The sequence below is a fragment of the Helicoverpa armigera genome, chromosome 4 (assembly GCF_030705265.1).
Source record: "Helicoverpa armigera isolate CAAS_96S chromosome 4, ASM3070526v1, whole genome shotgun sequence".
NCBI classification, from domain to species: domain Eukaryota; kingdom Metazoa; phylum Arthropoda; class Insecta; order Lepidoptera; family Noctuidae; genus Helicoverpa; species Helicoverpa armigera.
The window spans coordinates 2,360,630-2,602,406 of record NC_087123.1 but is presented as its reverse complement, the minus strand read 5'-3'; the positions used below and the strand labels follow the sequence as shown (position 1 = coordinate 2,602,406).

Sequence of the window (241,777 nt, the reverse complement as noted above, 5' to 3'; positions counted from 1 at the left end):
AATTTTTTCAGTAGGTATAGATTCCAAAACATTTTTGATCATAGGATTGTCTCTTTAATTTAGACATGACAAGACAAGAAAGGGTGTTACTATATTTTCTAAAATCCACGAAGGTTTGTATACAGAACCAATACAGTATTATTTTTGGCATTACCCTTTAAGTAATCGCAAGTAAAACGTGTTAAATACACTTAAAACGGCAAGGAAGCTACAAGAACATTAACAGTAAGAGCTGAAGATTCTACGATGTGTATTATAGGTAATTGTATTAGCAATTAACCAGAGATTAGCTAATAGTCCATTACGTTGTTATTGCCGCTGAAATCATAACAAGCCTGCTTAGCCTTGCTTTCGAGAGCTTCTAATATTATGTGCGGAGCTTAGGCGGAGTACCTAGTATTATACTCAATTTGAGTACGCACTTAAGTGGAGGTAAACAATCTTGATAAGACTTTTTATACAAATAAATATAAAAAAATATACTGCTGCTTAAAGAAAACATTAAGTAATTGTTAAGTTGTAAATTGTGATTTATATTGATTTTTAGTCCCATTTTATTTTTCAGCGGAGTTGTAAATACAACAAAAACAAGTTAAGATTGTTTATCTTTAGTTTAGTGCTTAGTTAACTTTTAGTTTAGTACTCGAATGGAGTATCTAATAACAGTAGTAGTATCTAGTAACAGTGGCTGATTAATGGCTTGCATTTCTCAAGTTCTGCGAACAAAGATGAAGATGAAACAAGAAATTAATAGGTTTTGAAATAGATGAAACCAGAACCCAATTGCCAGAATTTATAGATTAACAGAGATTAACCTACAAGTACAGAGCAGCTATTTCCGAAGACCTGAAATGGTGTTCAAGAAGTTCCAAAGACATTATTTATTATTATTTATTTATTATTCCAAAGACATACTAGGTATTTGGTATATCTATTGGATGGTGTTGCCCAAGTTTAATATTTCAGGTGAAATGTCTTTGGAACTTCTTGAACACCATTTCAGGTCTTCGGAAATAGCTGCTCTGTACTTGTAGGTTAATCTCTGTTAATCTATAAATTCTGGCAATTGGGTTCTGGTTTCATCTATTTCAAAACCTATTAATTTCTTGTTTCGTCTTCATCTTTGTTCGCAGAACTTGAGAAATGCAAGCCATTAATCAGCCACTGTCAAATTTTTAATTTCCAATTTTATCCCAGAGATTTTGAATTCAACAGGAAAGTAGATGAAATTAATCAGCCCACCAACCATCACAGGAAAACATTTAAGAGAATCCTGCGGTATTTAACCACGAAAAGGAAAGTGATTTTTGCGCGCACTGAAGTCTTTTAAGATCTTCTGTCATATAGTAGCAGGTAGACGGATGATGTCGACTTAGTCTTTTTATTTTGGCAAAATTCAAACTTAAATGTATATTGAGCATACATATTTACACACGTGTACACCCCAAGTGAATTTAAATACTTGAGACGCCTTCAAAAAACTGCGAACAAACTTGGTTCGTCTCCGCTAACGAGGCGTCGCGCGTCGCTCACGACTATTAAGCGAGTATCAGACTGACTTGCCTGTTATTCTCTACAATATTAATTTCGCGAAGCCGCCACCACCCCCTTTTAATTACATTTAATGAATAAGCGAAAATTACCTTTTGTATTATTCCAAAACCCTTTATGTGGAAGCTTGCCTATCTTAATGAGGTTTTCGAATTTTAAATACTCTGGTTTGGAAATTAACGATCCGGCTTGAATGATCTGAGGTTGAAATGATTTATTTTCGGTTATTGTGCTGTGCTGGTTATTGGTTTAAGGTGAGTCGTCTTTCTTTATTAGCAGTCTTTTGTAAGATCAGCATCTGTTTACTGAAGAATTGCAAGTTTTAGGTTTATTTTAAACGTAGGCCTACATTTGTGTTTCTTACGAAGTTGTTCTGTTAGGTGATCATAAAGCTAAGGACGTATTTTTCTCGTACTTAAAGGGGTTATGATAATGTGTTAAGTAGAACAGCCCTTCAAAACAGACTAGGCTTACAATCATAACATGAAGATTTATTCCGAGACAACTCAGTTCCTAACGGGTAATATTATGAGTAACGATGATAAAATGCTAATCTAGTACAGCGTCGCCAATTTCTAGTAGTTTCGCAAAAGCTTTTAGTTCATAATTTGCCTAGCCTTTTCCCAACTAGACTGAAGCCATATTCTAGCTACTTGAAACAACGACTGCCAAAGTTGTTCGATGACAGCTTTCATGATCCTTCACAATACAACAAAAAGCTTCGACATAAATTATGTTAAAGAATAACTAAAGGCACTACTTATGCACATCTTTATTCTTATCACAAAAATGTACTACTCACTAAAATATCACGCCCTCAGAATAAGTCCCACCTACAAGTATGTATCGCAACCGCAGCCGAAGTTATCTGTATAATTCGCACAGCAAAACCCGGAATATATAATTGTACGTAGTTAGGTACAGCCATTATTTAGATTTAGGCAAATCAGACCGCACAAAACATTGCTTTTCACTTACACTCGTGTCGTTTGTCACGAGTTTTTGGTGTCTTACGAAGTTAGGAATAGATTGGGTATGTGTTTTAGTGGCAGATTTGCGATGTATAGATATAAGAAGCGATGTAAAGATTTTTTTTCTGGGGTTGGAACATTTTGGAGATGAATATTGATGTTGAGTATTTCTTAATACAGCAGAATGTGACAAAAGTGTACTTGGTTGGAGTATTGACCAAGTATATATTCTTCTCACGAGTGCTGATTTAAAGTCTGTTGTGAAAACGAAATAAAATATCTGGTTCATGCTCTGAAGTAAACACTTGACAAATTAAGGCCATTTCTGCAAAACCACAACAACATACAGTAATTAAAAACTGGATTTAATTTTTACACGAATATTGGCGAGCTAATTAACAGCAAATGAGGTGGGTATTTATTTCGAAAATCTGTTCAAAATTCATCGCACATTATATTGAATTTTAACTTTGGTACAGGTGAAATATATTCGAGCTTTAATTACTGCTCTTGTCATTTCAATTGACAATGTTTTGATGACCCGTCTGGTGCAGTGGATGATATACTTTTAATGCAATTAAGTTTATTGATTTATTTGATAGAGTAGTGGCAAAAAATAAATATGCGTAGATATCAATAAGCTAGCTATTCAATGTATTTGTCAGCAATGTTGCAAACACGAGCTTAAGACCACAAAACTGCAGTTTCAGGATCTGATTTCAAATAAAAATCTCACTCGTAGCATCATCCTAAGACGACGTTGCTTAAGTTCTTAATGTTTTACCAGTGGTGATAGAAAGAGTATTGAGAGACATTTATAGATATTCCTTAAATGCTAGATTAACGTGATGTGGACTTAATAAAAATATTGTTTTTTTTTTCACCTTACTTCTTCTACAACTAAAACAACCTTTTAACCAAGCTAAACATTATACATATTTATCGCTTCGCTTACACAACACCGCCTGCCTTATTCCACCGAGCAATTATTTCCATACCGAGTGTGAGACTTAATTAACTCGAATACCATATCTTTACTGATTAACTTCGTCTTTAAACTCGGTTTATATTACGAATAAATTACAAGTTTACTCAATTATTCTGATTAGGGGTAACGCGTCAAGTTTGAGGAGTTGAGGTCAATTTCGAAGGCGTTTGACGTGTGAGGTCTGAAAATAGGTAGCTGGGTAGGAGTAATTTTGTTTGTGTACCTATTGATTATGAGTTCTGAATGGTTTGTTTCGTCGTAAGTTGGAATAGACTTTGTGTTTCAGATGTAACACTGCTTTTACACATGCGGATTTTCCAATAGGACCGTAGATACGAGACAGTTTCAAAATGTGTCGTATGTAAAAAATGAGCAAAAATTCCGATGGTGTGTTGGAAGTTAAAAACATAAAACTTGTGTCGATAGCTAAATCTATTTATCCTTTTTTTCAATAAAAGTCATTTTCACGCTGTCAAAATACGATCAAATCTATAAAATCACTTTACCAAAAACTGGTGCCAATAAACCCTCTAATCTTAACAAACAAAACCACCGTTTTGAATAAATCACAGCTGTTAAAACTAATCTATTGATTTTATTCAAAAAGTTTTATGATATCACAGGGAACACAAACAACGCAGCTAACTGACCGTATCAATACTGTAAAACAATTTCAAAACGCCTACGTATCCATTAAAATTCTATCGATGGACGTAGAAATCACATTCGTATATCGGCCACTATGTGCTCACAAATAACGAAAAAGCGATAACAAAAAAATACAAAAAATAACAGAGTATCACGAAAAAATTGTTCTCTTTTGAATATATATTTGATTTAGAGAGCGCACACTGCAAATTTTTAGTCGGCCGATAGTTTGTTTCGGCGCATAAATCAGTATGAAGATGAATGGTAGTTTACCACATTACAAAGATCTGGTATTAAGCCGGTATCAGACCGACTGACAACTATGATTCTAATCAAGACTGTCTTTAAAAAGAAATTGCCTGCCATCGTGTCAACTGTCGGCCAACTATTTAGTCTGAAGTATGCTCTTACTCTTACTGTATGAAAAAAAATACTAACTAGGTTTGTGTGACAGTCAAAAGGCCAATTACTGCGAATATAGAATTCGTAATGCTTAAGGTTCTATTCAAATATTTGGACAGTGCCGTAAAGTGCTTTTGACTAATAATAATACTAGTGTTGTACTTCGGTTTAGTTTGGAACTCTTGCTATTTCAGTCGGCTCTCGAAGGTAGATGCTAGTTTTTAATGAATTAATCTAGTTTGGTATTGAGTTTGTTTAATTTGTTGATATGTTTTGGTAGTGTATTAGGTTCGTGAAAATATAGGCAATTGTAGGTGGACAAATTGATGTTAGTTAATTACAAGCTCGCAATATAAAGAAATCATTTGCATATAAAATTGATCTACATCTGTATTTTCAAGAAGTATTGCACTCGTATTTCACCATGTGTTTTCGGCAATTGTTGCTACAGAGATAAGATTTGAACTGAAAAAAGAATCTGCATGAAAAAGCAACGAGGTATTTGCAGTTTATGTAGGTACCATATCAGGACAGCCTAAGCTCATCAACTCCTTGAAAAAGACCTCGCCCAAGCTTGGATTTGCCTATACTCACCACGCTGTATACTTTTCCAACTATCTTAGGATAAGCTTCCAGTCAAATCGAATGTAGCTGAGTACCACTGTTATTGACCTAAATACCTTACTTGTATGTTTTAAATCGTATCAGCATTTGTTACATCTAAACCAGATCCATTATCCTTCATTAAAACAATCGCATAAACCGTTTACAAGGCAATGAATCCCATAGCTTGTTGAGACCTCTAATTTACGGTGACATGGCCACAGGTACATGCGAGTACACCGTAAATATCACTTTAGTGGAACACCGCGTCATGCACTGTTGGTCTCGTATATCCGAATTACATCATTTACGTTTTGCGTACTTTGGTACAGTTGCGTGCTAACGTGTTTCAATCATATTTTGGGTGAGGTCGGTAATGCAGAATTTGGTCTGATGTCTAGTTATGAGCATTTCAATGGTACTTAAAATACTATCTTGATAAGTGTAAGAGTACTCGCATACTGCAAACTTTTAGTCGGTTTTTTGATCCCAAAAATCAGTACGACATTACGTCACGCAGTAGTACGCACATTACAAAGATCCGGTATTTAGCTGGTATCAGACCGAATACAAACTTTGGAATAAAGAGTTCCTTAAAAAAATAAAGACAACCATCGGATCAACTATCGGCCGACTGATTAATCTGCAGTATACCTACCTCTCTTAATGAACATTTTAAAGGAAACTATCTTGGCAATTTAAGGAGGAATATCGGAAGAAAAATAAAAAGTATTTACTTATTAACGCATATAATAAAATCAATACAAGTATTTATAACAAAACAATGCGAAATAATAAATTATTTTAAATATGATAATACTTCATACAAAAATAATAGTTTTTAAAGTTCTAGAACGAAGGCTTAACATATAGGTGCAGCTGCCTATATGCTCCAATTATTCACTTAAAATTTAAATAGTTTACAATGTTTCTTCGCGAAAAAGGATAAATATGACGTATTAGCAAATGGCAGGTGATTTCATTAATTTAAATTATTTTTTTTTAGAAATGACCTTGAGAAGCCCCATAAAAAACACATCTTATTAACACCTTATGCTTTGACATACGTGGAGTATCACAAAGGAAACTATTGTTTACTGAGAGAAATCGTGTAACTTAGATTTGAATAGGAACCTAACATAAACTAAATCTTAACCTTAGGTAATTCAATTTTAAACATACCTTAGGATCACATGGAAACCTTGAAGTGTCAAACTATTTTGTACGCAGAAAGTTACCAAAGATCGTTCTGTACCATACTTCAAGGTCAAGGGCAAAATATCCTTCAGAATCAAGAGTTAACTATTAGTGAGACACGTGAGAAGACTTTACTAAATTAACTGATATGTAATCGTATTGTCTTTGAATAAAGTTCCAAGGTCAAGGTCAAATGGGGATTACATTTATTTTCGAGGAGAATTTTCTTCTTTACAATGTGATGTAGGTAATATTTTTTAGTAAGTTGTCTAAGCAGGAGCTACTGGGACATCTCCAGGCAGCGGCGGAGTATTGGGTATGTTAACATTCAGTCTTTTCTCTTTCTCGTCTTGTTTGTGCTGGTAGTAGAACCATCTGAAAATTAAGAAACATATATTAAATCATACATACATATATTGTGGTGTCGAGTTATTCTTAGTCCATATAGTTTTTTATTTTTCACGAATAGGTACAAAATTTTAAGCTTAAGAAGATCTAAACCGCAATAGTGGGTTAAGTTTCTAGGATAAACTTTCATGTTGCATCACAATCCTGTCATGAGAAGCCAACGTAGGTACGTACCAATTATGAAAACAACGAGTATTGCATTAGCATTTTGAAAACATTTGAAGTTTACAAATACTGCTGAAGACATACCACAACATGACATACTTCGCTTTATTATTGTTTTACTGTTATTATTATGTAGTGTGTGAAATATGATCAGTTCCGCCATACATTAGAGATACAATTGTATTTATAATTTTCACATAACTTTAAAGTTATGTCTACTTATCACTGTACTTCTACGATGTTTGCAACCTGCGTCATTTATCCACAATTTTACTCGTGATTTCATTTGACCTTGACCTTGAAACTCAGAAGAGCTTTTAATATATTTTTTCTCTGATAAATAAATGTAAAAATATACCGCAGATGTTAGCTCAATACTTAAGCTCTGAGAAAACAGGTCCTTTCGACATCTGGCGCCGAATAACGCATTATCAATTGTCGCCGAATAAATAAATGGATAAAAGTTCTAGAGATTTCTGTTTGCCGTGTGTTAAGCAACATTTTAAGGCTTTTTGATTGTTAACCTACATTTACTCATAAAAAAACAAGTATCAATGTGGCTATGCCAGTGAGAGTCATATGTATAAACTTCTTTTGAAAATATTTGTCAGAAATCATCATTTCTCTCATTGCCAAATATTTAATAAACTTTTCTTTTAATATAGTAACTTTTACTAATCAATTTGCTATGAGATATCTGCCTAGTAGTAATATAACCAGTACGCCAATACAGCCTAAAATAGAGTTAGTAGAAGCCACAGACCAAAACCGAAAGGTCTATAGAATACTAAAATCAAAAGGATCCATTTCAGCTTCTAGGAAATAGGGATTATTTCCAACTAATCGGGTTATTTGGTCTAAAACGTATACAAACAATGATTCAGTACTGAATCTGTCAAAGGGTACAACATTGCTGTTATGTAGCCTCACAGAATCAATTATGTAGTTAGGTTTAGTTATACATGATCAACTATGTGTTAGGTTTGTATTGTTTTGGGGTACTCTGTTCAATATATATTATGTATATTGTTTGAGTGTAGGTAAGTACAATAGGAGGAAAATTCATCCCAGTCAGTCACTATGTGATTTGCAATATTAAGGTATTATTTTTAGGATGGGTCCATTTATATTTCTAAGCAAATATCAATTGTGTAGCATAAAAAAGGTAGGCAAAAAGACCAGTTTCTGGTAAGGTTTAGTTTTTAGTCGCTCGCCAAAACTACTCTATGACTTCCGTATGATCTTACGTTACTTCTGATGAAATAACCACGAAGTAAATAAATGAATGCTAGCTATATCGCTTCCATCAGAAACAATGGTAAATAAATAACAAAGTATAATATATTTTAGGAGTTTCATCATTACTTTGGCATGCGACAGTCCAACTTGTTTACTGTTAAGTTCTACGTTTTATATACTAGCTTACAACCGTGGTTTCCGAGGGAACTACTTCCCGCATTCAGAAAAAAAAGTAGCCTATATTGTAATTCTGATATAAGAGCTATATCACTGACAAGTTCCCTTCAACTTCATTGGGTGGTTTTTGAGTGAAATTTTAACAAACAAATATCCATCTATAGACATACAAACTTTAGCGTTTATAGTAAGATTATTTATGCCATATGAGTGTACCTCGAGTTTAATGACATTAGTAGGATTATTTTAGTCATATGCGCGGACTTTTGCTCTGATATCAGTAGCAAGCCGCCATAAAGATTGCTGTTAACTAAACAAAGGTAAAAGAAAAGTTCCTCACCCAAATATGCCAAGAGCAGGTATAGTAGCCGTCACACTGACGAGGAACACCGTTCCTGGCAGCACATTCAGGGTGGCTATGTAGACCCTGGAGTACAGTGGAGCGAATATTATGGGCATCATGGTTTCAGCCACGCCGAACAGCGAGTACACTTTACCTGGAAGAAGAGATAAATATTTTGTGTTAAAAGATAAATTTAGGAATTTTGGCGAGTTTGACTGTTATAAGCGTCAGGAGAATAAAACCCAAAAAGTGATTTCTGCACGACCCGAAATTTGAGCTTGAGAAACCGTGCCCCGTGCACAGAAGTCATTCTTTGTGAGTTGTGACCAGACCAATGGAGCACAATTGGCTAAAATAAATTTTAATAATAGCATACCTATAAGTATCGGAAATTCCAGGTAGGTCTGTAGGTATTTGCATGCATATGCATTTAGCATTTTTTAAAGTATTATTTAATTGAACCAGTTTTTGTGGAACTTACCTAATTCTTGAGAGGAGACTAGTTTGGATGCGATCGACCGAAGCGCGATCGTTGTGGTGCCGTTTAAGATTTCTAAGAGTGGCGCTGAAAAACAGAAATAAACCGTCAAAAACAGAAAAATGCCAATTTAATGCAAAGTCGTTTTCCTTAAAAAAATAACGAATTTGAATAAAATTGTATGTTATTGCCATTTACTTTATGTATGACACACTTTGCAACTACACAATCTTTCTCATTAACACGATTATTAGCTGTCCCTCAAGATTTCATCAGGGTTCCGATGGATCTGCTTCCCGCACTTGGATAAAAAGTAGCCTGTGGTACAGGCTCTAGCTAGGAAAACAGATATTCTAGAGCCTGAGAAAGAACGCAGGTTGCTCTTTGCTCTAACCAAAGTTTTGGCGAAAAACACGGACAGATATAAAGAGTTACTTTCACATTTATAATAGTGATATTAGTAAGTATAAACCAATAAACTTACATAAGTACGCTTCAACATCAGTCCTAGCGAAGGCCAACATCAGGGCGCCACAGATCTTACTGCTGGTGGAGATCATGCCCAGCACCGCGTCATCTGCCTTCAGCTTCCTACTGAACACGCTGATTGAGAACAGGGTGCCTGAAAGTTGAATTATTTCACTTTAAATAGAACAATACTTGAGTAGTCTTTATATGTGTTAATCTGTGTGCTAGCCAACTTGTGTTAAGTTTGTTTGTTTTATGTAATACTTATCATGTGTTATAATGATATTTTTATTTGACTCGTTCTGTATGAATTCTGGTTCTTCCAACCTAATAGACAGACATGTGTTGCTGGGGAGTTTGTTGCGCCACTTCTTCTTCCCAGCAAAACACATAGGTGGAGGGTGTGCGTTGTGGGGTGTTTTGTTTTCTGACATTCAAAAGTGCTGTTTTGCAGACGAGTTTGAATAAACGATTTTTGATTTTATGGTAAAGAAGGTTTATCTGTCTGTAACTGCACTCATCAAAAATGTTATCTGCTTATTCAAATCGCCGTTTAACTTGGTTCTAACTACAAAATATCTTCTTACGATAAATATTTATTTGGTACACTTGTACTAAACTGTGATATAATGTCGTTATTAGTGTCGAGAGAGTAATTTGTTTCAACTCGACCTTTCGGGGTGAAACTCCACATTATTCAGAATTAAGCGATGTGACAACTACTAGAGGCAACAGATGTTGCGAAAATCATACTACATAGATATTATTTATTCATATTTTGCAACAGTACTTATAGTAGAAACTATTTATTCCGTTTTTAATTCTTGTCAACTAATCATTCTAAAAGGTGGAAAAAAATCAAAAGCAGTTTAGTGTGAAGTGGAACTATCTCGAGAAGAAAGAGAAAGAGTTCTGCCTGTATGGTAGCGTAACGATTCTACAAATAGAAATACCTACATAAAGCATACATTATATTTTAAACATATTGGCTCGAACTATTAAAATCAGTCTTCGAACATACGTACGATACATACATAGGTTCAGCTCAGCCAAGATTTCAATAACCTGTACGAATAACAACAAGCCGGTCGGTCATCGAACCTCACTCGTACTTACCAACAGAATGCGTGATGAGACTGTACGTCGAATAGATGCTGTACTTCACTTCATCCCAATTGAACCGGTACCGCGCGAATATGTACATCACACTTAGTTCACCTGTAAAAACATCTATTGTTAATATACATAATAGGGTAGGTAGTTTCAGGTATGGTTGTCGCAAAACTCAGTGGGGTTCCGCAACTAAATTCAGAGTGTGCATAAGCCTTCTGCACCTTTGCCACTCGTTGATATCCAAAAATGTAGAACCACTTTCATATAAATATCAAACGACTGCCTAAGTATCTGATCTCTTCAAACCAACTGCCTGAGTAAATCTGTACTTCTACCAAAAATCATCATCATCATCATCTCAGCCCTAGGACATCTATTGAATCTGATGAACATACCTAGGTACTGGTTGGAAGCAACCAAAAATGTAATGAAAATATTCCTCAGTTAGAATCCTGCACACTGCAACCTTTTAGTAGGCCGATGTTTCATCGGGCTTATAAATCAGTATGGAGATGAATGATAGTGCGCATATTTCCATGATGATGTATCCGACTTGAAAGTTGGATTAGATTCACGATAACCTTCGACCAACCACCGGGCCAACTACAGGCCGACAGTTTAGTCTCCAGTGTGTGGTCTTACTCTTATTATGAAAATACAATATTAAAGAGTGCCTACAGTCTGTTATTATCTTTCTACAAAGTGATAACTGCATATAACAATAATATAGGACCTAGTTGTCACACGTGCATGTGCAATAAAGACATTATTTAATAGAAGATAAATCTATACAAATATGAAGATGAATAGATAACATTAAAGGGTTTGTGTGTTATCTAATCTATTTGTTTCTTGCGCTTTTCTTAGAAACCTTAGGTTCTATTGGAAAGATAGATTTCACGACTCTATATACACATACACTATTCGTACGAATGCTATAAAAATGTAATTTTGGATGTGTTGATACTTCTTTACGGGATACTCTTTTACGTAAAAACTGCAAAACCCATTTAAATAAAATTTGGCAGTTGTATAGCTTATACATAACAATAACACATGGTAACGTTTTAAACTAATAACCCCGGAGTTTCAGCGAAACTGAAAAAAAAATCTGAAATTGTACGCACAATGTGTGTCTACAGTCACTTACATAGACACTTGCACGACCTAACCTTTAAAAGAGGTACTTACACTAAATTAACAAAACATTAAATTCCCAAACCAATTTACATCTTTCACATCACATAACCCAACTACAAAGAAGTTATGAAAATGTAAATAATAACTAGTACTACCGTATGATGTAAATTCTGAAGTTTAGTAAAGCAATCACTGCCTAGGTCGGCTCGCTAGTAATTTCCCATGAGGTCCTACAAACTAACTCCACTATGAATGACGACTTACTACTTTAAAGATTTTGATATATTTTCTTCGCTTCATATTTGACTTATCCCTTGGTAGGGGAACGGATTAAAAGTTGCTCAATTTTGTATATTTCCTTTTTCTACTGAGATTGGGGAATTTTATAATGTTTCAATTGGAACAATTTTAACAATCATTTGTCTCTTCCTAATTTTGTAGAGAGTTTATGCTCTTAAAATAGCACTTTGAAAGATCAGTCATTTAAAGAAAACTACTGACCGTTCCTAACATTCTCATATCTATCTGTTGATTTGCATACCAGAGGTTGGATTTGACATTAAAGCTGCATAGAGGTAACGTCAAATTCCTAGCTCTAGTATGTAAAACAAAAGATAGGTAGAATATTGGGATGGCCGCTTATTATTCCTGCCTTACAGTGTTTTTACACTACACGGATTATAATGTTTACAACAATACATTCATAATTGTTATCTAACGAGCATAAACACTGCATTTTGTTTACTTTTACAATATTGTTGAAGATACTGTTTGCAAATAAACTAATTCTAATACTCCTATATTATAATAATTTATTGTCTTATTCAGAAACACTGATTAGATTAGACTGGAAGAAGACTCAAATATAGTTGGGAAAAGGCTAGCCAGATGATGATGAATTATCATTATTTCGATAACTTATGAAATGAAGTCATCGGAAATTGTCACTACATAAGTAGATTGTATAGAAAACGGAAAAACACTTATAAATTGACTAGTTTTTGCAAAACTTATATTTATTCATTTTATTTTTAATAGGTATTTTGTGGTTAAACAGTGATAGGTAGCGAGTTATTTTCTGTATTATGACACGAAACGATTTATTATTCTTTTATGAAGGTAAAAAGTATTATAGGTTTTGTTGTTATTATTAAGCTTTGTATATAGCCTAAATACTGACCACAAATAATAATCAAACACTGGAAAAAAGGTGCAAGCCACGGACTAGTATAGAAGTAGGTGCAAGCATTACATTGTCCCTATAACTTCTGAAAGAATTATTATTTTATTCTTTATTATCGCGAGTTCAATACTTCGAGAATAAAATATAGGACATATGACAAAAAAAATTAAGAATCTTGTAACATACTATAAAGTAAAATTAAATTAAAATGCCTATTGAAAAATGCTGTAGAACCATATCATTTTTGTTTGCATACTTCATATTGGTTTATTATATTTCGCTGACCATTTGTACAAATTCTGAATACCTTAAATGGAATGGAAACATTTAATTTTGGTTTCAAATAGCGGCAGTATTTTATAACCCTATTCGTAATTAAATCGGGAAAATGTTGTCATTAATAAAATTTAATTTTAATATAGCTTGAAAATACCGATGGAAAGATATACATATTGTCATCTACACTAATATTATAAAGTTAGTATCTCTGGATACACTGAAATGAATTAAAAAATCTTCTACCGATAGAAAGCTATTTTATTTGGGAGTGTTATAGGCTTTCCGGGCGTGGAAGAAAGTTTTATCAGGATGTGGGTAAATCCGCGAGATATATCTAGTTGCACACAAACGTGAAACGTGTTGCAGACATTAAAATCTAGTTTTGAGGATTATTTTTTTTTTATAATAACCTGTGATAATATTGTGAAATACTAAACTTCAAGGTTTCTAAAATAACGTGGAAGTCCAGAATATTCTAAGAAAAACAAAACAATAACATACAGTTAAATATGTAAATTCTTTCGTCCTAGTTGGAACCGGCCAGACAGCCAATTGGAACGTCAACTGTCAGTATTCATTCATCAAAATTCAAATGGCTTATAGCCAATTATTTAATTTAAATATATGAATGATGGGTCTTTATACATATACAACATAATATGTATCTAAGATTTATCTGGGAAGTTGGAACATACGCTCACGAAACGTTTGATATACGGGTAAGTTCATATCTGACGGAAAATGCGTTGAGTGTATCATAAATGTATGATCGACGCACTAACTCATCATCGGTTAGGTGTGAATGATCGATTATTTAAACGTATATTGGGGTTACGCGTCCGACAATACGCGACTCATGTTCCGTCAGATGTGAACCAGCCCTTAATGAAAGGTAAGATTTGTCAAGTCAAGCCGAAGATCTTATAGTGGCGACTTGGTTGAAATTGTTCGCGGATATTTGTACGCAAATTGAAAACTGGTTATTCCAGTAATATTTATAGAAAATCCATACTGTGAAGTATTGTTGTTATCTGACATAATGATGATAATTAAACCGAATACGTCTATAATGTCTTGTTATATGTACGTAGACTAGAATATATCTTATTATCAATCTTGTAATACGCCATACACACTGACTGTCTGTAGAACGTAGTAGACAGAAAAGTATATTGTGATCACGATATATTCTATTTATTTATTGAGGTAGTAGGTAGAAGTTAGTAGGAAAATATCCCAAATACTGGAATGTCAAGTTTGCGTAACATGTTTGTTTCATTAATTCGGTTTAACGAGAAAATATGATTTCACAGTAGGTAGTAATTTTATCCTTTTATTAATAACCATTCGTATGTTTTACATTGTATGTTTCTATTCACTTTTATAGGTATTTTTTTTGTTTCTACGAATGAAAAATAATATAACTTGAACAAGGAAACAAAAGCAAAAAAAAAACGCGTTCAAATTGATGTATTACATAAAGTTAACTGGCTTCCGCCAGTGGTTTTACCCACGTCCCTTATGCTATCATCCGAATATACTCCGAGCATCAGAATAAAAAGTGGTCCTATTTGATAAATTGGAAAAATAACACCAAAAAAATATTTAAAATCAATCTTTAACTAAATTAGCCATTTTAGATAAGAATAAGAATAAGAAATTTATTTCCAAAAAAGGTACATTTCTGTTATCATTAGCCCCAAACTAGGCTACTGCTAGATCATAACAGATTCAATATTTTTATTCTAAAACTAAAGACAATAGCGTATCATAAGGCACAATATGTCTAATTAACTTGAATGAATTGAAAATTCTTATCTGCCGTGTTATTCTCAATAAACTAATAAACTTATATTTGCTTGACAATCATAGTAAATATTACACAACGACAGACAAACATACGAGTACTTCTTGCAATGAGAATTTATCGTATGTCGATGATATTACGTTTTATTTAATATTAGTATTAGTTTTAGATAGAATACAGCTGTGGAAAGTTTTTTCGATATATTGGGCAACAATTTTTAATTTTCAATGATAGATGATAGGTACAGACAAAATACTAAAGAAAGTTAGGTCTAGTAACAGGTAGGTTAATTTACACTTTTTTATGGGAAACCATCAAATGACCCCTCCCGCTGTGGGTGCAGCATGTGGAAGTGTCAGACTCTTACTGACTAAAACCCACCATGTTCCCTCTTAAGCTAACTACGCGGTAACTCTTTCCAACGATCTTGGAACTCTTGTGGGATCTACTAGAGAGGTTGATATTGACTTGTAGACACAACTTTACGTCAGACAGAAAGACAGAAGGATAGAAAAGTCTTAGTAACAGGGTCCCGTTTCATAGTTTTATGGAAATCTCGATAATACGGAAGCCGACCCCAACATAGTTTGGAAAAACGATCAGAGGATGATGACGATGAAAATCTTGATAATAACAACTAGGTATTTTGGTATTTTATCTGGGGAAGCCCACCTAAGCTAATAGTGACATAGCGTCTAAGCGCTAATTGGACAGATGTATGCCATCATATTTTGAACAAATATTATTAGTAGGTTTCCACAGTTAAAGGTCAAAATAACGTATTCTATGAAGTCGTCAAATTAAGGCTGTTTAGCGATGTTTGAATTAAATTATAAGGTATCTATTGGTCAAATGGAAATAAAATATAAGTTATTCTCTTTAACACTACAGAGATTATTAAAATTATTTCTAGGTAATTGTAATTTTTGTTCTTAGTTTTCTTAATACACTCTTTTGCAAAAAAAGCGGGCACCTATGCGAAATCTTAGTTTTAAGGACTTTACGTGTATTTTAAAGGGTTTTAATGATTGTAGTATGTTTCTAGCATCAAAAGGGTTAGCCAAGCATGCGTGAGAGTGTATTCTAAATTTGAATTTTGTATAATTGCTAAGAAATTGGTTTAACCTTGTTTTGGACTAACTGCTGGCAGAAAGTTCGTCGGTGTTTTGAAAAGTTTTTGAAGTGATTTTCAGAAAAAATATAATGTAGTTTTAATTAATGATTAATGTACCTTTTTATTAGATCAAAACATTTAAGAAAAACTATGCGTATTTGATAAAACTGTCAATTGCTCTAAATGGGTTATACTGATGATTGATGGCAATGTTAAGAGTTTCGGTATTTTAGTGTAAAGCGTTCTATTGTTTAGATATTGTATCCACGTGTTTTAAAATATCGCTTTTTCATAAATAAACACTATTTAGAGGAGTATCAGTACTTTAGGCTGCAACAAAACCAATTTAAAGTAAGCAGTGCCGATCACAACTCGTCTCCTTTCGGATTTTGACATTAAAAAAATAACAAATTTTGTGATAAATGTTAAAATTAACCACACGAAAAATGATGAGGAGGGTTAAAGCTATCTAAAAAATCAAATTATTGCCGAGTTGAAGCTCTCGATAACTCCATAGGTGTCGGGTTACTATACGATGATTTAGCTGCAAGGGAGTCAAGAATTCAAAATTATTGGCCAAACGTATGTTTCTTAAGAAATGAGCAGATAGCCAATTATTGTTATGATTTAAGTAGGAAAGTACTGTAGATGCCAGAAAATCTCGGTGCAGGCAAGTTTATTTAATAAAATGTCCGTGGGATGAAAACACTCTATTTGAACGCCCAGACTCATAGATCTTCAGAGGTCTACGGAGTTTTCCAAGAGACGAGGTTCTTTAAAAATCAGTGATTACGAGACCTTAAGACCTCGTGCTCACAGTCTATGCGCTATTTTCTGTATTTTGTAGAATTTCAAAACTTTTAAAAATGTCAAAGTCTGATAGGAGACGAGTTGTGATCGGCACTGCTTACTTTAAATTGGTTTTGTCGCAGCCTAAAGTACTGATACTCCTCTAAATAGTGTTTAATTATGAAAAATCGATATTTTAAAACACGTGGGTACAATATCTAAACAATAGAAATCTTTACGCTAAAATACCGAAACTCTTAACATTGCCATCAATCATCAGTATAGCCCATTTAGAGCAGGTGACAGTTTTATCAAATACGCATAGTTTTTCTACAATATTTTGATATAACAAAAAGGCACAATAATCATTAATTAAAACTGCATTATCATTTTTCAGAAAATCACTTCAAAAACTTTTCAAAACACCGACGAACTTTCTGCCAGCAATTAGTCCAATACAAGGTTAAACCAATTTCTTAGCAATTGTACAAAATTCAAATTTAGAATACACTCTCACGCATGCTTGGTTAACCCTTTTGATGCTAGAAATATACTACAATCATTAAAACCCTTTGAAATACACGTAAAGTCCTTAAAACTAAGATTTCGCATAGGTGCCCGTTTTTTTTGCAAAAGAGTTTATATACAAAGAATCTTTAAGCAATTTAATAAAAGTGTTATTTTTTGGCCGGTATTTTTATACTTACTGTATAAATATTCTTGCACACTATTGTACAAACCACTATACCTAAAGATTCTGTAGTGACTTTACAAGTTTTGAAGAAAGAGCATTGATATCAAATAATAATAATTAGGAACAGACTTTATTATTGTCATTTCTAGAACTGCTCATTTTGATGATAATAATGTTAGTTGGTCAGGTATAATATACCGTATAATATATCATACATTATACATAGTTAGATATTGTATGTCTAAGGTATCTACAGGTACCTAAGCCCGTACACAATTACATTTGCCTTTCATAACATTGGTTATAGACAAAATATTGTAGAATATCACTGTACCTACTTTCTAGGTGCTTCATAATATTTTCAAAAATCTACGTCTGTTCTACGCATACTGTCATCAAGTAGGTAAATAACTTGCGAGCACTTGCATACTGCTAACGTTTAGTCGGCCGATAGTTTGATCGGGTTTATTAATCGGTATCGAGATGAATGAACATATATTACAAAGATCAGGTATCTGGCCGGTATCAGGCCAGCTGATTCACGATTACCTTAAAAAATGCTTCGAAATACACATCGAGTCAACTATAAGCCGACAATTTAGTTTACGATAAGTTTAGGCAATGTGTTGGAACTCTAATTAATCATCAATATGCATACATTGATACGTTCATATTTACAATAGTATCTACGTATAAACAATGCATAGTTTACATACCCCACATCGGTCCAAACACCAAACAGACCACAGTCAAAACGAGACATATACGCAGTCTTCTGTTATTCGGGCCTTTCTTGAAAGCTATCTCAACAGTCTCCTTTAGACTGTGGAAGTCGAAAAACTCCAGAAGGAAACCAGTGCAACCGGTTCGTTTGACCTAAAAATAGTACGAAATTATAAGTAATTTTGTCTGGCAAAATGCACTTCAAAGATTCATCAAGAAATCATAACTACAATAATAGTCTAGCTTCGTATATAAGAACCGTTATCTTTTGTCATAACACAATAATAATAGAACTGATTGATAGCAAACTATCTGAAGATTAAGTAACCAAACAAATAGATACAAACCTTGTCTTTGTTCTCGAGCCAAGTGTGATCGTCAATAAAGAACAACACATAACAGAAATTGATAAACTGCAATAGAGCAGATATAGAGAACACTCCATAGTATCCTAGATACCGTAATAGGATGCCACTCAAGCCCATTCCTATGGGAAATCCTACTGTCATACATAAGTTCAGCAGCCCCATTCGGAATGTCCTTGTATCCTTAGAAGTGATATCTCCTAAATAACTAAAAGTACCGAGGAACATCGTGTACCATCCGCCAGTGAGAGATGGGAATATGACCTCCATAAACACCGTCCATTCCACTGGGACTTCATAGAAGAAGTACGTGTTTATCATGTTTAATACACACGTCATGAACTCCCCAAAGATTGGCATCAGCATGCATATCTTGCGCTTCCCTGTTTTGTCGCTCCATGCTCCTATGAAGAGCATCAACAGTGTTGGCACTGCTGTGTGCACCACACTTTTCCATGCTTGCACTGATGCTATCAGTTTCTGTACTTCTTCTTCTTCAAATGTGTAATTCGCGCGCTTTCTTAGCCTCAAAGCAGTGCACGCTCCATCGCCAAATCCCAAATTAACCATACATGCTTTCTCTAAATTCAAATTCTGCGTCGCTAACATTGCCAGCACACTCGGCATCACAAATAGAGCTAAAACCGGTTCTACCGTTATATTCGATTTAATGAATTTCATCTTCTCAAAAAAGGTCATATTTTGCGTGTCATTCTTAGCTTCTGTTTTAAGAGGCAGCTCCTCGGTCGTCTCTTCGCGAGACATTTTCTCGTCAGTCTTTTCTGTTTTATCCATTTTCGTAGTTTTCTATCGACGTGCTTTATAAAATTTCAAATATAAAATCAATACTCACTGGAGATTGAAATACGGAACAAGGAATGTATACCTCGCCTGAGATCCGAGTAAATCTTCAAAGTTGGGTCACATTGTTGTTATATTGGAGAGCACATCCTCACAGCACCAAGATAAATACAGTATAATATTGAATTACTGGTAAGCCGGCGGCGCTGGGTCGTCGCTAGCGTCCTATTGTTCGTCTGTATGTAAGCAAACACTCTTATGTTGCCATATCAGTCTTTAATGCGTCCACAAACACACTCGGAGAAATCGAAAATAAACTTAACACGTTACTGAAGTCAAACAGTGGGCGATCCGTCGCGTACTGTCACTATGTTAATGTAAACATCCGATTGTTTTCGCGTTAAAAATTCGAATAAAAGCCAAGTTGAAACTCGACAGGTTTTTATTAAACATTCACACTTTATTCAAAACACTGTATAATGTCCAATAACACTTTCACTAATAATAAATGCTTTGAGTTGGATGTCTGGCGCTATACGTCTTTATTGACGTTCTCCATCTCGGCGACTTGTTTGGTGTCCTCCCTTTGTTCGAAATACATCCATCTGAAACGAATGAATGGACTATTATCGTTTCGAGAGGAAAATGTCAATAGTACACTTGTGACGAGTGTAAGGATCGATTGTTAAATGCTCTGATGGACAATTTCGAACGCGTAATATAAAATGTGATATCGTGTACAGTCGCGGAGAGAAGTTTTTGTACTGAAACCTGTTTGCGTTTAGTTATTATTTTTTACTTCCTCGTCGCGTCTTTAGCATTGTAATAAAAAAGCTATTCAGTGGTCATCACTAGATGTTTCCTATTTAATATTGAATGTCGATTGGTTGTGGATTGTAGCTATTTATGTAACGATGCAATTTGGAGGTTTTAAAACTAAATGGATTTGAATGTTTTCCGAGTACCAATCATGTTTTTTAGTTTTGTTTTTAATTCAGTAAAATAATGCAGTCTCCGATTAAAATTAGCGAGACCTGTTTGTGCCTAAACCGCAAATAGTTTTAGTATATCGTTTAATTCTGCCAGACGATGTTTCTAATAATATTTTGAACAGATTGTAAACATTTTGAACTAAGTTTAAGCAGCCAGATGTGGCCTTTAAGTTTCTTGTTATATCACTTAAATCGATATTGACAAGTACAGGGTTATACTCTTACTACGTAGATAGTAGTTTTGGCAAACTTTAGTACTAAGTTTGTTGTTATTGGGCCTGCATTGACCACAAATGCCTATAAATAGCGAAAGGGTATAGTTTACGCCGATTTTAGAAGCTAACTTTATGGAGGTATTGTTATGTTTTCACATAAAATTGGTGTGATAAATAAAATAATAATCTTAAGGTTCTGTAGTGCTGGAAAGGGTTATTTAGTTAATTATTTATTTTGACTGAGTCTCTCAAACTGAGTTTTAGGGTGGTAAGGAGAGCTGAACTTTCGATTTAAAAATTATAAAATACATTACAAAATTTATATTATAGTGCTCTATACGTTATTATACTATTCATCTTGATTATGATGGCACATATAATTATTTCTGACAAGCGCGTAACCGTGAAGGTTACTGAGCAAAAACTATACCTAGGTATTGCAGATTTTATTTCATGTATTCAAATAAAATCTGCAATTTTGTTTATAAAAAAGCACCATAATTTTATAAAATTCTAGAAATATGAAATTAAATAAAGTGGTGTATGAATTCTCTTCATAACTGTACCTTTCTACAAGTAATGTACGGTATTACCCACTTAAAGTAATCTTTTAAGGGAAATGACGAAATAAAACAATTGACCGTTTATGTCTCATAACATTGGCATGTTATACCGATGGCTCCAAACGTTGGCTCCAACATTATTTGTCCAACAGGCATGTGTAGGTATCTATTATTGAACCTATCACGAACCGACGAATGTCAAGGACCAAGAATATGATACATAGGTCTCAATAAGTCAAAAATCTAAACATCCCAATTATATAGTGTATCTAAGGTTTATTCAAAATTTACATTAGACACGATATTTCGATAGTTGTTCCTGCTAAGCTACTTCTTACATCTCTATGGTGGTAGCCTAAGCGTCTTTGAACACAACTCTCTCACCAACATTGGTAGTTGGCATTCGTTACCAATAATCACTCTCGTTCCACTGCCTTGGTACAAATGTTGGTGCCAACATTAGAAGTGGTTTAGCCATTGTCTATTACTGATCTATGTGGCTATCAGAGTAACACTTGAGTGGACACAAGGCTGGTATCGGATACCGTGACGATAGAGTGACGATACGGTGCCAGTACTTAGTACATTTGTGATCACGTCTGAATCTAACCAAAAAATTTTTAAACGTTCATAATTTTTTCGGTAGGTCCAGTGCTCCAAGCAACTAAACAACAAAAGATAAGAAGATTTTTTTCGTATTTTTTTCAGGTGGAGGACCATTGAAATACTGAGAAACAGAAACTGAGAACCTTCGTTTTTGAAGTCGGTTAAATACATTTTAATTACCTTTTTTTAGCAATCGAACCTCACTACCTATAACTAGAATTTTTTTGTATCCAGTCATAACATAATTCCATATAGACTACACGTCTAGTTTGTACCTATATTATTAAATTGTTCACATAATACATAGTAAGTACATGGTTTTGTTTGTGCACATACATGACTACATAACTATGTACTGACAATCAAATATCATCAGTACACATCAATATCATGTGCGAAGGTCAAAAGCGAAAACGTGCAAAAACACAGAACGTCTTTATTGTATGGGAATTTTAAAATATAGAATTTTTAGGTAAGTACATATCCACCTAGTTAACTTAAGATATGATTTTTATTATGTTTTTGTGGTACTTTTAGCTCAGATAGAAGCTATTTTTTTTTCAAAAAGGAGGGAGTGCTAAATTCATCGTTTTTTTTTCATTTTGGTATCACATAAAAAATCATAAACAAATGTTTTAAAACGTGTTAGACATCGCTGCAAGGGAATTGCAAAACTTTTCTAATCTGTTTTTCGATGAGGAAATAATAACACCAACATGCTAATTCTGTTAATAGGCTAGTTTCCTAAAAAATAATAATTAGTCCGTCTTGTAGATTGTCCAAAATTAAGCGATACGTATTTTTTCTTTTTTAAATTGGATCAGAACTTGTTAAGATATAGCGTGATAAAGTTGAGTGTGACGTCACAAGTTGCTACAATTTTCAGGACACTGTGACGTAAAAGGCCCCCACTCCTAATTTTTGAAGCGTATTATCTTTGTCATTTTATGTTTAATTAAAAAAAGAAAAAATACGTATCCAATATTTTTTGATTATCTAAAAAGCGGACTAAATATTATTTCATTATTTCGACCCTGGACACTATCCTATTCCTAGTAAATTGAAGTTATAAAAACCGGATCTAAGTTTTTTCTTAGAATTCCCACCATCGCAAGTTTTTAAAGTGTATAGGATGTTGTCAATCTAAGGCTTGCAGTTATATTTTGGTCCGGACAGTAAACGGAAATAAAATTAAGAATAAGTCAAAATGTACTATCAGACTAATAATACATTATTTGACTTCTTAATTTAATTTACCGACAGCTGTAACACTTTATTATTTCAACGTATTTTTGTAAATCAATTAAGTTGTTCGAAGTAGAAGTCTTCGTTGAAAATACACAGTCGAGTTCTCTTGATCACGTTTTGATGAACGATTCACAGAATTCTAGGGATCGAGTAAGATATTGCGAACGATTCCGATTTATCTGTTGATCTTTGTTGTTTATACTGACGCTGTATTAGAAAAATAAAAGAATACAATATAGAGGAATAAATAACAGAACCAATAAAATGCGTTTTAGTCAACGCACATAATTTGTTTTAGTAATAATTCAGTTCTTTTTCGAGTTGTTTATATTCTGATTCCATTCAATTGATAGAAACAGTATATAATTTGATTGTCTAGATCAAACATCCTGTATATGATATTGTTGTATGTGGACTGATCAAAGTACGTAATAAACCACAGAATGAGTAAAGAATGATGAAGCATTTTTGGTGATAATTTCGTATACATGAATTAATTAATTATAACAAACTATGGAACTTTTACAACTTTATAAAATGATAGTTTGTTCAGACGATTTTTTTTTGTTTTTTTCCTAAAGTGTCTGAAACCGTTTTGAAAAACTCTTTCAATATTGGAAAGCTATACAACCCCCGAGTAACATAGGCTATACCTAAATATATTTGACGGGTTCGGGCAGAAGTTCCTCGGAATGCGAGTGAAACAACTAGTATCAATAATCCAATAAAATAAATATTGATGCGGAGGAATACTTCGACGCCTACTTGTTGTTCTTTAATATACGACTTTTTTGTTTTAGTATATAGTATTTTAGTTTGAATATGTTTGTGTATATAAAATAAATAATATTTACCCAAATATAGCCACAGCAGGTACAGTCATGGCCGCTCCCAGCAGGAACACAGCGCCCGGGAGAACAGTCAGCGTCGCCATGTAGACTCGGGAGTATAGTGGACCGTAGACTAGGGGCATCATGGCCTCTGCTAGACCGAAGAGTGAGTTCACTTTACCTGTGGAGGGAAGTTGGGTTTAGAATGTGAATTACGATTAGGTACGTGAATAAATTGTGCACGCATTATAGTGTCAAGCAATATGAAACTTGAAAATGCTTGACACCTTGCTGACCCCAATTTAAAGATAGTCTTGCTCTATGAACGGTGCCAAAATAATCATAACCCAATGTTTGGTAGTGCACAGTAAGATAAACTGCATGTTATACGCTTAATTGTTTCAAAAACTACTTACGCATTAGTAAGACTTATAGACAAATTCCTCATCATAAAACCCATTTCTACCAACAGCAAAGACGACCAAAATCCCCGTGAAATTCCCATATTTTTTTTTAAAGAAACCCTGTTAACCGCGTCTCTTAAACCCCTGGAGCACTGACCCTATAACAATATGTTGACCTCACTCCTAAAGTCCTGCCTACCCAATTACTCGCTATACTGAGTTCCGCACATGGATAACAAAATCACTAGCGGAGGTGCCATAATGGAAAGTCTCCTAAAAAAGTAGCGCGCTAAAATGCGGGTGAGCGGGGGACGCGGAACGATACTGTCTTCGCCCTTCTTTGGGCCCGATCATTTTTCGTAATACCAGAAATCATTGACAGATATCTCAAAGAACCCGAACGCCTTATTAGCACACTCTGCACTGGTTTTGGTCATGCGCACAGCACGTACTTGATTTACAAGAAGGCGCCTGACCTACCTGCATTATAGCATCTCCGCTTTTTTACTAACTCCGTGGTTTCTCATATCCCCGGAATCTGTCGCGAAATGATTCCGCTTAACTTGAGGTTAGCTTAAGGTCAAGAGGGACCATGTTTAATGACGCGCTTTGGACCTCTCCCAGGGCTCTAATACGTTCAATGTTAAGTTCCATTAAGTTAAGTTTAATTAGGTAAAGTTTACATTTTGTTTTGGTGGGTTTGAAGGTGGAAGTGGTGGGGGACGCGAGTATTTAGAGATGTCGTCTTGATGACCTTGGGTATGTATGAAACTATTTACTGAGGTGTTGGAAGAAAAAAGTAGTTACCTACTTCCCTTTATCTATCGCAAGAAATAGCAAAGTTCTGCATTTGGACACAGTGATCAATAAATATAAGTAACCACGTTTTTACTTAAAAACTTACATGAATTCAATTCAGAGGACAAACATTTCACTACTAAAATATTGGCATCTTTACTTTTCCTTATAAATAAAATTGGTATTATACTGCTACATATTTTATGAATACCTCTACCTACACTCACACAAACATTTTACTATTAAAATGAAGCCATCTTTACTTTTCCTTATAAGCAAAATGTGCATAAAAATACCATACATTTTATAAATTCGCGTCATCAGGAATTTATTCATAGTTTTACTAATATCCATGATAGTCTTTAAATAGGTTATTGGTAAGACCCATGACATATGGATCTCCTGTTTACGCAATAAAAAGATTAAAATAACCACAATAATCCCACTACTTTTCCTTAACCTTTCAGTATTTCCAAATTTAGATCCGCTCTAAATAATAATTCATGAGGATTGACACGTATTCTACTAATGTTTCCTATCTATGAAAAATAGTAATAACGTATAAGTTCGTCATAGTAGTATTTTGTTTTATAATAGGTATGCTTATGCGGAAAGTTTAAGCTAAGCAATTTAGGGCATTTTCGGCAATATAAAGGCCGTATTTGCCCTTCGTTTTAGATTAAACTAGGAGCCTGATCTTTTTTTGAGACACTAGTTAAGCATTGTCAAACATTGCCTGTTTGATTTGGAACTTAAAGTATTTATAAGCGAAGGTTTAATACTGTACCTATATTTCAAAATTAATAACTATTTTTAGGCATTCACTTAAAGGAAAAAAATATAACTATGTAAAGTATGTATGTAAAGAACATACTTAACTCTACATATAATAATACAATATTAAAAGGTTTTCTTAAAGGAAAAATAACATAAAATATGAAACTTACCCAACTCCTCACTGTTGACAAGTTTCGATGCAATGGAACGCATCGCGATGAATGATGTCCCGTTGAAGATTTCTACCAAAGGCGCTGCGACAAACAAAACTAAGTTCAACTTTCTCATTACTAAGGATTAATTAGAGATTCTTAAAACAAAATATTCTGTATTTAATCAAACAAGTATTGAAATTTTTCAATTTTCAGTTTCAGCAAGAACTTTTTTTCATTCTATGTTGTTGACGGCATATAAATGCAAAATGGTAAGTATGCCTCTGATTGTTAATCACAATAGTTACGAGTGGGAGGATGGCGTTTATAAAGTCACTATTATTAATCAACTAGTTCATTACTTAAAGTTTTCTTCTATAATTTATAACCAACATACGAACTTACCAATATAAATCTCAGTGGTGGTAGTAGCAAACGCGAAGATGAAAGACGCGAGGATCTTACTGGTGCATGAGATTATCCCCACCACAGTGTCATCCAGCTTCATGAAGTCGCTGAAGATGCTGATGGAGAATAGTGTACCTTGGAGAAGAATAGCACAGTTTTAGTGAAGAAGTTCTTCAAATAGGACAATGGCTTAAGCCAACACTGAGTCAAGCTCGCTGTTGTAGATAAACTCTCTGTTTTCTGTGTGTCAAAAATGTATTTGCAATAAAGAATAATAATGACGAATAAGAATACTATAGGGCAGTCAGTCTTTTTCGGTACGCGTACATTGAAGTATTGACGTTAACTCACTCTGACAATGGAGAGAATAAGATAATTAGGTGTAGAGTTTAACAATTTTATTGTAGTGAAGACATATGAACTTCAGCATTATTATAGTTGACTATTTATGTCATCATCATCATCAGCCTATCGCAGTCCACTGCTGGACATAGGCCTCTCCAAGTGCACGCCACTGAGATCGATTTTCGGCTCCGCGACTATTTATGTATAACTTTTATTTATTTAATACACTATGGAAGACTTACACCTATGTAAAAAGTAACCAAAGAAATAATTTATAGATACATAATTGAATTCATAAATACATAATTGAATATTTCATACCAATATTTAATGGAACCATTTTGTGTAGAGATTTAATTACGCATGTAAATTAAAACTTGCAAAAATATTCAGTATCTTGTTTAAAATATGTTTATGAAATAAAATGAGCAAAAACAATTTAATTATCAATCGGTGAAAAATAAGTAAACGCCACAAAATACCGAAATGCAAACAAAACGATTTTAATTGCACCTCTCATATCATCAATTTTAATTGCAATACAAAATACTTGTATCCAGGATTTCATTCGAATAAATAGTAATAATAAAGAGAGATAATTTCGATATTTCATACTACAGAATTGTAAATCAAATTAGTACAGACACGACAAGTTATCATTGTCAAATTGATATTCTTGATGTGAAAAATGTGAAACAAGTTTTGAAAATTATACTAAACTAATAGAACTACTATAGTTTAAAAAACGTGGTGTGCATAGGCTCTAAAAGTAAGACTAATTTTATAGTTTAAAGATTTCAACCAAATATACTTATAGGTATTAGATAAATCTGTGTTTTATGCTTGATATGTTAAAGAACTAAGTACGTAACAGGAACGGGAATTATTACTGAAGTAAATTAATGAGTACAAACAGCAGCTAGACAAGCTATTCGCAACACATTGATCAAGTCCTGAAATAAATCTATTAACGGTGTAATTAAATTTTCTGTTTTCAGAAGTACACGATCAGTAAGTAATTTATCGGTATTTTGGGTCTCTTTTAGACAGAATATTCAACGGAGCATAGTTAATTAATGTAGAGGAAAATAATCATAGTATTTAAATTAATACAAATAAACGTTTGTATGTACAACATTTGACGGAATCTATACTAACATTATAAAGTGGAAACAATTTTTTTTGTTTTTTGGTATCCTATAAGGCTCCGAAACTACTGAAGCGATTTAAAAATCATATCTATGTTGGAAAGCAACACTCTTCCCGAGTAATATAAGCTATATTTTATCCCGGTCCAAGTAGTAGTTCCGACAGGACGCGAGTGAAATCGCGGGGAAACGGCTTGTTTATCGTAAAATTCAATGCAATATTGTCAATTATGCCAAATCAGAATGAAGTCATTATTATCAGCACTATTTATTTAATTGATCAATTAGTGGCTTCTAGTCAATGGAGCGTTGATTTCCAAACTAGCCAAACAAAATGTTTGCGTGCCGATAATTTTTGAGCTAATTACAAATTTAAACTAGACCACAAAACGTGGGATAATTTATTTATGGCTTTGTTTACAGATTTGGTATGTAAATGTTTTGAGTTAATTACAAACAAAGTCATCTGCTTAAAGTTATTTTATGCGCTACGAAATAGTAACTTTATCACTTAGTGATCATTTTGTTCCCTGTTTTTTTTTTCATTATTATGTTTTTCTAGTTAGTCTAGCAATAGGGTTTAGAATACGACTTACGACATAGGACTATATAGTTTAGCCTTGAATAAGATCACTGAAAGGAATAAATATTAAGGAATAAATGAATGTGATTTTTTTTAACACGCCTTTATTAGCTTCATTTGTAACTAACTACATATTTATGTAAGAAAATCTTGCATTATTAATTTGACCCACTTCCATAAAGAGGTACTTACCAACTAAATTGGTGATGATGCTGTAAGTACAGAACATACTGAACTGCACCTCGTCCCAGTTGAACCTGTACCTCATGAACAGGTACAGCACGTTCATTTCACCTGCAAGACATACAATATGTTAGAAAACCTATCATCGATTTACGGTGAATTTCTGTAACTTAGCTATCCGTTGATTACTGATTGAATTTTGACGTTAGCTCCATAAAATTATGTGACAATCTCTAATCGCAAGTGAATAGAGATGGGTTACAGAAATCCGGAAATAATCGGCTGAAATAAAGACATGCATTCTTTTTCTGAGAGACTGATTAATTTAGGCTGAAGAGGGAGTCATATGCAAGTGGTGTTGAGTCATAAGACTTAGTAAGATGTGTTAAACAGCTTCCTTGATTACACAACGCTCCTTCTAAGTGCAATCGGTTAAAAAGTTGCTATGTTTAACAATCTTCCAAAATTAATTAGTATCATATAGTACCTATAATTTTTTTTAACTTATAGGTTAGGTATCTTTTACAAACCTCAGTTATAGATACCATTAATAGTACCTACTTTCAATATTTCCCCAGAACAGTCTTTCAGAATATTCTATTTGCACTCGTATTTAGTTATTTAAATATCGGTAGCTATTCCTCTGGTATAATTACTTCCACTGAAGTGAAGCATCAAAGAACCTTATTTCAAAGAAACAAAATAAATTTGATTATTTGCACACTCCTAATTTAGAACGTAAAGCATTCCTTTCATATCCTTTTACGTTTTCATCGGTCAATAGAAAGTATTTTGTCTTTATTATGTACAAAAGAAATTACTTATCACACAAAACTTGTTACAGGATTTGGAATTCCTTAAAAGAAAGAGTAGTATTTCGTCAATATTATATATTTTTTAAATTTACTGTATATTATCTTCAAATTGTGATCTTAGAGTACTCGCACAGTGCTTGTTCTATCAAGAAAATCTTGATTGCAATCAAAGTTTTCAGTCATTCTGATACCGGCTAAGTGCCTGATTTTTGTAATGTGCATACGACCATTCATCTTCATCCTGATTTATGAGCCCAAAAAACTATCGGCTGACTAAAAGTTTGCAGTGCGCACTTTTAAACTGTTTCTTTCACACTATGTATATAAAATTCTATATTTAATACTTACTTATGTAAAAATTATGTCTGTTCGAACATAGATAGGAATATTGCCTAAAGCCTGACCTGCCAAAGCTGTTCTACTGAGTCTGTACTTGGTTTGTTTCTATAAATAATTCAGTATAAGTCGGTAGCTACAAGGAACAGGGATTGGCTCGTATGGTAAATAAACCGCTTTCAATGTTACAACTTTCCTCATATTAGCTACACGAGGCAAGGATTTGCAGGATTGACATAACTGTTGTAACACGTGTACTGTATAATACTTAGTCATAAAAGAATAATAAAATTATGTACAGTCAGCGCCAAAAGTCGATGAACAGAATCAACATGACAAAACACCTGTTCACAATAAAATGCCGTAAGTTATAGTCGCAACTAGGAAACAAAATGGACTGTACACCAGAAACTTACAAAAGTCGTTAAACACGAATATTTCAAAAGTATCTATGCACTAGTATTCCTAAAGTCGCTGTACACCATCAATCCAAATGTCGCTGAACATCATTGTATCAAAAGTCACTAAACAGCAGTAAATACAAAATTAGGTTAACAAAGTGTATTTTTAATGTTGCCGTGTGTTAATCTACTTTTGACGCTTATGTTGTTCAGCTACTTTTGAGACAGTACTTGCTTGACCTTACTAATGTATGGTAACTCGTTAGCATCTATTTCAATAATTTTAATAATTATTTTGGAAATACACTCTTTTGCAAAAAAAGCGGGCACTTATGCGAAATCTTAGTTTTAAGGACTTTACGTGTATTTCAAAGGGTTTTAATGATTGTAGTATGTTTCTAGCATCAAAAGGGTTAGCCAAGCATGCGTGAGAGTGTATTCTAAATTTTAATTTTGTACAATTGCTAAGAAATTGGTTAAACCTTGTTTTGGACTAATTGCTGGCAGAAAGTTCGTCGGTGTTTTGAAAAGTTTTTGAAGTGATTTTCAGAAAATTAATAATGCAGTTTTAATTAATGATTAATGTACCTTTTTGTTAGATAAAACATTTTTGAAAAACTATGCGTATTTGATAAAATTTTCACCTGCTCTAAATGGGCTATACTGATGATTGATGGCAATGTTAAGAGTTTCGGTATTTTAGTGTAAAGCGTTCTTCTGTTTAGATATTACACCTACGTGTTTTAAAATATCGCTTTTTCATAATTAAACACTATTTAGAGGAGTATCAGTACATTGGGCTGCGACAAAACCAATTTAAAGTAAGCAGTGCCGATCACAACTCGTCTCCTTTCAGACTTTAACATTTTTAAAAATCTTGAAACGATCAAATTGGTTTGCCATCAATCATCAGTATAGCCCATTTAGAGCAGGTGAAAATTTTATCAAATACGCATAGTTTTTCAAAAATGTTTTATCTAACAAAAAGGTACATTAATCATTAATTAAAACTGCATTATCAGTTTTCTGAAAATCACTTCAAAAACTTTTCAAAACACCGACGAACTTTCTGCCAGCAATTAGTCCAAAACAAGGTTTAACCAATTTCTTAGCAATTGTACAAAATTAAAATTTAGAATACACTCTCACGCATGCTTGGCTAACCCTTTTGATGCTAGAAACATACTACAATCATTAAAACCCTTTGAAATACACGTAAAGTCCTTAAAACTAAGATTTCGCATAAGTGCCCGCTTTTTGCAAAGAGTATTTCCAAAATAATTATTAAAATTATTGAAATAGATGCTAACGAGTTACCATACATTAGTAAGGTCAAGTAGTCTGTCTGAACAACTGCGTCAAAAGTAGATTAACACACGGCAACATTAAAAATACACTTTGTTAACCTAATTTTGTATTTACTGCTGTTTAGTGACTTTTGATACAATGATGTTCAGCGACATTTGGATTGATGGTGTACAGCGACTTTAGGAATACTAGTGCATAGATACTTTTGAAATATTCGTGTTTAACGACTTTTGTAAGTTTCTGGTGTACAGTCCATTTTGTTTCCTAGTTGCGACTATAACTTACGGCATTTTATTGTGAACAGGTGTTTTGTCATGTTAATTCTGTTCATCGACTTTTGGCGCTGACTGTACGTAGTTAGCTATAGAATTAATTTGGATGTTGAGACACGATGATTAAATCTTTTCGTATCTTTTTGGCTAAAAACTCCTGCAATTTGAAGGTCATCAAGTTTGATAGGCTGACTAGTTAGTCTGTGTATACTTCATTGTTATTATCTATGCACTGCCATACACTTTCATACTGATGTATGGCTTATTTCAATAATGTATCTCTATCTTTTCATTTGCGATATATACCTAATAGGTTAAATTTTGAGATAGGCACCGTATACCTATGTCAAACAATATCTTGCACATTCATCAAAAGTTTTACAACCAATAATTTAAAAACTACACGTAAAAGAACTCCAATAATACCAACTAACCATGTAAAGGTCCAAATATAACACACACGACGACAATCAGCAACGAGACCCTGAGCCTCCTTCTCCTCGGGCCAGTCCTGAAGGCGACCGTCAGCGTCTCCCGCACGTGGCGAGCGTCGAAGAACGAGCACACCCAACCTCGGCAGCCCACGGGTTGTTCCTGGAATTACACGTAATGAGAATAATGGCGTACAAGGCCGATTTCGGCAACGGCGGCTGTTCGCATATAAGATGATCAGCCAGCTGCGCAGGACATATTATAGTGCACAAGCATTCGCGCAGACACAAGTGCACTCACCTAGTTCCTTTACTCTCATAGTCCGACACGACCGGAAAAAGATCGAAATTTACGTTCTTTGCGATGCACGGGTGAATCAATCACCAACTTCCAGACTGCTTTGTGAAAGTTTCGAACCCAAGACCTCGTGCACAGCAGTCGCGCTTTCGTCCACTAGACCAGCGAGGCAGTCAATTAGAAGTAATGAGTGTTTGGTATGAAACCCACGTGGGTTTGTATACAAGGGGATATGTGGGCATGTCAATGTCATTGTGTCATTTAACATCCTTTTGCTAGAAGCCAGTAAGTCTGATACCAGTCTTACCGGGTTGCCCAAGTAACTAGGTTGAGAAGGTCAGATAGGCAGTCTCTCCTTGTAAAACACTGGTACTCAGCTGCATACGGTAAGACTGGAAGCCGACCAAAACATAGTTGGTAAACGACTCGGATGATAATGCGGGTGAGTGTCGTTGGAATAGTTTTAGTTGTATCTTTTTGGTATAGTTCTGATTGTTGATAGGCAATTGAAATTTGAATCGAAAATTAAATGAAATGAATCCTTATTAAAATGCAGACTTAACCTCGGCAGCCCACGCGCTGTTCCTGGAATTAGAAGTAATGAGTGTCTGGTACCCACGTGTGTTTGTATACAAGGGGATTATGTGGCCGAATGTCGTTGGTAGGAGAGAAGATAGTATGGATATTTTTACAGTTCTGAATATCAGTACAGTACGATATGACTGTCAGTTAGTCTGGTGAAGAGTTGTAATTTTGGAAATTAATACTATACAAGTTACAGTGGAACAATTATTTCATAAAAAAATATTTGGGCAAAAAGAAATATTGTTTAGTGGTAAATTCGTTTGAGTATCGAGGAGGTCCGAATTTGATCGAGGTTTACAGGATGGGTGTAATAACATAAGTTGACGAAAGACTTGCTGAATAGAACTAGGTTTACAATGGTGTTGTTATAATTCAGATAAATTTCTTAGGCTAAATTAAAGTTGAGATTAAGATCTCAACTTTCTCAGAAAATCTTCTGTAATAAACTGAATAAATATAGGTTTATGTAATCAGCGAAGATTATAGTAGTTCACACTCACAAACAATAATTGTGCACGTAGGAAGATAATCAGTTGACGACTGGTTTATTACTTCCTGAATAGAAGTCAATGATTTTGTTTCTCTTAGAATATCATAAAATAAAAAAGTTTCAAATTATTGATTCGGAATTTGAACGAAAAGTCAGTGAAAGCCTATTGTAGGGAGAAATCTTTATCCTCTGAACAAACCTAAACTTTAGAACTTAATAAATGAGTTATATTAAACAAAAATATCAACACCCAATTCATTTTAGATAAACTCTAAACAAAGAGACAACGCAGTCACTAGACATCCCCCGACGTTCATAATACAAAGATAAAATTTAATTTCACATAAATTCATTATAAAGCGTAGTGAATTTAATTTACCCCCGGCCGGGACGAACGACTGAATAAGTGCAATTTCAGGTTTCAAACAAAATCCCGCAATAATCCCCACTTTATTTTCGTGTAGCCTTTAGCATACAAAATGCAAACAGATTGTGTTTACAACGCTTTTGATGAGCAACTGCCAGGGGAGAGATTCGCAAAAAGATAATTTTCAACAAAAAAGATACAATCAAAACTTTGCCGGATGAAAAGAACAAAAAGACACATTTGGCAAAGTCTACCAAAATTTTTCATACGTAACATTTTTACGGCGAAAATCGTAAAATATTACGAACGTACAAAAAACAGAAAAAAATATATCTCATAGAGTTCGATTCGACGCAACTGCTATCATCAATCACTGTAGAAAAACTATTAAAAATGTGCTGGAAAACGTAACAATGTATCACATGGTGGGTCGAGCAGTATTAGTGACAATGTCAAAGGATCGAAGGGATATAAATCCAAGTCGACACCTATGCGAGCCTCGCGTAAAATCGCTGATTGCGTTACGATGTCCCCCTTCGTTCGAATTTGCGTAGTGGGCGCGCGGCAATTTATCACTTAGACATAGGACTAACCGGGCTGTCGTGCTACTCTGCAAATGATGTATGGCCTCAACGCGCCTTATCGGGACACATTCCAATACTCCATTAACCCTAGACTTTGATCTAAAATCTGTCAGCAGTAATAAGGACCCCCATTAATTATTCCCGCCAAAATTAACGAAGATACAGTACCATTTTCAATAAATGAACTACTTACTCTTTGTCTGTCTGAAGATATGACTGGATCCTTCAATCGTATGTATCCATATATCAAACTCGTCAGATACAGACAGTTCGATATTAAAAATATGCCGTAGTAACCGATTTGTTGCAGCAGTATACCACTGAGGGACATGCCGATAGGTATTCCGAGGGACATACACAAATTGGCCACTCCTACTCTAAATGTCCTCATTTCTTTTGTCGTTACATCACCAATGTAGCTGAATACACCGACGCACACTGTTATCCATCCTCCGGTTAGTGACGGAAACAGATCTGAGAGGGCCGTTATCTCCAAAGGTAGTTCGTAGAAGAAATATGTGTTTAGGATGAAACTCGTGCAGCACAACACTTCCCCTACTATGGGCAACAGTATGCACGCCTTCCTTTTCCCCGTTTTATCGCTCCACGAACCTACAAACAATACTAAAATACACGGAAATGCGGTTTGGACGATATTTTTCCACGCCTGGACTGACGCGGTCAACTTCTGGACTTCTGACTCTTGTAACGTATAGTTCTCTGTTTGCCGCCTATTTAACGCGGAACACACTTCATCATCATACCCTAAGTTAACTCTACATGCTTTTTCCAAATTTAAATTCTGCACTGCAAGTCCTGAGAACACGTTGGACATTATATAACAAGCTATGATGGGCTCCACGGTTATATTCGACCGGATCTGCATTAGCTTCTCCTTAACCCCTGTTCTTTTGGCTTTGGGTTCATCCTTCAAGGGTGTTTCAACTCCGGTCGCCGGCTTCTCAGCCGTCGCGCTTATCCCATTCATGATGTCCAATTTGATCCTTCACTTTAAAGTTCAATCAATCATCGTTAGTGATATTCTTTAACTTGGGTTATGGAGGTTCCCACGAGGTGAGATATCAGCGCGCACATATAGCACTGCGTTCATTGTTCACATATTAGAATCACTCGCTAACAATCACTGGGTATCACTGGTTCTGGTCCACAGCAATCCACTAACGGTGCGATAGTGTCGGCCCGCCGAGCAGACTGAAGGATCCTCTTGTCTTAAGAGTTGATTGGACGGATACGCGTTCGAGTGGTGTCATTAGAGGCAATTGGCCGGGCGTAGTGTCGGCTCACGGCGGCGGACTGGCCCGCAGCCCGCAATACTGCCTGGATCGTCGTCACAACCTTGCAATAAGTAGGCGTTTATCCCATTGGAGCGATCACTGTCATTATATGAAACAGTGGGTACGCGCGCGGCCCTATTAGTGCACGGTCAAGGTACGCTCTATGCGAGGGCGACGATTTTCATTTCGTTTTCATTGTACTGTAGGTTTTTTTTTTTCCGAGTGCAGTATGCGGCAGTACAAAGGAAATCGAGGAATTTCATTTTGAAGGTTTTGTATTTTGCTGTGTCACAGTTACTTTTTAAAAACATTGTCGAAGTTAATTAGTTATTTAGGTACAAAGTCACCAATAAAATTAAACATTCCATACTTTTACACTACAATAGCCTTGTTTTTTTCAGGGACATCAGAATTTTCCTCAAAAAATAAACCCTTACTCTCTTTATTTACCAACACAAAAGTCCCACAAAAGGCGTTCGAAGATAATTTTTACCGTTCCGTCGATCCGAAGCTACTTTAGTTACAAATATCTTCCAGGAGGATAGTAGTCCGTAATAAAGGGGCTACGAGGAAACATTAGTCAATATGAATGGTTTCCCCTGCAGGCCCTTGCCAAAACTATTGGCTAACTACTTCTGCTTCGTCGGCTAGTGAGCTCAAATTAAAAAGGAATATGCTAGTGGGTCGATCTTTTTGGGTTGTTTGTTGCGGGGTTTAAGACATAGTGTGTGAAAAATGGGACGGTAGTTATATTTCTTGTTCATGTCTTCCTCGTTTCGTACGATATGAATTACATTTACGCTTGTGCAGTAAACAACTAAGTACATCTTGTTAGTTTAGCATTGGCCAATAAAAACTGCAATAAAAATTGCTAAGTCGTATTATATAATTGAAGATGCATTACTCTGATTTTGTTTTTTTTTTGTTCCCGAAAACCTTTGAAACTACAGAACCGATTTGGCAATTCTTTCACTGTTTGGAATCTACACTATCCCCGGGTGACATTAAATTATATTTTCTTGTTTGCAATAAAAATATAACTGTTATTGAACATTAGAGATTATGTGGGCCGGGTCAGCTTAGTTCCTCTTGCACATCACCCACGATTTGTTTACGTAAGGTTACTGCATCACCCACTAACAATTTACTGTATTCCTTGAATGGATAATATAAACATTATTTATCGGTGTTTATTTTTAACCCTGATTTTTTAAATAATATGTACCTATCTCCAGTAAGAACTTGCGCAAAATATAACGATACTATTAAATATGTAGTTTTAAAAACTAAAAAAAAAACACTCTATTTACGTATAGTCATCAGATCTCAGAGCGTGCAAAATTTCGTCGTAATCGAAGACCGGGAAGTGGGTCAAATTAATATGCCAAGACTTCCTTACATGCATAGTAACAACTGAAGCTAATATAAGCGTGTTAAAAATGTAATATTTACTCTGTTTTAAAGGTTTGAAAGACTGTATGAGTCACGGAGTCTTTCAAACCCATTGAAAAGTGTGTCCTAGACCTAGACTATGTATAACACACCCATTTTTCAGTCACAAGTGACCTAGACCTTTTTCTATAACCAATCTATGACCTTGCTTCAAAGGTAAACACAGGATCACAACAAGAAAGGGCTTCAATCAAAGCGCCATTTATCAAGGACAGGAGATAAAATCTTTTATCACAACTGATTTATTCAGCCATTTAGCTTCGAGTAAATCATAGCAGGCCACCTTTGTTTTTATTAAAATCAAACCTTTTTTGTAATCATTGTTCGAACGTCACGCGTTATATTTCGAAACGTTTATGGTAGATTAGGACTGTGTTCGTTTTTTAAATGTGTTTTCAACGCTTTTTTGTTTTTTGATTTTCAGCTGTCTTTTGTTTTGTAATATTTTGTTTTTTACGACGGATTATGCTGACGTTAATGTTTTGTGATGGTTCATTTTACATGGTGCTGAAACCTATAAAGCGTTCGATATTAAATACACAAGGGGTTTTATTTGATTCCTGTATTATATTGTTATAACTTACAAATATAAAACTTATTTCATTATATGAAGTACAAAGTTCGGAAAATTACTAGTAGGTACATATCCTACTAATATTATAAAAGCGAGAGTTTGTATGTATGGATGTATGGATGTATGGATGTTTGTTACTCTTTCACGCAAAAACTAGTGAATGGATTTTAATGAAACTTTACAATAATATAGCTTATACATCAGAATAACACATAGGCTACAATTTGTAAACATATTGTTCGAAATACTAAACCTGCGCAGACGAAGTCGCGGGCACCAGCTAGTACTTTTAATAGATTAAAGATTCTCTTAGAAAGAGGAAGTGCTGAGTAAACACTGGAACTAAGTATTAAATTGACCTAAATTACATAATGGGAGGTCCCTAGTTCGTGTCTAGCAAACACCATAATGACTTACTACCCCTAGTTAGCATTTACGAGTCTAAGAAAACAAGTAAATTCATTTAATTTAAATTGTTTGTTTCCTTGCTAGAAGTGTGCTACTTTGTTATTCTACAATCTACAGTGTTGGTTTTAATTCAATTTGCTTGTTTTTTTTCTTTTCTGTAAAAGCTTTATTAATTTGGTTTACTATTGCAGCTAATTAAGAATGCAGTGCCAGGGTTAAACTTATTAAAACACTAGCTTACTACCCGGCTTATATGTATGTATGTAAGTAGTTTGCATTTTAAAGCGCATTCCGAGGAAACTACATTCAAAAATTGACGATTAAAAGAAGCCTGTCTTTTCTCAGTCTCTAGACTATCTGTGTACCGAATCCCATTTAAAGTGGCTCAGTAGTTTGGCATGAAAGTGCGATGAATATATTATAGGCAGAGTTACTTTCCCATTCATAATTTAATTACTTAAGGATATGTAAATCTAAAATCTATTCAGGACGCGTCCTGCATGCGCGAATGAATCAATGGAAAAAACCACGTGTATTTTTATTTGATTTGATTTTTACACCAAATCTACCTACATCAAAATTCATAAGAATGCTAACATAATATTGTCTAACCGTAATGTACGTACATAAGTACAATCGCGAAACCTAAAGTAATCCTCAGTGGGTCGTAAAAATTTAACACAACGGCACTCCAGGGCGTAATTATACAAGTGATAAAATTTCAACAGATTCCTCTACATGTGTTGACGTTGTTTTGGTTGGTTCCAAATAATATGAGGTTATTCCCTTTTTCTGATGGGATTTGATAGAATGAGTATTATCTAGAAATACCTAGCACCTACAATTCTACACCTTTGTCATCACCTGCCTAGCTTTTTGCATGCTATGTTGGGAGCTACTTTTAGTCTATCTGGATGCAGCTGGGTATTGCCAGTGTTTTACATAGAGTTGCTGCCAATCTCGTGGTCAACAAGACATATTAGTGGTTGGGCTTTCTGGGTTCTGCATTTTGTGGGTGCAAAAAAAAAACTGGTTATATGGGGAGGCTCATGGATACAACCGCTTGATTAGCAGAATGAAACAGTGTGGTAATGAAGCCAGCATCATTTATTGAAACTGGCTGAATCTAATCCAAGGCTACATCGTCAGGTCACCTTATTTATAGCACCTTTCACCTGAAACACTATTTCATTAAATTAATGGCTAACAAAAAACTATTTGGGCGTCGCACAAGAAACACGTAGGAACGTTTAAACGCCAGCAATTTTATTGGGACCGGTTCGTTACAGAGCAACTTTTGTGAGACTCCCTACCTCCGCAAATTGCCTCGACGTGAGCTCACTGGCTTATTAACCTAGCACATATATTGGATGTATCGACTGTAAGTCAGCAGAATCGACTGTTGAAACTATTTTTGGGATTTTTCTATTGATGCCATGATAGGATCGTTTTTGGTTTCACGGTGTGATGTTCGTAGATTCTAGGAAGAAATGTAGTTAGTATTTCATCATTGGGGTCTGAATTTTGCTAGTCTGCTATGTAACTCAACGTGCTTCTTTCACATTATTTGGTGTCTGGATCGAAAGCGACATCCTTTTAAGTTTAAGTATTTCTTTTAAAGACCTGTGTTTCGAGGCCTACATTTTAGGCAACAATCTATAAAGTAAAATCTTTTGAGTTAATCCTTTCTAAAAATCATCCACGAATTAAGACAACTAGCAAAATTACCAAAAATATATTCCCCTAACATAACTGCCCCAACCCGCCCTATATATCTTCTAAACGGTACATAAACACATAACAGCCTTAACCATATTGTACCGAACACTGAACACATATCAGGATTACAAAGGATTTCACCACAAATGAATCGTTTACCTATTCCCTCGCATGGTAATCCTCGATGGATGCTTCGAGCAATTTGGCAGTTCCAAGATTGGGTTCCTTTTGGATAGGATTATGGAATACATTCTTGTGTCTGTGGGTGTCAATCAGGTGGGAAGATGTTCAGAAATATTTTGATAAGTTGTAAAACTGATTTTGGCAAAAACATGTGTGAAGTGGCTGTGATGCTGTTGAAAAATAATGTAACTTTTCATTGATTTTATTTAGGATCTCCAACAATATTTTGCAAATGCTCTCGTTATTAGATATATAGTTTAGAGTATCCGCATACTGCAGACTAAACATTCGGCCAACAGTGATTTTTTTTTACAAATATATCGAATTCAATCAAAGTTTTTAGTCGGTCTGTAGGCTGGCAAACTGTAGGCCGGCCAAAAGTTTGCAGTGTGCACAAAAAACAAAATTCTTAATCAACAACCAGACAAAAATCGCAGAAAAATATAAGGTATTTTTAACCATAGGTTGAAAACAGCAGCCTTCTCATAAGAAACCATTGGTCCCTTAGACCCAAACATACAAACCGTAATATACCATAGGGATCTACGTTTAATCGCTATATCGAAGACTTAAGCACCCAATCAAGGGCTCCGGGCCGAAGGGACGATATGATTATCGACCACCCCGTCAAACCTTAAGCTGGGTACTCACTTAGCAGTGTAGCACGTAACGTATCAGATACGGTATCAAGTGAGTACGTAGGCACGAGCCCCCTGCGAGCCGCTCGCGCGTGGAGCGCTGTAAGCTCGCAGTGACCCGCTGAGTGGCGGTTTCAATGCGAACACAAAGGCGGCTCGCAGTGTGCTCGTGAGGACCGTGGACGAGCCGTACCCACTTGCAGGTTGATACCGTATCTGATACGTTACGTGCTACACTGCTAAGTGAGTACCCAGCTTTATGTACCTTAGTACAGTGTGCTGCATAAAATATGGGCACAGGAGTTTTAATGGTGTTAAAAAAGGGTCCTAATTTAGTTACGTCTTTTTTATTTCCGCAATTTTTTATTGAATTATAATGAATTGATGGTTTATGGGAGTTGGTTTTTTGTGTAATGATTAACATTATTATCCTGCGTTATATGTTTCTAGTTTGATATAGGTATTGAGAAGTCTTCAGCTTGCGAATATGAATTTACCTGCAACTTTTATGTCACTACATTTTTTTTGCTGGAGACGCAGATTTTTCTTTAATTCATAAATGAATTGAAATGGAAGGTCTGCATCATAACCATTACCATAATAGTTTCAATAAATAAATAGTGATGCTCTCAAAAGAATGGTCAATATTGATTTTTTGGATAACGATGTGTAAAATCATCATCAGCCTTTTTATTGTTCCACTGCTGAGCACAAGCCTCCGGTCACACACAGAAGGACTGAGCCTTAATCACCACGTGTGCTCGGTGCGGATTGGTGACGTGAAATGACAGCTACATATTATAAACTATCTGAGTACACATTCCACATGAAACAGAGTGTAGGTATATGATGTTTTATTCGAAGGATAGAAGACCACTGTCGTTAATCCTACTAAACAGAGGTTTACTGTGTGTCTGTGTGCGTATGTAATAATTTGTTCATGTGTGAGTGTATAAATGAGTGAGTGTGAGTAGTTACTTCGTAATTAATTTGAAGGATTGGCAAATATCTGATGAGACTTTTGGCAGAAAATCCCTTCTTTGGGAGGATTAGTTTTGGATACAAAGAGATGCCTTAGTTTATTTAAGATTGTTTAATGGAACCCAATTCTTATTTTTTATGGACACGAAATCTTGATATTTGACATTTTCAGCGTAGACATTTTAATAAACAATATGCCTGGAAGACCGCTGGGTGCACACCAAGATAGGCACATACCTATAGATGGCTAAGAGATTTAAGCAGCAGTGAATTCGTTCTCTTTGCATAAATCAATGCAAAAAGTATATTACTAAAAATCCCCACACAAAAATGAACCGTAGTTTTCCCACCAGCAACCATCAACAGTAAAATAAAACGCGTCCAAAAATGAATTTGCCTTCACATAAACGCGGAACGGAAACAATTAGAGACATACAGACTACAAGCATATATTATAGGGTGCCATGTTCGCACAAATAATGTTCTTATGTCCGTCATGGTTCATCGTAAACCGTGTTTATGGTCTCGCAAATTGTAGGGGCTTCCTCGTTCCTTCCTAGTGACCCTAGGTCGGGTTGCCAGTGTCGTTAAATTAAGTGCCAGTTAGGAGTATTTTAATTTTGTGATTCGTTATGTTTATTTTATTGTGTGTAATTTTTATAGCAATAATGAAATGTTGATGAAGTGGTCTGGGTGGATTTTTTATAAAATTCTCATGACAAAGTCGTTAATATAGCTAACAATCTGACTAACTTTATTGAGGTTTAATCGATATCCCTGCTTGAGTATGCTGCAACCTACGGCTGCTACCCTATAAACTAAATTCCCCATACTACTTCATATGTGTAATGTATGTATTTAAGGAAGATACATTGAAAAAGACACCGATGACATTTTCCACATGCATGATGGCCGTGAAAAATAAAGTTGTATCACTCCACTCCTCAAAGACCAACATGCAAATTCTTCCCAAAAATCAGGGAACCGCCACTGGCAACCCAGCACCTACCTCATATTGGACTATGAACGAAGGTTGTAACAATTGCGTAGTGATGGCCACGAGACCTGTCGAGAGGGGAAACTCGGCTGCGTATTATATAATTTAGCCACACACTAGGAAATTGACTCCGTCGGCTGCTGAATTTGATGCGGGCACTTGTTGACCTATATCATGCGTACTTTGATTTACGTGGGAACTTTTTGGAGCTGGTCAAACTGAATGTTGTATGCAAAATGTTGTACCGTTGAAGGGGGTTAAGTCGCAAACATAATCTACAGGTAAATACTTAGAAAATATTTTTGATTAACTGTGGCTTATAAAGGTACATCGAGTCTTTCAGGAGGGTTTATAGATCGCAGTGAAGTCCAGATATTGATGCAGAAACTACTAATCTGCTAAGATTTTTACTAGAGTGGTAACACCGCTTTCAGACTATCGGGATTTTCGTAAGCGGTCGTAGTGCGACAATAAACAATTGACAACTACCGCCACCGGTTAAATCTGGTTTTTCACTTGTGCCTTGCGTAAAAAACCTGAGCGTGTAGATTGACAAAATATACTTGTGTGAAAGCACTGAATACCTTCCTACTAATATCTACGTATATGTACCAACCAAACAGCATAAACTATTTCAATCAACATTAAAGTACTGCAGAACCACGTTATACGGTACCGTTCCGTTCAGTAATATTTCTAAACCAAATTGAAAGTAAAAAGTCACGCATGGACTATTACCTCGATATTCGCGGGAAAAGGGAAAACTTTAACTTCAAAGAACTGGGTTTACTTAAGAATATTGCAATATTTAGATACGATGGTTTTGTAATATCGATATTGGAGATTATTTTTGTAGTTGGTTTGAACGCATTCTGATTATTTGTTGGAAATACCCTATTTTTATTTTAAATTTAATAAGTACTGTACAGTTTTCCGAGGGAATTTTTCCTAAAGTTAAATCTAGTCTAATCGAGTCTATGATAATCACAGATAATTTAGCTTTCAATTTAAAAAAATAAATAAAATGATTTCTGAGGACCCTAAGTTTATTCTCTACAATCTGTCACATACTTTCCCTTCATAATTATGGATAACAATAGTAGAAATATATAGTACCTCAATTAATGACACACATAACTCTAAAAATATACATTTCCAAATAAAACTAATCAGTTAGCCAATATCGCCCAAAAACCTACAAAACCAACTCGACTAACAATCTGAGCTCGTTGGTCCAGACAAGTTTGCAATATCTAAATGGAAAGAGCGGTCTGCATAAAACACTTACCTAAATGCTTTACAGGTTACCGACATGTTTATTGGGAATACAAACATAGGCTAGGGGTGCTACTGACACACCTGGGTAAGGGATAAAACACCCTATTTTTTATTATCGGCTTGCAACAATCGCGTTTGGGGTGTCCCTCCCTCAAATCTCTCGCAAGAATCAGTCAAATAGAATGAAAATCTGTTTAGTTTTTAGGTTTATATGGAGCGAACTGTGATAAAATTTGTCAGTAACATAGTTTATGTATCAGATTAATATACAGGCTACTTTTATGCATATTATGCTAGAATTAGTTGCCTTGGGACGTGTTGGAAAGGTGGCGAAAGAAGTGCGTACTTATAAGTGTGATTCATAATTAAATTAGTATAAAAATATTTCACATATCATTTTACTCTCCTACAAACAATGTTACCTATTTATATCTCCAAACAGACGAAATAATTTCAAGGCATTTTTACTGGTAGCAACCCTAAATCTATACCGCCAATGTGCATCGAAACGAAATAAATAAAGCGGACGGCCATAGTTCGGAATTTGCAGGCGAACTCGTATTTACATCATCGGAACATTCTGGAATTTGGGAGAACTTTACCGAACTAAGAACTCGGCTGGCTTACTGTTTTGTGGATTAATTTTGTACTCATACACGGAGAGGTTTGATTGCATTACTAGTACTTACCTGCCTGACCTATTAAACTGAATTGGCTAAATGAGTTTTCAGTTGATTTTAAAAAGAAAACATTACCGAGTGAGTGTAAAAACAAAAAAGTGACTGTAATATTTTTCTTAACCTGTATTATCCCACTCCTGGGCAAAGGCCTCTCCACTTTGTCTCCACACCTCTCGATCTTCTGAGTGTTCCCACCAATCAGGGTTATAGGCGTCCAGGTCGCCAATTGAAATATTTTATTTTCATTCGATGTAAATATTAATACGGACAAAATAAATCATCCATCACCATAAAATTAGCACTCCTTCTAATAGGCCCCAATAAAACCTAAGTACTATACCGGGTGATGAAAATTTTGCAAAAAAGCGTAAACAAAGCCATAATTCTTTTCCCTCAGATTTTACGAGCATTCCGGAAGACAGGCAAATGAAACATTTTTATTTTTTTTCTTTTGCCCCCGAACTAACAAACTGTGGGAACGAGTAATGAATTGTGGCGGGAACCCCTTTTATTCTTCTCTGTTTTCGGAGAAGTGATGAGTCGAAGTGATGGCGTAAAAGGAATTTTTGGTGAAGGGTAGCATGTCGATCAGTGGATCTTTTAAAAAAGGAGATGCCTCAGTTTCCGCCATCCGTTTTTTAGGAAAGGTGGAATAAAGCATGAACTTATTAAGTCAATCAAACTACGTTGCAAGTTTTACTTATCTTAGTTACTCATCATCATCATCATCCTCCGAGCCTTTTACCCAACTATGTTGGGGTCGGCTTCCAGTCTAACCGGATTCAGTCTAGTAATACCAGTGCTTTACAAGAAGCGGCTGCCTATCTGACCTCCTCAACCCAGTTACCCGGGCAACCCAGTAAGTCTGACACCAGTCTAACCACCCCTTGGTTAGACTGGTGTCAGACTTACTGGCTTCTGACTACCCGTGACGACTGCCAAGGGCGTTCAATGACAGCCGGGACCCTACAGTTTAACGTGAATAATTAAGTATTTTAAGTGGGTATGACGTATGTTATGTAACGTCTTAACACAGCTTCTACACATAACTTTCAGTCATACAATTTTTTTTATAGCCATTTTGTTCTATCCGTAAAGAATTACCTTCACATAAGGCTAGCCAAATAATTACAGTAAGCGCTATTCCTCAAACCTTGCGGCAACTTTAAATAGAATATACGGCTAAACTGTAACTCTTGGATCGCACAGTTTAGTGGCACCGAGATAATCTGTACCATCTTGCTTGTAAAGAGGCTAAGACCAGACGGACTTACCTTTAATACAATGTTTGGTATTTACGTTTGTAGATAGGTATATACTTCTGTTCATTGGTAAAGTTTTATTTTGGTTAAACTCGTGTTCAAGGACGTACCCAGGGGGGGGGGGTCCAAGGGGTCCGGACCCCTCCCGAAAATAGATGCAACCCATAAAATAAATCCCTCAGTAGTAAGTACAGTGCCAAATATGACTCTCAGTTTTGATCTGCGGGGCGGGCGGGTGGTGGCGGGGCACCTCCGTTATATACTGAAAAGACCTGGACCCCCCCCCCGACAAAAAATTCTGGGTACGTGCTTGCTCGTGTTTACTTCACGTTATATGGGTTAAGGTCATTCGACAAGACATGCACAATGCACACTGTTGCGCTATGTATGGCTTTCCATCTAGCCATCAGCTAGTAGGTACTGTTGATTCACACAGTGCGATATAAACTGCCTATCTGACGTCCTCAACCCGGTTACCCAGACAACCCGATACCCCTTGGTAGAGACACAAAATTTTACACTAACAACTAGCTTATACAATAGAACAATATAGAGATTTTATCCAAGTGCAGGAAGTAGTTTCCTCTGACACGGAATCAAGACTAAGTTAAGCTAAGCTTCACCAAGTAAAGAATAAAACTCTATAAAAAATACCGCCACAAAAATCAATTAAAGGCCATGCTCACAACAAAAGCGTCTATCATCCTTACCAGACTTGTTGCTTCAGGTCCACCCTTGGGACTAGCTGTGTGGATCTTCTAACATCCAAGACTTTGTTTCCACATTCACTATAACTCGGTTATTTTATTCGATTCTCTCGATGTTTTGTCCATTGAGTTTGCTGTTAGACATTTTGATTCGATTTTAGAAGTGTTGGTAGGGCTGTGCTTTTTGTAAAAGAAGTTTTATATTACATTGTTGTTCTCACAAACATATTATTTTTACTAAACATACTTCTGGTCTTACGTCTTACTACAAAATATTTAGTGAGACATACGCTAGTCACGTGTTAAACGAAAATTATCTTAATAAAAATCTTAAACACGTGTCAAACGTCTGTTTACCTTTTTTCTAGTAAAACCAATATCCATCTCCGAAAAGTACTAGGCGTGATGTTTTGAAGTACCTACATCAATCAATGTAGTGTAAAAAATCCTATTAATAAACTAAAAAAACCTAAAGAGATGCAACATGATAACAATACACAACTGTTACCAGTTAAAGACATCATAGTCTTTAACATTGATTTGCGTTTGCATTGATTCGAAGTTATGCAAACGATGAAGTCAGAAAAAGTGAAATGAAAGCTTCAGTATTTGTAGAAAACAAAAAACAAAAGCAACACAAAAAGCCATCGATTTCACTGAAAAATACAAATTCTTAAAACCATAAAGTACTGAGAAAAAGGAAAATAAGTTAAAAAATACATCTCTACGAACTAAACCATCTGAGTCAAATCAAATTTTCCAATTCCAAAAGTGTATTCGGGAACTATATTGGATTAAAAGCGGGTGGCCTAAAAAAAAAATCCGGTAGCAACAAAACCTATCGGGATCCGGCCGGTCCGATAGAAATCAGTCACTCTTGAACCCCTCAGGGCAACATAACCTGCTTACTCTGAACCCTGAGGGTCCACTGCCGAATTATTAACGAATAATCACTGAAACAAAACAGTGTAACTTCAACCTTATGTCATGTGGTTAAGGTTTATTTTACAGCTGATTTAATAAGTAGTTTAAGCAAGTTTGTTCTATAGTGACACTTGGATACAATGTAATCCGAAGATGTGACGATATTACAAATCAATCCGCTTGAAATAGTTTATGTTTTGAGATAATCCTTATTTTATGTTATTTTTCTTTCGCTTATATTTTTATATATTGTGACCTGTAATAGAATATCTTATAATTATAATTATATTTCTCGCACCCCAATGACCAACTTCCCCTACCTGGAGAAAATATAGCCTGTGGCAGTCACTGAAGTACAATGCAGTAACGTGCAATACCTTAGTTATAGATGCGTAGTGAGTTTATCCTTATAAAGATAAACTAAGGTGAAAAGACATAAAATAGTACAGGGCTGAAAGCATAGAAAACTATAATTTTCACCGATAAACGAGCGAAAACGCAAGAAACAGTTTAGAAATAAACTACTCTAAGTAACACGTTATTTCAGCCCGAGATAACATCAATACGTTATTTGATTTTGTAAGTATAACAAGTTTACAGCAGCCGTCTATTAAGTAAAGCGTTTCCGCCATTTAGGAGTACCCTGCACACGGCAAACTTTTAGTGGATAAAACAATGTTCAGGTATTTAGGCGGTATTAGACCAACTGAATTGTTTGTGTGTCCGGGCTGTCATTTAAAATCCTTGGAAGTCACTAAGGGTAGTCAGAATCCAGTAAGTCTAACACCGGTCTAACCAAGACGTATTGCTACGTCGGGTTGCCCGGGTAACCGGGTTGAGGAGGTCCGATAGGCAGTCGCTCTTTGTAAAACACTGGTACTCAGGTGCATCCGGTTAAATTGGAAGCCGACCCCAACATAGTTGGGAAAAAGGTTCGGGAGATGATGAGACCGACTGAATACTTCGATTGGAATCCAGGGCTATTAAAAAAAAAGTCCTACCATCGGGTAAACAGTTGACCGACTATTTAGTCTTCAGTTTGCAGTTCCTCAAAGTTTTACAACTTGTGTGGGAACCGTCAGCTGATCTTGCCAACAACTTTGTTTTCGGGCTATGAATGTTCAAGGTATGTTTATGTATGGGGGGGAAGGGACACTCGGAGGAAAAGTTTTTTGGGAAAATTTTGGACCCCATGGCGTTTATGGTTGTTACCAGTTTCAAGGTTTTTTTCTTAATTGATTTAAAGGTTGTTAATATTAATTGCATATTAAAATCTGGACTTAAATAGATGTATAAGCAACATTAGCAAGTGATGGTATATTTTTCAGTGCTTGTATAGGTATTAATTAAAAATATTAGTATTCATGTAAAACATGAAGGTATAATAAAATATCTAAACATAGATCACTAGTGTTAGCAACTAATTCAAAATCCAGAACAAAAGCAACCCAGAGTTCGAAACAGTTCCAAAACTGGAATGAGTGTTATAAATAGCTGCCTAAATAATAAAATGTTCCCTAAACTTATTACATTCATCCGAGTTTTGTTGAATTTCCATAATCGTTCCTCGTTCTCTATAAACCGATAGATAACTCAACCCTCCGATATGAGTTTCGGTACCATCGACCCAAAACCAATTGTACTAGATGTTGTCGTTTAACTTTTTCAATTTCACAGCGAAATTGGCCGGTCCACCTCCGGCCCTCACTTATTAAAAACGAAACTGCGATAATGGAATGTTTCCACTTGAAATTAAAAACTTTATTGCCCTGTAAATCATCGGGCCGACTATACGATCCGTGTGTACAAGATTTAGCGGGCAACAGTCGCACGCCCTAAATTATCAACTCGAACACCAAAGTTCAGCAAAAGTTGAAAACAAAAGTGATTCAACCTGTTTCGGAAGATGAAAATTCTCAACATTTCAGTATATTTTATTGGGTGGCCGAAAATTGCACGCACCATTCCGGTTGTAAACAATTTTGTAACAAAAACGAAGTTTTAGAAGTGCTCGTGATAAATAAGGGTACCTTTATCAGGGTCTATCGGGGTCCTAATCGTGCAGTTTTTATTCCCCACAGAACACATCAATTAGTTGCAGATGCCACTAGCTTTAGATTTTAGGTGTCGAGGGTAATCCTCGCAACTTATATAGGCGCCGGCCAGGGACTAGCCACGGATGTAGAATAAAACTGGAATCTGAATTTATTTCTGTACGGAATATTCCTGTAGGGGATCCGATTGGGGAACGACATTCGTAGGAAATAGACGTGGTGCAGTGTGCTTGTAAAATTCCGTACTTTACAGGACCCGACCGAATAGTATGAGACAGCTCTGTGGAATATGTGACTCAAGTTATTAAGTTCCACCTTTGACTCTTCTTTTATAGCCTTTCAGAAGATCATTGATCGCAGCTTTTTCATTCATAGACGAGTCTACCATTTTTCATTCATTTTAGGAGTTTTCCATTGAACGATTTCTCGGAAGTTGTTTCTGTTACACCAAGTAATTTTAATTTAGGAACTTTCTGTCACTGATTGAAAGCAAGTGTGATGGACGAAACTTTTGCAAAACGAGTGGATATAGCTAGTACTAAGAATTTTGTTCTTAACATTTAATCAAGGCTTCCACGAAATTCTATCAGTGTGATTATAATTACACTGCTTTCAAGAAATTCTTGGTATATACGAAAATAACTCAATAAACGCTTTCGCACCAGTTTTACCTGATCTACGATTTTTTACTTAAAATGACTGAACTGACTGACTGATCTTTTTGTGAATGAGCTTGGGTGGCTACTTATTCAGATGCGGGAAAGCAGTATATCAAGACATGAGTAACTGAAAATATTTTCTAAAATTCAATTTTCTCGATATATTTATTCAATTGTCACGTAAATCCGAAGTCTCTTCTATTAAACCGACGAAGCAAAAGGCAGGTTAAAGGCGACTTATTAAAACGGTCGCTTTAAAATATGTCACGTTAGGGCGCCGCCGGCGTATAAATAATGTCTGGTGGCCTCCGGGTGAGGTGTTACCCTGGATATACCGTGCCGTCTTCGTTGAGATAGTGTGGATATGACCTGGGTATATTGTATACCCGATAGTGCTAGAAACGTAGAAACAGTTTTTGTTGTTATGTAGGCGTCTCTTGAAATGATTAATTGGTAATTAAATTAAACAATAAAGGGAAGTTAATTTTACACATCCATTTTTCTACCATCATCTGTTCAAAGTAAGACCCATAAAATAAACACAAAAATATAGACTACTACGCACACTTGCATATACCATTTATATTTTCATTTAAACCCACCATGTTCTTTCTTAAGCCTTTTATGTATCATGACAGCGGTAACTCTTTCGAACAATCCGGCAAGGCCACAAGTACATACATCTTTACAAAAATGCTGTATACGCTGCAAAATAGTACACGATGCCATGTCTTGACTAAACGATACTTAAGGGTCATTCATAATATTTATATAGTGTTATGTTATGTTGTAACAGTTTTGTTCGTTTCACCCTTTGGGTACCTGTATAAAATAATATATGAAACCAAAGTCATTGTAATTTTTTATTTCAAATATACCTAATGCAGCCTTATGAAAAGCCTGTTGCCAGAAACGTTTCATTGCTTATTAAAAGGTACAACAGCTACTAACTACCCTGACTAACTGGCATATAATCACCAGTGAAGCCAACTCACCCTCCATTATGGATTTAGTTCAAGATAAGGGATGTGGAAAATTGACTTACATGCTTGGTATCGCTTGAACGTGATTAACGCAAGCGGTTATTCAGTTGTAGCCATGGTGATTACCTATGGGATAAGCAGGTCTTTTGCAGCGAAAAATGTGGTAGAATGAAAAATGTGTTTCGAAGTCCCACAGGAGGATAAATAATAATATATATTTTTTTAATTTATAAAATCGTTTATATATTTTTACTCGATTTTTAGAGAACTCACATACTGTAAACTTTTAATCAGCCGATAGTTGGTTCGTTTTTTTTGTCAAATATCGGCTCAACTGTTGGACGACTGTAACAGTCGACACTGAAGACAAAACAGTTTTGTCTGCAGTGTGCGTTGTACTTGCAGAATTTAGTACAAATTACCATTAAGCGCAAATGCAATAATTTTCATAATTGAAAATAAAATAAACCTAAAAATGATTCTACTTTTATTTCCAACTCGACTATTTTAACTCAAACACTTCTTAGCAAACTTACTTCTTCAAAAACATCAACAAAGATGGCGCTTCAGTGCAAAAGTGCTCACGAAATACAAATTGCGCAGTCACATTTCCATTAAAATATTTACTTTATTACTGTAAGTGCCAGGAACATGTTTGTCAAACAATGTTTGACAGGCTACGTACAATGGCTGTAGACATGTTTATTTGACGATGTTCAACTTTTTTATGTTTGATTCTTAGGTCGTTTTGAATTTTTTTCGCTGTGGAGATGGCGATTGGGTACGTAAGTTGGGGGTTTCTGAAGGATCTTTTGAGTCTAGAACAGCTTAGTTTTTCCTATTGATTTCTTAAAATATTGGAGACAAAGGGGCGTACAAGGCATCAAAAAATTAAAAATATTTTTAGACTTGATTGAAATTGTAAGGCAAAAGAAAGTCTGTCAAAAACATATCTTTAATACAATTATTAATAAAGACTGGTAAATATCAGTTTCATATAATAATACCGTTTCCTTAAAATATTTTTTGTTTTATTTTATTTTAAAAATATTGTTTTTGTAATCCCTTTTATCAATTAAGTCACATCCACACGATTCTACCGTCGTGCGAGGTGACACGAGTGCTTCCAATAGCCTCGCGGCGACCGCGCTCAGAATTTACACCAGGCGCGCTACCATTACATAAAATTCGATCCCGACCCGAATTATGAATGATATTATATAAGTTAGTCACGGTCTAACGAGAGGTATCGGTAGACCCGTGGAAGGTCGCACTAATATCATAGTGGTGCTTACACTGAATATTGTATTAGTTTTGTTCATTATATTTTTGAAGGGTGATTTAGTACTAACTAGCGACCCGCCCCGGCTTCGCACTGGATAACAGTATTTTCCCACTGTTGAATATATGTTATTATACATATAAACCTTCCTCTTTAATCACTCTATCTATATAAAAAATACCGCATGAAAATCGGTTGCGTAGTTAGTTAAGATTTAAGCGTACTAAGGGACACGGGGAATAGGGATGAATAGGGACAGAAAAAACGACTTTGTTTTATACTATGTAGTGATTTAACTTAAAGGAAAATTGTTTGTTTCTGTGAGAAAGGAAATCAACAGCGTCCTGCACCAATTGCCAACCTCAGCTACCCGTGATGCACTCTGGAGAAAAACAAACGAGGCTCTGGCGATCGACTGGTAGCGGTATAACTTCCATACAGCACCAAGTGGGATTTTAAATGCTTTGCTCGGAGATGGGATAAGTAATAAGTATGTAATGTCAGTGGGATAAGTAATAAAAAAGTGGAGTTTGAATTGTACATTGAAATTATAGGTTTTCAGGTTGACTACCTATGTGTATGGGTAGCAGCATTTCCGAAGCTAAAAAATAATCTTGTAATGCACTCACCAACATACACAACGTACATAGTGAGTAGGTATAAGCATTACCACTGACCTTGAGGGACGCCTTTGTCCAGCATTGGACGTGTTTAGGCTGTAACAATGGTGAAAGTGAGCATTGCTCTACCTGTCAAAACTTTACACAGTTAACATTTATGCACATTTAAATACAAAAAAAAAATAGTTTGAAGGAATCCTCACAGAGTTTATACTAGCGGACAGGTACAGTCAGAGATAAAAAGTTTAATGTTGTTTGTAGTACAGTCGCGGCCAGTAATGTGCGCTGAACTGAAAAACGAGCCGAGTCACTTGTGTTTGCAGGAGGTAACATTGAAAGTTTTGTATTGTAGATTTGCATTACATACATACATTTTTTATTATTTTTATTTAAGAGCGTGTACGCTCGGCGCGCGATGTCAACTTTAGGTAATTCAACGCAAAAAACCGCGCAGACTAGCGTCGCGGCTGTGTGCGTGCCTATCATACTTCACGTATAGTCACACAAACCATTTTGATCCTTTCGAGTGAAATTGGTAGAACAAAAAATATATTATTTAGTAAATAGTTAATAGCGGGAAAATAGTGTAAGTCTATGGATGTCTAAAATATAAAAGCATGAAAATAAGTCGTTAATACTTACACTCTTTTGCAAAAAAATCGGGCACCTATGAAAACCTTGGTTTTGAGGACTTTCTGTATATTACATACAATTTTCAACAGTACTAAATAGTCGACTGATGATTAATGACAATGTTAAGAGTTTCTGTATTTTAACCGATTTCAAAAAAAGAAAGGAGGAGGTTTCAATTAGATTGTTTTGTGATTGTTCTCAATTTGATTGTTCTCGATTTCTCAAAGACGCCTGGACCGATTTGAAAAATTGATTGTTTATATGAATGGTCCAGTCCATCCAGACCGAAAAATTGTGGTCAAATAACAACAATTGCCGGAAAGCCAAATATTGGTGAAGAGCTTGGGTTTACCATTGCAAATAAAGTTTTAAGTTATCTATCCTATATGCTTCAAAAGTTATTCGAGATCAAAAGTCAAAATTTGGGTACATCCAAAATGAAAAAAAAAATTATCGCTCGATTGGTAACAGACATCTGCAATAAGTGATTTCTAGCCTAAGGAGTCCGCCATATTGGATTTAGACTCGCGACACATTTTTTTTCGAGTTATTCATAGCAAGCCCTTTCATTTGATACCCATATCGTAGGAATGCATTAAAACATTTTTTCTCCATCTTGGGTATACCGCCATATTGGATATAGAATCATACATTGTCATTAAAACTGAACATTCAAACAAAATTTCAACTCAATCGATAAAAAAAATATGCTTCAAAATTGAGCTTTAAATAAAATAGTAATGTATCAAGATTTGTTGGTCGCGCTTGAAATGTACTCCATTCTCGGTATCCACGGCAGAGGTTATTCACCCTACGCGATGTGACGGAGCGACACGTCCTCTCTCTGTGAAGCCTTGCGGCGGTCTGGTTTGAGTTGACTCGCGTGCAGCGTTTTATAGTAGTTTTAAATAATTTATAAAAAAATAAAAACGAGAGATTAAATTATAATATAAAGTTTATGTTTTAAAGAAAGAGTTATATTACTATAGTAAATAATTGTTATATTAAATTAAGTAAGATAGATAGGTAAAAGAAGCATTTGAAAATCACAATTTTTCACATTGTTAAAATATTTTTTTCTGAAAGATAGAGACCTAAATCAAAAAATGTTTTCAACTAACTATAGGCATGGGGATTTCGTCTATGAGTAAAAAAATAAATATGATTAGATTTGCCACTGTTTTCACATGAATTTAAGCTTCGAAATAGACGCTGAACGGGAATTTTATAAAACATCTGTTACGTTATAGGGGTTTTAAGTATATAAACTACACAAATTGAAATTTATGTTCAATTAACTATATGGACAGTGAAATTATCTTGCGTTATTAAAAAATAACATAGTTATAGGAAAAGTAGTTACTGAGAAACAGTGGTTTGAAAAGTACCATTTTAGGCCAAATGGCGCGCGGTTGACGTACACGCTCTTAACTTTACATAATTTTCTAAGCACCGTGTTGTTGAATTTGACTGTTTTTTTTTTTAATAGGGTTTTTAACAGTATCTGAAGCCAGAAAGTCTGACACCAGTCTAACCAAGGGGTATCGGATTGCCGGGTAACTAGGTTGAGGAGGTCAGATAGGCGCTTCTTGTAAAGCACTGGTACTCAGCTGAATCCAGTTAGACTGGAAGCCGACCCCAACATAGTTGGGAAAAAGGCTCGGAGGATGATAAGTGCATTTGAGTTTTTAGGTATGTGCTATTAAGACTATAAAAGTCTAATTTATTAAACCAAGCTGCAGTTTAATGGATAAGTTCAAGGAGTTTGAGATGAAGTTTTTTACTTTACGGTCTTTAAAATAACTTAACCTATCAAACCGACACGTCAGCACTAACCCTAAGTATCTACCTTAAGTGCACAACAGCGTTCTATCTTCATGGCAATACACTGGACTTCAATAGGAAAAGAATATGCAACACCTCATAAAACACAGGAAAACCGCCCTTATTCACTCACCTATAAAGTCCATAGTCCAATTACGCGCATCAGCAAGGTAAGCGATGCTACGCAGAAGGCAGTTCCCGTAGCACGCAAGCAAAAATGATTCTTATAGACAGACGAATGAACGACAAAAGGCTTAATTTCCTGTGTACAATAAATACGTATAGATAGTACATGGCTCCTAGATTGGCGATAAAGATGTTCATGATTATTATGAAAGTTGAAGCCGTAAATGTGATGTTATTTCAGGAAATAATATGTTACGTTTTACTTTTGTTAATTTGTGCCCATTAAATTAGGCACTTATAGGTTGTTATTTTTCGTGATTGCTTGTAAGGTGATGGCAAGAAGTAGATTTAATTTTAGCCAAATTAATTTCCTTGAAAACAGTGGATATCAGAACTAAATATTTTTGACTGTTTAACGTTTAAAACGTATAAAAATTTCCATGGTCAAATAGTATTAATTTGCTAGAATAGTTCTGATTAATATCGGATAAATGTAATTTTCTAAGTTTCCGCTATTTTAAAGGCCTAACCCTATGATATCACTTGTTAATTGAGGCGCACCGAGGTGCAGATTATGTACACTATTCATTTTTAACCCTTACACCATAATTACTGCATTCTAAGGGTCTCAAAGACCACTGTCTCTTGACTCGTTAAAATTCTATAGCAGTTATACAAACTAAAGTGAAAACTAACTTAACGTTATTCACTATAAAGGGAAAGAAACTTTTTTGTTTGCTTGTTTGTACCACAAAGGCTCCGAAACGGTTGTCTTTTACGATATAAATGTGTATTTAAGGCGGGGATCTATATCGATGTTGGTGAGAAATATTCGAGGAAAATTTTGATGGAACTTTCAGATGAGTTTACTTGATTTAAAATTGTGTATTGTTTACTAGTATATGATAACATGATAAGTAACTAACTAATAAGGTACTTGAAAAGTTAGAATCCGTAAGGAGTCCATTTAATAGAGATTTAATAAATTTCAAAAATATTTTTTTAAAAGAAACTAGTCAAAATATAAAAGAGCTAATAACTTTAAAACTACAAACATTTATACCACTCCGTTTTTTGCATCGGCTAACTTTACGACTAAACAGCATTTCGTCCTACACTTACCAACCAGTCAATCTAACCAGCAGTCCATCACGACACAGTCACTGAGTGTGTACAAGCATAATGTTAATTAAGTGGCGCCTCAATTGTCAGTGTGTGTACAGACTAGACCGTCTTCGTGCAAGCTAGTAATTAACACTGCTAGGAACTGTTAGTGCAGTTTAGTTATATTATCTTAATAAGCCTTGTAAATCCTATACATCTATACTATGTAGGTACTAAAGTTTGGAATGTGAAAGTTTGTATGTTGGTTTTTCTATGACGCTGTACCGGCTGAACGGATTTTGATGAAACCTAGCATGATAAAAGATGAATGACACTATTCATGACTAAATTTTATTTATTCTGCTGTGAGAAGTAGTACCCTCGGGACGGAGGTGAAACCGCGCGGAAAAAACTAGTTTAATGTGAAGCGAATTTCTTTCGAGTGCTGTATTTCTTGACAATTAACTTTGTCTGTCTGTCTCGCATTTACGCCGAAACTAATGACCCTATTACAATGAAATTTGGTAAACAGATAGTCTGAAGCCTGAAGGAAGCCTATGTCCTTTACATAGGCTTCTTTATATCCGGGTGAGAGCCGCAGTTTTTATATAGAAGTGGCTGAAACTGCAAAGAAAAATGTAGCTTAATATAAACCAGTCTTACTTCCTAAGATATTGAAATAAACCGCTCACACTGAAGCATGTGTTTCCCCACTTCTACTGAAAGTAATTAGTGGAGAGCGCCGAGTGTTTAATCTTTTAAGGCGCGATGCACTTACGCGCCAAATTAAAACAAACGGCTTTGCTCGCTTGAGGTTTCTTTTAAGCTGTTGTGAGCGATATATGAGGAAGTTTATGGTTTTTTTTATCTTTTATAATGGGAACCGATAACTAGTGGATATTATTTTTACTAGGAGTATTGATGTCATCTATTGGTATACATCGAGAGTATCTTTAAAGGAATCTCATGAAATACTTACCTAGTACAGGAAATTATGTAGACTTTATGTGTAATGTTATACTGTCTTATGAAAATATTTCTTTAAGTAATACGTCTGTAAATAAACCTTTATAGCTACGATTTATTTACAGACGTATAATTTATACTTTTTAAATATATAGTTTATGCTTTATACTTTTTTTATTGAATCCATATAAACTCGTTAAAAAAAAGACTGAAAATAAAATATTGTCGGAGCTATTTAAACCTAATATTTGACATCCTAAAACAACGGTTTATATATTGAATTATTAAAACACGAATTAAATCCGTCCAGTCTACAAAACAGCCATTTATACCCCAAATTGATACAGATAACTAGTTCAAAACACTATTCCGATGCATGATAAGCTCGACATGAAACTAGCCCTAGTACGAACACAAAATTAACTAATTAGGCAAAAGTATGACATCAATTAGGTAGTAATTGCAGTGCTTCGCAGCAATTTCAGTACCTTTGGTGTGGTTTGATATCGAAGCGAATTCCTGACGTCATCTCCCGGTCGTAGTTTTGTTGTGATACGTGTACACTGAATGTTACATGATAGGAGTTTTGAATGTTGTATCAAACGATTTTACAGATGATGATATCCTCCTAGCCGATTATCGGCTAAGACGACTGTTCTCATGTAAGGAGGTTAGCCAACTGCGCAAGACATATGCAGTGCATAAGCATTTGCATATAATAATTCAGCGAAAGGAAAAAAATCGGAAATTATTGAAAATTTTAAAAAACAAAATTTTCATACTAACCGATCTTTTCATTAACCACCGACCCGTATTGGGCAAGCGTGGTGATTAATGTTTAATGTTTCTCTGTGTGGGACGATAAAAAGGCTGATGATGATACTGCTTTAGACTTTAAATTCTCTTAATTTCTTATGCGCGAAATCTTCGTATATTACAACGGTGTATTTTTCCGCGTGTCTCGACACCATCTTTATAACTACATGGTGGGTGACGCTCTGAGCATGCATTATATTAATTCAAATTCTAACAAAATATAACCGACTTGTAGTGATCGCTACTTGTGCCTTTAAGGCAACCATACTACGGAAACTATTCCTAACTATAAAGCATAAAATATTACGAATACCACGTATCGCAGTGTGCACGCACCATAACAGCATGTAGTACTATCAAATGACGCTACAGGGCATTTTCCAAACTGTTCGCTGCCGACGCGATGAGTGCAACGTGCATTCAATGTTGTTGTTAACGGTTCATCGGGGTAATTAACTGTTGTTGGCGTTGTTTCTGGTTTTGAGTTGTTGGTTTGTGTTGTTTGAAGGATGATTCTCTTTCTTTGGGATTTGCTTTTGATATAAGTTTGAAGGTATTTCATGTGTAGTACGGTAGCTAGCACCATTTAACTCGAAAGAATAGCTGTATGCTTGCCACCTATTAGTTAAATCGGCCAATAGTTATTAAAGTTATAGTTAAATGGTGCAACAGGTAAATATGAAATAAATAAAGACAGGTATTTTTAACGTATTTTTATTTAGTCAACAATAACATAATAATGACTTAAAATTAAAATTTATCTTAAATTTTGAAGTTCAATAATGTAAATAATGTTAAAGCTATTTCTTAGATTTAGTTCTAGTTTCTAGGTAAGTTGTTTCTTAGGATGTAAAAAATATAATTCATCTGCAAGCAGCTATATTTAAATTATAAATTATAAGCAACTAATGAATATTTAGCTTAAATGAATAATTATTTTAGTTAAGTTTAAAATAAAATCTAGATAATAATAATGTGTCGTGAAGACATCGAGTTAAAAATTAAATTATAGGTACGACTATAATATCTAAAACAAAAATAACTAGCGATACAGTAACCGAAGTTTTGAAAAACGCACTATAACTCCTTCTCTTTAAATATTGAGTTACATAAGAATAATATAGAGGCAAAAAATATAGATATGCTTAAGGCTATCACTTTTTCTTCTTACCCGTCTTCTTATTACTTGGAAGTGGAGTTTGGGTCCCAGTTTGGGCTACAACAGTTGCCGGTGGCGTCGGGGGTAGCTTCTTATCCGGAAAAAATCGCCGGATATAGTCTACTACCACTGTAGAACATAAGAGAAAGAGAATGATCAAGTGAGCATAATAACTATAGGTAAGAGTGGCAAAGGCGTATTTTAGTTTTTAATCCAATCAAATCTGAAAACCATGGTGGACTGTATTTTCAGAGAGAAGAGAGAAGAAGAGTTCATTTTGTACCAACATAATTATGTAGGTAAATGTATTTTATGGAGGCAAATCTGTGTTAATCTACATGGTTACAGAATATATTGTTACAGCGTTTTTTTTATCGTCCCACTACTGGGTGCAGGCCTCTTCACACACGCAGAAGGATTGAATGTTAATCACCACGCTTGCTCAATGCGGTTTGGTGATTTCAGACTTTATAGTCCAGGTTTCCTCAAGATGTTTTCCTTCACCTTTTTTATTAGTAGCCTCGAGAGGTTGGTTCTTTAGCCACTACGCCACCACGACTTCAGAATATACGTTTAAGTGATTTCTAAACTCACGGTCCAGATTGATCAATTTTGCCGCAGCTCTGGATCCCGAGAAAGCTTTGACGAATTCCTGGATGAAGTCGTCTTTTAGAGGAACTTCATATTGCTTTAAGATTCGAGCGAACTCACTCGTTTCAAGAGTACTTTTAGTTTTATTTTGTTCAAGGAAATATAATCTGTAAGAAAGAAAACAAATGAGGGAGAGTTAAATTCTGATAGTGTAATAATTGAATTAATGTAATCTAAGCTTTATATACTTGTAGCAAAAGTAGTGTTAATCAAAAAGGGTTTTTATGTTCCTTATGTAAAAGCCGTTTTCCCGTGGTTCCAACCGACGAATGACGAACTACAACCCGTAGCCAGATAAAATATAGTCTATTATTCGGGGATAGTCTAGCTTCCCAGCGGTGAAAGTACTTTTCATATCGGTTAAGTTCTTTCAGAGCCTTTAAGGATACAAACAAATTATCTTGTTTTATGTCTTTATTATATTAGCATAGAAGTATAGATTTAGGTCCTCATTTCAACCTATTTATTGATTGTCTGACTAACAAATGAACCCCTGAAATAAAAATACACTGCAAATAAAGAGGTGTTACAAACGTACAAGATATCAATATCGATATGTTTCATCTTGCTCATAACTAGATGTAGTCTATTCATCAGTATGCCCTTCAGATCGCGTTCCGGCAGCGTGTAGTTGCGAAGAATATCTCCGTGGGTTACAATCATGTTCTTCCTGGATCTTAGCTGTTTTATCTCATTTAATTCCTGTAGGAAAAAAATGTTGTTACAAGTGCTCTTATGTTAGGCCCAGCAGGGCCAAAGCCTGCCGAGACTGCGGAATTGTTCGAAAGAGTTACCGCGGCCCTGGTACATAAAAGGCCTACGACGGAACACGACGGTTTTTAGTCAGTAAGAGTCTGACACTCCCTCACCGCTGCTAACCCACAGCGGGAGGGGTCATTTGATGATTTTTGACGTCGTTAAAAAAAGTGCTCTTATGTTCACAAACTGTGTTTACTTATAAAATAAAAAAGTTACATACTATGCCAAACTCCTTGCTGACCGAAATATAGTCCATCAGAAGTTGTTTCAGCCTGACTTTCTTATGTCTCATTTTCGAAAGCAAATACAACGCATCGGATGGCGTAAATGGGTTGCTTGACACGTCTAATATTTGTAGACTCTTCGCCAAGTGAAGCCTACTGGCTAACACGTGAGCTGAAGGCGACCCTAATCTGAAAACAAATTATTACAATTTAGACACAGACACACATTCTTAAAAATCAAAGTCTATCCAAAAATCGTTTATTTAATGTAAGCTGAAAAACAGCACTTTCGAACGTCAAAATTACATGCGACAGCTCCAAAAACGAACACCCTTCACCACTTTCTATGTGTTTTTGCCAAGAAGAAGACGGTGGAACAAACTCCTCAGAAGATGGGATAATGACAATAAATGGCTCCAAAAACAAAGTTAAGCCAACATCCTGATTATTTTTTCGCACAAACAAACCATTTTAGAGAACGCCTTCAATTAAGGTCAAAATGCCTAAAGTGACAATAATTTACGGACATCGCTTGAGGCGTCATTCTTTTAACGTTCTTCGCTTCTCAGGTAATGAAGTGTCTCGCTGAAAATAGACATAATTGTGCCTCATTTACAGTTAATAAGGAAACGGATCTCTTGAGTGATATAACCATTGTAACTTCATATCATGGCACGAGGATAAAACACGCTTAGTATGTAATGGCCGATATTTATAAGTGTCTCTTTTTATGGAGAGAATGTGGAGCTACGGTGGATCTAAAAGAAAAAAATGTCATCTGCCGAGCCTTTCTCTAACTATATTTAGTCCGATGACGAATTTAATCAAATGAAGGCTCTCTGATCTGACCTATTCAACCCAGTTATCTGGGCAACCCACTATTCATTGGCGAAAATGGTAAGATTTTCCAGCTTCTGATATATTACCAGTAATGACTGAAAAAGGTGTTCAAATGGAGCCGGGATAGCCAGTTCAAAGTGCCTCTGAAGCACTGACAAACTCGCGGCGTTTATCAGGCACGAGTTAGATCTTAACAAAAGGGTAAATAATTATAAGAGAAATTACCTGTTATTGCTAAGATTCAACACCTTCAATGTTTTTATTCCCAGTAAGTTCCCAAGTTCTCTCACAACTGCAATGCTGGTCCACGCCATATTGAGCTCGACTAACACGTCACTTACAGACAAAATACGGAGTAATGTGGATGGACCTGGTGAAATAAGAATTATAGACTCTGTATATTGTCTTATGTTTTCAATATTCTATCTAAATGGAAGGATGGATAGGAATTTATCATCTTGGAAAGGGTCAGTGACTTTACCTACATTGTTTGCAGAATTACAAAATTGAAATGTTTGTTTGGACCTGAATATTTGCATTCCACATCTATATGGACATCAGACAAAAGCTCAGAAACTATTGTTCTTATTTTGTCAATATGACATTTTCATCTTTATACAACACTGGAAAATGTATTTACAAAAAAAAAAACTTTTACTATTAAAGTCCAACCCGTCATTGTCCTCGCTCCATCCCACGTAACAAAACCATTATGTTTCATAAAACCTGATATAAGCCTCAATATTTCACCGTTTTACAGCTCCAAAATTCGTTTCATCCAATTTGAACGGTGCACAAAAAAACCGCATTTTGATTGACATTGCAGATTTTTTATCGACAAATATGCAGATCATACATGAGTTTGGAATACGCGTCAAATACATGTTGAAAATAAAAGTGTAGGGAACTGGGTCTGTTTAATATTTATGAGGAGGGATGCAAGGGGGGGACCTCGTGGATGAGATAGCCAGTTGAAAGTTTGAGCCCCTGGACGTTCCTAAACGGCAATGTGTGCGCTCGCCTCAACAATTTTATTGCCAACTTTCATCACGTTAAACGCTGTGAAGTGTAGAGGGATATGTACTACTGGGTCCTTGATATTATATGCTATCGTAAGTACATGAATGATACAATTTTCAACGTGTACTTTTTATTTAATTGTTTTATTAAATAGCTGTTTTATTGCCTTTTTTAACCAGCTATTTAGTGGCGAGACATTGGCATAGCAAAATAACAGCACCAAAACAAGCTTACAACAGCCCTTGCATCCTGCAAAGTCATTAAGTATCATCATCGTCACCTTTCATCTTTACGAACTTATTCCATGAAAGATCCAAATACTGTACAACAGGCTTAATCTCTAGAACTTCGGCCAACATGGTGCAGCTTTCACTTGACAAATCATTTCGTCCCAAATTCAACCTGGAATTGCAAGAAACATATTTAAAACTAGACTTAGAAAACTGAGTCTGTTTTTTGGTCCATTAGGATTTTTTTTGTAGGCAGGTTTTTGACTGTAAAAGAGTTGAACTAGGGTCCCATGCGTATCATCCGCTGTCGCCAAACTTGCCGCGCCCCACAACTGTATTACACGAATAGGGTCCTAGTCTATAGAATTGCCTACCCAAAGGGTAAAAAGACCTTTTATTGATTAAAAATCATCTATCAAATGTAGAAATAAATGCTGTTGAGAACTAACCTTCTAATTATAGCTCCATGTCGGATTTGTTCAGCGATGTACGAAACACCAGTATCTAGGATATTGTTCCCTGTTACATCTAGTGTAGTCATGATGCGACTGTGCAGGTGTACTATAACCCTTTGCAGTCCTCGGTATCCAATTCTGTAAAGAAAAAAAAATAACCAGCAAATTCTTAGTAGAATGGTAAAAAAAATAAACTTTTTCAGTAGTATGAAAACGTATAAAAGGTAAAAAAATAAACTTTTTCAGTTGTATGAAAAAGTTTATTTTTTTACCTACTAGCGTCAACTGACTTCTCTACTTTACCCTATTTTTTTTTCATAAGAACCTTCTCCTGACAATAACAAACACAACAAAAAAAGAATTAGCCAAATTGGTCCAGGCGAGTTGAGTTATGCGCTTACCAACACATTTTGCGATTCATTTTTATATTATAGATTTACGTTTTACGGAAAAACGGCTCCGTCGGTTTGGATAAAATATGGCACAGATATATATCCTATTAGAAGTAATTTGATCAAGATGAAGCTAAAATTATCATACATATACCTATGAAAAGAAGTAATAAATAAAGGCTAGTCAAATTATAAGACTCATGAGACTACAATAAAGACATTGCAAGTTTTATAGCATTCAAAAATGGGATAAAGACTGCCTTTTTAAAATCCTATGAACATTAACAAAATATATTTAGCTCATTACCTGCATCCACTTAAAATGAGTGACTTCAAAGCAGTTCTTTTGCCTAACAGTTCTCCCAGGTGGTAGCAAGCATCAAGATGTTCCAAAAAATTGCTGGTCAGGTCCAGACACTCTACAGTTCGATTCGAAGCTAAGGCAAGGCACATCGCTCTTATTCCTACTGGATTCACGCCATAATACTAGAACAAAGATAAGGGTTAATTAACATATAGTAAAATCATTGGGTAATAATAATCTTTACAATCAGTTTAATTAGTTCTTGATCTTCTTGCTGTCCTGACTCTGATCTCGCTTCTTTCTTCTCTGTCATCTCATTACTATTAATAACTAGCTGTTCCCATCTTTCCACCTACATCCTGAGGGAACTATTACCCGCATCCGGATGAAAAGTAAACTATGTATTTTCTTCTATTTTAGTGTATCTACAGACAGACAGCCAGAGTAACTTTCGCATTTATAATATTAGTCGGGACGACATATAAACATACCTTTAAATTTATACTCTTCGTCTTTAGTTGCCTATGGAACATTCTTACTGGGATAATATCCATTTCTTTGCATAAATCTAGGTATAACTCCTGACCATCGTCTGCATATATCTTTTTTCCTTCTGTAATTAGATTATACAAATAAAATGGAGTCAAGGAATATGAAGATGTTTATAAAAATTACCTGTTAATTATGACTAAATCACCAGCATTTTATTAGCATTTCTGCAGAAAGCGAATCAATTTATGGAAGGGAGATGAAAATTCATGTTCAAAATCAAAAATAATTTATTTAGAGGCGGAAAGACAGCACTTTTTAAACGTCAAGACAAAGGTTGATGAAGTAAATGAAGATGAATGTAGAGCGTAATGCACAAACCTGGAAACAGCAACGCCTGTTCAATTCCCGGATCCTTAACACTTGGATATTGATAATACTGATGTAAAAACATTGAGCTCCGAGACATGGTCGCAAACTTCGTACATATATCTCCACTACCAGGACTATATAAACCTTCTAAATATAGCTTCATCTTAGAAGATTCGTCATAAGCACGAATGGACGGGTCATCATAAATGGATCCTTCAGAAGACGTTGAAGCCAGCTCAGCAACTTGGTAAATGTCTTCGATAGACGCATGGTCTTCGATCTGGTCAGATTTGCTCTCCATCCTTAAGTATTAGTTTGTTCTTAAGCAAAAGTAATCTTAAAGGAATAATGTAATATTTAAAAGATAAAATTATATCTTAGTGACCGTTTCTCGCAGTTTCTCTCTAATGTCGACTTTTGACATTGAAATTGATTTTGTGGCATAAAGGTTTTATATCTATTGTAGTTTGCCGAACAAAAAGTTTCATTAACAACCATTCAAGCAATCATTATATTATTTCTTGTGGGAATTATTCACAACTATTGAATTAAAACTATTTATTACACAATTTTTTAAAATTCTGGATCACAAACTGAAATAACCTGGTAATTTTTTTTTGCAATTTATCCAGAGATTCCAAACATTTTGTTTTATTATATCCATTCCGTCAAAGAGATTTCAAACGTAACTAAAAAAGACTAACAATCAGGATTCGTCTTTCACCCAACCTTGACACCGAGAAACTTACAACCGATCAAAACCCCTACATCTGTAGGTTATTGACAAACACTAAAGTAGATCAGTAAACGAATATTATTTCTCCATCTTCTCACGATAAAGACGTTTAGCATCGTTCCCCATCGTTTTCCTTCAGAATTCAGTATTGAGGCAGTCATGGATCCGTTAACGTCTCCGTAATGGTGTTTTTATGATTTTTTTCCCCACCATCAAGGCCTCAATCTCTATTGTTTCACGCGCAGTGATTTATTTACGTCGGCAATGTATGAGGTGTTTAGGGATGCGCCAAACGGGATTTAGAGTCGGGCTCCTGTGAAATGATGGCAGTTTATTACCCGGAATGATGCGGTAATGGTGTGTCTTGATTCTCTGACTTATGATGGTTTGTTTGTTTGAATATGTTGGAGTTGTTATTTGAAAAGAATTTTATACGTGCTTTCAGGATTGTAACTCCACGATTGTGAGATGTGTCGTTGTGTCAGTAAAGTTGGTAAGAATCTGAATATGCCTACATACGTACTCACTGTAGCAATTCTGTCAGATGTAAAATATATACCTATTTTTGATCTGTATGCAATAATGAGAAAATCAGAAATGCATTTGGTATATAATTAATTACAACTGTAAAGTAACACCTGAAACGTCCTTATTGAGACAAAAAAGAACATCAAAATTATTGAAAATTAAAAGATCCAACTTAAAGAGCCATAACCCATAAATTAAGCTACCCAAATCTAGCCACATAATGAAAATCACATCGGCCCCATCCAAGCACCATCAAAATCCAGTTACTTTGCACGGTTCTTGTATCACCATCTGCCATCATTATCAAATCTCCATTGAGAACGTCTTTACAGCCCTACTATTACTTAACCATACATAAAACTGTTTATATCAATCGTGCAAACATTCACAATTTATAACAATATCATTTTTATTGACATACGTAAATATCTTGTCAATAAAAGTTCGACGTTTTACTGTTCCGTTAGTTTTTGGTGCTCATAAAGAATCTTTTAAGAGTAACTGCAGACTGCTAACTCTTAGTCGGCCGACAGTTTTTTGGGCTCATAAATAAGTATGAAGATGAATGTTAGTACGCATATTACAAAAATCTGGTATTTACCTGGTATCAGACCGACTGAAAACTTTGATCGTAATCAAGATATTCATCAAAATTAAAAATCTGACAACCAATGGGTCGATTGTTTGATCGGGCAATTGAGAAAATGGGAAAATAATGGAAGTACACATTTATATGCATACTTGTATTGTTGTGTGCGTTGTTGTAATCAACGATCAGGTATTTGGCCGGCATCAAACCGACTGAAAACTTCGATTGTAATCAAGATTTTCTTCAAAAAAAATCCCCACCAACGTTGCAACTGTTGCTCGACTATTCAGTCAACAGTATACGGCTTCTCTTAGAATCTCCACGCACACATATACGTTCTACGCACACAGGGACTTGTGAAAACTCATCCCGCCATTTGTACACCAACTGGCTTTGGTAAATGTTTGCCTGGCTCGATATTGCACGCCACATGACGGTTTTTGCTCCCTACTGTTGCCACCGACGGCTGTTTGAAATCATGCCTTGTTTACAAAGATAACTTTCCTCTTGAATGGTAGTAGCGTTGCGTTTGGCGTTCAACTGTTTTGCGTTCTTATGTTGTGGGGTACTAATTGGAGAGGAATACGTGTGCTTTGCTTTAGATGTCAGGTATTATACCTACTCGTTAACTAGCTGTTTTCTTGTATCGAGAGAACTTCTTCCCATGCCAGGGTACAAATAGATGAGTGCCACTCGAAGAAAGCATTTAAAGGACTAAAGGATTTTTTCAAATTGATTGAGTTGTTTTCTTGATTGTAGGGTGCAAATAAACAAACCCAATCACCTCTTTATAATGTTACTTGAGATTAGACAGTATTGACTTTATTTATCATTTTTATACCTAAGCATATTACATAAAGGTCAGTTCCTCATTTACCTGTCTCAGTGTTCCAAGAAATATTTCCAACACTATCCCATGCAAGCCCATAGTTATTCAGCGCACAGAAGCCGCTGGGCACGTCGACATGTTCAGTGGGTATCTAATTACTGCGATTGTCGGTAATGCGCGTCGAGTCAACTATTAACTGAATACACGTAATCAGACATACTGACTGACATACTGTTAGTGGGCACACTGTTGACGTTTTCTTGGAATTTTATATCGGACAGTCTGTAATAACCTGCTTTGGCGTGTAAAATACACCATAATTGATAAAGCTCGGTTTCAGTTTAGATTGATTGCAAATATTAAATTTATAGGACTCATAAATAAATATTAAATCCTTTTATTTGGTTCTAAATACCTACAGAAAAAAATATAGTGTAGGAAATGATGCAGGTCGAAATTGCTCGTATTTCTATAACTTTTATATCGCCGATTATCGCAGTAGGTATCTGTGTCACAAATAACAAAAGAAAAACAACATAAGTACGAACTAAACCAACAACAAGTCAATATCTTACCTCACCTTCGAAGTCCCTAAAAAGCAGCCCAAAGTGAAAATTATCTCTTCGAAAGAAAAAAGAATTGCTCCTTACGTTATTTACGTTACCCTATATAAGTGATGTTCGCAATGTAGCCAATGTAAGGTGGTCGTTAGAGTGAGTTTTTGCCCTCAGAGGCTCGGGAACTCTGGCCCGAACTCTCGTATTTCCTTCACTTACAACCGCTGTCGGATAAATCGTGATAAATAGGGTACATGTGTAATTATTACTTATTGCCCAGACTTATTTATTAATTGAAAGGTACGGCTTTTCGGTGGGTGACAGTTTTCTTTTTAGTCATTCGATTTTTCGTAGGTATCAATGAGATATAGGATGTTATCTAGTTTATTATGCAATGATTGATTGATAGTTTTTAACCACTATTTAGGTACCTAAATGAGCAGCACAGAGACGTGTAAACAGTCAAAATAGAATATTTATCTGATGTCGTTCATTAATCGTTTTTAGCTTTTTCATAAAATCATGAGTTTTACTGTCATATATTAATTGGTTTTAAATATTTATTACCTAACAATAAAATATGATTCATAAATGTACCGCAATTTATTGACTAAATGCTCGTTGACATCACGATTTGCCGCATTATTAAATTTTGAATATAATCGTTTAATTAATTATCCCTTACATTCAATTTATAAAACAATCAGTTGTAAATAATTATAACTTTGTCCATCCACCAGACGCTGAAAACGTGTAAATACAGATACTTCACACTTGTCGAAAATTCGTCATTTTATCGAAAATCGATTTTTATGATATTTATTCATACAGTTTGTGTCAAACACACGGAACGATTTTATGCAATTTATGTAATTTATTTCGGCGGCTACGTAAGACTGGTGTTTGTTTTTGTCCGTCAATATTTATTTTAAAAATTTTCATCCAGTGTAAATCGGGTAAATCGTTAAAATCAACGCGGCGGTCAATTATGAAATTAACTTGTGTTTCATTGGATTTGCTTTGCGAATTAACAATGGCCAGATTTTGTTTTGGAATAACACAATTATTTCGGTTTTTGAAGGGGCGGTTCACTTGTTATTTGGCTTTTTTTGTTTGGCGGGTTTTAATTTTGATTGCCCGATTTTTTTTATCCAGCTTTCGGTGTCGGGAGCCGACATTTTACGCATTAAAATTATTATTTCTATCTTTGTAATTTTATACAGGAATCAATGTTTTACGATTGCTTAAAAGTCCTGAAACTTAGCCTTAACTGAGCGCAATGCAACTATGTAACGGCATATTGTCTTGGAAACACGAATTTAAATTAAAAAACTTTGGTCCGTTGTAAACTGCAACTAGAAAACGAGATTCAAACGTGACCCACTCTATGAACGAATTTTTGCGCATTATTACTTTGTTTCCTTTTAAATTAATACACAGATTGCATTTAAAATTATTTGAAATTAATTTTCCCCAGCGATTTTATTTGCGGCCAAATGAAGCCGCTCCGCCCATCTGGATAAACGCGCTAACTAATACCGAAATAATTTTTCAAATCAGTCAATCTTTTAATGAGATAAGTGTGTTCACTGAATAACGTTACATTACGTTACATTATTATTATTTTGGCACAATTCATTTTTTTCTTGTAGAAACTATAATATGATTCCATTCATTCTATTCCATCTTCACTACAATTACTAAAATATTTACTTCAAGAAAAAATACACAAATAACCAAATATTTACCAACCAAAAATCTATCGAAAACACGACAAATACATTGAGGCTAGCCATCCAACAGTTGAAAACTGTTGTTGGTACAAAATAACATTTTATAGGGTTCGGAAACGTTCGGAAACTATACTCCTGAAGTGGAATGGTCGACCCGAACATTAACCAAGTCACATTAACAGCTAAGTGTAAACAAGGAACAAAAGGAATAGTTAGAGAGAAACTCTTTGGGATACGACAGAAAATATAAAAAGAGAAAATTATAACAATCTAGTTTTTGTTTTGAGGAAAAGTTAGAATGTGAATGAATAGAGCCGACTATAAATCTTTTGCTTGTAGTTTCAAAAAAAATGAGTGAATGTATTAAAATTGGCTGAAAAAGTAGTGTTCTTATGAATGCTGAGTATTACTCGCTATTCCATCTGCATCAAGACGGATTTATGATTATCTGTGTGCCAAATCTCTTCTCAAACGGTTCAGTTGTTTTGACGTGAGAGAACGACCGACATACAGGGTTACTTTATAATATTAGTAAGGGTAAGAAAGTGTGTGACATACAAGTAGACAGAGTAGACCACTAATATAAGAAATTAAGATTTTGATATCTAATTATCTCTTGACTTCTCAAAGTTAAAGCAGGTAAATTAAGTATACAACAGTGCTTTGCTAAATCAATTGATAGAGTTCCAAAAAGAAAAGCTATACAAATGTTCTGCGTTACGTTAGCAAAAAGGCTGGATAAAAATATTGGTATTCCTAGTAAGTAGTTTTTTGTAGTTCTAAGAAAAAAGGCAATTTCATTGAGAGCGGCAATTGTTTCTTTTGTAAAGTTAGTATGTATGTGTGAAGTTGGATTTATAGTGTAACGTTTATTTTATTTATGTGTGTATTTATGCCATTATTTAAGGTTTATTTGGGGCAGTGAGATTTATGATTATAACTTGAAATAAAAAGGGTGGTTCCGTAAAACCTTAGATTTAGGCGATGGTGCTTTAATCACTAAACAAGTTAACTAAACTATTATTAAATCAATTTTAGAGCCATTTTAGGACACCAGGCCTAACTAATTTCATAATAAAACCAAAATAAACAATTACTTTAAGCTCAGACTCCACTAAAGCGGAGCGAAGAATTTTTTTAAATAACCGATAGAATTTCTCCATTCACGCCACTATTGAATAAGCAGAGACTACATGTTTGAACTACAAAATTCTATTCTTTATTTAAAAATATCTCCGCTCCGCTTCCCTTCAGTGTAGTCTAAGCCTTAATGGCCACAAGATGCTCAATTTTCTTCTGACACCAACTCCGAACTGTAATTTGTGTTTGCATCTACATGCATAGATCTCCGTCGCTAATGTTACAAGTTTCGTCATCATCTCGCGAAATGTTCATCAGAACTTCAGATAAGTGGTTCATTTGTATCAATGTGACTTTCCGAAGACATGTTACAGTAACATTGCGAAAATGGTTAAATATATGTGTATCTATCTATATGCCCTTGACTGTACATGTCAGTACGGTTTGGTCTGGTGTATGGTCTACTACTGACTCTAGAACACAAAATACAGGAAATTACTGAAAATACCTGTGACCTTAATCAGAACATTTTTTTGAAGTGCATAAGAAGTCTGGGGATTTTTATATAATGTATGTATCGTACGTCTGAAATATTGCAAGTAAATGTAGGTTTTGAAAGGAACTTGCGAATGCTCGTGTTTCGTTGACTAAGATTAGGTATAGACCAGTTTTTTTCTGAGTACATGGTCTGTTGCCAAACGATGGGGCAATAAAATAACCCTATTATTATTGTTACATTACATTACATTATTTATTTAACCCAGTTCTAACAAATGAGAACTCTAAACCAAAAACAGCATAAATCCCACCAACAAACAGGTACATAACTCTAAAATATGACGTCATAACTTCACAAAGTTCTACCCAAATGTTCCTTCAGGATATTGAAAATCTATAGAATTTTCTTTGCATAGATTAGCAATACTCTCGAAGGTAAGTTTCACACTTAGATAATATCACGAACTGGAGACGCCAATGCCTTCTACTCTGCTAAAGGCACGGTACCAATCAAGTGATTCATGAGTAGGTTTGTATCAAGTTTTTGCTTATGTACGTGTAAGTATGTCAATTTTATCGTGTGAATGTGTAACGAAGTGATCGAAAATGCTTGAGTGAGCTATGACTATTTGCTGTCGCGTTGTTTCGTGCCTTGGGAAAACATTGATTGGCAGATGTTTTCGCATGAAGATTTGGATTTGTGTTCATGGCGATTCCAGTAGGTATAATGCTCCAAGGTTTCAAATGAGATGCTTTTAAAGTTTTGTTAGAGTTTCAGTAATGAGTTTCAATGCGAATGGTTTAAAGTGAACTTGCTAGTTTTAGAATCAATATGGAGTGTGGTTATGGAGAGCCGTTATGAAGTTTCGGAGCGATGGTGAAGTATGGCAGGTGTTTCAATGGGAATCTGGTTTTATGAAAGTTTTGGAAGAGTTTGAGTACCTACATGGAGCACTTGATAGGTATTTTTCGAAGTTGTAATGGGATAGGTAATGGACTTTTTGGAATATGATTTGAAACTGTTATAAGTAATAAGCCCGAGAAGACGCAGCGTGGGCAGGCCCCCCACTAGATAGACCGACCAGCAAAGGGCGCCGAGAAGCAGTGTATGTTACACTTGCCGACTTCCCGGGTTGCCGAATACCGAGAAAAGTGGCGAACTTTGGAAAAGGTCTTGTCCAGCAATGGACGTCTTTAAGCTGAAACGTAGGTAGAATTAAAACAAACCATTACCTACACACTCAGTAACGATCAGACTGGTTGGTAAAATATATCAGTGTGCCTAGACTTTACAGTAAAAAAAATACGATGAATCAAACCTTCCATTTGGTCTATCCAATATGTTCCTATTTCAGGCTTAAGTTACGGCCTTCCAAGAACACAGCCTACGCTCAATTTCTCACGACCAATATACCAATCCTTTCTAAGTCCACTAAGACTAGGTCCGTTTATATGAAACTTGTAAAGTAAGTACAGACGAGCGACTGACAGCGGCGATTTTTGTGGATCAAACACGAATAGCGCCGTCGATTTAATACATTTTGTGTCTGCTATGATTGTATAGGTACATAATTTCTACTGTGCAATGTAGTTTTTTAAGAACTGACACATTTTAAGATCTGACTTAAAAAGTGGTCATATTGCATCAAGTAAGCAAAAGTTTGTTTCTAATTTGTAGATAAAACCCAAAAATAGGGACGTTAAATTACTCATAAGGCCTAAGGCTAAGGAATAGAATAAACATATGATCACAAATTACATTTTTTCGTTTTAATAATCGTCGATCTACCATCATCACGGACATCAATCCATGGAAGAGTTATTCTATTTATTCTAACCTCAGCAACAAATTATCAATTTCCAAAATCGCTGATCGCAGCATTCAGTAGCGCGTCTAGTGTAGCCCTAAATCTCGCGAGTTCAAGTAAATAAACGCGAACCGAACACGGATCCTGTCAAACGTAATAAGCCTCTTTGAGTGGCGTTAGTCACGTAACAAATGAAAGAATATACCAAAATACACGAATATATTCATCCTACTTTTTGGGTGAACAGTCTCGGTAGTGTTTGGGCTTTTGATACCTAATGTATTATTGTGTTGTTTATTTATCGTTGCAATATGCATCAGTTTTGTCGAGTATCACTATTTCACTACAAAAAAATATCAACGATTATATCGCTTTTGTCGGTTACAAATACCACTATATTACAATATCACTGGGACTTTCGCTGTCATTTAAACGTCTTTAGCAGCTGCTACAGGTTGTCAGAAATCTTATAACCAGTCATTTCTAGGGGTGCTGGGTTGCTCGAGTAACTGGGTTGAGTAGGTCAGATAGGCAGTCGATCCTTGTCGATCCACTGGTGCTTAGCTGCATCAATTATGTCGAATTTCAATTTCTCTTTGAAAACATATCCGCAGTAAATAAATAATAATTCCATCCAGCCACTAAGCTACCACTACTGTAGTCTTACTTCCCTAAACACAAGCAGTTCTAATGCGCAAACAATACCGGGTGTACCAAACGGAGAGGCACGCGGGATGCCTTGACTCGCGACTGTAGACGCGTTTACAAGTCATGCTGGCTTCCTACAGTTCTACAGTACTTATTGTGTTTGTATAGTGGTTTACAAACAAAATACTGGTTTTTACATGTGTTTGTATGTTATTGTGTAAGTTGTGTTCCTGTTCCTTTTCGATGGAAATAAGTTATTGGTGGTGAGCCGTATTGGCTACAGGAGTGATGAAATGAAATGAAATTGTTTATTTTGCAAGTTGGACATTACATTTTACACGTCATTTTTAGAACGCTGAGGCCGGCATTTCCTAACTGACTGATCCCTGAGAAGAAACGCCGAAACAAACTCAAGATGATGATGATTAAACAGTCATGTCCAACCTCTACTGGTTAGTAGTTAAAAGTTTAGTTGTTTATCTCTTGTATTTGGAAATATGCAATAGGTACTTACTGTCTGTCTCCCGGGGATCTACTTTCTGAATCAGCATAAAAAGTAGCCTAAGTTCTTTCTCAGGGTCAACTATTTGCATATCAAACATTTAAACTGGTTCAGATTAACTGGCGTTTCACGTGTTGTAAAACTCGTATTAGTAAGAATTTCTCAAGGCGCAGTTTAGCTGTGTTAATTACAAAATCCGTACCATGTAATATAAACCTAACATGTCACTAGTTTAGTCACAAAAGTTAACGAGCAACAAAGCAAAATGACTTCATAGAAACGTTAAAATTTACATTTATTATAATCTACCGCCCACATGGACCAATTAATCTTGACCTCTGAGGTCAAACATATGGAGTAGACCTTAAGGTCAGGTTACACTGGTAATTTGCATTTTGTATTCCGGTTACAGGGTGGGGTCTCTTAATTTTAAGTGTATACATGCCCTACAATTTCGCGTTAAGAAATCCTTAACGTAATTTTAATTATGTTGTAGGATTTTGCTGCGGTTCCGCTTGTGTTTTATGGTTGGTTATTTTTATCTGGATGGAAAGGGAGCTGTGGCTTTTAAACTGTTAATTTAATACGCTAACTGAGAATGTTGACTAGTGTAGTCTGATTCTGTTGGTGTATCTTCATAAAGCCAGTTATGATTAAGTTCTGTCTAGTCAAAGTACTACCTCTATACTAATAATACCTCTATCGTAGTACTTAGGTCGTACTTAGGTTTTTTTTGAAAGGTATATTGTTCATACGGAATACCATATTCATATTTCACCCAACAACCACATTCAAACAACGTCATCTGATACGATACACACACTACTAGGTTACAAATTCTTTTTAACCCATAGAAACACCCAGTATAAACCAAGTCTGTGACATCCAGTGCGGTAAACACCTTACAACCACACCATCACCATACTTTTCAATGGTAATATGAAATTACAAACAAAAAATCCAACTGAACGGTAAATAAAATATTTTCCAGTAAATGTCTATTCACATTCGACCCTCGAGTCCTTTCCCGATACTCGAGGGATGTAATGAAGGATCCATTGAAAGAAAAAGATTCTTACTTACATAATGCCATGAAGAACAAAATGTGTAGCGGAGATGTCATAACACAATTCTACTAAGAAAGTAGTGCGCCCAAATGCGGGTGTTCGGGGGACGAAGAACGTTACTAGATCCACCTTCATATGCTTTCATCAAGAGCTGCCAATTTTATTTAAACCAATCAATAAAGACTAATATTTGTCAGGTTCATCTTAATTTGACAAGGAATCCGAACGCCTTGTTAGTTCTAGTTACTGATCACGCTCACCGTACGTTACTTAACCTACAAAAGCTGATTTCTTTCCGGTCGTGTCGGATTGCCGTCCCATCGGGCTATGAGAGTGAAGGAATAGTGAGTGCACCTGTGTCTGCGCAAATGCTTGTGCATTATAATATGTTCTACGCAGTTGGCTTATGTCCTTACATGAGAACAGCCGCCGTGGCCGATAGTCGGCTAGGAGGACATCATCAACCTACAAGAAAGCGCCTGACCTACCTGCCTTATAGCATCTCCGCTCAACTTTCTTTCATTCGTGTATAATACCTACCCACGTTGACGTAATGCCGTTGACCTTTCCGAGATGACGTCATACCGGAATAGACTTCAAAGTAAATGATGCGTGAATGTCTTTCTTTTTTTTTTCGTTTTTAAAATTTTAACTTGTACCTATTTAGTAGTCTACCTATTTGTTTTCTTTGTGTTTATAAGAAGGTACTTATGCAACTTACTTCATGATTTCTTAATTAAATTGATCACTGATCCTGTACTGGCTATCTTATTTACTATTTATTTATTTTATCGGTACCTACTCAAATTACAAATACGAAAATAACTAAGTCGGTCGCACATTTACGCTAAAACTGCTGAATATCTACATACTCAGAATTACTTATCACAAAAAACATGGACCAATTTTTACCCGGTTACGGGAAGTGGTTCCCAAGTAGGTTTAAATATCAATTATAATATTTTCTTCTACTTTTCTATTATGTTTTGGCATCTAAACATTTAAGTAACACCGGAGACATTTTCCTTAACTGAAAAAAAAAAACAACAAAAAAATAAATCCACCATACCAGCCAGTAACATTATCTGTCAACGCAGTATTATCTACCGTTATAATACAGTATATCCAGAGTATTACACCTGTAATAACAGTAAGCCCAGTAACGCCGCCGTACCACAGACAAGCGCAAGATTTTATTCAACCAGCTATCTTGGGAAGCTGTTGTGTTTACTTTTAAATGTAAAGAGATTATCTGCGAAGTGTTGTCTATGCTTTTGTTTTGGTGTGCTGGCTGATTTGATTTTTTATGGTGTTGAAATTGTACTTATAAGGCTTTGAAGCTACATTATAATGTTCTATGAGAGAAGCTCTTTTGTTTTTTTAAGAATTCTTTTGTGTGGTTTCAAGTATGATCGTTTGAATTGATGGTTGTCAATTGTTTAACAATCGTGTGAGGCGTTGTAGCTTGGAAAACCGTGAATGTGCGAGTCTCCTGTACGACAAGCTATGTGTGTATGATTACTTAGTTCCAATAGTTGGTATCTTGAAACTACAAATTACTATAAATAATATTGAAATAAAATAGTAGATGTAGGCAGCTACTTATTTTTCGAAATCCCCTTATTAAAGGAGATGGGAGTTTCTTTGGAAAGGTCATTTCTTTGAAAGTATTAATTATTATCTTATATCACAATTATTCAAGTTAAAAAAATATAGTTTTCTCTAAAATTTTACATTTATTATTCTAGAGACATGCTCATGTCGTCTAAAATAAATTACTAAGCACATACTAATAGCATAGTTGTGTCACTAATTGTGCGTATAATTTGTTTGCTGTTATAAAACTAATACACACCCCATTCGTGTGGTAGATTAATGGTATAAGCTTTAAAATATATTAGTTAGGTTAAAGAGGCCTTTGTTAAGATTGCAATAATTATCATTGTCATAATTAATCAGATTGTAAATGTAATTCTCTTGGGTGAGCAAGGATTAGTCATAAGTAATATAAGGTTCAAGTTTAACCCATACAATTGTATAATAGGTGAATTTTTGGTAATATTTACGTTAATATCAGGTGATTACATTTTTTATATAATTACTACTTACCTATTTTTCAAACGACTTCCCATCAAGGCTTTTCACATATTTTTTTTTTACTTTTGCGGTAGATTTTTGTTCTAACTTTCTAGCAGCTGTATATCTATAATTGTTTGAACTTTTGTCTATTTGAATATACTAATGGATAAAAATGAAACAAAGTAAAATATTATTTATATAATTTATTTAACAGACTTCATCAAATGAAAATGACAACATCATTGAGCAAATCAACGGTAGAACATGAAACTTCATCGTATAAAATTTATATTAACGAAATAATTACTATTTCTAATAGCTATAATAATATAATATATTATAAATAAAAACTTTTCATTTAAATGAATATTTTCAGAGACACGTTTCACTAACAATTCATTATTTTATTTATTAATGTTTTTTTATTATTAATTTCAATAGATTTCTTACACGAATTTAATATTGTCTACATCATTTAATAAATACAGTTATCTTTATTTTATGGTGATGTTCTGATGTATTTATTTAGGAAATAGGATTTTAATAAGTGATTGGTTGAAAAAGGAATATTTATTTAAAACTAGCTGTTGCCCGCAACTTCGTCTGCGTGGGCAATATAGAATAGTCAAAATACTACTTATCCCGTAGGTGCATTCTTTCACGTGACAGTATAATTAGGATTAGCACTTAGCAGTCGCATAGATTCATTCATCAAGGTTGTGTTGTGGATGTGACCATTTATCTAAACAAAAGAAGTAAAGTTTGTGACGTTGTGAATATCTCTGGATCTAGTCAGCCAATTTGGAAAATTATTACATATGGTGCGTAAGTAATTTTCACAGGAAACAGCTATAATCTATGTCTATATGCTTTGAGTCTGACAAACCTGTCATTTGTACATTTTCTGCAGCTGCTGCGACTAATCAGAAGCCAGAAAGTCTTGTGTAGTTGACTGGATTGAAGATAGGTAGATAGGTAGTCGCTCCAAGCAAAATATTGGTACTCAAACAGATTCGGCGACTGGAAGCCAACACCAACATAGTTGGGGAATAGCTGGATGGATGATAAAATGAGTCATCATCATCAGCAGGCGCATAGGGTAGGATAGTTTCACTACTGGGGAGAAACACTTGTATGACGGGGATTTTCTGTGCAGTTACTCACTATGGTAAGGCTGACCCCACATTAGGCGTGCGCGATCCTCGGGCGTGTGAGTAGCGCGGGCGTCGCGAGCGCGCTGCGTGAACGTCGCGTTTTGCTGCCCTGCGGCATGTGTGAAGAGTGCAAGCGACGCGCTCGCGGCGAGCACGCGGCGCTAGAGTTGCGTTCTTATCCCTTCGCCCACTATCCCCGCCGCCCGCTAAACGCCTTAGCAGTTAAACGTCAAGGAGAGCGGCGCGTGGCGCCGCGAGCGCGCTGCAAATGCCGCAGGGCAGCAAAACGCGACGCTCACGCAGCGCGCTCGTGACGCACGCGCGGCGCCCGCGCTACTCACACGCCCGAGGATCGCGCACGCCTAATGTGGTGGCCTAAGCCGGGACTCCACCGAAATGTTTGCATTAGTTCACGAATAGGCAAAATGTACGTATCTGTGCGAGTCCACTTCATGTGTTCGTACTTGAAACCTGCAGTTTTGCCAAGATTTTCAAAATGTACGCTCGCAATTTGTCATTTCTTGGTGGAGCCAGCAAATCAAAAGAAACATAAGTGTTGTATACTGTGCGTCACTACCGCACACCGGGAAAATTTCGCTCTTGCGGAGGACGTTTATATAGGTACCATATTTTGTGTCACACGTAAACAGGACGACAGTAAGTATCCACCGAAACACTTTCAAAGATCTGATGAACAAACAAATCAGACCTGACTTGGTCACCTGGGGCCAATCAGAGCTCTATGAAGCGATCATACGCTTTGGCTCCTACTGTTATTGTGGTTTCTGAAAATTTAATCACCTCATTCAACGATGAATGTAATTCTGATGTTACTATTAAGAACACTTGCTTAGCGCAGAAGCTGACGTTGGCAGGTCAAGTCTTTTGACTTCTCGAATAGGATACCATTGGTTTTTGTATTTGCAATATTTGCAAAATTTGCAATGCACACCTGCAATGCATTCTGGATTAGGATAGGATATAGGTGGACAGGATTTGCAACAGAGAACAATTCTGTCTTTGTGATTAAATGACATCAAACGTAGTTTTACATATAAAAGGTGTTTTTTTAGACTTGGCTCGGGTCTTACCGAGACTGTTCGTAATCGTGAACAGTGTATTTGCGATCAGAAGTTGAAAGTAAGCATGTCTCTGGTATGCGACGCGCAATTTGTACGTTTTCAGATGCATAAAGCATTTTACGTGTGTATGGTATTAAATCGAGAAAGCTCCCATTTCTTATCTGCACTTTGTATCTGGGCTTGTTTTTAAAGCTACAGAATCCTACATTACCTACCTCACGCTTAGCAGCGCTTGCGAGAGATAGATCCTCATTTCTTCTAGGATTAAGTTTACATATTTTGCATCAGAAAAAATAATTAAGGTCTACTTAATACTACTCACTCAAAGTAATTTGTTTTAAGGCCACCACATTAGTGGAAGATAAGCTAAACTATGTTTATGAAAAAATCCTGATATGAACTCCATCTGTAACTTTAAATGATAATTAATTGTTCCACTAAAGTCATCATTTTTGACATAATGTTCAAAAAATAATTTAGATGGCACCGTTTTAAATTTGGCTGAGAACTATTAATTTTCTTTTCATCAAGGTAATAATAATAGTTGGATTTTGATGTGGCACGGCAAACTGACTAACACTATTGAAATGTCTATCGAAAAATTACACTACGTGTTAAAATATGGTGAATTACGGAAAATACACAACTCCATCTGTTGAAATAATAATCCTCTATGAAGAATGTATGGTAATATTGTCATTTACCACCTCGCTCCTCACTGTATTTTATTTACCACAGATGGAGCTACTTTAACCTTGGCTAAACAAAATTTTCATATTTTTTTTTCTTCCGAAGTTACTTATAAAGGTGTGATTTTCTGTGTAAAGATTAATAATAGGCCGATCAACTAATATAAGTACAACATTCAAATGTACAGTTTTGACAAATAGATTGCGTGTCGTAATATTTTACATCTTGAATCCATAAAATTAATCATATCTTTTGATAGAGTGAATCGATTTCGATGAAACAAAAACTAAGTAATACCCCAAGTTACGTAGAATTTTTGTATATAAGCATTGTCTGCATATAATTCGTAGATTTTACGTGAATCCCGAACAAACAAACAGATAAACAGACAAACAGACAAAAATGACAAAAATGATGGAAATGGGTTCTGTTAGTTATCCTTTAACATGCTGGCTATTTTTTTTTGTCAATTTCTTCAATGTACAAAAATTACTTTTCTACAGATTTATTATATGTATAGATAAGATAATAAATTACATATAATAAGTGTTCAATTTTATAATAACAAAAAAAATAATATTAAGCTTAGGTACTATTAACCCACATTCAGTTAAAAAACAAATTACAATTGTTTTATTTAGTAAAAATTAAGTTAGTATATCAAACATTTCATCATTTGATCATCATCATTCAATCACTTATTAAACCAAGTCTCTCGATTTTGTTGGATGATCGAGTATACATCAACTTAGATTAGCGCCACATAATACGATTATAAGCCGTTTAATATCGATTCAATTACGATTTTTTGTGGCAACGTATGTAGCCGACCTATAACCGTTCACATAACATTTTTCAAGTAAGGTGATCTTCACACTGCCCCGCATCACGCTGCATCTTGCGTGTCGACGCACCTACGCGCGTTCTTGCGGGAGTGCAGATCTGCATCATCGTGCGGGTTTTTCACGCACTCACGCGCGTAGGTGCGTTTTGTAAATTCAAGCACAGCGGCTCTCATCGAGTTCCATTTTCAAATATACACGTCACGCCCATTCAAAATCACGCGCGTCACTGCGGGATCAGTGTGCCATACCTTGCGTTTCGCCCCGCACCTACGCGCGGGGGTGCGTGTTTCTCCGCATGTATGTGCGTGATCCGCATGAACGCGCGTGGATGCATTTTCAGTGTGTTGGACTATGCGTGTTTTCCATACAAACGGAGATATTTCCATACAACGGAAAAAAACGCATCCACGCACTACGCTGCATCATGCGGGGCAGTGTGATAATCGCCTAAGAGTACGAACACACTGCAAACTTTTAGTCGGCCGGTAGTTTGTTTGGGCTCATAAATAAGTATGAAGATGAATGGTTGAACGTACGTTACCAAGATTAGGTATTTAGCTGGTATCAGACCGACTGAGAACTTTAAACAGAATCAAGATTTTTTTTTTTTAAGAAAAAAATACAATATAGCTGATCAACTATCGGCCGACTGTTTAGTCTGCAGTGTGAGGATATTCTTACAGTCGTACATAAAATGCGAGAAACGTTTTTTTCACCGTTCAAAAGTTCTTTGGCATTTTTATGCTAATGTTTTACTTGGCAAATATACAAATTGCTTTTTGGGCATACTTTGCGTGTTTCTTGATTTATAACGAGACATAATGCTTACTTGTATTCTCTTTTGCTTGAATTAAGAAATATTTTGGAACTATTTAAGTGGCGTTACCTAAAACTTATGAAATTCACTGTCTAGTAGTGTATTTTATTAATTCGTCTATGTAGGTACCTAAGATGGAGGAAAGAAAGATAGCGGAGATGCCAATAGGAAGGTAAGTCAGGCGCCTTCTTGTAGGTCAAGCAAAACTTACGTTACTAAAACTAGCGAGACGTTCACTTGTCAAAATAACACTAATCTGTCAAAGTTTTATCTTGATTCATTGTTAGTATTTTGAAAATAATGGGTGGGTTCCATAGAAGGCGTGTAAGGGCGAAGCTAGTAACGTTCGTTTTTCGAACACCCGCATTTCGGCACGCTACTTTCTTAAAAGATTTTGTATTAGATATGACATCTCCACTAGTAATTTTGTTCTCCGTGGTAAATACTAATTAGAAACAGACTTTTGCAACATTTTAATTGTGTTTGTTCAATAGAAAGTAATGAATAAGATCTAGGATAGCACTATGCCAAAAAACGCTTTTTCATTATTTTTGCATTGTCTTAACAAGTTTAATTAATGTAGCGTTGCAAAATAAAGTAAACTGTATTTTCTGAAAAACGCATCTTGCTTGGTGAACAACATATTAGTTGCACAGTTTGCAAATTGTTTTATACTGATTAAAAATGTATTGACAAATTCTACATTCTCTTTGTATAATTAAAACTATAACATATTCTATACCTTTGGAGTGGCATGTTAATTTCGCGAGTTTCTGTGTGGATTCCCTAATTAATATACATATTCAAGGGTATAATCTATCACAAATATTACTACGAAGACCTTATGATAGATTCTTTACATCGAATATAAAATAAACTTAATAAAACTGTTCTTAGTTTTAATAAACAAAGTCAAAAGAATCTCAAAAGGTCTTATTTTTCTTAGAAATCATTTTTACACTGTCCTTAATAGCGTTATAAGTTTTAATATTTCCAATTATATTATATTACAAACTTCATCTTAGCCTTGGCGAGTCACAATTAATTTTATATTTTAACTAACGTAGTTATCAGTAACTTTTTCTAAGCTCAATGAAGAGTAACAGGATAGCTACACATATATTTTGTACAAACTAAAAAATAAGTTATAAAAAGTTGCGCAACTATTTTTTATTGGCTTCAGTCGCCCGTGAAAGTTGCGCTGTGTGTGCTCGTTCTTACACAAGGATCGCACGTTCATAATGATCACGTCGAATGATTAATTACACTTTAAATTTAACTTTGGCTAATCTTTTATCTACTAAATTCTACAGATCACACAATTTATTACAAGGACATCCATTAATTTTATTATCTTTTTTTATATATTACATAACTATATACATTTTCATAATTACGTGGTTTTATATAATTCTACATAGTGTACCTACATTGACCTACTAACCATTATGAAAGAAGACTGTGAAAACCTGTGACAGGCTAAATTGACTCTTGCTACTTTTGAATATGGTTTAAATTCGGAAGTCATAGATTTATTGCAGATTTTTTTAAGTCGTAATCCAATGGTTAGTAAGTCAATGAGTATTTTAATTGAATAAATATTTGTACGTAAAAAGATAAAGACGTGAATCATTCGTTGTATGCGATATGAAAACAAAAGCTCACAAATTATCATGTTTTATTTCACGAAAGCGGGTAAGCTATACTTGTGTGAGTAAATGTACATATTGTACATGCACATTGTCTTTGTATGCGTAAGCTCTGGACACGGAGTAAGGAAAGATAAGCGGAGATGCCATAATGCAGGTAGGTACGAGGCCTTCTTCCAGGTCAAATATCTACTGTGGGCATGGTTAAAACGATCAGTTACGACTGAACTAACGAGGCGTTCGTGTTCTTTGAGACATCTGTCAACGATTTTTGGTATTAAATAAAATGGCCGGGTTCAAAGAAGGCATATAAGGGCGAAAACTGTAACGTTTCTCGTCCCCCGAACACCCGCATTTTTGCGCGCTGCTTTCCGTTTTGCTGCAGGATATTTTCCGTTTTGGCAAATCCGCTTGTCATTTGATTCTCTATGGCTCTGGAGCACGCAATAGTGGCCAAGACATACAAAGACAACGTGCATTTACACACACAGGTAAAGCTAACCCGCTTTCGTGAGATAAAACATCTATACCATGTTTTATGCCCAAGTAGAATATAAACCTGTAATGTGCTTAACTAATTTATTACAGAGCCATTAAATTACAATTTATGTATAAAATATTGTCTCTCGTACAATATTTTAGTACCCAAATTACAATATTAATTTTTGGTAAGATTAATTTAAAACAACGTAGGTCGTAGGTAATTTTATTGAAATCTAAATCCTGTGAATTTTCAAATTTTATATTGATGCTGTTTTCGCATTACTTTTGATGATTAAAACATTTAAAGCATAAAGTAAGTAATTGTATATTTTATACAAGATCTAGGTCAGACTGACGATTGTGACAGTTGTATTTGCGGATATCATTTTGAGACGAGTTAAAATAGGCCAAGTTTATTTTAATGTTGTCCTTTGCATTCACCAATCTCATGATACGTGACGTTTATCATGGTTCAACATAATCGTTCAATCAATTTATACAGGTTATTTAGTAATAACAGTCAAGTCAGTGATGACAGATCTATCGCATGGAGTACCGTTGGCCAAAAATGTGGTCTACCACCCGTAGATACACTATGCATTACCAAATGTAAGTAATTCAAGGTTCAAGTTCATTCTACTTCCATTTTGAAATAGGAATTGAGAAAAAAAGAACATGCCACGATTTTAGTCCGACGGAAAATTTGAACTATTTAATTAATTGTTATTTTTGCATGTAATTACCGTTCATGTAAAAACCGATACCAATTTATTTGAAGATGTTTAGGCCCAAGTTTCAACTGTTTATGTTTGTAGTTTTACTTTCATGTTGTAGGTGAACTTGAGCCCTTGTTTTCAAGGTTGTCCCAGCAATAAGACGGATCACGCAATATCATACCATTAACCAGTGATATGGTTGGGTAAGGGATAATAACATGTTAGCACATTATTCTAATATTATTATGCGTTAACCCATTTAGCGTTAAACCGTCTAACTGGTGAGATTAGCTTCAATAAACAGATTTACTTGGTGAGTGCCTTTAGTCTATAGCTGTTCACGTGTTACATCGATGTAGGATTGAAATTTACAGTAGAATATATTCATACGTTTTAAGTAACTGAAATATGAATATTTTGTAATTTTGAAATTTTCTTCATAAGTTTATTTTCTTACTTGTCTGCCTGTCTGTCGCCGTTTAACACCAAAACTGCCAAACCGATTTAATTGAAGTTTTTTTCGAAGATAGTCTAGCGAGAACCTGAGAAAATAGGTACATGTAGGCTTTTTATATACGGGCTATTTTATCCGCGTCCGAGAAGTTGTTCCCTCGGGACGTGAGTCAAACCTTCTGTAACAGTTGGTTGCTATATACGTAATTCATTTGATTTTCAATAATTAAAAAATATATTAAGTACTTTAATAACTGCATACCTAAAAAATCGGGCACCGTAATAATTTATAAATTATTATCAAAATTAAATAAATTCTGCAATAAATTACAAGCACATTCTCAGGATTTAACAATAATTAAATATTTAATTTAAAATAAATTCACCACGGTTAGCTGACGACCCGTATACGTTAAACGGTTTCTTAAATTACAATATTATTATGTTTATTTATTTTATTTTAACTTAAAACTCAATTATTATATTAAAAATTCCCTCTTATTTACATATAAATCGGAGCAGCCCAGTCGTCCGGAGCCAGACATCATCGTAGGATATTCCTGGAATTCAAAAAAATAAATTAATCAACGAAATAATTTAATGTTGTTCATTTTAATATTAAAAATTTGTTTTAATATTGTGATTCTTTCGCAAAACGATGGTACCTACGTATTTTATGAATTTATTATAATATTGTATTTGTATTGTAAATTGAATTTCTATTTGTTTTTTTTTTTTTATAAATAGTTACCTAATATTTGATTTAGTAATTGAAAATGGAAATCAATTTATGCTAGGTAAAAAAGTTATTATTCAAGTATATTACAAGTTTAAAGGCAAATAATAATATTATTTTATTTTATATCGATCGGGTACCTTATTGAACTATTCTTACCTAAGTATGACGTCACGCATAGCGAAAATACTGCTAACCAGCATAAGTAGCAGCGATTCTGCAACTGGACCTGTGAAAGAATACCACATTTTATTCAATGCTAAATTAAAAGTCATAAGAAATACGGTCATGTTTCCAGTTATAGAACAAAATAATTTAGTTTCCAGGTTACGTTAGTAATAACAACAAACAATAATATATAAACCGGTTCTTCCACCTTTTCAATATTAAGTAAGATATAACTTAACAATTCCTTATTGTATCCTCAAGTAACGAAAAGCCGAACTAATCAGCTAATTAGCTCGAACAACTTTCTCTTAATAAGTAGATAATAATACCTAGTAGATACCTTTTTCTGTACGATACGACGGATACCAAAAATATTCCCGAAAAGATTAACAATACGGATAATATTGGATAATATTAAGTATATTTGTACAAACAAAATACAAGGACGTTACAACTCAAGAACTATAAGAAAAATAATAATTTGTTGATCAAATTATAGAAGAGAATTTAGATCGATAATGACACTTTAAAATGAACTATTTAAAATGCGTTTTTATTTACGAAAATACGATATCAAAAATGACTGAAAATTCAATAATTTTAAAATACATAGGAGTGCTATATTTTTTTAATAAGTACTAAAAATATCCGTTTGTAAAAAATTCTCTTCCATTAAAAAAATGCGAAATAAAATCCCCATTGTATTAATTCTCGCAAATCATAACCAAATACGACATCATAAAAAATATAAATTCCGCAAAAAATGTTCGAACGTTAAAATTGGTCGAATGCAAAAACTATTGTCCAAACGAGACGGCCATTGGACAGCGTAATATTACTTTTCCCCAAACCACATGTTACCAAAAGGATCTTTATTTAATAAACTTGATCAAATGAACAATAGATTTGGGGGTAAAAGAAGCATATTAGGAGTTGGGTGACCCGCTGTGGAATATCGGAGCTAAGGTTGCCGATATTTTTTGAAAATTTGCAGCGTGGAAAATTGGATGACTGATTTGTCGATTTATCTTTGCCTTAAAGTAAAAAGTGTAGTGAAAGACATGGAAATGAGGATGGTTGCATCTATTTTGGGATAAAGCTGTATGTTTTATAACCGGTACGCATTAGATGAAAATGTAAGAAAAAATTAATTTATACTAATTATATATTAATTATTTATACACTACAAAAAGAGTGTTTTCGAACTTCGCCGACATGCTGTGATAATCTGAAAACTTAATATACAAAAACATTATTCTAAACCTCTTGTCTCTATTTACAAGCCATTTCAGCCGCAACTTTATGTAAATTAAGTTACTCACATGCTTGCATAGTTTTTAGTTTATTTAAGCTTTTATAAGAGTGACAAATGGTGAAATTATTAAAGAGTGGTATTGCGTGTTTTTATTTCCAATAAAAGTATTATATTCCCTACAATATGTCAACGTAGTTTGAAGAAATGAACCAACATAATACTTTTTGTACCACCAACATCTTCTTTAAAAAAAGTTTTAAAAAGCAGAAAAATAAATAAAAAAATAAACATACAAATTTTGCTCACTGCCCAACCCTAAACTGACCCGTGTCTCCGTCACAATATCTTTATCGATCAGGGTCCGGGTTTTTATCAACATCCAAAACAGAATTTCCTATAAGTAACAAATGACCGGCCGCTCAACCGTATTGACACAGCCCAGTTCGCTGTGTTGCGAGTAAGCACAAACTGCATACTTTTAGTCGGCCGATAGCTTCTTTGGGCTCATAAACCAGTATGAAGGTGTACCTACCTACGCACGTTACAAAGATCAGATATTTGGCTGGTAGCAGACCTACTGAAAACTTCGACTGGAATCAAGACTCTCTTTACATTATTTTTTTTGCCAACCATCGGGTCAACAGTATTGACACAGCCGAGTTCGCGGTGTTGCGGATAAGCAGAATTTAATATTGTCGATAAAGATGCATCGTTTGCGCCAGATTTTGAGGGGATTGCAGTATTATTGGGGTATTTTTACTGCTTTAATGATGGTGAGATTGTATTCAGTAATACAAAGATATTTTGTAATATAGTTTGTTGATTGGAAGATATCTACAGCATCAATAAATTAGACGTACAAATTACACATGTTGACACACTTTTGCAAGTAAGTTTTATACAAAACACTATACGGTGAAACAGTACCGCTGGTATGGATGGCAGTAAGTCCCCAATGAATATATGTCGTAGCCATATCGTAGAATTGACCACTTCATGAAAAACTCGAGCATTTCATGAAATGGTCGCGTTTCATGAAATGTTCATGTTAATTTGACCAGATCGTTAAATCGTCATCATTTCTCGATTTTGTCATCCATGTCTGGCCTTATGGTAAAATAGGGTATCCATAAAGTATTTAATATAAATCCAAAATATTTTGGGTTGGGGGAAACTCGCGTAGACCCATTGGAGTTTAATTTAATGAAATCTGGTAGTTGTGAAATTTTTCACAGCTTAAAATTGTCCGGAGGCAAAAAGACTTAGGTTTTTTTCAAAACTTCAATTGCAAATATTAAGAGTAAGAACTTGTTCATTGTCCTTTATGTCCGATATACATTATTATTTAAATAAAAAAGGAACTTTAGTAACATAATAGGAATCTTAACATAGAACACACGTAGTCTAAAATGACGTGACCTGTAGGTTCACTGCCTAGTTGGTCTAGCAATCGCAAGCGCAACTGCTGAGCACGAGGTCTCGGGTTCGATTGCCGGGTCGGGCTGAGAGAGACTAGAGACTAGAGACTTTCATGAAACAGCCCACAGCCTGGAAATTGGTGACTGTGCATCGGAGAGCACGTAAATGTCGGTCCTACGCCTGATCTCCTTCCGGTCGTGTTGGATTGCCGTCCCATCCATGCCCATGCCGTGTCGGGTTCTGGGAGTTAGGGAGTGCACCTGTGTCTGCGCAAATGCTCGTGCACTATAGGTAATATGTCCAGCTCAGCTGGCTGATCTCCTGAATGAGAACAGCCGCCGTGGCCGAAATCGGCCGTGGATGCCATTATAAAGCCTATCTTATAAGTGTCCAGCAGTTTTATGAACTTCCTTTAATATTTCAAAATACTTCTCCATTGGAATTATACGGATAGTAGGATCGTCGACATTTTTTTTTTAATATTTTCCATAACGTCATATTTTGACAGTCAGTAATAGTCCATGGAATTCTTTCGCGTGGTCACCCTACTGTTCTTGATTTGTTTTATAACCTAATAAATAATAAACGTTGTTATAATTCTCCAATGTAGAATTATATCAGTTACATAAAAACGCGATGATGTTTGCTAGTATGGATTTTTAAATATACCAAGTAAATGATGATGTTATTCAAAATTTTTCGCTGCGAGAATTGTCATTGCAGTCAACGGCCGCCATCTTCAAACATAAACAAAGCGCTGGCAGCGCCCCTAGGGGCGCATTTACATAACTATTTTACGATGTGATCAATTAATTTAGACCATTTCATGAAGAAGCCGAGTTTTCAGTTGCACATATCGAGAAACGATATCTTATCATTGATTTGCCCAAGCCACATCATGATGTGGCCAATAGACAGTGAGACATTTCATGAAACGCGACTATTTCATGAAATGGTCAAATCTTTTCATGAAGTGGTCAAGTCTACGATAAGGCCACCACATATATAAAGTGAACTACGCCTAAGCACAAAAGTAGCCTATAATTGACTACTTACTATTCTCAACTATCTATTAAAGATCATAACCAACCTAAGACTAATTATATTATTATCTAGCTAGTACATTGTAACTCTACAAGAGATCTTCTTCATTGTAAGGAACCACTTACTACATTTACCAACTCATCCTATTAACGTCAATATTATATAATAGACATCTTCATCTTTATTCGTTCTGAATAGTATTGTCTATAACCTAAACAAATACTGGGCTATTATTTATTTATTGGCCCATCAAACAAAGTATCGGGTGATTTCGTAAAAAAACTGTTTGGAATACTTTCGAGAGTTGTTTGCCTGAATGATAGGCAATGTCTGAGTCTGAGAAATAAAAATAAATTGTTTAGGCTGTAACCTATGGCAATAAAGTTATTAAAATAGATTAAATATCAACGTAGACATAAAATTATTCATCAATAGTCGTAAAAAATATATTTTATCAATTGAAACCTTGGAGGGCGACAACTTCTCCATAATTTGAATTGATCAATGCCTTTTTTAATGTATAGTAAAAATTCATTGAACTTACTCTTGACCGGTTTCAGAGTTTTTTATTCTAATCAATAGATAAACCGCAAACAAAAGAAATCATTAGGAGCGGCTGATAAACGGCCATCAGTCGATTGGTTACTACTAACGAATTAATATGAATAAAAGCTTTAAAACAACCTATTTGATAAAATTGAAGCTAAAAAGTGATATACTTAATGAAATCCTCCAAGAACACACTTATTTATAGGGTAACCAAACAGCACGTATTTCAGTAACCTTATAATAAAAGAGCAACATCAATATCCATGACAAACAACAAACCAGGACAAATAATAAACCGGTTTATGATAAAAGCAAATACGATTCTTTGGCTATAAATACGGTTTTATCTCATCTTAATGCTTGAGCGTAGTGTAAACATGGACCGATCAGGCTGAGGGATATGTAAGGGCTAGGTCTCATTGATAGCGGGTGAGGCAGTGAATAATTTTATTTGGCATATGGTAAAAATATACATAGATAGGTATCTATCTGTTAGTCGTAGGCATTCATGCTTTGCAGGTTAATAAAAACAACATTGAATTGAAAAACAGCATTATTTTTCGTATACCTACTATAACATTATTTACTCAGTCCTTTCTGTAATCATTTGTATTGTAGTTTTCTTCTATTTTACTCTTGTTTAAATATGGTACAAGCAAAAATTTCACTTCATGATCGGATTTAATACAATACCCACCTTTAATGTTCATTCATTTTCTAAAACAACACGCTTAAGAAACTTCCTTGAAAAAATATTTGATCTCCGTTCCGTTCTCGCTAACAGTGCGACAAAGTCCTTAAGTCCAAACTCAAATATTTCTTGGGAAAAACTTGTAGTAACTTCTTTTCTGCTTAGTAAAGCTCTTGTGATTAATTAAGCGCTTTTTACGTTAAACAGAGAGAATTTGCTTCGACTAATTGCTTAGCGATCGAATTCTTAAAGTGTTTCGATGTTCAGTTTCTTTTAAGCTGACTTTTAAAATGTTTTTTGCACATTTTACATGTACTTATCTGCTAGAGTATTTTTAGTTTGGAAATCGTGTCAACTGGATTAGGCGTTTATTTTGCTAGCTTATTTTTTGTACGTAGAATATTTAATTTGTAGTTTGTAAATGTTTCAATTCTAATAGTATTTCTAAAAACTACAGTGGGTCGAGTGTTTAGTAGGTACCTATAATACATTTGTTTTCTATCTAGTTCTCAGAAAACGAGGCGATATTGTATACTCATGTTAATCAAAATGAAATATTTGTTATTTTATTACTATTTCAATGAATTTTAATAACATTTCATCAACAATACAAACTTAATGACTAGTTTGATTTCTAGGAATAGAAAAAACCAACAAAACTGTTCTATTTTCATTAGAAAAGTTACGAATAAATTATTAACTTTAGTAAAACTTAACGAGAAATATATTAATACAAAATTATTCCTTGTATTTTCTTAAGAAGGGAAAACTTCGCTTTTGTCTTTAACATCAATCAGATTTTTTATATTATTTATATCTCGAAGACTTTTGCGAGAGCCTGTCAGTGGCAGTTTAGACTTTTTCTTTGTTTTTCTTTATAAAATTAATTCTTTATTTATAGGCCACGATATAGTTTTTATAGTTTACTACAAGACTTGAAATATCTTTTAGTAGGTACTAACTTAATTGACGTTTAGAATAATACCTAGCTGAAGATAACATATCGTTTAAGTATTAAAAACATTGTTGTAATCATAGGTGCCAAGTAGGTACTTTCTCAGCTATTTTATGTCACCACGATACGACTGGCTATCTGACCTCCTCAACCCAGTTACCAGGATAACACGCTACCAAGAGGTAAGACGGCCAACAATAAACAAATGACAGTCCCGACTCATTGCACGTGCTTTGCGAAACTCATACACTCTTTTATAAAAGTACAATAATTGTACTGTTACTTTAATTGTATTCGGTAACTCAATCCAGTACAAATCCTACTAAATATTAATTAACCGTCCAGTTACCTACAAAACTCGCGGACGTGTTTAATCTGACAACTGACACTGTAATTTCTTCGTAACACAATTAAAAAGTTAATTAACTACAATACAGATACGATGCAGAATAATTTAAGATGTTTAATTTTCATTAACCCTTTTTCAGAAAATTTAGTAATTAGCTTCCAGTATTTATTGATGTTTCAGATTTTTATTTAATAAGATAGATTCGTTTAATTTTAATAGTAACGAATTGTTCGATGAAAATAATGAGCACATTTTAGCGTTATCAACTTTCTAATACTTCATCATCATCATCATCTCAGCCATAGGACGTCCACTGCTGAACATAGGCTAATACTTCCGATATCAAATTTAAAACTTTTCAGGACGAGATAATATCGAACCTATTACTTTGAAGAACACGATATTCACTATTACTTACTTTCGGCAACAACCATCTCACAATCAAAAAGACCACTCAACTAACACAAACACACAAACACACACACATAAATAATGCAACGCAATAACAAGTCGCCTAACCTAACTGCGGTATACCCCTGTTATTACTCCCCCCACCCCTGTCGACCCCCTCCAGACCCCTCGTCCCATAGCGACATTCTTATGTGACAACGATTTATCCAGCATGTATTGTGCCCAGTTAATTTATAGAGCCGTTTAAAATACGGCCGGAATTGCGCTCGTATAAAAATTTCGTGCTTTACATTTTTGGGTTATGAATTTCGAAGTGATTTTCACCTGCGGTTTAGTGGGAATGAATTAATTAATGTGTAGTGTGAAAGTATTTAATCGTGTTTTTCGGTAAGATTAAAATGCGAAAATAACTCTGTGTGCACTTTCCGCGTTCACACCAAAATTATTAAACTGATTTAAATCGAGTTTGGTTACACAGAAATCTAGACTTCTAGAAAGGACTAATACTACTTTTTATCCAGGTGCGCGAAGTAAGTATTTCCTAAGGCGCGCGTTCGAAACTGATAGAGAAAGCTAGTACATACATGATAATTGCAACAGCTGTATATGTAAACTAAAATGAACATCGGCGTGGTTAAAGCCGCTAGCGAAAGCTAGTACATACATGATAATTGTAACAGCTAGGGATGTATGAAAACTAAAATGGACATCAATCTTCATCTAAAAACTTAAAACTTAGTTTTCAATATAAGTTTATCTTATAAAGTAAAGACTTGATGAGATTTCTTTTTAATTATACTATCTTTTGCTAGTCATTCAGAATTAAAATTTTGCTCCCTACAGACTAAACAGTCGGCCAACAAGTTATCCCGATAGTTGGTAATTTTTTTTTAAGAATATCTTAATTTTAATCATGTTGAGTTGGACTGATACCAGCCAAATGATCTTTCTAATGTGGGTACCATTCATCTTTATAATAATTTACGACCCTAAAGAAACTATCGGCCGACTAAAAGTTTACAGTGTGCTCTAAGTATCAAGAAAATATAATTTTCTATAGTTACCAAACCTTAATTTTGCGTGAGCTGAGATAAATTCTATTAAAGTTGCTGAATGTGATTTTGTGGCTTTGAAATTCGACTTTTATAATAAAATTAAAGAAATATAAGTTCATTATAAAGTATTGTATGTTTTTTTTTTGCTTTGAATGAGAAAGTTATTTTGAGAAATAGTCGTGAGTAATATATCGCACCTATGGAAAAACCGAAAGAGTAAAACACAAGAATCTTCCAAATAAGTTTACCTTATTATAGGCCCCCATGACGGATATAAATTACTTCCGAACATAATGACACAAAACCATCTAAGTCACCATGTATTATGAATACAACATAAAGCGAGTACCCATACAAACACCATTTTCCATAAATTGGTTTAAAATGAGAAGCTAGAACATTATCCGTAATACATTTCACTATTCACGACCCTTGAACATAATTATGGGTAAGATGAAAGGCTCCTACATAATTATGGGATCCTAGTCCCCCATCCCCGTAGTCCCCAACCCCTGTAGTCCCCCATTTATCTACACGCAGTTTTTATGGTAATTACACTTTTATCGTTATGTCTTAATTCAATTTTACGTGGAAGTTGAATTGGGACGTGTTCAGAAGGGATTTTGTTGGTTATGATAGAGATTTTCTTGAATGTAAGGACGTGGTAACAGTGTTTTTTTAGACTAAGATGTTTTCTTCAGGTTTTGAGAGAATGCTTGTAAGCCCGTATTGAAACCTGACTAAGACTGGAATGCTGAATACAAACTGATTGAATAAATTAAATATGCAGTAGATTATATTCAGAAAAGTCTAAATTTAGCATATGATGTGATCAGTGATACTATCATTGAAAATCCTTGGCAGTCGTTACGGGTAGTCAGAAGCCAGTAAGTCTGACACCAGACTAACCAAGGGGTATTGGGTTGCCCGGGTAAACGGGTTGAGGGGGTCAGATAGGGCAGTCGCTTCTTGTAAAGCACTGGTACTCAGCTAAGTCCGGTTAGACTGGAAGCCGACCCCAACATAGTTGGGAAAAAGGCTCGGAGGATGATGATGTGACCAGTGTTACTATAGCTCAATGCCTTATTAGAGGAGCATATAATTGAGAAAAGAGCATGGCAACTACTATCGAAAGTAAAAATGGAGAAAAGTCACCATAAAAAATAGAATATAAAAGGCGGATTAGGCCGGAAGAGCTTGTATCATTAAGATATTTAAAGGAACAAGAGTAGCCGGATGATCAATTCGTTAAAGCTAAGGCGGCAACGTTGAAAGTATAATAAATTATTTTAATTACCTGACGCTCTTAGCTAATAAGTCTTGTTGAAATCTTGTCGAGTTAACGTTTTAAGCCTTCTTAAAAAGTCATGTTATTTTAAGAGCTTTAAGTATAGCCGTTAATAGTCGGTTTTAAGGTAGTCTTATGATGTTATAAACAACGGTTTACATATTTTCTTGTAAGTATACTATTTAGAACAAAGACCTCATTTAGGTTTCTCCCGAAGCGTGTTAGTACCGACTTAAAAAGCAAACAGTATATACCGGGTGATTTGTATTCATTATATCCATAAACCCGTAAAACTGACATTTATAATATTTTGCATTAAGGAGCAAAGATGTTTTTTTTTTTATCAAATTTTCTTTCTCTTGTAGATATTACACATTTTTTAACTATCAAATCACATTCGAGCCTGTTAAACCTTGTAACTGACTTTAGAATTTTTCAATTTAATTTAGAACTGACCGTATCTGAAATAGCCTTTATCATAAGGCAGATACTCCCTTCGGCTGAATAATGGAGTTTCAGGTTACACTTTTATTGTAATTTATTACAAAACTTATTTGCTTTTAACGCCGCGGGCTTTTCCACTAATTATTCAGTTATTTTCTCTTCTCGCAATAGATATACGATATTGGCACGTAAATCAAAGGAATTAGTGGATTTAATGATCATTTTCGTTTGATGATTAATTAGGAGCTGGTGAGAATGATATTGTTACTCGTGGTAATAGTGTAATTTAAGAGTATTGTTTACACTGAGCAAGAAAATCGAGTATTGAAATTTTTGAAAAGAAAAAAAATGGTGTGATATTAATTTTAAACATTGAAAAAATCAATAAGAAAAATAACCCTAAGTTAATAGTTTGCAAATTAATGAAAAATATGTTTCGTTAACGACAGAAGGTTCACACTTATTTAACGAAAAATGCGAGTGATAATGTACCTAACTATTATGTAACATAACGTTGCAGCGTTGTATATAAATAACCAAATCCTCATGAGTAACCCTACTACAAAATAGTAAAATACAACCCAAAAAAAAACTAAAATAAATTCTTGAAAAGTGGACATTTGACCACACCCGTCACAAGTCATATTCATAGCCACTCTACTAATCACAAGACCAACAATAGCCGTATTCATAGTCCTCTTTTTAAACTGAGGACTAACAAACACAGTTTGAATTCAGCTCAAAAATCTAAAGCAGCCAAAATATCAGAAGATCAAGCAAATACGCGACATTTATGCAAGTGCATGGCTTGTAATTATACGAGGATATGGAAGCTCGCGTTAAACTAAGATTAACTGTCGTTTAACGGCGACACGCGTTTGACAATCTTTGGTAAGAACGACATTATTAGCATACGCTATGTCATCTTACAACAGAATTACAATTATTATTTTTTTGTTTTTAGATTTTTACTTTATTTTAACTCTGGTATATTTATAACTTAGTTTTCTAGGAAATTCTTGTTTTTTGCCTACTTTGAATAAATGACTTTTATCTTTTTTGTATAAATTGTTTAAAGCCAATGTTGGTTTTAGGTGACTTCCCAAAAAGGAGGGGGTTCTCAATTCGGTTATTTTCATTTTTTTTTTCTCAAGTACCGAAAACTATATTAGAAGTATTGTTTGTTAAACTAAAAAAAATCATGTTGTTTTTGTCATTTTTAAAAGCTTTTTAAAACTTTCATAAAATGCAAAATAACAAAGACGGACACGAAAAATCAGCAAAATATAGATAAACGCAGTTTAAACTAAGATTGACGGTCGTTTAACAACGTTCAAACAGCGACGCGTGTTGACAATTTTTGGTACGGCACCAGTGTTTAGTATGCACCGCGCTGTATGACAGAAATTTAGTTACGTCACAAGTTTTGACAGATTTTATTCGCGTATTGTAAAATGGTGGTGTTGTTGTAAAGTAATTTTGAGGAGATTTTTTCAAAGTATTTTTGCTGCATGAGTAAATTGACGACTGTTGATTTATACACTGGACACTTAATATCGTTCATCAGAGAAAATGATAAAATGTCCATATTAAAATTCTGGATTTAAAATACCTAATTTAAGTCAACTCCCGAGCCCTTTTCCAACTATGTTGGGGTCGGCTTCTAGTCCGTCCGGGCATCACAATACTCCTCGGTAAGACTGGTTGTCAAAATTACTGGCTTCTAACTACCAGTAAACGAATACCAAAGATGTTCAATGACAGCCCAAAATATTGTCAACTTTATCTCCTTAGGTTTGCTATTCTCAAACCATATTTTACACGAATTCTTGACACCAATATAGTGACGTAACGTAAAGCTACCGTTCATCGAGGAGAACTGCGGCACATTTATCATGAGACGTTATTGTCACCAGGTTATGTGCTAACGTACACGTAGGAATCCTTGCTCATTACCGATTATATATTGTGAAGAATAATGTACGTATCTATGTAGTGATGTGTTGTTGGTAAATGAGTGAAAAAGATACCTAAAAAACTCTGGGGAACCGAGTTGAGGAGGTCAGATGTTGCTCCATGTAAAACAGTAGTACCTAATCAAATTGGAAATAGGTAATTCTGTAAATAGGTTTATTGTAAATAAATACTTTTTGTTGTAGGTAATCAGCTGTATTCAATAAGATTAGAAGGCGACTCACATATAACTGGTATTAAAAGACTGGGTAGAAGATGTTTTAGTACGTTATGTTAAAATACGCGTTTTTTTTCTTCGTTTTTGATTTGGCTACTTAACTGACTGGTTAGTTTCACTTCTAGGATTTCTGAAAAGGATCAATACGTGTAGATATGTATAGTTTTGGGGCAAGAGCCATTAGCTCAGGCAAATATAATACTCATATCATTACCACAATTGAAATAAGTTACATTACATATAGAAAATCCGTGCAACTAAACTTCAAACATTTTCAAAATTCCTATAAAATACCTGAATATTTTAGACGAATGCGAATTAAATGTAATTGAAAAGCAGTGGCTAGAACTTGATAGCTTTAATTTGTAACTGAAAAACTATTCTGAAGTCAAGAACCGACAAGTCAATGAGAAATGTAATAACTCAAGCGTTCTCTTAACAAAAACTAATGAAACTTCTATTTTAGGATTACTTAATTAATTTGTGTGGAGTTTCTTTAGTAGGGAGATGTTTGAAAATAATATGATAAATAAAGCTGTTTGTTTTTAAATTTCAAGTATAGCCTAATAGTTAAAACATACTTTAACTAAAGAATGTGTATTGATATCCAGTGTGGCAATACGGCCAGCCTTTGGGGCATGATCCCCACTGATACATTATTTAATTTTCCATTACATATTTTTATAGTAAAGTTGATTAAAATTGTGTGACATGTAATATTTGATTTAATTGACTTAAATAACTTAACCAAAAAAGGGTACTTGAGTACAATGTAAATAAAGCGTGAGCAATATCCCACCAGAATAGTTCAGAATTAGGTTACTGTCGGATGTTTTCGTTCACGTTCCAATTTCGTCTATAATTTATTTTGAAGCTACTTAAAATCAATACACACGCTACCAACTTATTTCCAAGTCACTCAACAACTTGCATAAGAAAATATCCACTTAACACTCAAATGTTGGGGGCAAATGAAAGAAAAAAACTTGGGGGCCAAAGACAAAAAGGAGAGCCTAATGGGAGCAAGTTTGGGGAACACTTTAGCTAAACACTCACTAATGGAAATGGAAGCCAGCCAGCAAAGTAACACGGGTTCGGTTGTTTTTTATAATTCACCCCTTACTGCTGCCAAATTGCGTTTTTTGGGCCGAAATGTTGGTTATATTTGTGGCTGTGATTTGAGTTTTTGCAGCTACTTGTTAAAAGTGTGTGTTCCAGTTGTATAGGGCTCTAAAAGAGACATGAAAACAGTCGAAACACACGAAGACTTAAGGATAAAAGTCGTACTAAACGCAATGTGAAATGGTCACCAAAAAAGTGATTTAGAATCCTAGGCTATTTTTTCATACATTACTTTTCTTAAATTGCCTCTTGTAATGAATTCCTCAATTTTATCTTATCACGATAAAAGTACCTCATACAAAAATAAATCCTACTCCCATTCACATAAAGTACACTTCCAACAGTTACAAAGAAACAATTTCGAAAAATTCTCACCTAATGTAACCCTAGAAAGTTCAAGTAGAAAAATTTCAACACTTAACAAGTTCACGACTGAATCATTTGGGGGCAGTTACAAACACCTGTACCGCGACTCTTGAATTATTGCTAAAGTTAGTTTTTTTCATTCAGAAGAGGTACACCTGGTATTTGGAGGTCTGTTTTGATCTAATTCTGAGGTAGGTATAAAATTAACTTTGATATGGAGATACATGGAGAGCTTTTTAAATAAATAATTAAGAGTAGAATGTACATATTTAGAACATTTTGGTATAGGTAGTAAACATTTTATGTGAATGTGTATTCCAAAATAAGGCTCCGAATAAAAAAAATAACTTTTATCAAAGTTTTGCAATGACATCAGTTATTCGAACTCAATCGATACACGTCAAAAACTTGTCAATTAACAAAGTAACATCGCTACAAAGAAAACATCGCACTCCGAAAAACATATACAAGCAATCACTAGTACATTCGCATACAAAGCGCTCCAACCTTCGCACAATCGCTCGCTCCAACCTCCGCTCGCTCCAAAACAAAGAAACGTTAGCGACACAACTCACGGAACCAATTTACTACAATTTTTAATTTACAAAGCAAGTTTCTGCGACTGTACGTAACAAACCCACCTTGTTTACGATCACAGTTTAACCGATTGCTCTCATTTATTCCCGATAAGTTTCCACTTTTGTTGGTTTTATAAACAAACTGCTACAATAACTTTGGTAGAAAATTTGCCACCGTTACAATGAAAAATGTAACTTAACACCGAGTTATAAAGTTCAATTTCAAGTGTGAGGTTTTGGTGTTTTTATTTATGCTCAAATTGAAATTTTGTGCCTGTAAATGCGTACGTTGGAAGTTTGCGCAGATCCGCTTAATTGTATAAGTTCGATATCGAAATAGGTTTCATTTAACTTGTTTTTATCCCGTCTGCGGTTATTGTACACGAAAATAAGTTATTTTTATCGCGGAGGACCAACTATTTGTTTTCATTAAAATTAATTTGTACATTCGAGTCGAGGTGTATGGGTGTAAGTATTATAAACAAAATTAATAATTTTTGACCGATTTCATGTCTTTTTATTTCAATCATTCTGTTTAGTAGCCGTAGAGAAACTTTACCTCCTTTCAACAGCATCATGCAAACATGACTATTATCTTGTAAATATTAGCAATAATTTAAATCGAATTATCAAAATCCGTGACCATCCTACCAGTCCTTTATTGCCTTATGCTGTTGCCAATATTAGGAATAAATAAATCGAAATATCAAAATACTTAAAACCATGCAATAGAGATCTCCCTTCAGCCTCTTATTTAGATCTCCTGAGTATCTAATTCAAGTGGACAGCCAGCCAGCAGATTAATATACTCGTATATACAAAGGATCGAATGCTAGCCACAGGTATGCCACCATCTCAATTACAGTAGTTTAGCTCCATTAAGTGTACCTGGAAATCTAGACTAGTGAATCTCAGGTGATATAGTGACAGAAGATATTGATTAATGGCAAACATGGGTTGGTAAATAAACACCAATGAAGTTCTGGGTTAGAAGGATATAAATGTTGCTTTAATGCATATAATAATTTTGAAATTATCCGGTTAGACTGGAAGCCGACCCCAACATAGTTGGGAAAAAGGCTCGGAGGAAGATGAATTTGGAAATTATATTATGTATATTCTAACCGTGAGTTACACTATTTAACTGAAACAATAACTTAATAATTTTTAGTTAATATCAGAAAATGGGCAACGAGTTTACGTTTGGTTATGGTTTGGTTATCCTCATAAATTAAATGGTGTAACTGGGTCTTATAATTTCATCTTCAGGTACACGTTTTTTGTAAAAAAAAAATTAAACTATATCTAACACTTGTTGGTGCAAAATTCTATTCAGTCAAACGACTAGTAAATCTTGACAACCAAGACCCCGTATCCCGAACAAGAATATTAAATCCTTCACAATAAAGGGCCAGAGAACAAATTCTTAAAACAAAAGACAAACATTATCAACATCAATTTAACTTTGGAACATCACGACTGAAACACTGAAGTCAGCAGCAGACAGTAAGTATTACAAACGTCTACTTTTATACACAAATACTGAGAACAACTTCTACTAATACAATAATTGTTTTGTCTGTTTCCAAGTTAATGTAAGCAGCGGCGCTTCAACTTTTATACTAATTAGCAATTAAGTTATCAAAATTCGTTGAGTTAATTCTGGGCTTGGCTGGCGTTGACTGTAGAATGAATTGTACTGTTGGGGATTTGTATTGCAGTTCCACTATTATATTGTTATCTATAGGTTTGTGTAGGTTAACTATCATTAGGCAGATAAAAATGTGTAAATCTGAAGATTATTATACTCCTATAAAATGCCTAAGATATAAGATATAAAATACCTACCTAACCTACATAATTCATTATGGTGTGATTCTTTTTCACAAGGTAGAGTTTACTAAATAACTCCCAACATCTTTTCACCAATTTATTTACTCATTTTGTTATACGATTTCTATAGTTGTTGTTAATGTTATCATTCCAACATCTGTTGTATTGAAAATGCTTAACATTTTTGAAGCATACATTAATTCGTACTCGTATTTTATTTGACCATGGATACCAAGTCGAGCTTTGAAAATATATTCAAACTTTCACATTTGATCAAATAAATGTCAACATCAGCTTGTCACAAAGTATTTACAAACCAATCTGTAAATAAATGGTAATGCCAGCTTCACGCGCTAACCTCATTTCTAGACCCAACACTTTTTGCCTAAATTGTGAACTTGCAAATTAGTATTTGCTCAAACATTGGCGTTGGGTGTTGGCACACATTTATCATCATCAATCTGGCCTTTTCTGACTTGCCTTGAGGTTCGCTTTCAGTGTTCCTTCTGCCATCTGAACCCCTCATCTGAGTTACTTGAGCAATACAATATCCCTGTCAGATTTTTTGACATCTGACTGCTCATACCGATTGCCAAAGGTGTACCTACAAATTATAGCAGTGCTTTTCAAATAACCATACATCAGCATCAATGCCCATAATCCGGCCACACATTGTCACAAATATTGGTGCCAACGTCCAACATATGACACCGGCCTACAGTAATTTGTTTAGTGTTTCGTATTTCTGAATCAAATTAAACGCGAACAAAATTCTGCGGCTGACAGTTCTATATGTTTCAATTAATCTTTGAACATTCCGATTAATAAATTATTCAGAGAAGGCTTTTGACAATTTGATGTTGAGTGGAATCAAATATGAATGGTGAAACACTATTGTAATTGCAATGGGGGATATTTTTGCGAGGTAGCTGGTTGCACATCCATGATATACTTACCTAGGTGGGTTGATTGTTAGGAATACTTAAGTCAATTAGATGGCAGAATTAGATTAGCATTGTTGTGTGGCTAATCGATGTATTCTTTCCCGTACAGAGCTCACTATGTAATTGTCGAGGGTCTGAATATTGGTGATGAACGCCTTCACTTTACGTGATGATTTTACCAATCAATTCACACGCAAAAAAACTACCCGAACTACTGAAAGCCCATGTACTCGTACAGTAAAATATTTTAATAATAATAAAACGTTTCGAACAGACTACGGTTCGTTATACCTTCAAGCGAGCATCACTAATGAAGTGACTCGTAAATTGGATCCGATGTAATATGCAAAATGTTCGCGGAGCGCAAATTGTTTAATAGTCGCTAAAACGGGAAATGCTTTTTATTATGTACTGCAGTTTTTGGTATGTTATGAGGTTTTCGGGATGCCTGTTAAAAAATTATGTCACTAGCATGACGTCACAGAGAGAATGTTGGAAAGAAGAATTTGCGCTTACCCCAAATAAAATATTGGATTGCTCGAGACGACTATGGGTTAATATTTTAAGTTCTTCTCCGCTAGTATTGCTGACTCTCGGTACCCGGATAAAAAAGCCTATATACTTTCTCAGGTTCTAGACTACTATGTAGGTGCAATAAAGATTTTTGGATCAGAAGTTTGGGCCGGCCAAAAGAGTGACGATGACGATGATTGATGATGATATATTTAATTAAGTACTTTTTAAAATTTTATGTTTGTGAATCGCTTTTATTGGTAAACGTTATCCATTTTAAAACAAAGACACACCATTCATCTTTGTCAAGGGTCCCACATTCATCAAACCACTTTAAAGAGACTTACGTCACTATGTATGCCAATACACATGCTTTTAGCGGTGAAGACACTTGCTAAGCCGTTTTCTAATAAATGCAAAATCTAAAGGCACTTTCAAATTACAATATGCGTTTTTATTAGAAATCAGTTTATCCTCAAAGTTAATACTTGATAAAAAATCGTCGTCATTCATAGAAATTGACTCTAAATTATCCATTCAGTAACGCATATTGCACAAAAATAATACGATAAATTGAAGCAAAAACCGTTAAAACGTCGAACCCCTTTCCTATAAATTCGGAGTTAATATTCCGAAAGCAAACGTTACTCCGAACCGTAAGTAATGCCCGCCTTAAACCGAATCATATCAAGCCATCAACTAAAAATCGTAAAGCGAGAAAAAAGCATCCTACCCTCGTTTGAGATACGTTATTGCGATACAGCAACGCCATTACGGATAGAATGTTCTCGAATGTTCTATAATATGGAGCAGAAACAAAAAATAAGCTCGAATTCCCATCCGGGGGAACCCTTGAAGCGTCTAATTCAACAGATTCCGATGCAGTGACAAATGTTAGGTTTTTCTCGGCCTCGCCGCTCGGGTAGACTGACGGTTGGGCCATAATGGTAGCGGGAGAGGAAAATTGAAAATGTCGGTAGGTACATGCTCTATGATAATATTTCTTTTTTCAGTAATTAGAATTGTCACGATATTTAAACCAACTCGCAAAAGTAAGTTTTGTCGCATTATCAAAATTGTAAATTATGTGTTTGGAATCTACTCAAATAGTTTTGGCGCCCAACGTGGGACTAATGGTGGACATTTTAATTCGACACAAACTACAGGATAACAACAAATGACATGTAATAACTATAATTATCCAATCATTTTCTAATATAAATAAAATAAAAACTTTCTTAGACCTAATTCTCTCGGTAGAGTCATTTTACCCGCTGTTTCCATAGCCTCTAGTGAGGCCTCACAAAAAACCGGTCCTAAGCGGAAATTCAAATTGAATGACAATAAGATTGACGGGCCGCAGCTTGATAGCAGACCCGTTTCATTTCGCTAAGGTTTTATGTACAGCTTGAGGAGACATATTACTTTTTCGATGTCAAACGATACGTCGGTTCGGACGTGTTGATGTATGGCAAGCTTTGTGATATCCCTTGAAGCATTGCCGGGATTGGAGTAAGCTTAGGGAATGTTCTGTCGGTACTGGAATTATTGAGGTAGGTAGTGATGTAGTTGATTTGGATGTAGGTAAGTACAATTTAGGTTAAATAGGTATAGAAATACTGGTGACTTCGTAAGAGCATTCGTATTAAAGTTCATTTTCATCGATACTAGTGTTCTTGGAAGGTTAACTTTTCTCGGCTATTTTCGATCTTTACTAAACTCTTGTTGAGTGACGAAACGTCTTATTGCACGAAGTATTATCATAATCAGATAATGTAGGATATTATTATAAACCCCATCATAATTGGTTGGTTGGAAGCCGACCCCAACATAGTTGGGAAAAAGGCTCGGAGGATGGTGGTATTATAAACAAAACTTGCCATCTGTCTCCATTTGAAATACTTTGACTTAGCATGAGCTACGTTTAAAGGATTTTTTTTCTGAATGAGGTATGACGCTTTTTGAGTTAGAATGGCCAACAAACAATCTGGCACTTACTCTGCTTTTAAATTCAAGTCACTTGTAGATACACATAGGGCCTTACTACAAAAACTTTAAACCCTGTCTTACACTTGTCTAATAAAATTTTGGCTGCAAAATGAACCATATGTCAACGTCATAATTTGTCATTTTTTTAGACAAGGCATAAACTGACGTTTAAAAGTTTTTGTGGTAAGACGGTAAATGTTTCACGACGATTATCTTGTTGAAACTGTCCAGCGTTATTCGGAGCATGAAGCGAAACTTTTTCAACTATTTCAGTTACAACTAACTGTCTTAAGTATTTGCCTTGTATTTTAAACAAGTATTTCACATTCTTTGTTGGATGTTGTTTACACTATAAGCAGGATAAAAAAGTATTAAAAATAATCCACTTCTTCTTCCCAGCAACCTTGCACCAACCTTAACACATAGGAAGTGGTGAAGTGTGAGCGTTTTTGGGACTTTCTCGTGTAAAAAGTCGGAAGTTCGAAAAGTGTTTTTCAGCCTGCTTTGAGTAAACAGTTTTTGATTATACTTTCCTCATTGGATACATTTCCCTCGTATTTGTTAAGGTAATCTGCAATAGCAGAAAATATTGAGGAATATTTTTCAACTTAATTCAAGATGACCTTTTCCTTATAGCATAGCATATTGAAGTTAAAGCAAGTTTCCTAGAAGTAACAACATGTTTACAACGTCGGAATTATAACTATCCACTAGGATATAAATATCTCGCTAGCTCAGCTTAAGTGAGGACGCGACTTTATTAATTAATTTATTAACCAAGTCTTGGGAAACTACGAGTTTATGTAGCAAAACAAAATGGCCTTCGTAGTTTCTTGTAAACTGGTGTTTTTTTTATATAGTTCTGTTCAAAATGTGCAGTTTGCTTTTGCTTTTTAAAGGCAAATAGAATACTATAACTATATCAGATTTTCTGTGTACTGTAATACGGCTACACTATTACATTATTTTATCCAGATACAGGAAGGAATTTCCCCGAAACACGGGAGCAACCACGAGAAAACCTCTTGTAAAAACCTAAGAAATACGCTACAATACAAGTAAATCGGAAAACTTACCACCAGATTCCAACAACATAGATACACTTACTATCAGTATTATGAGCCTTAAGAGTACAACCAAGTCTTCAATTTAAGTTGAACAACCGAACATAACTGAATTCGTATGAAAACCGTTTAATTTATGCCCCGTCGAGACATCGAGGATAAAACTGAAATGCTTTGGAATATGTCCAAGATTCAAACGTCTATTGCTGTAGTGATGTGAAGATGAGAACGCATTATCGATAGTTTTACCTAAGGGACTGTTTTGATACCGCACAATTGCTTCATCTTGTATGCAGAACTAGAGTATAAGCAATGATTATGTTCGCGAACAAGCAGTCGTTCCGTATAAGACAGTGGTAATCTGCTGCATACGATTAGATGGAAAGTCGACCCCAACATAGTTGAGAAAAGTTTAGGCAGATGATGACGGTAATGTTTCACCCAAAATCCAAATATGTAAACATATTTCGTTTCTGGTTATTTTTAGCAGTGTAAAACAAAAAATGCTGAGCTTAGTCTTATTTTACTATAGGCACCAGAAATATTCACAACCACCAACAAAAACAGCGCTCATTGCCGCCGGCCGTAATTAATTAAGTAATTACGTCGATCATGTTGACCAGCTACCCTCAAACCAAAACATAATGTAGCATCAATGACAATACTTCAATCAGGCTATCATGCAAATTACTACAAATGCTACACGCGCGCCCCCAGGCTATTATTTAGCTTAATAATGGAATACCTATGTACCAAAATTATGTAAATACGGACTAACATAACAAAACATTATTTCTAACTATTATTCAAACTAGTTACGTAACGAACGTGGAGTTCACAAATAAAGCGGGAATTGTAATAACAATCGCATAATTTATCTTCTGTGTAGTTCTGTTTTGTTGTCTTGTGTGTTTGTGTGTCACGAATATATGCCATATTTATGTCTCGTCTCTAGTCATTAGAAATCAAGTCAAACCTAAAAACATTACTTGGGTGTTAGTGTTTAGGCTATATAATTAAAGAATCGCACAATGAGAATTTAATTAACTCTGTTTTTTTTTTCTCAGAATACAAAACTTTATTTTCTTACATCTTATTTTCTAAGCCTCTCTTCATCTTCATCAGACAGGTATAGTTTGGTTATATTTTATTTTGTTTATAATCAAGGAATAAAATGTCGACAAAAACTATCATCTTTTATCGACACATAACATCACTAGCACTAACTAAGCCATAGCTATTCTCCAGACGTCGGTAAGCTACAAACGCTGGGTAACAGCACTATATCCTAGTTTTGTAAACACTTCGCTAGCTTTTACACTAATTTACCTAGTTTATATTTTCCTGGATTTAAAGTGCGCTCTTTTCGAGAAGTCAATTGAGAGACTTAAAAGATATGTTTCGTTTTGTAGTTTATGTTTTATGTCGCTGAGAATATTTCAGTATTCTTCCTTTATGACTGAGTGCACAAAAATGTTTTTATCTATCTATTTATTTTTGGTTAGTGGCAAGTGATTCGTCGATGCCAATGTCAACGATTCTGCCAATGTCAGATGAAATATATTAAAAATTGACAAATGTGTGCCAAATCCTTGACAGTGATAGTCAAAAGGTGAAGTTAAAATTTAGTTATTACGAAAGATAATTGGAATAGTGGCACAACAGAAGACTATAGTTGAAACGTCCGTTAGACTATTTCAATTGGTCTTAGTTTATTTGAATATGAGGTTAAATAACGAATTTACCTCCAAAAATAAATGTACCAAAATTACATTTTCATCTTGAGGAAGCGGACAAAAATACAAAGTTCTATTTTAGAACGTCATTAACTTCGTTGTTACATAATTAACAAGGTTCTTAATCTAATAAAACGTAACATCCTGAAATAGCGTGTTTCTCGGAACGTTTTAATGTCAAAGGCAAAGATAATGTAGGTATGAGGAAAGAGTGACAGATAACTAAAGGTAAGATAACGTTGATTTTGTGGTCTGTACGTATGTGTGGCGGAGTGAGAGAAATTCAAGTAAAAAGTTTTTGATATTTAAATAAGATAAAAATCATGATATTTACAGAAGCGTCGAAGTAGACTATAAAGTTATGTGTTACTTCATGATTTAAGTTATTTATGTATTTGAAAACGAAAAGTAGTAGAAAGTTTGCGTGAAAAGCGAACTCAGTTGTGAATTACAAAGAGGTTGCAAAAAGCTTCATAAAATTATTCAGTTATATTTTTAAATGTACTCTACAGTATTACTTAGCTCGGACTTAATTGAAAAGCTGTTTAAATATTTATCAGTGAACTGTTTATTCGAATACGGTCCACGATTGATCGATTTAATTTTCACGTCTCGAGTCTCTAAGCCAAATAATTTACTCGGGACGCGCGTTCTTTGGCGGATTAAGTAAAAAAAATCGCCATCCATTTGTATCCAATTTAAAATCAAATTAGAAGTAAATACACTTTCTATTTTATCCAATCACGTGCGATCCCGAGCATCGCTTAAGTTTGCGAGGCGCGGTAAAGGAAAATTCCCCATTTCCCCAGCCGGGTGGGAGATTTACCCCAAATCGAATTCCGTTCTCCATCCGGAATGGCCTTAATTTAACGGACGAATTTGTCTAATTCCAATTCTTATGCTGTGACAAATGTAGTGATTTTTATTCAGGCACCGTCTTTTTCCTCCAAGTTTCAAAAAGCGACAAGTTTTTTTTCTGCTTGGGGTTTAAACCTTTAATTCCCGCGGAAGATAAAACGTTCTTCGAAATACACTGAATATAAATTAATTACAGATTATGAAGGTCTAATGCTGTTAAAGTTGAATGAGGTAAAGTTTCGCCTTCGCACTGGCAGCTTACGAAAATTTGTTTTTAATCTTGCTTTAAAAAGGTTATGAAACAAAGATGGCGCCGTAGTTAACTTTGAGCACAATTCATTTGGTGACTAATTTATTAGTAAAGAAATTATATGAGAAATAAGTTATAGAATGATGATTATATAGATAAGAATATATCACCAAAACATTTTATGTATCGTCACTCAAAACTTAACCAAACCATACGTATCGAACTAAACAGTTTATCGGCCACATTTCTACAGTATTGAGACATCAGCGAGCCATACAAATCTGCTCATTACTGGAAACCTTTGACCTCGCACATTTAACCCTGCAATGGTCGGTATATAACGGTCACACGTCGCAATATAACCGCCAAATGTCGCCGCCGTATTATTTAGCTTCTCAAGATAAAATATTATTGGGCTTATATGATAATATTTTCAGGAAAGTATGGCGTAGTCTCAGAATATTACTGTATTAGAAAAATATAGGAGCTTTTGCGTATACATTCGATGAGTCAATCTTCTCTTATTTAGGTTGGCATCGTTTATCTTGGTTTGGATTAATTGGTGGGATGTTGATTCCGGAATAATTTGCTTAGATAAATAACCAGTGAAATCTGGTTTGGCTAGCTGGGACTTATCCTTCTTTTTTTACCGACTTCCCAAAAAGGAGAATGTTCATAATCCTACGGGATCTTTTTTATATATTAACCGATCACTTACAGACGCTTGGACCGATTTGCAATTTTTTAACATCAAAAGATTCCTTAGTATATGTTCAAAAAAATCACAAATGTTTCTATTTGAACTACAATTTTATATGGATGACATAAAGTCTGTCTCTCAGCCTATATTAGCTCAGAACCAGCGTCAGTGGGTGACACGTAACACGGCCTTACGAGCCTATGACTGTCACTTGTCACGCGATAAGATTGCGTGACAAATTGCGACGCCTTGTTGACACTTGCACTTTTATTAGCAAGTTTTGCTATTGCTAGAAAGTTTTTTTTTCATACATATGTGGTATGTTTTGGTGTGGATGATTGTGTTGTTGTGGGTAAAGGGGGTGATTCTGAAGGAATAGGAAGAATAGATTTGAAGCATGGCAAAATTAAAGGTGCCTTTTTCAAAAATTGAACGTAAAACTTCTATTTGTATACACAATTTCTTTGTAAGGACAAAGTTTTTTACATAAGAAATTTTACATAAAAAATCATATTCTAACCAGACAAGAGACCTCTAGACGAAAAAGAGTCTAAATAAAACGTTAAAACGAATATTTTAAAAACACCAGATGCAAAACTCGCTGCTTGAGCCTCATCAAACAATTTACGTTACACGTGCTCCATCGGCTACGAAAAAATAAAATAAAAATTTGCTTTCAATTTTAATGAATTCCTCTCTCATTTTCATCCCTGTATTCATTGTTACAGCCAGATATATTTCCACCCCAACTGATTCAGCAAAAACAAGGATTGCGATTTGACTTACACATAATACAATCCAAAAATGATGAACGGCAAGAATATTATTATTACCATTGTGTGTACCTTACTCAGAAGTGAATTTCAATAAATCTGAGGGATCCGAATTCTTGGAGATCGTCTTCATAACTTCAAAATGAAATTTTTGCTTAGTAGACACAAAAAGACAGAAGTGTTCATTCTGGGATAAACCCATAGCCACTTTGGCCGTTTAATTGTGTTTTCCTAAGAGAATATTTTTAGTACTTTAGAATCTCGAAATTTTCAGACTATTTGGGTTGTCTATTTGCTTGAACTCGCTACAGAAATACTTTAATTTTACATAGCCTAACTCAGGAAAAGCTACTGGCTACTTTTTATCTGGATTCGCGGAGTAGTTTCCACAGGACCCAAGTGACATCGCTTTTGTTTACTTTTTCACTTAATACAAATCCAATATTAAATACTAAATAATCCTTAACATCAACTTCTACAACATAAAAAGCCTTCTCAAAATCTGCATCAAAATCTCAACCACTCTTACCACCAGTGTTGCCAGCTCCAATATCTTGGGGAGGCAGTTGCAATGTCATGCAATTACCTACGTGTTCGTATTATGCCAGTCACTGTGCTTAGTTCCTTTTCAGAACTTGCCTTGAGAAGGTCGTTTGGAGTTTAGGAGTTCAGTTAGTTCTTTTTTGGTTGGATCTTGTGTCTTGTATCTTTGGGATTTGTGGTTGTTGAAACCTGTTGTCGTTCTTGTATTTGGTGTATTTTTTTGAACTGCGTAATTTTTCAGATCGTCTTTAAAGCAAAGTATTGTTTTCATTATTTGATGGTGATTTTTCATAACCATCGATTATTATCTCAACCATTGCAATCTTATTATATAGCTGGATAAAAAATCATTTAAAAATAAATAAAGCGTAGGATAAACAAAATCGCTAAACAAAACAATCACCAAAAATGCTTTCAATAGAAAATATATTCGCAAACTAAACCTTCAGCGCACTGCTATCCAAACCATTATTTCCATTCACTCCCTAAACTATATATTGGAAAACTGAAATGCCATTAAATCTAATTGCCAGTCACATAGCCCCTAGCAATCGGATATCAATCACGCACTTTACATGTAAAAAGTAAATATGCCTGTTTGAATTTTACAACAATGGCCGTGCAATATCCGGCTCGAACTGGTTTTTACCGGCCTATCCTGAAAAAGCTTGTCGATGTACTGAAATTCCCATTTCAACGAACTCTTTGCTTGATTGCTTATCTTTATTGGTAATGATTGGTGCATTTTTTGTTTACGTAGTAAGTAATATTTTATATCATTTTTATACAGACTATTACTGAAAGATGTTTCAATAATTAGCTTTAGTAATAAGTAAAAGAAATATTAATTACTAGTATTCATTATATTCGTGAAAATTATGTGCAACCGGTAGCCGACTAAAAAAATGATTTTTTGCTGTCCATCTTGTAAAATTGACGCACTACATTTAATAGCTCAGAATTCTTATTCAATTTTGACAGCAAAGCTGAGGTTATCTGTACTAACGTAATCTATTTTGACATCATCTTTTTAAAAGCCAAACAAATTCTACTACGTAAAAACAAAAACACACGTGAAAATATGAAATTCCCAAACAAACATTCTGTATCATGTATTAAAACTGCAGTAAGCCTCAATTCGCACTGGTTTTGCGGGCTCGTTCGGCAAATTTGCAGCATGCGCTCATTTCAACGACCGGCATCGGTATATCGATGCAAATGACCCGAACAGCCGGTTCATTATCATCTACATTGGAAATTAATTCTCGACGGGATTTGTCGAATGTTAGTTAAACTGTTTTACATGGAGCGTTTGATTGCGTATGTCATGCTGTCAGTTGTAGTTGGGAACGTTTCCATGGTGAGTTTTTGGTGTTGAATGTATTTTTGGGGTATTTTGAAGTAGTGTTGTTTGATGTTGATGACATTTTAGTGAAATTGTTTTTGAAATTGTTTTGTTCGCAAAGACTTATGGAGTGCCACAAGGTACTATGTTTGGGCCACGCTTATGAACTTCATAATATGTCATGTAATTACCAAATTTTGCTATTACTACTTTTTATTTACAAAAATCATTGGAATACTCATGTTCTTTCGCATTATTTTCCATACATTGTGTAATATAAATTATCCTTAAAAATAATCCACTTATAAAACACCATCTTAAAGCAACAAAATGCATACCTGCCGTTTTACTTCCCTAAATCCCATTAAATTTCAATATAATATTAGTTGAGTTTCAAAGTCAAACACTAGTGGGAATAGTTGGGAATAGTGGGAATTCATCGAGCAATGGGAACGAAACCTGTGAACTGGAATATGGTAATGTAAGAGCTCACATTGCTCTGGAAGCTAGGCTGTTTGTATTTGTAAAAGGTATTGGTATAAGTAAGAGTACCTGCATAGCGCATACTGAGGACTTTTTAGTTGGCCGACAGTTTGAACGACCTCTTGATATGTATTTAAATGACTATACATATTTTTAATTTATTTTCTTTGAAAAAAATAGAACTTCTAGTGTGTAATCTTCATTCAGTTTGAACGAGATAAAAATTTATTTGCATTACAATAATATTTAACTTAACTCATAATATTTTTGGATACATCGTGTAGAGAAAGCAAATCTAATCTAATCTTTATTATAAAATATAGGAATAAAAATAGTTTTGTCTGTTTGCATACAGCGCGCACACATAACAACGATCAGATATTTGGCCGGTATCAGGCAGACTAAAAACTTTGTTTGAATTCACTTTTTTTTTACCTACCATTTGGCCAACTGTTTAGTTTGCAGTGTGCGTCTAAGAATGCCACTTGAAAGGTTGGAAATACTGAAGATATTTCTGTTGATATCATATTTATGTGCTGTTTTCTTGATAGAATTTTGTTTATCGTTATCAGTATGTTTATTTCTAACTTATTTTTTCCAGGAGAAGTGCATACTAAGAAATTATAGAGGTGGTTTTACACTATTTTATTTTATGATTGAAAAACAATCTCTTAATTCATGTAATACTGATTGGATGTAATGATGATAGAATACTGCATTTCGTAACTGATTGTGCTGTTATTCTACATTTGTAGTAGTTTGCAGTATAAGCTGCGGGTACTGTGTAAATTGACTGACCATTTATATTCATAATGACTAATGCAAATGATTAATTAGTGGTCGCAGTTTGGTTCCATGCTATTTGCTTTGATTAGATTAAGCCAAACTATGAAACACAACAACACATTTTCATATAAAAGAAAAGTAAGCTGCGAAAACTAGACGAAATTGAATAAAATCCTGTGACTAATATAAAGACTTTCGTAAAAGAGTTTTGGAAAAAATGGTTCCTTTTTTTGCTTTCAAAATAAACAAGCCTTAATGGAAACAAATGATTTTGAATTTTGAACTTCGAGTAATGTCAAACAAAAGAATTCGATGCTGTTAGAATAAACATACTCTTATTTCACAAATAATCGCATGCGAAATACAAAAAATAAATTCAGAACTCGAAATCGAAAAAGGACAGTTTAAATATATTTTCTTGAAAACAGTTGTGAAGCTACATACTAACGTTTGTAACAATGTCACGCATACACGCATGTGTTTGATGCACTACACTCAAAACTGACAGTACCGAAAGAAGAACATAGAAAGTCGTCGATGCACATGTGTGTGTGAGTGTCATTGTTACGAACGTTAGTAGGTAGCTTCACAACTGTTTAAAACAGAATCTTACTAAACTGTGCCAAAGCGTTCTTTTCTAAAAACACAGAGCCATAGTTCTTTGAATATTTAATAAGCGTTTCATTCAAGCCGACCCATCACAACCTTTGTAAACGAACTTACTAGAGAAATAAAGAAAACAAACTGCCAGCTCCGGTACAAAAGTTACGAAGCCGCCTTAGTGCTGCTGAAATATGCAAAATGGTTCTTATAGTCATTATCTTTGGATCTATTATGGAGTGTAACCCTCTCAGGGGCTGTAAATAAAAGTAATGCACGTTTTATTAATTATTCAAAGTGCATCAAGCAAGCACTTCGCAAGCGGTTTGAAAAAGTTAATTTTCATGTCTTTACTCTGCTTGTGTGGATTTTGTTGTTTTTTGTTTATAGAGTGTTTTAAATTAAGTCTCTTGAGATAAATATTTAAGAGAAGGAACGTAATATTTGTTATCTGTCTATCTGTTGCATGTGATTTTAAAAGTATGGTTTTAAAGGGCTTCGTCTGTATAGAAAATAAAGGATTTGCTACGCAGGTGAATTATGCCTTCTTGAGTTGGAAATACGGTTCATTATATTACACCCAAGTCTTGAGGGAGCTATATCAGCAGGTGGATGAAAACAGCATTATGTTTCTATGATTTTTTTATAATAGGCTGAAGTGTTACCGATATGTTTCGTGAAAATCCGTGCAGTTGGTACTGTTAGTGAAAGAGTAACAAACACATACATATGTATACTCCTAAAATCCTAATTAACTTTCTTATTTTTAACATACAATTCAGAAGATCAGCAGTCAGTAGAAATAAGTTTGTGAGGCCTGGACGAGGTATTTTTTACATAAAAGTCTATTAGAGAATGCCAACGTAATCTAGGTATAAAGTGATGAATATAAAAATCTGAAATGGAAATATTTTCTTTGAGTTGATATTTTATTTTCTTTGAAAAGGAGAACTTCAAGTGTGTAATCCTCTTACAGTTTGAATGATATGCAAACTAATTTACATTTTAATAATTAAACTTCATTTTCTTTTATACATCATGTAGTGGAAGCAACTAAAGAAGATATAATTTAATCCAAACTATGTATCCCTACTAATATTATAAATGTGAAAGTAACTCTTTCTGTCTTTCTGTCTGTCTGTCTGTTAGCTTTCACGTCTAAACCATTGAACTGATTTTAATAAAATTTGGTACAGAGATAGAGTTGAACTTGAGAAAGAACATAGGATAGTTTTTATCCCGGACTTTTGAAGAATCCTCTTGGAAACCCGATATAACCGAACTATAGGCGGGCAAAGCCGCGGGCGGAAGCTAGTAATATTATAAAGAAAGAAAGAAGGAAAATTATTTCAAGTAGTTTGTAACCGAAAGGCTCCAAAAATACTATACTGTTTTGAAAAATTCATTCACCGTTGCGAAGCTACACTATCGCCAGGTGGTATTTTATCCGGGTACTAGAAAAAGTTCCACCAAGACACGGGTGAAACCACGACAGAAAGCATAGCAAAAATATACAAATACAAGAAAGATATTGCCTCTATAAAGTTATTTTTTCGATTTAGTAAGCTAGATAGTATTTACTGATAAAAGTACACATAAAAAAGCTAAATAAATTCGATAATTATGCGATACAGACTAATGTTTACTCAGATTGTTTAAATATGATTGAGATGCAGGCTACTATCTACAAAGCTAATATTATATTTGACTAAACTGTTTAGTCATGAAAGTATACTTATCGATAAAGAAACCTGACTAATTCAAAATAAAAAGCTTTATTTAAATCAAACAAATATTTTTTTTGAAATCTAACACAAGTAAAAAAATATATGTAAGCTTAGTTAATGCAAGGAGTATCAATACGATTTTCTAAGAAAATAAAAAAAGTTTACTTTGTTCGAAATTCAAAACCAATGCCGGTCAAGTGCGACCTCTATTCTAAGGTCACGGGTGTTTTTATCATAAAGCCTTACATCAAAGAGGTCTGTAATAATAAAAGTCTATATATATATATATCTTTCAATACGATTTCTAATGCATTTTATATTAAAGAATATAAAATGCATTAGAAATCGTATTGAAATCATATCAAACAAATATGTTTGTGTACTTAGCTTTAAGTGAGGTCATAGCTGACTTTTAAAGTATAATAATAGATTTAAAGTGCTTTGGATTTTTTGGATATTCAATAAATCTCAGCTTAGTTGGTTATTGTTAAAGTTTATTTTATTAATAAGTATTATTTTACTAAAATAAATACATGCGATAACGTCATTAAGCATTTAATAATATTAACAAATATTGCATTATGAACTAGTACATTTTGTGGTAGGTTACATTATAATACCTCTAGGTAATCTGCCTTTATCTAGATATCATATGAGTGGAAAACAAATGTTTCAATATAAATAATAAATAGAATATTAATTTTACATTGTGGAATATTCATTCACACATATGTTAACAGCCTAAGCTGTGTTTTTAATCCATACCTATATATTCATGTGCCCATCAAAAAATAACAATACAAAAAATGCCATTCAACCACTTTACAACTCGTTTTCACGGCCCTAAACAATAAAACCTCTTATTTAACAGCGCAGCTTGACAATCAACATGTCAGATGAAGTGTGAAAAATTAAATTATAAATTTAAAAAAACCCCCGACCCAAAAAAAGTACGCAATAATTATGATAAAAGGTTAAAAACGCTAAACCCTATAAAAAGCAAAAAATAACTTTTAACACTACGTAAACTAAATTTTGTCGTGTCGGGGGACCGCTCTAATTCATTACTTTAGATACGCGGTTTTTTTTTAGACGAATGTTGTAATTAGGTTAGTATTATTTGATTTATGTAAGTATTTATGAAGGTAAAAAGCGGTCCCCCGACACGTCAAAATTTAGTTTACGTAGTGTTAAAAGTTATTTTTTGCTTTTTATAGGGTTTAGCGTTTTTAACCTTTTATCATAATTATTGCGTACTTTTTTTGGGTCGGGGGTTTTTTTAAATTTATAATTTAATTTTATTTCATGCTTTTTAAAGGAGCTCCTTAATTTTTCCTTCTTTCATTTAATTTATTTTATCTTAAGATGGTTCTCTATATGCGATCTCGGCCAAAGGAAGCTGTTTAATAATCCTCATGACAAACTAGCTCTGGGAGAATTGCACAGATTGAGAAACAATAAAGACCTTTGGACATTCTAGATTTTCAGCAAAAATATAAATCGGTTTATCCTTTTCATTCCGGTATTCCAGGGTTTCATCCACCACATCCCATTTCCAGCATCAGGTTCTCGTCAATCAGAAACATGAAGAGAACTCATCAAGACAAATTCAACGAGCCCAAACTCGATGGGTTTACTAAAAGGCAGTTCAGGGTTACGTCTCCTACCTTCGTGCCCTAACAGCAGACCAGCTCAGTGGTTCCAAAAGACATTAGTGTTTCAAATTTCAGATCCCACATATACTTGCAAGGAAACTGAGCATGTAACATTCCTATCACATCTAGCAAACGAGCTGATGACCTTGAAGACCTGAACCGATTTCCACCAAACATAGCTAAGAACACTCCCGACTGGCATACCTTTTAAACAAAAAAAACCGCATTACAATCGGATCATCCGTTTGGGAGCTACGATGCCACATACACACACACACACACACACACACACACACACACACACACATACACAGACACGTCAAACTTATAACACCCCGTCGTTTTTGCGTCGGGGGTTAAAAAAAAATGTATCCAAAAATTGAATAATTTTTATATCTCGCTATGCAAACACTGGCATTATTGCCGTTTTATATGAATAAAATGGCGTAAACGTCCGGGCCGTTAGGTTATTGCTTCCGTTTAAGCGCGTCGGTGCTGGTAGAACAAAAACGTATAAAAATGTCTGCGTGTATTGTTAATATGGCTCATATATTTCTTGTAACTATTGTCTGGGTTATATATGAGCGGTGCGAGGCAATTGTTTTTTTTTTAATTTTTCGGAGGAGCGCATTCGCGGGTTACAAAGCCACAACTACTTTTTTTCGGCCATGACTTTTGTTTGAATTTGGAATTGTTCAATTTAGAAATGAGTTTGTGTTGAATTATGACTGGCTTTTAATTGGTTTTTATTGCTGGAGGCTTTTCGGTTACGTAGTTAATCTTTTTTGGAATTTGGAATTGGTTTCGTGGTTATACGATATTACGTTTTGTGAATGAGTGATGGAAGTCGCGCATGACAAAGTTGATCTACAGCAGGAATCAATATTTTGTAAAGTGACTTTAAATATTCTGTAAAAATATTTTAGTCATACAAAACAAATTTTAATTAGGTAGTATGATCAAAAGATTTGAATTTTTTCAATCACCATTGATCTTAAAGCAGTATAAAAGTCAAAGTCGGAGCCCCCAAAAGTGGGCGATGGCGCTTAAAAGAAATATCTCTATTAAAAAAGCTTTGTTTTGTAATTAGGGGGGCGTCCTGCTCCGGCGAATCATTAGCGTAATAGCGTTAATGGGGAGCCTGGACTAGAGGTGGGACGTGTCGATAAAATATGTATCGATATTTTTTTTCTAATAATCTCTTACCGATTTTATTACCATAAAATTAAATATATCTTAATTTGTTATATAAATTTTTGAAACTAAATTGAAAATTTTGATATAAATAGCCAGAATACAATTGAATTTTGATAAAAATAGAAAGAGTAAAAAATATAGAGTAGAGGTAAAGAGAGACACTTTAACTACGTTATTTAACATATTTAACATTGCACCATTAGAAGATCAATATTCTTCTTTCATAATTTGTCTTTAGAGATAAGTATATACAACTTTTTTTGTAAAACTTATCGATATCGATAAAAAAATATCTAAGCACGATAATCCAGCATAGGTATCTCACTCAACAAAAAAGTGCCAAGGCTTTTCGTGAATTTTTCGTGGAAAAGAAAGAAAACGCGATAATTCCACGTAATGAATATTTAATTATTGTTTTCGTTATTTTTTAACGTTTTATCGTAAATTAAAGTTAATTATTTCATTGCTTTACACGTTTTTCTACTTCGTCCAAGATTAGCTTGCTATGTTAATGTTTTTGTCTTAAACAGGGGATTTAGTGTTTTCTGAAATACAGACTTCCAAATTATTTCTTAGGATAATGGTTTCTTTTTGTTAAAGGAAAAATATGAATATCTTAAAGTTTAATGATGGTAAGTAAGTACCAACAAAAGGCCTCTAGGATATAGAAATGCATGTCTTTGTTTTCTATTGGAATGAAACATTTTACAATATGTTACGTGTATTCACGCAATTCAACGCATTCTTTCTAAGTGTAAAAGTGGCCAACTAACATTATGCAAAAAAAAGCGAGGTACTTTACAGATCCTCGAAAACTTGTTTTTACCACCAAACAGAACAATCAAGTAATAAAATCTTCAACTTTCAAACAAAAAGAACAACACTAAATATAAAACCTTATTATCTCGAAAGGGAACCAATAACTCGACCGATGCAGAAATGCACCGATTACTGTCTTCTACTAAACTGCATAGTTTCGATAATGACAAAACGACTGGCTTAATGTATTCCGTCTAGACAGAAACTGGCATCTATGGAAGTGGGATAAGAGGGGTTTCAAACTAGCAATAGTGGATCATCTGCGCGTTTGTCATGCGTTTACGAGCGACACCCACGCATCGATTTGACAAAGACTAATTAAACAATTGACAACTGTTGTTCGGTTCGAACGATGATGAATCTTACCAAGGGGTACTGGGTTCCCGAGTAACTGGGTTGAGGAGGTCAGATAGACAGTTCTTTGTAAAACACCAGTACTTAGCTGCATCTGGTGAGACTGAAAGCCGACCCGAACGTAGATAGGAAAATGGCTCGGGAGATGATGATGGTTCGAACGATGCCGCCTAAATACAAGGGTGCGTAGTAACAGATTTTTATGACACGCCAAGGTCAACCACTAACAAGATAGTCAGTCGCATTGGCCATATGCCGCTTCTAAACTGTCCTTTCCTCCTAAAATAATGATTATGCCGATATACCTAATTAATAATAGGTAATATACCTAAGTTAAAACGAGCGTATATTCACGCACGGCAAAATCGATGGTGTGAAAGCGTTCTAAGTTCCATTCGATACACAAATACGTAGTTCCGATGTTCGTTTGTTTGTGTTTTCACAATGACGTCTAGACGTGTTATGGCTAGATTTCTCGTTCATTCGATATGCAAATTCTATCTGGATTTACAGAAATACCTACTAGCTATGGGGTTGTAAAATTTAATAGTAGGAACTTATTATTTCTTACCTAGGTACTTACTATTTATTACCTCTTCATGCTTTTTCAAATCTTTGTGACAGAAAAAGTCACTGGAATTATACTAACGAGCATTTTTTGCGTTTTTTCTTGTACTTACGTAGTTTTGAACATTGTTAAAATGTGTAATATGTTAGCAAGTTTGTTCTTCAAACAATGCAAACTACAAAACTGGTGTAAACAAATGAGTATCCTCGAATTGTTCTTGAAAAGGCATTCTAAAACAAATGACGATCACATGCGAACCAGATTTCGAATTTTTCGAATTTCGATTTCGAATCCTAACACCATATTTATAAAGTTCATTTTTCCCCAAACAAAACCAATTACCTTTTAAATTGTTAATGAAACCGTGTTATAACGAAGTTTGTAGTTTGTAAACTATTGTGAATAGCGTTACAATTGAATTAGATGGCGTTGCCGCGAGTTGTCAATACAGCGACCGTAACTGCTGTTCACTTTGAATTAACTCTGTAGTGGGGATTAGAAATAAACATATGATTTATTATGTTTATTTTATCAAAAGGAAAGTTATGAGTATCAATTTGGCTGATATATGGTCACGAATAGCTTTTCCCCGGGGTTTCACCAAAGTCCTGAGAAATTACTTCCCGCTCTCTGATGACCTTTCTCGATCCCAGATTATTTTATTTTAATCTGTTTAGTAGTTTTTTGTTGTTTGAAAAAGCAGATAGAAAAAGCTACTTTTAAATAATTAATATTGTAATAAAAAAAGGATTAATTTCATGATAGAATCTAAAAATACTTTAATTATTGTTCAGCAGCCTATTTTGGGCTATAACTAATATGGATGAGACTCAACAAATCTGTTCATTTTAAGATTGAAGTAATCTATGCTCTGTACATTTTTCTCTATCAAATGTATGAAATTGGAATACAAAATTATGATTAGATATATACTATCCTATTTACTTTGGAAGAAAAACTAAAAAAATAAACGAAATTGTATTACCTATGTTGTAAGAACCGAGAACAAAGTCGCAAAAGTCAAAAGCTATTTTCTTCCACAAACAGTTATTTAGCATACCTATTTTTACTTTTCTCATAACCTTCGACATTGACATTTGTACAAAGTAATTTACCAATGTCAGATATCACATTTTGACAAGTCTACTGATATTAGAAGCACGTTTCAATACAATGAGACGATAGTAATAACATGGATGAGACGTCTTAGGTATTCAGATTAACTGGGATTTTAGGTATATTAGTACTGTCTATATTATCTTGTTTTGTGTACCTTGTTGAATTGATAGTAGTGATTAATTGTAGTTGCTCGCTTTTTGGTGATGTCGAAAACAATATCGGAATGTATATTCATTTCTCATGGTTGTATTGTCATTTGGTTGATTGTATAAAAGCAGTATAGCAGCAAAAATGAAACATACATATTTGTAACTGTGTTACATAATAAAATGACATAGGTAGATGAGGGGGCCTTTTATTTAAACTTGAAGAACAGTGGTACAGATTTCTATAACCCAGAAATATTCGAACGTGGATGACGTAACTGTGTAAGTACTTATGACGTAGTTAGAGTTCACATAGGAGAAACCTCAACCATCATCGGTTTTCTTTGTTTATTTTAGCTTCCAAGTACCAGTAGCCCACTTATTAAACTATCGACCAACTATCACCCGACAGCTTAGTACGAGCTATAGATACTTACCTAATCGTGAACGACATGCATTTTGTTTAGCTGGTCTATACCTGATCGCTGTTATGTTTGTGTGAGTTTCTATCTCTATGCTAGTATAAGATAGTATAAGAAGTTTCGGATCGTATTGATGGGGCTGCGTATGTGTTTGTCGTCCTGTTCATAGACTTTCATTTGTTTTCATACGAGTACAATATGCGTGAAGCGGACGCAGGACGATAAACGCACCGTTGCCATACCGTATTTGAAAGTGCCCTAACTGCACGATGAAACTATAAGCTGATTAAATTTTGCAGTCTGTAGGGGTCTAAGAGAAACTAGAGCCTAGATCCAGTGTATTCAGAGCATCACAAATAGTCGGAAATATCTGCCAAGCGCTAGGATTTCATTGAAACAACGGCATAAAGCCTATGTAGTTTAGAATTTCGTGTATCGAGGAGGAACGAACCGTATACAATATACCTTAGAGCTATCGGTTGCTCTAGAATGCACGGTGTAGGCTGCAGTAAGAGGTAATTTGATTCGGTAGATAATATAATATATGTACATGGGTTAGGTATGCAGGTGCACTTGATACGAAAAACGAGATTATATAAGCTGATGATAATAAGGCTCTGAAGAACAAACAACATCTAAGAGTTGGTTTATGAAAAAAGGGTAAATAAAAAATGTTAAAGTCAAAGATGTACCATCCATATTTTTATGGCACCCTATACCTAATACTGTCTTGATCTAACATGTGTGCTTATGTAACATTATTTTAAAACCAATTTATGTACGAGTGTGTCAAATGCGTAAGTAACATTATTTTAACAAAGCAAACACACAATGATACAAACGCGAATAAATATTCACCTATCAATACAGCCCTAAAATCTAACAAAGCAGATAGTCAATTGTCTGACCTTCCAGCCTGCCTTCCACACTGATAATCCACACGAACCGTTACGCACACATGCAAAGCGCGATAATCCGGGGGTGACGTTACACCAAACTATTTGCTCGCACACAAACACGTGACTACAACACTAAACATTACCTTTGCTTAGTGGACCGGAACGCTCAGTCGACAAACAGCCTCACTAGAAGCCAGTACTAGCAAATATTTGAGTGATTGCCTACATATAGAAGGATTTGCCGATTCACCGTTCCGTGAACGGTTAATACTCAGTATTGACGAACACCAATATCCATGTTTTGAGTGAATACGCGTTCTCGTACCACTTTAGTTGATATTTTGTGGAACTATGGATGTTATGATATTCTTTTATAACTGTTATTTATGCGGAATTTGTTAATGGTTTCTATAGAAGATGGGATTTCAATATGCGTGATTGGCGTATCCTATACCATAGTTTTGTTAGCTATGTTTATCCTGATGTTCTTCTTGTTCAATAAGTCAATAATAGAAGATGTGTGATAATCTACGGTTATTTGTTCAGAAACCACATTGTTTCCGATATAAGTTGGTAAACTATTCTATTAGAATAAAGCGATGTTATCAACAATTTGAAGCGCTTTCAAATAAGTGCACACACGATGTGGATCGGCCATCTTTGCCACAACAACTCGCATATCTAGTAAGAATAGTTTCTATCAGCAAAATAATTATGTTTACTATGTATTTTTTGCATTTTTCATATATTTGCCAAGATGCAGCGTGCTGGAAAACTTCTCGTGGCAAATTGCAGTGCAAGTCGGCTGCTGCAAATATTTGAATTGTAGAGTGGGATTGGTTTGCCTTCTACGTATTCAAACGTTGTGTTTACACCGAGAAATAAAAATTCTTAGCAATTCGCTACTCGGCCGAGATCTCTAGTCTAAATCTCAAAGAGCATTCCTCATGAAAAATATTGGTTCGGTTTGTTCGTGTTGAATGAGGGCAATTTTCTAGTATATTTCCAGTAGCGGTTCAGGTACTGCATAATGTTGTTTATTGAACCGTGATGAACCGTGAAAGCTTTCGATCCGTTCGTGATTAATGTCGAAAAACGTTTTAAATGCTCCGATAAAAGCGATGATTTATACGAATCCGAGTGTTTTTCGCGTACAGTAATAATAGTATTTATCGCACTTATTTCCCGTTTATTTGCTTTACTGTTATTGAGTTATGAATGAAGTTTTAAAGGGCACTTGCAATTGTAATGTTTGGAGCACTTCTTTCATTATGAAATGACGAAAATGTATGTTACCTCAATCATTTATTTCATTCATATTGTGGTATAATAATTGAAAACGTTTAAACTTGTTGTTCGTACAATGAAAATACGCATGGATTTTAACATGCCGCATATTATTGGCAACATTATTTACAAACAAATGAATGCTAACAGAATATAAGCCCCAAGTAGGTAGGTACCTAAATCTAGCTTTTTAATGTCACCAAGCAGAAAGAACCACTTGCGTTTATTTAGCTTATTTGAATGGGTTAAAAACACAACAAAATGAGAGTCACCGCTGGATTTAATTTTTGACAGGAGGTCACCTGTCAAAAATAAAATAAAAACATCCAATGCAGTTCATCCGTTTAAGACCTGCGATGCCAAACACCAACACAAATACTCCTCTTCTTGCACCTTGGGTTAAAAACTCAAGACTTACCAGCCGCGTCCCTAGTCCCAAGGACGGAGGCGATCTGAGGCCGCTCCTCATTGATGACCAGCTCCGCTTGTTCACTGTACACTGAGTGTACCGTGGAGATGCACGTCAGTCGCAGCTGGCCGCGCTCGAAGCTGTCTGGTCTCACCATGAACGATAGTTGGCTTATTGATGCTACCTAGGGACAAAAATGGTACGAGTCAAAATTTTGAGAAAAAAACAATATAAGTTTCACTTAAAGTTTGATATGAAGAGAGGAGAATCCAGTGAGCCAACTCCGCATCTCCTTTCATGTTAGCCTTCTCGGTGTGATCTGATGGTAATAATAAGCATTTGGCTAACTAAATGAATATTTTTTCAAATTAAATTCTATGATGTGTGACCCTCAACACGCCTACATTTCGATATTTCTTAGTTTTATGGCTCGTAAGAAGATATGCTGAAACTTTTCAGAAATACAGCTGTTTATATGATTGATAATAATATGTAATAACTTAACTAACATTCGGTACAATAGTACCTGCTGAAAACTTACGGGTCGATGTATTTAGTAACTTAAAACCTTAATAAAACCAATAATTTAAAACTAAGTCTGGTTCATTCGAAAACATTTTTAATTTTTTTTCGTTATTATATATCCTACGATTATTATAATTATCCTAATTTGAAATAATTAAACATAAAATATGCACAATAATTCTCTGAACTACATTGGAGATAAATTCTAAATTCAAATTCACTAAGCCATCATAATATAATCATAATTAATTATACATTTATTAGTTCACTCTAAACTAAAATATATTTTTGGATATCTAATTTATTACTAATTTAGTAGTATATTTTATGAAAATTTGAATGGAATTACGTGATTTGTATTTACTAACTAATTTTGTAAGGCCATTTTGTAGTGTTACAAGTAATAAAACCTTCAGGTTATCAATAACGTTCGAGTTTTTCTTTCTGGCTAGCTTCTGTAAAATATTTAATAATATGTATAACCAAACATATCGAGCTTTTCAACATTCATAAATAAAAAAAAACTCGATGGACTTATTTGCACATGACAAACGCACATTTTAAATAAAATGTATAGTACTTAATAGCAAGGTTTTCCTTACTTTATTTGAAGTTTCTGGTGTAGGCATCGGGTCCGTGGCGTCTTCATCCATCGAACTGTCGTGATGACGAGGTGATGGTAACACCACGGTGTCTTGACTGGGGAGGAGCTCACCTTCCTGGAATCATAAAGCCCTTTAAGTTATAGAGAAAAGTATTTGAGTGTCTTGAAAATTACCAGTTTTATATAGATCTTATACTATTTACTCTAATATTATGATGCTAAAAAGTTTTCCTTGATTGCTTGACCGCTATAATATAAGTGTTGGACAGCCAAATTAGCGAAGGAGACAAAGAATATATTTATTAATTAAAAAATGATAAAGGTGCTTTAAAACAGACCATAAATGAAAACTTACCTACAAAAAAGGAAATTAAATTGCTAAGATTTTTGAAGAGCGCAAAACTTACTGTAAAATAATTTCTGTTTACCCCAGATTCGTTTGGCAAAATACTACAATTTCACGATCCATAATGAATATGTTCACGGCAGCGAGACGATTGGGGGCAAACAGGCTGCCTCAGCATTCTATCATTAATCAACGTCAAAAACCAATTAGACAGCAATATTTGTTCTGAGACTGTTTTCTATTGAAAATATCGAAATTTTGTAACCTAAGCCTGCTGGGAGCTCAGTTGTTTTAACATGAATTTCTGATGAGATTATGATAGTTTGTTATGAAGATTAGCTCTCTGCATATTTTAGAGAAGGTGACCGATATGACCTATGTTAGCTTTGAGCTGTAAGTTTTTACATAAAAAATACTGCCATATTAAATTAAATGATAAAAAATTAATAACAATTTTCAAAGCGACTTGGGTACGTTTTAAGATACCTATACAAAAAAGCAAAAATATAACTTATTTTTATTTTCCTAGCACGTAAGCTCATTATTATTTGATGTTATTCCAAGCATTTCATAATGAGTTCTCTCTGATAAAACATTTTCTTGCATTAGTACACAAATTCATTATGAAAATTCCTATGATTATTCTTTGAAATTGGTACGTAATTCATGTTTTATAAATTACTAAACTAAACGATAAGACTGTTAAAAGCGTCCAAATATGAAGATTATTGAACATCTTATGTTGTTCATATTGAACTCATCGGTTCTTTTTGTATCAAACATTGTTGCGTAATTAATTTAATATCAAAGTAAATGTTCATTTTTAATTTAGCTTAAATTATGAATTATTTACATCAACTTTATTATATTAAAATTCCATTTTGTAAAAAAATATTTAAATCCTAAAATTGTGCTGTAACACAAACCCACATAAATAGATTCAAAGGTCACCCAGAGTTAGTTTTTATTTACATACCCCGCCACAGTAACAGGTGTCAAAAATATTTTATTAAAAAAAATACAAAAAACGCAAACCACATTTTTCACTTTAAATTTTATTTTTGAACTCAAAAGTGAATTTTGGTGAGCATATTTTACACAATTTTTTCAATAGGTATTTTTTAAAATATTTTTTACCTGTATGGTGTCGACAAAAGGCCCAAAAGCCTTCCATGGGCTGAATATGATGTTGTTGTGTTCATCTATAGGAGTTGGAGTACTTCTGAAAGTATGGGGAGCATCTATTGATACCACGGGACTTGGTAAAATCCTCTGCTGGATAATCGGCTTGCCTTGGATCTGTGGAGAAAAAAAAACGATTTTAAAATCTGAATATTATTTTAATGGTTCTTTATGCATTTTTTTAAATCCGTTTTTATACTGTTCTACGTTCTGTTGTCTGTTCTGTTCGACTTTATCATTTGGGAAAGTACAAACCATTTTTTGAGTATTTTCTTGTGTATAGAAATATAGATTTAAACATTGTTTGTTCTCGAAGTTTACTTAGACTTCCCTTTCCCCTAAAAGACTTTGAACTAATTTTATACTTCAAATGTTAAAAAAAAGAAGCGATCAGATAAAACTGTCAACCACACAACTCAGCAAAATTACAAAACCCTCATTTTAAGAAAAAAAACATTTAATTAGTTGGATATTTCGAGTCCCTACTCCAAGAGTGCAAACTATGGAATATTTTAAGCAGCAACTAAGTTTACCACTGTAACAAAAAATATATTAAAAAGGGAACTTTCCCAGTTTTAATTAACTATCAAGTTGTCGTAACGGCCGAACACACTTCGCTGGCGTCCTTTGCGTAGTTTTAAATTAAAAGTTTCTTCAATAAGTAGTTATGGAAGAATTAATTGGTTCAAACTTGTCATAATACACAGAATCGTCAGTCGGCGTCACTAATGGTCTAGTTTTAATTATGGTTACGAAGTTCAACCCTTTGTGAAGTCAGGTAGAGGGCGCTTTAACTCAAATATTATTATTATGTAGGTGTCATTATAAAGATGTCTGAATCTCCTTTTGTTGAACCTGTTTTAATAATGCTTAGTCACAGTCGTCGTTCTTAAATTAACTTTGTGAGGTCACTCATTTTATTGTAAATGCATGTTTGATGAAGTTTATTAGTTTTCTAATAGCAATTTGAAATTTTGAAATAATTTAGCTGGAGTCTCTCGGGAGCTTTATAGAAGTTTTTCGTCCTAGATTATTCGAAAAAATATTTTGGTGACAGACGCTTATTATAATAATCTTAATTATATCTATAAGCCTTTACTATCTAGGACATTTTTTTATGCTACTGGGCCAAATCACAAGATGATCACCAAACACATGGACACTCGCAATAAAAGAAAAGATGCATGAAAGCAGTAGAAAATGACCCATGTGGCCACTTGAAATTATGGCATACAGAATCTGTAGAATCAACGGCATCGTACACTTTCGGCATCACTTTTCAATGTTCAATATAAAGGTTCTCTCAAAACCTCCCAAAAATAATACCCCATTTCCAAACAACTATTTCCTATCTACGTATAAACAGAAAAAAAAACCCTTTATAACTCATAGTAGACGGTGATCAGTCAACGTTATAGAGTCCACGCGACTCGAGATACCCACGATAGAGATGTGCCGATGATTGAGTGTTACATCGCTCATTGCGGACAGAATCCTCTAGCAATAGAGGTGGGATACCTTTGTCGATAAATTTTGAGAAAATCATTTTGTGTTTGTGAAATGTAAGATGGTTTATAGGCAATTTTTGATGTAATGTGATTTTTATTCAGTGTGAGATTGAGTTTGTAATTTCAATTGTTAGATGTGATCACGTTTTTATTTGCCTCTCAAAAATACTTAAAAAAACAAACGATTTTTAACTATTTCATTAATATTTAAAAAAAAAATATTTATGAAATAGTTATCGTAGTAAGTCTGACACCAGTCTAACCAAGGGGTATCGGGTTGCCCGGGTAACTGGGTTGAGGAGGTCAGATAGGCAGTCGCTTCTTGTAAAGCACTGGTACTCAGCTGAATCCGGTTAGACTGGAAGCCGACCCCAACATGATTGGGAAAAGGCTCGGAGGAACAGTTATCATAGTGAAGAAACTGAATATAACCTATAAACTAAAACACTTGCTACAATTTACTATTCATAAATAAATAACAAACCCAAGTACCATAAAACATCAAAATAAATACCCCAATAACGACAACCATCGACAAAACTATTACCGCCCATAATTTATTTATCGACAATTATTATCGATAACTAGTAAATCCATCTCTAGTTATCAAGCGAGCAATGTTGGGGTTTATTATGAACGGAACTGTCATCGGATGCCTATTACGTCCAATTGCCTCATAAATTTCAGCTTCAGGAGCCTACTGTTCTGTGAAACATTGGTTTGTCAAATTCTGTTTTGCTATGATAGTATTTTATTTATTTAGTTAAGTGTTTGGCGTAATAAAATGATCACTAAACATTTAGTAACAGTTCCGTTCATGTTCTTTCTGTGGTAAACGTAACCTTGTGTTGTTTTGATTTTTAACCGACTTCCCAAAAAGGAGGAGGTTCTTATCAAAGGATGAAGAGAAGGCATAAAAGCTCTTAATTTTCAAAACCAAAGGTGAATTGCTTGTACATACATGTTTTAACTTTACAATCAGTTAGGACAGGTTAGATATCCAACGATGAAAGAATCTTTCAAATCGCTTAATATTATGTAGTTTCAGAGTGTTTTCAATGAAAACCAAAGACCAAATAATCAAATCTATCCTCCTTTAAAACTTTGAAAATAAAGCAAGTCTTTTCAATCTAAATTAATTAAACAGTTTAACAAAAACAATTTATTCTCAAATACTCCCCAATACCTACTAATCAAAATAAAAAAACAAACTCGTAAAATACGTTTTTCTATCAGAACAACCTAAAAACAACGGTACCCTTCAGTTAGAATAAAAGTAAGGACTGAAACACATCTCTATTATCGATAAGCCATTCCAGCTTGTCCAATTTATTTCGGATTAACGACGTTGTTAAGTATATTTGGAAATGGGTATACCTAATTGGAAAAATACTGGTTAGAGCTTAATATCTAGAAGTTGTGATACTGGTCTGCCCTTTTCAAAATGGATTTTCCCATCCCAATTTCGCAGGTACCCTAATCTATCACGTTTCAAAGGGTGAAATTTAAAAAAATATGTACTTGTACATGTTTAGTGTTAGATTGGTTCCAGAAATTATTTTACTAGTTGAAAGCTTTATTATTCTTACAGGTGTATGCTGAGTTTAATGCACATTTTGTATGATGATGAACAGATGATGGCTAGGAACAGGGTAGATTAACGGTAGGTTCCACAATACGTAATAAATCTTGAAGTTTGAGAGAAAGAAAGCCTGTGAAGATCTGAGAGCAAATAAAGGAACACGAACAAACTGTAAAGAGACTTTCCGCTTCCCTTACAGAGAGAACGGGTCCTTTTTTGACTAACAACCAACAATTAAACAGGCTATACCTAATCATTACAATGGAAAATTGAAATGGAATATTTCAGTAACTAAAAGCCACAATAACAATATTTCCAAACAAAAATATTACTTAAAACCACAAACAATGCCAAAACAACAAAAAAATAACCCAAACCGCGTTTTAACAATTTCTCCACGTCGCGACCGCAACTAAAGGTTTGTTCCACTGTGCACCACTTAATTCGACGCGTGTGATGTACCAGAAATATTCTTCTAGAGTGCCCACTGCAATTTTTAGTCGGCCGATAGTTTGTTTGGGCTCATCAGTCAGTATGAAGATGGATGGTAGTATGCACGTAACAAAGATCGGGTATTTAGCCGGTATCAGAGCGACTGAAAACTTTGATTGATATTATGATTTTGTTTAAAAAAAAATCGTCATCAACTGTTGGCCGACTGTTTAGTCTGTAGTGTGCAGGTACACTTAATTCGCGTGTGATATACCAGAAATATTCTTTTAACGTAAACTGTCGGAGACATGTTGTCACGGGTAGAATGCGATGACAATCCGGCTGTAGCCGGTTTCCGCAAGATTGATCAGGTTTCTCAACGGCAAATCTCTTTTAGCTGTTTTGATTTGGTGACCAAGTCTTAATAAAAAAATACGGAAACCGAGAACTTGATATAATATTCTCAGCATAATATTCAAGTTAATAAAATATTGAAATAGACAGCTTCTTTTGAAATCTTTTTCCTGAATGTGATGGATTCTTGTTTATTAAAAAATATTTGCAATTCAAACGATATTCAATTTCGATTTGCCAGTTCGCTTTCGCGTCGGAAGCGACCTATATAATTCTCCATTTTAAATATTTTTTTAAAGTTTAAAATTCTTGATATTAACTAAAACAAACAAAAAATCGGACGTAAAATTTAAAATGTCTGCCACGTCGCGGTCGCGGACGCTACAATAGATATGTTCCGCCGTGCGCCGTTTAATTCGGCGCGAGTGACGTGCATGAAGAATATATTTTTTTCTTTTATAGTAAACTGTCCTGACATGGTGTCACGCGTGAGTCGTGACGCGGTCAGCGTGACACTCGCACGCGTATTAGATGGGGAACGTTATTGAATTTGTGGGTGAAATGGATTTTCTAGGGTTTTGTGTTTGTTTTGAATGTAAATATTGATTATTTTAAAAGTCATTGTATAATTCAGCATTACTGACTGAAATAGTACTGGTTGGTAGGTACTGGCATTTTATTAGCAATCGTTTAGTAAATATCTATTTGTAATAATGTTTATAATTATGCTTATTGCATTATCATAATAAGAATGGATTGCAAATATTTCATGCTCTAACACAGTAAATTAAGCACATACACGTTTAGAAGCTTTGCAGCATAAACACTCATCATATCAATATTTTTTTCTCTTAAAACCAATATATTTGTTCAAACTTAGAAACAAAATTGAGAAAATATGACCGACGCCCGCTTTGTCCATCGCACATCGCACGATACAATAAATAAACACGCTGTCGATAAATATAAGAAAAGAAAAATCCTCACTTTTTGTGCGCCTCGCAAAGTATCGGACAGCTGAGGAAAGTGTTCGGATATTATTTTGTTTGAAAATATAATGTTTATTTACTGTAATGTTAGGGGACGCGATATTTTATCGACGTTACCAAAAGTTTGACTTGCGAAAAAATAAGTCGATTGTAAAAGTTTTGTTGTTTGGGTTCTAAGATGAATAAACCTATACAATTTTAAATGGATCAAACGCAGCAGATTTTTTTTTGAAGAAATGAAAAGTTATATACATATACGAGCTTTCAGTAAGATCATGTTGAATATTATAACGACATGCCCCCGGGGTAAATGACACCAGAATAGAAAAGAATAAAATGGAATTAGCAACACAAAGAGCTACGGGGACGAGACCTGAATAAATTTCTCATACATGACTTTTGTACCTTTGCCACAGAGAAATTAGTAGGAGCGGACCGTGGAGAACAAAATGACCAGCGGAGGAGCCATAACGGAAAATCGCCTAAGAAGGTAGCATGCCAAAATGCGGGTGTGCGGGGGACGAGGAACGTTTTGCCCATACACGCTTTCTTTGGACCCATTTTTTGTAATACCATGAATTGAAGACAGATGTCTCAAATAATCTAAAGGCCTCGTTAGTTCACTAGTAAATTGATCATATTGGTCTGCCTACCGGCTACCGGCTGTCATTGAACATCCTTGACAGTCTTTACGGGTAGTCAGAAGCCAGTAAGTCTGACACCAGTCCAACCAAGGGGTATTGTGTTGCCCGGGTAACTGGGTTGAGGTGATCAGATAGGGCAGTCGCTCCTTGTAAAGCACTGGTACTCAGCTACATTCGGTTAGACTGAAAGCCAATCCCAACATAGTTGGGTGAAAGGCTCGGAGGATGATGCCTGACCTACCTGCATTATGGCATCTCCGATCATCTTTTCTTTCTCCGTGGAGCGGACCAACACTGTTGTAAAAATAGGAGGTGTTGGACCAAGCGCTAGCAACAATTGTATACCCGGATATGTAATGGAATTATCATGCTATATTATCCGGGTGTTGCGTTGTCTTTCGGTTTGAACGGGACACTACATTTTGTTTTCTATGACGCTTTGTTGCAATATATATGAGGATGATAATTGCATACAATGTCTTGGTTTTTTTTTTGTTAAATTGCCACAAAGCCTTTTCTACTTGAATTTTTCTTTGGTTTAATATATTTGTAGCCTTCCTAACTATTGTAGGTGTATCAGTGTTAGTTTGGAACGTTTTGTATCATTATACTGAAAATGGTATCGACATAAATTGTCCTCAAGTCAGGCAAGAACTATGATTTATACTTTTCCGCCTCGCGTGCAAAGCCGTTGTCTCACTCGTAACTTTATTCTATACTAGCTTCAGTCCGTGGTTTCACCCGCGTCTCGAGGCCAGTACTTTCCACACATAGATTAAAAGTAGCCTTTAAATGATAAATACGCTATATTCATGTTAAGTGTCATATAAATCTATCTTGTAGCTTGTAGTTCTAGCATGAAAGAAGAGTACCTAATATTAGCTATAATAAACCTTAAAAATATTCATACAAAAAACTTTCCCATTTTTAATACAACTAGGTTTAAATCCGCCTAACTTAAACTCGTATACATTTAGAATTTATTCCGCTAACCCTAGATAAGTCTAAAAAATGTGACACAAGTTTTATGAATACATTTTAATGAAGCTGCGTTGTAAAATGAAAGAAAAATACTAGTTTGGTTTCTTTAGTACGACAGGTTTGTAAGCCGGGGGCTCGATGTTATTTTGTTTTCAAAGGTTTTTGTAAAAGTGGGTTAAAAGAATTATGAAGTATTTTTTCTTTGTTTGAAAAGTGATGTTTGATCGTTAAAAAAGGGTTGGTTGAAGTATCGATATTTATGATTAGGTATTATGGTTTCCATGGCAACAAAGGATAGGTATGTTGATTTGCACTTTGTTGCTTGTATTAAAAACCAGTTATTTCTGTCTATTGTTTTTTTTTATGTTTATAAATCAAAACGATGATAAAATGATTTTTCGACAAACTGTAACATTCAATAAAAATACTCAGCTTTTATTTAATAACAGAATAATAACAACAAGAACAATTCATTTCCAACACTCGGTTTGAAAATGAGAGTTTCCAAGAAATTTTATTTGTAATTTCCACTTACAAATTCCTGGAACAATGATTAAATTATATTATTTTATAAAAATAATATTTCTTGAATATGAAATACCAAAACAATTATAATTAAGTATCTCAGCCTAAGATTTGAGGCGAAATTCATTTGTTTTGTTTTATTTTCCTATTTTATTTTGTTGTTGTGTTCACAGACCTATGTTTTTGACAAAATACAGATTTGTACTATACCTAACTACATTATTAACCTTTTTCGTAAGTGACTTCAATTAATTTACAATTTATAAGAAAATCGGCCTTTAACTTCATTATTTAAATTAAACTACAGTACACACCAATTTATTTTGTATTTCTAGGGGTAGCCATTTTAGTCCTTTCCCTATCTAAAGACAGCTTCTATTGATTTCACAGTAGTCAAAAAATGATTTCCAAATTACTCCTGCACATACGTGGGGCATTCAATGGCTTACTTCAATGCAAATGTAAAATTAACTAGCGTGAACATTTAATTATGAAAGATTTCAATATACTGAAAACTACACTAACTTCAAAATTAATTAGCATTAAGTCAATAATTGTGCAAAATTTTTATACGTGGCAATATTAATTAAACTAAAACCCGCACGTTAAACAAGCTAATTATCAAATTTGAAATACAACTATATTATTATGAAAAGCAACGATATTCAGATGCGGGTGCAATAGGCAGCCATGTTAGAAGTTTGTTTTCAGTCGTGAAACTATTTAGGTAGGTAAACTTTATTTTGGATAGGTTGCGCTACTGCGTAATATATTATTTAACGTGTATTGTGCCTCGTTGGTCTAGCTGTCGCAAGTGCGGCTGCTGAGCACGAGGTCTCGGGTTCGATTCCCGAGTCGGGCCGAAATCGCTTTGTGGGTTTTAGAAGACTTTCAAAAAGCAGCCCGGAGCCTGGAAGCTGGTGATTGATACACCCGTGCATCGGAGAGCACGTAAATGTCGGTCCTGCGCCTGATCTCTCTCCGGTCGTGTCGGATTACCGTCCCATCGGGCTATGAGAGTGAAGGAATAGGGAGTGCACCTGTGTCTGCGCAAATGCTCGTGCACTGTAATATCTCCTGCGTAGTTGGCTAATCTCCATACATGAGAACAGCCGCCGTAGCCGATAATCGGCTAGGAGGACATCATCATCATCAACGTGTCATAATTATTTTGTCTGTCTATCGCTTAAATATGAACGAAAAAATGGTGAGAGTTTGTAGAGTTTGTAGATATTTTGAAAATTATTAAAAGCCATTTTGTAGGGCTATATTTTATGCAGTTATGGTAATTTATCTCGGTCGTGAATGACCTCAATGACATATAAAACTTGGTCAGTATCTAAATGTGAACCACAAAAATAGGTATAGGATTTCCGCTGAAATTCAGTATTGAATTAATATTAGGCAATAGTTTATACATATGTATATATCTATTTTTAATTTCTCCAAGTTTCAATGAATTATACCAAATTACTTACATATAAATTAGTTCTACGAAAGCGAAACACAAAGTCACTATCGCATTAATATTAATTAAAGCTGGCTGACAAGTTGAAACAAACCTTTAAGTAGCTACTATTATAATGCGCACCACGCACATCAATTTCAGTACTTGTACGATATTATTATTGTAATAGATGCGTGATTAACATCATTGATATTCATGGGAATCCAAGTCTAATCAATTTTCTTTCATATTCCTCCCCTTTCCTTTATATACCTGCGGTTTAGGGTTGGCGTTACTTTGGTTTCAATGGTTTGGAAGTTAACTTTGAATTGTTTTTGGTTTAAATATTTACTTAACAAACGGTTCGTCTTATATCGCTCATTCTATAGAACAAGCGATGAAGAAGAAGGTTGCAGTAAAAGTAAGGAAAAGATTTTTGACTTAAATTCGTGCAATGCTAAATACAGCATAGTGTTTTTTGTTCTGACAATTCAGTTTAAAGTGGGAATGCCCAGGTAACTGTGGTGAGGAAGATCCTTAGGTAGTTGCTCCATATAATCTAAGCATCTGCATAGGCTGGAAGCCGACCCCAACATAGTTGGGCAGAGGCTAGACAGAAGATGCATTAATCATCAGTCTAGCTACTCCACTTTCGTACGTAGAAGCTATCTATAATACTTGAAATACCATTGATAAGTTACTTTTACAGTACAATTATCACCAACCCCATTCATAAATCCAACGCACACACAAAAACACGACCGAACCTAACAAAAATTTACCGATTCCATTCCTTAATTTGAAGTGGCAACACCGACAACCCTAGGTGTAAACAAGACAATAATTCACATTCTGCGACACATATCGAATAAGTAATTCTATAAAGTCAGACGTAAACCTGAGGGAATGGCGGAATAATGCAACACGTTGGACTGGCTCGGGAGTAGGTAGGAGTAGGAGTAACGTAGGTAGGAGTAGGAGTAGGTAAGGTAACGTAGGTTTTTGTACTCGGGTGGGAAAAGTAGCTGGGTAGATTTGAATGGGTGAAAGTGTGTGGGTGTTTTGAATGGGTGTATTTTTGAGTCGATGTAGCTTTGTATTTGTTTCGTATTTTTAAGTAGTACCTAATAAAGTTTCTAGATATATTTAGATAGATGGCTAGGTAAGAACAGAAGTAATCCAAGTAGCATTTTTTAAAAGTTGAGATATTCATAGAAATGCGTTTTTATGAATATCATAATTATGTTGAGCACATAATTTAAAATATGTTTGTTATTTGATAGATGATATAAACATAACTCAAACTTTCATAGCTGTTTTTCTTTAGTAAATGCAATTTTGATAAAAATATTGATATAATTGTAGAAAATAGCAATATTTGTTGAAATACAGAAACGTAACATAAAAAAATTTGTTTGAAAAAGTACTGAATAGCACTTGAATTACTTTTGCACAACCTCACTTCATACTCAAAAGTCCCAAAAATCGACTTAGCTTCATTTTGTTAAAAATGTTACTTGGATCACTTCTGTTCTTAACTAGCCAGATATATATTTGTTTTTGCATGTTTTAAAATTATTCGCACACAATGATATAAAAAGTATGCACGTAAGCAAAGCACAAGATAGATTGAAAACTGAGACTTCACCCTTCGTTTAAATAACCAAAAGTAATTTTTCTTCCAAATATGACAGTACTTCAACAGTACACTGTAGCAATTGTGACAGAATCTTAAACAAAATCCAATCAATAAATAAACAAACAAATAAAAACAAATCAAGCTAATCTTAAAACTTTACAGAACGAACTAATAAAATAACACGTTTAAAAGTGTTTGTAGCTACAATACTAAGACAAAGGCGCACTGTTAAACAGCCAACTTTTATTTGCCTAACAAAGTTTCTAAAAGCTGCTATTTAACGATAAAGGAGTTTTATTGTCCGACAGTACTTTTACATTTCAAGTAGTTCTCAATGGAAGGAGATAGGTAGTGTTTTGTGAACTGTTTTAAGAATTGTAGTTGTTAATATTTGTTGTAGTTGAAATGACGTCGATTGTTCAAACAATATACTGGGGGAATAAAATTGGATGTCTTTTAAATAAAGTACAATGCAAAGTATACCACATAGATTGTTTTGGTTAACTATTCAGTTTGCTAGGTTCCATTTTATCGCAATATTATTGATTAACAGCCTTACTTATAAAAATCAACTAATCATCTTCTAATCATTGTTTTAACTAATTACTACTTAAAGCCTTAAGTAGTGATTAATTTATTTTGACCTATAAACGTTGCTTAAGCATGTCTTAAGTAATGAACAGATAATGACATAAAAACATACTAATTTCTCAACACTACCGGAATGTTGGTAGCTTAAAAAAATATTTGTCATGAAAACGTTGTGGAATGGCAACAATGGCATCCGTAAAATATAAAATTAAAAAGTTGAGCTGTCAATAAACCGGAAATGAAAAATCAGCTGGTAAGAATCCAGCCATTTTGCTAATTAGCGGGTTAAACAAGGGCGTGAGGCTACTTAATTTGACAGCTCATTTAAGACATTGCTAAGAAAATGATTTATTTCAGCCACGTATATAAGTAAGATTTTTTCTTAAACACCCCTTAAGTATAACTTATTAGTTTATAAGTAAGACTGTAATTCTTTTTGTAATTACACATCCTACTGCAATTTTTTTAATTTTACATATTCCAAACTCGAAAATGTACAACCTATTGAAACTCCTGAGAAACACTGGCCATTAAGACAATTTGTGTACGACCTATTTCGATTCGTTTTCAGCAAATAAAAAATTCTGATTCTGATTTCTGATTCTGACCTTTTAGAATCATATCAAATCAACTGATTACTTACCAAGGTCCAACTAACATCATGAACAAAATTCATGAGAATCCCATAATGATTTCAAAACCTTTGATCCTGGAATCTGGCATTTAATTACATTTCCTCTATTAATAGGTTGGATCATAACGAGGTTGGTGGAAGCTGATGGATTCGAGTCCAATTTAACCGGCGAAGTTGCGTTAGATTGCCGCGGTATGTTAATCAAACAGTTTGATGAATGTACAGTTAATGAAACAGGTATATAAGTAGGTATGTTGTGTCGTATGTTGATGATCATGTGATCATTATTTCTAACATTAAGTTGCAAGAGTTTAAGTTACAATTTTAAGGACTAAACGAAGAAATGCTTCCCACCTCAACACACACAGGTTCTTTCAGCAAGAGCAACGAAAGTATATTTTACTAAAGCACCTTTAAAGACGAGGTTGATCAATCTCCTGATAAAGAATTATATTATCAAAGATATGATTAGTTTTAATACTTTATTAGATAAGTTTTATTATTGTTTTTGTCCCTCCATAAATAAATAAGTAAATGATATTACAAAAAACAGCTAACTAATGAATGCTCTAATTGAGTTATCTCTAATGTCCTGTATCACCTGCAAAGGCTATTTTTAAATAGTCATAACTCACTATCAAACAATAGAGAACAACAACGTATAAACTACAACATGACCGTTCTAATCCACTAGCAAAGCCGAGCCGAAAACTTAGCCCAACATTTATCATAGCAACCGTCAGAAATTCGGCCTAAATCGCGGATGGTTGTCAAACAAAGTGACATAAACAGCACAAAAGGAGGCCCAATGGGACTACGTAGGACTACAGACGGGCCTAGTCCCATCGCGATGAAGGGTTGAAAGGTTTATTAAATACGTCGGCTTTATCAAGACTGCCGAATTAAAATACAATTTACGTGTATGTAACAATAATTTCGGACGTCCGTTCTCATTTGAGAAAGGTTCAAGAGAAGTGGGCAGTTAATTATATTTTTACGTTGCTAACTCAAATTTGGATGATAAGGGATTGATGGAGACATTATTCTGTTAGCTTTTATGTTTGTGTTTTGGTTTTAATTAAGAGAGTTTATTTTTCATGAGGGGTTTGAGTCAGATGTTGATTTCAATTAACAATTGGGGGAAAGCAGGGGGAATGACTTACTGAATGGGGATTGTAATTTATATAAATAACAATCTGAATATCTGTTACTTTTCCCCATTTCGTTAAAGTTCCGTCAAAAGGGCTTCAACATGTTGGCTTCATCCCCGTTCGCCTTCCAAAAATCCGTTACTTTATTATATTCGTATCTTCAAAAACTCAAGTTTAACAACGGCAAAAGTGATGGTAATCACACAACTAACTGATAAAAGTTATGAACAATACTTAGTCATTTTCTACAACAATTTTCATAAAAACATAATAGCACAATTCAAGAAAAATCACGTAGATATTACGAAGAATTGAAAGCTTCATTCGCCTTTTTTTCTTTCAGTCGGCGACAACTTTTTCTAGCAACTTCGATCAATTGAAAAATTCTAAGTACAATAGTTTTCCGTTAAGAACTAATAATGGTTGTTGGTTTAGCTCATTATTTGTGAAAGAAGGAAGCAATTCAAGAAGTATTGCAGAGTCGGTGCAACTAGTAAAATAAAAACAACTAAGAAAAATGCGGCCAATTATAAGAGAGTATAGTTCTCCAAGTATTGCGTTTTTGGTCTTTTATTTTAGATTTACAATAGTTGTTGCACGAAGATACCGAGGTATTTGTTGTGTTTTTTTATCTTGTTTATATCTGTTATATTAGAAAGCAAATCCTTTGATATGGCTTTCAATCTGAGCTAACTTTACAAGTTTTAAAGATATGTTTTTCTGTAAGGAAAAAACTCGACCCAAATATTATGTCCAAATCTTTAAATAAAAAATATTTCCTCTTGCGTATTAGAAACCATACAGCAAAAGGTGCAATAACTCAAAAAACAGGTAAACACCAAAATAAAACAAAATCTTTAGAGATTCAACCGAACAAAAAAAAACAACTAAAAAACAAAAAAGTAAAAAAACCTGCATTTCCCAAGTAGACAAACTACTAGACGTATTTTGCTGCGCCCCGATCACTTTATCGAGAACTCGAACGTCGCCTAAGCTTGTTTTTCTCGTGCAAGAGCAAAAGTTCTTTGTGTACCGACCGTTTAAAAATCCATACTAAAATATTTGTCGTTCAATTTCCCGTATTTTTAATTGACCGAGTTCAACTGGCGTTTTATGGACGTGGAAATGGCGATGTTTGTGTACAAACTGAGGAGTGTGCAATATAGTAAACTCTAGGAGAGAATTTTGTGCGGCAGTTGACGATATTGGGATCATGATTAAGTGATTGGTAAAAACCTAACAATGTATTTGGAGATGCGAGTGATGGTCAAGTCCCCTCCCATGGACTAGCCATTGTAAGGTTAACAAGAGGAAACATACTGCCTTGGCAGTACCTATAAAATAGTGATGCCCCACGAAAGAATCTTTGTGCGTGAAAGGAATGTTTTTTACTGACTTACACCTACTCTTGTTCTACAATGTACACACTATACATAATATATACAAACTTAAACTACTTATCTATAAACAAAACTAAAAATAAAATACTATATACAAAATAGATATAAACATAAAACATAAAATATAAAAGAGCATCGATCAGGCGTCGAAGTATTCCTCCGCATCACTGTCCTCCGGAAACGTGCCCAGAAGACTGGCCGCATTGCCACGTTGAATGGCAATGCTAATTCTTTGTCCGAAGAATAAGCCAGCCCTCTGGTCACGCGAAGCGTCGACAAGCCTTTTCGCGATGTCCTTATAAAGTAACCGCGAACTCGGGCCCCATGGTCCGAGCGTTTCGACCCCAAACGGCTCAAAAGTATAGTTACCAATAAGGTTACTATACTTGCGCCGCTTGGTGGTCTCTGCAGAAGCAGCAGCCGCACCAGCATGACCTGCCGTGCAGGGAAGATGCGATGGCGCCAGGGTGTCGACGCACGTTGCATCCCACACCAAGGGCCTACCCAACTTCCATGGCAACAACGTCATACCATCAGGCCTCTTTCCATCGTCACGTACCAGTCCATTAGGCTCTAACACGGCTGGCACGCCGGCGGTGGAAAGAGCACGACGGATAATGTCGTTAATGCTGGCATGCCGTGCAATACGACCAGCACTTCTGCAGCACGACAGACCATGGTGCCCGAGGCTGTCGACGGCTTCACCGCAATGGCAGCGATGCGGAGCAACACAGGGAGCGCCTAGCCGTAAGCATGTAGCGATGCGGAACGTTGTGTCATCCAGCATAGTGCCTATGCTAGATGACGGGATCGCCTGTAACCAGAGGCCCGACTCCCACTCTCCCACAGCCAACAAACGGGCACGCTCAGCAGCACTATTACACGTATTTAATAGATTATTCCGTATAGTGCTACAGAGCGGCCCGTCCCATTGTCTCTGAGAGCAGCGATTGCCGGGCAAATCCGTATTGGGAGTAGCCATTTTCCAGGCATCCAGCGCATCGGTCAAACACGGTACTTCAACATCAACCAGTGCAGAAGACGACAATATCTTTCTGGTTAATGTATCAGTACTGTGAACCGAGGAGAGGAATGCCGGTAAACTAACACTTGAAATTTTGCGGACGCCGAGACCTCCCATGCGTATTGGGAGTGCAGCTTGCTGCCAGGCTCGATCGTCCAAGGCCACATTGAGGATGGAGGTGAGGGTGCTTCTGATAATTTGGTCAACTTTGTCCAAAACTTGTGGGTGCTTCCATATATGTGAGGAGCGAAGAATATAAGTAAATTTTGGTCCAAAACAACAGTACCGAATCAAAGTGAAGGCCGAATGTTTACTGATTTTGTATAATCTCTCTGAAACATCATTAAAATTTTGAATTTTCTCGTTAATATAACTGGTGAAGGACTCATCGAGAATAGGTGATCCCAGGAGGCGAAGGGAACTTTTTTCCAGTACTGTCAAATTTGGAGCTATGGATTGGAATTTCGAAAAGACTTGTTGGTTGTTATCAGGGATGAAGATTTCACATTTTGATAAATTTAGTTGTAAGCCAATGGAGTCGAATTTTTGTATTAAAATCTAAAGTCGTCAGCTACAGTATCTGCGTCGCCTCCTAGGATCCCATCATCGAGGTACCACACATTAAATTTAGAATTTAGCTGTCGAATAATAGGGTTAATAGCCAAGCTGAAAATGGCAGGCCCCAGAGGATCACCTTGTTGACATCCGACGGCCGAATCTAGAACTTTGTCTTTATAGAGTAATTTAGTTGAATGTCTATAACACTGCCAAAGAAATTTATATAATTTTGGAATTTCATTTTAACTTCCGTCAACAAGGTATCTCTATTTACGGAGTTAAAGGCGTTCCTAATGTCAACCTTAAGGATGACCTCGCCTTTCCCGCTATTTACATACGTGGAAAGGGCGTGTACCGCAGCCTCACAACCCCCCTTCGAGCCAAAACCTAGTTGTAAGGGCTGAAATTTGGCGGCCAGGGTTTCTTTGTAGTAGGCACAGCCAAACTTGGCTGCGATACGGCGATATGTGCATCCCACGGCAATGGGACGGATGCCGCCATCCTTTTTACGCAGGGCACATAAATTGGCGCCATACAAAACGTCGATGACGGCTCCGTTCACATTGCCGGAGAGCATTAGGTTAATAAGGGCTGTCAGCTCCTTCAAAAGCGACTCACCAGCTTCCCCGGCGCTTGAGCACGTCAGATCCTTAAGGTGCTGCGGCGTCAAGCCGTCGAGGCCACCGGCAGAGCCGCTCCGGAAGGAGCCGACAGCAGCGCACAATTGGTTGGCTGTAATTGATAGATTATCTGAGTCTGGGGCAGGAGGGTCGGGGAAGGAGAGGTCATCCGATGCTGCCGGGTGTTTACTCTCCAGAGCTGCAACAGTCTCTGGGGAGCACGGCGCAACCACATCACTACTGAAAAGAATTCTAGCGGCACCCCTTATGTCACCTTCCCCTAATTTTGACTCTACATGATGCAAGAGTCCTTTGTGGGAAAACTGTGCTGTAAATTTTGGGTCAAAAGAAGTAGAAGGACTATTACAGTTCTCTTTAACTTGGGCTGTTAGGGTTTTTTTGGAGGCCAAATTTTTTTGGACATGTAGTATCTTATAGGGAAAGGTAAGTAACCGCTCCCAAGCACGTTCAGAGTTCTCTCGGACGACGAGAGAGACGCATCGTGCCAAACACGCTGCCACGGATGGTCTCGCGCCTCGAGGAACTCTTTTTAAGACGGGTATGGAATTTTTCAATTTACATAGCTGTTGCCAAATGGGGGTGGGATCAGGATTAGATGGGGTACTATCAGGATTAGGTAAGGATATGGGGGCCGAAGGCACACCGTGAGGTTTATGAACCTTGCCGCAGTGCACCTTCAAACCCCGTTCACCTTTAAAAAAACGTGCTTGTGAGCAGTGGGGGCATCTCACTGATCCTTCCAGCGATGTGGCAGGCTGACTTCCACCATCACTACATGCGTCACTATATAACATGTAAAATTGTTTATTTTAATGATGCTCAAAACAAATAAATGGAGATCACAAATTGCAATACCTAACATTAAGCCTACTTAAAGCAATTTTTTTTAATATTCCACAGCATAATTATAATTACTACCTATCCCATATCAACACCACTACTACACGTATCAATAACAACACAAATTACCTCACCTGCAACAAATACCAAGCACTATAGCTTCCCGACTATAGCAACCTACCTACTTACCAACCTAGCTAGGCGATAAGTACCCAATATAGTTCATGTTAATGCTAATAGCTTACTATAGCTCCGATATTCACTTACGACCGATATTGCCTCTAGTAGAGCACGATTTTAAAATTCTCTTTAATCTGAAACCAAGTGAGGTATATTTTGTACCGGTGCTCGAAGCTTGTAAAGTGTGTACGTGAAAATTATTGTTACCGATTTTATATGTAAAATGTTTTGCTGAATATGAAGTGGGGTGTTTGGTTTTATTCCGATTTTAAGTGGGTCATTGGATTCAATGGTGTTATTCTTAGATAGATCTTAGAAATAGTTTGGAAAAAAACAACCATTTATTTTTTAGATTTTTGTACGAAGTTCACTTAGCTGAATGTCGTAACCGACTTATTGCAAATATTACGCACCTATAAAATCTGTGATTCTAAATGTGTTCTCAATAACATGGTACAAACAAATCTTTGTTTTGTATAGGTTCTACTAACAATTTTAAATCCATCAACCCGACATTCACGCATTGAAATAAAAAAACGGAACCCCAAAAACATTTTCAAAACCGAAAAATCAGCTCTTTGATTTTCATAGCGCGTTAGTTCACAAATTGCAATAAAACGAATGAAAACTGAAACATTTTCCGTTGCCTCTTCAAATTCCCAACCAGCCTTTTAACTTGAAAACTAAGAGTACTGGCACACTGCAAACTTTTGGTCGGCCGACAGTTTATTTGGGCTCAAAAAATCAGTATGGAAATTACTGGTGACAACAAAGATCAGGTATTGAGTCGGTATAAAATCGACTATCAACTTTGATTGGAATCAAATTCTTACGGGGCTACGGGATTGACCAAAAGAGTTACCGCGGCCCTGGTACATATGTAAATGGCTTAAGAAGGAACATGATGGGTTTTAGTCGGTAAGAGTTTGACACTCCCTTCCGAAAAGGTGTTCATTAAAAGCATTTTTTGGCCTGCAATCAGGTCAACTGTTGGGCAACTATTTAGTATCCAGTGTACTCTAAAACTGCGCGTTTAATCCAACTGGTACAGATATATCAATATTTGAGTACTGATCCCACTTCGAGTAAAGGCGGGTACACTCGATATTTTGTACGTTTCAATTCAATTTGTTGAAATTCCAATATATTGTATTGTTTTGGTTCGGCGAAAAAGCTCGGTTTTACGCTGCTGTCTGATTTGGTTACATTTTTAAATGAAATGTAAATTACGTCTTGTAATCTTGTTTTATTTATTTTTTGTTTGTTCTTTTGTTTATTTTAGTGACAAATTGTATGTCAAACAGTGACGAAATGTTTGTGTATTTTTTGTAATAAACGTTAAAATAAAATTTGAGAACTATATTTTTTTTGCATAGACTTTATACGATATTATTTTAATCATTAATGATATTTAAAGTCTTTATTAAAATACGTAGATTGTGCGTTACTAACAGCTACTTATAAATCATTAATGTTCATATGTTACAAATACATAATGGGTTACATAACTGAGATAATAACATTATCAAGTTTCAGACGAAGTTTGTTATTACGAAATGAATGCATGAAATCTCAAACATTAATCATATTGAGTGACGTTCAATTATGAACCCGTTTTACGAGTACGAATGACGGTACTATTACGTTGTAAAGCTTTCTATTTTTATGAAAATAATCATGTCTTAGGCTAACATTGTATAATTTAGATTATGTTACAGTTAACGATGTATAAAATATAAAAAATGCACTTAACTGTAAGTTCATTTAATGTATAACAGTAGCTGAAAAGTTTTTAATAAATTATCTTGGCAAAACTATATAGGTATATCCAAAAACAAAACGATAAAATAAAATAGCAATAATTGTTATGTTTTCCAGCCCAAACCGAAATGACTGCACACTGCACCTATTTTAAAAATCGAACTTTCTTATTTCATTTAATTTGTCAAAAATCCCATTCGATTTTCAAAACGCGCTTTACAGACAAGACATCTACAGAATAAAAACGAAAAAAAAAAACAAAAAAGAGGTTTTATCCATAGAACGAGATAAAACAAGTGAGCTAGTTACTCAGGGTCGTTTGTCAAGTGTCGCGACGTAACGCCGACGAATGTTGACGTTGAAACAGTACAAATTGATTTCATTATTTTTGGTATGCTGTGTTTATGTCAAGTAAATTGTGTTTATTTTTCGATATTGCTCGCTTTGTTTCTAAATATTTGTTGAAGCTTTGTCTGGGTTATTTTAAGGTTAAAATAATTCATACTAAATATAGATTTAAAAAAACTTTACTTACGATTTCACATGTTTATAATCTTTAGCTTGTTCTACAAGTTCCTATAGAGTAATAGTTGAAAACAAGTATAACAGTAGTACAAGTCTAACAGAAATTCTGTTTATTTTTTTGTTCGGATGAAGAAAATCATTACACAATGAAAACTTCGAGAATCAGCCGATAATTAGCTTTTGAAATGTAACACGTGAGTACCAGGCGCCCATAACTATGAAAGCGGTTACCCACGATACAATGCTATCGATCCTACGCCCTTGATTCATTGCTCATTAATTAAGAGACGTTCTCTAACAAGTTCAATTAAAGGTATATTTTTTTCTAAAAGAGTGTAAAAGTTTCTACAACCCACGAAGCGATTTCGGCCCGTCACTGGAATAGAATCATCGAAGACAGCAGTCGCATTAACGACAAATAGACCAACGAGGCAGTCAATAATAAGCTACCCAAGTACCAGGCGCCCATATCTATCAAAGCGGTTACCCACGATACAATGCTATCGATCCTACAGCCGTGATTCATTGCTCATTAATTAACCGTACGTCGCGGAAGATGCACGCTTATGTCGGAGCTAACGATGCGGTCCTGTGACGTCATCGCGCTGAAGTTTATTGGACGGGTTGAGGAATGGGAAAATATTTCGCTGATGTACCACGCGGTTATGAAAGTCTTGGGGATTTATAATGTGAATTTTGAAAGGTTTGGACCATAATACGTTATGAAAATATACAAAAATAAAGTGTATCGAGTTAAACATGTTTTTGTTTTACTTGTTCTTAAAAGTTCTTTTAACTGTTAGGTTCTATGGCCATCAAATAAAATAAATAAAATTAAGTCGCATTAAGAAGATTTCCTAGATATCTGTACCAACTTTAAAACAGTGACTCAAATTGTGTCACTTCGATGTTGTTACAACGTTGTAGCTGGCAGACCGTAGCGAACAGTGACGTCACCACGTCTACGGGTGACTACGGCGTAGTAAGTGTTTAAAGCTGAGTATGCACTACAGAATAAAAATGTCTGTTAGACATTTAGTTTCGGAATGCAAGGGCTGCTTCTCAGACTAATAAATAAATAGATCAGAAATCAAGCAAGAATGGAACCCTACTTCCAGGTTATGTACGTAAATAATTAAAATATTTCGAATATACTTTCATTTAGCAGTCACTCAAGGTTAAAACGCTCGCGGAATGCAAGTAATATCGGTCATTGATCTTCGCGACGCATAGGTGTTAGTATTACACCCAAATAATTATATTAGCACCATTACACCCGTTAGATGGAGGTTGTTGAGTCGTCCCACTCGCCTCAACCGCGTCCACGACAAGTGGGGGCGACTGTGACGTCGTGGTGCAACGGCTCGCCGCGAATCGCCGAGTCCAGAGGTCAAGACTTGCTTATGCGCACCGGCCGCGCGCACGCGTTCTTTAGTTCTTATATGTACTTAAACTTTCATTCGTATTTGCTTAATTGTACCTATATTGTTATTCTTAAAAGTCATTATACGTATTCACATATTATACAGTCCACGCTTATTATTTACTCCACCTGCTGAGCTATCGTCGCAACATATGGTCCTTCTCCCAAGAAAAATTGAACTGGACAAAGAAGACAAAGGACTTTGGTGAACGTCGACCACGTCATCGAGTGACTCAGTGAATATTATCAAGTTTCTTCGCAGTGAACATTGTTACGTCGTGATATAACGGCACGGCTTGAGACTTTTCGGCCGTCTTAGCTGACGTCACCCAACTGACACAAGAAGAAACGGAATTTGGGCTACTAATTATTCGTCATCATAACGGACAGCAAATACACGTGTTCAGATTGTCGTCGTGCATTGAGATATCTAACAAGAATACTCCTCGGCGCAGTCATCACCAGTGGCACCGGAAAACAGTGAGCTCGATCCAATTCCTTATTTAATCATCTCATCATCTTCCGTCATCATAATCACATTCATTATCATCCATATCCCACATTACATTCATTTTTTACCTCATTATAATTAAAGAACGGTGTTACATTTTTGCAAGTCATCTCCACATTATTTCATCATATTTCATCCCATTTTACCATTTATTTCAACTGTTTCATCTCTTCATTCATTCATTTCACTATAAGTTAATCATATCCATTGTAGTGTCGTTTTATATTTCAGCCAAAATCGAATAAGTATTACTTTGTAACGTTAACATTACGCAGCGATTATCAGTGCACAAACGCCTTGCATTTTTAAATAGCAATACACATTCTGCTACAATCTTGCTCGTGCACTTTATCTTGCAACTCGTTGCTATTATTTTATTAGAAGGGATAACTTGCTGTTAGTTTATATATTTCCTTAGTGCTTTATTACAAAAATCTATCGCCTTCTCTTAAAATGTCTGACATTAAAAGCCTTATGAGGAAACGTGCTTCAATTAAAGCAAAGCTTACGCAATTCTCTTCATACTTAAACATTGCTAAGTCATGTGAACAGTTGAGCGAAGTTCAGATTGTTGAGGTTGAGTATAGACTTAATACTATCGAAAATCTATATGATAAATACGACGTGTTACAGGCCGACATGGAAGAGATGGTGGACGACCCTAGCGAGCAATATGCGGAGCGTGAGGAGTTCGAAAAGCAGTACTACAGCTTGGTGGCTGCAGCACGTCAGCTGATCAGCAATGCTCGCAAGCAGGCTTCAGGGAACTCCATAGCCGAGGTTGATGTTTCTTGTTCTAAGCACACACACAAACATAATTCTATCCGTTTGCCTAAAATTGATCTTCCTAAGTTTTCCGGCAGCTATCATGATTGGTTAGAGTTTAGAGACACTTTCATTTCTATAATACACAATAACGACAGCATAGATAACATAAATAAATTACATTATCTTCGTGCCTCCTTAAAGGGTAGTGCTTCCTTAATTATTGACAATCTTGACTTTAGATCTGATAACTACGACGCTGCCTGGAAGTTGCTCTGTGATAGGTACGATAATAAAAGGTTGTTAGTTAACAACCACGTTCAATTACTTTTTAATGTGCAGTCCATAAGCAAGGAATCAAGTAAGTCATTAAGACATATTGTTGACACCACAAATAAAAATTTAAGAGCATTATCTACACTGGGTCAACCTGTTGAGTACTGGGACACACTGATCATTTATATAATGACATGTAAACTTGACCAGGTGACAAACCGAGAGTGGGAGGAGCACAGGAACTCATTGTCAGAACCTCCAACATTGGCTGTATTTATTGAATTCATTCGTAACAGGGCTGATTTATTAGAAACGCTCGAGGAATCCAAGTCATTGTTTACTAAAGGCGAAGGTGTACATGTCAACAATATTAAACAATATAAACATTCTTCGGGTTCAAGTGAAACGTCTCGCAATCCTTTATCATGTCCAATGTGTCAAAAAGATCACTTCATTTTTCAATGCGATAAATTCAAAAGCTTGCCTGTACAATCACGCATCAGTAAAGCTCAAACTTCCAATGTATGCTTAAATTGTCTTCGACCAGGTCATAATATTTATAAATGTAAGATGGGTCACTGCAAGTATTGCCGTGAGAAGCACAATACATTGTTGCACTTTGATCGCGATACCGTTGTTCCTAATCAAACAACTAGTACCTTAGCTTCTGTCAATCACCTTTCTACATCTCGAGTTGTCTTGCTCTCCACAGCGCTGGTGAATGTGTCGGATGCTGAAGGCAACGCTCACACCGCGCGAATCCTGCTGGATAACGGGAGTACGACTAACCTTATATCACAGGAGTTGGCTCGTAAACTTAATATTTCCACCTATACAGTCGAGTCTAAGGTAAGAGGCATTAATGATCAATCCTCTTGTTGTACACAAGGTTGTTCAATTTCATTAAAGTCGATCAATGGTGACTATGAAATCGATATTGATTGTTACGTCATGTCCAAAATTTCATCGTCTGTACCAAATACATATATTGATGTGCACAATATAGGTATACCGACCAATATAGTTCTGGCTGACCCTCAGTTTTACGTTCCATCTCCGATAGATATTCTTGTGGGTGCTGAAGTCTTTTGGAACGTTTTGGGTACTAATCGTATAGAGTTAGGTAAATCCATGCCTACTTTATTTGAGTCCAAGTTGGGTTGGCTGTTATCAGGAGTCATCAAGCAGTCAAATTCGTCTTCTCATTTATGTTTGATGGCTGATAATTTACAGGCAGACTTAGACCGTTTTTGGAAGCTAGACTCAGTTTCATCAAAACATACACTCACGCGTGAAGAGCGTTCTTGTGAGGAATTATTTTTGAAGTCCACTTACCGTGACGCGGATGGACGTTTCGTAGTTAGCATACCACTTAAGGAGTCCCCTGACGTTTTGGGTGACTCCTACAACATGGCTAAGCGCCGCTTCTTGTCTCTTGAACGCCGGTTAGCTAGAGATTCCAGTCTTAAGCAGTTATACGTTAATTTTATGAATGAATACATTAACTTAGGACACATGTCTGAATATAATCCGTCTAACTCATCGTTTTCTAATTATCTGCCTCATCACGGTGTTTTAAAGGAATCGAGTTCTACCACCAAGCTCAGAGTCGTCTTCGATGCATCAGCGACCACATCATCAGGCAAATCCTTTAACCAAATTCAGATGGTAGGTGCTCAGTTACAAGACGATTTATTAACAATCTTACTCAGATTTCGACAACATCAGATTGTTGTATGTGCAGACATCGAGAAGATGTACAGGCAGACAAGGCTCGATGACGTATTTCGGCCTTTACAATTGATTCTTTGGAGGGCGGAGCCTTCTCATCAGTTAAAAACATATTCCTTAAATACGGTGACCTATGGCACCGCATCGGCGCCTTTCCTGGCAACTAGATGCTTATTACGACTAGCTGAAGAATGCAGCGATTTGTCAACGCAGTTTACAATAGCGCATGATTATTATGTTGATGACTACCTTTCAGGCGGGTCATCTGTTGTGGAGGTGTTGGAGAAGTGTAGTAAGGTCATCGCAGCTCTTCAGACTGCTAAGTACAATCTGCGCAAGTGGCGGTCTAATTCATCTGAGGTGCTAGAAGGTCTTTGCCAAGATCATATTAGTAGTAGTGATTTCGTCGATCTCAGTGATAGTGAGACGTCTAAAACATTAGGGCTGAACTGGAGGTGCTCATCAGATATCTTTTCTTTTTCTGTGTCAAATGCAACTTCCAGTAACATTGCCACAAAACGTAAAATTTTGTCTGTCATTGCTCAGATTTTTGATCCCATTGGCTTAGTTGTTCCCTGCATAGTGGAAGCCAAGATCATCATGCAGCAACTGTGGCTTGCAAAGTGTTCCTGGGATGAGCCTGTTCCCGAACATATTCAGCTTTCATGGGACAGCTTTCAAAATAGCTTACCTTTTTTAAATGATTTCAGGATACCTCGGTGGATCACGTGTGAACTATCATCGTCTGTGCAGTTGCATGTGTTCACCGACGCGTCTGAAAGGGCGTATGGTGCTTGTTTGTATGTCCGCAGCGTATCGCTTAGTGGTGAGGTTCACGTACACCTTCTTACTGCTAAAAGCAAAGTAGCGCCGGTCAAATCAACGACCATCCCCCGACTCGAACTCTGTGCTGCGTTGTTGGGTTCGAGATTATACATGAAGGTACGTCAGTCACTTACACTACATATTGACGACGTCTATTTCTGGTGTGATTCCACCATAGTCTTGGGTTGGTTGTCTGCCTCACCCACGCAACTTAAGACCTTCGTTCGACATCGTGTCTCTGAAATTCAGGAAACTGCGGAGGGTAGAACTTGGCGTTACGTTCCGTCACAAGAAAACCCCGCAGACCTCGCTTCGCGTGGACTCAGAGCAGATAGGCTGCTTACTTCTGCACTATGGTGGTCGGGACCACAATTTTTACTAAATGATTCATCTGCTTGGCCTCAATTTCCTGAATCGCATCATACCATTCAAAATCTACCAGAAACAGTAACTTCTTCTTTTCACATTAATACCTCCAATCATAACGACAACATCATTTCTAAATTATTTACAACATGTTCAGATTTTAATAAAATTCAGCGTTTTACAGCATACTTACTTAAATTTATAAATTTTAAAATTAAAAAACAAACAGTTTGTCCTGGTCCACTTACATCTAAAGAATTGAATAGTGCATTACATATCATATTAAGATTTTGCCAACAGGAGTCGTTTCCTGAAGAGTACGAACTTCTTTCAGCAGGGAAAGACTTACCAGCAAAAAACAAATTGTTGTCACTTTCCCCATTCTTTGATAAATCTTGTAATTTAATTCGTGTTGGAGGCAGATTAAGCAATTCCTTTTATGATTTTAATATTAAACACCCTATTCTCATAGCAAGTAAACATATTATCTGTAAATTGTTATTTGACATGTATCACCTACGACTTTTACATCCTGGACCTCAATTGCTTCTTACAACCATTCGTCACCATTATTATCCCATTGGTGGGAAATCCTTAGCGAAAAGGGTGACTCATCAATGCGTGAAGTGTTGCAAAATTAAGGCCAGTACCGTACAGCCTATCATGGGCAACCTTCCTGAGCAGCGTCTGCACTTAGAATTCCCATTTCTAGATTCCGGTGTTGACTACGCTGGGCCCATCATGATAGCTGACCGTAAGGGTAGAGGATGCAGACTTATCAAGTGCTTTATATGTGTGTTTGTGTGTTTAGCCACGAGAGCCGTCCATCTTGAACTTGTATCCGACTTAACAAAGGAGGCTTTTCTGGCTGCCATGAACCGCTTTATTGCTCGTAGGGGGAAGCCACGCAACATCTTCTCCGACAATGGCACGACATTCGTTGGTGCTTTCAACGAGCTGGCTAGCCTGCTCTCACAAGACTTAGGGTTAAGTGTTATTGATCCTGGTATCAACTTCTCGTTTATACCCGCTTACACTCCACACTTTGGTGGCTTGTGGGAATCCGCGGTTAAGTCAACGAAACACCATCTTAGACGCATCCTTGGCTTAACGAATTTAACGTTTGAAGAGATGGCAACATGTTTAATTCAAGTAGAAGCTATTCTAAATTCCAGGCCCTTAACTCCACTTTCCGATGACCTTTCCGACCTTATTCCCTTGACGCCTGCCCACTTCCTTATTGGACGATCGCTCATCTTGTTGCCTCACCCACAGGTCCAGAACGCTAACGTGAACAACTTGCAGCGGTTCCGTCGCATCGAATGTTTAAAGCAACATTTCTGGTCACGCTTCTCACATGAGTACATTTTGTGGCTCCAACAACGAACCAAATGGCTCCGATCGTCAGGGGAACTTACAGAAGGAACCCTTGTCGTCATTAAGGATAAAGGCTCACCTCCTCTGTTATGGCTTTTAGGACGGATCGTTAAGGTGCTTCCTGGTAGAGACGGCATTGCACGAGTCGCCGACATCCGCACACGTAAGGGTGTCATTCGGCGAGCGTTCAACACAATTTGCCCGTTACCCGTCGCCACTGCTGTTGAAGACACTTCAACGGGGGGAGTATGTTGAGTCGTCCCACTCGCCTCAACCGCGTCCACGACAAGTGGGGGCGACTGTGACGTCGTGGTGCAACGGCTCGCCGCGAATCGCCGAGTCCAGAGGTCAAGACTTGCTTATGCGCACCGGCCGCGCGCACGCGTTCTTTAGTTCTTATATGTACTTAAACTTTCATTCGTATTTGCTTAATTGTACCTATATTGTTATTCTTAAAAGTCATTATACGTATTCACATATTATACAGTCCACGCTTATTATTTACTCCACCTGCTGAGCTATCGTCGCAACAGAGGTCATTGACTTCTCTGTAGGTTCCCGTAACGTATCCCGCGCGCATGGTATGGTGTGAAACCAACTCCGCATTCTTGACTTGGTTCAACAACCCATATTCTCCAGTACACTAGAGGAATATACTATGTGGTACTTACATCTCTTCCATTGAGCAGCCACGTGAGGTTAGCAGGAGGATCAGCGGGAGGAGATGAGCACTGCGCTCTGAGGGAGTCTCCTGATGCATACCAGCCTTTTTCTGCCTTTATCGTTGGCTTCTCTGGAGGTAGTTCTGTGAACAAGGAGAGTATGAGTTAGAAGGAGGTCTATGCTATAGCTTTTTTTCTCGTCCTATTGCTGGACACAGTCCTTCTCTCAAACGGAGAAGGATTCAGCATTAATCGGTAGGAGATAAAATTTTCTAAAAAATAAGGTAATGCAGTAAATGAGTTTAGAAGGCGCTATGGTAACGAAACTGCTTTAAAGCCAGTATGTCAATTGAATCCAATTTTATAGTAAAATTTGAAACTGATGCTTTAATTATAACCAATTATTGAAAACGCAGTTGTTTTTATTTAATTTAAATATTAACATAAATATTGAAATAGAAAAAGAACAAACAGTACTGAAAATGTGTTTATTTAACGGCCAAAACATCAAACAAACAATTACATTAATTATAACAACCATAACCCCAAAACTGCAAATATTTTATTTAAACACAACCCACTTAACCAGTTATTAATATCAATTTTATTTGAACGTCATCAAATAACCACAGATTCGACGAATCTAATATACATACATAGTTATTACGGTAACAGATAAACAACATAATTGATTCAAAACATTTCTTAATAACCACGCAATTGATTACATGTCTCCGCAATCGAGTAATCTGAAGCCCCCAAGCGAGCAATTACAGCAATCTAAACGTCCCCCAATTATAAGCACGGTGAAATATGGGGGAGTTACCCGGGGGAATCATTTAGGCCTCCGGGGTTAGAATGTGACACGAATTCCCTCTTTTCTGTGGATATTTTAGTAGATAAGGTTTATTAAATTAGCCCAATGAGATATTAGTTCGTTAAATAATTAGTTACATTTACTTGTATGGGATTAGGTTGGTCTTATTTGGTTATAGTGATTACGAGTGTTCGTTGTTTGTCTTTTGTTTTCGTAAGTACATTTGTTTTTTTATATTTGATTATTCACTCCCAAATGCTAGGTTAATGCTTTGTTTAGCTTATCTTAGGACTCTTTGTTGCTATTTATATTAGCGGGTCAAGCAAGTACCAATGCAACTTTTCTAAGTTTGTATGTACTTTCTAAGTATATCTTATACACCATTGGCTGTGTTTCGGATGGCACGTTAAACTGTAGGTCCCGGCTGTCATTGAACATCCTTGGCAGTCGTTACGGGTAGTCAGAAGCCAGTAAGTCTGACACCAGTCTAACCAAGGGGTATCGGGTTGCCCGGGTAACTGGGTTGAGGAGGTCAGATAGGCAGTCGCTTCTTGTAAAGCACTGGTACTCAGCTGAATCCGGTTAGACTGGAAGCCGACCCCAACATGATTGGGAAAAGGCTCGGAGGATGATGTTACTATTTATATCAACTTTTGCGTTACATAAATCTTATATTTTTGTGTTAACCAGCATCAAAATGAAAGAAAGTTATGACTAGCGTTAAGTTAAGTTATACCATGATAAGCATCTTTTAAGTTAATAATACATAATACTAGGATTTAACCAAGTCCCAAATCGGGCTTACATTTACAAACAATGTTTCGACATTAATAATACCTAACAAACTTTAAACAACCCTACCAAAATCTCGCATAAAGAAACATAAAACATGTAAAGATAGTAAATTCCTTTCATAATTTGAAACGAAAGCCCACAAAGACATGTTTTATGCCCCAAATCCCGAATTCCGAGAAACCATTCCGTATATAATCTGTCTCATATCTCCGTTAGTCCACGGAGTAAGGAAAGATGAACAGATATGCTACAACGCAGGTAGGTCTGGCGCCTTCTTCTTGGTCAAATTCGTGCGGTGGGCATAACCAAAACGTGAGTTACGAGTAAATTAACGAGGCGTTTGGATTCTTTGAGAAATCTGTCAACGATTTTTGGTATCACAAAAAATGATAGTCTAAAGAAGGCGTATAAAGGCAAAAACAGTAACGTTCCTCGTCCCGTCCCTCACTCACCCGCATTTTGGCGCGTTACTTTCTTAGAAAATTTTCCGTTATGGCACCTTTTTTAAAATTTTTTGATGGGATAGCAGCACGATGAAGTGTCAGATTCTTACTAACTAAAACCCATCATGTTCCTTCTTAGACCTTTCATGTACCAGGGCCGCGGTAACTCTTTCAAACAATACCGCAGTCCGTTATGGCACCTCCACGTTACTTTTATTCTCCATGGCTAGGTCTAAACTTGTGGAGTAAATCTGCAAACATTACGTGCTCTCAGCTAAGGTCGAAGTATTAGGCTTACGTATATACGTTTCTTGTTATAATACAAACATGTTACGTTATAAGTTACAGGTTGCGTTGCGTGTAATGAAACTATATTGAATGGGTGGTCTATGTGCTGATAATTTGCTGGGTTATTTGTTTAGTGTTTTATTATGTTTCTTAGGGTTACGAAACTCTTTCGTTGTTGCCTTTTCTTAGACTCATGCTTAGGTACTATATACTTAATGTTACTTTTTTATCACTTTTGTAACATTGTAATTACTCCGAAACACGGAAGAGTCCAGTGTTGTCATTAGTGTTATACAGGCAGCATAATATATTATTTTGTATCCATTCTTGTGATAGTTGCATTAACTTGAATGTGAATAACTGTTATAACATAGAAATCCAAACACCATTGCAGGTGTCAAGCTTCATCATGATGTAGGTACAAACTAAGTATTTTAACATAGTTAATATACAAAATATTTATGCTTAATCCCAAAGTCAGTAATTAAGGCAGTCTGTAAGGCAACAACACTGTTTACGTAAAATTCTTCATTATAATAGGCTGTAACTGCCATTAAGGTATGAGAATTAGATATGAAAACTTTTGATAAATGTATTTAGGCTAATTTATTCCGTAACCGTGCTGGGGTAACGCAAAAAGATACGCACTGGTCTGGGCAATCCAAATCAGCCAATAACAAAGAAAATAATATTATAAAAAAGATGACTACCACTACGATTAATTTACTAGCAGTTCTAACCCATTGGTCTAGTATTGCTTAATATACTGGCATCTCCTTGGTGCTTATAAATTTTAAGTTACTTATGAAAAAATCTAGCTATTATTATAAAATCACTTTTACATAATCCTGCTCTCATACATCAATCCAAAAATGATCATACCTGATACATAATTTTCGAAATTAAAAGAAAAATTATAACTTTGTAGATTAAAACATTATGTTATAGCCCTATCAGATCTATTACACAATTAAGCAAAACCTTTTCAAATGACTTTACAGCCTTTTAATGTATAATTTAATACCACCGGATAGAGATAAGATCTCCAAATTATGTAATGGTTATTTATTATCAAAAAATAATATACCTAATACTGATTTCATTTTTACAGTTCCACTGGTTTTTACAAGGACATGTCTCACGAATCAAAATGAATGCTTATATTCGAAATAAGGTGAAAAAAAAAACACTTCGAACGTCAAACATTATATAAACCCAAAAAACGCTCACCCTACTATCAGAAATAGGTATCCAATCTTAAATTATTTGAAATCAATTTTTTCTAAGTTGAATATGCATACATACATCACTTTTATAAGTCAATTTATTTTAAGTACACTGCAAGATAATGTAATATATACTTAGATGTTTTTTATACACAAGTTTATTGCGTATCTTGGATAGATCTCAGATTATATTAAAAAAAATAATAGCATCGATAATTTGTAGAACATATTGTACCATCAACAACATTTATATTTTTTCTCAACAAATGTGTCTATTAACCTCGATATCGCTTACTAGAATCTAAAATAACTCTGTAATGATATCATTTTCGATACACAATAAATTCTAAAAGTATTTACAAAATATATTTTCAGTTCAGTAGCGGGCGTTTGATATGATATTTTGTTAAAGACAACCTTTATGATAGAGAATCATAGATATTGTCTGTAGTTTCACACAATTTAATACTGCCAAACGTATATTTGATCTAACGACATCAGAAGATAGTTTTAACCGCGAAAGAATGACAGAAGTATTGAGCGTAATATTTTGAATCATCTAATCTAATTAATAAAAATATAATCTAAAGAAAATATATATAAATAACTTTAGCTGCTTATACCTATATCAGTAATTATAAAACAATAGAAAATCAATTGTGTCTTGCGTATATCAGCGATCCAACGTGCAAAGGTTCAAAAATCTGTTACGCACTCGTGTTATACACATACATGTATGTACTTTAAAACCCGCAAAAACCTCAAGTGTTTGTTATGAACACATTCCGACCCAGTCTTACGTAGTCACGGCACCCTCTTTTTCAGATGATTGCTTACGACGCGCCTATAAGGAAAACCGACTCATGTACCTCAAAAACAGGGTCTGTGATGTTTCAACAACAAATATAAAAGGAACAAAACATTGAATATTTCCAAGATTCCCCACTCAGACAGAAATGGGGGGAAAATAAAGTGAATTAGTTGTTCCGTCCGTACAAGTTGAAAGAGTTGAAGTTTCCAACGAGTTCTCTGTGGGTGATGAACTAGCGTACATTTTACGTATCTTTTCTTTATTCGAGCTATTTTCAAGTGTTATTGATAAAGTTGGTTTTGTCTTTATAAGATTGAGAGAAAGATGAGCGTTGTATTTTGTTTTATACTTTGGAGATGGGAATAATGTGGTTGCGCGGAGAAAATATAACCTGAATATTCTTATTATATGCTTCTTCGTTTCTTGTTTCATGAAGATCTAGATTCTGCCGGTTTTACCTGCATTTTGTGGAAACTACTTCGCTCCTTTGGATAAAAAGCCTATAGCCTTCCTCGATAAATTGGCTATCCAAAACTGATCAAATTTTTTAAATCGTTTCAGTAGTTGCTAATATTCTTAACCACTTTCAAACAAAAAACCTACAGCTTATAACTTTAAACACTTCTTCCATATCCATTAAATCTTTAATCAAAACCCGCCGACGCATACACTCAATTCACGTCTCATAAAGACTCTAAAATTAGAATCCCAACTCAGATTGCTTTTGATTGATGACTGAAGGATTAGATAACGTCGATTTTGCTCAGACTAAAATCTTAATGAATCATAAAACTCTGTCTATTCCCGTCCATCACAGTAATTTACGTGTCAGCATTTGACACTCAAGCCACCTAGAAACGGTCCACAGATAAAAATTCATCGAACGATATCTTCAATGTAAAACTCCTTTGATGTCGTCGAACAAAATTTTGATTTTTGTTTGAAAAAAAAAATGTTCTAAATTCAAAGTAATCGTCGCTCGGCACTCTTGAAGAATTCAATTAGATTGTACGAAGTTTCCAATCACGGAGCTCGTTGTTCGTCGTCTTATAGTGCCAGTTGCAGATTTCGTTGGAAAAATAAATAACTTTTGAATTTCGAACTTGAGGGATTTGGGTGTGATGGAGTGATGTCGGCTTGTGTTTAGAGGTCGATGTATTTTGGTTTATTGATTACTAGTTGTTTTTCGCGGTTTCACCTGCGTCTCGATGGAAACTTCTTCACCTACGTGGCTAAAATATAGCCTATGTCACCCCAAAATAGTGTAGCTTTCCAATAGTGAAATCATTTTTCTAATCTGTTGACTTAGAGCCACACAAACAACGATTTTTCCATTTTTAATATTAGTTGAGATGGTGTTTAATGTTTTTAATGTAATATTTTAGATAAGATTCAGTCCCCAATCAAAATATGTGTCAAAACATAATAAGAGATAAATCTTAAAAACAGATATAAATATACTTATTTCTACTTAAAAGCATTTTAAAAGCCTCAAAACCGCAATAATATAACTTTATGCTCTATACATTATGCATACTTAACATCTTATAACAAACTACATCAAATTCACTTAAGATTTCAATAATTTATTTCTGAAAAGTTCAACGTTATTTAATAGAAAAGTTGATCTGATAGGTTCACTTATTTATGGAGCTTTATCCTATATTAGTCAGTTATTTTCAAGTTTACAGCAAATCTGTCTAGACTGGTATAGATTAACTTACGAATGTATATAAATCATGTTATTAAAGTTGGCATAGGATTGTTATTATGAACATCTGGCGAGGGCTGAACCTTTATTAGTTTGATACATGAATTAAAATTATATTATTAGATTTTACTTGCTAGGTTTATTCTTCAGTATTGCCTGGAAATTTGTTTAGTTCGGAAAACTTTTATAAATAAATGTATGAATGTTATAGGGAAATGATATATTTTTTTTAATTGGTCCTTTTACATTGTCTTATGGTATATTCACGTTGTCTCTAATCATCTAATCAAGGGCTTTGTTGTTATTGAAGGACAAGCTTACGCCAGCAGTTTTATCACACAAAAAGTACCTTGTAGGTACTCTTCCTCGATAAGTGGGCTATCTAACCCTGAAATACTTTTTCAAAACTAACCAGCTGTTCCTGAAATTAAAGAAAAGTTTAAAGAAGCAAAACCTTCAGCATTATAGTACTAGTAAAGATTTGTGAGTTATCTAAATAAACATTATATACTTAAGCTCCTTTCGCCGCTAATCTTTAAACCTTTACATCAAAAACCAAATCCTCATTCAAATCTAGATAACCAGCCCATTCAATCAGCTTCAAAAGGCACAAAACCTTAAACATACTCAAGTTTTTCAATCTACGCTTTCTCGAAATAATATTTGCCGTGTCTCTCCAGTGATGGGCTCGTTAGCCTAGCTTTCCACTCGTGTTGAGTGTATTGACTTTGCCAGTTCGTTGGATCCAAGAGGCAATGTTTTTTGCGGAGCGCAGGACTTGGTGCGGAACGAGCCAATCGCCTTTTTGTTTGCCACGTAGGGTTCGCGTGAAATGATGGTCGGATGGGTGTTGCGCGACGATTTAAGAATGTGGTGCTATTATTTTGGTTCGTATTATTTATTTGTTTTTGAGTTTCGCAATTTGTAGTAGGTGTTACAAATGGCTAAGAGTCTAAGTTCAAATTGGGACACTGTAGGGCATAGTAAAATAAAATTAAACTTACTTACTTATTATTTAAAATTATGATTACATAAAAATCCAACAATTGATACTATTATTAAACTTCTACATTTATTTTTTGTATAGAAACAAACATGAGACTGGATTTTAGCTACATGTAGTATAACAAAATCACAGGTATTTGGTATTATATGTTGGCGATGGCTAGAAAGATGGTGGGATTAGTGGCGAAAGATATGAAGGAGTGCCAGATGTCCGAGAGCTATGTCATAGATAGAGCGAAGTGGAGAAAAAATATTAGGAAAGCCGACTCCACCACCATGTGTGTTACATATCAGAAAGGTGAGAGAGTGTGGTGCTATCATTTGTTGCTTCAATTCAGTTAAGTTTATTCTCTATCTTCTTTGAAAAAGCTGCAATTTACATCCCAAAAAACAGAAGCGGACTAAAAATGTATTCATTAATTCAATTGACATTAGTAAAGCATGAATAACAAATTTCTTTTACAACTTTTTAACGGCAATAAATTAACATTATCGTCCATGTTTATTCTGTTTTCTGCTTTATAACGAGGCCTATTAAAACTCCCATAGTTATTTAAATCTTCAAAATAAGGGACGTTTTGTGAATGAGTTAAAAAGACCCTGAGGGTTAACTGGGCAGACCCTTTTAATTGCGAAAATTTTCGCGCCCATAGGGACGAATTTGTGTTGACGTAAATTAGATTTAAAAAATAAAACGTTGAAGAGACAGTTTTTTTTAAGCGATTATTTATGTTAAGGGGATTCAACATATAGATAAATGTACCTATATTAAAACAAACAGACAAAAGTTTCTTATTTGGAAAGGACGGCTCCAATAGTTTACAAAACTTAAACATCATCAGGTCTCGTGGCACGCCATATCTCTTTTCAAACTAAAACCATGAACCACACCCATACCCGTCTAACGTCGTTTCTAACATGACAGTAATCACACAGACAAACAAAAACAATCCGAAATAACGCTAGCATTACGATGTACTACACTGAGAACACGTTAAGCTTACCCTCATACTGTAGACTAAACAGTCGGCCAACTGTACGCTCCATGATAGGGAACAACAATTTTTTAAGAAAATCCTAAATTAAATCAAACTTCAGATCGGCTACGGAGTGCTGATTCCGAGTTTTGTAAGTCAACGATTTCGATATGTAATTATATCAGGGCTGAAATAAATCGTATGCTACACTACATTATTTGATATTACAACTTGATTCATTTTGCTGCCTTATAACGTTTCCTATCTTGTAAGTGAGCGCGTTTATAAAACGATGAAAAACCAAAGACAGTTTTGTTAAATAAACAGTTCTAAAATTAATGCTACTTATTTAAGTTGTATGATAATTTCCAAATTAATTAAAGAACTGTGACAACGGTCATATACCTGATCATTGTTATGTGTGCACCTCCATATATCTCCGTACTTATCAAGCAACCGATCAAACTGTCGGCCGACTAAAAAGTATTCGGTCTGCGGGTCTCTAAACCTTACAAAGGTTCCTTCGAGGAAACAAATTCCGGATGCAAGGACTTAGGATGAATGTATTATGCAAGGTACATGTCGGATTGGGTTAAAATGGTTTATAGATACAGCGAGATAAATAAAGAGAAAATCCTCAATGTATTTGATGTAAAATTGGTTTGGCGGTGTAGTGTTTTGTTTTTTTTTATGTGATGTCGCTTACACGTGTTTGTTATGTTTGCTTGGTTTTTTTTTTATTTTGTATAGAATATTATTTTAAGAGCTGGCTTAGTGAAAGCCACGTGGATCAATCGATCATAATGAGGTTGAGTAATGCTGAGTAAGTCAGATAGGCAGTCGCAGGTTAGACTGGAAGCCGGCCTTCTGGTTGGCTGCGTTTCCCAACCATATTGGCATAGTTGAAAACAGTCAAAGAAGATGATGTTGTAGAATATGATTTTTATCAGATAAATAATAAGGATTTTCGTGATTTCAAAAAGTAGATTTACCTAACAGTTGATTCCTGTGTCAAGTAAGTAAGTACTCCAATCTATTCTAACAGGGTCACAAGATTATGCGTGGGGTCGTGGTTACGTACCATATTTCAAATTCAAGCCTGTGGTCAGAAATTTAAATAGGCCGTGAAGATTACAAATTAATATAGGTAAGATTTATTCTATAAAGATATATTATAAAGGTTTTTTATTATATTAATCTTTCGGCTGTGTAGTATCATTTATATTTATTTCGCCCACGCACTCGCATAGTAATGAATGATAAGTCTGCAGACAATATGGGCAATCAATCAATTAAAATTGAAATTATGAAAGTACAACAATAAATTCATCAAGACATTTCAGCTATTATTAGGTACATAAATTTTAATAAAATCGACTGGCATATAAGTAAATTCTCAATCATTGTCATAAGGTTTCAAATGAAACTAAAAAACCATAATGATCAAAGCCTTAGAAACGTCCTAAGCACTCTCAACAAGTACATACGTACCCAACTCAAAGTCCGCAAATTACAAAAAGAACTCTTCATTATTCCGTAGAACCGTAAAATTTTAATTTGGATCGTCGAAAATCTCCGCACAAAAGTCAAGATGTTGATGAAAATAAGACGTTTGCCTTTTAAATCCACTTTATTACCATATAATGAGCCACTCAGTTTTTTTATGGCTAGCGATTTAACGAGCAAAGCTGAATACTTATTTCTCACCAATTCATTTATTCTTATTTATTCAAATTACGGCGACTTTTTCGCGAAATGTTCTTTTAGGATTAGGGGAGATGTTCCCAAAACGGGTAAGCTAAGGGAAGATGTTAAATAAAATAACCAAGAACATTACATGCGACTTGTATTTGTACTCATAGGGTTGTTTATATAATAAACTTTGGAAAACATAAGATAATCGTAGTAATCTTTTTCAAAATTCAGAAAAAAATCAAAAATATAAACCCCTTCGAAATACCCGCTTTGCCCTCGGGGGGGTCCTAAAACGGGTAGCGCCTTTGGGCAAAGCAGGTAATGAATGTAACATTTCATGATACATATCTGATAAATGAATTAGAAAACGTATCTTAGCCTCCTGTTATCCAGGAAATCTTTATCGTTAATTAGTCTCCTTAATTATGTTAAACAGTTTTCTTATTTTGATCAGTCTAGATCACTTTTTACTTGATTAAATGTTACATTTGAAATTATAATCCTACCAGCAGATAATTTTGTTAAAAATCAGAGAAAACATATTTTAATTTCTTTTTCACGCTGTTCCTGTACTTCTTCAGCTCTCTGTGGCTTCCTTTGTCTTCGATTAGCTTTCTGTGGGATCAATTGAGGAAGTGGCCCCTTATTTCAAATCGGGTAGTCACCCGTTATGCCCCTACCCGTTTTGCCCAAAAGCACGTTTTAAATTTCAACTACCTTAACCTTAAAATAGTAAACAAGGAGACCACTAAGTATTCACAATTAATAAGCATATAACATGCAAAATGATAATACAAAACTGCGAAAACCGTATCTTGCACCATATTTGAGTAGTCAGCACTAGCATAATCCGATTTTTTTTTAATAAACTCTGCAAAAAACTTTTTTTACATCTAATCTCTAAAACGCTCGTTCTACGCGCGCGAGCCAACTGACCGTAATCGGCGGGGTGGTAGTGCACCGCTCTACACTCACAGGTTCACACTAAGACCTATAATATACGAATGGCAAAGCCTACCCGTTTTAGGAAGGGTACCCGTTTTAGGAACATCTCCCCTAATAACTCTTTTTGAGATTGCAATGGTTTATTATCCTCTACAATTTTATACTTAGAATTGGAATCAACATATAAGTCTAGAGGGATCAGTGATGATCAATCATGCAAAGCTGTCTCTTCTTTCTAAACCTCTGAAATTAAAGCAGTTCCGTAAACACACTTTTATAGCTCACTTATACCTCTAAAATAACCTTTAAAAAGATCAGAAAAAAACACAATTCTCTCCACCAATTACAAATAAACTAACTCAACAAAACGTAAAACAAAAAAAGGACTTACTACATAAAACAAAACAAAAAAAAAACTTATCTGAAAGCTTTACGGTCAGAAAAAAAACGCTGACAAAACTAGGAACACAAAACATTAGGGACCCACTAATACCGAAAAGAGATAGATTATTGTGCCACAGTTTATTTGGCAATAATGCGTAGTTCATTCGTTTTGCTCAGACCGAACGTGACATGTGTCCTTGGCTCTGAAGACGCTAAGTCGAGTTGATATGTGGGCTGGCTGTAGTGTGACTAAATGTGGATGGTAGGACCAGGGTTTTTAGGGCTCCATACCTATAGCGTAAAACGAAACTCTAGTACTCTATACTGTAAACTGTACGGAAACTCTGGTATTTGGCTGCATCCAGTGAGACTGGAATAGGACCCCAACATGGTTGGGAAAAAGGCTCGGGAGATGATAACCTACAGGGTAAAACGCAACTCTGCTACTAAGACTTTGCATTCCGTCTGTCCATATGTTTATCCGTTTGTATGTCATAAACCGTGTAAGTTGTTTATCATAAACCGTGATGTTGAAATTTCACAGCGATTTGCTTAATCTGTTGCTGGTATAACAACAGGTACTGAAACTTATTTTGAAGACGTTTAAGAATATTTTAAGGGTATGCCAAGAATGGGTTTGTTTTGCTCGTTTTTGAGATAATTGCACAGAACCCTTCGTAACACACTTGAACGGGTTTGAAAGCATTTTTAATGAAGACTAAAAACAATCTTTTTAATGTTTAATTTAATTAATAAAATAGAGACTATTTTACCTGACTGCATTTTTATAATTGGATGTCCAAGCGATCTTCAAGCGATGCATATAAATTAATTGAAAGGTTGGAATTGATTGAAATGAGATTGATAAATTGAATGTTAAATATTGATTGATTGGAACGAGAGAACCTGTTAATTAATTGGGTATTGACTGCTACTTTTATATATAGTATATAATACTGCATGTGAAATACCTATGTAATTAAGTTTTAAAGAATTTACGGTTACGTCAAATTATGACATCACTGTGGTAAGGGTGGAAGCTGAGAGATACAATATAATAATTCACGAAATACAATATTTATATGCTACTTCTATTTTTAATTGCTGTTTCTAACTAAATACGTACAGAAAAAAATGCAAGAAGTAGAGATCATTCAAGTCTCGAACATTTTGTACCCAAAAATGAAAGTGCCGGCCAGAGAAAAAAAATAGTAGATTCTCGTAGAGAATAATGCCCTGAAGATTCTTTACTATTACAAGATTTTTTTTACTCTGGCCGGCACTTTCAGTTTTGGGTACGAAATGAATGATCTCCTTTAAATAAATAAAAACACAATCATGGACAAAATCCCAGACGTAAAAATAACACTATTTACTTAACCAAGTCTAACACGAAAATTCACTGTTAGTTTAGAACCGAACCGCGAATAATCTAGTTCAGTCCGCAAACAACCCTAGGTATTAGAAACTCATTTAATAAACCTCCGTTTATCCCTTTAGAAACTATTATAAAATTAACGGGAAACTATATAAGGCTTTTAAATAAGGTTTAGAGTAGCACACTGCAAACTTTTAGTCGGCCGATAGTTGGTTTGGGCTCGTAAGTCAGTATGAAGATGAATGTTAGTACAGTCAACTTCAGGTCAGTGGTAACAGTTTTATTGGAAAATCGTACTTATTACTATCGAGTTAAGGTGCATGACAGTTACCACTGATGTGCGGTCTACCGTACGTATATTACAGAGATCAGGTTTTTAGCCGGTATCAGACCGACTGAAAAGTTTGATTGGAGTCAAGAAAATAATGTAGTTTTTTATAGTTTAAGTTCTTAACTGTCGCATTATGATAAATCGTTTAATGATACTGTAATGTTTTCAAATAAATAAAAAATATTTTTGGTATAACTATCGAGTCAACTGTCGGCCGACTGGTTAGTCTACAGTCTGCTGGTATTCCAAGAGCGGTTGAGCTACGGGGTCAATGAGCTTTGTGAAAGCTGTTTCGGATACGTAAATATTATGAACGATTTAATATTAGGATTCTGAGGGGGTTAAAGATTAAAGTTTCGTGAATAAGGGCGAAATCATAAATGGAAGTAAGTATTTATGAGTGAAATGTGATAATAGAATTTGGGTTAGTAGAGAGAAAAGACATATTTTATGTGACAGGTGGCAAGTAAGCAGGCTGATCGTATGCTAGCATGCTACCTTCTGGACTGAGACTAACCACTCCATTGATCGCAAGTATTTAAGTGTTGATTTAATACGTATGTTATAAAATGAAACATGCAAATGTCATGTCCGTCTATCTAATAAGAAGACAATAACTATAATTGATTTATAAAGAAAATGCTATATCATCAAACACATGTAGGTATTGTAAAGCACAATTACAGTCATAACTCCGTACCATACACTAAGATTTCCAACACCCGAAAACTGAAAACAACTAACAATAATAATTTCACACAACGCATACCTAATCCAATTTCCTAAACTAAAGCTGAAACGCGACATAATTCACTATTTACCGGATTTAAAGGCGTTATAAGACGCATTATTAAACCAGGGTTGTACTCAAAGGCACTTTAGTTAGCAAACCTCATATTTCGAGGTAGCGACACGGGAAGGCGTTGGTCGACTTTGTAATTCAAATCCGGGGATCGCGTAAATATGAATGCTGGTTGAAATGTTGGGTAGGCGTGAGGTGGGGTAGGGTTTTCTTGACTTTTTTAGAAAAGTCTTAAAAGAAGTCTTAGAAGTCGTGTTTGATTATTAATGAGGAATGGTTGGCGTTCCTTCGGGGATACTTACACTCAGCAGTGGACGGCAATTGACTTATAAGACGATGATGACGATTTCCAGCCAGAGTTAGAATGAGCTTTCGATGATGGCTGTAGCTTTCCATCTTTTCCGAGTACTTTTCCTGTATCACTTCCTCAACTTTTTCCAAAAGAAATCCGTGATATTTTAGTATAATTTCATAAAAACGTACTACCGATTTTGCCATAAAATCTATCCCAGCTCAAACTGCAAGCACCAACTATTATTACAACAGCAGTTTGGCAATACGCGACCGGCACGAACGTTAAGGCGATGCGATATTTAAATTGCGGAATATTAGATTGAAGTAATGCTTTTGACTTTGAACCAGCTATTTTTGTAAATGTTTCAGAATTCGTGTACCGTTTCGCTTTTCTGGTACGATAGTTTTGTAGACGGTTCTGATGGTATGTGGTTTCTTATTTAGGAGGTTTATTTATTGGGTTAGTACCCAATAGATTTGATACATTTTTGACTTAAGTGCTTGAGAATTTTTGTACTGTCCAGCTGTTGAACCTCTCGATCTTTCCAGTGTTCCCACAAATCGCTGTTGTAGGCGTTCAGGTCAGATTATCATCTTTTTCAGGGCCTACCCCATCTGCGATGGACGTATTGGGATATCCTTTAGAATAAGTTCTTTTTTATTATTTTGAACTACTACGACAAAACACTAAACGGAATGAATGCTACAACCTGTCAAATTACCCTAACATTGAATTAATCAACATTGCGATTCATTTTATCAATTTCAAAGCTACGTAAAAGACCATTTCATTCTCAAACATTCTCATCAGGATTTAAATAAACGGACATACCTTACACATAAAGACCGGTATCAAATTAAACTTGAACTAAGTATTAGCATCTCAGAAGTTCTTCTGTGGAGTTTACACAGAATATGTCAGTGTGTAGTGTGGGAACCATGGAGAACAAAATGACTAGCGGAGGTGCCATAATGGAAAATGGCCTACGAAAATACCGCGCTAAAATGCGGGAGACTTCACTATTTTTGCCCTTATACGCCTTTTTTGGACCCGACAATATTTTGGATTACCTACCAAAAAATCGTTGACAAATGTTTCAAAGAATTCGAACGCCTCGTTACTGATCGTTTTGATCATGGCTACCGTATGAATTTGACCTAAAAGAAAGGCGCCTGACCTACCTGCATTATGGCATCTCCGCTTATCTTTCCTTCCTCCGTGATACAGAATATAGAATATGTGAGTGTGTAGGTGGGAAGTTGCTACTCGTAGTTTCAAAAGCGAATGTACTTTGAAACTATCGTAAACACTATTGACGTGAGGTATCATGTTCTGGGAAACTTACTTAAAAATATACTAGAGTTTGATTCTACTATATAATATACATTTTCTATGTAATATACTAAAGTCTGCAAGTCGTTGAAGTTTTGTTGAGGAAATGCGAGGTCTTTCAGTCATACAAACACACACATCGGTCTGAGGGAACTACTGCTTGCACTTGGTATAAAAGTATATCTGTCAGGCGTTCTGATCAGTACTAGTAATAATGTAATAACTTTATTTCAGACTAGGTTGTCAATAGAATTTTATTAAACACATTTAAATGAAATTTGTCTAGAGCCAAGGAAAGGATGTTTTTATCTTAGTACCAGAATTAGTGCCTTGAATGAACAAACTTACGACGCAAGTAAAAATGAGCTAAACAACTAGTGCGATAATAACATATTATCCTTTATTTAGCGCTAACCATTCACTAACACCTCGGTTTTATATAAAACAGTAGCAATATCAAACTTATTACACGACGTAGAAATGAACACACGCCGTGTAAACAGGTAAACTACACGAAATCTTGTTCGAAATAAGCTTTTCTACTCGTTTTGCCACTAAATAAAAGGTGTACCAAATACCTGCCTTATTATGTTTTCTGATGTGAAGGTAAAATGTAAAATGCGATTACTTTTTAGTTTGGCGGTATGCCAAATACGGGTACCACGATAAGGTTAGGTAAATGGGCCTTAAGTATAAGGGAACCTATTTTATATTGCAGTTCTAGTTGTATTTTGTCAGCGTCTTGAGGGTGCTACTTACACACAGTTAAAAAGTCTATACATAAACTTACTCGATGAGCTATCTCACACTAAATAATCGGTCCAGTAGATCCTGAGGTTTGCGCGAGGTGTAAAGATTTTTTGAGTTATTAAGGCCACTTAATCAACTTACTATTAGTTTTACTGTATTTTTTTGTGCTATATTTAGATTTCTCTTTCAACATTATGATAATAAAAGCATGCTTTGTTTTCAAAAGTCAAAAGCTCCACAGTCTAATTTCACAACATCACGACTTTTCGAGTCAAATCACAATACTTCCTGACGGCTACATACTTAGGAAACTCACTTATGCAAATCAAGTGCCTTAAAATACTGTGCGAAGGTTGACACGGAAACTCGCACACATACATAAGTCACGTAATACTAACACGTATTACGTACATATATAGAAAGTCATGTGACAAGAGACTGTCACCATTGCATATTTTTACTGTACAGAAAAATCATGATAAGATCGAATAGTAAGGTGAGGTCACCCTTAGATTTTAGGTAGGTACATCCTGATGTGATTCTTTTAGTTCATGTGATAATCAAGACTTCAAGAACATAGGCTACAATTTATTCACGCACGGGCAGTAGTTCCCTTGGCACGCGCGTAACAGCTCGTTACCAACAAAAATTGAATAAACCCCAACATCCACTATTGCACTAATAAGCCCGCAATAAAACTCCAAAATCATAACCAACTAACAAGAAAATCACATTTGTGGCCGGTAAAAACTTTCACTCGGCCTTAGAATTCAATGGGCGAGTGATCTCAACGGTTTATGTTCGGATTTTGATGGCCGATCTGTGACGATATTGAATCCGGCCCTGGATTAATTTAATTTGCAAGTCCGTACAATGCGAGGGTCGACAGATTATTAAGAAATCTGTTCCCGAAAATGAAATAAAATCTCACATTGGATTTTTTGGGACAGGTGCTAGGCTATGGGTGAAATTGGAAAGCTTAAGTGATTTCGTAGTTCCTCTTTTGTTTTTATTACATTTCAGATTACAGGATTTTTATTTGGAACTACCGTTATCCGGTGTCAGAACAATTGATTCGAGGAAATATCCCCAATGTTGGATATGATTTCTTTTTCTGGGAACCAGTATTTTATTTACTCGTGTGTTCCAAAATAAGTTTGATTCGGATTTGGAAAACGTGTTGTTACGCTGCAATTTTTCAATTTGTGGAAATGAATGTTCCAAATATTCGTATCCAAAGACCGATCTGAAATACAAGTTTTTTTCCTAAATATGTATTGACAAAAGCCTTCATCGTTACTCATAAGCACTTCTTAATAGCATCTATTTTTATCTTATCCTAAAAAGGTAACATCCAAAGATAAACTCCGTTAATACCACCTAAATATTATGATAGAACAATTTTATCCAAAAACAAAAAAAAATGGATATGAACACCAATTCTTATTTATATCGAAGACCCATTAATTAACAGTAAGCATTACAAGTATTGTAACTCGATATTTTCAGCCACAGCTACAGTATCGCGGCGATTCGATTAAACTCGAGTGGGATTCCGATTTCAAACCGAGTTGAGTCGATGACAGCTGTGATTATGTCACTTAACTGTCATCGTGATTGCTGGCTGCAGCTTTATCTGAGAGATAGTGTTGTAACTTGTACCTTTGTGTGGTCAAACTTTGGATGTCGGATTTGGCGAGGGAATTTTTGTTTGTAGGAACATCTGCCTTTAGTAGGATTACCTATATTAATTTAATTGTAGAAGGTTGTAATTAATTGAATTGTTGTGCAATCTGTTCGTTGTATAAAGAAATCACTGCCCTAAAAACCCTCGAACCTCTGCGATCAATTCGATTCAAAAGAATTGATACTCTATCTCGGTATAATCATGTAGCTAAAGTTAGAGTCTACAAAAAACTAACACCTAAATTCAATCTACAAAATCTGCCAACATCATCCAATCTCGAAAGATCAAATTTTAATAAAAATATTTACCAATAACCTCCATCAATCTTCTAAGTTGGTGGACACACGAGCGCATCAGCTCGCGATCATTTATCGCGACTCGCGAGCATATTCGATTCGGTATGACTCGAGTGATTTATCGGAGCGATTGCAACGATCGCCTCGGTTCGCCGATTGCGATAATCGATATGTAGCCCGCTTCACTTTTATTACGGCTTGTGGTGGGGCGTGACGATTGCGTTGCAACTTTTCGCGATATGAATTCCTTTGGGCGGATTATTTTTTTATGAAGCGCTGTGATATTAAAAAGGCATTGGATGTTCGTAATGACAACTTTATCATGACAATTATTACAGTTTTATAAACCATTCTTTATTAAATAACTTTGGTATCATGACGTGCTAGTAATGTCGAAATAACTATGAGGATAGTTTTATCCGAAAATAAGTGATGTAAAAACGGCTATGTCAACTCGTAAACTTTTATTTATGAAGGGTCGTCTTCCGTAATTTGTCCGTTCGTTTAAGATAAGCGACGTTTGACAGGATTTTCCGAAATATCTTCCATTTAAGTAAGCATAATCGGGAATTAATGATTAAGTGGTAATAAAGAAAAGCTGGTCTTTTTAGATAGTGATGGAATTATTATCATGCAAGTTTTAGTGGGTACAGACTTATTTACAAGAGTAAAAAAATGTTAAAAGAGGACTTATAGCAAAGCTCAACATTTTGTATAAACTATTAAAGCAAAAGGCTGTAAATAATTCCCAAACGTTCAATATGTTGTGCTTGTAATTTGTAAAGAGAAAAATGTAAAAAGAAGCTGTCAATATTGAGGTAAAGAAAAAAGGTATCAGTAAAGGCAACATATTTTATTTACTTGTATTTTATTTTGTTTATATCTTATGGCCTAAGGAGTTAAGTCCGCCATTGTACAACGTGGAAAAAGTATTTAATAAAAATTAAGTCTAAATTAACTATTCCATATTCAAAACATCATAATTCCATCTTAACATTTAAAACCAGTGAGGTAACTAATTTGTACCGGTGTAAACCGGATCGGTACAGTTAGTTGCAATGAAATGGAACGCACTCACTCCCGGGAAATAACACCGATGAAGTTTTCGTTGTCCGTTTTAATAATTGATATTGTTTTGCTGGCCGTACCGCGGTTGAGAGCAAATATTGTCATGCAATTTGGCTCAGTTTTTTGTAGTGTTACCTTTTTTGGGTGGTGAGAGAATCAGGGCTGGTATTTTTAAGTTGTGTCTTTCGTAGTGGTGTTCCTTTTTTTTGACGTGCAGTGTATGATAAAAATCATGGATTGTTGTATGAAATCTCGAGAATCTTGCATTGGGTACACGTCTTTGTATGGACTAAGCTTTTGACATTCAAAAAATAAATAAATAGGAAGAAATATTTTCAAAATGAATTAATATTGCAGATAAGAAAACAAAAATAAAATTTAATATAAGTAAGGTATTAAATAAATAAAAAAACACTGCAGGCATAAGTAATAATGCAGGTAAAGTAGTGTTTATTCCAGCTATACCTAACAGAATTAAATAGTAGGAAGGCTTTGAGTATTTCGACGAAATACATTACAAAAGACGTCTCTACATGTTTTTAATTCCTGCTACTGAACTTTTTCATTTGTAAGTGAATCCGCGGTACTGCTATAATACGCGGTATTACTTACATAGAGATAACGCAGACAACTTTAAATAAAAAGTACACTTCTCTTTCTACGAATCCAAAATATAATTTATTAAAGGACGAGCCCCAATGCTGCCTTTTGAAAAGAATTAAAAAGTGTTTTCCTTCGAAATTAATAAAAAATAGTAATTAAAAAGACACGGTTCCTTATTTTTTCCAAACTGTTCACATTCGTCCACTGTGAAGTACCTTCACTGAATTACTGTTTTTTCCAGAAATAAGGACGAACCACATTTCAAATTAAAAAGTACCTAACTTATTTATTTCCTGCCACGCAAAATACGACCTAGCATTCTTATATATAAATGTCACTTTAGTTTGCCACAGAAATAGACCGGCTGCCATTACCATTATTACAAGTTCTTATTTAAATACGTATTAAAATAAGACCCACCCACTTATCTCTGTTCAAACTTCTAATTTGTCGTCCGCCGTTTCTGTATACATCAATCAAGCGATTCGTAACCCTAAGCCGTTCGAATCAAAGTAGAATTTCGCTTATCAACCAGTCAATCAGTATCACAAAGAAGAATCACCGACTTTGCGTCAAGCGGGCGATGTGTTGACGCACTGACAGACAAACAGATTACCCTCACACTGACAAATGTTCGCTACCATCAATTTACTTCATCTCAAATTGAACCTTACGTGGACTGCGTAAAGTGTAAAATGGTACAAGTTTTATTTTGAATTTATAAGAAAATTCCTGGGAATTTATCTCATGCAAGTCTGTTTCTTTTCTAGCTAGGAAACTGCAGAAAGGTAGTACTACAATATAATGGCCGTTATTTTCTATAATTCAGGAGAAATGCTCGCAATCTCTTTATAGCTCGGTATACAAAATATTTTAACATTTTCATGCTTTTTGTTGTTGCATTATTGTACCTGTAAAATGCAATATTACGATGAGTTCCAAGAATAAGACAAAATATTTGTTGAGTTTTTGATCTATTCACAGGGTAGATAGGTATGAAGCTACGCGATGAAAACATTAAAGTTCTTAATTTATGCATTCATTTTCATTACAAAGTCAAAACCAAATTATTTATACATACTTGTATATTTTCTAGTTTGTCCTTGTAAGTTATCCCGACATTTGATAGACATTACGCCTTTTTTTTTAGCGACGTTAAAAATCATCAAATGATCCCTCCCGCTGTGGGTTAGCAGCGGTGAGGGAGTGTTAGACTCTTACTGACTAAAAACCGTCGTGTTCCATCGTGGGCCTTTTATGTACCAGGGCCGCGGTATCTCTTTCGAAAAACCCGCAGCCCCGGCAGCCCTGGCCTTACTGGGCCCCGCTGGGATAGACATTACGCCTACCAATACCATACCTTTCACGCTCTTACCAGGACCATGACGTCACACACTCTAAACAGAAGCAACAAAAAACCCACGATAATAACTCACAAAAATCGATCAACTTTTCCCCAAAAACCATAGCACATACACTTACTTGCATAAAAACATACCCACAACATAACATACGGCCGCCTTTTTTAAGTGATTCTCAACACGTTTTTGCAATTTAAATCCGAAATATCACTTATATACTTTACATGCAGGGACGGGGTTTCTGGGGACTGTCCCTAGATTTGCAATGCTAATCACTGGTTTCCGAAGCGACATACGTTTTTTGCTACCTCCTGTCTTGGTCGCAAGGACGTGAGGCCGGAATTGACGTGTTTTTCGGCGATTAAAAAGGTTGTTTTTTCTGGCTGCAGGTGTAAACTAGTTGGTTTGTGGTGGTCTAGGTTTTTAGGTGCAGTAAAGACGAGCTATGAGTATTTCGAGCAGTTTTGTGTAAATATGGAAACATTGTGTTTTCGTTTCCAGGTAAAAGTCGGTATTTTTTTCTGATAATTAATTATCATCTGAAAATATAAAGTAATTATAACAACTTTTTATAAGAGATTACTTCATCTTATAACGTAAGGAAGCCTCGAAGACCACAACAAAGAGATACGACGTTAAAAATAAACTCTCATTCAATGCATACGACACGAATCCTCCGGTATTCATAGGTAATGGCGCCCATTTTATGCGTACAGAGGAAAATTTCCTCAAATAACACGTGTACGGCCAATCATAAACAAAATAACATGCGCAAATACCATAATTTACATCTTTACAAAGAATCACCCTAGAGACTGATGAATCAGTGACAATAAAAAAAAAACTTCTACATTAGCCCGCGGTTTCATTCGCATCCCGTGGGATATACTACTTTTGGGTGGAAAAAAGTAGCCTATATCCGTCTCAAAAGTACTACCTATCTCAGTGCTTTTCATCTCAATCAAATTCGGACGAATTGCATCCACGGTAGGCTAGTAAAATTCGTACATATTTTCCATTTATAAGTAAAGATTCTCCATGCATTAGCCTTAGAAATAGTTGCTACCATAAAAAGGCGACCGCCATAACGCGTGGGGTTGGAATTATTATAAATCTTCATGATATTACCATAGAGCAACTTAGGGAACTTTGCTCTTGCCGAAATTCGCTTGGTAAGTGGGCTGTAAGTCATCCCGTCGTGTATGGTGGGTGTAGGGTACTACTTATTGTTCACGATCTTTTATCGTAAGGCGATATTGGGAATTTCGAGTTGCTGATGAGTTGTACAATGTGTGATAGTAGACTTTGTAACTGAAACTCGACAAACAAGAAGTCTTCAACTTGAATAACAACAATTCTGTAAATTGTCATTAAGTTTCAATCTTTACTCAAATAAAAAATCATAACTGCATGATCTGTCTGGCCTTTTGTGGATGTAACTGGGTGCCAGTATTTTAAACATGACCAAATGACAGTGTGACCCACCACCAAGCTTAAGATACAAATATGTTACAGTAATATTCCGTCATTATAATCAGGCAAAACAAAACCAGAAATATATTCTCCAACAAAAACAATACGAGTTTCCATAGTAGTATCTACGAAACGTTCGTCGCCACTCGCCAACTATTTTTGTGGGGTTACAACTGAGTTATAACGCGAATGTCCCCGTTGAAAGGTAACGACGAGGTACGAAGCTATGTTATTTCTATATTTACACTGAAATAAGCCTTGGTAACGTGTATTTTTATCCACAAATGTTCCTGCTTTTACTAAATGGTATTGTTTTATGAATGTGGGTTTATTTTTGTGGCTGTTGATTGGTTGTTACATTTACTTGTTTAATTTTGGTCGCATTTTCGTGAGGTGAGTGTAACTGTGTTTGGTTGCTTGCTAGAGAAATTTATATGACATTAAGAGCTCTGCCTCATTAGGACGCCAATGGCGACGTCGCCATCTACGTAGTAGCAGCAGTTGATATTGAAATGTATGGTACCTAACTCATTTGCCGACGGTTTGGCAACGTCACCGAAACGTGGCCACATTCTCTACGTGGCTTCTGGATACCTTGGCAGCTTGGTCATGATGCCACGGTTGCCACTATAATGTACACGGTACAGTGCACCTCGCTCACTGAGTCGCCAGTGTGGTCGCCAGTCAGCGATTTCTTCAGCGACGACGTAAACAATAATGACTGTCGAGACGCCATGGCCACTCGACTTGGCGACCTTTGGATGCCAGAAGTAGCCAGGCCTGCGCCTATGGCGACGTCACCATGGCGTCTCAATGAAGCAGAGCTCTTAATGTTCTTTGAGAATTTTCATATTGTGGTAATTTTATAAACGGGTACAGGGCAAGGAAGAAGCCACTCTTTTAGAAATATGAATTCTGTTTATAGATCAAATGATGATTATCGAGGGCATATTCGCCTTTTTCAAAAAGCTAGACGCGACAGATATCAATGCAATAGAATCCTATTACAATGGTCTTTGTTAACCAAATCCGACGAACCCACAAAAAAACATTGTTCAATACCATCAAAGAATATAATACAAAACCACGTGTAAGTACGAAAAATAGAGGTTTTGTTCGTAAGTAAAGGATTACACGTAAATAGAGGAGACATGTGAACCTTACTCGTCAGTGATCTGAATAATGCAGCTAATATAATCCACCCCTTTGGTTAGTAAAGGTAGGAGTACATTTATAACATATCGTGGTACAATTTGGTTTTTGACCGACTTTATAAAAGGAGGTTTTCAGATTGACCTGTATTTTTATGAGTTTGTGCGTGATCGTCTCACTTATGGCTGAATCGATTTTGATTGGGGCTTCAGCATGTGTAATTTCTGTCAGATTTAGGTGAAGGTTTTAGGTATTTAAACTTGGTTAATAATGACAAATTATAACAAACGTGACAGAAGACAGTAACTCATACTTATACATAGTAGTGTCATCATCATCCTAAAGTATAACAAAAAGCCTAGAAGCCCATTATTATAACTAGAACACGTAAATTATTTTTAAGAAAACGATATTATATTCACAACATTCTGTATACAGACTATCATTATAAAAAAGCACTTTCGTAACATCAACATCTGCTGTTGTTATTTTTAAAATAACATTTTGTTCGAATGTTTTCATGTCAAAATCTGTCAGAAGATTGAAAAGAATCATATTAATCATATGCCAACTAGAGTCTGAAATAAGCAATATGAAAAAATATGCTAAAAACCGGCCAAGTGCGAGTCGGACTCGTGCACGAAGGGTTCCGTAAATTACAGTTAAATCAACCTATCTCAAAAACTATAAGAGATACTTTGATCAAACCAAAAATCGTTGAAAGAGTTAATTAGCATGCATCACCTCTATTTTTTTTAGAATTTTATACCCCGTAGTTATAAAAATAGAGGGGGGGGACATACTTTTTACGACTTTGAGAGCTGATATCTCAAAAACCGTTCACTTTAAGAAAAATGTTTTTTAGAAAACTTTATATCATTTTAAAAGACCTTTCCATTGATACCCCACACGGGTATGTACATCGAAAAAAAAAATTTCATCCCTCAGTTACATGTATGGGGGGCCCCACCCCCAATTCTTTTTTTTACTATTTAGTGTCATATTTTTGTAGCGGTTCATACAACACATATTCCCATCAAATTTCATCACTGTAGTACTTATAGTTTCCGAGTAAATCGGCTGTGACAGACGGACAGACGGACAGACGGACAGACGGACAGACGGACAGACGGACATGACGAAACTATAAGGGTTCCGTTTTTGCCATTTTGGCTACGGAACCCTAAAAAGTCAACTTTAGGTACCACAGAGGAAAGAAAAGATTGCGGAGATGCCATAAGGAAGGTAGGTCAGGCGCCTTCTTGAAAGTTCAGTAGGCGTGATCAGTTACTTGAACTAACGAGAGTTCCTTTTCGATAATCAATCTGACAAAGATTGGTGTTGATGGATTAGTGATTTTATTTTGAAAATAATGAGCAGGTTCCTTAGAGGGCGTGTAGGATGTTCCTCGTCCCCGGAACTCCCGCATTTTGGCTGACTACTTTCTTATTAGACTTAGCGTTATGACATCTCCGATAGTCATTTTGTTCTCCATGATAGGTACACTCGTAGAATAACAAAATTGAGTTACGTCTAAGTATTCCGTTATATTGAATTTGAACAACGAACATTTTGAATACTTATCAGTGAATAGATAAAATTGTATTTCTTTCTTTTTGCTTAGGCGTAGTCTAAAGTCTAAAAAATAATATGCTAAGGTATAGCGTAATATAGGCTATAATTTATGTTTTATAATAATAAGTTATAGCCAGTTTCACAGTAATAATCTGGTACACACCAGATTATTACGTTGTATATAATAATTTATGTTGTATATAATTTTGTTGTTGTTAACATCCTCTGAGCCTTTTTCCCAATCATGTTGGGGTCGGCTTCCAGTCTAACCGGATTCAGCTGAGTACCAGTGCTTTTACAAGAAGCGACTGCCTATCTGACCTCCTCAACCCAGTTACCCGGGCAATCCGATACCCCTTGGTTAGACTGGTGTCAGACTTACTGGCTTCTGACTACCCGTAACGACTGCCAAGGATGTTCAATGACAACCGGGACCTACAGTTTAACGTGCCATCCGAAACACAGCCAATGGTGTCTAAGATATACTTAGAAAGTACATACAATCTTAGAAAAGTTGCATTGGTACTTGCCTGACCTGGGATCGAACCCGCGCCCTCATACTTGAGAGGTTGGTCCTTTACCCACTAGGCCACCACGACTTTTTAATTTTGTTGTTGTTAACGTGATCATATATTATTTAAATTCTTAGAAATATCACAGAGAAGCGTTTTATCACGACTGGCTTCTGCCAGCAGGGTGCTAAGCCATTGAGATAGTGGTGTGTGTTATATTTTCTAAGCATACTGAGAGCTTGGACTAATTTAATATATTTATTTCAAATAGTATAGCTAAATTTTGATCGCAAGTTTCAGGATCCGATTTGAAAAATTACTTCAAGACTACATATGTAGTTGATTCAGGTACCTAGTACTTTTTTAACCTGGTGAGCAAAGTCCTATACAACCCCTAACTGAAATACTTCTTACCGTTACAGTTAAAACAAGCAGTATGTCAGAGGAACGAGCTTAATGAACCAGCTTCGTCTACGTCCGTCCCACTTGATTACAGCGTATTGCATCGCCCCGCTGGTGGGGCACATTGTTACATAGACATGTGGCCAATTTAATTGATTAGTTATGTAGATAATTAACAGTTTAAAATAAGGTAAATAACACAAAAAAAAAATGTGTAGCTTACCTATTTGTGCAATTCTAAGATATTCTCTTTTCAGAAGTGGGCTTCGTCTATCTTAGTCCCACTTTAACAACGTTGTGGGGGCGATGCAATACGTTGATATTTTATATTTTAAATGAGGATCGAATATCTTCAATATACAAGTCGTTTATTTTTAAATACTGAATGATTTTTCTATAAAGCAAGACTACCGGACCATAAAACATAATCACGACCATTAAATTAGAAATTACTGTAATAAAATAATTACGGCTTAAAAGCAAAGGTGGCTCATAAAACATTTCAGAATTAGAACTTTAATCTAAGTGCGAGTAATTTCTAGATATGAGCACCTTTGCCAGTTTTATAACATCTTGAAAGAACCAATTCGTGCTTTAAGAGATTAGTTTAGATTGAAATATATAAAAAAAACGAATGTAGAATCATCGCACGAATCTTGAGCTCTGACCTACATCTGCGAAGAAGTGAATTATTAGCAAAGAACCAATCCCGAGTGACGGCTATGACGCGATGCGCTGCTGGCCAATCACCGCTTTAGCCCGCCCCCGCGCCTCACTTCATACCACAAAAGGGACCCAATAAATTACTTCTGCGCAGGTGAAGGTCAGCGCACAAAATTCGTGCCGATGTTTGTACTAGGTAGTCATGGAGGATATAATTCAGTAAAATTTCATAAGCTGTCAAAAGTGTACTCTCTGTATCACGTTACTCTATGTCATAAGGGTAAAGCTACAATACAGTTTGCGGACTTTTGAGTGATTGCTGCTGTCAGCTCCGTGTCTCTGTGACTATTCATTATGTAAACTGTGTGTGCTGGGCTTTATTTCGCTGTAATCCAGAAGTTAATTTTGTTACACATTCATGTATGATTTGTTAAAAATAAATCTTATTCAAACGAGTTTTTAAATATGCTGTATAATAACTCAATTTTATATAAGTGTTACAAATTAATTCAAGTTTTTCGATTTGAAGCTGGATAAAGCAGCTGGAATGAAAATAGCTGCCAAAAACATTTGCTTTGATATTTTCCCAATACTGAAAGGGAAATTACTGCAAATACTAACCTACGTCAAATATAAACACTGGAAACTTAGTAGTTATATAGCTTTGATAATATCAGAATGATATATGGACTACTTTTTATCTGGGTGCGGGAAGCAGTTTTATCGAAAGCAGGCTTCAACACCAGCGGAAGCTATTCTGTCTACAAACCAAAACTAGCCAAAAACAAGACCATCCACACTTTAATTAAACACCAAAAACCCATAACTTCTTTAATAAAACAAAACGTTCACCTTGCCTTAAACTGAAGAATTTCAGCCGTCAAACAAGAAACTAATTACAAGACCCCCTCAGAATCAGGGGATCAATGTGAAAGGGGGTCTAGCGGTTAAACCGTGGGGATTAGACTAAGGTCTACCCGCATTTGTGCGAGTTTCCGACCCCCTAGACAGGTGACGAGGTTATCAGTTATTGGAGATCTTTTCTTTACAAGTTTGGAGATTTATCGATCGATTCGTAAAGGGAGATATGAGTGGTTTTCGATTTGTTTGTGTGATGTAAATTAGGGTTTGTTTGTTTAATTGGTGTTTTTTTTTTCTTTTAGACATCTATTTTCTTTTTTTCAGTGGCGTGCACTTGGAGAGGCCTATGTCCAGCAGTGGACTGCGATAGGCTGATGATGATGATCTATTTTCTGTTATTAGGCATTTAATTATGAGTATTTACATAGGTAACTTAAAAGCTTATTCAGGTAGAACCTACATTGTTTACTATCAATACCTATTATGAATATTCACATCGAGACCTTTTAAATATAGCTTATCGTAATGTACGTAAATATATCCATAATATGTAGGTACATAAAAAAAAATAACCACGATAATACGTTTGGTATTATCGTAGTACCTTCCACAAACCCATACAAAAGTCAAAAACTAAAATCAGCCACTGCAATCTAAATCGATGACACAATAACAGGTCTCACTATGCCACAATATCAGGTCTCACTGTAGGTACCACTATGCATCGTAATGGCAAGTGGACATTTATCGCCTTTCGCCACTAATGTACGGGAACTATTCGCCCTAATAGATTTCACTTTGTTACTTTAAACTGCACCCTGAAACGTGGGTAGCTTTGGAATGAGGGGAGTCAAGTATAAAAGTATAGGGAAAAGTGATTTTCTTTTTAAGTAGCGTTAAAGGTTTTATGGGGAATGATCGATGTTTTTTATATTGTTTTTTATAGATAGTATTGCCAACTCTCATATGATTTGTGAATACGATTAATGACGGATTTAGTTACCCCCAAAAGGCAAACACTGTCTTCACTCCTGATTAACACAATCAATTTGTAAAAAAGGTATGACAATCATTTCAGAGAAATTTGAGATAATCACAAAAAGATAAACAGACTTTTCATAATAGTTGTGTAGTATTGATATTATTGATAATTTTACAAGTAAATACATAAATACGGCATCCAAACCACTCAAGCACCACGATATACGAAATAGTGTAAGTAGGCTGTTTTATTGAAACTCTCTATAATCCAAGCAATCCGCGACTGAAGCTATAAATCAATCGATTAATTAATCACTTGTAACCACAGCGTGACGGAGCCATTTCTACGCGAATAATATCTCAAAGTAATATATTCAGGTCTTTGATTAAGACAAAGCTTTATAGTTAAATGTTAGACTGAGGATTTTACAAAGAAATTGTCTGAAACACCGGCTTTTTTGAAAGACAAAAAATGTAAATCAAGTTTAAAATTCATGCACAGATAAATCAAACATGGTTTTAAAATGTACCTACCTACTAAAACTAGCAACTTCTATTTGGTCTCTTAATCTTATAGGAAGCTTTTTACATAACTACATATGTGTACCTAAGTTACAAGTTGCCATATAGCTGATAATTCTTCTATCATGTATATTTTGCCTTCATGTTTATTTATCTATCAAAATAAGTTTAATATATACGTTTCCACAATCACAAACTTACATAATCACTTCCATTACTCAATACGAAATCAATTTCTAACATTCACGGCTATGCAATTTGCATCACCCAAAAAGCCTATGACGAGAATTTTCATACCACGCTAAACCTAATTGCATCAACAGTTACAAACCACACAAAATCCAATTAAGCTTAATGGCCTTTGTTTTAAAAGATTCAGATCATTGTCGTCACAAATCAGAGGAAAGAAAAAATCTTGGAACAAATTATGTTAAATCAAGATCCGCGAGTCTCTTTCATCCAGACAGCGATTTTATTTGATTACGTCAAACGTTTGGGCTGATTTAAACGTTTTTAGCATCTATGGCTTAATGAATACTATTTTAGGCGTGAATTGGAAGGAGGGTTTTTGTTGATCGGAATGTTAGTTAAGACTTTAGATTTCTAGAATTCCTCTCAGATTACTGAGAACAAAGATTTTTTTTATTTACATAGATATTTACAACACAAAAAAAAATATCCTAGTAAAATTAGATTACTAAGAATGAATCCATATCTCTATAGTGTCTGTACTAATTTAGTAAAGAAGAAATATTTGTTGTTTGTACCTTAAAAGGTCAGAAACTACTGAACCGATTCGAAAAATGTATTCACTGTTGGAAAGCTACACTCTTTTCAAATAACATAGGTTATATCTTATACCAGTACAGCCAGAAGATCCCACGGGACACGGGTGAAACCACGAAAAAACTACTAGTATATAATAAATGAGGAAAGGTTGACATTACAAGCATAAAAAACTCAGTCCACACAATATCGAACAGATAAGCTTTCGATACACATTTATAAGTAATTTTTCCTTTACCCAAACAAAGGAGGAAGATCACGTATTTCATCGAATAAAAGGCCCATTAACGTAATAGAGGGGACAGAAATGACGTCAAAGTTAGCTCTGATGTTAACATAGAACTAGTAAATCGTATTACGGTACTCCTTAGCTATATTTGTTCCCTTTTAATAAATTTGCCGTGTCTACCAAGTTGGTAAGTCTATTTAGAGGTAAAAGTCGAAAGAATTGTTAGTTGCACGCCAGTATCCTTGGAGATTCAATTCGTTAAAGGTAAAGCATGTTTGTGAGAAAAACACTGAGTTTCTGCGGTTAATAAAACGTGGGTTGGTAATAATAATGTTAGGAACTGTTTTCAGTTACGTTCAGGTCCAAAACAAATATGTTAGTTGTCTGACTTACTAGTTTAGTCTGATGTCATTAAGTCTTAAAAGAAATCAGCTCAAGACAAACCAAATTAGTGCTTATTTGCTTCTTTCTGTCTTAAAATAAACATGTTTTTACTTCTTAACGTAACGTTAAGTTACTTAACCCTTTACTAAAGGTAGTTATGTACAGTACTCCAAGAAATCTATACTACTATTATATCAAGCTCAATAGTTTGTTTGTTTGCTTGAACGCGCTAATCTCAGGAAATACTGGTCCGATTTGGAAAATTCTTTCAGTGTTTGATAGCCCATTTATCGAGGAAGGCTATATGCTACTTTTAATACAGGTTCATGCGGGTGAAACCATTGGCAGAAGCTAGTACTTACAATATTCAAATTACCTACCTAAAATTGAACCCCACTCCAGCCACCAACTTGAATAAAATCTAAGGGTTATGATCCTCTTTACCTAGAGACAAGTAAGGTTAAGCAGTTTTAGGCCTGAAGGCATTACGGTAAAGTAGTCACCGGTATATAAGCGACAACAGACTAAATTCACCAAAGATAGGCACTTGATATTAACGAGTAATCTTGGGTAGGGCACTTATTACATACTTCGACTGTTGAAGAAAAATAGACATTAATGTCAGGTGTTAAGGTTGGAACTTCAATAAAGATAGGTTGGTCACTTATTTTCTTTTGCAATTTTAAAGTGACTGCTGATTATTTTCTGATATAAAAGTGTGTCCTAATTGAAGATAGTTTGGTAAGGAAATCTATACTGTTCTAGTAAAAAGGAAACATAGGCTATATTTTAGTAGTTCCCACGGGAAACGGGTGAAACCGCTGTAAAACGGCTTGTGAGAATTATCTTAGTACACCAATACATTTTTTCGTTAGTTTTCATCGTCATAAGGAACAAATTCCATAAATTCTTTCATAATATAAAGTTTCTTTGACACAAACGAGTCTGACTACAAAGTAAGTTTCAGTCACAAGTAGTTTCAAAGTTTTAACTTAAGTACTTGCTTTAAGTATAACTACGAAATTGGGTTAACTAAATAAAAAGTACTAAAAAGAGCCCGTTCTCAAAGCATGCCTAATTACATTCTCCAAAACTGTTAATTAATTCAGACATAAAATCTCATCAATTAAAATCTTTATAAGTACATTACATACCCTTTTGTAGACGTAGATTGATTTTTAAACAAAGAAAACCTGGTGGAAAATTGTTGGTGTTTATTACAGAAAATAGTTTAAACCAGCAGCTTCTACCGCTCCTCATGTGAATTAGATAGGTACCCCGTGCACCCGGATTAAAAACCTTCCTTGATAATTGAGCACTCTAAACACTGCATGCTGCACATTTTTCAAATCAGATCGGTAGTTCCTGATATTAGCTCAAACAAACAACCATACTCTTCAGCTTTTAAATATGAAGAATACATGAAGGCAATATTCAATTAACCTACCAACAAAATTGGAAATACTATCATCACCGTCCATATATCTAACAATATACCTACTGGTTAGCGGTGTAATCATCTGTGAAACGGCCAAATTACCTACTTCTTCAGTATACCAATGACGCATTTAAGTAGAAAAACGTCACAAATAAACTAAGAAAACTTCTATCACCTAACCATAATAAGTAATATATCACTTAGAACTCGGCATAATGTATTCAAGACGGTCCCTCATCGCAAAGATAATGGAATTTTTTCCCTTTTATTAATATTCATAAGTTAGACAACAGTAACCTTTGTTTGTTATCTCGGGTACAATGGTCTTGCTCTTTTTAAGGTAGATTCTGAGAGCATTCGAAGATAAAGGATTTTTTGCTCGAGTGTCGTCAAAAATGTACCGATTTGTTTACGAGTGCCCCGTAAGATGTCTTAAAGCGGATGTTTCAAGTATCAACATTAATAGGTCGACTTATAAAATTGAATTTTAACATTTCAAAAATATTAATTGAGGTTTTCATAAAATGTTTTGAAATAATAAAATTGAAATTTGTTTAAAATGGTTGGTTAACGAGAAATTCATATTTGGTTACAAACTTTTATCAAAAAGGTTTTTATTAAAGTCATCGTTGAATGGACATCATCCTCCTGCCCTTACCCCGTCGTTGTTCATTGAATGGACTTTTATAATAAAACCAGAACAATTACAATATTTTTCACAAAATATACCTACATACGTCAGCTATTTTTGGAAAATTTTTATACTTTCAAAAACACATTGCTATTATTTATGTTCCCTATATTTGGAAAGTTCTCGATACTTTTTACTAACAATCCCACAGTAATTCCTATTTCACTTGGTACAAGTACCTATACATATCGAGAAAATCCTACCCATGGCTCATACGTTACCCATCTAGGTCAACCCATGCTTAAGTGCGTCAATCAAAGGATTTATGTACACGGCCGAATCCCTTCGTTACCCGAGCTTCGAAACTTCTCTTACGTACATACTGACTGACGTATGGTTTAAATAGGTATGTGGAAGAAAGATAAGGTTAAATTGAATAAGGAAGTCGGTCAGATTTTTATTGAAAAGTAGCTGTATCGAAATATATGGGGTTTGATATGAATTTCAGCCAAATGTCTCTTGAAAAACTGATAATTTAAAAAAATTAAGTAAATAGTTTAAAGTGTTGAAATTATTCGAAAAATGTCAAGAATCACATTATTTGTACCTACTTACTTATTGCATATTTTACTACAAAATCAGTTTTATTAGTTATGTAGATCAATTTCAGCGAAAAGCCAAGTAAAATACTATATACAATTTTTTCACTACATTTATTTACTTTTTTTCCACAAAACATTTTCGCAACACCACTCACAAACATAACTACCTTTCTACATTTCGCATGACGTCATTCGATAGAATAAAATGCACCCATACATACATAAAACAAAGTTGGTCGTTACGTCTGTCCGTTGGAACGAAGTTGGCATTTTGAAAGCAAAGCCACAAGTTTGGTGATACAGATTGCCATGTTTATGAAATACTGCCCCATTCGTGCGTGGAAAACTTATAGGTTTTCGTGGTGTACTAGTGATATGCCTCGGGTTTGCATGGGTATATATTTTTCTAAATATTAATGTGAATTTGTTAGGTAAAATTACTGCGCCAATTATGATGGTATCAAGTGAAGTCAAAGTTTTTTTATGGCAATCTGCCGTATTTGACGGCAATTTCTGCCAGACTCGCGTAGCTAGTGACGACACATGGGAAAATATGAAACAGAAAAAGAAAAATATATAGAAATTAATGTAAGAAAATAATTCCAACTTTTCTGGTGGAGGATATCGAGCCTGCAACAAAATACATACACTATAATTAATGAATTTGCTAAAATTAACTTAGTACACAAGTAATTATATACACATTACATATTACCATTATGAAAGATATAAACACTGTTACAATTTAACATTATTAGAAGAGATAAATCTAACAAAAGCATTTACCATTAGAGGGTTAGGAAAGAATGAAAGAAGATGACGAACATTTACCGGGTATTGAATTTTTAGTTTAGCAATGACACGATCAAAAGAAAGCATCATTCAGGGGCAATTAAGAAAGATATGGTCAAGCGTGCCTTCATCTAGACCACATTCACAGAGTGAGGAGTCCCGAACTCTTATTTTGTTTAAGAAAACTGGAGAGCAACAGTGACCAATACGTATTCTGCAGATAACGGAAATAACGGTCTTGGATACTTTTTTATGTTTATAAAACCAAGGCTTCGCAGGAATGGATGGTTGAATAGAGGCAAACAGACCACCTTTCATCTTACTGGACTCGGACCAGTCAGTTTGCCAGGACTGGAATAGGTCTGATTTAGCTTTATGAGCCAGGTCATAGATCTGCACCGAGTAGTGTTTTTTATCAGCCATGCTGCTACTAATCGCACCTTTGGCTGATACATCCGCAATTTCATTACCTCTAATACCAACATGACTAGGAATCCATACCAATACAATCTCCACGCCCTTTGTAGAGCACAAAAGCAATACTGATTTAATTTCAACGATAATTGGGCTACGGAGATGGTCCTTAAACGATTTTTAACAATCGCATCCAGGGCACTTTTGGAATCAGTGAAAACCACTGCTTTTTTAATAGCAGGGTGAGAGGAGATAAATAAACATGCCTCGAGGATCCCAATGCACTCTCCCGTGAACACCGATGACTCAGGAGGACATTGAAATTGGAGAAATATCTGAGAGTTAGAGTTGTATACGGCAACACCAGTCTTTCCATCAGTGGTTAATTTTGAAGCATCCGTATAGAATTTATAATAATCAGGCCACTTGTCATTTATAGTGCAGAGAAAATGGGCATTTGCGTTTGCAGTATCTTTCCTAATGTCAATATAGGAGACATTTGGCACAAAGTTACACGTGTCAAAGGAGCAGGAATACAAGGGAAGTTTATCTTGCTGAGAGATTAAGGAATTATCCTTAATTTCAAGGATTTTCGAAAGGAATTAACTAAAAGAGGAGGGGCTTTATGTCTCCAGTAATCACTCTGCCTGCATAGGCCTTCAAGAGTTGACAGCCTAGGCAGAAGCAGGTGCTCACTGAGGAAATAAGTCTTGTAAAGAAACTTGTCGGCTAAATACTGTCTACGGATGAGAAGAGGGGTCGCCACTCTCCACTTGCAAGGTGTTTTTAGGGGTGGACCTCATGCACCCTAAAACGATTCTAAGAGATTTAGCCTGAATGGCCTCCAGCTTAGCAATAGCAACTTTATTACAGGGTTCAAATAAGAAGGAGCCGTAATCAAGCAAGCTTCTTATTGTAGCATTATATACCAATTTTAGGGTGAAAGGGTGAGCACCCACCAGACTCCTGCTAGCGCACGAAGCATATTAAGTTTCTTCTCGCACTTAAGGCTAATGTAGTTGAGATGAAACACCCCTGACAATTTAGAGTCCAATATAACCCCAAGAAATTTCACATTATTAACAACTTCAATGGGAGATTCTTCAATTTTAAGGTTGACATGAGGAACAGTACGCTTACGTGAAAAGACAACCGCAGAGCTTTTTGGAGCAGACAGTACAAGGCCATGGTCAATTAACCACTGATTTAAGGAATTGAGTGATATTTGCATGGACTCACTAGCTCTTTCAATAGATGAAGTAGGGATGTACAAACACAGATCATCCGCATATTGAAGAATCTGACAATCCAAGTTGAGGGAATCATGAAGATCCGAGGTGTAAATATTATAAAGTAGCGGACTAAGAACGGACCCTGGGAAGCCCACGCCAGACCGTTCTACAATCGGAATCTTCTCCAGGGATACGAATCTTGACCCTACGACCAGAGAGCAGGTTACATGTACAATGCAGCATCCGTTCAGAAACACCCAGCTTCCGTAGTTTTTCCCTGAGAACCGAAAGAAGGACATTATCGTATGCCGCTGTTATGTCTAGGAAGACCGCTAAAACCGATTCATCTCTACTGAATGCTATCCGGGTATCAGTTGTCAGGATGCTAACACTGTCCATGGTACCTGCCCCCTTTCGGAAGCCAAACTGCGACTTAGATAAAACACCTCGGCTCTCCACAAACCACTCCAGTCGGTTTTTAATAAGATGCTCCATAATTTTGCCTATGACTGGAGAAAGGGCAATAGGACGAAAGTGATCTGGACTATCCGGGGATTTCCCAGGTTTCAATATGGGGATGATCAACTGTGTTTTCCAGCTATCAGGGATATATGACAGAGTGAAGCAAGTATTCATGATGTCCAACAAGTATTGGCGTCCGCAGGCACCCAACTTCTTATAAAAGAATATGGATGGCCGTCGATACCAGGTGCAGTGTCCTTGACATGCTGGAGCACGGCATTGAGTTCATTAATGGAAAAGGGGGCTTCCAACGGGTCTACCGACATGACCTCACTACTGGGAGCAGAAGGGCATTCTGTTACAAAAGGGACAGACGAAGGGGCTAACTTGTAAAGAAAAGAATCTGCTAGGTCAATGGGGATAGTTGAAGAATTTTGAACAGAACAACCACGTTTAAATCTTCTAAAGTTTTGCCAAATCATGGAAGAAGGAGTGGAGGAAAGCGAAGAACAGAATTTTTCCAACCTTCATATTTCTTTTTCTTAAATAGGCGTCTGGATCTCGCAACAATCCGGTTATATTCCACCAGGTTTTCAATAGCCATGTTGAGAGCATAGCTCTGTTCAGCTTCATTGCGGAGTTTGATGATGCTGGTGCATTCGCGGTCCCACCAGGGCGGGGATGATATTTTTCCAGAAGCCGAATTCTTAAGAGGTATGCTCTCATCAGCGGCTGATGAAATGGCATCAGAAAGTTGCGAAATACAGACGTCAAGGTTGTCAAAAGACACCTGGGGCAAGGTATGGATTGCGTCCTCAAGGATCTGAGAGTACAGGTCCCACCTAGCATCAGACAGCCTGTACTTTAAAAGAGGGCTTTCCTTTTGCGGAAGGCACCTAGTGGTGAGAGTAGTACATATAGGATAGTGGTCACTACCATGTGTTAGGTTAAGCCTTTTCCATACCATATCAGCGGCCAAACGGGCTGAACACAGTGTTAGATCTAAACAACTTAGCGATTGTCCAGGTCTAGGAAGGCGCGTGAAAGATCCATCATTGATAACACATAACCCCAAGTCATCCAGCAGATTCACTAATTCATTACCCGCACTATCACAATGGTCAGATCCCCACAGAGAGTGGTGGCAGTTGAAATCACCTAGAAAAATTACAGGATAAAATAAAGAGCAAATAGAACGTATATACTGGAAACAAGAGGAATCAGGAGAGGGTATATAGACAGAAATAACATTAACACCGACAATATTAACACCTACGGCATTAATCTCATCTCCATGTGGGGGAAGGGATAAGGGGGAAAATGGGAGAACATTATTAACCAGTATAGCCGCTCCGCCATAACCGTCAAGACGGTCATCCCGAAGCACGCTATACCCAGCCATATTAAACACGAGATGTGGCTTTAGCCATGTTTCAGAAATTGCAAACAATGCCGGTTTGTACTGATTAATTAAATGAGCAATTTCATTTTTTTTTGGGATCAGACTTCTGGTATTCCACTGTAGAAGATGGAATGTGCTGAGATTTAATGGAGCTTATTAAATTTGTGGCAACGTGGTCAGGTAGAGGAAAGTTAACGAGTAGAGAGGATAGTAAACGTATAATAGATTGTATGGTCTGTACATGATCTTTTTCAGAAGGAGGAGAATCCAGAAGAGCACAACCATTAGGCGAAGGGGAGAACGAGAAGCTATTAATAATGTCCTGGTGAGCCCTTCGGTCATAGCCAGGCTGCAGCGAGGGGTGAGGTTTAGGGCGGGTCAAAATAGTTTTTTTGTAGGATGATGAAGTGGAGGGTTGGGAGTGAGAAATGTAATTAGGGGGAGGGGGACGTGGGGAGCGAGGTTCCTGTGTGAGAATCTGATGAATAGTCTGAGTGATAGGGGTTGAAGCCGTAACATCTGCAAAGGAACGGAAGGAAGGGGCATGAATTCTGGCAGCTTCAGAGTAGGAAATGTTGTCTTTGGCCATGGACGCTTTGATATTTTTCTGACGGATAAACTCTGGGCAGTGTCTGCTATTAGCGGGATGAGAGCCAGAGCAATATAAACATTTGGGATCCTCAACAGAGCAACCGTCCCCAAGGTGATCCCCACCACAACGGAAGCATCGTGGCTTAGACCTGCAATTGGGTCTAGTGTGCCCGTATTTGCAGCATGCATAACATTGAACAGTGGGGTAGTTATATGTCTCCACAGGGAGCGAATTATAAAACAAAGACGCGATCCGGGAGGACCTGACCATCAAATGTGACGACCACGCTTGATGTAGGGACCCACTCCGACTTACCTTCATTGACAACCCTCCTATTTAAGCGTCTCACCTTCAACATTTTAGCATGGGGGGACTTAAGATTATCGATGACCTCTAATTCTGACCAATCAGTTGGTACACCCTTCACTACCCCCATCCTTGTGATGTTGAAGGTGGGAATAGTAGAAACAAAACCTTTGAGCTTAATAGCTGGGCTTTCAATAAAGATATTAGCATCCTCATGGCTTTCAAACTCCACCGAGATCTTATTTCTGCCAATTCTCTTGATCCCGCCTAATTTAATATTCTTAATGTTTAATTTTTGCATTAATTGACCAAATCTTATGGGGTGAAGGGTGGATCCAGAAGTGGAGTCTGAATCCGTGAAGGAAACATATACCAGATATGGCTCCCTATCTAAGTTGGTATACTTGGAACGTGACACCAATGATGGAGGGGTGACTCGGTCGCGTTTTGTAGCATTAACATTATTAACATCAGTAACATCCTCGTCCTGACTAGGATGCTTTCTCTTATGAGTTGAAGTTTCCGCTTCCATTGCCTCAAATTTAGACAATGGGACGGTCATTACTGTTTCAATTGCAGAAGTACATGAGGGGTCGGGAGGGCGTCCCGGCGGCCCCTGTTTGTCCGCCATGTTTATTTATTGGCATACGCCGACGTCGCACAAAATTAATTAAAATACAAGACTACTTACAGATGAAATGATGAAATGATGAATAATGAAACACAAATCTACATATAAAACACACTCAAAACTAAGCAGGCACCACAGAAAACACCAAAAAAGCACAAATATAGCTCAAAATTTGCGTTGAGAAGAAAACCACATGTGAACACCACCAACTCAAAATTCGAATCCGAAGTCAAAGTTATTTTTTATTACAAATAGGCCTATGACAACTCTTTCGAAACGTCAAACTAGTTGCACAGTTCCAAAGAGTGGGTCTCATGTTGAAGAACCAGCAAGAAACACCATAGACAATCTTAAAAAAATAAATAAGATAGGTGCTATCAATGAAATGAAATCGTTTATTTTGCAAGTTGTACTTTGCATCACTTTTAGACGTCATTTTAAGAACGCTGGGGTCGGCATTTCCTGACTGACTGATCCTTGAGAAGAAACGCCGACGATCATAGACACCGTAGACACGGAATGCTCTGGGTACTAGAAGTAGTACCCTCGGCTCGCGTTAGGACACTATTTGGGAAAAACCACTTGAAAATATAGTAGTTTCTAATTTCACTGCAAACAAACAGACATACCAGAGGATTTTGTTTCATATAAAGTGATAGCGATCGTACCGGGAATGGAATTGAGAAGGTCAAATGGCACCATATTAAATATTGATATTCATCATCATCATCATCATGTCGTCCAAGCCGTATCCGGCGACGGCGACTCCTAAATGTCTAACCCGGGTCGTTGTTATGATAGGCTCTAATGTGGCTAGCAAAACCGAACTTCGATCTAAAGGTCCGGCTACATGGCACACAAAATAACTGACCATCAGAATTAAGTGTGTAGTTGTAGGAGGGCTTTGGTCGGGTCTTCCGTATTTGGCGTTTGGCGTCTAGATCTTGTAAACGCATGTTCTCGTACAAATCCACATTTTTGTGAACAGTATGACGCCATTCCGGTCTAACGCGAGCGCGCTCCTCCCAACTATCTGGTGGAATGTCACAAGCCACAAGATTGCGTTTAAGCACGTCTTTGTAACGCAGATATTGCCCACCCTTTTTTCGTTTCCCGCTAGAAAGCTCGGAATAGAAAACGGCTTTTGGCATCCTGCTGTCATCCATTCGCAAGACGTGCCCACACCATCTCAGCTGGTGTTTCATGATGAGTGCCTCTATCCCGGACAAACCAGCACGACGTAACACTTCCGTGTTTGGAACACGGTCTTGCCACTTGACGCGTAGAATAGATCTAAGACATCTGAGATGGAAGGTGTCTAATCGCTTGATATCTGCCTTATAGCAGCACCAAGTCTCCGCGGCATACAGTAAAGTGGGCAAGACGATCGCTTTGTAGACTAAAATCTTAGTTTGCAGCTTAAGATCGTGTGAGTTCCAAACACGTGCCTTAAGTTTCCCAAAGGCTGCCGCCGCACCTGCTATCCGAGCTGGTAATTCCGATGCCAAGGTGTTATCATCTCGAATACGAGTACCCAAGTACTTAAAGTTCGAAACTTCCTCCAGCGCAGTGCCTTCCAAGGTGACATTGGAAGGATCAGCATGGCTTCCTCTGGGTGGTTGTTTCAAGATTTGAGTCTTGCTGGTGCTTATAACCAGGCCAAATCTGCGGCATGAATTACTTAGAGAGGTCACAAAACTTTGGAGGGATTCAATAGAATCGGCCATGAGAGCAACATCGTCAGCGTACAGGATATCCAAGATTGGAAGTTTGGTTACCTGACGCTTAGATCTAAGGCGGGAGAGATCAAAAATGCTCTTATCCGTTCTGGAATTGATGCTTATTTGCCCATTGCAGGTTCTTGCAGCATCACGCATCACAGAGGCAAAGTACAAGGAGAACAAAGTAGGAGCCAGGACACAGCCCTGTTTTACGCCGCTGGTTACTGAGAATTCGTCTGAAAAATCATTTCCATGCCGAACTCTTGCCATCATATTGTTATGGAATTGGCGTATCAAGTTGATTAACTTTTCAGGACAGCCGGCTTTCTTGAGCACAATCCACAAGGCTTCACGCGGCACTCTGTCGAAAGCTTTTTCTAGGTCGACAAAGCACATGTAGAGAGGACGGTGTTGCTCCAGGCTTTTTTCCTGGATTTGCTTTACGACAAATATGGCATCTACCGTACCTCTCCCCGGACGAAATCCACATTGGGTTTCCGGGAGGATAGTTTCCGCGTGTTGGGATAGACGGGTGTTAATGACGTGGGCTAAAATCTTCCCAGCCGCTGAGAGAAGGGAAATGCCTCTGTACGAACTGCAATCGGCTATGTCACCTTTACCTTTGTACAATTTACAAATGGAGGCATCTCTCCACTCTTGCGGGACGACTTCGCACTCCCATATTAGCGAGATGAGATCATATAACCTGTTGTTAATGTGTTTGCCGCCATACTTGTACAGCTCAGACGGTAGGCTATCTATCCCAGGTGTCTTAGCGTTCTTCATTCTCCGGAGCGCAGCAACAAATTCTACAAAGGTTGGTGGTTCTGCTAGATCTTCAGCAGTCGGTAGACTTTCAATAGACTCCATGTACAACAGGTCGGCGGTCTGACTACTGGGATTCAGAACGTCGTTGAAATGTTCTGCCCAACGAGCTAGAATATCTTTCTGGTCAGTGAGACGTTGAGTTCTCTCCTTATTGTACAATGGAGCCGTCTTCAAAGTTCGTGGACCGAAAACAGTCTTGAGACTCTCGAAAAATCTACCACTTTGATTGGTATCAGCATAAAGCTGTATTTCCCTCGCTTTTTCCACCCACCATTTGTCCTTGAGAGCGCGTACTTTCCTCTTGAGACTAAGATGAGCTTTTCGTCGTTCAGCAACATCTGGTAAGAGAAGAGTGCGTCTGTAGTTCTCCACTAGTATCTTAATTTCCGCGTCGGAATCGTCGAACCAATCCTGGTTTCTCCGCTCCGGTTTTCCAATAACTTGCAAAGCACAGCTATGGAGGTGCTGGGCGAATGAACGCCATCTCTCGTTGATAGACGCATCTTCTGTGATTTCTGGCATATCGGCACAAAAAGCATCATCTAGTTCCTCTGCTAGTTGTTCATTGTAGATTAACTTTTCACAGTTTATCTTCGCTGGAATCTTATGGGCAGCTCGTCGTGGAGTTCTTAGTTGCAACCGCAGTTTCGATCGAACAAGTCGATGGTCAGTCCAGCCCTGGGCGCCTCTCATGACACGAGTAATCAATACTTCGCTAAGGTCTCTCTTGCGTACTATTACGTAATCCAGTAGGTGCCAGTGCTTGGATCTTGGATGCATCCACGTTGTCTTAAATTTGTCGGGCAGTCGGAAGCAGGTGCTTGTTATAGTGAGATCAAACTCAGCGCACAAGGTAAGGAGATCAAGACCATTGTCGTTGCATTTCCCAACCCCGTGCCGACCAAGAACCCCATCCCAAGCACCGTAATCACTCCCAACACGAGCGTTAAAGTCACCCAGCAGAAGAATTCTGTCAGCAGTAGGAATTTTATTAAGAACTTGCTTAAGTTCGAAATAGAACTTGGCTTTCTCTTCGTCTGGAGATGGCAAAGTGGGGGCATATACACTGATTAGGTGGATATACTTTTTTGATGTTAGTTGAAGCCTCAGTGTAATTATTCTATCATTGATACCCTTTGGTAGCTCCAGTAAAGTTTGTACCAGCTGATTTTTAATTGCAAAACCTACTCCACTTGCGGCCCTCTCAGAACTTGGTTTTCCTCTCCAATAGAATGTGTAACCCCCAAGCCGCTCACATAACTCACCAGAGTCGCTGAGATGTGTCTCGCTAATTGCAGCAATATCTATGTTGTATCTGGCCAGTTCTCTTGCAATCAAAGCTGTCTTTCTTTCTGGACATAGGTTCAAAGTGTTGTCCAGAAGAGTACGAACATTCCATGTTCCTATACTCAGGTCCTTTTGAGAACTTATTTGATTCTTTTTTCGACCGCATTTAGTTGGCGACAGGTGGCCGCGGTTTACCACCTGTTTTATAGAAGAGACAGACTATGTTTAGGCCACCTTTTCTAGGCCCCTCCCCGGATTGAGGAAAGCAGAGCGCTCCCTAAATAGGGCTGCTTTGTCGTCAACTGAGCTGCCGAACCAGTCCCCCGTCTCAAGCGGGACATGGAGCGACCATCACCAGAAGACCGCCTACGTGCAGCTGCCAACTAAGGTTCGGACACACCATATCCTCCCCCCACCATCAGCTCACCATCGCCGTAGGACTTGCGCTCGTAGGTCAAATTGACATGCAGGAGTCATCTACGCGTGAGTATATTATAGTGAACGAGCAGTTGCGCAGGTACAAGTCCACTCTCTCCTCCTCAACCTCCTGATGCCGATGGACCGGATAGCCGGTACGACCGGCAGAAGGTAGAGGCCGCAGGAGTTTGGCCGCACGTCACTAAAAGGATCCAGACGCGCGCCCTTTGAGGCACTTCCCCTTTGCCTTGCCCCGCCGCTGTAGAAGCCGGATGCGTTTGTCTATCGACACTGCTCGCCTCCTAACACCGTTAGGGACTTTTGTGACATATGGTGGATCATCCATGGACTGACTGCACTAGTGATATAAACCACTAGTGGGCGGTGGGGTATGTTCGTACTCTTCTGGATATTCATATGTAGGTGGAAAATGGACGGTTAGCTTTGTTTGGGAAAGGGCTTAGAAGGTAAGTCATACTGTACCTCTATTGATGCGTATCTTAATATATAATGTAGGGACCAATCAAGGAATTATTTATTTATTTAGAAGGTAATGTGAAGAGCGTTCATGTAGTTTCGTGCTGGTTGTATAATTACTACAATACTACAATTTTATTCTTCAAGCTCATAATCATCATCCTGCCCTTATCTCAATTCATTAAGGGTTGTTGCACAGTATCTTCAATACTTCTATGTCTTACACAATTTATTCAACTGAGTTGAAAATAAAAACTTCATAAAACTGTCTATTAAAAAAAGCTCCTACTCAAAATTTTCACATAGTTCCAAACAAGGCCAGTATTACTAAGCAAAGAATACGTATTAAAATTCCACACCGATTTATCTATCAGACCCCTAAGTCCCTCACTAACCCTATGATCTATATTTAGATACTTACGCAACCTGAAAGGCCCAACAAAAACATAGTATCATTTTAGATCTTTGCCCTACAGAGATTACCATAGAGAACAAATCACTAGTGGAGGTGTCATAATGGAAAATCTCCTAAGAAAGTAGCGTGCCAATATGCGGGGGACGAGGAACGTTATTGTCTTCGCCCTTACACGCCTTTTTTGAATTCGATCATTTTTTGTTGTACCAAAAATCGTTGACAAATGTCTCAAAGAACCCGAACGCCTCGTTAGTTCACTCGTAGCTCATCGGTCATGCCATACATATTTGACCTAGAAAAAGGAGCCTGACCTACCTGCATTACCGCATCTCCGTCATCTTCCCTTACTCCATGGATATTACCTACCTACTTACTATCCGTAGCCGGTATTTGCCGAGAGCGCCTTAAGAGAAACTAACACGGTTCTATCGGAGTGTGACCGCACTCAAATCGGCCGATCTTTTATGTATAAGGCCATTTTCACACGGACAAAGGAGTTCTCACCTCGGTGTTGAGAAGCGAATGTTTTTGTTACGCTTTTTTAAGATAGAAAGTGCAATATTTTTGAAGATGAAGTGCTTTGTTCGTGTGAATATTTTTTGTCGATTTAAGTTCTTGATGCCTAAATTAAATCAGCGAACATACCAATGTTTAATGGGTCTTATTAACTAAGAGTTAAGTTTATAGCATACATTTTAAACTAATTACTGTTTATAAAATACTTGTCGACGATTAGCAGCTTCAGCAACTTACCTGTAACGAAAAAAAAAAGATTATGAGCATTATTGAGAACGAGTAAATCTTAGTCAAAATTAATTCTTATCACATTTGTTTTTTATTCCAATGCACAATTTGATTTTCTAAGTAAAATATAGACACCTTTTTCGCGCTTTCCTTCAGAGACATATACTATAAAATGGCCGTCAGTTTCGAATAATCCATACCTAACCTGGCAGTGCCAAGTAAATACCAAACTCGAAGCACACACAGAAAACCTACGCCTTAAAGCCTTCAGTTATTGATTGCCTACGCCGGGATTTCATCAAACTTGAAGGTGGATAATCAATTTCCTCGATGGCAAAGCCTCAAAGACTGATTGCTGGAGTGTCAGGATCCATTGCGATGTAATACTTCTGTGAGGCTTACGTTGTCATGGTATAGCAATTAGAGAAGGCTGTATTGTCGTTTGATGGCCAGTAACATCCTAAATGTGATTATGGTGGCCGGTAATAAGTATATTTTTATACGGTTTATGTTTTTTGGGTATTTTTTTTTGAGTTATTTTTTTGGGTTAAAGGAAACTGGTGTTAGCAGTTGGAGTTAGCAAGTTTAAATATCGAATGATACTCTATTATTTGATAAATTAATGATTAACATGAGGGTTTACCTACAGTTTTTTATTTAATTTATTTACATATTTACAATACATACAAAACACTAACCTAGTAAAAAAAGATTAACATATATTTTATTTTTCAGCTTGTTTGAAAAAATATATTTTATAAGTGTTGTCTCAATTTGCATCGTTGATAGATTTTAATTTTAAATAGTGCTTTATTTTGAATTTTATTCGATATCTATTAAGTACCAATCAATAACTCTATCCGAACTATTCAAGATAAAATGTCAAAAAACAAAATACCCGACTGCACACTAAAAAAAGAGTAAAACAAGCCCCACAATAATATTGATCAATCAAATGCTAAAAACTAATTATGTAATACCGTTTAAACAATACCTATATTAAAATACACTACAATATGTGTTCGTAATCGATAGTTAAATAAACAGAAACTTATTTTGAATACAAATTTACTGAATATAATTTATAAATATTGATGGAAAGCATCGCAGGCGGGGACAAACAGAGGCTTATTTATAGTCATTTCGGTTGTGCACCATTTAGCAGAATTTTCGTTGGTGGTCCCCGCCTGCGATGCTTTCCATCAATATTTATAAATTATATTCAGTAAATTTGTATTCAAAATAAGTTTCTTTTATCTGATTACGAACACATATTGTAGTGTATTTTAATATAGGTATTGTTTAAACGGTATTATAATTAGTTTTAGCATTTGATTGATCAATATTATTGTGGGCTTGTTTTACTTTTTAGTGTGCAGTCGGTATTTTGTTTTTAATAATAATTCTTTTATTTATAACTTTTAGCTGTTTTTATTTAACGAAAATGTTGTAGATGTAGAAGACTATGTACCTTACTTTACCTTACTTTACCTTATGCGTGTGCCCGCATTCGGGCTGTATACTCGAGCATATCCCCCTCCGCACCGCGCCGCGCGCCGCATGCCAGGCCACGCCCTATCTTTTTGCTTGCTAACGCAAGAGTTGCTTTGCGTTGACGCAGAATTAACATGTTCCCGTGGGAATTTTGAGAAAAAACGTATCCTATATTAATTACTCCCGTGATTGAAATGAATCTAATGATACCGCATACATATTTTTTTAAAGGGAAAATTAGAAAAAATATCCCGTGGGACTTTTAGGATAAAATGTATCCTATGACACTCCCGTAATCAAGACAAATCTAACGATACCTCATACATCAAAATCCATCAAGCCGTTTAGGCTACAGGAGGTCACAAAGGAACAGACATACATACATACATACATACATACATACTTACATACACTCGAAAAACATTACCCTCCTTCTTTGGCAGTCGGGTAAATATCATCACTATTAAATAGTGCGGATATTAAAGATAAAATTACATATCTTTTGTATCAGAAAAGACATTAATTGGAAAAGCCGTTGGCAGTTTACTGGTAAATAACTCTTTTGTGTATCCAAAAATTACGGCTGAATTTTAGTAAAAGTTTAATACATTGTTTTTATAAAACATTTTATATTAAAGAAGTATTACAATATTCTATGAAAAAAATAGAGTTCATTTTTATCAGAAAGCTGATACCATGTAAAACAACATTGACTTTTTCTTTGTAAATAAAAACGTCTTTGAATTACCTGTAGTATCGAACTCATGACTTCCCTAGGCCACAATCCTTACCTAACTAATCAATACAGCCAACCTGCAGTATAAAGTTACATATAACACGAAAACTTAACCCTATGCAAGCTGTATTAAACTGTATTCTTATCGTCGCATTCGATAATAAAATATCCCGTTAACTGTCAGTGAGCACGGAACCCATCAAAATCGATGCCAAACGTAAAAAACATTTGCATAACACAAACTTTTTTAGGGTTAGACTAGCACACTGCAGACTAAATAGTCGGCCGACAGTTGGCCTGATGGTTGGATAAAAATGTTTTTATCATTCCGCTGCTGGGCACAGGCTTCCTCTCACATGGAGAATGATTGAGCGTTAATCACCAGGCTTGCTCAATGCGAGTTGGTGATTTCAGACTTAATAGAAACTGAAGACTTAAAAGAAACTTTTTTTGTTGGTCTGATACCGGCCAATAGCTGATCCTTGTTACGTATGTACTTCCATTCATCTTCATACTGATTTATGAGGCCAAACAAACTATCGGCCGACTAAAAGTTCACAGTATGCTCTTACAACAAGCGTTTCAAACATTTTATAGGTCTGTTTTGAGACAAAGAAACTTTAGCGGAGTTTTTGTTATGCCCGGTTTAATTTCCGCCCAAATACAAGGAAGTGGAATCGAGAGGAAAGATTTATAATGAAAAAGTTAAGTGAAATTAGCTAAGGGTAACTCTTTGCGGTTTGTAAGATTGAGCCCGTTTTTGCTTTGAAGCAATGATTATTTTTGAGTCTTTGTTTTAATTGTTTAATTATTTTTGTAAGAGGCAATAAATATAAATTAGAAACAAATGTTGAATGATTTAAACGAGGGTTAGAAGGGTTCAGATTAAACGAGATGCGTATTTAATTGATCAACGGTAATGAAGAGATACTTTTTTGTGATTATTTTATGAATTGATAACCATGCTTTCCCGTATTTTAAAACGGAATCATGGCAGTGAAAAATGTGACGAGGACACGATGCCTAAGAACATGTAACTCAATGACTATACTTCCATGAAAATCCAGATGTATTATTTCTTTAAAACCTAGACAATACTTTAACCTGAAAAAAATCATAAAAATACCTATAAAGAAAAATCCCATTTTGCTGCGATTGTTAACTTCAACAACACGAAAACAGAGTGTCATGGCTGATATTTCACCATAGCGTTACGGGGATAAAGATAAGAGTAAATTGCGCATAAGCGGTGACAGATTGCCAGCTTATCCCCTTTAGTGGCACAACAATTCATTTTGCTTGGCCGACTTCGGCCACTTTCTAGACAGAGCTTGTATTTCATACTGACGGCATTGCGAGGGTTAAAACTGTTTAATGTCCTGAGAAAAAAAAGGTGGTAGTTTCTAGAATGTTCTGATGTTTTTAGGTCTCGCAAACTGTGGGGTTTGGTGGAGCAATCTCCTTTTGTCACAGAATTTTGACTGATAAATATCTAAGTCTAAGTGACAAATTGGATTTAGTTTACAGAAATAACAAATATGATATTTTATTATTTTCTTCAGTTCATAAGGAAAACTACAAGTGTAGGAAAAGTAACAAAAAACTCTTTAACACTCACATTACCTTCAAAGACCACCCAATTAAGGAGAGAATTATATTACAGGTAAAGTTTCCTAGAAAAAGAAACAAAATATTCCATTCTCTGATTCGACAAAATCATATTGATTTACTTAGGTACTAATCATCATCTAACACACTCATTCTTTTCACAGACCAATGCATTATTTACAGAAGAACAAAAAACAAACAAAAATACGTAACGAAAATCTATCAACAGCATTATCTATACATATTTGATCGAAAAAGACAATTTTCTCGTCGATCGTCAAGCTATAAATAAAACGGGCTACATATATTTCAGTCACTGCGAGTGAACGACACTGCTCCTATGATTTATACACACGCGACCATTTTGTTCCTTCTTTGTCCCTTTTAAAAAGTTGCCAAACACGCGAATCGAGCTATTTTACGGCCGACAGTGTAGTTGAGTTAGCTGCAAGAATGACTAAATTGCTGTTGAAATAGGGTTATAAATATTTCTGAAGTATTCATTAGGTTCTTAAGTAATTTTGGGGTTGTATTTTGTTGCGAAGTTTTGGGTTTGTTTCAGGTTTACAATACATTTCCGCTATACTTAGAAGTAGGAAGACTCCAATGGTTGTAACAGACTTTGGAATGAATAGACAAGTCTTTGATCCCACTACTAGTCACAGCTCTCCTCTCACAGAGAGAAGGTTATTAAATTTTTATAGAAATAAGAATGACAGGAGGAATAATATCAAAATATATAACTAGCTTTACTTTATCTATCATTTAGCCCAAGGCAATTAGATAGCAATTTTTGAAGCATCCAATCCAAATATGTCCCCTAGCAATGATCAGAGAATTCGATAACACCTTTAGCGAAGTTTAGTGCATCAAATCGGATCCTCGAGGCAATTTCTGATACCCTCACCTAATAATAAGTTCAAGTAGGGGAACTTTAAGAGTAATTGCTTTTTAAAAAGCTATTTATTACAAGATGTAATGGATTTTAGAATAATGGCAGATGATTTTTATTGCATATAAACATGATCTGCAACAAAAACACTAACTGTAAGTTTTAGATTCCTAAAGTTTTGTTAGGGTAAAGTAACCTACGATAGAACAGAAAAGATGCTCTTTTATAAAAAGAATTGTGTTTCGATGTTTAATGCTAGACAAAATTAATGGTTTTCTAGATCACTAACGAATAAGTTCAAAAATATTTCGAAGCAGTTTCCCAACCTGAATAAAACTTTACACAACAAACACAACCCAGCAACAAACAAAAGACATACGAAAAACATCAACGAAACACCAAACAGAAAAAGCGTACAAAATTCACCTCGTTGAACCAGTCGAACTATCAGCGATAACCAGAAAACTTGCTTAGCTCCCTCCCTACGCTGTGTGCGCAAACCCCTATTGCTTTTTATTGAAATTTCGTGTATCGTCGCCCCTAAATGGGCAATCGGCTGCCGAAATACTCGTCTTACCAAAGCTTTGGTGTTAAATCGTGCGTTTCGGGCTTAAGAAACGATTTCACGTTGCAATCTTTTAGCTATTTCAATGTCTGGCTTATTTTCGACGGAATTAGAGGTCGTGGGGTGGAATGCAAAAATTTTGGGGAATTGAAAAGGGATCGCATTAGCTGATTGGGTTATGATGAGTTTAGGGTGGTAATAGATTTTTGAATGTGTTTGGACTTTGTTTTTGTTTTTGGTAATGAGGTATCAGTTTGGTGAAATCATCAACCCTTCTCGCTTTAGATAGATTGAATGGAATAGTCAGACTTTTACTTATACCCCCTATATTAATTGTAGATCTCTTTATATTCTGATTCCGACCAGTCAAACGATTCCATAGACCCAAGAACATTATAAACTCCTTTAACCCATCAATCTTTGTCAGAAAAAAAAACTTGACAAAATAAAAACTATTGCCAATTCCTCATTTAACCTCAAAACCTGATACTTTAACGTACATAATATAAGTAACAAAAATGAGTGGTCACAGAGCAGCCGCTTACAGCTCAATCGGTCGGTATTCAGGCACATTTCGGAGCACTGGATGTTATTCAGGTCGGTAAAGCTGCGCCGCCTAACTGGATTGCTATTTGGGAGGACACATCTCGAGTGACGGGTGGATGTCGACAAAAATATTATTATTTTTCAAAAAATATAAAGAAAGCGTTCAACCACATTATGTATACCTAGGTACTTTTGTAGAGCAGTAAGAATTTGGTTCATGATAATATAGAGAAATAGAAAGGGTATAGAAACTATGTCCGAATTTTGATAGATTCAATGATGATTGCTATGTATCATAAAAATAGTTTCAATGTCACCACCATTATCTCAAGACAAATCTAGTCAATTTCAAATCCCGTGTTTAGAAGGCGAGGTAAATCTTAGGGTGCAACTAGCATTATGTATCTTTAGTAGTTGTTACGGGTATTCTGAAGCCAGAAAGTTTGACAACTATTATTATCAAGAGAACGCTCAGGTACGTACTTACGCTTTGAAATGTTGAAATATTCTATATCTATCAATTTAGTTTTAGGGAAATCAGTACAAGATCAACATTCTATCTGATAGCATATTATCAGAGGGGTTGATATTGTAGTACACCATAAAACAGTCAAAATCAAAACACACAACAGTCCCACCACTATTGTCAACATATATATCGTTTTAATACCGTTTTGTCACCGTTCTCGAAATCCCCACCATATCGAATTCCGTCCACCTATTTGTGTCGGCTCTCGGCCAGGGGATTACGTGGCCAATTTGATACGCGCCTCTAGATCAGCACTACTGGTTTATGAACCCATATGTAATGCGCTGTTAGGTGCATGACCTCTGGTTAGTAAGGTGCAATGTATCAAATAGAAGTAACTAGCAAGTGATTCCTAATGCCTTGGTTCAGATATTAAGGTATGAATTTGGATGTATGATTGTGATAGTACAAAAAACTATAATATCGAAACAAAAAGTGACAGTGTGCAATAAGCCAGACTTTGTGGCATATGTTTTCCAAGAACGACGATTGAAATATATACATACCTACACAATTTTGCATACACATCGGCATTAGTTTAGACAAGACTAAGTTTCCGCTTATCAAAACACAATCAAATATACATAGGTAACAAAACGCACACACATAAAATCGGTAAAAAAACTTTTAAGTCAAACGGTTTTATCTTATGTGCACTGAAAACTAGAAAATAAAAAAATAGTTACTTACCTGTCAACCTACGTAGGTGGTCTTGGTCATATTAGACTAAAATAAAAACGTGGGGCCCATTAACTGTTGCTGTAGTACTTTCTCCTAGAGGTATAATAGGTGTGGATTGCATCGACTTACTATAATCGTAACTGGAGATTTTGACAATCAATAATAATCAGCCGTAGCGGCTTCACCAGCGAACGCCGAGCTCATGATCTACCAAAGTATAAAGATATGCTTTGCCATAGGTAGGATTTCAGAGGGGCCCCACGTTTTTATTTTAGTCTAATATGACCAAGACCACCTACGTAGGTTGACAGGTAAGTAACTATTTTTTTATTTTCTAGTTTTCAGTGCACATAAGATAAAACCGTTTGACTTAAAAGTTTTTTTACCGATTTTTTATTTTCTAGTTTTTAGTATTTAATGAAAATGCCTACCGAATATTCCTCATTGTATCTAATTCATTTAGTGCATCATTATTACACGGTCTCTTACCTGATAATTTATTACAATCTAATTCCACCAAAAATCATCAAGTGACCCCTCCCTGGGTCAGCAGCGGTAAGGGAGTGCCAGACTCTTACTGACTAAAAATAGTTATGTTTCGTCGTAGGCCTTTTATGTACCAGGGCCACGGTAACTCTTTCGAACAATCCCGCAGCCCAGGCCTGGCGCCCTGTTGGGCCCTGCTGGGGTTGCTGACAGTATTCTACTTGTGTAGCCCTTTCATTTGATACCCATATTGAGGGGGTTGTGGAAAAATATGTAATCCGCCATTTTGTGCCGGCGGCCATATTAGATTTACAATGTTATTGATATTACTATATTGTATTGTCATCGGAATAAAAGGTGTATACAAAATTTCAGATTAATCGCTTGACAGGAAGAGGGTGTTTGAATTACTAAATTGGACCCAAGAATAAAACAAACGGGATGAGCTAAATAAAACCGTTTAAAAATTGTTATCAGCCATTTGGTAGCGGCGGCCATCTTAGATTTCAATTTTGCATAGTAAATTGTATTCTACTTGTTGAGACCTTTCATTTGATACCCATGTTGATGGGATTGATAAAACCTAAGTTATCCGCCATTTAGTAGAGGCCGCCATCTTGGATTTGAATTTTATATAGTACATTGTATTCTACTGGTTGAGCACTTTCATTTGATACCCACATTGACGGGATTGATAAAACCTACGTTATCCGCCATTTTGTACCGGCGGCCATCTTGGATTTGCAATGTTATTGATATTACTATATTGTATTGTCATCGGAAATAAAGGTGTGTATCAAATTTCAGATCAATCTGACTACAGGAAGGCACTGAGATTTCAATTTCTAAATTTGACCCAAGAATGAATAAATAATAAATAAAACAAACGGGGTGAGCTAAATAAAACCGTTTAATAAAACCAAAAATATTTTGATATAAAACCTCACACTTGAACCACGGAGTGTGCAGCCGTCATCTTCTTTGTTATGCCAGTATTACTAATGTTGCCAACGTAAGCTGGGTTTGCTAACAATTTGCCAGAAGCTCTTTGAATGCGACAGCATAATTTGTATGACACAGGCAGAGGTAGCAACACTTTTGGGGGTTCTCGTTTTGGTCGAGAATTCTGTTTGTATTACAAAGAACGGTGTGCCAAGTGTAAAAATACGGAAATTAGAACAAAATCCTCAAAAATGCTTCAGGTCTGGTAAATAAAAAGTTTTTTGGTCCAGTAAGTGAAATTTCGAGGTTAATTCAAAATTCCCAGCTTATGTACGTCGAAATCCCTTTTAGGTTAAAAAAAAAGTGCTATCAAATTGAAAATGAGTTGTTCATGGTGGTTCATCATCATCTACATAAAACAATTGCAAGTGAGAGACTGTCCAGCTAGCGGAATTCAAAATATCCCTGGCAGTCGGTATTAAGGTAGCAAAGTTGTAACCAACAATATAATATGAAGAACGCCAACCACGGAGCCCTGATTTTTTCCTTGAAGACTAAACAAGAATTGTGTTTCTTTGTGGGATCGCTCAGCTAAAGTTCAATGTACCATAAAGGTAAAACTGACGGCACGACTATACAACTGTATATGACTACACTACTTATATAATATTTCCCTTCAGGGCATACAACCATGATACCAAGGGTTTTGTTTTAAAGACATGCAAGACCCACAATGCGGTTTTATAAAATAAATTGTATGTAGAAACTCACTATTGTTCATATTGTGAAACATATACGCTGAAATGAATCTTAATTATGCTATTATTTCTGTTTCTCTTTGCATATTATAAATGTTGTGAATTTATTTCACTTCACTGGTAATATAATACTCATTTCCTCGTAATTATTAGCGTACCGTCTTTCATACAGGGAAAAACAAATATCAAAATTTCTATAAAAAAAAGGGCTTTTAAAAGACTCTAAAAACAAAACTGTTATGACATCAGGATACTCGAGAGTTCACGAACAAAACCTATCCACGAAGCTTCGGTTTTCATTCTAAACTCTAAGAAAAGAAAATTCGAAGAACCATTCTTTTGGTATACCAACAATATGTGGCTTGTCCTTATTTAGAGAAGTATTACGATTCTAGGCAACTGATTTAAAAGAACAAGAAAAACTTAAACCATGAACAATAAAAAGAAAGTCCTCGTAACCTAGAATTTTGAAAAAAAATCCTCATTGAGTTATGTTGTGAATATTGAACCAAAACTAATGTGTCATTATAAAACTTCTTTTCTTTTTTTCTAAACTATTAATTTCCTACAACTAAGAAAAAGTCAATGAGAAAAAGAATTGCATGAATGTTGACCACCATGTTTACTCAAACTCGATTGACGATTTCAGAATTTCGAGCCCAGTTTTCTCGCAATGTTTTCCTTCGCCGTGAGTCTGGTTCCCAAATGGCAACGATGAAAAACAGCATGGTGTTCCAAAGGTGAAGTACCTATTCCCTTGTTAAACTGGATTTTGGCAACCTAATTAGATTAAAATTTTGGAGTTTTGAGACGGAGATAGTCTAGCATAATCCGATCTAGTTCTGGAAACTTGGCAAGTGGCGCATGGCTCAGATAGATTTACGATGCATGAGTGTAAATTTATATGCATCGCTAGGTTTTCGCCTAAGTGCATTTTTATTTGAAGCCTCAAGAGAAATACAAATGGCTGACTTTATTTTTTTAAGCTAAAAAATAATTGAAGAGTTTGAGTTAACGGGATAGATTAAAACTCACAAAATAAATAATATTGTTACAAAAGTATTCAGATAAAATTAATTTGTGCATAGTAAGCTCTGACTAAAGTCAATGGAATGAAAACCCTTGAGAATGCATCGGGTTACTTACTATCAACATTATTACTGTAAGGCTAAAAGAAGATTAATATTTAAACAACCGTGAAAAATAAAACTTAAGTGAGTATATTTATATTGCAATATGAAGGTGAAAATTAAATCTGAAACATTTCAGAAATGGCTTTATTGAACCGTATTATACAGTTTCATCGTTTTGACGAGTAATATAGAAGAAAAAACATTAATATTCAAATTCTCCGCTCCGTCTTGAATAAAACCTTGGAATTCAATAAAACATTGAAGAAGTGAAATAAAAATAAAATAACGTACCTACTTTAATAATTCATAGCCGTAAAGAGAATTTTGTAGGCCATCTTAGCGAATGTTTTTAGTCGTCATTTATTTTAATACAAGAGAGCTTGTTAGGGTGGTCTTATTGGACATTGCCCTTTGGAAAGTTTCGCTAAATGATGTTGTTCTTAAAGGTTTACGAGATTTTTGTGCGACAAGTCTAGTTCAAAACAAGCGGCGAGTCTCACTCGTTCAACTTTGTTCTTACGCCGCTTTTTGAGGATAGTTGGACACGAATGAGAGTTTCACGAGTGATTTCCCTGAATTTAAAACTTTCTAGCAATGCTTTGGCAGCACAACGTACTTCCGCGACCTCTTCAACTTTCCTAAATCTCTAAACGCGAATAAAACCACGATTACCTGCTCAATGAGTGAACCCCCGTGGGTTCTTTATTGAATTCAAATACCGGTTTGTATAGATTTATTTTATGAAGTAAAGGTCGCTAAACGCCGCCGAAGCGACCTATCAAACGAAGTTAAAAGCAAATTCTCGAGTCTCGAATGCGACTTAACTTCAAATTTTATTCCGAGTCCGGGGCGCTAATGGCGTCCGCTCTGAACAAAAACTCGCTTGATTAAAATCGTTTGTCGTAATAAAAGGAGCACTAAAAAGTTACAACCGTACGAAACGCGAGACCGGTAGGCCCGTAAAATCGATCACCCGCCGATACTGATCACGGGGACAAAAATTTAACGGCACAGCTCCAGATTACGGGCCGGTGCTTAATTTAGTGCTCTGAATTAAAGGCGAAATATTAAATTGTCGCCGAGCTTCTTGCCGGCGCGGGCGTCTCGTGCTAAATGAGCCGTGAACTCCGAGTATATTTTATTAGGCCCCCTCCGCCCCCCTCCGTCCCGCCCCGCTGGTGTCGTGCTCCACTCACGTCCTCGCGCCTACCCTATTTACATTCACGACTGAACCAACGGCGTGTGAAATTTTATTTCTTCGACAATCTGAGATGAGATTAGCTGTAAATTGAGTTTATGACGGAATCAAATATGCATGTACCCCTCCCCCCGGCGACCCGCTCATCGTCACTACTCTCACGGTTCATCGCATTCATAAATTCAGCATTCGCTCTTTTATTCTCACGACTTATTCTGTCTCATCTAAATGTACCTACTGATCGGCGTTCGAATGAAATATTATTTCTTACGGTTCGCTTTATTCAGATTCACTCAATTTTACTCATATTTTTCGTAGTAAAGTATGATTTATTGGTCTATCAGGAAAATCAGGGATATTTATATATGGGTTAGTTTTAAAAAGGTTTTATTTGAGTGTTGATGTTTGTCGAGGAGTGTTGTTGAGGCGTTGTCAGTCGCAGCGTGTTCCCATCGGCACGTAGGAGGTAATTGTATCGTGACGGTGCCACTTCGACCCCTCTTCCCAAAGCTCTCTCGCGCGTAAAGCGGTACATTATTTTGTATACTTTTCTCTCCTCTAAAAATACTTTCGGCCCTTTCTTTATGAATATTTATGTACCGGAATATAGAACGCGAATCTATGAAGATTTCGCAGTCATTGTCTATCTGCAGAACCGTCTGTTATGGATTATCGTGTAATGTTTTTACGTCTGCGAGCATCGTGAGAAATTCTAATTTATTTTATTTGTACACTGATACTTAACCTGGCAAAGACGAGGAGAATCCATTTCAAATTTAACATAAGAAAATAAAAAGCTATATTATAATGAAACATTTGAGAAACGCAATTATTTCATCCTCAAATACCACAAAAATACACCATTCACAGAACGACGAAAATTTTGAAAAAACAAAACAGCGCAATAGTGTTGGGACACGCTCGTAAATTCTGTCTCACATAGCAAATAAACCATTCAAAGTAGCAATAACAGTTAGGATACCCGGATACCCGCGGATATACCACCGCGCGGATATGCGGATACGCGGATATGATAATATCTGTTCTCATGTAAGGAGATTACCCAACTGCGCAGGACATATTAAAGTGCTAGAGCATTTGCGCAAACACAGGTGCACGCACTATTCCTTCACTCTCATAGCCCGATGGGACGGCAATCCGACACAACCGGAGAGAGATCAGGCGCAGTACCGACATTTACGTGCTCTCCGATGCACGGGTGTATCAATCAAAGACTGCCAGGCTCCAAGATGCTTCGTGAAAGTTTCTAAAACCCACAAAGCGAGACCGACCCGAGAAACCCGAGACCTCGTGCTCAGCAGCCGCGCTTGCGACAGTTAGACCAACGAGGCAGTTAAAACATACGGGTATGGATATCACAGGTGATTAGCGACGCCAATTAACACGTGAGGGTAATGACGGTGCAACGTTCAACTGTTTTATTGCCGCCATGATGGTAGGGGAATTAAAAATACGTCGGCACGGGACAATTTATGGTGAAGTTATCTGGTTGTTGTGGGAAGTGAAAAGAGTTACTGTTTTGTAGAGTACGTAGTTTACTAAAACAATTGTTTGAAATTCAACAAGTAATTTTTTTGATGTTTGTATGTAAATGGATGGTTCCTAAAATTCTATAGTATCTAAGTAATTATTTCACTATCAATACTGCTAACACGTAAACTAGCTTACAAAATGCAAAATAAAACAAAAAAATATTATTGTGATGGTCTTCCAACATTAATAACAAAACACGATCTACCAAAATTAACTGTAGTTCATAACTAAGAATATCGAAAAAAACAATACACTACGCAACAAAAACTTTCGACTACTTTCTAGTGGCACCTTTTTAAAAATCGAACCCTTAACACAACAACACTGATTACCAAAGTTTTTACAGCATCTTATCTGTTGATCGGATCTCCATGCTTAGACCAGGCACAATCGTTTCCTCATAAAATCGAATGAAAACTTTTTCATTGCTTAACATTAATAATTTGTGCTATAAAACTTTTTGACGACCTGACTTATTATCTTGTGACGTACATTTTATTATACATAAGAAGATTACGCGTATTAAGTGGAGCGTAGCTTTTGGTGTCATAAAGCGTACGAATTTCTCAGTGATAATAAGTAATTCTTATTCCATATATTCGCCGAGATATGACTCCTTTGTCGAAGAATTTCGTAACTTCAGCTTGTATTACTGCTGTAGGTTTACTGCTGTGGGTTTGTTATTAAATTGTGTTTTTTTTAGTATGGGATCTCGTAGGCTTGTCGTAGCGTTCTCTTGTCGTAGCATTCTCGTAGACTTGCTACGAGAACGACTATGAATTTTTCGTAGCCTGAGGCTACGAGAAAAAGTATTCTTGTAGTAAGAAATGGTACACAAATATATAACGTAATAACTTCTAAGTATACTTTGAAACTACTGAACCTAAAATTAAATTTATATTAGATTTTTAACCGTCTTGACCTTTGCTTTCTGAGGTAAGTAAGTAATCATTATTAAAGCCTATTTTTAAATGGGATGTTGTTGTCTTTACATAATTGAATCTAATAATAGTCGCTCAAAAATATCTTCTTTTACAACTGAAAATTAATCTATTACCTGGGAAACTGAAACTATTAGGCCTCAAAAACATCTTTTAATAATAAAAATCGTGGTGGCCTAGTGTTAGGTCAAGCAAGTACCAATTAAACTTTTCTTAGTTTGTATGTACTTTGATAGACACCAATTTATAAATACCAATTTAATTGAGTCTTGGACACCAATGGGTGACTACAAGAAGAAGGAAAACCTCTTCAGGAATCCTGGAATCACCAATCCACATTGAGCAAGCGTGGTGACTAACGCTCAATTCTTCTCCGTGTGAGAGGAGGCCTGCACCCAGCAATGGGACTATAAAAAGGCTGTGACAACAAAATAAAAATAAATAACTCAACTTTTCAACCCGTAACTGAATTGAATGTACAATAAAGCAAGAGAACGCGAAATAATTTGCACGCATTCACAAAAAATAATGCTGTTTCGTTTTAAATAAAATTTTGGGGCAAAAAACACGTTGACGGCAGTTTCCTCACGATTTCACTCGCCACTTGCAACGGGAATTTTAATTTATTTGACCAAGCATAACATTCGGGCGATATCGTGCCTCGCATACTATTAGGTACGAGTTTTTTTCGAAATTTCGGCGAAAATACACGTTGGGTAAGTATGGTTGGGTTAAAGACTTATGTAAGTAACGTTTTAAGTTTTGATAGTAATTTAAAAAGGAATATCATTGTGAGAAAGCATTTGCTGGCTGATCAATTACATAAAAATCTATAGGTACTTCGTAAAACATATTTTCCTAGATGTCAATGCTTTACTGATGCAGAACATCTCTATTATGTCTTTTATACGATATAAAACTAACGATTGCTACCGATGTGCCATTTTTAAGATGTGTTGCACTTTTTCAGGGTTACTGGTGTTTTTTTTCACAAATAAACATACCTAATTTCATAAACATCTTTCACAATAATCTTGTAAATGCAACACAAAGATGATCCGACGATATGTTAAAAGCGGCGGATAAATTGAATTGATATGCATCGGTCGTTGAGTTGTGACATAAAACAATATTGCTCTATCCGGGTCAGCTCCCGGTAACGTATGATGCAGTAAAGACCACGTTATGGTAATAAAAGTGCTACCGATAGATACTCACATTTTTGAAACTATATACCTATTTTAGCCATTACCTATTTTAAAGTCAAAATTTCTCCTGATCTTTTTTAACTGCACATCTACTGTCTTATTATTAAATCAAGTTTAATATCCATTTTTTAATATCATAAAACCTGGGTCAAATTAAGGAAGTTTAAATTAGTTATGAGATGAGAACTATTACATTTTAAATTAATAAAACCACCTTCTAGAATCTAGAGCTATTTGCAGGTCATATATGTAAGACCCGTTTATAGAAAGTACTGTATGAAGTTTATAAATCGTAAGTCCTTTTTTGTTATCGCTCAGTCATCAAAAATGATCCTAATAAATATGGGTGCAGCTTGAGGGAGTATCAGACTCTTACAGACTAAAAACCACCATGTTCCTTATGGAGCCTTCATATATAAGAGCCGCGCTAACTCTTTCAAACAATCCCACAACCCCGGTTATAATAAGTACTGGAAATATTTTCTAACGCCTTAATAATTCACAACCAAAACCAAACCATGTAATAGAGTAGAAAAAATATTAGGATTTTTTCTAAAACCCCACAGATCTATAGCCCTGCATCTGACAGTATTAAGCAATAGTTTAACCACAAGTCAAGTGCATGACTATCTTCGTTATTAATGCCCGGGGTTTAGACTCGATAATTGTCCTAGCCGCACTAACTGCGGTCAGAGAGCGCGATGGTTCAACTTAACTGGTTAGGTTAATGTATGATAGCTATGCTATACACCCATCTTCCTTTGAGGTTATCAAAGAATTTGTTTTTTTTTGGTAACTTGCATTAGTTTTCAAGTAGTATAAAAGTTAAACGCTATTGTGACGGAAGTTGTGTGATCTATTGTATGTAAAAATGAACTCTATTGCATTTGCAATAGAGTATACGGCACGGTATATTGGCAGAGCTGTTCGCTCAAAACACATAACGTTATTTATTAATTTCTAAATATTACACAGAGAAATCTTCTTAAAGAATGAAGTTTTATGATTGTCTCTCAATTAGAATAATAATAATCAAAAATTAAAATTTTAAACTTGTAAATAAATTAAATTTTTAAATTCATACTGAAGATATTTCATATAAAGCTACGAAGAAATTGTTAGTTAAAATCTGTGAATATTCAGCGTTTGTTTAACTCAACTGTAATATTACTTAGAGCTCAAGTTTTTCTTTGGCGAATATTTTTCCAAAGTTCAACGCTACTTTCGGTTTATACAGACATTTCATTTTGTTTAATGAAATTCAAAGAAGTTATCATAAAGAAATGAAAATATTAATAATACCTATGTGAATATTGAAATAGTTTCAACAAAAATGTAAATGTATTTTTTGTAATTTAAATTCATCACACCGTGAAGTATGTAAATGCCATTGGAAATGGCTGAGAGCTTGATTCTGTTATTCATTTAATAAATATTTTATTTGAATATCGTAAACAATTTTGTGATTACAAATATCTTTGACTCCTTTCAAAGGTCTTAATTTGTTTTACTTTTATAGCGAGAATCGTTACACATAAGCACTAAAGGTTTTCACTAAAAAAATCTTGACAATACCTACAGGTATACTATAGAATAGAATAAAATGTGTACCTGATTTTATTCATCTGCATTGTCAAGAAAATTACCTATCTACATAAAGAGTAGGACAAACAATTCTTCCCCACAATAAAACCAAGGCCAGACAGACTCCTTTGAGAAACCTACTTACCTTTCTTTCTCATAATTCTCCAACGAGATCCCAATTCACTATCAAACCTCCTTGGATGTAGGTCAACGGTTCTGTCCTAAGCACTACACAGCTCAATATAGTTCGACCGAGCAATCTGTTCAGATCAGCGCTGCCAGCTTTGGTTCTGTGTTGTCATTTTAAGCCATTAAGTTAGAAAAACGGGAGTTTAAAAGTCAAGGAAATGTGTTTTAAATAAGTTTTACTAGTCATACTGATACTCCTCAAATTGTATACATTATTTTTGTCTTTACAATTACGATAAAATTTCGTGTGTTTCGTGCCGGTTCTTATTCATGAGACCAATTTTTTGGAACCGTGAAACGTGATTGACCTTTCGAAAAAGCTGTCATAGACTTATTTGAATTAAAAAAAAATACTTTGACTTTGACTATAAAATGGCGTATACACAGATTTGTTACTTTTTGGGGTACACCAAGTCTTTGAACAACAACAACATCTCATTATTTTTAATTGATTTTAATACTTTGATCTGGTAACACCGATCTAAATGTATGTCAAATGTTAGTCCCTGCACAGCTAGCCCGGTGCACACAGCTCAATACATACAGGTCAAACGTCACAATGGCATTATGCCAACTAAGCTAATCTTTGTACAAGCCCGAACTTGCCAATTGCCGACGTTTGAACCAAAGAACTGTGTGTGACACTGCCAACTTGTCGACAGATGTCTTTAGTCATTTAGCTCCGGGTAATTACTGGCAGCTCTGACAATGTGTGTGTGTACGTGTATGTGTGTGTGAGTGTGATGCTCGTTTGTTTTTGAAAGTGAAGTTTCGGAATGTAGTGACGTGTATTGACTAACGGGTGATTGCGTCGAGTCTGTTTTTTTCTTTAGGGTTTTGCACTTTAAAGCTTTTTTCTAGGAAAAAAACACGAGGGAGAAGGATTGAAGATTTAAAAATGAATGGTTCGATCTGTTCTTGAATAATTTGTTTTAGAAAGTGATGTACAAATGTCGTGAAGCCAAAAGTTGCACCACAAATTGTTAGAATTACAAAGCCACTTCTAAACAATCTTATCGCTGTTTTGTAGAAGTGTGGTCGCCACATGTGGACTGAGCTTGTGTAATGCGTTTTATTTCTGCTTTGTTACGTATTTCTATGATATAACGGAAAGATTTTGTTGAAAAAAGTATGGCTAGAAAAGATGTTACGTATGAAATAATATTAGATGGAAAAGTATGGAAGAAGATAATGTACTGACCCTAAATAAAATTCGAATGAGTAAAGGGAAGTTTTGGAAACGAGCTGCCGACTCGTACCAAAACGTAGGTTGCTCTTAAAACCTACCTTAGAGGGATGATAATTACGTGTTTCTACGACTCAATTTTATTTATTTATATTTGAGTAAAAAGTGTCGTTAAAGACCGTCTCTTTGACTTTTGTGGTCTTCATTAATTAATGTCTGATCTAATGAAATTATATAAAAAATAAACTTCTTTACTTTAACGTCAAAAAACTTAGTCCTTGATATTTAAAATTCTGTAAACAAATCACAGTTCGTATGAAATATGGGGCGCCCCAAATCGCCTGAAAGTCCAAAAGATCGTTAGTACGAACGTTGGATAAATTATTTCAAAATCGTAACGTACGACGTTTTGCTGTGCTTTCTGTCATCGCTTTTTGATGCATGAATGAATCTAATCAGACTTAGATTGAAAACTCGGTTGATACAATTGCTAACTTACAATATTTCCTTACACAAAATAGTAACTTTGTCTTTATTTGATGATGGTACTAGGTTTGTTTCCCAGTTATGGTAACGATGGCAAATACCACAGGATACCAGCTGAGTGTGAGTTTTGCAAGTTTACATTCTCGATACGTAAATGAACATACAACCTAAATAATCCTTTTTACTTTAAGAATTGTTTATTTAATTTAGCTGTCTTTAGCGGTATAAGCACCTAGGCGGCAATCAAACGACACGAACGCTCTATCGAGGTGTGTTAGAGTTGAAAGTATCAGTTACTGTCATCATCAGGTTTGTTTCACCGCCTACCACAACAAAGCGGAGTGTAGGGTTCGAATCGTCCGAAACCAAACCTGTATTTTCCATGTTAACAAAACTTCCCGCAGTACATACTAACAAACTTCCCGAATGACGTAAATCTTCCACCGAAATACTCGCAAGCACTATAAGCTTCCTAAATCCTCGTAAAGTATCAAAATTGTGGTTGATCATAATGCGAGAATTATACCATTTTAGGAGCCTTTACCATGAACTAATGTGCGATGCAAATTACCATTGCATACATTGGAAATTTTCCGCCAAATAGGCTTTTCAATTATGTCATTTCATTGCATTGTGATAAAACCAGGAGCATTAAATTTGCGCTTTGTTAGTTCAATAGTTTTCCGATGGCACGTTGAGTGGTGTTTGTTTTACTTTTAAGTGCTTGTGTTTTGTTTTGAAACGTGATAACATATGTACGTATTATTGGAGCCAGTTGTTATTTCTGTATTGTTACAGGATAAATTTGGTCCTTCCATGATGTGTCATAGCATATTTTTTGTATGATTAGACGGAAACCAACAAACAGACCTTTTTTGATAGAAACCATTATCCCTATCTTTCTAACAGAATAAACGATCGTAAAAACAATTATCATCCAAAAAGAATTACCACACTTCCTAAGCACAGCAACAACAACAAAATGGCTCTATTCATTCCTGATTTTAGGGTGAGACGCCCAATTGTCGGCCGGTCACAACTTAAATAGAGCGGACCACAATCAAGACGGTACAAAATTCCATTTCGTAAACAGCGAAGCAGGTGGCCGTAGCAGGCAATCTCGTTTGTCTTGACTCCGAGCCGACGACCCACCGAAACACTAATTGGACCATTTACCCTGGTAATCCAAGTAGCCGATTTAATTTGTGTTGCGTTTGTGCGCCGTGCGTCGGAACTATGGGCTAGTGATATATAGGGATAGGTAGGTAGGTACCCAGATAGGGGAATGGATAGGCAAAACTTTGGTCATTTGGAGGAATGGGAAGAAGCACATGTTGGGGTAGTTTTAGGAAGAAATATAAGGTAAAGGAGAGATTTGGAAAATATAAGTAAACGGGAACCGAAATACACACGAACCATAGCGTTAACAAAAAGAAATACTCAGATTCATAAAAAAAGGAAAAAAAATGATCCGTACCTAATTTAATTAGATTAATAATTATTATTATACCAAAAACCTAGGACAAATTAATCTACATTACCACTACCTATCTAATATGAATGTGTGGGTAACATGTACTCACAAGGCGACCATATGTATGTGTGTATCCCCGGGATACCACGATGTAATTTCCGCTTATTTATATAAAAAACACAGCCAAAAATTCGTGCACCCAATTTTTAAATGTTTCTGTTGAAACAAGAAACATGATTGTTATCATTTCATTGTGTACAGTGTGCCGCAAAAATTCAATTTAATTTTACCATTAGCTAAGTCAAAAGGGCTGCGGACATAGTGCAGAGAGCGATTTCATTATTTCTATTTGTACATTATAACGTGAAATATTTATTGTATAAATGGTGGAAGGTTCTTTAACTTATTGAAGCTTTAAAGAATCCTAGCTAAAATATAAATGGGAACATAAGTTTGCTCGTTGTTATTACGCTGATATGGTAAAGATTTTACCATGGAAAGGGTGTGAAAACCATTTTTCTCTGGGCGTGTTTATATCATCGGGAAACTACCAGTTAATTGCAGAATAATATTATAATTTTATCTGCCAACCAGTATTTTATCTCTTCAATTCAATATCCAATATCCGCTATCCGCTACACCCACAGCTTTCACCACTAAGCAAGCAGTCTATGTTTTTTCCTCTCTTCGAAGGAAAGGGACAAAAAAATGTGGCCATTTAGGTTAATGTGTTCCACCGAAAATGTATCGTCTAATTACAGGAGACATGATTCGCACATAGACCAACCGTTTTTTCTGTACGTCGGTTAAGCTTGGGGTTTTTATTTCGATATGCTGGTTCTAGGAAAGGAAATCGGATTAGTAAGGGTCGATTATAAATTCTGTGCATCAGAAAAGCTGTGAAAAATATTCTTTCCATTTCGCTACTTCTCTACATAATTTAAAGCCAAAAACATATTATTTTTTTCGTTAATATTGCTTACTTTTTTAAATGATAAAGGTAACCTTTTCACACACACCCTTTAATTAAAAATAAAAAACATAACCCTAATTAGCATCAAACTCATTAGCCAAAAAATATTAAAATTTATCTCCAAAACACACGAATACAAATACAAATACAAAATACAAATATTAACCAAAACTATCACGTAGTCTCATTACAGCCAGCTTGTACGCAACTTAAGTAAAATGTTACAAGTTGCAACTTAAAACTTATGGTACTACATATACTGGGTGCCGGGTGGTACTGCCACTTTGGTACCAGTTGCGAAAATGTTTTTGTATTTTGTATTGTTTTAATTTTATGTTTTGAGGAGATTTTAGATTTTGTGTGTGTTGTGTGAGGTTAATTTTATATTAATCTTTGTTTTACGTGTAAGATACTAGATTTTTCAGATACCGTTCGCAATCCGAGGGAAAAATCATCATCTGTCGATATGTGAAATTTCATCCCAATGTGTTTAGCGCTTCTTGCATGATGAGTGAGAGATGAGGCTTATGTTTGAAATCGTAATCATAACTCAACTAAATTATTGAAGTATTTACCTAATCATAATATTTGAAAAAACAAAATAGCATTTGTCTTTTATCAAAGTACCTAGGATAATTTGTTGATTCAATAAATACCTAACGACCTATCTACTTACCATCAACAAACTACACATACATATATCTTTTACTACCACATAATTATTTATCACTTATCCAAAAAAAACAATACAGTTCCGACCTGATGACACACAGAAGAAGAAGTAACGCAATATTTTCTTCCTCACTTAAAGATACATTATCAGTTGGCTTGTAGCAACTAATAAGTTTCATACGTGAGTGGTATATTAACTCGGTTATAACGACAGTTTTTGCGGATTCCCACTAAATACAATCATAGAAAAAGCGGTAGTGAAGAAGATATTTTGTGTGGGAAGATAAATTGAAAATGTGTTGTGGTATTTAGGTTATTGAAGGTGGCATATTGAAATACATATACAAGTAAATAATCTCATATCATTTAAATAAATAATATGCACCTACTTATTAATTCTATTCTATTACATCGTAGTTTCTACAACTTAATATATTAAATTCTATAATTAGACGTCTCTTACTTCTGATGTGAAAACGATGGAGTGTTATAAGTTTGACGTATCGTAGCTGCTCCCGAACGGATGAACCCATTTTGATTTGATACTGTTACTGAGTTGTTACATTATTTTAATTCGGAAGCTACTTAACACCTCTAATAATTATTAAAATTTGAATTAAATTAAAATTTATTAAATTAAATTAAAATTAAATAAAAAAATTAAAATTTTAAGTTGGTGAGAAACTAAGGACTTCCTCAACTTAGTTTCGTGTAACTTCTCACACTACCATGAGTACTTAAATACCTCATAAGTGCAAAGAATTTAATTACCAACAACTTAACTACATACATGGGTACACTTCTCACAATACTGCTGGCAACAGTTCGATCGGCGCTCGGTCACTGCGGCTTCACAAACCTGCCTACACTAACAGCGTCGCGGCTTCACCGTGAAACCTCGTTTCCGAAAACACTGCCATTCACGCATTCAATTTATATGTACCTTGTATTTGTTGATGGATTTTTGTTTCGATTTCTTTTTTAAATACTTTGTGATGCTTTGAAATCAAAATCTGAACTTTTAAATTCAATTACGAAAACCGTACTTTTTAATTTAATTGCCATGTCATCTGCTTGGCTTTTTTCTAACCTGTTTTGGCTTTACTTCTAGTCTTTTATAAATGCAACTTTGTATCTTTGTGCCTTACAAAAAGAGGTTATGTGTATGTAAATGGTTATCCAAAAATAATATTTTGTTCCTAAAAAAGTATTTATAATGCAACTCAAAATAAAGTTTAGTCTTTCTTTCAAATAAAATCGGTTCACAGATATCAATCCGACATTTCCAGGCATTCGGATTGTTCGTATTTCGAGCGCCTTGTCCATCAGGCCCGCTCAAGAGGAACGGGATTGCATTGTGAAGTAGTAAATTGCTTGCCGTACAAAATAAGTACTGTAATCGGTTCCTTGGAATGTTACTTATATTGAATTCTTTATACAATGGCATCGTCATCAGATGTTGTTTGTATTTTTGGTATTGCATTTGGAAACAAAAGATTAAGGGAGTCATTGGTTTTTTAGGAGCAAGGGGCTCTTGAAATAAAGTGCCTGCAGTATTAAACTGCTAAAGAAAATAAAAAAAACCTATTTGATTTACAGAGTCATCAAGGAGTTTATCTTGCATGAAGATTTGGATTTCTGGAATGAGCAATTGGACTGTTCATATTAAGTGTAACCTTTAGTCTAAAAATACCCATTTTAAAGAAACTATTAAAACAAGTTCAACACCAAAAGAATGCCTCTAAAATGAATCAATAGAAAGCTTTTAAGAATCCTGTGTGAGAAGTTATTCTTTGTGGAAAGTTCTAGAACTAGAAGTTCACACTACGCCTTCAAATTGACGGACTGTGAGCGGGAAACCGTGGCAAGACGAGAAACGCTTATTTGAAACTTTTCGAAAATTCTAGAATGAAATTTTGCATATTGCGAGAAATCACGAAAGGCGCACGAATGTTATATCGATTCTTTCTGATCCGTAGAAAGTTTAGTCGCTTAGATTAGGTGTGCTCAGTTGATCGTATGATGGTGAACTTAAATATTAGGTGCTGCTAACTCATATTATGCTCTACTGTTTTATTTTACTCTGTATAAAATTATACAAAGTGATGAATGGATTAAAATATGTAGAGTAGTCACGTGAAATTAAATTGTAATTTTTCACTTTAAAAGTACATTAAAGTTCAGTGAACCAGTTACCCTAACCGCCTTAAGAATTAATATAATAAGAATTAAGATGTTTTTCACATTGATGTTTAGAATGACAAAATTCGAGTTGTTCCAATGAAGCAGAAAAAATAACAACAATATGGTATTATTTCAACATCCAAAAACAAACCAGACGCATTACGAATTCCCAATTTAATCCCAATCTGTTCGTAATCAAACCTTAATACTTAACTACTTACGAAGTATTATAAATTTTAAACCCCAATAATCTTTGAACCCTTAAGCGCATCGCAACTTCGCTTCGTAATAAAACATTCACGCTGTCAAAAGGTCGTTCACCTCTTCTAAGTTCAGCCATTATAAATCGGTACTGCGTCCGAGTATTAATTTTAAATGTCCGATCTTACTGGTCAAGATTTAAAGTGAACTTTGAACTGTAGTTAAAGACTGGCTGTATTTTATGGGTGCTGACATGTTCAATAGGAGTTAATTCTGATAGATTTAGTATACTGTGCCGTTAACAATGATATAAAGTCGAAATCGACAGAAATTAGTTTTGAAAGTAAATAATTCCTTCAAGAAAAAAGACATTTAGGGCCTTACTACAAAAACTTTAAACCCTGTTTTACACTTGTCTAATAAAATTTTGGCTGCAAAATGAACCATATGTCAACGTCATAATTTGACATTTTTTTAGACAGGGCATAAACTGACGTTTAAAAGTTTTTGTGGTAAGACGGTTAGGCTTTCGTTGAACCTAAATCATTTACATTCTAATCAAGAACGAATAATAACATCTTCTCTTTTAGAAGGCTACTTTTTAACCCGGGTTCGCGGATTAATTACCACAGCACGCAAGTGAAACCACTGGCGCAAGCTAGCAATAAAATAAACCGGTTCAGAACAATAGAAATAACCGCAACCCCATTCCTGGTTTACGGTTTTCAGTTTTGGCCGCGAAACCACACTTAACGGATAGTAAAAAACACAATAAAAAGATATCGTCGTACGTGAATCTCAAAGTGCATTCATACGTATGATTTAAATATGAGAGTTATAAAAATATTATTTGAGAGCAAGTTAGAGGGTACACACTGCAGATTAAACAGTTGGCCGACAGTTGACCCGATGCTAGGCAAACATAGGTATGATGAATGAAAAAAGTAATTAGTCCGTCTTTTAAATTACCCTAAAATAATGGACACGCATTTTTTATCTTCTCTCAAAAACAATTAACAACGAAGATACAACACGACTGAATTTTGTGTTACGTCACTTTAAAGTACAAATACGTAGACGAACTGACGTCACGAACCCCTCTTAATCTTTGTTGCTTTATATCTTAAGAAATATTAAATAAAAATACGTATCCAATATTTTTTGCAAACCTAAAATGTGGACTAATTAGAATCACTATTTTTAGCCCTGTCGTCATGGCTATTTTTTTTAAGAATATCTTGATTCCAATCAAGTTTGTCAGTCAGCTAAATACATGATCTTAGTAATGTGCGTACTACCATTCATCTTCAAAATGAATCCATACACACTATCGACCGACTAAAAGTTTGCAGTGTACGGGTACTCTTATAACTATCATAAAATTTATAACTCAACTTATGTGAATGTTTACAGCCTTCTTAAAGTTTAGAAGATAAAATATAATGGTATTGTAGGTGAAAAGCATATAAGCCAGCGTTGATGGTTCTGATCTACAGACGAGGTTAAGCTAATAAATTATATGGACTGTTACACTATTCCTATTCAAATAAATAATAAAGAGGATAGCATCAGCATTGGTGAATATAAGTATTTATCTTAAAATAATTGTTTGTTCCATTATAGACCCAGGAAGATTAGTAAAAACCGTTCTGTACTTTGAAAATTCTGCATTCATCTTATGTCACCATTAATTCTTGTCTTTCATTAATCAAGCTCCTTCACCAACTCAACACCTTCAGTTACCATTATTTGAAAACAAAACAAAAGAGGCCTAATTCCCATACAGTACAAAATAACAAGGTGTGAGCCCGAGGCGTTTACGTGGCGGAAGTAGGCTGTTACCGCCACTTCCGGGCACGCCGGTGGCGCCACCTGCCTCAAACTTGTCGAGTTAAAGCGCCAGTTTGTCGGAACTGAAAGATTTGTACATTGTTTGAAAATATATGAGCTTATTTTGCGCTCGAAAACAGTTTTTTTCAAAAGTTCTTTGTGCATTTTTGAACTGAAGAGTTTTATATTTTTGAGCCAGTTAGCGAGTGAGTTTTTGCATTAAAACTTCACTTTGAGACGGAGAAAACAGTTTATATTTCATTTTGAGTAAAGCTAGATTGCTCTCTGCATAACAACTAAAATGCTCGAATAATTGAGTAAACGCGTTTGTTGCTAACAAAAGACTTGGAGCTTGCACACAAATTGTAACAGAACAGCTAAGCCTGTTTCAGCGATAACCATGTTTGTACATCAAAACAAACGCATAACACTGGCGTATTCGCTTGCAGTATTAAAATTACATAATCCGATAATCCGCTGATTATACACACGTGCTCACCAAAACCGCGTGCATTTTGATAACCAGCAAACTAATCAAACAAATACCCTTTCTATTATCTCGAAAATTGAAGCGCACTACATTAATACGTAATTTCAAAAACGATAATGTAAACATCACTCGATTCTCATTAAACACGAAATCGAATATTCGTGTCATCAGAATCGATTCAAATCGTATACGTACAAAACTCACGTATCGAGGGACTAATGAATAGTCGCCATTTTGAATTCGCTATCAATAATAGATTTCAATCGCGGGTCGCGAGTCAATTGGATTTTCATGACCCGCGAACCTATGGTTGGGCGTTATTTCGCATAAATTACTTGTAATTTGAATGTACTGTGTCTATGATTATGTTTTATTTTTGCTATCTTATGATTAATTTGACATTTAGGAACTTAAGCAAGATGATGTAAGCAAGTTTTTTTCTATCGATCACAATTCCAAGTTTTTTAACTGCCTACGAAAATAAACAAAACTTTGCTTCTAAGTTATTTATGTGTAAATAAAAACGCACACACTATTGAAAATTGTCACGAAACCACCGAACGTCGTACATTTTTTCGCATTTTTCTGTTTTGCGTGGACCGTTTTGTTCACATATGGCTTTCAGTTCACAGCAGCAAAACTGATATAAAAACACGGCTTTTCTGTTGTTTTTGTTACGAAATCGCAACATTGGCAAGTTCACAACATTTCGCGAAAATCGAATAACAAAAAAATTGGAATACTCACATCACTAGTCGCATACGTATTTCACACGTCGTCGAATAATAAATGGTTCCAGTTTTACGTCGTGCATTTTCTGTGTGTGCACGAGTTCCCTCGGGTATCGATGAATTGACACCGATCCGAGTGATCATTAATATCGATTTAATAACGATTAGCGCACTCGCGCCTTCCCTGATTCCATATTCGGTTTAATTTTCGTAATGGCTGCCAATTAGCATAATTTCTGAATGGTTTGTATGTTTTAATAAGTAATAAGTATTGTCAGCTTTACTATGATGAGTATATTGTGTCGAAAATTGTAAAACAATCAGTGTAGGTATCTGTCAGTATTTTGTTTTATTTCGTAAAGGTAATGCCGTACAAATGCAAAGTGCAAACGTGGTCAGATATTCAAAAAAACATGAATAAACGCAACTAAACAAAAACAGTTTTAAATTATTCTTTGGTAAAGGAATTAAATCGAATTACCTATTGTAAAACTAATTGTTTTCAGTATTTTGTAACCTAAGCTTTTATTTCCCAATTCTATATGAGATTAAAATTAACAAATGTGAAATTTTTCCTAGTGATATTCATGCGAATTCGCTTCGATTATAAAATGCCTACGTGCATGGTATATTTAATTAATACTCGCAGCTACGTAGAACATAAAGTACACTGTTCGCGTATTAAATGTCCTCGAGGCTATTTGACATCGAGAGGTCATTTATATCCAATCAAAAGGGATGTCGCACTCATTCCGACATCGAATTTAAATTGTCCAATTTATATTTGGATTTTACAAGCAATTCTTTTTGAACTTTCTCTGACCAATGACGGCGAAGTGGTTAAGTGAACCTACTTTGTAAATTATGTATTGGGTTGTATAAATTGGGTTCTTATTATGTTTAAAATTACGCCGGATTTACTGAAGTAGCAGGCAGAGTTTTATCAGTTTAAGAGGTTTTGCCTGTTGTGTTCAATTCAAAAAAAATACTACAAGATCTTATTAACTAAAAAAAAATGTATACTATACTAATACCGAAATACACAAACTCTACTACAAACCTAATAAACTGTTTGACCTAACCTCCAAAACTTGGAAAGACATATTCGACCATTATTTCAGAGAAACTTCTAACAACTATACAAGAATAATTTCAAGTAAAAAGAAGATACTCCATCTGTCTGACATGAGGTATGTTTCTCGTTACGAACATAAAAACTTTCGTTCCACAAGGAAATCAACAAACAAGGCCTTGTATCTTTATAATCAAACTCGTAAATGGAAATTGAACAAATAAAACGAGTTAATAATAAGGCTTAGGGCCTTTCCCTTATAAATAGGGGGAAAATTCCTCCCACCATAAATCAGGAAAGAGTAAAACAAATCCACGAAGATTCGTTTGTACCTACATACCATGGATTCGTGATGACGTACAACCAGTAACAAAAGTTTCGCACTTTTATTGGAAAAGTGGCTGCGTTATTTGTGGCGAAACTTGCGAGGACATTCGTCACGTCATCTGAGAATATTTTGACTCAGTACGCGAGTTGAGTTTTTGAATTATTTGGGAATAAAAACTGTGAAGAAAAAGCTATGAAGTGTTATGTCACTTAAGAAGTTTGGGTAACAAGTATTTGTATGTTAGTTGAGATTTTTATTATTTAAAAGAAAGATTGATGCGTTTTCAATTTAAACTAGGTCATAATAAGTTGACACTGCGAAACCGCCTGACTATGCCATATCACGAGAAGGTAGTTTTTTAAGACTTTAGGACTACACTTTCCTAATGTTTTTCATCCTCTTTTTCATCCACCTTTGTCAAGCAGAGGATGTATAGGCTGTATCGACGATAAGTTTTGCAAAAAAAACTACTCAAGCAAATACAAGTATTTTAGATCGGCCTGAACAACCCAATCATAATTATGTAACTCCTCACATCACATTCCAATCAATCTTCACACAACAATAATAAACTCCAACAAAAAGCAACGAAAACTAATTGCCACTATCTCCCAGTAAAGAGAAATAAATCCTCCTTAGATCTGATTAAGTCACTCGCAGGATATCGATCGAGCTTAACCGAACATTTTTATCTAAAACTAAAACGCTAGTGGTCCGATTCAAAGCCTTGAGATACACAAATCGGATTTGCGACCGCTTGCATGTACAGTAAGAATAAAGTAAAAAAAAAAACAAACAAACTAAGGAATAAAAGGCTCAAGCTGAGCAAAGGCTGGCTGTGTTGTGGTAAGTAACTGTTTGTTACAAGATGAACAGTCTTGTTCAATTTATTTGAAGTTTTTTTTATGTTTATTTTTTGTTTTGCAAATTAAAAAACTTCTGTACCTAAATGATAAGTTTAATGAATAGGTGTGATTTTAATTTAAGAACTGTTCCGAAGTTGTATGTTGTCTGTGTATAAACACATATAGCAATAAAGATTACCTACCTTTCACAACTTCAACATAAATGTTATATTATGATTAGATAAAAGGGTATCTAAATCTCTGTTTAAACTGCTGCAACAAAGACAAACACTCAATATATTTTTAAACACAAAAACAAGCAAATAGAAACAGACAAAAGGGGTATAAATTACCATATCTCAATAAACAATCTCGCTTTTAAAAACAAAGGCGTAGAAAAATACTTTATTAAATTACCATTTTAAGTATGAAAAGATAACCCCATAAATTGGAGGAAGACCCCATAATTTTTTTCCACCTGGATAAACACATCTTAGAATGGTCCTGATAAAATCCCCTTGCAAAGAATCTTACGCTCTCTTGAACCAATAAGATTCTACAGCCATCTCACGATAAGCAATATTCACGCGTATTTTTATGATATTTTGATGTGTTTTCATATTAACTTTAGAACACTTATGACGTTCTTAAAACTTTGAGATCGAGTTTGACGTGATAAAAATAAATGAAGTTTCTTTTATGTTGCATGTAGAAAAGTTAAGAAAGTTCCGTTTTCGAACAGTATAATTGATCAACATACATAAATATGTAGATCCTACCTATATTTGACATAATATTTTTTTCACCATTATTAAGCGACTTCTTCCAGTTTTTCAACATATTTTGCCGTGGGTTCCTATATAAACTTCTTAACATCATATGTTTCTAATCTATACTTAAAAAATAATTATTATTTTTCATATCTTTTTAAGTATAGATAGAGGAAATACGTCAACATAATTATTATGTTCCTCAATAAATGATCTCAAAACAGCTACATACCTGTACGCCACCGTAACACGAACAAACAAAGCTGTGTCTATCGTGAGCAGTTCACGGACAAGCCGCTTATTTTGCTCGGCACCAGCTTATTTTTGCATGAACCGGGCCCGACATCGCAACCAAGTAAACAGAATAAGGAATTAATGGCTAGTTGATTGTGTGGCTTTTTGTTAATAAGGAATGTGTGAAGAATGATGTTTAGCATGTTTTGATTTAGAGACTATCTTGACGTTTCAAAAGTTAACCAAGTGTTATAAGTTAATTTGAAATTAAAAAAAAAATGGCTTTGGAACGAATTGTCGTTCCAAAGCCATTTTTTTTTATACCCATTGGGGTATTAACATCGAGGCTTTAATGCTTTACCAAAATAAAATCCCTGCCTTATAAAACTGGTACACAAACGGTTCCAGAAGAAACAGATATTTTGTTAATGGCATCTTGCAGTTCAATCTTGGAGGCTGTTGACTGATCAACCGGACAACGAAATGACAACAGTCGATAGGGATATTATGTATACAATCTCTTATTTTTATAAGCTTTAAATATTTTTGAAATTATATATTTTTTTATTATTTTCCTACTAAACTATACTTTTATATATTTTGTAGGCAAATGAATAAAGGTGTCATCGCAATTACTCCAGATTTTCAATATCTCAAACAAATAAACATCCATACATACTGGTATAACTTTCTATAAAAGAAAGTCGTTTCAACGGTTATTCGTTAAAAGTTTTTCCAAAGGAAAATATTATGTCTGACACGGCACTCACTTCAGGTGCACTTTATCTGTTCTGCAAGGAGATTGAATCTTTCTGCATTATTCTCTATGGAAAGAATGCATAATTATTTTTAGATGGAATCCTATTATTTTTCTAGAATTATTAGATTTGATGGATAATAGAGACACTTGAAGTAAAATAACAGTTTTAAAAGTTTAATAAACTTTTTTGGTTGTACAACAAAAATAAGTATCTTCCTATTTAATTTCTGAATATAAAACTCTACGTTTATTCTTTCGGGAAGCCAATTTTCACCATTTTTAATATAACTTAGTAGTTTATTTTATTTTGATTGTTTTATAACCATCAAATTAATTTACTTTTTTCAATAATGTTTTAGGTATAGTAAACATTCCCACAAACATTATTAATTACTAAAAAGCAATATCAATTTTACACACTTTACCACAGTTTATCGTTTGCTTTTAAAATATTCTTCCACTTTCACATTATTTTTGCAGTGGCACTACCAATTTTGGGTAGCGGGTGAAAATTTTCATAACCCATGCAACGTAAAGTTTGAATCCGCACTGAAAAGGGACGTTCGTAAATTTTTAGGACTCCATTGAAGCCAAAATTGTGTGCTGGCTTTTATTTATTGTTTTTAATATTGGTTTTGGTACTAGATAGTTTGGGAATGAATTTTGTGGGTTGTTAGGTGAGTAGAGTAAAATCGGAAATACCAAATGAATATGGAAATAATACCTCTACTTTTACTAAGAATTTTCGCTAACTAAATTATGTATAGAAACTTGTTATTAAAACCTGTCATTTATAAAACATTAAAAGTAAATAACATTGTGAGACGGAATTCCAAAAATAACCAGCCAAGATATCCCAAAACACTCCATCTTCATCTACGAGTATAAACAGCTTTATTGCATAAACAAAACACGGTAAACCAAAAATATAAGTTGTCGTCCTAAAATAATACAAAAGGACCAGAAAAAAATGCGCCCGTATGAGCAACAAGCTAATTTACTTTTCCGCCCACGGGCGGTCAAATAACATATACGTAATAAAATACCTATACGTGATTACGCCCTCCGGGTCTCTCGTTTACTCCTATAGTAATAGAGTATACCACTTGCCGGTCAAATATTCATAAATGTCGTATGAAGATTGGTTCGTATTAGGGGTGTTTATTTTTAAAGCTTTGAGGGTGTATACTCAACTGTTTTGTGGGAAGTTTTTTTTATGTTGGGTTGGTTAATCTGTGGGCCTGTTTGTGTGGTGTACAGATTATCTCTTGAAGTATTACTTTGTTTGTATATAAAGGAGTATGTCAAAGTGTTGTAAATAATCACAACTCAATTTAAGCTATTTTACTAAGGTGATACATACTTAATGCACTGGAAACAAATGTAGAATAAGTTCCAGCACACATAAATTAATAAGTTAATAACTCATTGCCATTCCGCACCACAGGTTGACGCTTAAAAACCTTATTTTCATTAAAACCTCGCCCGAATAACGGACTTATAAAAATCTACCTTAAAAAGTAGCCACAAAATTTATAGCTACATCAATCCCGGCCTTTTTAAAAGGCTGTAAACGAAAAATTACTAATAAAATTCTGGATAAAATTCTCTTTGGAAAATACAAAAGTTTTAAAAATAAATGTAGACTACAACACAATAACAGTATTGACAGTTAACTTGCGCCATTTTATTTTAAATTGATGTTTTTATTTGATTACGTTCAATTGTTTTCAACAAAATGATTTTGTTTTAGATTTAATAATAACATTTAGAGTATATACGTAGGTATAAATTCCATAGTGGATTGAATACATCCGATACACACACTACAATATAATGTAGATTATAACATAACATCCCATAGTTTGATGTGAGTCAGATGTCATAAACGTGAACCACTAAAGCATGTAACAAAAACAAAAGCAACAAACCATGCTAATCTAATCCCCCTCAGCGTCACAACTCGGAGCCTGTCCGTTCTTTCATTTCCATGGCGAAGCATGACCGGTATACAAATACACAAACCACACTCATCTTTTTCCGTATATTAGGACCACCATTCATCTCCTCGCAACACCAAACATTTACATATAAGGCCACGTTCCCATACAATTTTATTTCCCCCAACTTTATACGGAATCTGTGGAACTTTGGAAAAAATCTGTCCACAAGGGAGTCCACTAAATTAACCATATTCAAAGGAATGAGACGTTTCAATTTGTACGGAGCGAGTTTGGGAGTAAAAAATAGGCGAGATGGCTGACCGCCGGACGAAAAAGTGCTAAAGGATTTTGCGACCGCCATGATATAAAGGGACCTATATAAGTTGGTGTAATAATAATTTTGTTCGTGACGTTTTGACAAATGACTCATAAACGCTCCTTTGTTATTGATATTTTCTTTATTTTCTGTCCGGTTTTCTTGCTGTTAGTGTCAAATGGTTAACGCTTTAGCAAAAGTGATGAAATTTGCTGTTTACCTCAAAATACGTACAAAAAAGCTTCTCCGTGTAGGTCTTAAGTAACAAGACAACTACTTAATCTCTACACCAACCGAGCCACCTCCAAAACCTATATTTACAATTCGAACACACATAAATAAAAGTAGTTTAACATCTTCTAAAGCTGTAGTTTCCTTCAATTTCATGTACCTGCATCTTGTGCCAAGAACTCGTACACCGTATAATTTACAAATGTTTTTCCATCTCTATTGAACACTCGAGGGTACATGATCGTGTAAAAACATGAAAATTTATCCGAAATCCTATCATGTACTATGTTCAACTTGTTTTATTATAATAGCGAAATGAATTTTTCGTGTAAACGCTGGCCAAGATTGTGTCAAATTCTGTTGGTTCAGGGATAAAAACTAAAAAACTTGGTACAGTTAGCGAAAGAAGTTTGTTGAAGAGCCCTTTTTTGCGTAAAGTTTGAATGACATGTTATTAAAATTATTTTAATGTAAAGTATTTTATATTTGTCTGTAGTGTTGTAATTGCATTAATCTGTTACAGCGATAACACAAAATATCTAGGTATTTAGCAATCACTGACAACTTACAATATCTGACTTAACCAAAACCTATCAGAGTTTTTACAATGCTTTTTAAAACCACCGCAAAACACTACATACACCAACACCAATATTACACCGACCCCCAAAAAAATAACCAATTTTCCTACAAAAAACATTTTCGCCGAAACACCTGACCACGTTTTTAACTGGGAAAAAGTTTCTTATGCTATTTTTGTTCGCCCTCATTCCCAATATGTACTTTGAATATTGAAGAGTTTTCTGTGTAGTATAGCGGACATCGGCCGCGGATAAAACGTTAAACCAACATGTTTACGTTGTACTGCGATACTGGGGATGTATGTGGGGTGAGGGCAGAAGGACCAGATTAATCATGTATTTAACAGTTAATGGTATTAAGTGGTATGTTATGTTTGATCAATGACACCTTTTTTGTCCATACTTAGCAACACCTTTGTCAGTATCGAAAAATATAGATTAATATTGTTATAATTTGAATATTGGTCCCGCTTGTTAAACTTGCATGTGGGTAATATTTGAGTCCTAGTAGCTGCACTCATTTCTAGCCGCGATCAAAGTTAAACACTTCCCGCATATGAATAAAATGGTAGCCTATATCATTTCTCAGGTGCTGGATCTCCCAATTTCATAATAAAATAATGTAATAGTAGTTTTACAATATTAGTAAGGATTAAGCAGACACTTTTTATATACATTCACTAGAATAATGAATCCCACTTTCCCTTTAATATTTCAAGCTACATCTTTACAACTAACCCTTCTGTCTTTACCTTTCATCCGCCAACCAAGGAAAGCGGATAACCGGATCGATGTCCGCCCATCCCCATGCAAATAGGTCCCCAACAATAGCTTATAGGCATTGTGTATATGATAATAGAAGCAATTTTTACGCCACCACAAGGCTCAGACGCGAATGTACGCGATTACCTACAAATTGTGCTGAGATTCATGCGATTTATTTTGATGTACTAACTGGCTTGACTTTGTCTGCGGTTTTTGAATGCCAATGTTTTTCTTTGAGGAAGATTTTATCGGTGATATAAAATGATCGGTTAGATGCAATTAGTACAACATTGGGAGTCAAAGTTGGCATTGCTCTGTATCTAACTGAAAACTAGCTGCTTTCAAGATTTCAGCTGTGTTTGAGGGAATCATCTTTGGTAATTAAATCATTTGTTCATTAGATCAAAATATTATTAAATTCACCTTATTTTTTTTTAATAACTTTACCTCGTCAATATCGTATTTTTACCGGAAGAACTACATTAAAACTCATTAAGCTTCAAACGTTAAGTAGGTTGAATTTTAACCAATAGTCAGAAGGACTCCCGTATCAAAAACTACCTAGATACATATACAGTGTTATTTTTATAGGAGGTACAATAATAAAATTATGATAGAGTTTTATACCTAAGTACTGCATGTCGATTCTATAAAATATCACAACTCACTTCGACATCACTCTCACTTCGACTTCGATCTAAAGGTAGAATTCCGTGGACGCGACAATAGTCAACCTATGAAAATGTATGGCACCGTTGTCGAGGCCCGTGACAGTCGCGCGCGGCCGACGAATTTCGTAAGCTGCTCGCGGCATTGTCAAAAATTTAATTCTGGTTTTACTAAAATTCTATAGATGTTATTAAGCGCTAGACCATGTTGAGAAGCGTACGGCCGCGAGCGGCTCACGAAATTCGTCGTCCGCGCGCGACTGTCGCAGCCCCCGGCAGCGGTGCCATACATTTTCATAGGTTGACTTTTGTCGCGCGCGGCTGCGACAATCGCGACCCACGGAATTCTACCTTAAAGTTTCGTGATTGACATTGTCAAACTACACTAGCGCTACACTATCGAGCGTGTTGACAAGTTGAACTAAATCAAAGTCGAGATTTTGACAGATCTGTCAAAATCTGTCTATCTATAGGGAGGTAGGGAGAGATGGGCAGTTGGGAGACATGATCAAATCAGAATAAAGGGGGTCCTTTTATTCTGATTTCTGATCATAGTTTTGTTTTTTTTTATTGGGTAGTTTACGTTACCGACTGGTAACGGTGTTCATCCATAGACTATCTGTCATTTCTGTGAGTTGTCAAGAACAAACACTCGTAAAAGTACTTAAATATTTTGTTGCGGTTTCGGATCGTTATAAAGAGAAAACTAATGAAAGGTATGTGTATTTTCTATTATTAATTATTGATTGTCAAAATCTCCAGTTACAATTATAGTAAGTCGATGCAATCCACACCTATTATACATTTAGAAGAGAGTACTACAGCAATAGTTAATGGGCCCCACGTTTTTATTTTAGTCTAATATGACCGGGACCACCTACGTAGGTTGACAGGTAAGTAACTATTTTTTATTTTCTAGTTTTCAGTGCACATAAGATAAAACCGTTTAACTTAAAAGTTTTTTTACCGATTTTTTTTTCATAAACTAAGTCAAAAGTGTCCAATGCCAAGGTCCCTATGGTAGGGAGGCTTGGACATACCATGTAATGTATAATTTGTAAATTTTTGCTCTTCTTCGTCAGTGAAAATTTGTGAGGTTATAAATCTGCGCGAAAAATCCTTTATAGAATCTTGTTTCAGGTACCGTTGCCAACTTGATCTAGAGACTACACGTGAGAGACTACACATAGAGTGTTTTAAAGTGATTAAGTGCCTACCTTTAACGATGGCTAGAATGTTTTTGCTTAAATCTTTATTAGAAGAAGCTCATGCTTTAGATAATTTAGAAAAGTGTCAACAATCTGCTAGAATTCGTAGTTTATCTTTATTAACTCGCGATGATGACTATGTGAGCATATATAGATTGTCAAAGGAGCTAATTGACCAACTGGAGTCTGATTTACTGCCCCTGATAAAGCCCACAAAACGTCGAGGCAAAGGACTTACAACTCGTGTAAAAGTAAGTATTGACACAGTTTATAGTTGAAAAATTGTAATCAAGCACACAATAATAAGAAAAACACTTAGTTCTTAATAAGGAGTATTCCCTTTATGTGGTTTCCCCGCCAGCTGATATGTTTTCAAAAGACTCTGTACTTCAGTTATAATATTGGTATTCTCTTAAGCATGAAAATAACCAAATTGGTCTCAATTTTGTTTTCACTAAATCCAGATAAAGTAGGTATTACATTTTTTATTGATTTATTGTTTCACAGATACTATGTACTTTATCATTCTTGGCTAGTGGCAGTTACCAGAAGGTTATTAAAGAGGGCATCAGAACTTATTTATCGCAACCGTCTGCATCTCGTTGCATAAATGAAGTAGTGGAAGCTCTGAACAATCCGGCCGTAGTAAAAAATATATAAGGTTTCCTCAAAATCAGCAAGAAAGGCAAATTGGCGCTGTCAGTATTTTTTCGTAGGGTAAGCATAGATTATATTCACAGCACGAATTTAGAGATTTCTGTTTATTTTATACTTAAAAGCTGCCTCAAATTCCTTACAATAACAAATTATAACTAAAACATCATATTTAGCTAAAATTCTGTGTCAAAACTGATAAAATTAAAAACTGATTAATCTCGGTTGACATTTTGTCAAGTGGGGAAGTCACTAGCACAGCATTGGTCGATGTCGAGCTCACTTCACTTCGCAAGTGATTAGGTGATGTTTACAGAATGCAAAATCAAGGTCGTTCTGAATCGAATGCGAAGTGAGAGTGAATAGCGAAGTGAAATGCGAGTTGTTGTTCGAATTTTATAGAATCGACGTGCAGGCAGGCCTTGGCCTGTTGGGCCCCGCTGGGTTGCTGACAGTATTCTACTTGTGTAGCCCTTTCATTTGATACCCATATTGAGGGGCTGTGCCATTTTGTGCCGGCGGCCATATTGGATTTAATTAAAGGTGTATACAAAATTTCAGACCAATCGGTTGACAGGAAGAGGGTGAAATTTGAATTACTAAATTTGATCCAAGAATAAATAATAAAACAAACGGGGTGAGCTAAATAAAACCGTTTAAATATCTCGTAATGTTGAAACTGAGTGTAATTTTTAGGAAAGCTCTTTCATTATATCTAGCCGAATATAAGAAATGGCAATAAAAGTTGATAATGATCTGTAAAATCTGATTTTTTATGCAATAAATTGTGAAAAAGTGCCCATCCCTCCCCTACCTCCCCTAAAGTATGAAATGACATTACGAATCGAAGTGAAATGCGAGTTGTTGATCGAGTTTTATAGAATCGCAGTACAGTATTTACTTAATACATATTTTCTGATTGCCAAAATGTTTACGAAGCCAGCGAGCAGAAATTAAGTTAGACGAGGCGAATTATGGGCGAACGAGTAGGAACTATGCCAGGTCAAGTAGGTATTTATTAACGGAGGGCTATTTTCGAGTTATTTTCTCTCTATATGGCAATATTTTCTTTAACGATGGAGGTAGAAGAAGCCTTACCTTTTAATTCGTATTTAGTGTAAAACTGTTTAATATATGTAAGAAGGTAATGCAAGCTGTAGAAGTAAATGTCTATGTTACTTCTTTCACAATAATGCCTGAAATATCATGTTAGTTATTGTAACGAAGAGAATCCAGGGGGATCTGTTTCCCAGTCCCAAATAAATATAATAATGATTCGTTTATAAAAGACAACAGAACGATCCACTTGTATAAAGAAGCTTTTATTGGTCAGTATAGATCGGTATGGTAAATTTAACTTTTTGAAATTACTTCTCATAACATCAAAAACTCTTAATATTACCGTTATAATAACTTTATAACATTAGGTACAAATTACAAACAAGTGACATACCCAATACTTCGACCAGTTTTAGCAAAGAATTAATCAATTCATTTAATTATAACAAAGCTCAAAGGCCACCGTCCACTGCACCAATACTTGGTCCTTTTATCCACCAACCTACAAAGACCAAACGCAAACAAGAAAACTATTTAAGTCCCTGTCAATAGCACGATAAAATGATCAACACAAAAATACTCGTTCAGAATAATAAACTATCTGAAAACTTGTAAGGAACGTAGTTAATTAAAAGAAAAACAGAATGAAGTGTTGTTTGCAAGGAAAGAAAATTCTAATTGACTATTAAGTAAGCGGCGGTGGAATGAAAGTATTAAAAAAAGAGTATTTTACGCGATAGGATGGAAGGGCTTTAAGTTGATTCTTAATAGTGTTTTTATTTAAGTAGTTTGTTGAGAGTTCATTTTTATTTTTATTATATTCATCTATAAATAGAGTTTTTCTCAGGTCATGAAATGCTTTAAGACTGTTCCGCTAATTGGTTGTGATAACATTGATTTTTAGCCAGTTTATGGTCCACCTAACTCACTGTTTTCCACAACGATAACTTCAAACATCTTATTCGATACTTTTTGAATATAAGCCAAAGGTTATTAAAGAAATATGTGTCAATTGACCAAAGTGACAACTTTTTCAGAACTGTTAATGGAATATTTTAACTTTTCCCGTACTTCCCTTCAAACCCCCTAAAAAATAAATTACAATGTCACATGTACACTCACCGACAACATGTATGTACGCTGACCGCACTTGAGTGTGGAAGGAAGGCGCGTCGGCCGACACTTCGCATCGGTACCTGCCGGCCAGAGCGCGCGTCGCCTCGCGAAGTACCGATAGCTCATACTCAATATCCACTTGCTTCTACTCGATATCTTAATCTATCTTTTGCATTACTTTTGAAAATTTTAAAACCGGCCTAGTGCGAGTCACGGACGAAAGTCTAACATTTCTATATTACTTTTGTTGAGAGAAGAAATGTCAACTGTCTAAGCATCATGGTTCATGAGATATTATGAGCTGTGTTACTATGGAATAATTTGACATTTTACAATACCAGATTTTTCTAAACTCCCCAAGCAAAAATTCCTAGGAAAATAAATCAAAATGTCACATGTACACTCACCGACAACGTGTATGTACGCTGACCGCACTTGAGTGTGGAAGGAAGGCGCGTCGGCCGACACTTCGCATCGGTACCTGCCGGCCAGAGCGCGCGTCGCCTCGCGAAGTACCGATTACTGATACTCGATATTTTAATCTATCTTCTACATTACTTTTGAGAATTAAAAAAAACCGACTAAGAGCGAGTCACGAACGAAAGTCTATAATGTCCATGTTATTTATCCGAAGAAATGTCAACTGTTTAACTTTTATGGTTCATAAAGTATGGGCTGATTAACTATGAAATAATTCAACATTTAACATTACCAATCTTTTCCCATACATTCCCCACCAAAATAGAACTCTAAAAATAAATCAAAATGTCAAATATACACTCACCGACAACGTGTATGTACGCTGACCGCACTTGAGTGTGGAAGGAAGGCGCGTCGGCCGACACTTCGCATCGGTACCTGCCAGCGAGAGCGCGCGTCGCCTCGCGAAGTAGAGATTGCTTCTACTTGATATAATAATCTATCTTCTACATTACTTTTGAGTATTAACCGGCCAAGAGCGAGTCACGAACGAAATTCTATCATGTCCATGTTATTTA

At 35.5% G+C, this 241,777-nt stretch overlaps 5 protein-coding genes and 1 long non-coding RNA gene across 6 annotated transcripts; 2 read left to right on the top strand and 4 right to left on the bottom strand.

Annotated features, from left to right (window-relative positions):
- Nucleotides 1-6,577: 6,577 nt before the first annotated feature.
- Nucleotides 6,578-20,405, bottom strand: LOC110370471 (proton-coupled folate transporter). Its single transcript, XM_021326286.3, has 7 exons — nt 18,828-20,405; nt 18,474-18,633; nt 10,755-10,856; nt 9,655-9,792; nt 9,174-9,257; nt 8,690-8,846; nt 6,578-6,735 (listed from the first exon to the last, which is right to left on the bottom strand). Exons 1-7 carry the CDS (start codon nt 19,638-19,640, stop codon nt 6,630-6,632), a joined length of 1,560 nt encoding a protein of 519 aa, XP_021181961.2. The 5' UTR covers nt 19,641-20,405; the 3' UTR covers nt 6,578-6,629.
- On the bottom strand, nt 20,071-36,152 carry LOC110370472 (proton-coupled folate transporter). The gene is made up of 7 exons (XM_021326287.3): nt 34,979-36,152; nt 32,465-32,624; nt 28,908-29,009; nt 26,637-26,774; nt 26,250-26,333; nt 24,125-24,281; nt 20,071-20,251 (listed from the first exon to the last, which is right to left on the bottom strand). Exons 1-7 carry the CDS (start codon nt 35,771-35,773, stop codon nt 20,179-20,181), a joined length of 1,509 nt encoding a protein of 502 aa, XP_021181962.1. The 5' UTR covers nt 35,774-36,152; the 3' UTR covers nt 20,071-20,178.
- A 23,515-nt stretch (nt 36,153-59,667) lies between these two features.
- On the bottom strand, nt 59,668-66,243 carry LOC110370435 (leucine-rich repeat-containing protein 74A). Its single transcript, XM_021326230.3, has 10 exons — nt 65,855-66,243; nt 65,476-65,597; nt 64,988-65,166; nt 64,283-64,426; nt 63,884-64,005; nt 62,809-62,953; nt 61,740-61,932; nt 61,299-61,462; nt 60,704-60,867; nt 59,668-60,238 (listed from the first exon to the last, which is right to left on the bottom strand). Exons 1-10 carry the CDS (start codon nt 66,144-66,146, stop codon nt 60,105-60,107), a joined length of 1,659 nt encoding a protein of 552 aa, XP_021181905.3. The 5' UTR covers nt 66,147-66,243; the 3' UTR covers nt 59,668-60,104.
- A 15,915-nt stretch (nt 66,244-82,158) lies between these two features.
- On the top strand, nt 82,159-82,878 carry LOC135116876 (uncharacterized). The gene is made up of 2 exons (XR_010276439.1): nt 82,159-82,289; nt 82,723-82,878. It is a non-coding gene; the product is annotated as an uncharacterized LOC135116876 (long non-coding RNA).
- A 3,819-nt stretch (nt 82,879-86,697) lies between these two features.
- LOC110370505 (uncharacterized) lies at nt 86,698-218,056 on the bottom strand. The gene is made up of 7 exons (XM_064034184.1): nt 217,959-218,056; nt 156,037-156,170; nt 128,641-128,802; nt 127,156-127,272; nt 126,038-126,212; nt 87,284-87,353; nt 86,698-86,948 (listed from the first exon to the last, which is right to left on the bottom strand). The coding sequence occupies exons 1-7, from the start codon at nt 217,969-217,971 to the stop codon at nt 86,933-86,935; spliced, it is 687 nt and encodes a 228-aa protein (XP_063890254.1). The 5' UTR covers nt 217,972-218,056; the 3' UTR covers nt 86,698-86,932.
- LOC126054832 (uncharacterized) lies at nt 150,800-155,899 on the top strand. Its single transcript, XM_064034185.1, has 4 exons — nt 150,800-150,805; nt 151,779-151,915; nt 152,648-153,623; nt 155,264-155,899. Exons 3-4 carry the CDS (start codon nt 152,732-152,734, stop codon nt 155,275-155,277), a joined length of 906 nt encoding a protein of 301 aa, XP_063890255.1. The 5' UTR covers nt 150,800-150,805; nt 151,779-151,915; nt 152,648-152,731; the 3' UTR covers nt 155,278-155,899.
- Nucleotides 218,057-241,777: the final 23,721 nt, after the last annotated feature.

Excerpts from the sequence above, each read along its gene's own strand:
- LOC110370435 (XM_021326230.3), bottom strand. The coding sequence starts at position 66,146 with ATGGAGAGCAAATCTGACCAGATCGAAGACCATGCGTCTATCGAAGAC. Across the intron at positions 64,006-64,282 it reads CATGGAGCTATAATTAGAAG|GTTGAATTTGGGACGAAATG; the intron begins GTTAGTTCTCAA and ends TTGCAATTCCAG. Across the intron at positions 62,954-63,883 it reads TAAGTTCGTAAAGATGAAAG|GTCCATCCACATTACTCCGT; the intron begins GTGACGATGATG and ends TTATTTCACCAG.
- LOC126054832 (XM_064034185.1), top strand. The coding sequence starts at position 152,732 with ATGGTAGGTGCTCAGTTACAAGACGATTTATTAACAATCTTACTCAGA.
- LOC110370471 (XM_021326286.3), bottom strand. The coding sequence starts at position 19,640 with ATGGATAAAACAGAAAAGACTGACGAGAAAATGTCTCGCGAAGAGACG. Across the intron at positions 10,857-18,473 it reads GGTGTTTGGACCGATGTGGG|GTGAACTAAGTGTGATGTAC; the intron begins GTATGTAAACTA and ends ATGTTTTTACAG. Across the intron at positions 9,258-9,654 it reads TGATGTTGAAGCGTACTTAT|CGCCACTCTTAGAAATCTTA; the intron begins GTAAGTTTATTG and ends TCTGTTTTTCAG.
- LOC110370472 (XM_021326287.3), bottom strand. The coding sequence starts at position 35,773 with ATGAATGGGATAAGCGCGACGGCTGAGAAGCCGGCGACCGGAGTTGAA. Across the intron at positions 32,625-34,978 it reads TATCTTCAGACAGACAAAGA|GAACAACCCGTGGGCTGCCG; the intron begins GTAAGTAGTTCA and ends GTGTAATTCCAG. Across the intron at positions 26,775-28,907 it reads CATCATCACCAATTTAGTTG|GTACACTATTCTCCATCAGC; the intron begins GTAAGTACCTCT and ends TTCTTCTCCAAG.
- LOC110370505 (XM_064034184.1), bottom strand. Across the intron at positions 126,213-127,155 it reads CACCAGAAACTTCAAATAAA|GTAGCATCAATAAGCCAACT; the intron begins GTAAGGAAAACC and ends TTTTGTCCCTAG. Across the intron at positions 87,354-126,037 it reads TGGGACTAGGGACGCGGCTG|GTCCAGTTGCAGAATCGCTG; the intron begins GTAAGTCTTGAG and ends ATTCTTTCACAG.